Raw genomic sequence first — 223,423 nt, 5'->3', positions numbered from 1 at the left:
AACTTTCATAGATGTTTTTTAAACGTATTATTGTTCTTATTGTACAGAACTATATTATTAATATCACTGTCACCTCCTGCCACTGTTGTAGCCTATGTAATAAGCATTTGAACTCAGAGCTGATATGAGCTGAACTCTGACACTGAGCATGTGACTATACTGAAGTGTCAAGGAGGAAGAATTAATCAAAGCTGTTTGGCTTTTTAAATTAAGAGTGTTGCACATTGAAATCATTAGCCAGACAGTATAATATTCTGTGTGGATCTACCCTTGGTATACACCCGGCTGAATTAATAACAGACATGATACTGCAGAGTAGTGTCCACACAAATACACTGTTACTATATCTGATTGAGGGTGCACAACACAGCAAAAGCAGAAACTCCTGTCTAACTTCTTCTCCTGTTGATTTCCATCCACTCTTCTGTTCTTTACTTCAGCTCACACAGAGAACCATGCACTGAGGAGGAAGTTCACCAAATATAGCATTATTCCATATATTATGTTCTCTCAAGTCAAGAGAGAGTCATATTTGAAATTACAGTTTGGTCTTCGTTCACTGATTGCTACTGATCAACACCCCCGTGCTCCTTTCAAGGATCCTGCTGTTGTGGTTTTCTACCAACAGCCACAGGGAAGACAATTATGTAAGTTTGACGTCAGCGTGTTTAAAATCCAGAGGATTAAATGTAGTGACTCTATTGTTGTTGTGCCACCAGGACGTTTAAGTGCTACACTTTATTTTGTGCATTTCAGTTCAGCACCTTTATTGTCCTGGTGTGGAGATTCAATGTGCAGCTGCAGTGAAAATCACATATTACAACAGCTTCAGTTCTCGACTCCCACACTACACCCACCATTTACAGAAAAAACAAGAAAGACAGAAAGAAAGAAAGCTGCAGCCTGTGAAGAATTCTGCTGCAACACGGAACAGTTTGTGAGAGGATGTTTGACTGGGCAATGTTTTTTAGCTTGGTTTGTTGTTAAGCAGCAATCTAGCTTTGTAGTTGTGTAACTAGTCTGATGGTTAGCCTGGGGGCCTGTTCCCTCAACCCTATTTTCCCTCAATCCTATGTTCCCTCAGCCCTATTTTCCCTCAGCCCTATGTTCCCTCAACCCTATGTTCCCTCAGCCCTATTTTCCCTCAGCCCTATGTTCCCTCAGCCCTATGTTCCCTCAGCCCTATGCTCCCTCAGCCCTATGTTCCCTCAGCTCTGTTCCCTCAGCCCTATGTTCCCTCAGATCTATGTTCCCTCAGACCTATGTTCCCTCAGCTCTATGTTCCCTCAGCCATATTTTCCCTCAGACCTATGCTCCCTCAGCCCTGTAGTCCCTCAGCTCTATGTTCCCTCAGCCCTATGTTCTCTCAGCCCTATGTTCCCTCAGCCCTATTAAATTAGGCCCTATGTTCCCTCAGACCTATGTTCTCTCAGCCCTATGTTCCCTCAGCCCTATTAAATTAGGCCCTATGTTCCCTCAGACCTATGTTCTCTCAGCCCTATGTTCCCTCAGCCCTATTAAATTAGGCCCTATGTTCCCTCAGACCTATGTTCCCTCAGCTCTATGTTCCCTCAGATCTATGTTCCCTCAGACCTATGTTCCCTCAGCTCTATGTTCCCTCAGCCATATTTTCCCTCAGACCTATGCTCCCTCAGCCCTGTAGTCCCTCAGCTCTATGTTCCCTCAGCCCTATTTTCCCTCAGCCCTATGTTCTCTCAGCCCTATGTTCCCTCAGCCCTATTAAATTAGGCCCTATGTTCCCTCAGCCCTATGTTCTCTCAGCCCTATGTTCCCTCAGCCCTATTAAATTAGGCCCTATGTTCCCTCAGCCCTATGTTCCCTCAGCCCTATTAAATTAGGCCCTATGTTCCCTCAGACCTATGTTCCCTCAGCCCTATTAAATTAGGCCCTATGTTCCCTCAGCCCTATGTTCCCTCAGCCCTATTAAATTAGGCCCTATGTTCCCTCAGACCTATGTTCCCTCAGCCCTATTAAATTAGGCCCTATGTTCCCTTGGCCCTACATTCCCTACGCCTTGTAAAATTAGGACCCATGTTCCCTCATCAGCCCTATGTTCCCTCAGCCTTATTAGGTTCTATGTTCTCTCAGCAGAAGAGCTGGCCCTCCCATAACTGGGTTAGGATTGCCATGTTAAATTCTGTTAGTACCTTTATATGTTGCTTACAGTATCAATAACAGACAGATGAACAAACAAACAGACAGGTGAAAACATCACCTCACTGGTGCAGGCACTGATCTGAGGGAACACAGGGCTGAGGCATCATAGATCTAAAGGAACATAAACACAGTCCTACTTCAGGCACTGCATAATTAACCTAACATCATTATTATTATTATTATTATTGTTGTTATTATTATTATTATTATTATTATTATCATCAGTAAGGAGAAGCTAAAGTCTTGTTTCTATGTCAGCGGCCAACACAACACATGCTGCTTTGTTGCAAGCTGAAATAAGTGTGAGAGAGCGTATTTAACTAGACTGGTGTATCAGCTCGTACATGCTGGTGTCAGAACTGTCTCACCACTATAGTCCATTTAGATGCTACACTGAGGAAGAGGAGGAATGTGTGATGATGGAAAACCTCAACTTTAAGCACTTTCATGGATGAGAAGTCCTTAAAGTGCTAAAAAAAATTATATTTGAACCTCCACAATTCAACTGGACAAACTCCTCCTGCAGAGGAAGATCAGGACTGTGTCCAACTTCTACCACATGGACTCTGTGGTGAGAAAGTTTCGTCAGCTCGTGTCTCCAGGGTCAGGGATGAACTTTGAGTCTCAGCATTAACGTCACTATTACAATGTATTTTTCAGCCTTTTACAAGCTGTTGTTCTCTCTCTGCTTCATCAGCATGTTAACAAACAACAAACACCTCCCTGACATCGTTACCACTGCTCCATGAAACCACATTATGTAATGTTAACAGGGAAGCAGCTCATTATCAAACGGTTTCCATGAGTAACGCTCTGCAGTGCTAAAGAAACATTTTGGCATCGCTGTCACCTCGGATGTAGATTAGCTCAGAGACAAGAAAACGAGAACTTATCATGAGATAGTTATGCTCACATAAATAAGTTTGTATAATCTTCAGGTTCACTTCAACAGGACTGAACAACACACCAATTATTAATGACCTACCCATTCAGCCCTATACACAGTACAGTGAACAATCAATAGTCACTACGCCATCTAAGAACACGGGCGGATTAAGGGTCAGTGGGCCCCTGGGCACAGTCATACAGAGGGCCCCACCACCTCTCCCACATAGGAGCAAGTCAAGTCTCTTTTTGTTCTTTTGCATGTCTTTGTTACATGTCTCTGTGTTTTTTAACTCTTAATTCAATTTATTTTTATTTTATTGTATTTTGTGTGTCCTTAGTTTTTTGTGTCTGTAGCTGTTCTGCCCCTTTTTGTACTCATTTTGAGCCTCTTTAGTTGTTTACCCTATCTTTGTGGTCATTTTGAGACCCTTTGTAGTTGTTTGGTGTCTCTTTGTAGTTAATTAAAGTCTCATTGTAGTTGTTTGGTGTCTCTTTGTAGTCATTTTGAGTCTCTTTATAGTTGCTTGGTGTCTCTTTGTAGTCATTTTGAGACTCTATGTAGCTGTTTGGCATCTCTTTGTAGTCATTTTGTGTCTCTTTGCAATTGTTTGCTGTCTCTTTGTGGTCAATTCAAGTATCTTTGTAGTTGTTTGGTGTCTCTTTGTGGTCATTTTGAGACTCTATGTAGTTGTTTGGTGTCTCTTTGTGGTCATTTTGAGTCTCTTTGTAGTTGTTTGGTGTCTCTTTGTGGTCATTTTGAGACTCTAGTTTTTTGGTGTCTCTTTGTAGTCATTTTGAGACTCTGTAGTCATTTTGAGTCTATTTGGAGTTGCTTTGCATCTCTTAATACTCAGTTTGAGTCTCTCTGTCGCTGTTTCAACTCTCCTTGTAGTCATTTTGAGTCTCTGGGTCCCTTTCCAACTGTTTTGCATCTCTTTGTAGTTGTTTTGTGCCTCCTTGTGTCTCACTGTGGTCACTTTGAGTCTCTGATCAGTATGTATTAATTTGAGTAACATTTTCCAGGTGAAGGCCAGAGGGGCCCCTGACATTTTGGGCCCTTAAATGGCTCATTACACCATCCACAACAGGCATCACACAGTATAATACTGTTTCTTGATATCTTACAGTAACACAGTACACAGTGTAGTCTTACAGGGAAGATTCTCTGAGTGATTCCAGTGCAGCTGGTAGGTTTAATGCTGGGAAATCATCATGATTACAGGAAGTGGTGCAGAAATCAAACTCCATCATCTGATAATCTGAAGATACAAACGCACATAGAGCTCTCAGCTCCGGCTGCAAGTTCTCATTTCCAAACATGTTGGGAAAGATAAATGTGAATGACATGTAATCATGGAACTGAAAGTTTATTTTGACCCTGGAAACAGCAAAGCAATCTCACCATAAGTGGCTGTCATATTTTTGTCATATCACACAGTCTTATTCAGCAGATGGAGTCGCCCAGTTGTTAAGGCGATGTCTCACCTCACCTCATGATCACAGCGTTCTTCTGACAGGCTCACAGACTTCTTAAACATGCATTTCTTTCAGTCTGAAATGATTGTAGGATTATATCTTCTGCAGACAAAGACATCCTCTTCAGCTAATGTGTTTTTTACTAAGATTTTGTGGCCTAACGTGCTGCATAGGTCCATTAATACCTTGTTAATATGCATGAAACTCTTGTACTCATGTTGCAGCAGCAGAGGTATCTGTCCACTAGAGGGCAGCCATGGTTAACGTAAAATAAATCTGAGCTCTGAAGAAAATCTGAAATAAATACTGACTTGTGGGTGGTGTGTGTGTGTGTGTGTGTGTGTGTGTGTGTGTGTGTGTGTGTGTGAGAAATCAGTTATGTAACGGAGTTTGAGGAGCAAGGTCTCACCATGGTAATTAGCATTGTGCGAACACAGCATGTTGGCCAAATAACGTGAAAGATTTGTGCTGTTCCCTTCCCAGCAGCATGACCCATATTTCTCAGTAGTCGAAGCCAGAACAGAGTGGTCGGCTTTCTCAAACTGCGGAAGGAGGCTTCTTGTGTGTGCCTGTGTGTGTGTGTGTGTGTGTGTGTGTGTGTGTGTGTTGACACACTGAGTGCTTGCCTTGGTCTGAAGATTCAGAGCTCAAACCACATTATGCCTGAGCTGCCTTGTCTTGTATCTGGATCAATAATTTACTTAGACGCAGCTTGTGGTCATGTGCTATAATGTATGTTGACGGACGACCCATTTGATATGTCCACTTTTCTCCCTGCTGAGGCCCCGGGGCTGTGTGTCAAGCTCACTGTAATAGCGTATGTATTGATTTAGTGTGATGTTTATGATGCAGCCTTGTTCGTATCAGAGCTCTAAATCATTCCTCCAACATGTACACATTCTGTCCATACCTTACTGTGAGCCAGTCAGGAGCGAGGAGGTGATCTATATGGGTGATGGAGCGTTTTCAAGCTGATGGGACCTCACTTGCTCCCATTAAATGGATCAGGGTCATTACATTGGGCTCATGGCTTAATCTTGACGCTGAATAAAAGAACAAAGGTCATTTTTAGCCACATCAGCAGCTTAAGGCACGGTGTATCGGTCTATTGGTCAAGACTCAAATATCTCAACCAATACTGTATGGATTGACGTGAAAATGTGTGCAAACTGTCATGGCCCCCAGAGGATGAAGCCTATTGATCTTTCCTTCTCCATCATGAGGTCGACATTTGTGGTTTTGAATCAAATGTTGCAACAGATTGCTGTAAAATTGAGCAAAAACATTCATGTTTCCTACAGGAGGAAGTTTTATAACTTTGGTGATCCTCAGAATTTTCACATAGCGCCACCATGAGGTCATCTTTTGACCAAACTAATGACATGGCTTTAGTTGTACTTTGTGTTCAGAGCTAATTAGCAAATGTGTGGACGCTGATAGGGATTTTTTTCCCAATATCCAATATGCCAGTATTTCACTTCTTATTTGGCCGACAACCGATATCAATATATCCACTTTTTCACCACCTAATTTTAGTGATATTATGCATGCAGACTCTTATGGTGACGACGGACAATTTAGAGTCACCAATTAACCGGCATGTCTTTGGACTGTGGGAGGAAGCTGGAGCACCTGGAGGAAACCCACGCTGACACGGGGAGAACATGTGGGAGCACCTGGAGGAAACCCACACTGACACAGGGAGAACATGTCGGAGCACCTGGAGGAAACCCACGCTGACACAGGGAGAACATGTGGGAGCACCTGGAGGAAACCCACAATGACACAGGGAGAACATGTCAGAGCACCTGGAGGAAACCCACAATGACACAGGGAGAACATGTCAGAGCACCTGGAGGAAACCCACGCTGACACAGGGAGAACATGTCAGAGCACCTGGAGGAAACCCACACTGACACAGGGAGAACATGTCAGAGCACCTGGAGGAAACCCACACTGACACAGGGAGAACATGTCAGAGCACCTGGAGGAAACCCACGCTGACACAGGGAGAACATGTCAGAGCACCTGGAGGAAACCCACACTGACACAGGGAGAACATGTCAGAGCACCTGGAGGAAACCCACGCTGACACAGGGAGAACATGTCGGAGCACCTGGAGGAAACCCACACTGACACAGGGAGAACATGTCAGAGCACCTGGAGGAAACCCACACTGACACAGGGAGAACATGTCAGAGCACCTGGAGGAAACCCACACTGACACAGGGAGAACATGTCAGAGCACCTGGAGGAAACCCACACTGACACAGGGAGAACATGTCGGAGCACCTGGAGGAAACCCACGCTGACACAGGGAGAACATGTCGGAGCACCTGGAGGAAACCCACACTGACACAGGGAGAACATGTCGGAGCACCTGGAGGAAACCCACGCTGACACAAGGAGAACATGCAAACTCTGCACAGAAGGGCTCCCCAAGTTTAATTCATATTTGTAATATCAATAATTTATATTATAAAAAAAATTGATACTTGGCACTGTGCAATGATAGGTTATTCCTGCACGAAGATATCATGATACTTTGCCGTATCAATCGTCCCTCACCTCTGCTTTACACAGATACTGGACACATGTTAAAAAATATTAATACCACGTCCATTTCCTCCGGAACAACACGAGGAAGTGGACTTTAGTTCAAATGTTGTTGTCAAAGTGTTTCCAAGGACCTGAGTGAACTTTCACGCTCAAACACTGGACAGTCTCAAGGTGTGTTTGTGACAGTGAAGCATTGTTCCATCTGAATCTGACAAGAGGACTGTGGGCGCCTCACAGCTGAGGTGTGAACATTCATATTTCAGTTTCTACGATAATATGCATTTCTGCTGTTGTGTATTAATGAGGCACTGCCCAGTAAACAAAAAGGAAAACTTTATCTCCACTGTCTGAAGTGTTTATCAAAAAAACAATGTGTTATGAGCGCTGGCAGCCTTGACACTCACACACACACACACACACACACACACACACACACACACACACACACAATATGAGGGCAGAGCACCTCCCATGAGCGCACTAAAAGGTCTTTTATAGCATTCAAAGGCACTCTGCTCTCTCAATCAATGGAAAGTTGCCTGCCAGGCTGCGTTACTGGAGACCAGAGCTCGGCTTTTACACTCTGTGGTTTGATGAGGCTCTGACTCAACACCAGGCAGAGTGCTGCAGGCTGGCCATCAAAACAAAGCCCCGGCCTAAAGCCTCACGGTCTTATCACACAGATCAGATACCATCCCTCTACATACGTCACTTAACAACACGGCGATATTCCAGGCCAAAAACACGCTGCCTCAGGGAAGCGGCTCAGATGTTGGGAAATCTTAGTGAGGTGATTAAATGAAACAAACATCACAAGACGGTTGTGAAACATCGCACAGCTCACAAGTCACAAACAAGATAACACACAATCAGCTCAAACAACCCTCACTCAGATCCAACATGTAACATACAGTACATTTATACAGGTACTCCATTCTTAGATACTTATTAAACAGCTTTAGTTGTTCGTTGCTTTTCAGATTCATATTTCACACACAAAATACTGTATATTGTTACAGAACAACTCTGCAGCATATGAAGATTTAAAATGAGCTCCTCCTTGGCAAACTACAGATTTTAAGTCCCACTAACATGATAAATAAAAGTCATCCAGTTATATAATAATGTAACACTGACGGGGGTCATTTAGCATCATGAGGCACAACCTGACACATTTTAGTTTTGGATAAATGTTATTAAAACAGTTTGAGATTTTTTTTTGTTTGTTTCTTTTATCCTAACAACTTGAACATCTCCAATTACATCAAGAAGTGCAGGAAGTGAAATTCTACACATGGGTGAGTGGGTGAATGGGTGAATAATAATAAAATTAAGCAGAACTGATCAACCATGAACCACAATTCTGTTACTGTATTGACTATTTCTTGCCTAAAATATCTTCAGAAACATATTTTAGTGCACTGTTTGGGTGTAATATGAGAACTTGTGAACAGGAAGTCAGGAAGTGGGTTCAACATAGCATTTGTATAAACAGAGAGATTGACAGTAAAACTAGGCAGTGCTGATCAAAAATGAACCAAGGTTCTGTCACTGTGTCTATTTTGGTATCAAGTGTTTTCAGAAACACTTTGTCTTACTGTTAAACTGCAGTTCCAGCCTGTTTGTTACCAGCTGGCTGCCATTTTGTTTTCTTTTTCAAAACTTATAAACTCACATTACCTCACCCACCAGCAGGAGCTTTCATTGATGCAGTGCAGTGCATTCTGGTCGTTGCAGGTTTTCTACTTCTTGCACTTGAGCAAATGCCACAGCTCTTTTCCTGTTTTCTCTGATCATGTAGTTGATTAAAGTATTTGCGTCTCTCTGCTGCACAGACAGCCCAGACTTATCAGCAGACTCTCCCTCCAGCAGTGAAACATTTATTTAAGCACTAATTACAAACAACTACTGAAACATGGAGTGTTTCTTCTCGTACACAGCCAACCAGATGTTGCTCAGACACATTTTTCCTACAGGTTAAAAGAGAGTAATCATTTACTCAGAAGTGTACCAGAAAGAGTCAGGAGAAGCATGTGACTCAGAAATCAGCCAGGTCAAGCACAGTGACTGCCAGACCACAGCAACCAGTCAGCTGACTGACTGACTGACTGTGAGCAGGAGGAGGAGGAGGAGGAGGAGGGGTGTAGAGGATGATGAAACACACCAGGACTGCAGGCAGTGAAGCATAAAGGACCGTTTATTGTACCCAGTACAGATTATCATAAACTCAGCCGTGTAAGAAACACATTGTGAGGGGGGGTGGGGGGAGACTGAAGCCTATACAAGTGCAGACAATCCCTGTGCCCGGGCTGGATCCCATAATATAATGTGTGTCTTCACCGTGGCCTTTGGTGGAACTCCGGCCTTTGCACACACACTCACACACACTTTACAGGCAAGATAATAACATCTTCTCATCCATTCTCCAGAGGCCTCTTAAACAAACAGTCTGCAGTAGTAGCATCAAGAGGGTTTGAGATTGGTTTTTAAAAAGGTACATGTCTATTAGAGCCAGAACTATACAGCTTATACATTAAAATCAAAACAAATGCAGCCTTATAGCAAAAATATATACTTTATATACGTTTGTCTTCGCCCCCCATTCAGAAACATAGATAATGAACACAAAAAAAATGCAGAGAATATCACAAATATCTTCTTTGTCCAAAGACAGTAAAGCGATATGTTAGTGGACACACAGTCTGGACTGATTACACCATGCAAAGAGAAGCCTCCAGTTGACAACTTGTGACTGGCAGAGAGGTGTCAAAGAGAAGGTGTCCAAATTTCACCTTTTGTTTTTTTTTTGCATGCAACATCCTGATGCTCCTGCCATACTGGTGCATCAGAGGAACTAGTACACTGCCAAGGAAACATTAAGCACCCAGACAGAAATACAAAAAGGAGGAGCAATGTGACCATTTATCATACAGAATAACTTTTATGAAGTATCAGCGCCTCTGGGGAAAATATGTACGGATGTATCCCTTTTGAAATGGAGGAGATGGGAGTGCTGACCATCTCTGAACTTGTAGCGATAAAAGGACCCAGCAGTGATGAACAGACATGAGAGGAGGGTACTGTATAGACTGTGGGCTCCTACTGTGGGGTGCAGTCTCTAAAGGGAAGCAGATACAATCTCTTACGACGATTAAAGAACGGAACATTTACACGAGAGAGCAGCCCGACCGACTAGCCTGAAATACAGCAACGCCCCAGAAACCTGAGAGTTCTGGGTCTCTAAAGTCAACAAAACTGTAAAACAGCTGGCATATTTAAACAAAAGAAAAGTGTACTTCTATCTACAGAAAACAAACTGATCTGTGGGTTTAGAATATGTCGTGTGTTGTTTTTTTGTCAATCCGTTTTTGCAAATTAAAGCCCTTTCACGGATCTCGTAGTTCAGATGTGGTGACATGAAAATGGGGGGACCCAAAAGGCAACTATAGAATAGTGCTGCATTGCGAATATCTCTTCAGATTTGTTTTGACTCAGTTGGTTACTTGATTGTTTTTTAAGAAAAGCAGATTGTCACAAAATCAGAAATGCAACAACTCTTGCAGTCTCGTACAAACGGGGGGTTGTGTCAGTTCTTTTAAAGTTGGCGGCGTGTGGCCTCGCTTTCATTTGGTCTCCATAGCAACAGCAGCCCCTTGCAGTCCAGTTCACCCTCGCTGGTTTCACAACCCTCTCTCTCATATGATGGCGCGGTAGAAGAGCTGTCGCAGGCATTTTTTCCCTCATTCATTCTTAGCTTGGGAGCTTTACAGAGTTTTATGAAGGTTTTCCAGGGAGCAGGAGAGGAAACCACGAAGGAGCAGAGCGCGAGGGTTTTTTTCCTTTCCAAGCAGCTCAGCAGTTCCAGCTCTGGATTTTAAGAGTGGGGCGTCGAGAACTTTTTGGGAGTGTCTGCGTGTACGTGTATGTTGTGCATCAGGACTCCGCTGCTCGTTTAGTAGCCGTAGCCGTCCGGGAAGGGCAAGCCTGCCACGCACTGCTCCCCACCGTCCAGCAGGTAGGGAGCGTTTTCCTCGTAGTGGGTGAGGGGCACGGTGTCGTCGTCCAGCCCCGGCAGGCTGTCGGGGTCGACCTTCAGGTTGGGCCTCTGGTTGTCGGGGAAGGCCATGGAGAAGAGAGCCTCGGGGTCGCACACAAACTTGTACACGTACCTCTCACCAGCCACCTGAGAGACCAAACAAAAGACGTTACCTCACATTTGAAACCGTCCGACTGAAGTTCAGCGTTTCATGTCTGGAAAGTTTTTCTGTAAGTTTTGTGTCGAAGTGACGAATGGGAGCAACAATTTTTAACTAGTCCAGTACTGAGCAAGACCGTTGTGGCTGACAGGGGTGAAACAGGCTGCAATGAAACCATGTGGGGCATTTGTTCAGTATCAATTTATGTTTTTGTCACTGACAGGCTCAGATTATTATTCTAAGTGTCAGACACCTACAGTAACAGTCTGAGCCTGTCAGTGGCAAACACAAAGACTATTAGTGGACATAAACTGACGATGCACAACTGCCCAGAGCGGTTAAGTTGTAGCCAATTTAAAAAAATCTTGTTCCTGTTAGTCACTTGGACACAAAAAAACATCCAGGTTGAAAAATACCAACCCTACCCTTTAATGCTACTTTTGCATTTTGAGTGCATGCATAACATTATATATTTAACTGTAATTTCTTTTGCAGAATAGTCTGATCTCAAGACTGATCCACCTCAAACTGAGACAAATTCTCTTTGTTCATGGTTGAAATCTGAACACTACACATAAACAGACTAATATCTTTGGGAGAAGACGAGGCCTGCAGGCTGGTTTTCACTGCGACTACTTAGCCTCTGGCTGAGATAAGACTCTGCATCAGAGCACCCCCCTGTCGCTGTAATCCATTATCACTATCTGGACTGTTTTATCCCCCACGCAGCACAATGTCACTGAGGGAGGAGGGTGGAGGGAGAGGAAAGGAAAATGGGTTAACGTGCCTTTACCTTCTGCATGATGCCCTTCTCGTAGTAGTAACGCAGCGAGCGGCTCAGCTTGTCGTAGTTCATGGCCGGTCTGTTCTTCTGAATGCCCCAGCGACGAGCCACCTGTGACACAAGACACACAGACAGATATTAGCTACAAAGAATTCGTATGTAGGAAACTTGTAATCAAAGGATGAGAACTGGACAGTGGGGACCGACCTCCTCAGGCTCAATGAGTTTGAACTCCATGCCGCGACCAGTCCAGGCGATGAAGTGGCCGTTGGCTGGGTCATCCAGTAATGTGACCAAGAACTGCCAGAGCTGCAGGGAGCCGCGGCGCTGGTAGGGAGGTCCGTCCCGATAAACAGGCTCCTGTTTGATTTTACCTGTGAGCGGAAGAAGAGCAGCAGAAGAAGAGAGTGGAGAGAAGTAAAGGAGGAGGCAGAAGGAGAAAGAGAGAGGATAAAGTGTCAGTCAGCACTGTACTCCACCACGACCGCAGTGTGGTGAGACATTCCTGCCAGATGGTGACTGTGAAGTGGACTAGCTGTTCATTATGCACTGTGAGCAGTCAGAGGACTGGACTCAGCCCACAGCAGATAACTTTACAGACAGACAGTATTCTGTACTTTCTGTTACTGTTGGGGATCAGGAAAATATGATTTGCCTTTTGGTGTTCCTCAGGGAAGCTGTCTTGGTCCCCTATTTTTTCTTTCATAAGGTTATATCATCAGGGAACATTAATGTAATTTTCTACAGTTTTATAGTTACTATTAAAAAATTATTAAAATCATATTTTTTTCATGTGATTGCATTCACCCAAGGAAAATGCCATTGTTAAAAGTCTGGCACTTAAAAAATGTATTTTACTAAAGAAAATTGCTTTCAATAAACATTTTGTATAATTACTTAAGCACCACTTTGGGGTTTTTACAACATTATTTTGTCAGTCTTACCCTCTAATCTTTCAGGGACCACACAGGTGTCGTCAAAGTACAGCTGAGGATCTCTGTCGAAGGAGAAACCTGAAATTGACAACAAGAAAGAAACACACCATGAATCAGACGAAGGTGGAACAGCAGATACAGCGTGAGAAACGGGGTTTTTTCTCCCTGACAGAAAGGCCAGTGACCACGTCCACCCCCTGAGATCCAAACTGCATGCAAAGCAATAAAGCTGGGCAGCTTCCCAAGAGTGGAAGCTCGTATTGTGCGAGGCGTCTGCCAGCTGCTGATGTGAGAAATGTACTGTATGTGTGGAGCAGCTACACACAGCACATCCACAGATTCACTTCCCCCTTGAGCTGTCATTTCAACGCTGCTGACCGCTATTCTTTCACCCAGCTATAACCGACGCCGAGCCTTCAGCAGCTCAATAAGTCACAGGGCTCAGGGTCACAGAGGATGGACCTTGCTAATGAGATAATTCAAACATCTGAGATGTATAAAGACAAAAGGAGACAACTTACTTTCATGGTTATTTTGGTAGAAGCTCCCCGCTCTCCCAAACGATGACTGACAGTTAGGCACTTCTGTAAACAAAGAAGATGGGGGTGTAAATTTAGACCAGAGACATCCTCACTGTCATATCAAATGTGTAATGCATCAAAATCCACATCGCAGCTGACAGATATATTTGGATCACTGCCACTGTGTACAAAGATACACAGCTTTGATACTTATCTGCTCCGTGAGGAGACATTCAGTCCAAGATATATCAGTGTCACACTGATTAAAGACTGTCTACAGGTATCAGACAGTTAAATTCATTGCTCTCTAAGACAGCTTCAACATCATTTTCAATCAGATTTCAGTCTTTATTTTCTCATCTGAGAGTTGCAGGCGTTGCCTATCATGCACTAAAATTTGAAAAGACATTTTTAAAGGCTAAAGTCTGACATCCTCTCACATCTGAAGGCACTGTGAATTTTTTTGTCACATGCAATAAGGTTTGGGACTGGGGATCTGGCAGGGTCAATATTTGCAAGACTACTGCTAAATTCCTTCTGAGTGTTTCCCATCCTGCTCCTGGTGTAAAGCATTACACCAAACTACCTTTAAAAAATACAACATTTTAACAATTCCTTATGTGTCCACAGTAACACACAACTCTAGAAACACAAGATAAAGGGCCTAATATGTCGACGGTGTATTTGTCGATTCTGCATCAAAATAATCTGTAAAAGAGAAGATATATTTGCGTATCAGCTTTACATTTAGAAAATGTTTTGCCTCAATTTGCTACCAGACGCCATTGGATAGCTGCACTATTTCAGTGGGAGAAGACTGTGGGAATGAGAGGCAAACTAATTTCTCACTACCATATGTTCACATCATTGAACCACATGTGTTAGGTTAACCTACATTTTGCCAACAGGTATTGAAATTATAGAATAATAAGACAATCTTGGTTCGGTGGAAGGTTTGTAACATCAGAAACGTGAAAAGAAAAGACAGTTGACCTATTTTTGACCCAAAAAAAGCCCATAAATAAATAAAAAAAATTAAAAAAACATGGATGAAAGAAAATTTCTAAAACCTCACAAATTCAAATTTCAGACTATTTAAAAAAATTATTTAATTTATAAAAAATTAGGTCGTAAATAAAAGGGTCAGTACACATCTGCAGCTTCAACCGTGCCAGAAAAATGCCCAATCCCCAAACACACACATAAACACACACCTCGGTGTGGACTAAAGCCCAGATCAGAGCACACTGCACAGCGCACAACATCCCTCGCATGTCCACCAAGCCTTTAAATAAGATTAGCACCATGGACGCTGTATTAAATCTCAATGACAATCGAGTTACGCCAGTCCTCCCCCTCAGGGGTCAAGGCCTGTCTTCCGTTCACAGTGTCTCTGCAGTGCGTACCAACCGTCTCCAACCCCCATCCATTATTCTGTTTCCTGTCTGCTGATAAGACAACCAGAGATCAATCTTGAGCAAGTGTTTCCTCAACTCTCTGTCTCCTCTTGTCCTCACTTAAAGGAAGGAGTCTGCAGGAAGCAGTCGTTGTTGTTGAGTCACACGGGGCGAGTACAGAAAGACCGAATCAAACAACAACTTTGGGAAATTTATGTAATGAGTGCTGATATGGTGACATATGGATTCAAGCTGTGGCTTCACATCGACATAAATGGCTTTGTCCCTGTCTGCAGACCACCAACGCTGCGGTAACAATATGTTCCATGTCAGTATGCCGAACATGCACTTCTTCCATCCATCTAGAGATACTAGGCCTCCGTGACGTAGGTATTTAAAAGGCCATAAGAAGCTAAGAGGATTTGTCATTACATCACTGCCCGGCCAGCCGGTCACCCACCAGGCAGAGAAGAAATGAGAGCGTATGAGTGAGCGAGAAAAGATTAACAAAAAAAAAGTTTCAGAGTTTCAGGAAATGTTAATGCAACAGAGCAGGAACAACAGCTGGGCGTGTGGGCGTTGGGATCAAACAATGCTCCGACAGTCGCTCAGGCTTGTTTGATTTAAGCCCAGCGAGTAAACAGCATCTCTGCCATGACTGTTTGACGAGGCTTTTTCTGAGAGGACTGGCACCATTTGGCCTCTTGTGTATTCTGTAAAACCCAAGTTGAGGATTTCCAGGTTCTTACAATCGAGTCGCTGTGCTGCGGGTCACTAAGTCCTCTGAGGGCACTGGCCTAGATCTATTTCAGGTAAGCTCAGTGAACAGGTTCTCCGCACCTGGCTGGATGACCCATTTACTTTTGCCCTTGGAGGCTTAGGCTGAGCTGAAACACCCACTTTTACTTTACTGGCGTGACTCTGGAGGAATGATGCAGATTAGGCTTTGAGAGGGAGAGTGTGTGTGAAATGAGCACCTGTGCGCTCAGGCCTCGGCTGCAGCGTGCTAAAACTCACAGGCGTGTGTTAGTGCCCAGAACAAACATGGCCAGGCACATTCCTCACCCTCTGCCCGCTCTACTTTCACACAGCCCGAGGCAGTCACTCTCACACAGCTAACAACGGACTTCAGCGCTGAGACACAGATACACAGATCGTCTCCACTCACCAGAATCGAAGCAGAAGTCACGAGGCTCCTGCTTGATGGCCATGGGGTGGAAGGCGGCCTGACGCGGGGGGCCCTGGGGTGGACCTGGGGGGCCCATGGTGGGTACGCCCTGCTCTGTGTATCGTGGGTCGATGAGTTCTTGCTTGAACCCCTGGGGTGGCACGGCTACCAATGGCTCTGACATCTGGCGGTGGTACGGTGGCCGGCCGTCACGTGGCAGGCTGTTGTTGCTGCTGGGAGGCTGGGGCATGAACTGGGGGCGCCCTTGACTCTCTGACGGGGGGAAAGGTAGACATGGCTCTGACATCTGCCGCTGGAACCTGAAGATGGGGAGAAAGCAGCAAATTAATGTGGATGAGACTCAAAGGAAACAAAGCTAATAAAGAAACTCTCACATCCCCTTTTCTACCAAAACGGGACAGGTTCCGTTGCCGTTTGTGCATTTCATTTTGAACCATTTGAACATCTCAACCAAAACATACATTATTACAGAACCCGAAAAGTTGGTTCCTAGCTGGAACCAAACAGATAGCAGGGTTTAGCAGAGCTAACGTTAGCGTTAACATTTGTTTGCATACAAGTTTGTCAAAATTATAATCCAAACACAAGTCAAATAGCACTGATGTCTCTAGGATATGTGGTTTTCTATCCCCCCAAAAAAGGGAGCGAACTTTTGCAAAGCACCTGAATGCACCTATCGGCATGTGCAGCTAGTTGGAGGCAAGAAAGTTTGTTGAGTGAGTCAAGCTAACACGTGCTTTGTGTATCTGCAAATGCCTGGGAAGTGTGTGGTTCCAACTGGTGCAGGAACCAGAGCTAACAAACGGCCCAGGCCCACATGAAGAGGTCGGACTGTGCTCACCTGTGCTCAGGTGTGAAGCTGTTGGCATCCTGGTTGATTGGTGCACACGGCACGGCGAAGGGCGGGCTGTGGCTGTGGACTGGGAGTGCTTGCTGGTTGGGAGAGCCTGTGCTCGCCGTGATAGGCTGCTGTATGTGCACTGGACGTGGCCCTGGGGTCGGGTTGGCTACATGGGGGTGAGGAGGGGGGGTCTGCTCACTCAGTGGGTGCGTCCCTGCTGTGCTGGTGGGGCCGCAAGGAGAGACGGGCGTCGAGGGGGGAGTTAATGGCTTGAACCCGGGAGTGGGCTTCCTGTCACAGGCACTGTGGGCACAAACACACACGATCAGAACTCCTGATGATCGATACTGGTGGCTGCTGTCTGATGTAATCATCATCTACATACCTGTAGCTGTAAAGGCACTTCTCTCCGTAGGGCATGGGACTCCTGTCCTGGCGACAGGGCGAAAACTCTTTGGAGGGAGTCAGCTCTCGTTTGATCTTGGCTGGCGGCGGGCCATGAAACATCACTGGATGGGAAGGAGATGCAGAGAGAAGCAGCACAATTGAGTGCATTAGATAAACTCCAGATCTCACCTAATTGAAGCCATAAACAGAAGTGCAGCAGTTATCTTAACCACATTTGGAACTGATGGATAAATGGACGTATGGACAACGTCTGTGTATTCCCTCGACTGACAGAGCCACTTAGCAGCAATTTATCATCCGCCCTAATGATGCTCGACTCCAGGCTCTGAAAACAAACCATCTATCCGCCACTGCTAGGTAGCACGATACTAACTGCACTACACACACAAAAGCTATCAAACTTCTCGTCTGATTCCCATTAGGCCGGGACAATACCAATACTCATGAATCAGTGTGGCTGTAATCTAATGGCGGTGAATGATTTTCTTCTCCCGTGCTGTAACCATTAGACACTAGCTGTAGCTTTCTGCGTATCGGCTGCAGTTTCCGGGGCGCCACATAATAGCCAGGCAGAAACTGGATCCCTTGGCACAGAGGGGCGGGAGCCAAATAAATCACCCGTGGTGCTGATGGACCAAAGCGGAGCTACAATGGGCACGTGAGCTCGGCCGTGTGCACTGTGAAACCTAATGGCTCAAGTGAGACTCCTCGCACTGAGGGAAAAGTAAATAATGGGGAGATTAGGCGTCTTTTCTTACTGCGGGCTGCAAGTGAGTGGATTATAGAACAAGCACCCTACATGCAGACTCCTCTCCTGCACCATCTGAGCTGAAACACAACCACCACACACACTCCAAAACAAACACAGTTCGAGCTCAGGTCAGTGAAACGATGCTTCACCCCATGTGATGTCCTACTGACTGCAGCTCTTATCCGAATATCTGCTTTTAGGCAACTTGTGTGAGAGAGCGGCCTGCAGCCTGGCAACAGAAGCAAACTCACTGCTCTGTATCTCACACACTCCCACAAACACACACACACAGAACTGACAGCACAAGGTCAAGGACATCACCACAACGGCACTTTACAATGAGCTGACTGTATCCAGTTTATGCACACAACCTTGGATGGCGCCCTCCGTAAAAACACATACATGTCACTGCATCAACCACAATAATACGTTACAGCAGCAGAGGCTAGTGGTCAGTTTGCAGCTCGCCGCACCACATTAACCAAGATTTAAAAGGCTGACAACGACAGGCAGCAACCACACCCTGTCTCCACCTCCTACGCATCAGACGAAAACATAAACTCAGAAAGACAGAAGGGAGGAGGGGGGAGTGTAAAACACTCCGTTGGGGATAATTCAAACATATCCCTGGGCTACAGCCTGAAGGCGGCGTGCAGCCGAGACAAACAGGAGGCTGCATGGAGAAGTTTAGGGGGCTGCGTTTGGCAGTTTGGGGGACCAGGACTGAAAAGAGGCAGCTCTGAAAACTGCCCTATCCACTGGAATCTAGCCCACTTCAGCAGCAGGGCCTGAGTGCGGGAAAGTGTGAAATCAGATTAGGAGCTTGGCTCATGTGATGCCCCATGCCAATCGGCTGATTAAACTCAAAATGGAGGAGAGGGAGGGAGGAGGGGGAGGGAGAGCAGCCTTTCCCAGAGCTGTGTTTTGAAGACGAAGAATGGTGTTTGTCCTCGACAGGATGAAGAAATTTCGATAAAAGAAAAGGTGGACATGTGGTCAGGGACAGTCGAGAAAGAGCTTTTTTTTCCTCACAGCAAAAAGAAGCAGTTTTTAAGCTGTGAAATTTTATGGTGCAGTGCTGCAAAAACAGAGCTTGATTTCCAGCTCCTAATGCCCCCGCTACTTGAATCTCTGCCCAAATCAGACAAGAACCAGGCTGGGCTACAACATCCTCATCATGACCGCGTTTGACTGATGGAAAAAAGCTGAATCTGTGTAGGACACACACACACACACACACACACACACACACACACACACACACACACACACACTATCAGTGATGAACAATCAAAATCAGGTACTCACAGCTATCCGACTGGAAATCTGGGACAAACTGTTCGTCATCAGGCACCTGGGCTGTAAAGACAGGAGAACGTTTCACACATGAGAAAAAAAAAAATCAAGCACATTTAATCCGTAGCCAACATCCTCTGTGTGCCCGAAAAAGTGTGCACGTAAAGGGAAACAAAAGCAAATAAAGGAGAGAAAAATAATCTGCTGGAAACTGGTTTATTTCAGTTTTTTTAAATGTAATCAAACCAAAAAATGAGAGACAGCGTGCAACTGCCAAAAAGCTTCTCTAAGGTGAGATAAAGGGGGTCGTGGTCAGCAGTTTCTCATGCAGAGGACTTTGCTCTTCTTGCTCTGGTTGCTAACACAAAAAAGCAACATTTCACATTCTCATCAGGTTAATCTTTAATCTGAAATCTTGCCCAATTTCATCCTGTTCACCACTTGGAAAACCAATTTACTGAGAGATAAGTTTCCTCACAAAAGTTTAACTGTCACCAAATAATTCAACTGGGATGATTCTGCAGTGCTTAACAGATGGAGGACTTTCGATGTCGAGACGTGGAGCAGCGGAAAACACATTTTAATGTAGAAAATAAATATATAACTCACCTTCTGCGATCCAGATCTCCTGCAGCTGACTGAGGTCCTGGAAGAGTTCTGAAAGCCAACAAGTCAAAGACAGTGAGGACAGGTTGTCCATAACTGAACTGCAGTATTATAGATGCACTGTTTGCATCAACAACGTTACCTTCCGTGTCCTGGGCGAGTTCTGTGTCCACAAACTTCCTTTTCCTGTCGTTCAGAGGCCTGTTGTGAGATGGTTCCTCCACGTGAGACTTGTGCTGCTGAAGAAGAAGAAGAAGAAGAAGAAGAAGAAGAAGAGGAAATGTCACTTCACCTCCCAGAGGACAGTCTCAGTGTGTTATTAAGTCATCTATGGTGACCACATGGGCGTGAATCCATAGATGTGATGATGTGTTTGAGGCTGGAGTGTGTGTGATGTGTACACTTACACTGGGTGGGACCATAAATGGGACTTGCTGGTCGTAGAATCCGTCCATGTTATCAGGGTGACTGGGGGGCTCAGATATTGGGGGGAGGGGGAGGTGTTCGCTTTAAAGCGACAGCGCTCGGGTCACTCTGTGGGTCACTGGGAAACACAAGATGAGAAACTTACAGTAAACAGACGTCCATTTCATGCTGTGATAACATACAGCAATAAAAATGTTTTTAGCCGTTACAGAGGACAAATAACAGATTTTAGTGTTGCCAAACATTTTGGTTTATTGATTCTGAATATTGGAGATGGTTTTAATGCTCATGTTCCACAGTATCGATACACCGGTACCTGCTATGCTTCACGCTCTCTCTTATTATTAATGTTTGCTGCAGTCACTCAGCTGTTCTCTGCTCCCACAGGGTTCACACTGATCCTTAACAAGTCTTAAAAGGCATTAAATGTATTCATCTAAAACTAAGGCCTTAAAATGTCTTCAACAAATATTTAAAAAAAAATCTAGTAGTAGTAATTTTGGGATTTTTTTTCTGCCTTTGCATTATACAATCCAAAAATAAAAGGTAACTTAACCCTCTGAAGCCTGGATCAACATCTGCTCACTTGCGCTGCGTTCAGGCACCTTTCACAGTCATTTCAACCTTTGAAACCTGAGCACATCTGCAACGTGAACAAAAGGCAACGAGCAAGAAATATGACAAGAAAATGACCTAAAAATTTAATTTTTAAAAAGACAGAGGGAGAAAACTATAAGAAAGTTATTTTTTTTAAAAAAAAAATACTATAAAATTATAATTATATTTTGTGTTTTACTTTTTTTTTTTTTTTTTAATTTTCAGGTAATTTTCTTGCAAATTTTTACTGTTTTTTTTTCTCCTCTATTTATTTAGCTAATTATGTTGCTCGTTGCCTTCTTCCCATGTTTTTGAAAAATTAATCAAGCCAATTTGCTCATGTTTACAAAAAAAAAGTTAACCAAATGCCTGTGGCACTGGTGTCACCAAAAAGTTTTATGGTAAACTAAATGTTTGGGGGGAAATTCTCCCTCACCCTAACTAACATTCCCTTTATTTATTATTTGTAAAACTGATCTTTATTTTAATACAAGTGGTATTTTAAAAAAAAGCCTTAGATCACACTTTCCTTAAGTTATAGGAACACTGTATTCATCAAGAGAAACAAGTTGTCTTACACAGTACAATTTTGCATGTGCAACGGCTTCATGTAGCATTTTTTAGACTATTTACTTCAAGTTTTATGAACGATTATGTCGTCTGCAGTTTGTTTTATTGTCTAGTTGGCACCTGATCAGATGTAGATTAAATCTCACTGTATATTCTTTGTACAGTGGCTATAAAGGCTTTCTCTTCTAGCCTTGTTATATTTATTTGTGATTGAAAATGTGGTATCAAAAACCATTTTCCAAGGCACTGTATCAGAGCTAGAAGTTCCAGTATTTTAACAGACCTCAGTATTAACTGCAACAGGAACTAAGAAGTGTGTCAGAGGGGTCGTGATTCTCTTCTCCTGTCATGTCTGATGTGTTTAATGTGTGTAAGCACTGGTGCTCTGCATCATATTCTGATGCTGTAACAAGGCCACCGTCTCCTCCCAGCACCTTTATTTAACCAACAAACAGCTCTTTGAACCGAGCCGTGCAGCACATTGTAAACACACAGTCATCATGGAGCATGTAATACAGTTATATAAGCCACGCTCACTGGCCATCTGTGGGCACTATGCTCCACTGTAATCTGCTCCCAGAGTAAAAAGATCCAGGGATGTGAGTCCAGCTCTTCAGAGTGTGTCTACAGTCTGTGACCGTGCACTAAGACGCAAAGCCTCCAAACAAGATAGAAAACAGCGCTGTCACAGAGCTGATTAGAGTCTGGCAGGAGGTGCTGCTGGTGACAGTGATGCTGCTGCAACTTGCACAACTCCCTGCCCCCCCCCTCCCCCCAACAATACTATAAACTCAGAAACACTACTAACAACACAAGTTCCCCTTTAGACAACAATAACACTAAACCACTAGCACTGCCCTCCATTCTCACATCTCCCTGAGCAGAGTGATATGACTCACTCCCCCATCTCCTGTTAATGGATGACGAATACAGATAGCTGCTGGGCAATAATTACAGGCGCCGAGCACATATTACACTGACAACATCAGGACTCACTGTACCCGCCTCTCTGTGGAGCATATGGTCACAAAGCACGTCGAGCAAGAGTTGGAAGTTAGTTTATTGGCTGTGTTCTTAAATTCACTCATAGTAAGTCAAACAAAGGGCGGGCCTTGAACGCAACATGTCAGGTTTTACAGATATGCGTCTAACTCTGACGCAAAAACTTGCTTTAATTAAAAATACACATGTACAGTATCAACACACTCATGATATATAACAGCACAGTCAACTACTTGTTCATGATTAGGCTGAACCCCAGGGCAAATACACACATTTTTAACATACGGTCCCTAAACGCACTAAAACTAGACAAAGTTCACCACAACACTCAGCCGATAGTTTTCACTACATCGATACAGACATTCGGGTTCAAAAAAGTCAACACGCAAACTTGATTTCTGCGCAACTCAACTTTCATTAGTAAAATTAGCTCATTTTCAGTTGGAGTTCTGCTCCAGCCGAGCCTGAGGGGGGCCGCCGCCGCTGGGGGACGGAGATCACCCGACACCCCCTGCCTGCCTCCCTGCCTGCCGCCGCCTCCCCCCTCCACACTCCTCCTCCACCTCCTCCCCGCCCTTCCCCCACCCATCCCTCCCTTGTTTTTCTCAATGAAGTGAAACTCGACCCGTGTGGAAACAGAGGAAGGAAAAAAAACGGCCCGTCCATTCATAAAAAAAAAAAAAAAAAAATCACAAACAGTCGCCTGATAAACTCACGCAACATCCACGCAGATAAAACACGAGCCGAACACTGAACTGCGCTGAAACACGACACTCGGCGCAAATTCCACGCAGATAGCAGCCGATATAAAATGGTTGACAAAGTAAATATCTTTAAATAAGATGGCGTTGCGCTGGTTTGTAGACCCTAAAACAGCTTTAGGGAATTCTCTCGCCGTTAAAACGCTCCGTAAAGCAAGTTTCCGGTTAAATAAACATGTCCGCTCACCTTGTCCGTGTGTGTAGACGTCCTCCGCACCGACAGAATACGGTATTAATATCCACAAATACAAAAACAACGTGTTGTTAGTCGCGTAATGGTCTGCGCACTGATTCACTGATGCGCCTCCGTCGACTCACAAAACTTGACTGAGCTTTTCGTTAATGGCCCGCTCGCTTTTCCCCTGGGCTCGAGCGGCACGCAGAGACACGCTCTGATTGGTGCATGGAGCCTGTCCGTCAAGCGAGCAGCCAATGGCGCGTCCGCAGCTGATGAATTATGCATGAGGCTCCGTTTGGCCAATCACAGCGCAGCAGTGGCCTATTTTTATGAATGGCTGGATTTCATTCACATTTTTTTCAGGCATCAGTGCCAAGTAGTGTTTGTTAAAGGGCCAGCTGCAGTGGAAATGTACTCCGCATCACGCCGACTCTCTCTGGACCGTCATGATAGACTATTACACCGCCAGAACAAATTGGATTTAAACGGTGTTATTGGCTTTGACACCGGAGTTATTAGAGTTAATTTTAACAGCGTGGTATTGTGACAGGAGAGTGACACAAGTGACTGAGAATAAAGTGCATGATAAAGAAGGAAATGAAAGAAAAGAATGATCATAACGAAATAACACAGAGACTGGTTCAGTGCAAGATGCTCGACAAGCACCAACAATAAATGTGTATGTATGAATAATAACAATAATAATAATAATAATAATAACAATAACAACAATAATAACAATAATAATAACAACACAATTCACATATTTTTATATTCCTAAAACTTTACAAACTATCTTTAGACATAATGCAAATGCTTTGATATTTTATATACTTAACATGTTTAGTCTAATACACATATTTCTACATCTCTACAACGTGCAGCATTATGCACTTTTGTTATATTTTTAAATACTTAAGATAAAACATAAATTTCTAAAACTTTACATACTAGTTTTATACAGTGTAGCATCATGCACATGTGTCTTTATATTTTCACACACTTTACATACTTAGCATGCTACAGATAGCCCATTTTTAAAAGAATATTTTTACATACGGTGTTAAACATTATAGCATGATGTCCATATTTTTAGATTTTTACATACTTATTATTTCTTTTGTCATATAATTCTCTGTGTATCAAAGCAGCTGTTACGTATCATAGTTTCCCCCAATGGTTAATAAAGTATTTCTGATTCGGTGAAAAGTCTCTATTTTTTTCCTTTATTATTTGGATTTTTCACAGTTATTCATTCATTTAAATGTTCACTGACTGTATAGATTGTCTGTTTATTTCATTTATTTCCAACATCCAGGTCTACATTTTTGTTTTAAGGAGCTAAAAGTACCCACATGTATGAATATTGAATCTAAAAATAATTTTATCAGGCTATAAACTAGGAATCAGGGACAAGAGTTGAAAATGAACAATTAGCCATAAACCGCCTGTGCAACACACCAGTGTCATACTCTGCACTGGAACTGTGTTAAATGGCAACAAATAAATAAATAAATAAATAAATAAATAAGCACCCATCGTGTGTTAGCTTTTTATTTTAAATCTTCATCTCTAACTCCTCCCCTTGTTGCTGCCAGAGCGAAATGTGAGCACTATACGTTTCTGAATATCTTACATTTGCAGGTTTCATCTGCGTCACATCAGCATTTCTAAAGTGACATCATCACCTCGCCGAGATGCTTGACCAGCTGCAGGCCCCTGCTCGCTACAAACAACAAAACTAGTTGTGTTTTATCGAGTCATTGCTGTGTTCCTGACGGCTTTTTCGCCACCAGACGTGATTGTTTAGTAACGACCCATCACTGTGTTTCCAGTTGGTGATTGTATGAAAAGAGAGAGCGCTGCTTTACCAGAGGGGACTGTCCCCCCAACAACCAGGTATTTTAAGTCATAACATAATCTTTTCCTGAACGTAATAAAGTGATTATGGAGCCTAAACCTGACCACATATATCTGTTCAAATGTATCCACTATGTAATAACGTGCAAATGTAACGTATCCATGGTTTGACATTGTCTTCGATCACTGCCTTTAGCCAACTCTTTGGTCCGTAATGATGCATTTCCTGTACCCATGTTTTCTAGAGGACCAATGCTAATGTTTCCTATTTGCACCCAAACCCAGAGTTCAGTGAAGTAGCTCCCAGAGGATGAACCATCTCCACACTTGACCATTAACTTTACTTTCTGCAAAAACCACCTGCTCAGCTTTTCACACAGAGTAGGTGATAACTCCATCACCATAACTGAGCACATTTTGCTCTCCAGAAAATGAACTGGTGTTATTTCAATGACATCATGACCTTTTCTCCAGTCTCACTGCTAACACGGCTCCATTCATCTCATCATTAAATCATTCTGTGGTAAATCTGAAACGTTCTTGTAAAACAAGTTTTCTTCATTTATAATAAAAACCTTTAACTTCCTCTGTTTTTAATACTACAAACCTGAGTCTTCCCAAACTGAGCGTCATAAAACACTGACAGAAAATGAGACATCATGAGTTGTGTGTGTGTGTGTGTGTGTGTGTGTGTGTGTTTGCTCAGTGAAGGAGCGGCTGTTGAGAGCCAAAGGTCAGAGGTCATGAATAAATAACCTTTGTCATTATCACCTCGGTCACCAAATTAGGAATCCCTCATATAAACTCTGTGTCACACAAATTCCAGCAGCTGCTACGAAAACTATAATCCTCAGCAAATCCCTGCAGCCACGACGCCGAGATCATGAAGCGGCCGCAGAGGCAATAATAGTAAGAAAAGACAAACACATATGTAGTTGTGACACGAGACAGATCTCTGCTGGTCGTCCCGGAGGTCTGAGGCCAAAGGCAAACAGCTTGTCTTTCAGGATATGATCCTCTCGCAGAAGCAGCGCTGAAAAATGTGGAGGTGAGAGGGTTTAAAAATATCCACTGTCAAACTGAATTGTTGGTGTGTGAAGCATTAAATAGCAGAGGACAGATCTGTGTGAGGCTATTTCAGAAGCAACAGCCTGCAGGTCCACTGTATGGTGCACCTCTTCGCTGGTGCGGATGTAGTGGGTGGTCACTTGGAGGCGTGTGGAGAGCGAGCACATTGTGTTGCTGTTCTTACTCTTTCCTTAAATAAATGTGCCATATGCAGAGGGTGACACGCTGTGTGTGTACATACCTCTCTCCCCTGTGAGGGTGAGAATGGACGTTGTGAAGGTAAGGTGAGATTTAAAGCGCCAATTTCCTGTTTCCTCGAGGACTACTACTGTAGGTTAGTGTGACACTGACATAACGGCCAGATCAGCGCTGCTGTCAGGGCACAATGTGGGCTAATCCTGCTACTGAGAATTCCTGATTAAACCAGGTGAGGATGCTGCAAGAACTCTGCTCCTGGAACCGCTGAGCCACCATCCGTCATCTACATGTAAGACCACTTCACTGGAGGGACGGTCTACCACAGGTCTGGGGTTCAAAGTTCATCTTTGACCTTGGAAACAGCAGCAGAGAACATAATCTCATCAAAAGATGAAGCTCCCCTGTGTTCACCTTTAAAGCTACAGATGGTAACTGAAACAGAGATAACGCTTTGTCTTTGTCATGTTTGCTGAAAGCGTCACTGCATCCTGAGACAGATAATCAAGGAAAAAATCAGGTCCTCCACGCCTGGACAAAAACAACCAATAAGGGCTGAGGAGGACTTTTAATTGCATGTCTGTCATCGCTGCCAACTACACCGTACAAAGAGAGGTAAACAAGGTACAGTTGAAAGCAAGCCTTCCATCAGCCCAGTTGCCAAAAGAAAATGTTGGCATTGAACATTTCTGCAAACCACAGATATGATACATTTCTGCTTTTCATACATACAGTTTCTAAAGTGATGCAGATCCTTAGCCGAGCTGCAGATCACTGTTTAAGACCATCAAAAACTGAAACCAGTTGTTTTCAACAATTATTCCCAGGTTGTCAAATACTCACGCTTTGTCACGCCCCTCTGCACCTCATGCTGTGTTCACACCGGGTGAAATAATTAGTGTAAATTAATTACATGTAAAGACGCAAAAAGATATAAATTCCCGCCGGGCTACACGATAGATGCGATGCAGATGACATGACATATGTGAATTAAGTGGTGCGAATGAAGATTTCATGTCACACGCTTATTTGCGAGAGTTGAAAAATCCAAACTTCCGCCACAGATTCAAACCAGGACACCCAATCAGCACTGAGATCCTCCGGAGACGTATGACGCCGAGGACGTACCGCCGGAAGTTCATTCATCACAAAATGTTGTAACGCAACATGAAAATTTGCATCGTATTTGGTATGAACACACATTATAGTGATGCACGGCTGAAACACACTGTGACATGTGGTTGTGAAACATGGTTGTGGTTAGATTTAGGCAACAGAACTATTTGGTTAGGTTCAAAAAAAGATCATGTTTTGTCTTAAAATTGGTCTGTTACGTAATGTAAATTCATCATGAGTGATGATGACGATTCTACATAAACTGCCTAACATTTCGTTAAATCAGCGTTGACTTTTGGGTTCACAGAGGACACTGTGATCTCCTGGATGAAAGTCCGGTTTGGTTTGACCCATCCACCTCCCCTCCCCCCACCCTACAAGGACTTACTCTTTACACTCCGTCAGCTGCTCTCAGCACCAAGTATGACCAGATGGGTTTACACTGGAGTCAGTTCAAAGCCCAGAGGCTGCCTTTGGCGGCGATATCACGTGCCGAGACGTGACAATGGCAAATTATTTTTGACGCCCTGGGAATGAGAAGAGATGTTGTCTTTTAGCGAGACATTGCTGACGTTTCCAGCCATGACTGTGGCGCCAAAAGCAAAAACACGATCTTTTCTTGCAACGTTTAAATATATTTGTGACACAATAATGTATAAATGTTACATATCTGTGACGTGCAGAGAAGTACAGTCCCAAGATTTTAGATAACTTGTCTTTGCCGTGTACAGTGTTGTTGGCAGTGCAGCTTGTGCACAAGCAGTGACTGACACGGCGTCAGAGACTCATCCTGGTTCTGATTGGTTGTTTTCTTTCAGGCTGGATTCTTGCAAACGCCACGAGGAGCACTGAGAGGAACCTGATTTGTTTAAAGGTTATACGTCTTGTGCTACCGTCAGGATACAGTGAGAGTTTCAGCAAATATGACACATAGTTATTTTTATAAAAGTTACCTGCTGAATCTTTAAACACTGATGTTCAGAGTTCACTGTCAATACGACTGACAGCTCCAGAACAACGACTAAAGGGACCTTTTTTTATTCTACACTGCCCTTTTCAAGAGTGACCTTTGAACCTCAGCTGTAGTACTGAAACACAGATGAGACGTCCTCACAGTTGTCATTTTAAACACCTAAAATTTAGTGAAAACGGAGCAAACATGTATCTTTGTCCTTTAAGATTTTAAACTCTTAAATATCCGTAGTCTTTAGCCCGTCAGTGAACCCGACCTCTAATCTTATCTCAGCTGAAACAACAGCCTCTGTGATGAAGCACGAGTGGGTGAGAGCATTATAATTGAGCGCCTTGGCAGTTTGTCCCAGCTTGCAAATGTCTGTCAAAATGCACATTTGAAAAGGAGTTAAAATGGGAAAGTAGTGCCTCTGGGCGCAGGATGCTCTCTCACTGAGGGACAAGATGTGACTTGCCGGCTATTAATAGCACTTTGGGAGATAATTCCTCCCTTGTTATCTTAGCAGCCGTACTCAAGAAGCCTCGCCAAAGGCAGACTCTTCTGAGGCTGCGAGTTGTATAACCATGCTTTCTTTTATCATCTCTCTCCCATTCTTAATTCAATGCCTCTTTTTTCTCTGACATTTTCTCTTTTCTTTGCAATTTTTCGTTTTTCTCTCGCTGGTTTTCTTTCTGGCTCTGAAGCTTCTGGGCCGAACATCAGGGTCAGAAGGGCAGAAAGAACATTCAGACACACTGTAGAAAATAAAAAGAAGCCACAAACCCCACTTTGTTCTCAGTGACTGTTTTCTGTCAGGGTTCAGATTTTAGCTCAATGATGCTAAAATGCTAACCAGGATAATGCTAATATTTGGTTGTTTAGTTGCTTTGATGCTAATTATCACTGTTTAGTGTTTTAATACGCTAACATTTTTTAATTAGAGTTATTTAAGGTCCAGTCTGTAGGGTTTAGGGACATATACTGGCAGAAATTAAATATCATTTCATAACTATGTGTTGCTTTCAGAATCAGAATCAGAATCAGAAATACTTTATTGATCCCCGAGGGGAAATTATTTTTGTTACAGGTGCTCCTTGCAAGAGAGGAAAGATACGTAAAAATATAAGAAATTTAAACAGTAGTATTAACAAATATATAGTTAAATAAACAGGAATTATTAACAAACATAAACGCAAATAAATAAATATATATATATATATATATATATATATATATATATATTGTAAACTGAACAAGATTATTTACACAAACAGAATATATACAGTATATACTATCATAACTATATATATTGTAAACTGAACAAGATTATTTACACAAACAGAATATATACAGTATATACTATCATAACTATATGTATGTTTACGACTCACCTGAAAATAAGAATCGTTGTGTTTTTGTTCCTTTAGACTGAGTCGATTATATTGAGATATGGAGCGGGTCCTCTTCCATAGAGTCTGCCATATTGTTCTACAGTGGCCCAGAGCGGACAAACAATACTCTGGCTTTAGACAGAACCATTTGTGTTTTCGCATCTGCAGCTAGATGCCACTAAATCCAACACACTGGACCTTTCAGGTGATAACGGCACAAAAAAAATGTACCCGGTAGAGGGAAAACAATTTGTGAATAAGAACAGCAAAAGTAAACCATCATCATCCTCACTGTGACCTCGTCACATGTCCACGTTTGGTCATGGACTTTCCACGTCCACATATGACGTCCAAGGTACCCTGGGTGTGTTGGTTGTTGACGTTCTGGGACGCCGTGTCAACTTCAGCCTGTTACATGCATTGTCTGTTTTCAAAATACACTTCTGTTTTCACAGGAAATGTACAGTTTGCATACAGTGTCTTTCAAAATAAAAGCACTATGTTGGTACAACACCCTGAACTGATGTTTTTTTCCTTCAACAACACACACATGTGGTTGGGTTTAGGTAAAAAGAACAGGGTTTGGCTTTACAATCTTACAGGAAGTCAACCCCCCCCCCTTTACCTGAGTATGCCGCTCAATTAAAGGGATAGTGCACCCAAAAATGAAAATTCAGCCATAATCTACCCCCCCAGGGCCTCCCTGAGCATATGGGTGAGCAGATAATGGCTGAATTTTCATTTTTGGGTGCACTATCCCTTTAAGATCCTTTTTGTCTAACCAGAAGCAGCTCTGAAATCACCAGACCACCAGACTCCATTTAAATAAACAGTGATTTCATGATCGTACAACACACTTCATTTAATGTTGGCAGGAGTGGTTCGTCTTTCCACTGTTCCAACAATCACCAGCTCTGGTTTGATTGAAATTAACCCTTAATTCACCCAGTTAGATGTGAAAACATGCTGCCTCTATACATGCTAAAATACTGTTTTCTTAAACGGAGTATGGTGGGTTTGGTGATGGTGATTTCAGGGCTGTTTCTGGATTCTCCTTTTTAACACAAAGCTCTGTGTCTGTAGGGATCCTTTCCTTTATGTTGTCAGACAGTATCTGAGCCTGTCAGGGGCAAAAACAGACACTTTTAGTGGGCGTACACTGATGGAGCGAACATGCTCAGAGAGGCCTGTTTCGCAGCTGGACCACTTTCAAAACTTTATGATTTCATGAGTCACTTAGACACAAAAACATGAGAGAACAGGATCCAGGCTGAAACATACAGGCGTTACTCTTTAAGGGTCTGAATGCTCCGACGACCTCTGTGAGGTTTAAAGTGTGTTTGTTAACGCGACATCAGTGAAGGGTTGTTTCAGCTTTTGTTGTACTGGGTTGCTAATAGATGTTAGATGTGTGAACTCTGGAGTCAAGAAGGGAAACACGTCTCTCTTTAAACCATTGTCTCATTGTTTGTTCACTCAGTCATCATCATCATCATCATCATCACAGGTTTCCTCTCAGTCTGTTTAATGTCATCAGTGACTCACAGATGTTGTTGGGTGTTATTTGTTTTTAAATGATCTACAAAAATCAGGTCTCTGTCTTCACCAGACACCACGTAACACATTCTGATCCTGTCAACACAGAGCAAATGTGACTTTATTTAAATAACAGACGTGTTGCAAAGAGGTCAAAGGTCAATTTAAATCCAACCAGTTTGAACAAAAATCCAGGAGCAGCATTAGTTTGTGAGAATAAAGGAAATAAAAATGCAAATTCAGTCTCGTGTGTTTATTTCTTTAAATGTTTTGTCCATGAAAAAACAGACAGCTGACAGTGAGAGTGACGTGCTGCAGAGACAGACACACGGCCGACTGCAGAGGCTGGATGTATTGATTTCATCCTTCATCCAATCAGGTCCTGGACAGCACGGGGGGACGGTCTGCCCTTGATCCTCTGTGGACTGAGAGTCAGAGGGCCCATATCACAGAGTTTATACATCAGATAACGTGATTAACTGTCGCCTTGGTTACATACAGACGTTTATTTCCTGCTCTGTATTAATCCCCTGCAGCCGTGTGATGACTGTGCTGCTGTGATGTGTAGGATCTGATCTGAGATCTGCTCTGTAAACTCTGTTTCTATGATTGGATGATTTAATGTACATGTAGAGCAGCAGAGTGCTGCAGGGCCTCTGTGCCTCTGATGTCACTCAATACAGCTCATCTGTCCCAGGACGAGATCTGGATCACACTGTTGGGACTGTAGAGCCACCGTCGCCTCAGAGCCGGGGCGGCCGAGCAAAAGGTGGGGGAGGGGTCTTGGATAGATACGCACAGGAAGAGCAGATGGAAACACACAACGAATACATCGCCCCAGATATTAAACATCAAACTTAAAGGACAAGTTTTTGACAACATTTTGAGAATTACACTTATTTGCTTTCCTTATAGTCCTGCAAGACAAGATTCTGGCCCCAAAACTGGATGAATTTTACTCAGACATTAGCAATTCCAGCGGAATCTGTGGCTCTAAAACCAGCTGATTTATAGCGAGACATTGGCGGCATTTTTAGCGGCAATTCTGGCACCAAAACAAGTATTTTTTGGGGAGACGTTTGTGGCAATTGAGGGAAGTGATTCTGGCACCAAAACTGTGTGTTTTTTAGTGAGACATCAGCAAAGTTTCGAGCGGCATTTGTGGCACCACAACCAGGTGTTTGTTAGCAAGACATCAGCATCATTTTCAGTAGTGAATATGAGACATCGGCTGCATTTTTATCTTCAGTTGTGGCTCCATAACTGGGTGTTTTTTGGTGGCACTGGTGGCGTTGCATCAAATGTGGTACCAAAACCTGGTGTTTTGTAGCAAGACATCAGCAGCATTTCCAGCAGCAGCTGTGACTCCAAAATGGTTTTTTTTAGCGAGACATCGACACTATTTTTAGCGCCGATTCTGGCACCAAAACCTGGTGTTTTTTTAAGCGAAACATTGGAGGCATTTTAGCAGCACTTGTAGCTCTACATTCAGGTGTTTTATAGCAAGACATCAGCAGCATTTCCAGCGGCAACTGTGTGCCAAAAACCATGTTTTTATGGCATTTGTAGCAGCGATTCTGACAGCATAACCTGGTGTTTTTTAGCAAGACACCTACAGCATTTTCGGCGGCAACTGTGGCACCAAAACCAAATGTTTCAGCGCTCTGTCCATGAGCCTCTCCTCTCTCCCCGTGTGGTGATGACTTCTCTCAGAGACTTTAAGGCCTTTTGACGTCCCTGTGCTGTCTCAGTGAAGAATCATATTTACAGGTGAATCTGTTAAAGACGCAACAACTTTTGGAGCCTTCACACTTGATATGAAGAGGTGCTGTCCTAACTTCCCTCTACACGCCCTCTAGAAGCTGCTTTAGATGCCTTGTAGATGAAGACATTTCAGTTTGCTGTACTCACGGTTGTGATGACGTCTGTGGCTTGTCAGGTGGGCTCGACGTCCAGTGGTTCATGAAGTTAATCAAAATAAATCAATGATGTTCCAACGAAGATAAAAGGCCTTTACAACACTTAAAACCAACTCAAGTCCGAAGACACAAACTCAGATAAAATCATGAGAAAACTTTCTACAGATTTAAACAGTAAACGTTCAGAGGTTAAGAACTGTGTTTCGTTGACGTCTTCCAGCTTCAAACTGTACACACCTGTCTCCACTGATTGGCTGGAGCATCATGGGAGTTGTAGTCCTATGATTTTAGATGGTCTACAGAGAACAAAACAGGCTCTAACAGAGGGATGATTACGTCATTTTCTGATGCTCCTGGACACTACAGCTGGCGTAAACCTTAATTCTGCTGCTTTCATGTCATTTAGGCTGGATGGCAGAGATATGACAGAATCCCATGTTTACAACTCTGGACAACTCCAGACTGCATGACAGGAGAGTTGGACACATGAGGGTTAAAAATACTGTGAAGCGAAGGACTGTCTGTCATTACGCCTTGTTTCCACGTACGTATGTGAACGGAGTCGAGTCCACTGGAAACCCATTCATTCCTGGGCCTGTGAAACTCCTCGAGTACGTAAAAAAAAAATTGATGTTTTGCGGTAGATTTCAGAGAGACTGTATGACAGTGTGCTAGCTTAGCTAACAGGCTGTTTCCTTCACTTCAGTTTCCTGTTGATTGATAAGAGTGTCTGATTAAAAAGAATTTGTCTATCTAGTTATAACACACTGTGAATCTGAGTGATGATATCCTGAGACAGTATGGATATACTTTATATAAAGTGAGATCAGTCATTGTGACTCGTTCAGCCGTTCATATGTTTAATGCAACATTTCATAAACATGCTACGTACCTGTCAGGTCCTGTTTCTGTCCACATCATGTTCACAGAGCATATTCCAAACTACTGGATCATGAAAACGGACAAAAGTAGCCCCTCCCTTGAGGATACAGGAAGTTTCTAACCATCTGTAAAGAAATGCACTTCCTTGCGTTGGACACTAGAGGTGGTAGACATCATTGTTTCCTCCTGCCTCCACTCTTTATGCTAAGTTAAACTAATTGCTGCCTAGCTTCAGCTCCATACTTACCATATGTTGCGTTCAGGGTGACGGAGTGATCGTAAAAATTTGTTTCCAACTGGAAACATTGACATGAAAGCTTCTTTAAGTCAGAACAACTCAGAAAGTCTGCTAAAAGTTTGGTACACGACCTGCAGACTTTGAAGTCACACACGTAAAAACCTGGCAGATGAAAGTAAATGTTTGAACCTTTTCATTAATTCACATACTGCATGTTTTTTGCTCACATGTATTTTGTAATATGGGTTTTTGTTGCTGTCAGTGAAGAGTGACCTAGATTAGTTTGAAGTTTTATATCAGCAGTAACCCTGACAACAACTCAGCTTAAACCACATTTTAATATTCAATATAAACTGCTGTCAATGTGCTGTTTAAACACTCTGAGTAATAAAAAACATTTTCTTTGTGGCGTCCATGTTGTTTATATATCACGATTTAAATGCTCATGAACCAAAGTCGGAAGAACGACTTTCAGACTCAGGAAATGGGACCATCTGATGAGAACATGAATGCAACATTAAGAAATCTGGTCGATGAGATGCATTCCTAATTCATATATCTATTGTTTGGAGGTGTATTTTGTTTCGTTCCTCTGTGTCGTAATGAGAAACATGACTGATAGATGATGTTGTATTAATTAGAGAAATATGCCACTTAACCAATTTGCACTATAAAAATCTCACCAGCGGAAATCAAAGAAGGAGATACTAACTCCTCCACCAGCAGCGACTCGAGTAGAGAGCCACATGTTTGTACGTTGTATGTTTTTACAACTGGAAACCTGTCTGGTGACTCAAAATATCACCTGCAGCTCAATGTGACAAACTTGTTGTCCCTTTACTTACAGTGGTTGATCTCAAACTGAGGAAAAAGTAAACCAGCTTGACGTATTTGAGCGCCTGAGTGTGGATTTTTCTTTTAATTTTACTGAACCTTGTGAGCTGCATGTGCCCTCTGAAAGCTTTGACAACCAGTTGGTGATGTTCTGTATTTTTCTTATTGTGAACAAATCCAATGAAAAGACCAAAAACAATTAAATGTATCTTAGAGAAGGTCTGCACATGTAACCAGAGCCTCAAGCAGATTAATTCTCTGTGTCACAGACCTACTTTTGTCCATAAACTATTAAAAACACATCAGAGAGCCACATTATCGCACTGACTGACACGTTCCTTCACTCTGATGAACATGGCCACTGTAGTTTTTGAGTCAACCCCATATTAACCTCTCTGCAGCTGGATTTACTCAACAGCACCAAACGTGTATTAATCCACTGCTGGAAATAGTCCCAAGCAAGTTCTCTGTTTAATCTTGAATACGTGAAGTTTCCTAAAAACTACAGTACCCAGCTGTTTCAGGAAATAAATGAGCCTAAGGGGTCGTACACATGCCATGTTTTCTGTGCCCTCATATTCATGGTTTTCAATGTAGACATGCAGCCGGCGAGCTCAAACGACTGTCGTGGTGCGCCATCTGACATGTGTCAACTGCCACCCCTGGCACACACTGGACACATCCCGCTGCTCATCAACAGACGACCCTGACTCCCCAAAGGTCTGTACTCCTCCTTGTACATCAGCTTAAAAGCTTGTGTGGACAGCCTTGAATTAAAGTTGATTTCTCACCTGAAGAGCCAATCTCCAGAGACTCAACAGGAAGTATCTGTTTGGTTATTGTCTTTATAATGACGGGATTGTGGGTCTCTCCTCGTCCATCCTTTGTCACACATGAGACACAGCAACAGCTACAGAGTTCTCTTTATACATCAGCGTTAAGGAGAGGAGTCGAGCTGCTACAGGAGCAGAGAAAAGGAGCTGCTACAGGAGCTGGTATGTACACACAGACTGTGTGGGGGAAAATATATTTAATTCAGGAGGCTGGATATTTTTTGCTGCATTGCGTTCGCTGTTTATTTTTTGCCACAGAGCTTATTTTTGGTCTTTTTTTATTGGATTTGTTGCTTTATTTTTAAAAACAACTTGCCTCAGGAAACTGCAGATAAAGACGGACGCAGATATCAGCTCCTTCTCAGTGGCAGTAAATCACATCAGTGCGTTACCATGATGGAAACCAACCTCTGCTGCTGACTGAAGGTGAGGATGACTCAAAAATGACTGTGCTGCCAAACACTGATAAAAACTGTCTGTATTTGTTTGTCTGAACGCTGCAGGTTGGCTGGTGACAGTCAGGTTAAAGCAATTCCTCTCTGGCTGTTTGAGTGCACTCTACAATTAATCATTGTTTCTATGAGAGTTCTACTTTTCTGTGTCTCTGTGAGCGGGTCCATTTATTTGTTGAGGCAATTGATTACTTCAAAGGACAGGAATAGACATGAACCGTGACACATATTGGGGAATTCAGTGAGACGGGCTGTGTGGGCGTTCATGTTGCGGCCCTTTGATTCCACAATAAATCACAGACGGATGTTGTAATGGTAGAAACTTCATCTGGGAATTCTGCTTTCTCTTTAATGGAACAAGACAGCTTCATCCCGCCTTTTCTTTCACATGGTTAATAACATGCTGCCAAAAAGAGAAAAAACTGAAAACCACAACAAATAAATAGATAAATGGAGTTTTAAAGCAAAGAAATAAGTTTGAATAGTCTGATTCACACTCTCCTGTTCACTCCGTTTGTTTCAGCAGGCATGCGGTGATGTAACTTCAGATAAAATATTATAAACAAATATATACACTTGGTAATATAGCTGTCTAAAACAAATCTCTCAATAAATGTAAAGTTACTGTAAACATGCACTCTTTTCCCACCGAGTCCTCTTAGCGCCCAGGCTCCATTTACAGAGACACTGATGACGATGTGTTTCCTGTGACGTTCCCACAGTGACGTCGTGACGCCGGTTATGTTTAATGGCTTTCAGTTGGTGTGTAGTTAAACATTAACCTCTGAGACAGGCGACAGCGACTGACCTGAACTGTGTACCAGGTGATGTTGATGCTGTGTGGGTAAATATCTACAGTGTGTGAGGATCTGCTGGACGTCCTGTCTGGTTTCATGGGGCCTGGGTGCAAGAGTAAACACTCAGTGTGTTTTAAAGGGAAACAGGGTGTAAAGGCGTGAACGCCCGACCCTACAGTGGAGCTCAGTTTGTACCATCAGAGCATGTCAGCAGTCTCTCTCTGCCCCGCACTGTGAACACTTTACAGCAGGGTGCAAGACAGTTTCCCACCGACGTCTAACTCACATCAGATTGCTTGAGTTTTAACATGAAGACAACTACGTTTTCTTGGAAGTTCATTCCCCACTTGTGGCAGAGTCCTGCACCAGGTCGGGTAGCCGCAGGTACACGCAAAAAGCTGTGGATTTAAATATGTATATATATAAATTCCTGGGTAAAAATGAACTCTCTGGGGCGAGGTCTCAGGGGCAGCAGGCCAAGCAAAGCAGCCCAGACGGCCCTCTCTCCAGCGACGCTTTCCAGCTCCTCCTGGAGGACCCCGAGGCGTTCCCAGACCAGATGAGATATATAATCCCTCCAGTGTGTTCTGGGTCTGCCCCGGGGCCTCCCACCAGTTGGACCAGGAGGATCCTGATCAGATGTTGAACCACCTCAACATGAAGGAGCAGCGGCTCTACTCCGAGCTCCCCCAGATATCTGATTCCTCCCCCTATCTCTAAGGCTGAGCCCAGACACCCTACAGAGGACCCCACAGCTCCCTCTGCGCCTACATGGAGTTCAAGACACCCAAGGAGGATCCTTTGGAGGTTTGATGGTGGTGGAAGGAGCATGCTAACATGTTTCCCACCCTGCAGTGTCAGGAATGTGTCGTGATATGCTGCCATGACCCTGGAAGTCACTGACCAAGCGCCGGTTTTCAACGACTTTGGAGTGAAACTATGTTGGATATACAAGTTAGCCTGATTCGCTGAAGGAGACCATGTACGAACCGTGAGATTATTTCGTCACACACACGATGCTGATGCATTTGCTCTTCCTGCTTCTTCTACAGTCTGAGGACAGAAGAGGAAACAACCCAGAACTCTAAAACGATGTGAATTAGACAAAGTGGGAAAGTGTCTTCAGAGAGAGACGGACCGCAGCAGCTCTGCACGGTGAGAACACTGATCTGAGCCCCTCTATGCTAAGATTTCCACATTAATAACAATGATATATTAAAAACACATTCGTGTGTACAGTATATGTGAGCTACTCCTACCTTCCAGAAATATACATATACTCTGTCTGCACACACTGTATAATATAATTTGCCGTATTGTGGGGGCAGTAATATGGATACATTCTTTATAAACACTGAACTAAGCTCCCTGCTTCGTCCATCTTCAGTCTGTTTCTGTTTCCTTCAGTACCATCACGTCTTTATTTGGTGTACAGTTAAATAAACGGTGGATGCATTAAAGCAGAAGGGGCAGGGATCTGCACTCTGGGATTTGCACTCCGACAGCACACTTGACATTGTGAGCTGATGTTTGACACGGTAATTAGGCATAGGGTTTCACTGGAGGAGAGATGGACCCTCCCTGAAATAGAGGGATAAATTTAGTTCCCCTGTCAGTGCTCTGGTAAATAAAAACCCAGCGGGCCCTGCTGTTATTGCCCTGAGGGGATTTATTTCAAACCTTGACCCACTAGAAGAGTCTTCATGATGCACAGGAGCCGATAAAGCTCACCAACCACAGAGGATAAATTTGTTTCTTAAAGAACCAGTGTGTAAGATTCACGGGGATTTAGTGGCGTTGAGCAGTGACAACAGCAGATTGCAACCAGCTGAAACTTCTCCTGGTTAGAATTCCTTCAGTGTTCATTGGTCAGGAGGTTTTGACCAGGAGCCGAATTATCCACAAGTTTCTTCCTCTCCAAAACAAGCAGATCAGGTGATTAGAAACGGTAAAGACGAACATAAAAATGAAGCAGTTTCATGGTAAAAATCAGCCCAAAACCTGCTGTGTGTGCTCACCTTTTTTAAGATCCAGGGGTCGGTTGCACAAACACCGTAAGTCTGCTCCTTAAGTACTATACTTCAAGTTTAGTTTTTCCTTAGCTAAGGAAATTACTTAAGGGTGTTGCACAGAATCTCTTAAAAGGTTTCCTTAATCAAGGAAAGACATTAAGTCATTAACTGCACCGAAAACTAAAACGATTTCCATGGAGACCATTTGTTTGCTTGAATGTGTGCTTGTGATAGCCCAGTCTAAATGTTGTCTGACCTGAGTATCCTGTTGCAAAGTTGGTCTGATATTAAAAAAAATGGCAGACGATAAGAAGACACGAAAACCAAACTGGTCACAGGAAGAAAAAATCAGACTATCAGAGGAATCCAATAAAAGAAAGAACAAACTGAAAAGTCAATTTGATCTGAAAACGAGTGAACATGAAGCAAGTAATGGAGGAAACTGCAACATTAGATGGGAACATCAACAAAGTGTTCAGCAGACGGTGAGGGCGTTTGAAACCTGGTGAGTGACGCGGCACACCGTTGACTTGTGTACATGAAACACCTCGCCAATAACTGAGTGGAAAGACCAACTGCATAAAACTGCAGAGCAATCATTAATTGTAACGGGGCTGGAGGAGCGCAGCTGATCCAACTTCAGACCTCTGGTCAAATGTTTAGTGCAAAATCAATTACTTATCATTAAGAGTGTCCATGGGGTTCTCCCACTCCTCTCGGGACACGTTCACTTTCCTTATTTATCTCCATAAACTCAGCCATGTTGCCGTTAAGATGCAGTCAGAGAGACCTTATGTTTTTTTCCTTACTTTGGTTGCTAACAGTTAACAAACTTTAAGTAAGTCCTTAAGTAGAAGAGAGAAAGAGATAAGGAGAAAAACTTAAAGGCCCTGACACACCAAGCCGACGGTCGGCCGTCGACCAAAGTTCGGCGTCGGCGGCTTTTTGGCCGATTGAGTATGTTGAATCGGCGGCGGAGCTTGTCGGTGAGAGAGATCACTCTGATTGGCTGTTCAGGTTTTATTTCCTCGCCCCTGTAGCGAGTGAATCTGCCTGTAGTGAAACCGGGGCTAACCGGTGCTTCCTCCTCAGGCTCCACTTCACTCAGCTGCCCCACAGACCCGCTGCTTCTTCACACTTTAACCTGAATAACAAACCGGAGCTAGCTGGGAGCGGCTAGCGGAGCGTTAGCCGCAGCATGACCGGAGGGAAGCACAGCCAGTTAGCCTCCGCTAGTCTCTGAGCTAGCCCCGGCTCTCCGTTTGGATCCAACCGGAGCACCGAGCCCTGGTTTGTTATTCAGGTTAAAGTGGGAAGAAGCAGCGGGTTTATCGGGCAGCTGAGTGAAGTGGAGCCTGAGGAGGAAACACCGGGACCGTCTGGATGTAATAGTCCGTGGAGGTGCTGCGGTGCTCGGCTGCACAGATAGGAAACCCCTCGGCTGACAGGATGTACCACTCTCTCACTCCGCTCTCTCTCACGCAGGCGCAGAACGTACGTGCTACTTGGCCGTCGGATGTAGTCCGTGTAGTGTGTTCAAATGCAGCTGACACAGGGCGACGTGAGGCGACGTAGACGACGCAACAGTTGGCTTTCGTCGCCACTAGTTCTTTGATGTTGGACTTAAGGTGTTTTGTGCAGCCGGCCCCTGCTGGTCAGGAGGTTTTTATAAGGAGCTGAATTATCCACAGAGAAATCTGAAAAAAATCTGTGTTTTTCTGACTTAGTCATCTCAGAAGTGCCATGACATCCAGGTGAAAACATGAAGCCAGTGTTTGGTTTGTCTGTTCTGGGCTACTGTAGAAACACGGCGTTGCAACACGGTGATCTCTGTAGACGAGGACCTGCTCCCTCTGTAGATATAAACGTCTCATTCTGAGGTAACAAGAACACAGTGATTCTTATTTTCAGCTGATTATACACAAATGAAAACACACTTATTATATTATATTCCATTTCATATCCCCCTCAGTCCAACACACTGGAGCTTTAAGAAAGCATCTACAGTTTCTCCAATCTCTACTTCCAATCTAGACTCAATTTGTGCAGCCATAACTGTGCACAGCTGAACAGAAACTTCCTCTGACGGAAGTCTGCAGCCGGATCATCTCCCCAGTCTCTGAATATTGTGTTAAAGGGTCTGTTTTTTAGGCCAGTGATGCTAAAGGGGACAAAAATCCCTGCATGTTTCAGCCCATTCCAGGCCACTGCTACGCCCCGCTGCCATCAACCCACAAACAAAAGCAGTCAATAATGGATGAGGCTTTTCCTCCGCTCGGCTGTACCGTGCTGTCAGTCTGTGGGGGAGGCCCTGCAGCGAGCGCTCTTACCAGCCACCGCTGTTTCATTATTCATACAGGTGTTTTAACGAAGAGGTGGATCTTACTCTATTTACTCACCGGCCTTGTAAACAACCACGATCACTGCCGCTCTTCAGTGTAGTGTGTTGGAGCTCTTTCTTTCTCATCCTACAAACTATCACTTCCTGTTCCTCATTCTGGGCTGCGAAGGAAGCCCAGCAGCCAGGGCTGTAGGATATTTAGTGGGCAGTGCAGTACTGGCTTATGGCTGAGTTTTTTTGGGCAGGGGGCGGCTTGGGCTGAGAGACCTGGCTGTTGCAGCTAAATCCATGGCTGGGACGAAGACTAGAGGACTAGAGGACTAGAGGAGGATGGTTACACAGGAATAAGTCGGTACTGTATACTGAGAGTTCATTTCGGGTGCCATCACTGCAGCTTCCTCTGGGAGTGAATCGTCTGTAGGCATCCTGACGTTAGGAATGTTCCACAACATGATCCCATTGAGCTTCCCACTTTCAAACTCCAAGTCCTCTGATGGAGCTGCCTGTACAGTGGGCGTGTGTGTGTATGTGTGTGTGTGTGTGTGTGTGTGTGTGTGTGTGTGTACTGTATATGTGTGCGTTTCTGTGTGCATGCACGGGTCCTAGTCGCGGCTCCGGTTGCGTTTCTTGAAGAAGAAGAACGGCGTCTTCTGAGGCGGGCCCAGCAACATGGGGACCTGGTTCATGTGTGTGATCCTGATCTGTAAGAGTCAGACAGAGAAGGACACGGTAAAGAAACAAGGTTTGTACAGAGTTTGTTCTCAATGTCTCTCTCTGACACGCTGACAGTCATCACTTCCTGGCTCTTTTCAGGTGGCTGTTATAAAATCACTGACTGCGACCTTGCAAATAACCCAGAGAACACGACAAAAAGGTTTCTATCTTCCACATGTTTGAAGGTCCACCATGACAGAATGAGGAGTGACTGAAATGCCTTGAGGATGAATAGATAGAAGCTGATTTCCTGCTTTTCTGTGAGGAATTTCGTCGGACTGTGATTTGTGATGGCATGACGGTGTTGGAGGTTGAGGCTGTGCAGCGGAGGAGGATGAACAAAAGAGCACGGAAATGAGCCAAGACAAGAGAAAAGCTGAGTAACACTCATCATGGTGCAGCACACAGCTGACTCTATCAGCTGTCAAGGATAAGTGGCTGTCCACTGGCATCAGGGGACGCTTATGTCTCATTTCTACTGCGAGGTTTGGCTCAACTGGACTGAACTTACTTATGGCACCAGGTGCTTTTGTCAGTTTCACTTTCCCCTGCAGATTCAGAGATTTGAATTTCATATAATGACGTGTAAGCGCCTGTTAATGACGCTGTGGGCTAATGGGCATGTAGCTACTTCCATGTTTCACATGATACGTCATGTCTGTAGTCGACCAATGAAGATGAGTTTACATATCACCTTGGGTTCGTCCTTCACCTTCTCAAAATGATCCCACACTTTGGATTTCCTGCCCGACATGTTATTAACTAGCCTGTGGAATAACCGCAGGTACCAGCCCTGGAGATTAACCTGACGAGGACACTTCCTGTGTCTGTCCTTTGAAAGTAAAGTCACACATGGTCCAGTCAGATAGGTTTGGATTTATTTTGACAAGGCGCAGCTCCTCATAGAGTTTCAGGTTTTGTTTTTCTGCAACTAAGAGACCAATGAAATCTTGCTGTCTAATGACCTTTCTGGTTGCCTAACGTTTGGTTGACTGTCAGGGCGGCAGCTCTGGGTCAATTAGTTTTGACTTTGGACAGATGCTGATCTGTTTATTTGGTGATGGTTGGGTCGGAGAATAAAACCACTGCCACTATGAAAACTTTCAGGAGTTGCATCATCAAAATCTTTCTTCATAGTGTAGACATCTAACCTGGAAATCCACATGCCCCGCCCCTAGCAAATTCTAATTTGGCCCCGATGAGCAGAGCCCGGTGAATTGCCATCGGACCAATCAGATCAGTCTATCTGACAGAGGCGGGCTCTGGACGGGTGTAACATGATGAGGACAGCGCTGCGCCGTAGGAGTCGAAAAGTAAACAGCCAAGATGGCAGCTGCCAAAGGACCGCGTCCATTCAGTTTAGCTGTGGAAGAAACGCCAAGCCAACTACACTTATCTTTCTCCTTGAGAGAGGAACAGAAGACTGCCCTAGAAGCCTTCGCTTCCAGGAAGGACGTTTTTACGTTTTGCCGACGGGATACAGCAAAAGCAAAATATATCAGTTAGCCCCACTGTTCGGTGAACCAATGGGACTTTTTGCTCTGATTGACTATCGTGCTATCCAATTGCGTGCAGTGGCATTTAATATGCCTCAGTTAGTGCCGCTCCTTGGGTAAGAAGGGTGTATCGTGAGGGCCAGACTCAAAATCTTTCTAGATTTGAGTCTGGATTTCCAGGCTAATAGACATCTGCTTCAAAATCAATCATCTGTTACTCAAACTGGACTTCCTGGATTATATTAATTAATTTCATTCATTCATTTAACTTGAAGCAACCAAACCCACAAGTCTTGTTTTTAAACAATGCACTTAAAGATCATTACTGATAATACTGATATGATGTTGAACCAGAAACACAGGATACTACATTTTCTCTGGATAATCCATTTGTTTTTCTGACCGACCCTTGTGATTGTTTGGGATTATGGAGCTGTCACACCTTCAAAGAGTTACTAATCTCTAAAACATACAGTGAGATGAACAGGTCAGTTGGTTACTGGTTAAACCGCTGTGACCGCTCACTTCACCTGTGTCAGTGTGAATGTTCTACTTCAGTTTTGCCAGTGACATAGACAGGCATTAAAGAGTTACATGTAGCTGCAGTTCATCAGCAGCCCCTTTGACATAACCGGAATAAGACGGGAATGTCACGCAGTTATTCCAGCTTGGAGTGGAAGTAAAGGTAGTAACAGCGCCGAATTGACAGGACAGGTGTGATGTTTTGACAATGTCTTATGTGTACGACTCATCGCTGGGAGATTTAGCTAACAGCTAGCATTTTTCGAGCATGTTCTTATTGTCCGTACCGAGGGAACGTACGGAATTTGGCAAACGAGCAATTCTGTCTGCAGCTCCTGATCTGTGGAATCTATCACGTGTTGGTTCCTCTTGGATGTTTCAAAGCTCTGCTGCAGGATTGTTGTATATTTTTATTCTGTATTTCTGTTCTATGTTGTCTGTCTGCAACTTATATTGCTGCCTGTCTCTGGTGAAATAAAGGTTAAATAAATATTAAATAAAAAATGCAAAGATGACATAAAGAAGGGACAGAGTAACACTGAGTACAATTTTTTTTCCTGGATTGTTTTTTTTTCTGACTGACTCTTGACATCGTTTGGGATTATGGAGTTGGTCATATGGTTACTAATCTCTAAAACATACAGTGAGATAAACAGGTCAGTTAATCACTGGTTAAACTGCTCTGAGCGCTGACTTCACCTTTGTAAATTTCCTGTTTCAGTCTTACCAGTGAAAACAAGTCATTAACTTACAGTACAGTGTCTCTGGGACTAAATATCTACATATGGGGTCTTTAAAACTATGACCCCATGAGAATCCCTCTCTTAAAACAATTTTGCAGCACTGGAGCAGTCCTTTTGATTTAACTCTCACCGTGCAGGGCGGCTGCATCCATGGCTCGCCATCGATCTGCATGGGCAGCCGCCGGGACGTCCTGTGGAGAGAGAGCAGAGGGGTGAGGAGGAGAAGTGGGGGGAGGGCAGAGAGGGAGGGATGGAGGGAGGACAGGGTGGGGTTGGAGGTTGTGAAGGTCAGATCACACACACCTCTGAGGCACGAGAGGCCTGTTCACACTGTCCCAGCAGAGGGTCACACACTGCACCCTTTGTTCCCATGAGACCCATTCCCAGACAGGCCCCCACTCTAAACTCACAGAGCCACTGTATATGTACACACACACACACACACACACACACACACACACACACACACACAGTTGGTTTAAGACTTTGATGCATGCCTCTGCGGCTGCAGAAACACAGTATGGGAGAATGACTGTGATGAATGCTCTTTTAATTCTGGTCTGGAAAATATTGGGCCGCTCTGCAGAACAAGTGAGAGAACAACTTGTAAATGTCACTTCTCTGGTACAGTAAGTGTCTCGCTGTCGATGTTCACTGCCTGACAGGAGCAACAGAAACAAAACCAACTTTCTATGAATCTATGAGTGACTTTGGATGTTTGAATTTTATTATCTCCGGTCGTGTGTGAATGTGTGTATCTGCCTGTCTGCAGCTAATCAAGCAAACTACTGGACCAATGAGCCTAATATTGTGTGTGCACATTTATGACTGTGTTCTCAATGACCTCACATCGTTGCAGTGATTCACGCTTGTTAAAAAACCTGTTTTATACCAACATTCGGAACGTTTCCAGTCACAGTGAAGTGGAGCTCCCGTTCCAGCTGGACGAGGACATCTAACTGGCCTACTGTCCTTGTCCCAGTATACAAGCACGGGAGGGGAATCCATTTATTGAGCCAAGTATGTGCGACTCCTCTACGATAGGTGGAGATATGCCCCCTTTCAGCTTGTTAGTATTGGACCTTTTTCCTGTTGACCTATTACGTCACAGACCAAACAATGGACAAACAAGTTAGCTACGGTTAGCTAGCAGCTAACTGCTACCATGGTGGACAACTTTACAGCTCTGTACATTTGGTCCGTCCAAAAAGTCACGGCTCTGGATGTAGATTTCTCCATGTTGTTACCGGCTTCTTCTTCTCTTACACATTTAATGCTATTGGACTTCCGGGTCAAAGCCCAGGGCGGAAACTGTGGAGCATGCTCAGAGCGCCTCGGCCAGTTTGGGCCAAGAATCCAAATATCATATAGTGATGAAGCTTGTGATTCACACCCCTGTCAATACGTAAGTAAGTAAGCGGGTGATGTGGTTAAATTTATTTTTGTCTGTTTTTATAGTATTGATAGTGTCATTTCCTGCTGTGTGTGCGGCAGCCCACAGACAGCTATGAACGACATGGGTCAAAGATCTGTTGCTGTGTTTTGGTCATTGAAAATATATTTATCCTCATAATTATAGTGTATCTATGTCACACACAGTTCCTGTTGGCAGAAAAACTCGATTTACAACTCATCGCGGCTCTGTCAAAAATATACCAGGCGTGAATTTTCATAGACTTCTGGCCAGGATCAGTTTGGGATGCCGCATGGCAGCTGAAGGTAGTCCGCCTGTTGGAGATCTGTACTCTCCTGAGTGAACTCTTCTAGTTGAATCTGAAGCCAGTATCAAATTGAATGTGACCCTTTCTATTTCCTTATTGAATTTATTTAGGTCAGCTGTCAATATTTGTTGTTAATAAAAGTTCTACAAACAGTAAATAAGTTTGAACCCATGCATCGTCACCCGAAAGTACATCTTCAACCTGAGTGCTGTTAAAACACTATAAGGAGGACGGATCAGAGAGTCATTAGCATCCTGGAACCAAACTGAACAGACGGATCATTTCAGTGAGTCAGTCCTCGGCTCTGATGGCTCACAGAGTTCAAATGTATAATTCATCAGGTGTGTTATTGTTTGGATGCTGCAGGGATTTCAACCTTCACATGCACAGAAACACTCCACAGGAATGCATTTTTGATCATACATGTAGAAGATGGTGATGGATTCATTTTGTGCAGTTGGCTGACCAGAAGGAAGACGGGGGGAGGGGAGGGTGGAGGATGGAGAGAGGAGATCAGGAAGCGACTGGAAGGAGGACGACGGATTGAATGTGAGAAAAGATGGAGGAAACAGCTGAGAGGCAGGGGGTTCTGACCTGATGGTGACGTTAGCACACTGAGCCAGTCTGCGGCCGGCACTCTTCAGTCCAGTGTAGATCTGTCCCATCTCTATCGCCCCCTCCAGGCCGACCACCTCCAACAGCTGGTCGCTGAAATCTGGACGGAAACGGAAATGGTATGAGGTCAGTATTCAGGTTATGTTAAGACAAAATTAAACCTGCAATAACAGTTTATTTTTTGGTTACTAGTGAGCGGAGGAAACTGGTAAGTGCTGTAAAGTTTAGTTGATTTAAAACACACATTAAACACACAGTAAACACACATTAAACATGGCTTAATAGAGACAATTTCAAACACAAGTTCACAGATCAGCTTCACTATAACTCGCAGTATTCACAGACAAACACTTGTCTTTATCTGGACACATTTTCCCCACAAATACAACATGCTAACATTATTAGCACAAGCCTATGGCATTTTACATTGTATAAATTAGCCCAGCGGCTAGCAGACTTTTCCTCTTCTCATATAAAACCAGGGACAACAGCAACATTTAACAAAGGTAATGTTACAAAATCCGGCTACATTACAACTCACAAGGTTCACTGACAAAACAACTGTCTTATACTAAACACGTTTTCCAAACAAATACAACATGCTAACGTTATTAGCACACGCCTATGGCATTTAACATTGTATAAATTAGCCTAGCAGCTAGCAGAGATTTCCTCTCCTCATATGAAACCAGGATAAATCACACAGGACTTAAAATGCTATTTTGTGGAGGCTTTATTGTCTTCACAATTTATTGCTTCTTATCTGTGAAATAAACACATAGTAGACACAGAAGTATAATCCCATTTAAGGCAGGCTTTGACCTGACTCCAGAGATGGTTTATCGCGGGCGTCACAATTCAATGTGTTTAAACTGGTCATGGAAACTCAAATCAATAGGCATTGTTTGACCTTGTGCCTTACATAAAGCGCAGCTAAGCTGAGAGACACTGCAGATTAAAGTGATAATATGCTTCATCATGACATGTGACCCTTTTCACATTGTGATTTTATACATATAAAAATGTTGATTAAAGCTGCTTTAATGTACGGGGCAGCGAAACTGCCCCGTACATTAAAGCAGCTTTAATGTACGGGGCAGCGAAACTGCCCCAGCAACAAATCTCTTAACTCTTAAAGATACAAATCTTTGTCTAAACACACACGACTGTCATGACAATCACTTTCACTTCCACCAGGTTAAATAAGAGAGAGGTCGTCAAACCTTTAATGCTCCTCATTATCGTCTCCCTCATGAATTCCCCTTTGTGTTCTCTCTCTTTGAAAAGTGTGATGCCTAATAGTCAATATTTACAGACATGATCACAAAGGTCACTGATGATGTCATCTGACATTTCACTTTCAATACACTTCAGCTCATAAAAAAAACCCTGACATGATAAGAGATTATGTGTTCGTATGGCCCCGGCAGCTTCACAGGTTTTTACAAACGCCTGGTGAAATAAATTATTAGAGAGAAATCTGAGAAATGTTTCGTCTTCGCAGCCATTGTGATAATTTGTGAGGTGCTAGAGCAGAACCAGATCTCATAGCCGCTCATAAACTGTGTCGGTGGCATCTCATCTACACTCATTAACTGTAGAGCATGGTAACAGGGACCGAGCTGAAGAAGCTGACCAGGCTGACGGAAACTTTTATTTTGATAGTCATTATTTTAATATGCATTTATTCCGTACTTAGTTCTTATTGGTTTTTATTCTGATTATTGAACAGTGTGGTCTTGTGTCAAAGTGTGTGAGCAGAGCGTGAATGAGTTATGTTATGTTATGTTATCAGGTTAGAGCGGCCACACTGCCCATGTGAGCAGCTCTGCTCATGCACGGCTGGGCCAAACATCTACAAAACAGGTGTAAGTATTTCTTTCAAATTCAACACTTCCTGTTTCAAACTAAAAGCCCTCTCACAACGTGTCTGTTGACAGAATCCCTTCATGTGTGACCATCAAGCTTTTTATTGTGAAATACAAGCAGGGCCCTGCTCTTGATGATGCAGTAGCTGCACAGCTTCATAAATTTGTGGAGTTCTGGCTCTTAATTGTGGAAATACAGAACTTACAGCAACTGAATGCTTTGCAGCAGCAACACTGTCTCTGTGAACGCCACAGCAAGGTAGCCGTCATGTGCTACTCACGCAGGCAGTGTGGCCCAGACGTTATCAGCTACAGTTTCACTCCAATACACTCCTTATTTTCATTCTTGTCCCGTCGTGTTTCCCCGACTCCTCTGGGCGCCGTTAAACCATGATGACAATCAGCCACGTATTATGCCGACTTTGAAGAACGGCTTTTTCGTCGGTGTCTGACCGGGTTGTTTCTGCTGAGATTGTGCCATAAATTACAGTTGTTTTTTAGCGAGCAATAGCTGTGTTTCCAGTTGGGATAATGCTTTGAAAAATTCTTGTTTTTTTTGCAGAGTCATCGCTGCATTTTCCAGCAGAGGTTGTTGGCCCCACAGCAGGTATTTTGAGCCAGAACATGATGCTCTCTGAACCAAACCCATAGAGTTTTTTGTGCCAAAGCTTAACAGCACATCAACTACAGTGTTGCTGAAATGTGAAGTTTCAACGTAGCTGCTACATAATAACGTACAAATGTAACATATATTTGGTTTGCATTCATTTAAAATGGCGACGTTTGTTGTGGTGACTGGGTTGGGTATGTTCCGTCATAAACCGGCTGCTGCAGGCTCAACATGAAGTTTACAAAGTACTTTCAAAATGAAACTGAGCGTCCTGGAGCGGCTTGGAGCAGGGAAGCAGAGGGAACAAACAGCTCTGTGATTAAGGAGTGAATATTCTCACGGCTGCACTCTGCTCATGTGCTGCTGTCTGCTGCTACACACAAAAATAGACCCAGAATTGAATCAACTCTTCTGCCTCATTCTCCATGGCTAATCATGCAGGTTAGTGTGGCGCTCTGAGAGTTGATTGACCTGATCCAGGCAGGCTGGTGCCAGCTGAACACCTAAACATATTCCAGTCCTTTCTCATGCACTGGGTTTTCCCTGATTGCTTCTCTGAATCACAGACGTCTTAAAATGTCAGAGAGAGAAAGTTCCCATCCATTAAATCTACAACTTTCCAATCTGTGGCCACTTTCTGATGATTACATGTTTCTAACTTTAATGTCAGACATAAACGCAGAGAGTCTCTAAAAGCCTCGAGCAGAGCTTGCTTCACTGCAAGAAGAGAAAGAAAGAACGTTTGTGTGAGGCACCCAGGGAACCAGTCAGACCGTTCCCTGAGGGTCTCAATCCTGCATCGTGCCCAGACAAGCTGCGACTGGCAGCACTGCCTGTTGTGACTGCAGCCACAGGCAGCAGGTCTGCCTGTCTCTTACAGTGTAAACAACGTTAATAATTTCCCAACGTCGTCAGACCTCACTCGCCCTGTTTGGCTTAGTTTCAGACCACAAACAGGAAACTGTTGCATGCTTTTGCTTTGCTGAGGAGAGGAAACGTGTTCTGCAAAAGCCTGATGCAACACAGGGCTCAGGACGAGTCTGACTCATGACTTTTCACGCTCAGAAGAATTTAAGAAAAGAGGTTTGTAAACACTGTGACATAAGCAGCGTTTGAATTATTTCTCTTATCCTCTGCTAATCACATTAACTGTTGGTGACACATCTGGTGCTTTTTACAGTCCAATTATAAATTATAAAGAAATTAAACTTGATTATTTAAAGTCTTGGTGTTTTCTCTTCATCACTTATTTTCACTGTGGTCAAAATCAAATGATGAACAGCAGCTGGGGAATTTTTCACGTACCATAGTTTGTGTTGGTTCATGTCTGTAAAAGCAGGAGTGACATTTAGAAAGTGCTTCCATTTCGTGCCATGCTTCAAAGATGATCGAGGTTTATACGGGAATGAGTTTGTTTCTGCTGACTCACTGGCACTCTTTAATATTTCAGATGACAATTCAAAAGAAAATGTCAGAGCAGAGTGAGGAACAAACATTTTAAAATCACTCTGCAGTTCTGTCTGTCCTCTGTAGAATTATAAACGCTCGGGGCGCACGCATTAGTGCAGGAAGAGGAAGAGGAAGAGGAAGAAGCTGCGACAACTTATTGTTCATCACATGAAAATGTGAACATGAATGTAAAAAGGCTTTCATAGATGGACGCTTTCATAGCTTGATATTAACGTGGTGATGCAACACGCCACCTGAGAACTATAAGGTTCTACCTGCGGTCTGAGTGGTTGTGAGTTATCGATGATATGTTGAACACGTCTCTCAACAACCACGGACTTTCACCCAGGAGGCCGCTGTTCACTTCCTGTAAGACTGTAAAGCCAAACCCTGTTCTTTTCTGCTAAACCCACCCAACCAAACGTCGACATGTGACGAGGTCGCAGTGAGGAGGTGTTGTAGGATAAACTCCCAGAAATTCCCAGAAAAAATACTCAGGACGATCTGAGTGTCTTAAATGACAGCTACTGTCCACATGTCCATCATCCTGCGTCAAACACAGAAAGTATGTCTCATCTTTAGTCACATGTCCCCCATATGAATCTGTCTCTGTCTCTGCAGAGCTTTCCAGGAAATCATTATAATAGGATTGGGCATCCATTAAGAAAAAACTGGACAGTTGGAGACTGAGGGATCAAGAGGACTAGTGACACAATGGCTACACATGACAGATGGGAATTCAAAGGACGGCTGGATGTAAAGATGGACGCAGGCTGTCATTTCCTGCAGCTGAAAAACAGGCAGTGTGTGAGGCTGTAACACAGTCTGATGCTGCAAGAAAGGAAAGGTATAAAAAAAAATTCCAGTGAGTGTTGACATGTCCTATTTTAGGATTTCAAAACAGTACTATTCATATATCCTTTCAACAAGTCAAAATCCCCCTCCTTCGCACACCCACCTATACACCTCTACTTCCTCCTCACACCAAACATGGGCATGCCGTCCTGCCAGTGTCCCAGTGTGAGAGCCTGATGGCAGAATAGCCCACTGTGCTGGTTCTCACCTCGCTGATGATTCCCGCCTCATCAGATCTCTGCGCTTTTGACTCTCAGGCAACCAGCACTGTTACTTCTCAGTGAGGTAGAGCTAAGAATAGAACAGAACAGCCTCTTACATAACGCAGCCACAATGCATTCTGGGATGGGACGGCATTGCTTTGCCAAGGAGCGGGCAGCGAGAATCGTCACTGCTGTGCTGCACTATTTTCTCTGCTGTGCGGGCAAGCTGAAGCCTCTTCACATGAATGCACTATTGAAATAATCACGATTTATATAGAACGTCTATAAAAACAGAATATCTGGAAATAACTGCTGAGCTGATATTTATGCAGTCACAAGTGTTCGGTCAAACACAAGATACACAGTTTATTATATTAAAGCCTAAAATATAAATATACAGAATTATGAAACAAAAACCAGTAAGAGGGAGATGGAAATATACATTAAAGCAGATGTGAGGCTATATTCTGTATTTCAGTCATTTCAAACAAAACAAAATAAACAATATGTTATTGTGGTGCTCAGTATACTTTCTGTGGTTTTCAGCCCATTTGTACTGAAAGTCCAACTGAAAGTAAATTTCATTTTTTGTCTCCCACAGCAACACAGCTGCTCCATAAAGTACTTGTCTCTTGTTCTCCATTGAAACAAAAACCCCTCATAAATTTAACAGGAGAATTTTATTTTTAATATTTTTTTGTAGCATTCACTTGACAAAAAAATGTGCCCATATTTTCTGAATTAATTAAATTATGATCTCAGAATTATGAGAAAAAATCATAGAAACAAATCTACTCTTATTTTCCTGGAAGATAATCAGAAAAAAAAAAATTTATGAAATTATTACTTCCTTAATTTAGACCAAGAGTAGGATGTTTTTTTGTTGTTGTTGCTGAAATAATAATCTCTGTAATTCAGACAGAAGCAGGGACATTTGTTCTTGAGTGAATGAATCATGACTCTGTAGATGATGATTTTGTTTTGTGTGTTTATTTGTTTTATTTTTATTTTGTAGTTTTCCTGATTTTTAGTTGTATTTTGTTTTTTTCTTCTTGCCTTGGATTTTTAATCAGATATCTGTTTGACTCTATGATATTATGTTTGCTTGTGTGGACCCCAGGAAGAGTAGTTGCTACCTCGGTAGTGACCAATGGGGATCCAAATAAAATAAATAAATAGCGCCTCCTAGTTTCACATTATTTGGCGGTGAAACGCAACATGCCAGCTGACTGAGATGAAACAACATAGCTGATATTGCCCCAAAGATCCTTTTACTTTTAATAACAAAAAAAACTATTAACAATACATTTTAAATTCATGTTGGCATTAATTTTGTGATTTCTGTTGAACTTGATGATCCAAACTGGTAAAAAATACAAATACAAGCTGTACTGACCCCAATATGGTGTCTGGAAAGTACAGAAAATATTCGAGGACTAGACATTGACGTTGTCACAGCATTAAATAGCATTTTAAATGCAAAGAGTACTGATCTGAGATCTATCTATCAAAATGCCGCCTACCTACTTTTGTTTATACAGAATGTGCCTTTTTCGGGGCAATGGGGGGTGTGAGCAAGTAACAAAACATGTAGCTCAGCGTGTGACGTAAACAGTGACGTGGGAGGGAAGCCGCGGCTGGTCAGTCCTTCGGTGATTCTCTCATAAGTCGGCCCGTCCTTCACCGTCCCCGTCATCTGGCAGTTAATAGCCTCTTTGTTTGCGAGGACAAGGAGGGCGCGCAATTCCTTGTCTCCCCAGTTGCTCATCTTTACAGTGTCTGTCAGGTTTGTGTTTCCCTCTTGCTACTAGCTGCTCGCTAATTCCTGCTATCAGCTGTTTCCTGTTTATCCACCGCCAGTGGCTTGCACGTGCAGCGTCATCAACAGCTCCTCCCACAAGTCATCAACAGCTCCTCCCACAAGTCATCAACAGCCCCTCCCACAAGTCATCAACAGCTCCTCCCACAAGTCATCAACAGCCCCTCCCGTTGCAGAAGGCCGCCTCAGTCTGTTTAAACTAAAAGGGTTCCACCAATATGTCTACCCTACGAGGCGGAAAATTGGGTCACCAATCCGGCTCTGTGTGTCTAAACGCTCCTCCACCTTAGAGCTTAAAGTGAAACTTATCTATTCTCTCTTCAAAGCCAGACTCCTCTGACAAAAACAGTGATTTACCTTTTACCTGTTTGTGTCATTGTGACTTTGGTATTTTCGAGGGTCAATTCGGATTTGAATGTCACACAATAACACAAGCACACAAACAGATCGAGGCAGCAGTCGACCAGTATGTCCAGTGTTCAGCGAGGTGAAATGTTTTGGTCAGTGGGATCTGGCTTTGAAGAGAGCATTTTATTTTAGTTCTCGTCTATTGGGGAGGTGCTGCATAAATGAGACGTGGTTACTGATACACAAATGATCATCTGGGGGGTGAATTATTCCTTCAAAGACCACAGCACAGAGGAATAAGCTTCATCAGACCACACAGACAATGTTTGCATCATTTCCTACTGGTTTCTGTCTTTTCAGTAGGTTCGTCTACATTCAGAAAAATACTGAACATCTCGTCCTTTAAGTTTTAAATTTAGTGATGAGTTATTTATAACAGCCCTTCAATTAGAAACTGAAGGATGAATTATAAAGCTCCCAGAGGAATATCTGCAGCCTTCATTCTACATGAGCTTGAGGTGTTGGGCTATAATTATAAGCAGGCATATTTGTGTATCCTTCCTCCACCCACATGCCCTCCCTCCCTCCCTCCCTCCCTCCCCGACCGGCCTGTTATTGTCTCAGGGTGGCCGGAGTCATGGCAGATGGTCAAGAGGAACTGCAGCTCACCTCGCCAGCACCAACAGAGGTAAAGGTACGGGGGAGAGCACTTGGCCATATGACAGAGAACACTATGTTACTATGATACAGTGCAAAAATACACCACACACACACACACACACACACACACCGTGTCACTGAATCCTTGCATGGGCTGTGAGCACCCAGATGGTGAAATCTCAGTTTTATCCAGAAACTAAACCGACATGAGAATTTTCCAGATGGGAGCTGATGGGAAAGAACAGATTATAGAAGAAGCTTTAGGAAGTGTCATCGTTTCCATCCTGTCTGAATGTGATTGGCCTCTTTAAGAATCATTTGTCATTCATTAACTTTGAGTAAATGTATCACTGGAAGGTCATCCACTCTCCCACCATCCAACCAGAGCGACTCAGCAGCTTCATACAGGAACTATTTCCAGCCACACAGACCGGTGGGGGTGAATCAAAGTAATTATAGTCTGCTGTTTCTGTTGTGTGAGAAGAAAACAATATGCAGACTCTGCCTGATATAGCCGCTTTCATCGGGTGTCACAGCTTGACTGTTAGCAGGGAGGGTGGGCAGGTGGGTGGGATGGGCAGGAGGTTTGTGGACCTTGGGAAGCAGGGAAGAAGGAGCAGGAGCAGAAAAGGTGAGGGGAGGGGGGAGAGCTCGGGGGTGTGATAGGAGGAAGAGCAGAGGGGGGAGAGAGTCGGACAAGCAGGGAGAAAACAAATGAGTCACGGAGGGGAGACGCAGAACATACCTGAAATAGCAGGTTTCTAAAACACAACACCGGTGATAAGCTTCTTAACTTGTTAACAATTACTTTACTGATTACTCACTGGATAAAGTAATCAGTTACCTCATTAAAGATACTTTCCAACAAAGCTAAAGCTGCTTCATCCAATTGTCGGACCAGAGGAATTTTTTCATTGTTCTAAGAACCCTAGTTTTTATTGTGTGTGCAACGCAAGAACCAGAATGAGGAACGCTGTTTTGAGAGACTTTTTTGGCTCTAATTTTAAACCCCTTTCTGAACCAAATTAGCGCACGCATGCAGGTTCCTTAAACGCAGGAAAACCCATTCAAAATAAGTGACAGACTGATAGATAGCAGGCCAGAGCGACACATCCTCACTGTGACCTCGTCACATGTCCACGTTTGGTCATGGACTTTCCACGTCCACATATGGCGTCCAAGGTACCCTGGGTGTGTTGGTTGTTGACGTTCTGGGACGCCGTGTCAACTTCAGCCTGTTACATGCATTGTCTGTTTTCAAAATACACTTCTGTTTTCACAGGAAATGTACAGTTTGATACAGTCTCTTTCAAAATAAAAGCGCTACGTCGGTACAACACCACCAACTGAAGTTTTTTTCCTTCAACAACACACACAGTAGTGTGACAGAAGCCTCTATTGCACTGCCTGTTCAAGGCAGGAATATCACGCTATTATTCCACCTCACAGTTGTGTATAAAAGGTACGATCATGGGGGGACAGTGGTCTCGCCCCTCGGCTGGCAGTGGAGGTCTAACAGCAGCAAAACAAAATGGGACAGCCGGCAGGATGGAATCAAGGGCGGCACGGATGTGATATTTTGACGATGTGCTACGTATGCCACCCACCACAGGAGAGTTGAAAAGTAGCTACTAGCAGTTAGCAGCTAACTCGCTGAACAGCAGCTGAAAATGTCTGCAATTTGGGAAAACAAAGAGCTCCGTGATTGTTACTGCTTAGAAAGTGCGTCGATGCGAATGTTGTCATGTAATGCTGTTACAGGTCACGCCTCTTTTGATGCTGCAATGTTTGCACACTGTCTGAGATCACACACAGGAGCGGAATAATGCAGCTGTTGTCTGGTTCTTTTTAAAAATGCAAAGGCTGTGTAAAGAAGGAGCTTCCTAGCAGCTCTATGACGCAATCTCTATGTAAAAGGGCTAAAGAGACAGGGAAGGCAGAGGAGAGAGGGGATGACATGCAGCAAAGGGCCTTGGGCCGTACTGGAACCGGCAGTAAGCACTGCTGGTTAGCTTCATTAAGGAATCAAAGTACAGTAGTTTCCTGTGAAAATATAACTTAGATATAACTTAAAATGGAAAAGCTTAAGAGACTGCATCAAAACTGTACTTGGGTATTAACTGAGTGTCCCTGGGATGTAAAGACTAAATTCATACCATGCACTACTCCTAACTGTTAAAAAGGAACATGATTCTGCAGAGTGTTGCTGACCAGCTCGCTGTTCAACACACTTACAGTTCCCATGTTTCAGTCTCTGGACTGATACGTGCTACATCCACTTTATTTATGTGCATCCTCTCCAGCTCAATCCACCGCAGGAAGCTGAGGAAATCTGATCCAGGAGCAGAGAGGAAATAAACAGGGGAGGGGAGAGATGGTGCACAGATAACAGTTGAGGAGGAGCAGGGTGATGGGCTGACACAGCGGCCTTCGTACGTAAATCCTGTCCCAGCCCTACCTGCTCCTCTGAATGTGATATATCTTCATCCAGCTGACAAGAACGCACTTTTGACCCCGCTTCACTTACACATTCAGACAGGTTTTCTCTCAACCACAACACCTTCAACTAACGTCCACTGTAAGATTCTCTATGTCCCATTTACTGAGTGTAATTTACACCTTAATGTTAGAAGAGCTGGAGCACTGGAGGATGTAGTTAAAGGGCAAATTCACCACCTTTCATGTGGATGTCCAATCAGAGCTGATGGTAAATCAGCTGAGGCAGAGGAAAGAAAGAAGAGAGATGCAGCAGAGAGAAGTCGAGGCTGCAGAAGTGAGATGTTGTGTTCACATTAGGCGCAAATAAAACAATTCGCATGAGTGAATTACAGGTAGAGACGCAATTTGGCATGAATTCCTGGCGGGCAGCTTGATGGTCACATTGCAAATGACATGAAATATGCTAAGTGGTGCAAATGGAGCAAGTAGCGCCATTTCATGGTATATGCTTATTTGCAAGAGATGAAAAATCTGAACTTCAGCAACCGTTTCGCGGTGCTATAGCCAATCAGTATTAAGATCCTCCAGGTACGTGTGACGCCAAGGACGTACTGGCAGAAGTTCACTCATCGATTCAGTGATTTCACGCGAGTATGACATGAGTAAATACAAAATATTCTAGCGTTCAAATGTGTGAGTAGCACAACGCAAAAACTTGCATCACATTTGGTGTGAACATGATGTAAAGGCTCATTCATGCTCAGCATTAGATACAGAGACGGACCGAGCCTTCTGTCCGCACTCTGCTTTTATTTCGACTGTATTTGTGCACGTTTTCTGAAACTTACAGATACAGACGAAACAAAGCAGTAACACAGGTGATCATGAAGACAGTGTAGCGCAGTCACGCGAGTCTAAACACATCTTCAAGCTCTCACAGCAGTCACACAGCGACTTTCTCCCAGTTTAACGACTGTTGTTTAAATCAAGTAAAAGATATAATGTTTAAATGTCAGTGACACAACTGACTGCATTATGATTAGACGTGGCTATAGGCTGTCTCTGTGTGTCTGTCTCAGCTGTCCGTGCAGAACAAAAGCCAGAGCACATCCACAGTGACTCAGAGGACTGAAGTTTCATCACTGAGGTCAGAGGAGCCCGGGGCGTCTCTCAGTCACTCCGGGTAACCCTGGCTGATTGCATTAACTGCAGCAAATGGATTTAAAAGCTTTAGTTTATTGTGCCAGAGAAAGCAACTGCCATAAACAATTAGTTGTATGATAAACATGCAGGCACGCGTACACACTGACAGAGGCACGCTAGCACACACACACACGCAGAGATGGAGGCACAGAAATGCATACCTCTCTGAAACTAGAGCACTTGTCTCTGAGTGCGGTTTCTAAATAACATTAGCAGGAGAAGCTAATTTAATAAAGGTTTGATCCTGAGGGGAAACTCTGCACAACACGGATTCCATCACGCATTTGAACGAATTCACACAGACATATTTTACTGAAACTGTCTCTGTCTCTGTGAAGCTAGTGGGCTTCATACATACACATACACATGTAAACATGTGTGTAAAAACATCTGGATTCACAGGTCTGTTAGTCACACACTGAGGAAACAGAAATATGAGAAAAATAATATGCGATAATTATACTTTTCTTCTTTCATTTCCTCTGAGCCGTATCTCTGTTTCCACTCAGCTGCTCCCAGTATGGATCAGCTTACTGAAGTTTACATTGAACTGGGCATTAAAGGAATACTGTATCCTCCAAGAGATCATTTGTATATTAATGTCTCACCCCAAGGTACGTTGAATTCGTGGAGGAAACTTTATTTTTCTAGCATGCCTCCATGGTAAACAGGGAGCCCAAAAGCTAAGAAAATTCTTGATGAATTGAAGTCCAAGGGTCCACATTCAACAGCAGGAAAAACTATATCAAAACATCTGTTTACAAACTCTCACAGACACATGCAGTATGATCCAAGTCTCATTTGTCCAGTCGTACGCTCAGTACTTCCCAAACAGCACTTTCTGAATGAAACTTATCTAAGCTCTCTTCAAAGCCAGACTCCACTGACAAAAACATTAATTTAACCTCACTACACTGGCGCTGACGCTCTACCTCTGCCACCATCAGTTAGTTTGTTTGTGTTATTGTGTGATTTTGGTGTTTTGAAGGGTTAATTCCGCTCCACCGAGGTCACGCTGCCGTGAACAGTTGTTAATCTCAGGTAGCTTGTTTTCACTTGTTTTAGCCTTCGTCGTGTAACTATATCTTTAACCCTAGAGCACGAACTTTACAATTAGTAACACCATCACTAAGTTCAACAATACATGGCAAATTGAAGTATTCTTCTTATATTTCCCCCTGTACAACGTATCATAAAACTAAAAAAAGGGTATCATGGGAGGACCCTATAAAAAGGCTCTAAAATTAGGAATAACTTAGCTTTCATATCAAAGAAGAAATATAGCTAATGATTGCCAACATAAAGAAACTTAGCTGTGTTTTACTCACTTGTTGGCATGATAATTGATACAGAAACACTAACTTCAGCTAAAATCCACCCGAAAAATATTTTACCCTCAAACACCAATGTTGGGTGAAAATCCCCCAAACACCTGCCTTTTGAAACAAACAGGTATGGGAGCAGGGAAACACAACTACCTTCAATGACGTCTTTGAGCAGGATGAGGCTACCCAAGGCCCCACGCAACTCAGACAATGAAACACAACACAATGAAAATCACATGATCACAATCTGAACAAAATGCTGTCTAAGATCGCGTGCAACGTTGTAATAAAACAACAGTGAAACTTTACATTTGTAATCATGTTCGCCGCTACGCCAGAGATGTGACGATTCAACTCTATACGGGGTTCCCATGGTCACTGAAAACCTGGAAAAGTCATGGAGTCTTACAATTTTCCATTTTCCAGGCCTTGAAAAGGCTGACTTTGACAAAGTTACTGAAAGTCTTAAAAAAGTGATGGAATTTTGTTGTGTATGATGAAATTGTTAGAATAATTTTCCGTGGATTAATTTCCAGTCTAATGCAACATAATGGCAAATTTTCTGTAGCTGTCGACATAGTAACATAGCTTTAATAACCACCGATGTGTGACAATGTTTTGTTTACAATCATGCAAGTTTTATCATTTTCTCCCTGGTTTCGTCTCTCTGTGCCTGTGTGCAAGCTAGCTGAAATTATGTCTGAATAGAGTTTTTATCTGATGTGTAAACGCCTGGTAGGTGGGGCAAGAAAAAACTAGAATCACCACCCTGTGGTTACATGACTCCGCCCACCAGTCCAGTTTCTCTGACAGTCACCAATTCAGTATCTGACCAAATGTCTCCCCTTCTGTTCCTGAGATATGACGTTAAAACATGATGATGTCACAGTCAAGCTGACCTTTGACCTTTTGACCTTCATTATTTTATCCTGTTAGACATTTGTGTTTTGTCATAATAAGTGTATGAATTCTTGAGCTATGGCCAAAACCATGTTTTGAGAGGTCACACTGACCTTTGACCTTCAACCATGAAATTCTAATCAGTTTATTCTTCAGTCCAAGTGGGCGTTTGTGCCAAATTTAAAGAAATTCCCTCAAGGTGTTCTTAAGATATCGCGTTAACAAGATTGAGACAGAACGGTGAACTTGACCTTTGACCTACAACCACCAAGTCCAAGTGGATGTTTGTGCCAAATCTGAAGAACTTCCCTGTATGGACAACATGAAAACATAATCACCAGCACGGAGGCATAAAAATCATCACTGTGGGTCCTTAATAAGTCATGGAAAAGTTTGGACATTTTGTCCATGAAAATGGGGACTCTGTCTGTTCTCATATTTGGGGGGTTGTGATTCGTGTTGTAGTTGAATTGGACTCGATTTTTAATTGTAAGGTTTGTCAGATATTTTTGCTCCTACAAACATTTGTTATCACTTCAGCAGCTGATTGCTTTATTTTTGATTAATTAACGGGAAAAGTACTTTTTTTTAAAGACCATCACAAGTTCCCACAGCTCAAGAACCTGAGATACCTGTTTTGACCAACACAATCCAAGTCCACACTCCCAAAATTGCATTTACAATAATATAAAACAGAGAAATCCTCACACTGGAGAACCCTAAAGAAGATGGCACTTTGCATTTTTCCTTGATTATTAATCAAATATCAAAAACAATCCACTTATCGATTATTGGAGTAAATTTATTCACACATTCTGACACACTACCACAACCTAACAACTCATATACTTCCTCAAAGTCGAGTCACCTCCTGTCTGACACCAACAATTAGAACATATACGTCATAAAGTATTAAATACTACGGGCCTGTTGGAGTGCGTTACAGTGACCGGGGGTTTGTGTTTTTGTGTGTGGTCAGTCTGTGTAATGAGATAATGAAAATCCCTTCAAGTGAGGACAGTTTGCTGGTCATCACTTCTTTAAGAGGCTACTTTGGGATTACGACTTGGATTTAGGTCAAGAGTTAAGATCAGGCTGAAGATTTACAACATGAATGGAGTCAATGGCTGCGAAAGCTCTCACACATATACACACTGACACTGTTCAGACGTCAGCTCAGTGCGTGGTGAGTGTAAATACCTCTGTATGGACTGGACGGTGCTTTGGTGCCAGAACCTTTGGACTGAGCTGAGAGACGACAGGAGCAGCAGATGATGGAGACACAAAGGTGACGGCATGGTGACAGGAGCTGTGTCTACTGTACTGTGTTGTATGTGTTTTCACAGGATGCTGTGTCTCAGAGGAGCACTCCAGTGATTTAGCCTTGGAGGGTGAGTCACAAGAGACCGATAGAAAGAAGAGTGGTTGAACTTCAACTCGTGAAAGACAAGATATCCTCACTTTCACTCGCTTGTATGTGTCAAGCTCCTAAAAACACAGGATCCCTCAATACCCATAATGCAACTTGATTGCTTCTTTCGTCAGACCCTCCCTGCCTCCTAAATGTCCAAATCTTTCAAACTCCACGTCCCAATTTTGTAACACAGACTTTCTGTTGAAGTCTAAAGCCTAATCTCAGACTTTAGGAAGCTCCCGTCAGAGCCTCGGAGGACATTATGTAACTGTTTCCACAGGACAACTGAACTCAACTTCATGTGTAAAATCAGTGGACTAAACTTCTGAAACAACTCAACTCCGACTAAGACGAGACATCCCCAACATACCGACAGGTCTCCTGGGAGCCAGACAAATCTGTGAGCTTGTCTTTTATTTGTTCCAGCAGCAGTTCAGTCACCAGGAGATGTTGGCATTGTTGTTTCTGCAAACCACAGATGCGTTACATTTGCATGTTTCATAGGTATCGTATCATCGTATCAATGTTTCTGTGTGACATAGCAGGTGGAGGAGATGGAAGAGATGGTGGATGGCGTGACACCTCAGCGAGACTTCTATCAAGCTGCAAACCACCGTTCAAGACCAACTAGCAACAAACCATTTGTGTTTTTAGCCAGATATCAGTGTTCCCAGCGGCATTGTAGCTCCCAAGGTGTGTTTGTTTAGAAAAAAAAAAACAGGGCTCCTCCTGAGTGAAAGTCGGTGGTTGTTGGACCCATCCATCACCCCTCCTGCCCAAACTTTAACTGTTGTTCTGCCACATTTCTCCCACTGGCCGGTGTTACACAATGACACAATCATAGCAACCGGCCGCGTATCATGCCGATATGAAAGGACGGCTTTTTTCGTCGGTGTCTGACGCTGGAAGTTACTGACCATGCGCCAGATTTCAACGACTCTGGAGTGAGACTGGGTTGGAAAGAGACCTCTATAAATCAGTGGATATTTTTTGGGGGGTTTGATGCATTTGGTCTGATAATATTTAAAAGTCAGGAAAAGCTACGTGATTAAATCCCCCATTCAAATTACCGGAGCACTGAACCAAAAGTTAGCCGTTTGGACACCGTAAATCTCTAGAGCGGGCCTCACAGTGTGGAAGATCCAGGTAATTTTCACCAGGGGAATCTAGCTCTTTTGGTTTCATGTGCCACTGTGCAACTTTCATAGGAATGAATGGGGCCTCTGAATCGTATCCAGAGGCATTTTGGTCCATGGCCGTTGAAACACTCCTTGGAAATCAAAAATGAACCAAGAGATTCCTAACTAATTTGGGTCTGGCGATGACAGACTATCACACAGGAGCACATAGTGATGGCAGGTTGACTGACTACAACTTGACAGGTTCTTGCCTGTGCTAAAACAGAAAGAGTTTCCATCCCAAACAGTCTGTCTCGCTAATTTATGATTCAGTTTGCACAGAGAAGGTACAGAAACTGAGTAGACGTCCATATTTAAATGGATATCGGGACATTAGCAACAAGAACTGACTTGAGACAGAACTTCATCAGAGTATCAGTGCTTTCACATCTACAGTAACACGTTTCCCCACTTTGACTATGATGCAATATAAGTGCAAAGACTGCATCTATGAAGAGGTGAAGTTCATCAACGTACAAACACACAGAGAGGAGAAAATGACTACTGTGAGTCATCTCTGTCTTTCACTATAGTTTCTTTCACTGTCTTCCTTTTCTCTCGTCTTTTTCTCTTCCTCTCCTCCGGTCTTTACTTCAGCATAGCCCTGAGATCTCCATGGAAACAAGGTTTAGTTCAGTCAGCAGAGATGAAGAGACAAAGTGAAGAGAAAGAGACAGACGTGGGATGAGTCGAGAAAACCTTGGCAAAAGCTTAGAGCGGGTTATTTTCTAATGTTTGTGGACATCAGATACAGATTCATCCAGCAGCTGGACCTCACTCATCCTGGAGTTAAGACATATATTAGGAAAATGTTTACCTTTAGACACACCTTTCACCATGAAAGTCTCTGCAAGAGACAAAATATTGTGAAAAAATTATCATTATTGTTTTAATTGTTTAGCACAAGTGGTGAATGACGAATCAACACACAAATAATCTGCTTTAATCCATTATATAGTGGCCTTTACTGTCATTTATACTGCTGTTTTTTTTCTTTCTGGAATGTATTAAGAGTGCCAGAAGAAGAATGACAAGAGGGAAATGGTGACACAAAAAAGGTCCTTGTCTAGATATGAACCTTATAAGTCAAACACACACATACACACACTAATACCAGCACAATTTAACAAACTATAAACTGACTATGAGGCAATTTGATAAAAACATGTGCTGACTCACAAAGAAAAAACAAGAGAGTTAATTCATCAAATAAATCTAAAAAGAAACTGAAACTTCACTTGGTCTTTGTTTCTTTGACATTATAGTATAGTAGGAAATGCGGCAGGACAGCAATGAAAGTTAAGGCAGCGAAAATCCGAGTAGGGCGGGTGGTGGGTGGGTCCAACAACAACCCACTTTCACCCAGGAGGCCGGTGTTCACCATCTGTAGGATTGTAAAGCCAAACCCTGTTCTTTTTTCCTAAACCCAACGTTAAATCAGTCTTACTATATGGGGCAGAAACATGGAGAACTACAAAAGCATCATCAAACAAGCTCATTAACAGATGCTTATGACACATCCTGGGAATTTACTGGCCTAACACCATCGCAAACGAAGAGCTCTGGCAAACCACACAACAAGAACAAATTGAAACCCAAGTCAAACGCAGGAAATGGCACTGGATCGGGCACACCTTGAGAAAACCATCCTCCAACACGGCCAGACAGGCCTTAACCTGGAACCCACAAGGGAAAAGAAAGCCAGGAAGACCAAGAAACAGCTGGAAAAGGTCTGTCGAGGAGGAACTCAAGGAAACAAGAACATCCTGGAAGGAAGCAGAGAAGATGGCCCAACACCGAACTAGCTGGAGGAAGTTCATGAATGACCTATGCTCTCCAAAGAGCAAAAGGGTTTAAGTCAAGTAAGTCAACCACGTATGTATGTGTTGTTGAAGGAAAAAACAGGCTGAAGTTGGCACAACCAACACACCCAGGGTACCTTGCATGTTGTATCTGGACGTAGAAAGTCCATGACCAAACACTGAGAATGTGTTGGCACTGTATGTTTCTGCAAACCATGGATTTGTTACAACAATGCTGTGGTTAAAGGGCCAGTGTGTAATATTTGGCATGGTTTATTGTCAATCTGAAACTGAATCTGAATATTCTACCCATTAATATGTTTATACAAGTGTATGATTGCTATAAAATAAAATTCGTTTGGTTTTCGTAGCCTTATAATTATGCTTTTATATATACATATACATATATATATATATATATATATATATATATATAGCAAGGGCCTTGCTTTAGAGAGATCGCCATCTTGCGCCGCCATGTATGTACGGCAGACCGAGCGGACAATCCAGCCAGCCAGAGAACGTGTTTCGCATGTATAAATGAACCAACAAAGACAGTGGAAGGAAGGAGGAGGAGGAAACAGCAGAGTGTTAGTAGTTCGTCAATAGAGAGTAGTGAAAAGTTTTTTTAGTTATAAAGTTTGCGAATGGACCACACTTACCACGCAACAGGAGAGAATGAACCCGAACCGTCATCTGCGAGGAAAAGAAGACGTAACTTCACTCCTTGTGATGCACTCTCTGTGGCGCTTTTCCTCCCGATGAGATCTCTCAACGATGGTAGCAGTAGCACCGAATCCCATTCTGTGCATTCAGCCTCTCTTCTCGCCCGCTCAGCATCAAACACATGGAGTTCCTCATCTGTATGCTCTGGCTCAAACAGGTATGGCTCTGGGTCTGTGTCCGCTACAAGAAACTCTTCAAAATCGCGTTCAAAGTCGTCCATTGCAGCTACTGTAGTCCGGAGATATTGCTAGGCTAAATAAACAGCTGAGCTCTGTTTACAGGCTACGCTGTCAGTCAGTGTGCGGGCTGGAGATTGGTGGAGCAGAGAGGGGAGGGGGTGCCCACTCAGTATGGTAAACAAGTATGTGTGTATGAAGTGTGTGTGTTACGCTAGAAGAGTCAGAGTTTGGGACGGAGTCTTTTACCCCCTGGAGTGTTACCGGAGTTTCTGGAGTGCTCAAATAAACAGGCCTTTTTCCCGAACGCTCCTCTGGTCTCCTGCTCGTGAGGGATTCATTACAATATCGTAACATGGTTTAGATTTCTAAATAAACATTCACCTCATTGCTAGATAGACCTACTCCTGAAAAACTCATGTCTGTGCAAGGCTTTTTGTCCCTATGAGGCCACCATCATTTACTCGATGGGAGGGGTGAGCGAGTGAGCCCTGCAATCTAGAATTTGACCACTGATGTCACTGTTTTCAACGGTTTTCAACCCATTTTACACACTGGCCCTTTAAGTTTAGGCACAAAAACCTCTTGGTTATGGTGAGAAAAAGATCACGTTTTGATTAAATTTGGTGGATTTTAAAATAGCTTGTTTGGGGGCACTACAAGGCAGAAAACACAACAATGTCTTGGTAAACTAAAAGTACCACCTTGTGGTTGTATCCCTCAGAAAACCAGTCAAGTTTCTCTGACAGTTTCTATCCATGTCTGTGAAAACATGGATGCCGCTCACACTTATTCCCCCGTCAGCACAGAAGATCTGTACAGTCAGGAAAGTTTCAAGGTGAACATCAAAGATTAGTATTGGACCAAATGTCTCCCCTTCTGTTCCCAGGTGGCACACCATCCATTGTCCCCTCCACCTCCCAAAGACCAAGTCAACACATGTTCTACATCACTTCAGAGACGTTGATATGATGCGTATAAAACGTAAAAGTGTAACATATCCATGGTTTGCAAAAAAGTACAATGCCATCATGTTCCTCTGGCAACTGGGCTGTTTGAAATGAAATGAAAGCATCAGCAGCAAATATATTCTGACTTTCATTCCTAAATATGTATTGAGCCAATCTCCCAAACTGTAACCACCTTTCTGTCAGACCTCACTGGTCAGGTTGTGTCTTTCAAACTCCAAACATGCAGTTTGTAAGTCAGGCATTCTGTTGAACATGTGATGTGAGATATCTCCTGGTTTATTTCCTCAGACTTGACAAAGCTCCAGAGCCACAGAGGACACTGTACAACTGTTCTCCCAGGCTGAGTAGTACTCACTCCTGATGAGTAAACTGACCTTTATGTGTACAGTAGCAGCAGATAAACCCAACACTCAGGTAGTGAGCACACACACACTGTTCATCTGCTGGTGTCACACACTGCTGAAATGTCACTGTCCACAGTGACACATGCATCAAGATGTCTCAAATATCAGATGGTTTAGATACAGACTGGACTTTCTTAATGAGCAGCTGTGACACACTCAGGAGCCAAAAAGTAAAGTAATCTAAGTATTTTAGTGACATGAACTGTTTTTGTTGTTTGTTGCTCTCTAATAGTTGGTTAGTGGTTTGGTTTTATTTGAATGTGTGCAAATGAGAAGAACGGTGTTCTGTTGTTTGACCTGAACACAGGAATCGTGTCTCAATCAGATATCAGTGTGGACAGTGGAGAGGGGCAGATGAAATCATATCTGAATACAATCTGGATATGAGACACATTTTAATGTAGGCATGCAGGAGGTCAGACACAAAGAAGAGGCAATAAAGAGAATAAGTATCACAGCTCTGCCTCTTTTTGCTCCTCCAAAACTCAACGTGTCACTCAAACAGAGGCTGACTGCTCGTACAGGTATAACTCTGAACACAGACTGAAGAATGAATGGACATGTGCAGTATCTGTTCTATAACATCAGCATTTATTGACTGAACATTCTGTTTCCTCCCTTCTGACACAATGCTGACGCTTATTTCTCGGCCTTTATCTAAACCAGATGTTTGATGGTTGTCACTGTCTTTATAAAACCAGTTCTGCCAGCGCTTCCTGTCCCTCAGGGACGTCATCAAGGCAACAACAGTTGCAGTCGCAGACTGTTTTGTGTGGGTTAAACCTCAAAGAAGAAGGCTGTTTTGTGTCAGACGCATTTCAGTTTATTTCAAAAGAAGGCCATTCAGACCAGAGGCTTGTGATACGAAGAATAATCCCTGTCACTGTGTCTGCCTGGCCTGGCTAACAGACGAACAACCAAGATAACTTTAGCATCAGAGTTAGCTAAGTTTATAACCTATATGCCAGTTCATGAACCCGGTAGACCCAGACGCTACAGATGCTTCTCACTTATGGTTACGTCAAACACAGCTGTTATCTCATTGATTGCACTTTGAAAGGTAAGTGGCAAACACTTCCGCCTAGTTGGGCACCAATGCTCTCCTCAAGAGTAAACAACTGCACAGCCAGCTTAGGGCGGTTTTACCACCAATCATGTCAACAGCATAAACCACAACAGTGCCCTCATGTATCTGCTCTGACTCACCTTGCATGCAGAATTTCAGCTCTTTAGCGTCTGTGACGGTGCTGGCTGGCATCCTGTCAGGAACCTTCTTGCTCATGCGGTTGTAGTTCCTCCTCTTCTTTGTCTCACCCCACAGGTTGGAGCCGCCGTGCATGCTGGGGATGTTGAGCACAGCGATGCCCTCTAAGGAGGTGTTGCTGAGGTCCAAGATGATACCGTCGCACTATGGAGAGACAGAAAGATAGAAAGAAGATTGACAGAATGATTATGATGAGATATTTAGAACAGCTAAAAAGTTACAAAAGCATCATACAAATAATTTGGTCCCTGTATGTGCACTGAAGCTCCCCTGGAGGAACACAGGCTCTGTCTCGTCAAGGTTGACCTTTGAGTGCTGCCTTGACAATCACTCCAAGATGTCAGCCATGCAGGCAGCACTGCATGCCTCTACCTGAGTGTCAGATGGAGAAATTACAAGAATAGCTGGGTGTCATCCGCATAACAGGGATTGGAAGCGATGTGAGTGTATGGCAGCACTGAGCGTCCTCATGTAAAGGGAGAAGGAAAGAGGGCCCAGAACTGGGCCTTGTGGAACTCCTGCTGTGAGACAGATCCTTTCCATGTCACCTGGAAGGAATGAGCCATGAAGAGTCAGAGAAGGTCTGTTGGGTCACTGTGTTTAATGCAGCAGACATGTCCAGTAGTCTGAGGACAGAGGGGGGGAGAATTTGCTGCTCTGAGACAAAGATGTGTTGATAAGGTGGGTTAAGAAGATCAGGGGGTCAGAGGTGACAGACTAGAGAGGAGTGGAGGGGAAAGGGTCAAGAGAGCAGGTGATGAGGGGGCTGGAAGATACAAGGTCAAGGACCTTGCTGTGGGAGAGGAGGAAAAGAAACAGTCTTAATTTAAACTATGACAAACATTTTTTTCACCAACCTTTTTTCCATGATGAAAATGAGACAACGATAAGCTAAAAATAAATCTTTGAGAGTGCAAACTAATCTATGTTTCATTTTTGTTGACGAGATGGGACGAAAAAGTTAGTGGTGGACTATCAGACATCGAAAGACTGAGAGGCTGGTAAACTCCAGTAAATAGTCAGCTGTTGGTTGGAGTGGTGAGCTGTAATGGAGGAGGCTGGGATGGAGGAAAGAATTTCAAATATTGCTAATTTTCCTTTAGTAAAAGTAGCAAACAAGATGAGTGAGGAGGAGGAGGAGGAGGGCTGGAGAAGAAGATCTTAAAGAGTTTTCTGGGATTTTAAACAGAAATGTGGAACTAACTTGTAATAACATGCAACGTGACCTTATGCTACAGCCCGTTTCATATGATCCACCATGTGCTGCTTCCATCTGTGCAGAAATGTACTGTTGGCAAATGTATTCTGGTAGAAAGAAGTTCCTTAAAACTGTTGATCTGCTCAGTGTATTTCAGTGTTAAATGCCATGAGCTCAGCTGTGCAGGCAGACTTTTCTTTATGAGACATCTGCAAACCTTGGCGGGTCACACAGTAACGATCAACACTTAGAACTAAAGAATTTTTGGAAGAAGCAATTTGTGAAGTGTACTTGAGGTTGAACTGAATCCAACAATTTTTATGCTCTGTTGAGATGAAACAGCAGCACCAGTTCGAGCTGACTGGCTCAGTAATTTCCCAGTGATTTCAGTGGGATTTGTTTGCAGGCCTTTTTAGGATCCACTGATCATCTTAGCTTTAATATATGTGTCCACCTTACTTGTTTGATCTCTGCTGCCACCAAAATTGATGTCACTTTGCAGCTTAGCTCCACTACACCACCGCTAGTGTCCAATCAGAGACCCCGGGGGGTCCATGATGATGAAAGTTAGTGCTTTAGAGAAATCCAGTATTCCTCTTAAAGGGAAATTTCAGTTTATTTCAACCTGTCTCCTGTCGTCCTAAATTTGTTTCAAGTGACTAGTGACATAAAAATAATAGTTAGCATGTTAGCCGTTAGCCTAGATACAGCCGGGGCGCATAGTAGCTTCAGACCTGTTAAAATGTAAATGAACGGGCAACCTTCAAGTGCAAAGTTAGTCCACTAAACAAGCTTTTTTTCCACAAAGACCGCCTCATATCGTTAGGATAAATGTCAGAGAACATATAGAAAACGACATGTAAACGTGTTGTCTTACCTTACCGGTGTGCTGCCAGGTATGTTTACCATTTAGCTCTGCTTTCCAAAGTGGGCCGAAATTTCCCTTTAATCCCTCCCCAGTTTCTGATGAGGTGGACATGATAACCCTTAATACACATAACCTTATTCATCCCTACAACAGGAAATACTTTTTCCCTAACCTGATATGAAGTGTGCGCTGCACATGTGAGCATTTTTGATGATGGCCTCCGTCCAGTCCTTTGGTCTTATCACATTTAACCATAGTTGTCTTTGTTTTTGTTGACGGGCAGTGGCGGCTGGTTTTGAGCCATGACTCCTTCTATTCTGGCTCCCAATAACACAAGACAAACAAGACCTTTTCTGATTGAACTATCGTACAAATAAATCAGCTTCCAAAATAATGTCTGCAGTACCATTCAATGACTGACCTGCAGCAGTGAGCAGGTCACTACAGTGCATGTCAATGATTTATTTGTACCCTGATTTCTCTGAGTAACGTAGCTTGGGTGTGCATTCAGATACACTGAGGAAGATGAAGCTAGTACTAACAACAAGGCTAACAGATATCACAGTCATCACGGCTGCAGTGTATTGTTGTATCATGGAGTCAGACAGATATCTAAGCTTCTACCCTCTTCATGCACGAATGATTTGTTCAAGACTGCGAGATTTATTTTGTCCTGATGTATTACCTGGGCAGGAGCCAAGTGTGTAAATGTGTGAAGCAGCAAAAACAGAGCGATAAAATAGATGGCACCATGTCAATACATACTGCATGATATTATATAACAGATATTAAGCGACCCCGTTTGACACTCTTGGCCTAACGCTGAATTATATTATGCCTCGTAGCCTCATCTGGATTCATCAAATAATTCAACAGAGAATGTCAGAGACACACTGCTGTGACTCAGCGTCCATCCGTGCTGAAGCAAAGCATCCTCAAAAACACTGGACTACCATCACGTAATGTGTGTAAGTGGAAAAATGACATAACACTACCAGTACCACACCAGCTGGGCACTACAGCTCTTCAGAGTGTTTACAGAGGTGTTCACCCTGCAGTGGTCTGAATCCTGAACCAGTGAATCAATCATAGAGACCGTTAAAAAAAGTAATTCATTCAGGGCCTCTCTCATGCATTTGTTCTGCTTTCACATATATTCACTAACACTGATTTGCACTCTTGTGTACTCTCAAGGACAGGGACGAGATGCTCACCTAATGATTTAATAGTATCACAATACTTGGATGCTGATTCCAAATGTATTGTGTTTTTACAAGTGTTGTGATTTGTTTACTTTTTTAACACCAGACCAGTGGTTCCCAACTGGTGGGTCGTGGTCCAAAAGTGGGTCTCGCGTTCATGTGTCAAGTTTGTAAAACACACTTTATTTTCAGCACAGCGCTATTATTTTGAAGTGCCATTTCCTGCTGTAGAGTGAGTGACTAATGGACGGCTACTTGACAGCGACAGCAAACTGGCTCGACAACATGGCTGAACACAAGTGACGCTGAATGTATTAAACTGTGTGTGGACCTTGAACTAATGACTAAGGAGAAATCTGGACCCTGTGACTGGACCAGTTTGGAACCACTGCTCTCGACCATGGGGAAAAGTTGAACCACTACACTTCTAGAGACTGTGCATCATGAGGCATATTTCCAGAAAGCAACATACATCACACGTCAGTCTCTCTGACTTTTATTTCAGCAGCATCATATACTGCAGTGATACTCAACTTATGGCCACAACTGGCCCCCAGTACCATGCCAGGTGGCTCCCAAACCACATGAGAATTTGTGCTTTTAATTGTTGATGGGTCCAGTAACCACCGACTTTCACCGTGGAGACAGGTGTTCACTTCCTGTCAGATTGTAAAGCCAAACTTTGTTCTTTCTTCCTAAACCTAACCTTGTGTGTGTTGTTGAAGAAAAAAACATCAGTTGGTGGTGTTGTAGTGACGTAGTGCTTTTATTTTGAAAGAGACTGTATCAAACTGTACATTTCCTGTGAAAACAGAAGTGTATTTTGAAAACAGACAATGCATGTAACAGGCTGAAGTTGACACGGCGTCCCAGAACGTCAACAACCAACACACCCAGGGTACCTTGGACGTCATATGTGGACGTGGAAAGTCCATGACCAAATGTGGACATGTGATGAGGTCACAGTGAGAGCCTATTGGGTTCTTACAACCCATATTTCCATTATTGTTAGGCGGAAACCTGTAGTGTCTGCAGTAATTGTGACGAGAGTAAAAGAGGAACTCAGGTGACGTTGTATAAAGAGGTGAAATAGTCCATGTAGAAAGGTGGCCACCTATTGGTGGAGCAGTCAGCAACACAGTTTGTATAAAATAATGGACGTAGCCTCTGTGATGTCACATGATGGTTTGTGGACTCCTGTTTTGAAGCCTTGAGTTTGGCATTTTGGTTGCCGCCATCAGCCAGAAGTGACCATATTTGGATGAGAGGGCAGAGATAACCCTAACGCTAGCTGCTAGCTTGGTTAGCATGATGCATTTACTGCTATGGTGGGAAAACCGAACATCTTACTCCTTCAAGGGGCTTTTAGTTGGAGCAAACGCTGAACAAGAATTTATTAGGTGACGAAAACGTTACGCTGTAAGGGTTCACACCCACACAGGATTTTAAGGCCATGTTTAGACAACAAAGGTTTCTCTAAAAACGGAAAAGTCTGTCCTTTGCGTTTTAAAAAACTTATGCGTTTATATGACGACGTTATTGAAATGATCCCTGTTCACACGGAGCCGCAAAATCTACTGGAAACGCTGTAGTATGCACGCCAGGCCAATGGGTGGCAGTGTAAATTTGCAAAGCAACACCACAGCATGACGCCATGCACCTGCGCTGAAGCGCCTTCCTCTACAACACGGTGATTACAAACCAAAACAAAGAAGACACAATGGCGAAAGCATGCACAGATAACTTTGTCTGGATGGATGACGAGGTGGAGTTGCTACAGTAACAGGTCTACACTTCACTTCAAATCAACAGGGTGAGCAGCACAAACAGAGCTCAGCATTGTTGTTGTGACGGTCAGCGTGCCTAGTGACTGGAATCGTAATGCACATGTGCGAAAAGTCTCCGTTTTCAGAGGAACTGCATATTGCAAGTTTACATAACAACTGAGATGCTGCCGTTTCCAAAAAGTTGCACTCTGGAACCCGTTTTCGAATCATTGCGTTTTCAAGCACCCAAAACGCCGCTGTCGTGTAAACAATAGGCCAAAACGCAACTAAAGTTTACCGTTTTCAGTTGAAATCGTTGTCGTATAAACGGAGCCTAAACCTGCGACTCCCCACCAGTCAGTCAGAACTGGATGAGAGGTGAAATGTCTTCAAGAAACTCAAGTCCAAAGGGTCGTGCCGTGGTTACGTTACCTAACCAACATTGTCGCCATGGTAACTTGTCAGTGGATGGCATGTCTCCTCCTACCCTGTCTTTAGCGCTCAGCCACACAACCACTGGGTTCTTACAAAGACATAAAGCTTTAAAAAAATGACAATAGTTTCCTTTAACAGCTGTAGATTATATCGAATGTTTCTCAAACAGGAGGAAATGGTGCATTTGTTAGGAACTATTTTCAGCTGCAGATTAATACACAAATGATTCTCTAGTAAGTGTATGTATGAGTGTATGAGGCTTAAGATAAACTAGTGTGTTCACAGTAATGAAAGAACATGGCGCCCAGTCAGCAGTGTGGCTCACTGATGTGTTTTTTAATAGTTTTTGGACAATAATTTACTTCTATGACACAGAGGAAGAAGATATGTCACTCAGAAAAAAATACTAATATGACTGATACGTTGTAGAATATCACCAGAATTCCTGTTTAATCTAAGTTTGTGTATTTAATTCATTCGTTGGTTTTTCTGATGTTTGTCATCGTATGATGATGTCGTATGTTCCTATTTTAAACATCTGAAAACTATTCAGAATTTCACCTCAGCTCATTTTACTTCCTCTGAAGCCTTGTGCATTTATCCAGCACTTACACAGAGCCGAGCAGTAACCACTGATAACCTGGTGGTTTATTTCATGCAAGGTACGTGGGCAGACACACGCTGAGTGATCTGACCTCTGTCAGTCTGATTAAAACTCAAGGACTTCAAAGCAAAGTCTTCTTATCTTTTCACAGTTTTGGTATGAAACTGATACGAAAAATATAAAACATTTAAATTTTTGTATTTTATTACATCTGTCATCTTCTTAGAAACTGTCAGGTTATGATTCTTCTCTGAGGCGGCCTGTATGTTGAAGCTTTTGCCTTAATTCTTCCTGAGTCTGTCTGAGCAGATGATCGCTCTGTTATATGAACACACATTGGAGAATGCTGATGTGGTCAGCGCTCAGAGGCGGGGACTTCCACAAAAGGTGACATCATGTCTAATAAGAAACTGGGGAACAACTGAGGCAGGTATGATGTCATCAGGGTCGAGGAAGTGAAATGAGCTGACTGTTTTCAAATACACTTCTGTTTTCACAGGAAAAGTACAGTTTGCATACAGTCTCTTTCAAAATAAAAGCACTATGTCAGTACAACTTGAGATTTGTTTCATTCAACAACAAAAACACGTGGTTATGTTTAACCAACACACACACATGGTTATGTTTAGGAAAAAAGAACAGGGTTTGGCTTTACAATCTTACACGAAGTGAACACCGACCTCCTGGGTGAAAGTTGGTGGTTGTTGGACCCATCCACCCCTCCACCTGCCCAACGTACTCAGACTTCTTCTGCTTCAACTTTTGTTGTTGTTTTCCCATCACGTTTCCCCCTGATGCCACTGGGCGCCATTGAACAATAATGGCGAATGGCTACATATCATGCCGACATGAAATGACGTCCTATTCATTGGTGTCACTTCAGAGTGAGACCAGGTTGAATAACCTGCAAACAATCTGAGGTTATATTTGTCAAAAACTATATGAGATATGTCCACACAGTTAATCAATAAACTAAACTCCTGATGTCTTTAATATATTTGTCTGACGACAAATAAAAGCACATTTCTAAAGATGGTCTAATTTTCATAAATATAAACATATACATAAATATATGTAACGGGCTCAATTACACAGCAGTAACATGTGTAACAAAGGCAATAATACATTTGAAATATTAAGTATTATAATTACACAAAATTTGTTTCAGCTGTTATTGCCTGACTCTCTCAGGCCTCCAGAATCAGTATGCTGTAGTTCGATATCCAGTGTCTGTACCCCTACGTACCCCACCTATACACCTTTGCTGCTATACTCCATGGGAGAGGTAAGTGACAATGCTCTTGTAGTAATGCCACTGTTTTAGTGCTGTTAACCTGTTTATAAGTTCATCTTAAAGTCACTGTATAAAATGCAAACACATTCCTGTGTCACTTAATGTGTGTAGAGACTCGAGTTTATATGGCTGTAATTGACTGAGGATGTTTTTACCTCTTGCTGTCAGAGCTGTCAGGAATAAACGGAGATCGCCTCCAAAGATATCCACGGTCTGGGCCTCTTCATATCAACACAATGGCTCCATTGGTTACATATATATGTACATATAATTAAACACATGGAGAGTGTTTGGCATGATGAGCCCTTTGAGATGGAACTCAGCTTGTTTGCATTTCCCCCCGATGGTTTCTAAAAGGTGTGTTTCTGGTGTGTTTTCTCGGAGTCTTGCTGCGCTGTGAGCACCCAGGTGACACATTATGCATCACTGTATGACTGAATGAGGCAATCAGGGACTTTATGGAGCATTAATCTGATGGCGTGCTATGAATAGCCCGCCTCATTAATATGGGAAAAGTACTTTGTTGTACATCTCTGCAACACATAAAAGAATAACAGCATCTAAAGTCTGTCAGTGAAAAGGCAGAGAAGCAGACTTGTTGACATGTACACAGATCTTTTGTTTTTCCCTCTGTTGCGTCGTATCTGGTGCATTCTTGGGTATTTAAAGATATTCTTCCTCATATCTGTCAGTTACACACTTTTTGTCACCACTCATCCATTATGCTTCAGTGACAACAGTTTTGAAGTGACTCACCTCGACTTCGATGCATTCGTTAAGTTTCTTGCAGGTGGCAGAGATGGTCTCAGTGGTGCCAAACTCAAAGTACCAGAGCTTGTTCTTCATCCTGAGGAGCGAGAGGGGAAACAGAGGACAGACATGTTTTTGACTAACATGTTCCAACAGAAAATATTCCCAGACCTAACTTGCACTCGAGTACAGTGCTGTGAGCCTACAGCGTGATTTGTTTCGGGTGCACTGGACACATATTGAAGCTGTCCGGTGCCTTGAGTCATGTCACATTTTGAATCTGACAGTTCAGGACAGCTAGCGGTCATGTGACCAGAGAGGTCAAAGCTCCATCCATGCACCCTGGAGCCTTAAAGTGGAGACAGAACGTTAACCCCACCATCTGTCAAACAGACATCTCCACTGCTCATGGAAACGATCCACCCAGACACTGCAGCGCCCTTATGCCAAGAAATGAAACATCAACATTGCCTCTGGAGGGGACACAGGGTGAAACATGGCTGGTGGAGACTGTGCGATCAGGGTAAATATTATTGTGACTCACAACACTCAAAGCAACCCACAGGACTGACGGAGCAACGGTTCATTTCTGCCCTGCAGAGGGTTTGTCAGAGGTGACCTGATGGATGCAGCTCTGTTTGTATCCTGGTGTCATTTGTTGCAGTTTTGGGACTGGACAGCAGCTCCACAGCAAAGTTCACTGTCAAGGTGAAAACTTTGCTCGACCAGGGAGCTCTCAACGGTCAGGAACAGAATCAAACCCAAGTGTTTCACTAACTGAGGACTGCAGGTAACTGTTAGAGTCACAGTCAGTGTTGAACTCTTTGTTTGTATCTAAAGTTCTTGATGTTAACCTTTCTGTGGGCAAACACAGACGCACTGTTGAACTCTGCCAAAAGCATCATATGGACTCAAAGTTCTTTAAAGACAGCACTCCCATCATCTTCCCACCGCTGACTGAATTTGAGGTTCAAAGACCCCAAACCAGTGTAACCTGTCTGCACACTGTGTGATAACAAGAGTCTGCAGTCATGGTAGCATCTCTGTGAGGCTGCATTCAGGTACAGCGGGGCTCATAACCTCTGTTTAACAACGGTCCTCACCGTCAGGTGTGAACAATCTCCTCCAACCGCCAAACTGACTCCTGGGGCCTCATGACAGAAACTGAAAGTCTGAAATCCTTTCTTATCTCAGTTTGGGTTGACATTTTTGGTATTACAGAAACACGTTTCCAAACTGCAGTTAAGAAAAAATCCCATCTTATCTTAAGAGAGAAATTTTGCTATAACGAAACCACTTTAATTAAGGGATTTCCCAAGTTAAGAATCCTAAATTAGGATGTCCTCAATTCAGAAAAACTGAAAAAAAAAAAAGTGTCTGAATGGCAAAGAAGATAAAGATGGGGAACAACATGAACACTGACGGCACAGTGGTGCAGTGGTGAGCCTCACAGTAAGAGGGTCCTGGTTCCTTCTGTGCAGAGTTTGGATGTTCTCCCCGTGTCAGTGTGGGTTTCCTCCAGGTGCTCTGACATGTTCTCCCTGTGTCAGCGTGGGTTTCCTCCAGGTGCTCCAGCTTCCGCCCACAGTCCAAAGACATGCAGGTTAATTGGTGACTCTAAATTGTCCGTAGGTGTGAATGTGAGTGTGAATGGTTGTCTGTCTCTATGTGTCAGCCCTGTGATAGTCTGGCGACCTGTCCAGGGTGAACCCTGCCTCTCACCCAGTGCCAGCTGGGATATCAGCCACTATTGGCCGATACCGATGACGTGCTGATATTATCGTTATCACTGGGCACATCAGATATTATATGTCTTAAGGTCCAGACACACCAAACCAACGTCAAGGAACTAGCGGCGACGAAAGCCAACTGTTTTATCGTCTACGTCGCCTCACGTCTCCTCACGTCGCCCTGTGTCAGTTGCATTTGAACACACTACACGGACTACATCCGACGGCCAAGTAACACGTACGTTGTGCGCCTGCGTGAGAGAGAGCGGAGTGAGAGAGTGGTACATCCTGTCAGCCGAGGGGTTTCCTATCTGTGCAGCCGAGCACCGCAGCACCTCCACGGACTATTACATCCAGACGGTCCCGGTGTTTCCTCCGCAGGCTCCACTTCACTCAGCTGCCCGATAAACCCGCTGCTTCTTCCCACTTTAACCTGAATAACAAACCAGGGCTCGGTGCTCCGGTTGGATCCAAACGGAGAGCCGGGGCTAGCTCAGAGACTAGCGGAGGCTAACTGGCTGTGCTTCCCTCCGGTCATGCTGCGGCTAACGCTCCGCTAACCGCTCCCAGCTAGCTCCGGTTTGTTATTCAGGTTCCCGGTTTCACTACAGGCAGATTCACTCACTACAGGGGCGAGGAAATAAAACCTGAACAGCCAATCAGAGTGAGCTGTCTCACCGACAAGCTCCACCGCCAGTTCAACTGACAGACTTCCTGTCGGCCAGTCCGTGCCTGAATACAAAAATTCTTATCACAGATTTTTTTATTTACAAAATCAAGAATGACCTCAAAGCTTTACGCTCATGTCTAGAAAGTGTTTCCCTTCACTTTTTAAAAGCTGAGCTCATCAAGAAAAAACCTTAGAAACAGCATGACTGATGCCTCAGCCTGCATCACTCTGCAGATGACACACACTTCATGACAGTAGGTTCATTGGCACACACGACGGGCTGCTGATACTGACAACACAGCTATTGACACAACAGCTCATTATCATGTGGGCACACCACTGCCAAGGTGATGCACAGCACGACTTCAACAAACTGGTTTTCACTCATTGACACTGAAATAATTCAGCAGATAAAACTCAACATGAACTTAAACTGTACAGCAGACCTCAAACAAAGAGTTTAAATAATTCATCACTGTTTATTTTATTTAACATGTAACACACAGTCTGAAGCTGCTGCTGCGCTCTGTCACATGTTTTTCTCCCTGCTAATTGTCTTTCTGTCCCCTGTTCTCTCTCCCTCACCTTAATACCTCCCCAGAAACCTCTGCCGCTGTCAAATCAGGGGATTATGAGCATATTTGAGATCACAATTAGGAACAGTTGCGATTCTCAATGAGGCGAGCTGCCTAACCTCATTAAGCTGCTTCCACTTGAGACGGTCTGTAAAAAATGCAATTAACTCGTGTTTTTTCCCTCTCGTATGGACACAGAGTGCAGCGGGGAGAAAAACTACTTCCATAAGCCTTTCCTCCATTATTCCCATGTTTATGCACCAAATCTGGTGAAATGCTGGAACAAAAAGGACCTTAAATTATCTTAAAAAGACAGCTGATTTTCCAATTATCACCATGTGTTTTTGTCCCGTTTTCAGTCTCCAGCTCAGGTTGAACGGCTGTTCCCGAACAAAGCAAAGTACTTATTAATTCTGTTCAACTTAAATGAACACAGTTGGTTTGAAAGCTTCAAAGAGAATTTAAAGACCTGCTGGAATCAAACTTTGTCTGAGAGAGATTGGCTCTAAAGAAAGGTGGAACTATGTTGTTATAAAAACACTGTTCAGCAGCTATCTCTCACCCACTGTTCCCCCCCACCACTCCCCCCGACAGATAGGCATCTCCTCTAATCCCCAGTATGAGCCGTGACCTCATGACCTCACCACCTCTTTCCTGCCCCTCCTTTCTCACACAACTTGCATTAACTTAATGCAGCTCCTCCAGGATGCTCTGATGTTCCAATCCCGACAATTACGTGTTCTCTGCAACTCTGCAATTTTATCCAATCACTGCAACTTTTACCCAAATTTGAACAATCACAGCAGTCCCTCGTTTGACCTCACCAAACTCACTTCCTTGTCTCTGGTTGTAAAGATGCAATCATGCGACATGTTCCCTGATATTCACACCACACACAACGTAGTGGTGGAAAACAAACGAAAGGAATTAATTAAACAAGCACGTTTCCACTGCAAAACACAGCCAGAGAACGACGAAAACACGATGAGAACACACAAGACAAATCACCACGACAGAGGCTGCTGAATCTATCGCATGTGCTAAAAGAATCAAGGTGAGTTAGATTAAATGTGCAGGTTAGTGGAAACGTTAGTGAAGTATGAATTACAATCTCAGAACAGTGTAGTTTTATGGTCACTGGAACAAGTTGCCTTCAATAGTTTATGAATTATACGAAGACAAAAAAGTAACTGTTTTTGCATTTTCTACTGTTTATATACCTTACTGTTTAAATGTTATTAAAGAATACTTCAACCACAAAATGACCCTTTGTAAATCAGTTGGTCATGGACTTTCCACGTCCACATATGACGTCCAAGGTACCCTGGGTGTGTTGGTTGTTGACGTTCTGGGACGCCGTGTCAACTTCAGCCTGTTACATGCATTGTCTGTTTTCAAAATACACTTCTGTTTTCACAGGAAATGTTGTTTTCCTTCAACAACAAACGCACATGTTGGGTTTAGGAAACAAGAACAGGGTTTGACTTTACAATCTTACAGGAAGTGAACATGGGCTTGGACCCATTCATCACCCCTCCCACCCACCCTACGTGGACTTCAACCTCCTTAACCTACATCATTGTCGTGCCACATTTCCCCCGACGCTGCCGGGCGACTGGCCGCTTATCGTGCCGATGTGAAAGGACAGCTTTTTTCGTCTGAGTCTGACACCAGAAGTATCTGACCAGGTGCTGGCATTCGACGACTTCAGAGTGAGGCCGGGAGTTCTGGAACCAATAGTGACCATGTTTGGACGAGAGGGTGGAGCTAACACTGAGCTAGCTGCTAGTGTTGTTAGCACAGTGCTTTATGGTTTATGGTTAACTGTGATAATAAAGAGAGGGAGGCAGAAGAAATACCTGCACACCAAGTCGACTGATCTCGAGTGCTCAAAGTGCAAAAAATATCAATATAGAAAGCAGCAAACGTTTTTAGTGCTTTAGTGCCAAGGAACTGCAGTTTTCCTGCACTTGTACGTAGATAGATGTTGATTCGGCTTGAGATCTTGTCCTGGTGCAGCTGCAGGGAGATTTTATTAAAGATACAAGCCATTTCCTGCATACGGTGAAGATGTTTCTGTGATAATACAAAATCTAAACTTACAGAATGAGAATCAGCTCTGATGACCAACTACATGTGTGCACGTACGTGCAGTGTGACTCAGTCTTTGTTGCTGTGCAATGTACAAACAGAAACAAACATAGTTAAAACAAGGACAACAAAGCGAACAAAGAGTCTCTGCTCGGGTCTTTCCAGCCAGAATATTTTCAAAATATGATGTGTCTCAAAGGGAACATGTATCCTCCGTCACTCTGCTTCCTGTCACACGGACAAGGGCATACAAACATTCACAACACACATTTGAGGACTTCTTTTGTCACAAAAGCATGCGTGCATTCAAACAGCACACTCATGCCATGACGCAGACACATGCTCAAAAACATGACCTTGGTTGAGGATATTTTTCCACTGCTGAGATGTATTTTTTATGAAGTGAATCATGACCTCTGACTTTATTTATTTGTACAGTCTATCAGTAAATCAGATTGTTTCAGTAGTCGTGGTAACCATTTGATTGATGAGAGCCTGCCCTTAACTAAAGCAAACCATACGTGTCATTTACAGTTTATTTTTAAATGCCAGAGTTTTAGTGAAAATGCACTTGTTTGGGAAAAACTGAACAACTGGATACATTAGATTTGGATTATACTGCATGGAGACATGCCAAAAAAACATCATGAATTCAAGATAACATGGCACGACCACGGATTGTAAAAATAATGGACGTAGCTACCGTGACATCACCCACTGGTTTGTGGGCTGTTGTTTTGAAGCCCTCAGTTTGACATTACGTCCGTCTCCATGTCCTGACTTCTGGCGTCAGACACCAACAGAAAAAGCCATCCTTTCATGTCGGCATGATACGCAGCCAGTTGCTATTATTCTGCATCGGTGCCCAGTGGCGTCAGGGGGAAACGCAATGGGACAACAATTAAAGTTAAGGGTGCAGAAGTGCAAGTAGGATGAATGGGAGGGGTGGTGGATGGGTCCAATGACAACCAACTTTCACCCTTCAGGTCAGTGTTCACTTCCTGTAAGACTGTTAAGCCAAACCCTGTTCTTTTTACCTAAATCCAACCATGTGTGTGTTGTTGAAGGAAAAAAAACATCAGTTGGTGGTGTTGTACCGACATAGTGCTTTTATTTTGAAAGAGACTGTATCAAACTGTACATTTCCTGTGAAAACAGAAGTGTATTTTGAAATCAGACAATGCATGTAACAGGCTGAAGTTGACACGGCGTCCCAGAACGTCAACAACCAACACACCCAGGGTACCTTGGACGTCATATGTGGACGTGGAAAGTCCATGACCAAACGTGGACATGTGACGAGGTCGCAGTGAGGATGAGTTGATGGGTGACGTCACGGTGACTGCATCCATTATTCTCTACAGTCTACAGTCCCTTTTCCCTTGATTTTTAACACTTCCAACTCCAGCACTAACTCTTCTTTTCTGAAACTCACTCGGGACGACACACACACACACACACACACACACACACACACACACACACACAGACAGCATTGTCCCCACTGTGAGAAGTCATTAGCACCTGGGCTTTGGGCTCCTGGAGGTCTGGCTACTGTGACCATTAGATGTTGGTGGGTCGAGGTGTCAGGAGTCACACATCCCCTCTGTCCCAACAGGCCCGGGATGAGAGGGCGACACTGAGGGGGGGTGGGAGCCGTATGTGCTAGTAGACAAGCGGGGGATGGTGTGAGTGTGTGTGAGAGACACACACACACACACATCACACATGCAGACAATGTGGGACTGTGATTGGCAGAAGGACAATAAAGCAGTGAGCTACATGTGGCTGCGGGGCTTTCTCACCAGGTCAAAGGTGATTTATCATCTGCTCCTTCTCCACTCTGACGCCTTTCAATTCAAAGCACTGCAAAAGAGGACGGATATTTACACTGCCAACACATCAGTCAGACAACAAGAGAACAGTTGCAGTCGTCCATCAGCTGTCTGTTACTGTGTTGAAACACTAAAGAGGACGACTCACACGAGAACAACAACCTCCACTGTTGGCTTACTGTAAACACTGTACATTAGACTGCTGGTGTGTCACTACGGTTGGACCGGAGCCACCAGTGTCTCACACGGCGACGCAGCAGAACAGAAATAGTTTGAAGCATCAAAAAGCGACACATTTTATAGAGAAGGAAGAGCTTACTGTGTTTAACCTCTGTGTGCTGAATACGTCCCTCTCTCCACATAAATGCTTTACATCTTTTAACTCCGGCGGTTGTTTAATGGATCAAAGAGAGAGAAGAGAGCCACCAGAGAGGAGAGGTATCTTTCTTTTATCTTTTATCATCCTCTCCTCTTTCTGCCTGTGATGCTGGAATAAATACACCCGGCTCGGGATGGAAAGTTTAGCATTAATTATTGAATTTCAAAGAGCAAACAATCCATCTCTTTCCCTCTTACCCTCCCTGCTCTCCTTCTTGTTTAAAGTATGTGGACTAATTAAGTGTGGTAGGAAGCACGCATGTTGTTTTCATCATGCAAACAACATGAAACACCAGATAGACATACGAGAGCTGCACAGAGGCTCAGCTCCGAAGTGAGTCATTCAAAACAAGCTTTTACACTTAACTGAGAACAGTAGAAGTACTTTTACTGTTTAATTGTGAATTCAAACCTTCAGTGCGTTTGTGCTGAAGTGTTAGCATTGCATGAGGTGCTTATCCACAGTCGTCCCCGTCTCCACCAAACCCTTTCAGTCCAGCACCTCTGGAACCAGCAGTAAGCCTTCAGACATGGTACCTAGACCCTCGGTGTGTTCAGACAGTCCTCTTAAATGTGGGCGGGGTTGTTGTCACTCACTGCTCCGTCCAGCACTCGCTGTATTTCCTCATCAGCGGTGACACAGATGGAAGTCTGCACCTGGTTTGTCCACAGAACGAGGCTGCACGCCCACATTTTCACAACAAAATAGAACAGGCTGCAGTGAGAGTCTCTCTCCATGGGATATTTCAAAATAGCAGCTTTGTGCATTTAGTCCTTCTCAGGCAAGCTCAGGGGTTTAGTGTTGCTGTAGCCCACAGGAAGTGAGGATTAGAATATATGACCTTCACATAATCCGCTCCAAATGAATCTATATTTTTAAAGTCATTACTAAAAGTGTGTGTCATATAAAAACTAAAGTGATGGTCAAAGTTGTCACAGTGAAATTTAAGGTGTGCTGATGGATTCACGTCATCAACTCATGCATTGAGTAACATTACAAGTTAACGTTCCACCTTAAAAGTTGCCGGCAGTCGGCCCAGTGAATGAAGTGATTTTTTTCTCTTTCATTTTATAGTTGTAGTTTACTGATGTATGAACAGAGGTTACATAAAACCAGAGTAACCGTCCTCTACTGACCAATCAGACTGCAGGGTTTCTAGCTCCACCTTTTAGTACCAGATCTGTGTGCTAGGTACCCCAACAGAGGGGGGACCAAACATGGGGACGCTAAGGAACGCTTCTGTTGGGACCATCCACAACTTTCACTGTGGAGACACAGGAGCCCTTTTTACACAGAGATTACACAAAGTCCATCACACCACCTTTGCATTCTTACACAGAGCCAACAACGGCTGCATCATACCGCTCCTGTGTGTAATTTTAGACATGCATGCAGACATCATGGAATCAAAAAAGGCGTGACGGTCATGACATTTAACACTTCAGCATCAGCCTCTTGTGTGACATATAACATACGTGTTGGTAGTGCTTTATAAACAATAACAATGGCATTAACATGGCAATAACAATCATTGACCATCACTGTTATATGGCGGCTGAGCTCATCCTCCAGGGTTTCCCACATTTATTTGTTTGAGGTGGCCTGCTGCGATTAAAACATCTGCCACCACAAAAAGATTTTCTATTTTGGAGCTGAACTGTTCATTAGAAGCGCTGCTGGAATAAATATCCATCCATCCATCCATCTATTTTCGACTGCCTATTTGAAGCCGTGTTGTAGGGGCAGCAGGCTGAGCAAAGTATTCAAAATTGTCCCTCTCCCCAGCAACACTTTCCAGCTCCTCCTGGAGGATCCTGAGGTGTTCCCAGGCCAGACAAGATATATAATCGCTCTAGTTTGTTCTGCCTGGAACACCTCTAGCAGGAGCCGCCCAGGAGGATCCTGATCAGACGGCCGAACCACCTCAACTGACCCGTTTCTACACGAAGGAGCAGCGGCTCTACTCCGAGCTCCCTCCAGGCTGAGCCCCGACGCCCTTCAGAGGAAACTCATTTCAGCTGCTTGTATCTGTGACCTCATTCTTTCAGCAGAATGTCAGGCACATTGAAAGTGAAACTAAACCGCTCATTCTGCTGGGTCTAAGAGTTTGCATTCACTTGCAGAAGCTGCTCCTCTCGATCTGAGCTGAGGGGGGAAAAAATGCATGGGGAGCTCCGCCTGTGCTGCGATCAAAGACCTGCAGAACTTCTGAGTTCAGGGTGGTGGCACAGAATGATACAGGCACTGTTACTACCTCCATTCCACACTCAGGCAAGACAGCTCTGTCCCCTCATCCATGATTGCACCTTTTATACAGAGCTGCGAGGTGAAACTCGTGCACTGGCGCTAATAATTTAACATCATCAACATGTGCAACTTTGGTGTTTAAAAGTTAGGAGTGATTCACCAAAGTCACATAAAACCCAAACTAACTAACTGAGGGAGGCAGCGGTAGACCAGCAGCTCCTGTGTTCAGCAGGCCAAAATTAATGTTTTTGTCAAGGTGGCTTTGATGGGAGCAGAGATGAGGAACTGAAGTCATTTACATCTTCCCAGTCGGAGCAGGCAGGGACTTTTTCTGCATTGGACTCCTGCGTACTTCTCTGAACTCATGTTGTGCATTTATTCTAGGTAACACACTTGCTATAGATAAGTACCTCTTATAATCCCACTTCAAAAGATCGGAAATGACCCTTTAAGCACAAACACACACACACACACAGTGTAAAGTGTACACAGATTGGCTTTAAGGCAGATGATTGGTGCAGGTCTGTGTGCACAGTTTGCAAAGATGTTCGCCTCGAGACAACTGAAAATATTATCACATTCACAAACACTCCAGTTGTTTGTTAGCACACACACCGCCCTCGGCCCGGGGCCACAGCAGAGACAACAGGCAGCAGTATCTACTCATCAGCAGTGATTCACCTCAGGGCTACAGTATCTGTCTGTGCGCATACGGCCACTGTTTGTTGTCTGCTGTGCATCTGAATGAGTCGTCAGAGGGAAGTGTGGCCACAGCAAAGGCTGCTGGAAATTAAAGCAGGGACACTTCAAAGGTAGTCACCCCCCCACCCCTCCCCCCCAACTCCTGGTATCTGTGCTTGATATTGGTTCAGGGGCCGAGGGCCATATTCTTTATTTTTCCTGTTGTCAACAAATCTCACAGAAAGACTAAACACAATCAGTTTGTCTCTCAAAAGTTCCCTAAAGATAAAAAGAGGACAGAAAAACTACACTGCTAATGATGATTATTAAAGAAAAAGTTTTTCTGTCAGTCAGTTGACCACGTTGGTCCACACTAAAATACAACAACTATCTGATGCAAAGACATTTTATAAACACGTTCATGGTGCCCAGAGAATGAATCCTCAGGACTTTGGAGATCCTCTGACTTTTCTTCTAGCGCCACCATGAGGTTTATATTTGTGTTTTCAAGTGAATTGTCTCATGGAGCCTTTCCTAAATCAACCCCTACACCCTGTCCCCATCCACTCCCACTCCGTTTCTGTGCTCTCACAAAGGGTCCGCCACATTAAGGGCCGTCCCAATCCAACTAGTGAGGAGTGGCAGCGCGTAGGGTCTGGTTTTGGAAAGGCCCATGGCGTCACTTTTCTAACGCCACCATCAGGATACAATTTAAATTTCTACAGTCCTTCTCTTCATGATGCAGTTTGCAACACTAATAACATTCCCATCAGCCTCAGCTGGACTTAGTGTTGCTAATTAGCAAATGTTAGCATGCTCAGTAGCTGAACTAAAATAATAAACATGGTGAACATCAGCATGTGAGTCACTTTCCTCCTGCTGCTTGGGTGCCATTAAACAAAATGGCAACCAGCTGCATATGATGCCGACGTGCAAGTGCTTCATCTGTGTCTGTCACTGGAATCACTAGCCCCTTTTACACTGCCAGATTTTCCACGAATGTTGGGCCGTTTTGCCGGCAAGCTGCGAGCGTTTAGACACACAGAGCCAGATTGGCGAGTTGATCCGAGGCGCCCAATTTTCCACCTCGTAGGGTAGACATATTGGCGGAACCTTTTAAGTTTAAACAGACTGAGGAGCCCTTCCACAACAGGAGGAGCTGTTGATGATGCCGCGCATGTGAGCCACTGGCGGTGGATAAACAGGAAACAGCTGATAGCAGGAATTAGCGAGCAGCTAGTAGCAAGAGGGAAACACAAACCTGACAGACACTGTAAAGATGAGCAACTGGGGAGACAAGGAATTGCGCGCCCTCCTTGTCCTCGCAAACGAAGAGGCCATTAACCGTCAGATGACGGGGACGGTGAAGAACGGGCCGACTTATGAGAGAATCACTGAAGGACTGACCAGCCGCGGCTTCCCTCCCACGTCACTGTTTACGTCACACGCTGAGCTACACGTTTTGTTACTTGCTCACGCCCCCCATTGCCCCGAAAAAGGCACATTCTGTATAAACAAAAGTAGGTAGGCGGCATTTTGCTGCACTCCCCGATTGTGTTTTTATACTGCCAATGCTGAAAAAAGACTGATTGGGCTTTCCTGCAAATTTGCACAACTCCTGTCGAATAAGGGCTACTGACTAAGGGCTGGTTTTCAACAACTTCATAGTGAGACCAGGTCGGTATCCTCGTGTTTCGTGTTGTCGTGCTGGGACGGATTGTCAGTTTATGCCTGTTAAATTCATTGCGTCTTTTTTAAATACACTTCTGTTTACACAGGAAATGTACAGTTCCTGCTCACTACATGCACACAATCTTTTTCAAAATAAACTTACGTCAGTAAAACACCTCATATTTGCATTTATGCAGAAATCAGTGACCAAGCAGCGTTTATTTAATGACTTCAGAACGAGAACCACTGGTGTATGGTACAGAGGGGTGGAGGGTGATGCAGTATCAGGCTTGGATACACAGACAATACTGTCTGCGTAGGATTTGTTGACAGTAAGAAGAATATCATTAGTCATCCTGTTGTGCCTGTTGTGTGGCAGGAGCAGCACAGTTAAAGGTGCGCTGCTTTCACAGAAGATCAGTTTCACAAATCAACAAAACAGTTGTATCACGTATTCTGTGGCTCTAAAGGAGCTTTGCCACGTTTGATTAAAAAAGGCCTCAAACTTCTAAAAGAAAGGCTTTTTTTTAATGTTTCAGACTTCCTGTCTGACGAGGCGTCCTGCTGGTGTGACAAGGTTAAATTTCTGAACTTGCAATGTATCGTCACTGAGGTATTTCTGCTCATCTGACTCAGGATCTCCGCTGTGTCTCTGTCGACCTCTCTCACCGTCTCGTCAGACTGAGGCAGCTTCCAGAGTTATATAACTTTTAATTAGACAGCTACGCACTCGTCTGCATGGCCTGCCATTTGAAGATACCTGCTCCGCTACGAGAATGACGTGAAGCGCCATTTACGTCATTACTGTCTTCACTCAGCTCTCCTGCAGTGTAATGCTATTGTTTCCAGACTAAGTGGTCCCCATCTGACATATTTCTAATTAGCTCAGAACTTTACCTGAATCATCCAAATTTTTTTACACATTTGTGTGCGGACCGTGGAAACATTCACATCCTCTCACATCATAGCTCAGTTCACAAATGAGGCACTGCCAATATATTGATCACTGTGCAGGCAGGTTTTGTTCTCTTATTGATTGCTGACGATTGCAGCTCAGTGTGACATTGGGTTCCCGGATTAAAGTGCGAGGTCACTGGTTGGTGACGAGGTTTCTTGTTAGTTAATGGTGTTAGAGCTAGAAGAGGAAGGTTATCATTCTCTCTGACCATTCTCTGCCTCACTGACTGCTCAGTATCAGTGTGATTTAGTCCTTATAGCCGTTTGCCTCTCACCTGCTGTTGAACTTCTCAGGGTGCTTTTCCCGCATCAGATGAAAGCGATGGGCGATGGAGGCGTCCTGCAGGAGAGAGAAGGAGAGACAACGTTAGCTGCAGGACATCAGTAAAACCTACACATTATCACAGCTTGCTATAGGTCAAACACTAAGGCACAATGATGATACACTTTAGTGTTTGTCTCAAAGCCAAAGCAGCCTGCATCGCTGCGAGAATCCACCTGACTTAAATGTTGTCATTTGCCCATGTTGGAGACAGTTCTGCTCAGTGCTACAGTCCTGTTGTAAACCACGTCCACCCCTCTAGTGTTTTAGTTTTGGTCGACATCCCGACAGGTTTGCTTAAGATTATACTCACACCGTCAGTGTAAAGATAGTGGACATTAGTGCTTTACAACTTTACACTAAATGAAGCAACATAAAGCCTCAGAGGCCCAGTCTTAGCTCAGCTATGAAAAGCAGATATTTGGGAAGTGTAATAAAGTAAATCATCAAACGTCAGTGACCTGTTATTCCTTTGTGACTGTCCCTTTCATCAAAGAGTAACTTCTCTACTCTGTCTACAGACTTGGATGACTTTAGTACGTCCCAGAGCTGAAAAGATTCGATTAGCAACTCATGAGTTAAGTGACATAAAATGCAATAAACTCTCGTAATCAATATATTATTAATTAGCAAAAATACCAAACATCCTGTAGTTCCAGTTTCTCCAGTGTGATGACTGGCTGCTTTACTTTGTCGTATGTGACAGTAAACTTAGTTAAATATTTGGGTTTCAGACTGTTGATTGGAGAAAGAACTTCCCATGGGTATTAATGACTGTATTAATCAGTAGCACATAATAACACAATAATAAATGTATGTGTGGCACTGGACTTTTGCTCCTGGGCACATGTGTCCATAATCTCAAACTGACGGTGGTGTAAAAGTAAAAACAGGTATTTCTACCAAAACTACCTCAGTACGCTCCGGCCCTGTTTACACCTGGTGTTAACGTCATCTTGGGTGAGTGCACTGTTGCAGCACTGCAATCCCCGTGGGGGGCTGCCCATTTTTCCAACCATATTAAACCCATTGTTCCGAAGTCCCGTTGTTCCGAAATCATCATGGTGCCCTGTGGTTAAAGGAGCTATATGTAAGAAATCTAAAGCAAATAGTCGTAAAATCCTCCTAACATGTCACAGAGACTAAGGAATAATGTTCATATAACATACTGATCTCACTGACAACAATAGTACAGCCAGAATATTCGCATTTAAAAAAATATTTTACGGTCCACAAATCATGTTTATGTTTTGAATTTGTGTTTTGGCCTGTTGCGCCACCCACCACCGTCTACCAGTCACACAGTCAGTAGAGTCTCAGCATCAGTTACAGTTACGACTGAGCTACAGCAGCACGGCAAGCAGCATTAGCAGTGTCCCAGTACATAGCATTAGCAGCCGGCTCCTCCTCAGCTGTATCCCGGCAGCAGCATTAGCATCTGGACTTGCTCAAACGGTCCACTAGTAAACCACAGATCAAGGACGCGGCGACGCGGCCCTGCCACGGCAGCCGCCCGTGGGCAAACAAATCAGTCTCCAGCGTGCCGCTGTCCAGCAACCTCGAATCTGTAGGGGAGGGGGGCGGACATGACTCGCAGCAGTATTTTGAATTTGAGTGCAGTAACCGTTTTGGCCACATTCTTACATACAGCGCCTTTAAGGTCTGGTTAGGTTTAGGCACAAAAACCACTTGGTTAGGGTCAGGAAAAGATCATGGTGTGGGTTAAAATGAAAAAGAAAGTGACAAACACATAAGCTGTGAGCCTGCTTCACCTCAAGCCTTTCCCAGCTGACCCAGAGCCGGTCACGGCGCACCATCAAGACAGAAATACGCCCGCCGGGAGCCGTTCAGCACCGCGGAGGGCTCCCCACACAACCCTGATCACAGAGTCAATAACAGGAGGTTATGATGTTTCACTCTCTCCTCTCTATGACACTTGTATCTCGACCAGTAGCCTACTTTTGTTGCGTTGCTGATCCTCTATGATACACAAATACAGTAATAATCACATATCGGAACAACGGGACGTCGGACTAATGAGAGGTCGGAACAATGAGAGGTCGAAACAATGCTACAGCACCTTCCCGTGCAAGAAAAAGAAGTGGAGAAAGAGGCAGGACACTGAAAGAAGAAGAATCAGAATATTGGAGAAAGAACTAGGAAATTGGAAGAGGAAAAGAGAAGAAGAGGAAGAAGAAGACACAGCTGTCATCCCTGGGCTGCACAGACATATTTCAGACATCATCACCAGCTTTCAGATGGTACCAGCGGACAGACGTCGGTAGGAGTGCTACGATAAAAAGGTGTGTGTGTGTGTGTGTGCATGTGGGTTGCATCGTTGGTACGTGAATGAGTACGTATTCCACCTATTCCAGACCTCTGAAGGTGTTCTGAGCGATCAGCTCTTGTGCTGCATCCATTCACCTCAGAGGTCAGAGCTGTAAGTGACATCACACCCGAGCTGACCACATTCCAGTACAAGCTGAAAAGTGAAGATGTTTTTAACAATTCCACTTCAGGCCAGCTTAGCCAGTGGTGGCAATACCAGTTGATAACAATGCATGGCTCTGTGTTTTCAACACTGCAGTAACATTTCTGTGGATGTCTGACAGTGCTGTGTTTTAATGAGACACACATACGACAGCGGTGCTAAAAAACAGTGTATTACTACAGCTTTGAGAACTATTTATGTGCAAAGCAGCCATCTTGGATGTTGAGGTCAATTGCTGGGGAGGTTACTCCCACTTTCTGAGACAGAAAACCAACCCTAGGGGGCGTTGCAGTTGAAATATACGACTGGGATCTCAGAAATTCTGCCTTACCAGTGGAAATGAAATGCATCATCTAGACGACAACAAGACAAGTAAGGATGCAGTGGGTTCATTCACACCTTCACTTAGAGCTGTCCACTTGATCCAATCACCCAAGACACGTGTTAATGCCGTCTAAAGTTGGATGACGGTATTAGCTACTAACTAGAGTAGAGTCCTGACACAAAGCAGCGTTGACAGAAAGGTCACAAGTTGATTGGAGCAGGGCTCAGGCTGAACTCTGCCCTCCTCTCCTCATGTGTTTGACCCCTGACCTCTGGGGCAGAGGTCAATGCAACCCTGATCAGTCACAAGAGCAGCCTCAGTGTGACCTCACTTACAGACAAACACAAACACCGCCGAGGGATCACGCTGTCACAACACGTTATCGATGCTCCACGCAGACGGTTTTATTGTCATTAATTCATTCAATAAATGCTTGGCAAACTCAAGAGATTGAAAGAATGTTAAATTTCAGAGTGTTCATCGTTTCAGATGTGCACCTTGTGACTTAAATATTTTTACAAGTCTGAAATGTATGTTGTTATATTAACATAAAGGCTACAGCAACACAAAAATATGAACATCCTTCAGAACGCTTCGCAGCACGTAGGCACACAACATACACACAACATACAGCAGTGTTCTGGACACTTGAGCTTTCAGTGGATGTGATCAATTAAACAGAGCAGCCTTAAACTGACTATAAGTTGAGTTTGAGCAGAGCTGCTTCTTCTCCGCTCAGGCCTGAGGACGTGATCCGTCTCCTGCAGATAAACAGACACTGCACATATATGAAATAAGCTCAAGATGCATGGGCTCAGAGATTCTATCGACCATACGTCAGAGGAAGCGATATAGCCAGCACAGACATATATGTGATGGAGATGGTACACAGCAGCAGAGTGTGGTGGATGGAAAGTGTCACTGTGATGGTGGAGTCAGTAATGATGTTAACATATGAAGGCAGAGTGTAGGACGGCTGATGTATAATAACATCATCTGCCTCTGCTGGAAGCGCTTAACAGAGACAAGACACATGACACAACCCGACATACTGCCACCAGCTGAAGACGATAAATATTTGAGGACAAGATTATGAAATACCCAGAAACACGTATTAAAGGAGGTCCAACCCGATACCAGCAAGGTGTACCTAATAAAGTGGCTTGAGTCTTGCTTTACAAATACCTCATCCTGACACAGTAACCAAATATGCACTTGTCATATGCAGCAGTAACAAATTTCCTTTAAATTCAAATAAGTGGTTTCTACATTAATCTAATTGAGCCTCAGTCAAGTCATCTGATACATAACGCTTCATTTTTCATGCATCTTGTGGAGGTGTGCTGTGTTCATTATATTATTTTTGTATGGAAGTTGATACAGTGTTCTGTACAGCTCACAGATGATCACTGGCTCATCCACTCAGGGTGTAATTTTCTTCTCATTCAGCAGCAACACTTAGATAAGTGCAAAGGGAAACTGTGACTGTGCATCTGTAATTTTAGAGAATTTGGAGGCTTTATAAATTCAGGAGATAAACAAGTAAAAGGCTGAGGTTCAAACTGCACTTCTCACAGCCACGGTGACACAAAGGCTCTCCAGACACGTTTTAAAGTAGGTAAAAATACTCTGCTATGATTCTTTTGACATGGTTTTCCCACATAAAGAATAAAAATAAATCTCTCTCCATGGATGTACAAAGAGAACTGGACACAGAGGTGGAGGCAGGGCTCCATTCATTCCTATAAAAGCTGCTCAGAGGTGCATGACGCAAACTGGCTCAGCTGCAGTGTAGAAGATTAACCAGATGATCCGCACTGCCTCTTCACTATGTGGTTCACAGAGCAGAGACCTCCACCAGCCGGGCGGCTACTTCCTGTTAAGCGCTCCGCTAACTGTTATCAGCCTGAATTAATCGAAGCCCGATAGTGACATGAATCATTTTGCGGGGGCTGTGACGCTCAAAAAAATGTATCCACTGATACACTTATCTCTTTAAATGATTTTAAACTTAAGATACAGGAAGTGGTAAATCTCTAGATAAATAAAGATGTCTCTTATGTCATGTAAGTAAATAGTAAAAAGTCTTTTTTGGCTTCTCATGACAGTAAAATTAAACTGTTTGGCCACTACAAATATTGACATTAAAGCCCAGCACACTTCCTGGGGGCCTGGAAGAAGCCACAAAAGTTTGACTTCGTGTGTATGTAATTACCCAGATCTTCTGCTGTTGCTATTTTAGTGTCTTTTAAGTTCCAACCCATCCTCACTGTGACCTCGTCACATGTCCACGTTTGGTCATGGACTTTCCACGTCCACATATGACGTCCAAGGTACCCTGGGTGTGTTGGTTGTTGACGTTCTGGGACGCCGTGTCAACTTCAGCCTGTTACATGCATTGTCTGTTTTCAAAATACACTTCTGTTTTCACAGGAAATGTACAGTCAGTTTGCATACAGTCTCTTTCAAAATAAAAGCACTACGTCGCTACAACACCGCAAATTGATGTTTTTTCCTTCAACAACACACACACACCTGGTTACGTTTAGGAAAACAGAACAGGGTTTGGCTTTGCAATCTTACAGGAAGTGAACACCGGCCTCTCAGGTGAAAGTCGGTGTTTTGTTTTTTTTTTTAATTTTAGTTACCTATAAAGTCTGAACTGTTGATATATTCTTTTTCAGTAAGTACATTTTGTGTTTATGGTATTAAGCCTGTTTTTCCACTGGCGAAGATTAGCATTAGCATTAGCATTATCACAATTAATCATACACTGTAAATGCACCATGCTAACTAAGCTAGCAGCTAGTGTTAGGGTCAGCTCCACCCTCTTGTCCAAATATAGTCACTTCTGGCTCCAAAATTCCAAGATGGAGACAGCCAAAATAATACCTAGATACTGGATGCCAAGATGACTCTTTTTCGGTCCAATAAAGATGCTCGCCTGACGCATACGCCCCCCAAAAATTCTAGCTTCCAGGTTTACTTCCGCAGTTTGTGGCCCACTGAATATGCACAGCAGTATTTGGCTCAGCCTGCGAGTTCCTGCTCAGCTCATATGCTTTATATTGTGATGACATCATGGATTTTTAAATTTTCCTCAGCTTGAGTAAAACTTTACAAATGTTAACTCTCCGTGGATCAAACATTTATAATAGAAAGGGCCATAATTGACCTTGTTTACAGTTCAAGGAATCCTGTCAAGACGCTTACAGATGTTTCTTTTACAATGGTGGCCCACAGGGAAAATGTTTTTTTGCACTGAAGGGTATTTTTTTGCTGCAATACCGCGAGTCGCCACTGGAAAACTTGGCTGCAAAGCTGAGCAGCGCTCCGAGGGGCCTGGTGGGACGCTACAAAATGGAAGTCAACAAACTAATAGGTGATGTCATGGTAGCTACGTCCATTGTTTTAATATGTCTAAGGAAGTAGCTCATTTATCTTGCTCAGCATCTGTTTGAATCTCAGATTCAGTTCCTAAATCAGTAAAATCTTTTCATTTTCTGACGTCTCTCGCACCTGAACCAGGAATTTAAGTATTCATCAGTCCTCTCCTGTTTAATGCACTGTAGTTACATCAATACAGAACACTTTCATACAGAATATCTCTGTCACCATGAGCCATACAGCTGGAGATATGAGTCGTGTGCTCATACTCAAACTGTTACTAATATTTCGTATGATGTGGAGCATGAAAGTTGTACACAGCCTAAAAATAAATATCAATAAATATCACTGACACAATGTGACATCTTTAAACTCCACACAGTACGCTTATGTTACCAACCTGGCTCATCATTAGGTGTTAAGCTGGCAACAGGATGTAACGGGCAAACGAGCACGCTGCTGTTTAAGAGGCAACAAGTGTTTCCACTTCCTGTAGGTGTATGTAAACCACGCTTTATTTCACCTCATGGTAAAAGGAGAGCATCTCAGTCAGATCGCTGTAAAGTCTTGCTTTGTGTAAGTCTGACAGGCAAAAGCATGTGTGACGGCAGCCTGGCACCCTGCCTGCCTGTGCAGGTGTTTCAACGCTCTGCAACAAGGAGAACGGAAGGTTGTGACAAGACAGCTGGACAGCTGCAATTATATGCATCCTCAGTTGTCACCCTCAAAACCATCCACCGGTGCTGCAACGCACCTCCTCAACCAGACGCACGACGATGTGCTGAGACCTCACGGCATCAGCAAATATGAGATCCCGAAATAGAGCTGCATCTGCTGCTTTAACTGGCGGAGAATTTGATACTGGACCCAGGCGAGGGAGGAGACATCACAGGTGAACATGAGACTCTCTTTGCCCACAGAGCTCAAACTAAAACGCTGATTCTCATGGCAAGGTTACTCATCACAACAACAAGCGCGCATGAGAGAAGAAAAGGTTGTTTATGATTCGCCCGCAGAGCCTTTGTCACGTTATGTTTTCACTGATTTTGGTTGAATGTGAGCAGCGAGTCCAGCACAGCGTGTGGATCGGGGCCAGACAATGACACAAAACATGACGGGCTGTTTCATGTCACTGAAGCTGCTCTCGCTCCCCTGCTGCAGGGAGATCACTGACCAGCCCCACTTTTATGCATTCGGCCCCCTCTGAAAAAAAATGTGGCTGTAACAATATGTGACATTTGCCGTCGCCTATAGTCGCCTGTGTGATGAAGGTTGTTTTGATCTTGCCGTTTGAAGTTTTGCACATGGTGCGTGGGGGCAAGAGGAGGTGCTGTTGGGTGGTGATGTGAAAAGTAGGGATGGAAACGGGAGAGACAAACAACAACCAGGAAAAACAACAAAAACAGTGGCTGGAAAATGTCACCTCAGTGGGACCTGCAGCAGAGAAATAGGTTGTCGGTTCACCCTCTTGTGTTTCACTGGCCTCTGGTTAGTTTAATGTCAAAGACAAATGTCATAGTCGGCCCCAAATCTCTCACATCCCATGATTCTGTTCACTGGGAGGCTCAGGTTTGATGAGCGAGCTAAACAAACACTGCAGATGATTAAACACACTGAGGTCGTAATTTTTATACCAATATTTTTTATTTCAAAGAAGAAAATTCATGAAGTTTAGCATAATAAAAATACTAACATGGTCTCATTCAAATTATGAGATACTAAATCAAACCTTTAACTTTGTGTTCACAAAGTTAAAAGTTTGGTTTATATTTTTTATTATATTTTATTTTACTTTATTATATTTTTTTATTTATTTCATGTACTACTTTTAAACTGTTGTAATTTAAAAAAATCTTTTATTATTTTTGTAAAGCACTTTGTAAATTTGCTTTAAAGAGCACTATTGAAATAAATTATATTATTATCTTTTTTTTTTTGCAATAATTTTAGTTTATTTTATTTCTATCATGCAGACCGTTCACTGTTTTTTTTTCCTGTACTTTTCTCTCCAACTCATCCTCACTGTGACCTCGTCACATGTCCACGTTTGGTCATGGACTTTCCACGTCCACATATGACGTCCAAGGTACCCTGGGTGTGTTGGTTGTTGACGTTCTGGGACGCCGTGTCAACTTCAGCCTGTTACATGCATTGTCTGTTTTCAAAATACACTTCTGTTTTCACAGGAAATGTACAGTTTGATACAGTCTCTTTCAAAATAAAAGCACTATGTCGCTACAACACCACCAACTGATGTTTTTTTTTCTTCAACAAAACACACATGGTTGGGTTTAGGAAAACAGAACAGGGTTTGGCTTTACAATCTTACAGGAAGTGAACACTGGCCTCCTGGGTGAAAGTCAGCGGTTGTGGTTGATCATGGTTTGGCTTTAAATAAGTACATTTGTTACTAATGTAACATGACATATCTCATGTGACATACGTTTCGTAATATGATTGTTTCTTTGGTACATCCACCTCCTCGTCCTCCCGCCTTAAGTGGACTTTGTCACTCTTTATACTACGTCGCCTGACTTCCTCTTTTGTGCACTCCTCCTCCACGATGAATGAAGAATCCAAAAATGGAGAACATTCATGATGAATTGAAGTCATAGGATTTTTCGTTCACCGTGGAGGTATGTCAAAAAAATAAACTTTTCTTCATGACTTCAGTGTAACACAGGGCAAGTAACTGACACACCAAAAGTCACTTTGTGGCTGAAGTCTTCCTTTAAGGTTTAAAGTCAAGTTTTGAAGGGCTTCACAGACTCTCTAGGTGTGCGTGTCCATGTGTTTGTGTGTCCACGTGTTTGACCATGTGTGTGTGTTTTCGAGCGCCGTTCCTCCCGTCTTTAAGACCAGCCAGGTGTCACTCAGCACGGTCATTCATTACCGTGGTAACCTGGCCTGAACCTGGCAGGCACTTACTTCCTGTCACTGATACTTCCCCTGACCTTCAGCCTGTGCCAGCGCTACTCCATCTCTCTCTCTCTCTCTCTCTCACACACACACACACACACACACACACACACACACACACATCATTTCATATGCACACTTTATGTTCCTTGTGGCCTTGCTGGTTTCCTGAACAAACAGAAACACACTCCGTTCAGATCTGTGTTCAATTTAACGGGGCCTTTGTCTCAGCACACCGACCATCCCATAATAAGTTACATACTGGCAGCAGTGTTACTGTAACCAGCTGTAACACTGTAACCGTGTTTTACTTTATAAAAACCAGGGAGAATTCAGATGTGACTCTCGACACATGAAACGTCCTGGTGGCGCAGAGCCAAACACCCAACAACTACTGCACAGATCTGAGTTCAGCTCCTCTCAGCAGTGCATCCGGTTTGGCTGAGCGCTCGATAGAAGACATGCGGCCCCCCTCACGTTAATCTGATGGTAACTTAACATGCTGGTCTGGAGACGTGGCAGACCGTGTAATATTTCCATGTGCTTTCAACTCGGCACAAGAACCAGTTTTGAGTTGTTAAGAAGATTTTTCTCATATAATCCAGTCCATAAAAACTATTTTTGCCCTCTCTGGAAGAGACATTGATGTATCTGTGACGGGCCGCCATGATTTAAACATCTGCCGCCACATATTCCTTTTCTAGTTTTGAAACTGGACCGTTCATTAGGAGCACTGCAGGAATATATATACCGTTCAGTTATTTATTGCACCACACTCTCAGAGCGCAGAGTGACTCTGGGCACAGACGGAGCAGCAGCACAGGAGCCATAACAGTAAAACTGGGTCTAAAGGTTTGCTTGCTCCTCCCATCCACTGATCTGATCAGCTCATTGACTGATCAATCATCCACCCCATGACTCGAAACCAGCTGAGCAGCTGAGGAAAAAGAGAACTCATAAAGAGTTCTGCCACGCTGCATTCACTGACCTGCACAAACCTCTGAAATTAGAGATGAGACACAGAATGATACACGAGGGCAGACACACCCAAAACAACAACGGCAGCAACAAAAGGCAAAGTTTGCTTGTGTCTGTCTGTCAGACTTTATGAAACAGGCAGCAGTAGACTCACCGTGAGAAGCAAGGCGAGCTTCACTCACACTCACAACGGTCATTAATTCAGTCACCTATGGCTGTATAACAAGAAGCCATCACTTCAACAGATAGATGATAAAGTATCCCATGTATGCAAAGTGCTTAAGACACCACCTCTGACAGGGAAACAGGTGAGCGATGCTAGCATGCAGGCCAGTGAAAATGTTTCGTGGTTATCTTACTTATTTAGTCTCTCTCTCAAACCTGACTAATTTTGGTCAGTGTTTGAGCACTGCTTGGACAGAGATGGAGGGTGATTTGGTGGCGGCCCATCATTGCATCGCACTGGCAAAGGGACTAAAGTGAACACGTCCACGTGGGTCATTACTGCCGATGGAAATCAATTAAATACCTGTGAGTACTGCAGAGTCATTTGTGCCGAGAGGGATTTGTTTTTTTCTGTCAAGTGATGTGAAATTGGAGAGAAATCAACAACTTCAGCAACCAAGATTACATTTTTCCCCCTGATGTTAGCATGTAGCTACATGTAGCAGTGTATTTACAGCCGGGGAGTGACTGTTACAGAAAATTTCTACTGTAAGAAATCACCAATAGGAGCTTCTAACCCAAAAATATTTACAACCAGACATGTTCCAGCAGGAATATGATCCGAAATCAGGGAGAAATTCACAACATCAGCAACCAAGATTATGTTTCCCTGATGTTAGCATGTAGCTACAAGTAGCAGTGTACAAGTAGCATGCCTGGAGCAGATAACTATATAAGGAAATCCGGCATAAGCTGATGTCCGCTTGTCTCAAAAGTAGAAAAAACCTTGGAAACACCAACATTCAGAATGGTCTGAATGGTAGATTTTTACGAACGGGAATTACATTTACATATGTTTACCTCATTACTTAAAACTTCAGCCACGTTTGATATATACATCCTAATATGTTAGAAAATAAGGAAAAGTGTAATGTGTCCTTCAGTCTCATTTTTTAAGATGACATGAATAAGAGGCTCAGAAAACTAGAAATCTTTTTATCTATGACGGCTGGACAAACTCTACCTGAAGGAAGGACTGTGTGACACGACTGAAAGCTCCAGAACATCTACTAAATGGACTTTGTGGTGAGATTGTTTTTTACAGAACAATTAGCTGCCTGTATTCCCATCTGGTTTCAAGAGGGCTGCGATGAACTGCATTAGCCTCTTCATGTTAATCGTTCTGGTGCAGCTTCTGCCAATCAGGTGAAAGCAGCCGCTCGCGACTTATAAGTCCATCAGAGGAGGCACAGGCTCTTCTACACCCTCCTGGCTAATGGCACAGCTAGGGATTGCGGCACACATTAGGAATTGGCCATTAACACTGGGAATCATCTTGCAGGTCAAACACACACACACACACACACACACACATGCGCATACATCCACATTTACACCTGCGCAGCCATCCACAGAAACTCCTGCGCAGAGACACGCGCTGCAGAGGGATCAGCTTCCTCTCTGCAACATGAGGTGGCATCTTTAATGGCTGCTGACATGGTGTGATTTCCTTCTCTCAGATTCCTCTCACGAGATTCTTTCCAGGCTGCAGGTCAAGTGAAAGCGCTTTAGGAACCGACACCAGCCTGCATGCGTACACAGACGCTCAAATGCACGGCTGTTATTTGTGCAGAGTTTATTAATTTAACAGAGAGCATGTTTGGGCTGAAAGCTTTAAAACTACACATACAGTCAGTGTCTGCTCATAGTCAGGGGGCGTGGTGAGGGCGGAGTTGGCGAGGGGAAACAGTCCTCTCTACCAGCCTGTGAATGCTTGGAAAGAGCAGTTTTACACTGACATAAGAGACATTTACTATAGATATGACTAATTAAATGTATCATAACATCAGTACCCTACAGCCAATAACACTATGATGTAATAGACCAGCATGTTTTAGTGAAATCCAGGTATGTTTCGAGACAGTAAAGCAGTGCTAACGTTACGTTTTGACGATGTGCTATAACTTTATCACGCAGGGATTTGCAACCTTGACAAGCACAGGTCTTTAGAGGCTCACAACTTTTTAAACCAGTGGCTAAACTATCTTAACACTGTCCTTTAAGTTTAAGGGGAAGCACCGTCACCAGAGCCACCAAACTCCTTTTAAATAAACAGTTATTTTAGGGTGTGTAGAGCCAACACTTTATCACATCTAACTGGGTGAATTAAGGATTTATTTGAACCAAATCAGAGTTGGTGATTGTTGGAACAGCAGAAAGATGAACCAAGACCATTTCTGTGATTTTGTTTTTTGTTTCTGTCAACTTTAAATGAAGTGTTTTTGACGACAATAAAATTACTGTTTATTTAAATGGAGTCTGCTCCTTAAGCCCCGTCTCCACCAAACCCTGTCAGTCCAGCACGTTTGGAACCAGCAACCCTTTCAGTCCAGCACCTCTGGAACCAGCAGTAACCCTTCAGACATGGTACCTAGACCCTCGGTCTGTTCAGACAGTCCTCTTAAATGTGGGCGGGGTTGTTGTCACTCACTGCTCCGTCCAGCACTCGCTGTATTTCCTCATCAGCGGTGACACAGATGGAAGTCTGCACCTGGTTTATCGTCCACAGAACGAGGCTGCATGCCCACATTTTCACAACAAAATAGAACAGGCTGCAGTGAGAGTCTCTCTCCATGGGATATTTCAAAATAGCAGCTTTGTGCATTTAGTCCTTCTCAGGCAAGCTCAGGGGTTTAGTGTTGCTGTAGCCCACAGGAAGTGAGGATTAGAATATATGACCTTCACATAATCCGCTCCAAATGAGTCTATATTTTTAAAGTCATTACTAAAAGTGTGTGTCATATAAAAACTAAAGTGATGGTCAAAGTTGTCACAGTGAAATTTAAGGTGTGCTGATGGATTCACGTCATCAACTCATGCATTGAGTAACATTACAAGTTAACGTTCCACCTTAAAAGTTGCCGGCAGTCGGCCCAGTGAATGAAGTTATTTCTTCTCTTTCATTTTATAGTTGTAGTTTACTGATGTATGAACAGAGGTTACATAAAACCAGAGTGAGCGTCCTCTAATGTTCCTCTGCATCATCTGTAAATTGGAAATACAGCCAAAGCTGGACGGAGCAGTGACGCAGCTATTACCATCGAGTAACAACCCTACACACCTTTAAGAATACTGTATGTGGTGGATATCAGAAACAGATCTAGGGTGTACGTGCCTGTACGCACAGGTTCTAAGGGTGCTAAACTCAAAGTGTTTGGTGGAAACGTGGCTGAGTGATACAGACATATTATAACAGCCTATTTTCACCCCTGGTAACAGGATCTGTTCCTATCCTGTAACTGGTGGAGCTATAAAATGCAACCGTATAGAGTTATATGGAGCCACATAAAGCTGAAAAGGAGGCAGAGGCTTCACACATATTCTTATTGCTATCCTGTTGCCAGCCCCCACAGTGAGCCCACAGTGAGCCCACTGCTCAGAGCTCCATCAGACAGCCAGTTGCTGCTGCCAGTGGTGAAACCTAATAAATCCTTCTCCTCAACAAAATGACCCATATAACATTAAGCTATTTTCTAAATAAAACAGCACTTGCAAACTTATTTTTGCCCCTGAGGATCAATAAAGTCCAAAACATGAGAACAGACTGAAACACGATCACATGATGCACCTTCTGATTTACAGCTCTGAGTGCCTTGACTGAGCCGACCACATGCTCCACACCATGTCATCCACAATTAAGTCAGTGAGATAAAGGACAGATGACTGTGCAAGCTTTCGGATTCGGCCTTGCCAGCCTCCCGTCTCCATAGCAACCAAACCCTGAGCAGCGAGGTCTGTGATGGGATGGCAGGAAACGCAAACCCTGTATGGTTAGTAAACCAGATTTGAGGGTTACTAATGGCTACCTCACTGGTGTGAGTCAGAGGTTGGTTTGCTCAGGTGTCGTGTGCTCCCAGATACTCAGCCATCTGTCACCGCGGCTCTCGGAGGCACAGCGATCTGTCGCTTTGTTTAATGGCCGTGAAACATTGGAGTGTTGTCAGAACCCGTGGAAAACAGACACAGTGTCACACAAACAGCCTGTACATTACAGGAAATGTTTATTCTATATTTTTTATTTCATCAAAAAACCCATGAAAGGACAAAAGCTAACGACGTGTTAGCCTCTAAATACTTTACACCCTCCCTACCCTGTCAGGAGCTCTCACCCCGAGTCTGTTTATCTCTACTGAAGATACAGGTCTTTAAAAACGGCTTCATTTCTTTTAAGACTAAAATATTGTGGATGATTTTCAGCTCCAGATGAAGTTGCATTTTGAGTGTTTAATGACTTTATACAGCAACAGGAAGGAGTTTGTGAGACTGAGTCAAAACAAACCACAGTGCAGGGGTGGCACCAAGGGCCAATCCCAATTCTCTTGCCTTGCCCTTACCACTTGGTTTCAAGTGCACTCGCCAGATAGATTCCCCTCAATGACGAAGGGGTAGTGTTGAGGGGAATTTTACCTAAGAATTGGGACGCCACGTCATGCAAATAAGCGTAACAGACGTGTTTACCTACGTCACACGTATCGTCAACGTAGAACTCTGTAGATATTCATGTCGGCTACATCGTGAATTAGCGATTTTCAAGCATTCATATTCTAACTCAGCGCTTACAGATAATGCATATGCAGAAACAACACATTCTGACATATTTTGGAGTTTTTGCATGCTTATTTGGGAAAATAGTACTTAAAGGAGCTATATGTAAGAAATAACATACTGATCTCACTGACAACAATAGTACAGCCAGAATATTCGCATTTAAAAAATATTTTAGGGTCTGCAAATCATGTTTATGTTTTGAATTTGTGTTTTGGCCTGTTGTGCCACCCACCGCCGTCTACCAGTCACACAGTCAGTAGAGTCTCAGCATCAGTTACAGTTACGACTGAGCTACAGCAGCACGGCAAGCAGCATTAGCAGTGTCCCAGTACATAGCATTAGCAGCCGGCTCCTCCTCAGCTGTATCCCGGCTGCAGCGTTAGCAGCAGAGAAGCCGGACTTGCTTGAGCGGTCCACTGGAAAACCGAAGATCAAGGACGTGGCAACATGGCCCTGCCACGGCAGCCGCCCGTGGGCAAACAAATCAGTCTCCAGCGTGCCACTGTCCAGCAACCTCGAATCTGTAGGGGAGGGGGAGCGGACACGACTCGCGACAGTATTTTGAATTTGAGTGCAGTAACCGTTGTGGCCACGTTCTTACATACAGCGCCTTTAAAATTGTGCATTGGCTTTCTCATGGAGGTTGCCATCTTCCTGTAAAACTCGCCTGGCTGGATAGTTTCGCAATGCATCCTGGGAAATTCAATCTTCTCCTCAGTTGAGATGGGTTCGTAAGTGTGCATCACACGACCTTTCAAATTAAGTGGGGATTTTAAGGGCTGAAAAGCACTTCACTAAAGTTTGGGACACCATAGCCCTTCATGGGAACACACAAAAACTAGGGCCAATTTTGAGGGGAAGTGTGGGTATTGGGACAGACCCCAAGTCTCAAGTGTTTGCACTCAAGTCCCAAGTCAAGACACTCAAGTCCCAAGTCCTAATCTTTAAGTTAACAGTCTTACATATTAACAATCTAATAAATGTACAAAAATCATGAACCCTTTTGAAGATTTGTAATTATTTGTTAAAAACAACTTTTTTTAGAAGTTGTTGCATCTCCGTCTGTAATTTCTGACCCACAAGTCGTACATACTGTAGTTCGTTTTTGTAAACAAACTAAACTATCAGTCCCAAAACAACAACAACCAACGCACTGCGGGTACCTTGCATATCTCGACATGGAAAGTCCATGACCAAATCTTTATGTGACGAGGTATGAGTGTGTTGTTTTCTACCTTTGCTGTCTTAAAGTTTCAAGCCTATTTCACGTCTAACCACACCCAGCTGTGATGTCATGGTGTCCTTAGTACACCTGTGCATCTCTGCAGCGAGGTGAGGAGGTAGAAAACAACATTTTCAGGGGGTTAATTCAACCTCTAAGACATGCGTCATATTATATGATCTTATAATATATTTGTGTTCAAAACAAGCATTACATAATACAAAGTGGAAAACAAGACGAGGTATAAATGAGAGCGTCCATATGGCAGTGACATGTAGATTAGTGTGTCATTGGCTTGCTCTGGATGTTATGCTTATGTGTTGTGTGACTCATACAGACATCAGTGGGGGTGCAGTTATATAACGTCACTGTGGTTCATCCTCTTCTTGCCAAAACCCCCTTTTACCTCTATCTGCGCACATATGTCCTCTTCACACTTATGTCACCTCGGGCTATTTATAGTCATGTGCACTGTACTGTATATCTAATGAGTCTGACTGCTATTTTTATTCATCAGCTTAATGATGCCTGAATGTTGAAGAAAAAACCCCATCAGATGGCACCTACTTAATGATATGATGATGACTCAGCTCAAAGTTTGGCAAAACACCAGTGTTAACAGTCTGGTTTCCATCGCTACACTCAGATATACACCGTGCCTCTAATTACAAGTTATGATGGTGTTTATCTGCTGTGCTGGTACATGACTGAAGGTTTCCTCTGACTGACCGGCGCTCAGAGGGAACAACGCAGGGTGCAGGCTATTTATAGGACGCCTAATGACAGTGGAACTAATATGAATATTATATACAGTATTTATCATTAACAGATCATGAGACAATGGGCCCCCTTTGGCTTGGACAGAAATAAGGTTCTTCCTGATGGGCTGAGGTTCTACCCAGAACCATCTGCTTCTGAATAATTTTTTTTGGGGCATTTTGCCTTTAATGGACAGGACAGGTAAGCATGAAAGGGGGAGAGAGAGGGGGATGACATGCAGCAAAGGGCCACAGGCTGGATTCGAACCCGGGCCGCTGTGGCAACAGTCCTGCACATGGGGCGCCCGCTCCACCCACCAAGCCACCGACGCCCCAGAATAACTTCTTTTTTAAAAGAAAGGGTTCTTCAGTGGTTCTTTGTAAAAATAATGGTTCAAGTGGGAAAACTTTTCATCCAAAGAACCCTTGGAAAGAAAGAGTTCTTCAAGAATTGTTGAAAGTGCGTTGTTGAAAGATCCTCACCCTTAAGCATTTAAATGCTCACTCATGTTTCAAATAGTATTTTTAAATGTTCTAAAATCCCCTTAATCCATTTATTGGAACTGTTTTCTGCCATAGTTTCCCAGTACGTTACATTTTGCATTCGGTTCGACTTTGGAACAGAGTTATGGCTCCCAAACCTAATGCACCTTTTAAATAGTAAAGGCTGTAGTAGCAGTGATTTCTCCAGCCTCTGTAAACATCAATGTGACCCACTTGAGTTTAGGGTACACTGGACCAAATCAGCCCCAGCTCTTTAGGAACCTCACGAAGCCCAAATCTAGCGGACGTGGTTCCCCTGGCCCCGGACTAACCTGTTAATTTAAGACGAGACTTAAGACTTTCCTCTTTGATAAAGCTTATAGTTAGGGCTGGCTCAGGCTTGCCCTGTACCAGCCCCTAGTTAGGCTGACTTAGGCCTAGTCTGCCGGAGGACCCCCCTATAATACACCAGGCACCTTCTCTCCTTCTTGTGTCCTGTTACTGCATGTCACTAACTCAGCTTCTTCTCCGGAGCCTTTGTGCTCCACTGTCTCTCAGATTAACTCATATCGCAGCGGTGCCTGGACAGCGTGACGTGTGTGGTTGTGCTGCTGCCGTGGTCCTGCCAGATGCCTCCTGCTGCTGCTGCTGCCATCATTAGTCATTAGTCATACTTCTACTGTTATTATACACATATGACTATTGTCACACATGTATACTGCCAGATATTAATACATACTTTCAACATATTGTACCACAGTAGCCAGAACTATAATATTATTACTTTCAATAATGTTGTTGTAAGCTACTGTCATTACCTGCATCTCTCTCTCTCTCTCTCTCTCTCTCTCTCTCTCTCTCTCTCTCTCTCTCTCTCTCTCTGTCTCATTGTGTCATATGGATTACTGTTAATTTATTATGCTGATCTGTACTGTACGACATCTATTGCTTGTCTGTCCGTCCTGGAAGAGGGATCCCTCCTCAGTTGCTCTTCCTGAGGTTTCTACCATTTTTTTCCCCGTTAAAGGGTTTTTTTGGGGAGTTTTTCCTGATCAGCTGTGAGGGTCATAAGGACAGAGGGATGTTGCCCTGTGAGGCAAATTGTGATTTGTGATATTGGGCTTATAAATAAAATTGATTGATTGATTGATAAACTAAAACCACGATCAGTGGGAGAGAGATCTGTGGGTAATGTGGTCATTTACTATTTTTTTTTTTTTAGCTTCCCTGGGTAGGTTCTAGAAGAAACCCTTGGAATGTAGAAGAGTTTTCAGTAGAAGTCCTTGGATGGATTCTACATGAAACCCCTGAATTAATAAAAAGTTTTTGGTAGAACCCCTAAAATGTTGAAATATAAAACCCCCTGTGTGGGTGCTAGATGAAACCCTTGGAATATAAACGGGGTCTCTATAGAAACCCTTAGAAGGGTTCTTATAGGTACCCTTAGTAGGTGGAAAGGTTATAGATCCCTAAGAGAGTTCTCAACCTTTACACCATAGAAGGATTCTCTGTAGAAACGTTAATAGGAGGTTGTGGGTGGAACCTTTAACAGATGGTTCTCGGTATAACCCTTTATGTTGGATTCAAGGTAGAACCTTTATAAAAGTTTCTACTAGGAACCAAAGAGGGTTCTGCCAAGGGGGACAAGCCAAAGAACCTTATATAGGGTTCTACTTATCACCTGTATTTCTAAGCCTGTATCCTCAGGTTGATTCAGAACAGGAGCGATGAAGTCTGGTAACTGTGAGAATCCTTCCATCTCACCATGACACGTCCACTGTTTGACTACACTGGAGTCTATCAGCAGAGCAGCTCTGCGATGACTTCATCAAGGCCTTGTTTGTCACCTCTGTATAAACGTCCCTGAGCCTTTATGCCAGTATCTCCATCAGGACAAGGTAAAAAGGTTGCTAAGCAACTGGGACCTGGCAGCATGTTTCTTTCCTCCAATTAAAAGAGGAAACCTGCCCGAGAGGGAGCAGAAACTCACCGATGAATCTACTAATTGCTTGTGTCCACAAGGACCAGGTAATCTTTCTCACTGTGTTGTTATTGTTACAACTATGGTACGTCTCAGTCAGACAATCTGATGCCAGGATACTGCAATACTGTATATTTTATCTACCATATAGTGTTAAATAAGTTATGCTTTTACGTATACACAGGCCACTGGATCTCATTAACATTCAAATGTATTATTGAGATTCATCGTTCAATGAACTTGATGTCTTTAGATATTCCCTCTGTATCTGTCAGACAGTGATGATCAAAGCTTGTCTGTACCACATCACATAGAGGTTTTTGATGATTTTATTTTTGTGTGATACCAACTTTGATTTCAGATGTTGAAGGTTCTGATGACAATATTTAAAGCACTAATACGGCAGCGACCTCCCAACAGCTTGCTGTGTAAAGATAGTGGAGTAATGGCATCCTGGGCAGAGAATTAAAGGTCCAGTGTTACCAGCCTCAATCTAGGGACGACTAGTGAGGGTAGGCTCAAGGATCTCAGGTCACAACTTGGAGCATAGATAGTCAGAAGCTCAGCTATATAAATGGGGGCTAAACTATGTTGAGCCTTAAAAGAATCTTATAATCAATTCTGAAGTTAACTGGCAGCCAACAGAGGGAGGCGAGGATTAAATGGATATGTGACCTTCGATTTGTCCCAGTTAAAATACAAGCTGTGGCATTCTGCACTGGCTGAAGCCGAGCTGATGGAGATTTACTGAGGCATATAAAGAGTGTTACCTTAGTTGAGGTGCGAGAATACAAAAGCATGAATAACCCTGTCTACGTCAGGAAAAGACACAGCTGATTTAATTTCGATAATATTTCTTAGGTAGAAGGAAGTAGCAGGATTGTGATGACTAAATTTCTTGCTGTAGATTTTATATTAGTTTCCAGAGGACTAGTAAACAGTTGTAATTTCCTTGCTAGTTGTTCAGGTCCAACAATTATTACTTCTGTCTGAGTTTCACTGCAGAAAATTACAAATCATCCATTTCTTCATAGCAGTGAAGCTCCATTAAAGTGCTCAGACAGTTAACAGACATTATCAGACAACTAACATTATCTGGCTTAAAGGACAGGTAGATTTGGGTGTCATCAGCGTAACAGTTGGTAGGATACCCCATTAAAATGACTGATAATGTGTCCAAATGGAAGCATGTAAAGTGAAAACAAAATAGGACCAAGAAAAGATCCCTGTGGCATCCCACACATCAGTGGAACTGAGGACGAAACAAAATTAACAAAGGAAACAGAAAATTCTCTCTCTGAGATACGATTCAAACCTCGAACAGTTTCAGATATACCTACACACTGATTATAATGCCTTATAACTGGATGATAATTGGATATGCAAGTCTTTTTCAAGCTCTTTAGGAGGCATATTTTACAAATAAATGCAAATCATAGTGTAGATTTTTTTTCTTTTGAAAACTTTAACCAAGTAGTATCAACCATATTCAGGCCACACAGGAAGTAGTTTATGGGCTCAGTCATATGTAATGTTATATGTTCAGTTTCCTTACCACTCCGATAGAGAAGTAGTTGTTGACGATGCTGTAGGGGACGGGGTCTCCCTTCTCTTCCTTGTCATCGGGGACAATGTCGATGTTCCAGCGGTCCAGCACCACCTCTATGCTGTGCTCGATGTCTCGAAGGAACTTCAGCAAGCTGCCGCCCTCGTAACCTGCCGACGACAGCCACAGAGGAAGAAGCCATGAGTAAAGATACGACCAAATGCCTCTCACACATGTCTGAACTTTATTGCTCAGAACAGGGGTTGTACCTAGTGACCTTAAAGTAGCTATCAGGTGAATCAGATGATTCCAGCTTATGTAAATAATAATAATAATAATAAATCATATATATATGATATATATATGATATATATGATATATATATATATATATAGCGCCTTTCAAGAATCCCAAGGTCGCTTCACAATTGCAAACAACCACAAAATCACATGACATGAACAAACAGAAAACACAACTAGCTATTATGCTAGTTGTTATGTAATAATTATCATCATCCTACATCTGTTTTACCACGTTTTTCTAAAGTTCTTGAAAAACTAGTATATTCCAGAATGAAAAAGCATATGAATGAGAGCAACGTACTGTACAGCCATCAGTAAATGGCTCTTTTGCAGCTTGTTAATGAAATCACTACAGCCTTAGACAACGAGATAATTACTCTTAGCATATTCTTAGATTTGTCAGAGACATTTTACTCAGTTGATCACAACAGAAAAAATAGCTTTCATAATGTTGCTTTAAATTGTGTGCTTGATTATTTGACAGACAGAGAACAGTATGGCTCTATTAATAGGTATGATTCAAACAGAGCTAAGCTACTTTGTGGAGTACCTCTGGGCTCCATTCTCGGACCACTTTTGTTCTTGATTTACATAACTGAATTATATACCCAGGGTCTGCAAAAATATACTGCCTTTTTTGCTGATGATACATGTCTGGTATGTTAACATGAAACATTTTAGTACACTAGAGCTATCATCTATTTCCAAATGGTTCCAGATAAACAAACTCTCTCTCAATATAGAAAAACTGGACTTCATGATATTTTTCAACAAAAATAAAAAAAATATAACAAAGATAAAGACAAAATGTTCATAGATAACATCGAAATCACTCAGATTCCACACATTAAATTTGAAGGGGTCATAGTAGATGAAAAACTAACTTGGAAATACCACATTGAACTTGATAAAGGATTATAAACGCAACTGGTATCTTCAATAGAGTTCATTCACTGATCGATCACTGCTGTATTCTAACTTTGTACTACAGCTTAATTTACCCTTTTATTATGTATTGTAATACTGCTTGGACTGCCACATGTCCCACTTATCTCAATAAGATCTTTCTAATTCAACGTGGCCTAAGTCTTCCTCAGACATTCGCTTATATTCCACAAGACTAAGGACCTTTATCTTTCATATAGTTGGACTTCTCTAAACATTCATTGAAATACAGAGGAGCATCTCTTTGAAACAACCTGCTTCTATCTCTACAATCATCACCTACATTATTGTTATTCAAAAAACACCTGAAAAGACTCTAATTTGCAAAGACTCAACACTTCATTAATGTAATTTGTTCGTGTTATTTTTGTTGTTGTAAATTGTGCATCTCGAATAATTCTGTCTCTGCTTCTTAGTCTGGAGCTGTTGTTCAATTATGCAATCTTCCTTTTTTATCTTTTTCTTTTTATGTATGATTGTTGTTATTTATTAGAGGAGATATCTTCATGAGCCATTTTTGGCCTCTAACCTCTCCCGCACAACTTTAATTTCTTTTTCCTGTATTTTCTATACATGTATGCGCAAATGAACTAAACTAAACTGAACCACACAAACACACAAATCCTTTTGTTTTCCTGCTGAGAGGGCTGATTCACCCTTAATAAATAAACATAAATCAGCAGCAGAAAATAAATAGCACATAAGGAGGAGGTTGGAGGCTTTAATCAGAGGTCCTGGCTATACATTTTCAAAAATGATTATTTAACCCAGTCCATATTTAAAGCCCTACATTTAACCGGTGGAATGGTGGATTATGTGTTGAAACTTGAAACACAATGGCACTGATTAGGCAGTCATTTCATACAGACCGCCGCCCTCACCACCTCCGAACCTAGATCATGGCCCGGGCCTGACAGCACCCCGGGGAGCCCTCTGGTTTTGCTCCACAGCTGACAGCCTGCCTCAGCAGCCTGGCTTCTTAATAGTGATCAGAGGCGGAAGTGCCTTCCGAGCAGGGTGTCACGAGGGCGTGAGGCATTAATGAGTCCCATCACACTGGGAGCATCGTGTGTGAAATATGAGCGTTTGCATATTCTGACATCCTGCCACTATAAAGATATAACAGCAATTTCACAGAGGGAACAATTTCCTTTTCATATAAAAACAATTGTCCCTGTCCCACTGGAACCTTCGGCACGTTTTATTGTGAGTGTGAGCAGACACTCACATCATCATCATCATGCACTCACGTGTATCAAACACTCAGGAGCCCATGATTAGTTTCACTAATTCTCCAATTTACAGATGACGACAGAGAGAGGGGCTTTTGCCACAGACATAAACTGAAACATGACAACACTCCTGTGTGCACACACTAACAAGATTAAGGGCCCTATTTACATAAAGCAGCGCACAACGACACAAAGTGACGCACAGCACAAAGCACATCTGTCTGGTGTCAGACTGAAGCAGTTGTGTGCCCGTCTGTGCGCCCATGGACGTGTACACCTTAAAATGTGGTGTGGTCAGGCACTAGATGAAACAAGTCATCCTCTTGGCACCGTGCATATCTGTACCAAGTTTCATGGCAATCCATCCAATAGTTAGAGAGATATTTCAGTCTGGACCAAAGTTGTGGTGAACCAACCAACCAACTGACTGATCCCTTGAGCCGCACCGTTAGCAGCTGCAGAGACTCCAGCTTTTACTTCATGTTTATTTCTAGGAAAGATGATCTATTCAACAAGTCCCAGAGCCGCCCCCGGACCTGGCAGCTTATTGACGAAATGTCATTCAGAAGCTTGTGTAAGTGCTCTGCTGGTCCTCCAAGCAGCAACAATCAAGCAGTCATAAGCAGCTCTTCTAATTACTGGCCCAACGTACTGCAACAAATCAATGGTGCTTTGCATATTAACAGTTTTTAATTTGACACATAAGAGCTCCCACTTTCCTCCTCCCGTCTTTCATTTCCTAAAAACACGCACACACACGCCTGCCTTCCATACTCTAGTGTTCAGCTGAGACTCTGTCTGAAACCACAGCTGCTCTCGAAGCATCCAAATGAACCCTATCTGAGTGTTCAGGCTGCTGTTGAGTTAATCAGCTGCACATTTTACACCGTTCTGTTGAGTTGGGTCAGTTTCCGGTTTTGCCAAACTGGTTCAACTGGCATTGGCACAGCATCACTGTGCTAAATCCAACTTGTATTGCATTAGTAATAAGCAACATGGTAACGTATGTCTAACCCTCATACCTAGGCCAGAGGTCTCGGTGTGATCTTTGATCCAGCTTCAAATTTGACAAACAAATTAACACTTCTGAGAAAGGTTGCTTTTTCCAGCACAGAAATATTGCCAAACTCAAACCTGAAGATCGTCAGGAGTGCCCTGATTTCCTCTTGTCTGGATTATTGTAATGTTCTGTATGTGGGAATAAGCCAGTCATCCTTATCCCACTCACAGTTGGTACACAACGCTGCTGCTAGACTTCTAACTGGTACACAGAAAACAAACCACATCACACCTGTACTGGTGTCCCTGCACTGGTTACTGGTCAAGTAAAGATCCAAGTTTAAGGTCAGACTGTTCCTACTGTATTCAGTGTGGACTGAGAACTTTAATGTGACGTGACATGTGATCGTGGCTGCTGTTATGTTCCACTCAGTAGCGACTGGCGGGTCAAGTGTGACTAGATTTAGCGGGATTTTGAGATTTAGTCCAGTGTTTTGCTTAATATCAGACCAGAATGAACACTGTCACACTTTTCCTACCCTGCTGTTCTGTCTATACTAAACCAAGATGAACCTTCACAGATTATTTTCACTGAAATATTGGGAGGAGAACTAGAAATCTCTAAACGCATGTTTTTCATCCTCAGGATCCAGAGTTTCCCAGACTTTTAGTTCAGTCAGGACCACTTTAATCAAAGAAAACTTTAAAATTTGGTGATATGGCTCTGTTCTGGGGCCTCTCTGCCCTTCCATGCGCATACGAGGAAAGCCTAAGGCAGAGAGAGCAGCAGCAAAGACCCCGGGAAAAGAACAGCACCAGTGACAAACAGAAATGACACTGATAAGTCAGACACAGTGTCACGAACCGGGCCGCACGGCCATGACAAAAAGGGAGACACATACACAAGGAAAGCCAATTAAAGGATTTTTATTTGCTAAAGAATAAACATAGGAAAAAGAACCTAACTAAACATGGTGTTTGCAATCAGTAAAGTCAGTGATGTAGGTGAGGGCATGAGTGAAACAATGTATGTGTATGATGTTGTAGAGTGCAGAAACTAAGATAAAACCAAACCCAAAACCGGATGCTGCCTCAGTAAGGAGAAGAGAACGAGCAGTGAGCAGCCAGAGCTTTTAAAAGCTCACTGAACTCAGGTGCTGCCACTTCCCTGATTACCCGCAGCCACGCCCACTGCTACCTGCAAGGGAGAACACAACAAGGCAGGCAGGGCAGGGAGGGTTGTCACACCCCCCCCCATAAGACGGGGGTCCCACAGGATCTCCGTTCCAACAACAACAACAACAATAATAATGTTTACATATTAGAAAACTTATGGAAAAAGTACACCATAAACTAACTGTCACAACTTACCCCCCACCGCCTGCCAATTCCCAGATCACCCCCACAGCAACCACTCAACCTATAGGGAGCACATTTAAAGGGATGCAAAGGGAAAGGGGATAACAAGAGGGAAGCATACAGGTGACATTAAACTGGAGCTCGCGACAATGCATCCGCCACCACATTATCACGGCCTTTAATGTGTCGGATGTCCAGATCATAAGACTGAAGGAACAGTGACCACCTAATCAGCCTCGGGTTGGGGCATCGCAGGGTATGCAGAAAGGTCAGTGGATTGTGATCTGTATAGACCACCACTGGTGTCATTCCAGAACCCACATAGACTGCAAAATGCTGCAGGGCCCAGATCAAAGCAAGGGCTTCCTTTTCAACCACTGAGTAATTTAACTGATGTCGATTAAATTTTTTAGAAAAGAAACTGACTGCTCTGTCAACTCCCTGCTCATCTGCCTGCATCAACACAGCCCCTGCTCCTACATGGCTCGCATCCACCTGTAAGACAAAAGGCTGGCCAAAACGGGTGCAGCCAGCACTGGTGCTGCACACAAAAGAGACTTCACATTGCCAAAAGCTTCCTGGCACTTTGGCGACACACAAACTGAGCCTTGGCCTTCAGCAAGTCAGTTAACGGTGCCACAACAGTAGAAAAATTCTTACAGAAACACCTGTAATAACCCACCATCCCAAGAAATCTCATGAGTTCTTTTTTTGGTGGTAGGCAGAAACTGCTCAACTGCCGATACTTTAGCATGCACAGGAGCCACTCGCCCCTGTCCAACCACTCGACCCAAGTAAGTCACAGTTGCACGAGCAAACTCACACTTAGCCAGATTAATTGTGAGCTTCGCCTCTGCCAACCGGTCAAACAGAGCTCTCACCCGCTGCATGTGAGAAAACCAGGTATCACTGTAGACAACTAAATCATCCAAGTAAACTGCACAACCAGCCAGCCCAGCCACCACACGGTTCATCAAACGCTGAAAAGTTGCCGGTGCATTTCTCAACCCAAATGGCATCACTTTATAGGAGTACAGCCCAGATGGAGTAATGAAAGCTGCCACTTCCTGTGCTCTTTGGACAAGGGCACCTGCCAGTAACCCTTCAACAGATCAAACTTGCTGACATACCTAGCAGCACCCACCTGGTCTACACAATCCTCCATTCGAGGCAACGGAAAAGAATCTGGCTTCGTCACCTTGTTAACCTTTCGGAAATCTGAACAAAACCTGGGCGTGTTGTCACTTTTAGGCACCAACAAACATGGAGAAGCCCAGCTTGACAGAGAAGGCACTGCAATGTCATTCTCCACCATATACTTCACCTCAGCATCTAAATATTTACGCTTCTCAGGAGAAACTCTATAAAAATGCTGACGGATAGGCTGTGCCTCACCCACATCAATATCATGCTCAGCCCAATCAGTACGGGAGGGTACGTCACCGAACAGACCAGGATACTTAAAAATAAGGTCTTCAAACTCCACAGCCTGTGCTGCTGGCAAATGGCTGAACTGACCCTTTAAGTTCTTGAGGGTCTCTGAATTTTTCAGCCGACCAGACAACAACCCCTCATCAGGCTCAAAAACAGCCTCGCCTCCACCCTCATCAGAACTCTCTCCAACCGTGCCAGCTATCAAGGCAGGACTCCCACCATTGACTCCTGCTGGACAGCACTGGGTGGACTAGAAGAGAGGAGCATAATAGGGTTTCAACAGATTTACATGGAACAGTTTCTCAGGCTTCCTACGCCTGGAGTTGAAATCAAATAATTCTGATCTGAGACCCGTTTAACCACTGTATATGGACCAGAAAACTTGGCCTGGAAGGGAGAACTAACCAGCGGACAAAGAGCCAAAACACGATCACCAGTACTAAACTCACGAACCTCAACCCGACGATCATACTTTTTCTTCATTTTAGCTTGTGAAGCAGCTAACATTTGTTTTGCCAACTCCCCTGCAGAATACAGACGGTGCTTAAAGCCATTTACATAATCAATAAGGTTGGTGGGTGGGTCTGACCCCTTCCACCCATCCTTAAACAGAGACAGGGGACCCCGCACAGTGTGGCCAAACACTAAATCATTTGGGCTAAACCCTGTACTTTCTTGCACTACCTCCCGTGCAGCCAAAAGCAACCAGGGTAGCCCCTCCTCCCAGTCCCCAACCAGCTCAACACAATAAGCCCGCAAAAGAGCCTTGAGAGTTTGGCGGAAACGCTCCAGAGCCCCTTGACTCTGAGCGTGATAGGCTGTTGACTGATTATGCCTGATCCCTAACAGTTTCAACACTTGGGCCATCAGATGGGACGAAAAGTTAGATCCCTGGTCACTCTGGATCACCCTGGGGATGCCAAACACAGATATAAATTGTGACAGAGCCTTAACCACAGACCTTGCAGTAATTGTGCAAAGGATAAGCTGCTGGATACCTGGTGCTTTGACACATGACAGTTAGCAAGTACTGGCACCCTGACTTCGAAGGAGGCAGTGGCCCCACACAATCAATGATTAAGTACTCAAATGGTTGACTAACAGCTGGAATCGGCTGCAGTGGAGCTGGTTTAATGACTTGGTTCGGCTTACCAGTTAGCTGACAAGTACCACAGTTCTTAATGTGCAAAGAAACATCTTTCTTCAATCGAGGCCAAAAAAAATGGCGTAAAATCTTATCATAGGTCTTCCGGACCCCAAAGTGCCCGACCTGTCATGAGCAAGCTCCAACACATGGCTACGTAACTTGGATGGAACTACCACTTGAAAAATGGGGTCACCAACAAAATCCTCACCATGGGGCAACCACTTCCTCAGCAAAATACCATCCTGAATAAAGTAACCACTGGCAACATTTTTCACCTCACTGGCTGACAACACAGACCCAAACAGCTCTTCCAAAGATGGGTCAGCTCTCTGCTCACTCCGCAGGTCACTGTGAGACACAGCCAAAGGGAAATCAGGCAAACATGGCAACACAGTCTCCACCACCCCTTCCCCCTCCTTCGACTCAGCCTGACTCATCGCCCGTGTAATCGCACATACCGAAAAAACTTCAGGAAAACACACAGCACTTTTATCAGGCTGCTCTGAACTCAAAGGAGAAGCAGTGACCACTGGAGGCGGTGGCTCACTCGCCCAAACACGACTGCCAGCCAAATCATTACCCAGAATGATATCAATCCCTTCAACTGGTAATGCTGGTCTCACAGCAATAGGCACCTCGCCCTGCACCAAGCCACAGTCTAAGGTCATCTTATGTAATGGGACAGGCACCAACCCCAACCCCATTCCTCGCATAAGGATCTTATCCCAGTATCAGTTTCTCTGAAAACGGCAAAACAGATTCCACAATATAAGAATTAACAGCACCGGTATCCCTCAAGATCTTAACGGGAACCTTAGTGTTACTACCAGCCTGTGTTACAAACCCATCAGAGACAAAAGGCCTATAGGACTCACTGGGGTCGTCAGCCACAGCAAATTCTGCCTTCCCACCTTGACACACTACCACATCCACAGGACCAGGAACACTTGCAGCCAGGGCAGCGGGTTTTACACGGCCGCTTCCTGCGTGCTGCTTCCTAGCCCTAAGTATTGGGCAGTCTAACTTCCAGTGGCCTGGCTCATGGCAGTAATGGCACAAATTCTCTCCTTTTCCTGGTGTACCCCGGGCCCCCTTACCCGAAGAACCCCCAAAGCGAACAGGCGATTTACCACCAGTATCCTTGTGCCTCACAGGCTCCTGCACAGGCTCACCCGACTGGCTTTTATGAATGAGGACATATTCATCTGCTAGTTCCGCAGCCTCAGCCGCAGTCTTAACCTTACGCTCAGTAAGATGTGTAGCCACTCGACTGGGCAGAGAGTTCTTAAACTGCTCCAAGATGATCAAATCACACAAGCTGTCAAAATCTCCAACATCCGAAGCCATACACCAACGATTGAAATGAGTAGTCAACTCCCTCGCAAACTCCATATGCGACTGGTTAGCCCTTTTTTCCCACGTCCTAAAACGCTGGCGATAGGCTTCCGGGACTAACTCATACACCTTTAGTACAGCAGTCTTAACTGACTTATAAGTAAGATTGTCATTACTTAAAGATGCATAAGTCTCCTGTGCCTTCCCAGACAACACACACTGCAACAACAAAATTTGGTCAGAATCTGACCAACCCTCTGCCTGTGCAACCCGCTCAAACAGAGAGAAAAAACATCTGGATCCTTCTCATTGAACTTCGCAAAGCCGCAAATTCCTCACAACATCAGGAGCCCTAGGAGCGAAGATGAACCTTCCCCGCTGTGCAAGACATCCTCAGAAAGCTTACCATCTCTGACTAAACCCAACCTAGCAGTCTGCAGCGCTATCTTTGCCTGCTCCGTCTCAATTGTGACCTGCTTTTCCACCTCCAATCTACACCTTTCTGTCTCAGCTTTCTGCCTCTCCTTCTCATGAGACAACTGTAACAAAAGCAACTCCTTTTGCTGCTCAAAGGTCAAACTTCCCACTGGAACTGAAAGTGACTGTGTTGCTAGTGCCTGACCAAGTCCTTTCTTTGCACCCAACACCCCTTTCTCAACTAACTGCAGCTTAAGCATAGCCTTCATACTGTCCTTACGTTTGTCACTAAGATCACTCAGATCAACTTCATACTCCTCTGCAATTTTCGTCAGCTGATCCTTAGTGCATCGATCCAAAAACCCCTCATTTGGGGCAGCAAGAAATTCTTCTATCCCTGCCATCCTATAGTAAACACTGTCTCAAGCCAAGCAAACGAAAACAGGACAACAGAGCCACACACAGTGCTGCCCAGGCCGACTAGTGCACCAAAGAGTCACTGCTAGTGTCCCCAAGTTAATGTGAAGTTCCCCTCTATCTAGACTGCCTATACCAAACTTACCTAATCTCACTGAACCCTAGTCTTCATGCAGATTAGCGGTGGGATATTTAAACACTCAAACCAGTAGCCTGGGAAAGCCCCCAGCCAAGCTGGTTACCCACCCAACAGCTACGGATGTGTCCCCGAGACAACTGCTCTACCCGCACACCACACAAAAACAACAAACTAAAAAAACAAACCAACGAGCCCAAAAGGACCACATTGCTATACCTATCCAGGGAAACTTCACAAAAACAACACTCAATACACTAGAGGACTGCGCCACACTGCTGATAGCCCACACCTGAGCACAGGACCAAACTCCTCTAACCGAAACAACAACCAAACCAAAAAAACCCAACATGAACTTTCCTACTCAAAACGCATCTCCCAAGCACAAGGCACAACAGACATCACTATCACTATAGTCTACGTCTAAGCCAACCCCATGCACCACCAAACAAAACCCCAAATCAATAAGGGCACCAAACAACGGCCTCAAAGCAATCAAATTTGAACGGACGAGCCCCCACTTGTCACGAACCGGGCCGCACGGCCATGACAAAAAGGGAGACACATACACAAGGAAAGCCAATTAAAGGATTTTTATTTGCTAAAGAATAAACATAGGAAAAAGAACCTAACTAAACATGGTGTTTGCAATCAGTAAAGTCAGTGGTGTAGGTGAGGGCATGAGTGAAACAATGTATGTGTATGATGTTGTAGAGTGCAGAAACTAAGATAAAACCAAACCCAAAACCGGATGCTGCCTCAGTAAGGAGAAGAGAACGAGCAGTGAGCAGCCAGAGCTTTTAAAAGCTCACTGAACTCAGGTGCTGCCACTTCCCTGATTACCCGCAGCCACGCCCACTGCTACCTGCAAGGGAGAACACAACAAGGCAGGCAGGGCAGGGAGGGTTGTCACACACAGTATAAAAAAGGAGGAGCTGGGGTGGAGGCAGGTTGCAAAGCAGCTTACAGAGGAAGCAGCAACAGTTTAAACAGGGCGCCCTGAATGAGATCTGCTAATTGGTTGCATACAAAAGGAATCATGTGATCTATCAGCTGACTCCCTTCCTGATCAGGCTGTTTGAGTTCAGCTGATGTAGCTGGGATGTGAGCTGAGTTTGACACTGTAGCATTCCTCAACTAACTCTATGCTCAGTTTCAACCCCTTATCATAAATATTTCCTCTGTAATTTCCCCTTAAGCTGATGTTTGTGCATCATTTTGTCCACATTTCCCCAAACTTCAGCCTGACACTTTTGGTATCTTTGAAAACTTTGTAATCTCTACTGAAATTTAAAATATAGTTCTTTGTATTTGAGCAATGTTTGGCTGCACAGGGTTAATTTGTTATATTTGGACTATGAGCAGGACAGTGGGTACAGAAGTGTGGCCTGTAATTTTGTTTTAAATAAAAGTTTCTGCCTATTAATTTTACTACAAGATGGTTTGCATCGAAAGATCAGATCCAACAGGACATAAAGAGAATAATTAGTTTATTGGGGACACTAACAACACTGTGAAAACATACAAATCTGACTGATTTGTGTTGCTCTGGTTTGGTTTTTATGGTTTTTATTTAGTGTAAGTTTTATAAATGTCTACATGAGGATAAATGGGAAACACACAACGCAGAAAACACAAACACACACACACACACACACTGATGATTGAGCGAGTGCCTCACCTCCTCCCCAGCGTAAGCAGCGTGCCAGGTCGTTCCCTGTGCCCAGAGGGAGGATGGCCACTGGAGGGTGCCTGGCAAAGTTGGCCTTATCTGTAGAGGCAAAGACAAACAGATCCATCTTATGTTTGGTTAGCTGAACCGTCCTTGAAACAGGTGTTTCTAGGACAACTTGATTTTCCTCGCTTTGGCCATTGTGTCTGTTGGTTATATTGACATTATAATAACAAGTTCATTGCAGAGATCTGGGCATCTATTGCATGTCTGTCTGTCCTGGGAGAGGGAGCCCTCCTCTGTTGTGCTACCTGAGGTTTTTGCCTATTTTTAGGGGGGAGTTTTTCCTGATCTACTGTGAGGGTCAAAGCATGGAGGGTGTCATATGTTGTAAAGCCCTCTGAGGCAAACTGTGATATGTGATATTGAGCTTTATAAACAAAATTGAAATTAAAAAAAAAAAAAGATCTGAACTGAATCTGAGAACCTGCCAAGTTGCTACAACAAAGCCTGATGGGACAAGAGAAGCAACGTCCTGTCAGATTATCAGACAGGACAGGACCAAGAAATCTTTTTTTATGTACCGTTGTGAAACAAAAACACTTTTACAAGTGCTGGATCAAAAAAATTAAACAAAGGCAAAATCAGACAAAAGATGTGCACACTGTCTTGAAGCTCTCAGCAATTTTAATTGTGCAACATAGTGATCGTTTGATCGAATCCCATCCCAGCTCTGTCACGTCCCTTGGTGTGAAACTGATGCAGAAGGAAGGAACCCTTCGGCGTCTCCATGAGATGCTCAGGGCTTTGAACTTATTCCAGTGTAAACTCATCTGCGACAATATTTAACACTCAGAGCGACTGACGTACAGCGTTAGGCAGTCACGTCTCGTTACTAACTCCATTTCTCAGTAGCATGGTGGTAACGCCACTACTTTCTGAGTCAAAAAGCTTCTCAGTTGCGAAGTTAATGGACTGATTAACCACGTGGTTGGGTTTAGGAAGAAAGAACAGAGTTTGCTTTAAAATCTCAAGGGAAGCAAACACCGGCCTTGTGGGTGAAAGTCCATCCACCACCCCTCCTGCCTGCCCTACTCTGACCTCAGCCGCCTTAACTTTCATTGTTTTCCTGTTGCTGCCCGGGCGCCATTAAACCATAACAGTGACTGGCCGATATCATGCCAACATGAAGAGACGGCTTTTTTTGTTCATGTCTGTCGCTGGAAGTCACTGACCAACCACCAGTATTCAGTCACTTCAGAGTGAGACTGGGTTGTGGGAAAGCATCGGTATTTGTGATGAGAACATGTGAAGCCCTGTCTAATCATGACGATCTAAGTTAGATTGAAATGTTGCACATTTAAAACTGCTGGGAGCTTGAAACACAATGTTGTTAATCATCCTTCCTTACACATGAACATGTTCAGGATTACAGCAAGTCAAAGTCTGACATTTGTAATCTTGACTTTGTTTTCATCATCAAATACGTTTGGCAAATCAGAGGGTTTATTTACAACCTGTCTGCCCTTCTGGCTGCTCATAATTGTTGGTTTCTTTTTAGAGATCCCAGATCTCAGCCATTAAATTGAGGATTACAATGTTATCATGCCCTCTAGAGACCATGGCCCAAACTATGAAAAGACTCAAGTTGTAACCATTGGTGATTTTGTCATGAGTCCAGAGGAAGGATCTGTGTACCTATACAGTCGAGGATCCAGCCCACAGTGCCGTCACCTCCACAAGCGAGCACCCGGAAATCAGGGACATCATGGAAAAAGTTGAGCCTGAGGAGACAGAAGATCCAGCACAGCTTTAAGCACCACATGTAGAAAGAAAATAAGAGTTTTACACATGTATTGTTTGGAGTGTTTCTCCACAGGCTCCTCAGTCTCAATGTCAGAGTGCGTTATAGGTGACAAATCCTCTGATTGGATTTCAGAAAAGTTGAGACGGGGATTTTCTGAGCTCTGAATGATTTAATGAACTGAGCTGAAAGGCTGATGGGCACAGGGACAGACAGAGAGACTTTAATCAATGTGTGCCCTCTCCAGCTGTGTTCACTCCGCTCCTTTCCCTAGAAACCGTAGTCACAGAGTGCGTGCCCTTCAAAGGGACCTTTAATGTGCGTTGGGACAAAGGTGTCGACAGAAGCTTTCATCTCTCTCCGTCATGAGACAGCTGCATACAGGGCACAGACCCCTTTCACACCGACCACCTGGCCCAGCACACTGACAGCACACAGACCCTCTAAATCATGTCCATCTCAAAATAAAGAGGCAAATACTTATCTGGTGTTGTAGGTGGCGATTTGCCCTGGTGATGTGATGGCACTAACACGATGACTTGGCTCACTCAGCATTAAAGGGGACCTCTTGTGCTTTTATTTATTTTCTGTCTTATACATATATATAATATTGCAACGGAGGACGTTCATATTAAACATGGCCACAGTTTTAAATAATAAACGTATGTGAAAGTTCCCTGTGAGCAAAAACCTGCAGGATTCAGATCGTTCTGTACAAGCATTATTTCTACTTTGGCAACAAGCTGACGTCAACTTGTAAAGCATTTCTTTATATGGTCATCTGCTCCAGCCTACTGCGAGGACTTCTGTTAGATACACTGCTACATGTAGCCACATGCTAACATCAGGGAAACTTGTAATCTCGGTTGCCAATGTTGTTATTTCTCCCTGATTTCGGATCTTATTCCTGCAGGAACATGTCTGTTTGTAAAGATTTAGGGTTAGAAGCTCCTATAGGTGATTTTTTACAGTAGAAATTTTCTGTTACAGTGACTTCCTGGCTGCATATACACTGCTACATGTAGCTACATGCTAACATTAGAGACAAAAATGTGATCTTGGTAGCTAATGTTGTTGATTCCTTCCAGATTTCAGATCATATTCCTGCTGGAACATGTCTGGTTGTGTTTGTGTTTAGAAGCGTATATTAGTGTTTTAATGCAGCAGAAAGTGTTGCTATTCTCTGTAACAGTCGTTCTGCTGCTGCATGTGTACTATTAATGTACACGTAGCTACATGTGAACATCAAGGACACATGTAATCTTGGTTGCTGATGTTGTTAATTCCTGCCAAATTTCAGGTTGTGTTAAGTAGGGTGATTTTTTTAGGGTAGGGAGTGCTTCTGTTGTCTGTTACAGTCTGTTGTTACAGGCGTTCTCCAGCGGCAGTTTTTGGGCAGAAATACCAAGAATGCTGACCAATCAGAGCAGACTGGGTTTTAGGGAGGGGGCTAAAGGTGCAGACACACCAAACCGACATCAAAGAACTAGCGGCAACGAAAGCCAACTGTTGTGTCGTCTATGTCGCCTCACGTCGCCCTGTGTCAGTTGCATTTGAACACACTACATGGACTACATCCGACGGCCAAGTAGCACGTACGTTCTGCGCCTGCGTGAGAGAGAGCGGAGTGAGAGAGTGGTACATCCTGTCAGCCGAGGGGTTTCCTATCTGTGCAGCCGAGCACCGCAGCACCTCCACGGACTATTACATCCAGACGGTCCCGGTGTTTCCTCCGCAGGCTCCACTTCACTCAGCTGCCCGATAAACCCGCTGCTTCTTCCCACTTTAACCTGAATAACAAACCAGGGCTCGGTGCTCCGGTTGGATCCAAACGGAGAGCCGGGGCTAGCTCAGAGACTAGCGGAGGCTAACTGGCTGTGCTTCCCTCCGGTCATGCTGCAGCTAACACTCCGCTAGCCGCTCCCAGCTAGCTCCGGTTTGTTATTCAGGTTAAAGTGGGAAGAAGCAGTGGGTCTGTGGGGCACCTGAGCCAACAGCCAATCAGAGCGATCTCGCTCACTGACAAGCTCCACCTCCGATTCAACATGCTCAATCGGCTGAAAAGCCACCAACGCCGACAGCAAAGTGCCGATGGTGCAGGACACACTGCAAAAACTAGGCCGACAGACGCTCACCGATGGCCGACTTTGCCCGACGGCCGACCAACAGCTTGGTGTGTCAGGGCCTTTTAAGATACAGGTGCTAAAACAGAGTTGATTATGTTTAAAAGCTAAAAGCTAAAAGTCTGTGATTGGCATCAAAAACATAGATTGCTACCATTTGAAGATATATCTTAATTATGTTACTATAGCCTATAAAGAAAATACAGCTGCACTGGCCGGGACACAATAGTGCAAAGAAACCGTTTCTATGTGTACCATGCATGGAGCGCCTGGTGTTGCCTGTCTGTTCATGGTTACGCAGGCAGAATGTTGCTTACCGTCTGAAAAGACTTTAAATGACATCAGACTGCAAGGTCGTCCAGCAGAAAAGTTTAATCTGGTTCAACTTTTGCTGGGCCACAGCGCAACATCTTTCAGCAAGACGCTGTGTTAGGCAACTATTTTTTTATTTTGAAAGCCCTATAATTGCTGTTTAGCTTCCAATCAGGGTTTTAGCCCCCGATAAATCTTCAGACTAGCTGATCTATTATCCAACTGGACCTCCGGCATCAGATTACATGTCTCACTGGTACCTGAAAGAATACTGCCAGCATTAATCCTTGAGACATTTAAAACAGACTCCTCAGTCTTTGCTCTGATGTAACTGTGTTCTCAGTGGTGTGCTCAGATCAAAGTAGGTGTTGGATAATATCTGGATCAGTTCAGGCGATGCAGAAGCCACGAGGCAAACAGCCCTCTCCAATGGACGTGCAGAGAAACTACACCAACATGCACCCGCTGCGGGAACATTCTCACAACATGGAGCTGTGTAGCATCCAAGAAAACCCCTCTATGTCAGCATAAAATTTTAATGAACCCATCTAATCCCGACTGTTTGTGTCTATGCTTTATGTATGACAGGTTCAGAGGAACATGTGCATCAACAGAGAAACAAATGGAGGTCTCACATTAATGGAAGAGGCTGAAACAGTGTTTGTAATGACCGAAAATCCAGCGAGGAAGTGCATTCCCTAAACAAATTACTCAGAGTAAGCTGCCTCTCACCTCGCAGCCTGCCGAGCCTGTTGCTAGGGAGCCCATGGTAACAGTTGTGGAGAGTTCAGCTGAGAGCAGGTTAACCCTCTACGTGTCAACAGACCTTCATTCAGCCTCTGTGTGTTTATTTGTATGCATGTGTTAATATTCACTTTAACGTACTGTAGAGCCTCTCTCCCCCTCTCAGCACAGCTCCCCCGCCGCTCAGCGGTAACAGTATTACATCATCCTGCGCTCCGATGTGTGTTATTGGAATAATAGACACATACGCACTTGAAAAGATGAAGCTGAGCATGACAAAGAGCTTCTTTATTTATAATTACATAATCACTGTAAGTCCCAATCATGACAAAATGTTCTTTCTCTGAGATAATGTGACAGGATAGAGCACTGGAAATGTTTTATCATGAATGAGATGAGAAAGTGACACTATTATTTAATACACTAGAAGTCATGACATTAAATTAAATGCCAGTTAATAAAAAAAAGGCTACGATTAATAGTTTATTTCTTTTTAATATGGCTTGTTTAGTTCAGGATGTTGTGTCACTTAACTGTAACTGTAAAACTTCAATTAAACGGCCAGTCCCTTTTACTATCCTAGCTTGGCTACCAGGGATGCACCAAATATTTGGTAACCGAAACCAACCTGACTGATGATGTGTGAAAACAATTATCCCCATGGGGCCATTAAAGAACCTAACCTGACCAAACCTAACCTAACCTATATTCTGCCGAATATTGCAAAAAAACACACATTAGGTATTCGGTGGAATAAGTGAAAAGCAAGGCTGAATAATAGCGGCATGTTTTGATAACGCAATCAAACAGCGTGCGGTGATGGACGGAGTAAAATGTTGGCAGTGTGGCGATATCTTACTCCTTCCATCACCGCACTCGCATTTGCAACTAAATGTACTTTTGTGCGAGCAAAATAAATCATTCAGCACGCTGTGTGAGTACAGATTTCAACCAGCAGCAGAAACGAAAGGTCAGTCCCATCGGTTGTGGGTTGAACGGGGGTCACAGACACAGACAGTAACGTTAATGTATTCCTGTCAAATACGGCGGCCATAGTGCTCTGCGGTGCAAGGCTTACCAGCGACGGAGAAGTCCGGCTCTAATAATATCCTCTTCTTGGTGTCATGACTGCCCAGTAGTACATGGACAGCCCAGCCGTGGCGGCACACAGGTATGTGGCGTGTCAGAGGAGAAACGAGCCGTTCACATTTCTCTGTGTGTGGCAGGTAACGGTCCACAAACCTCACCGCACTTTAGGGACTGTTCTTTACTTATGAAGGGACTGTTCTTAACTTGTCAGGGGAGGAGGGTGGCTGGTTGATTCTTATTTTATTTATTTATTTTATTTTGATCCCCCCTATGTTAATCACTTATTGATGATGTTTTTGAAGTATGAATAAGTCAATAAGTAATTTATTCCATTGAAATATCATTGATGTATTATAGAAAAGTGATTTATCTTTTTATAAATGACAAAAGGCACATCTGCCTCATTTTCGCTGTGGTATCCTGATACTACTCAGAACCGTGATACTTTCACTGGTATCGTACCGTGGGTCCCAATTTTGGTACCATGACAACACTAATCTGGAGGGGGTTCATCTGCAAAAACTAATGAAAAACTAAAAAACGGCATTCGGTATTCAGTACTCGGTATTCAGCCAAGCGTTTAATTTTATTCGGCTTCGGCCACAAATTTTCCTTTCGGTGCATCCCTATTGGCTACACATTTTGACAAAGAAAGGCCTGTCTCAATTAGAGGCCTGGTCTGGTTGTCAAGCAGTTCTTTTTTTTTTTTTTTAATAGAAGTTCTCCAGATGTATAAAAGCAGGTTGTTGGCTACCTCAAATTAAGTGTCCGTTCCTCGATTACCCTGCAAGTTATTCATATTCCTTCAGTCCGTAACGGTCCTCAGATCAAAAGAATTGAAGAGGGATTTTCATAAAAATTAATCCAAGTTGTGAGGATTGTTTTAACAGGATCAAGTGGTGTTGTGTCGGTATGTCGGGTGCCGTAATCCTCGAGTGATAATTTATACATTATCTGAAGCCTCATTTTTATACAGTAATATTCATACTGGTTTAAATAAACAATTTGATTATATTTCTGGATCTTTGCTGAGCAACAGTTTTGTGTGAAAGGGATTAAAGGCGTTCAGTGATTTAAGTAAATAATGGCCCAGGCTATTAACTGAAATTTTTTTTAATTGTATATTTTTACGGCATATATATGTGCAGTATATATATATTATACTGTATGCATTCACTGATGGTCGTACGGCTACAAGTTACAACAGTTACTTTCCCTTTTTAATGAATGCAGCTGATTATTTAGATAACTCATTTACTTTATTAAATTTCAGACAAGGTATGGGCACGTCTGGTTCCAAAACAACTAATATGGTGAGGGTCAAAATGCTGTACTCGAGGCTTCAAAGCAGGAGTCCACAAACCAATGAGTGACGTCACGGTACATCCATTATTATCTTTATACTCTGTGGTGGTTCATTTTTATATAACTGACCAATCTGAATGTTATTAAGGTTTAAAGTTACACATAATTAAGAGTGTGGCCGCTTTGAGTGACAGGCTGTCTGCCATCCGTTGAAAAGCTGTTACCATGGTAACACGGTTGGTTAGGTAACATAATCATGGTGTAACCCCAGACTCACAGAGTTAGGGTGTTGCTGAAGCTGTAACTGTTTAAGTGTGTTTTCAGTTCACATTTTGGTGTTCTTAAAAAAGCCTTGTTCAGTGTTTAGTTGGACTAAAAGACCCTCTTAGGAGTCAGGTGACAGCTGCACAAGACATCTTCATTTTTTGCCTTAAGTGTGACACTTATTACAGGCTTATTTTTTCCTTTGCTGAGGGATGTACATGAAGGTTTCTTTAGTTCAAAATTTTTTAAGGCATTTACTGCATTCAAAGAGATTTCGCAGTGGTAAAATTTTACAGTTTCCATGGTAACCATTTGTCTGCTTGCACTGGAGTTTTTGACGCCTAAAGGCTTCTGTGCAATGGTTTAACTAACTTAAGAAATTCCCTAAGTACAAGACCAAGGTAAGGAGAAAATCTGAAATACTTCAGCGAACATTTAAAGGAAACCTGAAGGAGAACATGTGTTTTGTGCAACCAGTTTTATCTTAAGAAAATCTTAACCTTGACTTTATGGACAATCCTAAATTAAGATGATATGTGCAACCAGTCCCAGATATTCAGTTCTTCTGGTAAGTACATTTTGTTTTCATGGTTTTAAGCCTGTTTTTTAGCACTAGCACAGTTAACCATAGCTGTAAATGCACCATGCTAACCAAGCTTGCATCTAGCGTTAGGGTTAGCTCCACCTCCTCATCCTAATATGACAAGAAAATCCAAGATGGCGATGATCAAAATGTTGAACCCAAGGCTTCAAAACGGGAGTCCACAGACCAATGGGTGACGTCACAGTAACTAATCCTGCAGCCAGCAGGAATTTTTATACTCAACTTGCCGAGTTGACGTCATGTCACGCAGAAAAATGGTGGACGAAAGTGAATGTTTAGTTATTTGGTTATTGAGTCACATTGTATTTCAAATTTTTGATCAGATGCAATATGATATTAAGTTGTAAGCGTTAGTTGCTGTCCACAAAGAGTGGCCTACAGTATTTAGGAAAGTTATTGATTAGCATAAACCCTGATTACAAATCACGTTAATCAATGGTTAAGTAGATTTAGGGAATGTCCTGGTGCAGAAACAAGTTCTTGGAAAAAATCAATGAATATAAAGCTTCAAACTGTTGTTGACATGTTTAAACACTGAGCGATAAAATAACACACATCGTCTTTGTAGCATCCATGTTGTTTCCACATGACAACTTAAAGCTTGACAAAAATGGGACCATCTGAGGAGCACGTGAATGAAGCATGAGTCCAATATAATACGAGTTAAACGACAGTATGAAGGGATTACAAACATTTAAATTCCAGAAGGCTCAGATCACAACAGTGACGTCTCTTCCAGTTCCAATATCACCTGAACGCAGTGTTTGTGTTTGAAGCCACGTCTGTCTACAGTATTCTCCCCAAAGACCTGAGTGCGTCATCGGGACGCTGTTTCTACTACCAGCTCTCGAGGGCAGCCACTCTGCCAGTCGTGACAGAGAGAGAGAGAGAGGGCAGTGAACAGACAATAGGAGCAGAGGGATTCACACAGATGGAAGTGAAGGGATGGTGAAGGGAGTGCTCCACCTTCAAGGTAAAGCATTTACAGCCCTTCAGCTGCGTCGGGCAGTTTTCTTCCCTGAATGGCGCAACAGCATTCATTCCAAAGTACAAGCTGTGCTCAGCTCTGACGTATGAGCGTGTGTGTGCGTGTGTTTGTGTGTGTGTCAGGAGGTCAAATGCACAGCACGGCAGTAATACGGCGTTCCCATTCCTCTTCACTGACCTCCACAGGTTAGCCTGACATGAAGGAGAGATGAGGTCTGACAGCTCAGCTCTCTGACTAAACAGTAACTAACTGTCTGATGCTCATTCTGAAACACAAATTCCTGACGCAGCTCAACGGTGCACTGCGCAGGATTTACCTAGAAAATAAAAAACAATGTATAGACTCACACAAAAGTAATTCCTCTAAATGATCACTCATGACCTGCTCTCAGTGTGTGGTGCTGTATTTATCTACAGACTGTTTTCTTATGTTACTGTGATCAGGACGTTTCAGGGCTGCAGCCTCAGGCAGGTGTGTGTGTGTGTGTGTCTGTGTGTGTGTCGCGCCCAGCTAATGACAGCAAGCAGGTGAGGTTGGTGCTTTGTAAAAAGGTAAAATGCTAATTATTTCCAGGAAGTAACAATATGTAACTGTAGTCTTTCACAATAAATTATATTATTATCACCTCACAGGCTTTTACTGGGATATTTAACTATATTCAGAATTTTATTTTGAAATTCATGCAGGTAAATATAACTTTACAGAAGCATAAATCAATTGACAATCAGGCTAAGTGTGTTCTAACTCTCCTCTCCTCTCCTCTCCTCTTCTCAATTTGTTCTCTTCCTCTCCTCATTCCCTTTTAAATCATATAATTATCTTCTAAATAACATTTAAATTTTCAATAAAGAATCCCAGAGAACAGACGCCTGCAGCTCCTCCTCTCCTCCTCTGCGCTCTTTACGCAGCGCAGCTTCAAACCTCTTGTCATTTTTGTTTCAATTAATCACCACAGACGTGACATTGGAGACACAAACATTATTTCAAATTGAGTTTTGGTGAAAAAAGACACGTGGAAGTGAGAAAGCTATTTGGCATTTGTCTCTGCTCACACTGGGCAGCGGGTGAACCTGAATCTGGCAGAGTTGGAGGGAGACAGTGTGTTTTTCACTAATGTTGGGTCTGTAGTGTATTATCATTTACTCTGAAGGTCGCTATTTAATAAACAACAGGTCACTACCTAAATCAGACTGGCTGTATTATGATGTTCTAACAGTGGTTACATTTCACAACGGTGACAAACAATTATTAAAAGAAACTGAAAAAACATGTCTTGCAAAAGGGGCACTTATCTGCACAGAGGGTCAAAGGGCAGGTGCTTGAGCACGCGCTCACTGCAGAGAACACCTTTACGCCAGGGCCACACTGCCTGCGAAGCGCAGCGCACCGAAATTCTCGCGCGCGCCGGAGAACCTCCGTTCACATCAGATGCGCCTTTCTCCACGCTGTCGACAAGCGATTCTGCTCCCAGCTGCTGTTTTTCACTGCCTGGCTTGACACATTCGCTCGCGGCTCACGCAGAAAATAGACCAGACTCCGAACTGATCGCTGCAAATCGAGAGCCTGCCGCGGAGCTTCCTGGTGTGGCGCGGCATGGCCAGTGTGGATGACACAGTCGGTTAACATGGGCGCCGAAAGGAAACTGCCTTCACTTCTCGGCGCCTCAAGGCTATTCGCGGCGCTTCCGCGGGCGGTGTGGCCCTGGCGTTACAGTCACTACGAGTAAAATGAAATCATGGTGGTTCACTGAATGATGGAAAAAGGCCAATTAGTGCCTGACTTCTTTATTAAAGCGACGACAGTCTGTTTTGCTGCCCTCATATTAACATATCAACGCTCTGATTGCTGAGCTTATGTTAAAAACTGTGTCCTGATCACCAACATAAGAGTAGCACCGAGGACCTGAACGCAGCACTTACCCCGTCATCGGTCCCCCCTGGTCCAAAGTGTACACCTGTCTGGGATTCAACAGGTACCTGAACTTCCTCAGGACCCTGCAGGACGGAGAGAAGAACAGGAGAACAACTTCAATAGTTACAGCGAGAACCATGAAGAACATGAAGCAGCTGCAGCTGTGCTCATTATTACATCAGCGTTATGCAAGCTGAATGTTTCAGGTTATGAAAGAGTGTTCATCTATAAGTGAGAAGAATGAAAAAGGTAAAGTAGCTCAGCCTCTCAAGGCCTCTGCATACTGTCAATTGAAGCGGGATTTATACTTTTATGTCAGCTCTATGCAGAGCCTACACCATCGTGAGCATTTATACATGTCTGTCACTCTGCAGTTGGGGTTTCTGCGAAGTGCTGTAAAGTTAAATTGATTCAAAACACACATTAAACACACATTAAACATGGCTTAATAGAGACAATCTCAAACACAAGTACACAAATCAGCTTCACTATAACTCGCAGCATTCACAGACAAACACTTGTCTTTATCTGGACACATTTTCCCCACAAATACAACATGCTAATGTTATTAGCACAAGCCTATGGCATTTTACATTGTATAAATTAGCCTAGCAGCTAGCGGACTTTTCCTCTGCTCATATGAAGCCAGGATAAATCACACACAGGACTTAAAATGCTATTTTAGTGGTGGCTTTATTGTCTTCACAATTTATTGTTTCTTATCTGTGAAATTAAAGTAAATCAAAGCTTTGTTTCCACTGAGGGAAATGGTTTCAGCTCACAGAGACAGACAGGAGGTCTGCGTCACTGTGACATGTACCTACGTTTCTGAGGATTTGCACTTGGTACTTGATGGGTGTAATAACATCATGGTTCCAATCTACCTCAGACACTATCAAATTTAAGGCATGTCCGATGGTGCAACATATGAAGCTCAGCGTAAGTTCAATCAGGAAGACTTTCTTCATCCTTTCACCGTTCTCTCTCTATCCCACGGCTTCCTCCAGTCAGCTGATTATGGGTGTTCCCTCTCCTGGTTAGCCAATCAAACTTTGCCACGATCTCCTTCAGCCATTCATGTCGCTGCTGCTAAACTTTAAACCCGTTCTCCTCTCTGCTCCTGTCAGCTGTCAATTTAGACCCCGTTCACCTCCAGTCGTCTTATCCAGAGCCCAGGACCAGCTCTTCAAAAGCCTTCCCCTCTTCACATCCAGTTCCTCCAGCGTCTAGACTCCATAGTGTCAGGGTTCCCTGATCTACCACATCTTTGCCTCCCTCCTGAAATACATGACATCATGATCGGTCTAGTCGCCAATATTCTTCTCTCTCAGAACGAGCGTCTCATGATTGAAATGTCAGGTGAATCATAGCACGATGATAAGATAGTTCATGAACAGGAAAAAAAAAAACGCAAGCAAAGAAATGTCCTCAACTTGCATCATCCATCTTCACTCTCTCATGATGCAACTCTAATTTAAAAGACCAAAGAGGCTCCACATTTTTCTCACAATCGGGCCGCACAACTCTGCATCATGTAAGGTATCTAAAAACTGCTGGGACGACTCGATGGGTCTCATGTATAGTCAAAGTTCTACAAAGTTTTCAGAGATTTACATGACATATATGTTGGGTTAATTTTCAGAGAAATGTGTAAAAAAAAAACTGAACATCCAAATTATGAATATTTAACTCAGAGTGAGCATCATGTGGCTTCAGTGGAAGCAGGAGGAACGACTTCTGTACAACCTCCATACACGTCCTAAATCGTCTGTTCTGCTGTTTGAAATGTGCAGGAACAATCTTGTCAGAGATCAGGAGGAAGACGCAGCGTGATATAAAAGAGAGAAGAAGAGTTTTAGTTTGCATGCTCCTCGTTCTTCCATCTTTTCCATCTCTTGGCTCTCACAACCTGTCGGTGTATAACAGCCAGCTGCACGTCGACGCAGCAGTTTCCTGTAACCTTGTGAGAGTTACATAAAATGCCCATTGAAGGCTGAACAATCGTCCTCATGCAGGCAATTTTAATATGCTTCTACTCTCCAATAGGAGGCTGTGTGTGTGTGTGTGTGTGTTTCATTAGACTGTTTGAATATATTCATGTGAACAGATGTGAATAGATGCCTCAGCCTTGGCATGAAAAGCTGCAGCACAGAGAGGTGCATGATATAAGAGGAGTATAAGGGCCACACGTCAAGGATACAGTCGACCTTGTCGGTATGAGAAACAATAAATCAGAGGAGGATGAAATCTTGTGATATAACATGTCCTCTCTGCGTTCTGCATGTGGAGCCATTGACGCCCCTTCATCCGTCCATTACAGATATTTCAGTTTGCATGAATATGAGCACATCTGTTAATGTGGTTTCTCCTGAACTCCTGACACAGTTTACAGAACAAACTCTTCAAATTCCTGATATTTATATCACACCGCTGTTTGTATGCTAAAAGAAAAATAATTTCCTTGTTACTAAAATAAATTCTGAAGCACAATTTCACTAATTCATCGACACATGCTAACACTCGTTTTTTATTCTCAAATGTTTGACTAAGAATTTGAAATTCTCCACATTTCAACTTTATTTTCAAGATTTTGAATTTATTCTCGACATTTAGATTTTTTTCTGGATATTTCAACTTTATTCTCAACTTTTAAGCGTCATTTTCAACATTTTGACCTAATTCTCGACTTTTCAACTTTATTCTTGATGTTCCAACTCTATTCTCAAGATTTTGACTCTATTTTCAACATTTTGACCTAATTCTCAACATTCAACTTTATTCTCAACATTTCAACGTTATTCTCGACATTTTGAATTTATTCTCGACATTTTGAATTTATTCTCAACATTTTGATTTTTTTTCTGGATATTTCAACTTTATTCTCAACTTTTCAGCATTATTTTCAACATTTAAACCTAATTCTTGACTTTGGACTTTATTCTCAACATTTCAGCTTTATTTTCAACATTTTGACTTTATTCTCAACTTTTCAACTTTATTCTCGACTCTATTCTCAACATGAAGACAACAGCAGATGAAGCGCTCATGTGGGTTGCAGTATCATGGTATCAGGAAGGTGCTCTTTGGTCAGGAAGTGCAGTACATCTTGAAAAAACAAAATCCAAGGCTACTCTTCTCTGGTGCAAAAGTTAAAAGGCCTTTATTAAATGGCTAGTTCATGATAAACATTAAAATCACCAACATGTTTCGGCCATGCTCACTGGCCTTCATCAGGGCATATGCCTTATGCCATATGCATATGACTTTTGCATCAGAGAAGAGTTGCCTTGGATTTTCTTTTTTCAAGATCTATTCTCAACATTTTGACCTAATTGTCAACTTTCCACTTTATTCTCAACATTTCGGCTTTATTTTCAACATTTTGACTTTATATTTGGAATGGTATTTCCACTTTATTCTCGATATTTCAACCTTATTCTCAATATCTGAACTTTATTCATGAATTTTTAACTTTATTCTCAACATTTTTAGTTTGTTCTCAACAAGTTTTATTCTAGAAATGGTATTTCCACTTAATTGTCAGCATTTCAACTAAATTCCCCACATTTTGGCTTCATTCTCAACATTCTCAATATTCTTCTTCTTCTGATTTATTTTTTCTTAATCGTGTCAGTACCACTCTTCCAAACATAATTTCACATCAGTGAGATGATTCATGTAAAATCTGTTATGATCTGTATTATCCGTATGCGGGACAGAAGCTTATACAACTTGTGATACGTTGATCAATCAAATCCAACGTGTTATGAAACTGAACTTTTTTCACTCAGACAAAAATAGCAGTACAATAGCCTCTGGTTTCCTGTAGTAAATTATTTATTTTTTTGTTCTTGTAACGTCTATTAATAGAGAATAATTTCCTTTCTAATGGCAATAAAGAGAGTGTTGCTATGGTAATGTGTCAGGCTGAGGCAGAGCAACAGGGTATGATTGGTCTGTGTGGTAGGTGGGGAGCCAAGAAACAATGAGGACATTTCTTCACAGCGTGCTCGGCCCCCGTCATCTTTAGATTACTGCATTCAGAGAGACAGCAGGGAGGTGCAGAACGTACAGTATAGGGCCCTTTGTGACTCAAATCACTTTCTCTAAGTGTGTGTGATTTCAAGAAAATAGAGCAAAAGACCTCTGATAATAGTGTCAATTAGTCCTGCCATATCTGGCAATGGAACTGATTTCATGTGTTCATATAGATCATTTCCTCACTGCTCCCACTACAGGCAGACCTTTCACATGAGCCTATTGAAATTATATTCAAAGCTCACAACCAAAAAGTCTTTTGTCTGCAGCAGGACGACATTCATCATCACAGCTTACAGAAATAAAAAGTGAGGAGAAAACAAATGCACCAGTATATTCCAAAAATGAAATAAAATAGTGATTAAATAAATGGTTTATTTAAGGGTTTGTACAGAGGATATTTTTACCCTGAATTAAAAAAAGGACACACTTGTGGAAAATTATAATAACATTGCACTGATCCAAACAAATGTTTAAAAAAAACTCTCTAATTATGTGAAAATTAATATTGAAATAACAAATTAATATTTGGAAATCATCGTTTCATTTTGAAATAAAAACAAAGACGATTGACTTAAACTGACAAGAGTGGTGAAAGAGGGAAAGAAAACTTTTTAAAATTTTTAAATGTTGATAAGCTAAACTCAGCTAAGCTAATATGAAATAAGCTAAGCTAAGATAAAATAAGAAGATGAGATGAGATTAGAGATGTCTCCTGGAGGAAATTCATAACACAGTTAAAGTTGTGAAAAGTTTGCTGTTGGTTGCTGGTTGAGGCAACAAAACAACTTGATTAGGTTTAGGAAAAATATCATGTTTTAGGCTAAAATAAATACGTCACATGGAGTAAATATTACACGTGAGTGATGTCAGTATGTGACAGACAAACCTAAGTTACGTAAAATTACTTTAAAACTGACTTTGGGTTTCACGCAAGACACAAACAGCTGTTTCCTGGGTGAAAGTCTGTCTTTAGATCCCTTCTACACTGCCTGGTCAAGACAGGAATATTGTGCTTTTCTGCGATCGTGGAGTAGGGGGGCAGAGTTGCCTCGCCTCTGAGCCGGAAACAGAGGTAATAACGAAATGATATCTGATATCTATCTTATGCATGTAACCCAACATGGGAGATTTAAAAAGTAGTTGTTAGCAGCTAGCGGCTAAATATCTGCAAATTAGGAAAACAATGACGTCTGGGAGCTCCTAACCCTCTGAGGAGAGAATGAGATCACCCGCCACAAAACAGGGATGGTAAATGATCGTTACTGACTCGTTAATGTTGTTGTTATTGTTTATAAAACGCTGCCAACATGTTATATATCACACTTGACAGCAACGCTGAGTTGTCAAAAACCATGTCACGACTCAGTTGATTCCGCAATGCCGACATGCTGTCTGAGGTTACACACAGAAAAAGCATGACGGCACCGTTGTTTGGTTCTGTGTAAAAATTCAAGGGCGGCGTAAGGAACGGGCTTCGTAGCGGCTCTGTAGCGCCATCTCTGTCTGAAAAGGGCTATTGCTTGACCCATCCATCTCCCCCCGCCCTACATGGACTTTCTTGCTCTTTATCAAGAGGGCGTGACAAACTGTTGGTTTTTGACCACTTGAGAATCAGAAAAGACTCTTTATTTATTTTATTTCAATCCACTTAAAGTAAAAACAAAAAGTAGAAAGCAGTCTTTACCTTTGACCTATAAAACAATCAGGATTCTAAATGTTCATGTGAAGCCAAACTGCCGTCATCATCTTCACGAGGTTATATAATTCATCCCCTGTCCACATGGTCTGATGATATTACAGTAAATGTAAAAGCCAACAGTAGGATGAACCACCTGACCCCAGCAGAAGGCCCGTGGGTGGTGGGAACTTACCGCTCTCCCTGCCTGCCTCCACTCTTGGGATTGACCAGCACCAGGAGCGGGTGAGTACCTGGCAGAGGAGTGATCTGGAGACAGAAGTAAAAAACAGCCTCAGGCATCTGCTCAGCAGCTTGGTGTGGTCACTTCAACAACCTGCAGGACGCTGGACATACCTGCAGCGCCTGTCCGTCTCCAGGGGAGAATTTGAAAGTCTGATTGATGTCATCAGGGCTGGTGCTCGGTGGTGACTCGCCCTCACCACGCTTCACCACAGAATGGCGGTCCTGTAAAGATGGAGACTGTTATTAGGACGCAGATCAGTAACCATGGTTTACCTACAGTCATATTCACTCCAGAGAAGAAGAAAACTGTGCAGTTGAAAATATCCTGATTTGTAAAACCACCTGTTTCCCTGAATGAACTCTCTCTTTATAAACCAAGTTGAGCTTTAAATACTCTGCAGGTGTGATTCTTGTATCAGTGTATGACATACCCAGCATGAATATGGTTAATAAGCATATGAATCAGCTTGTCAAAGAGGTATTTGTGCAGAAAATTGGGAAGTCAGACCAGAAACCTGAATATAGAATCATCTCTGAGTGTGAAATGGAGGCAGGTGTTTGGTGGATGTGACGCTCTGACACGACTTGTTAGAGGAAGACGGCAGCGTGTCACTAATGCAGCCAGCTCAGCCGTCAGCGCCTCTGTTCTCCAGTGTTGATGCCGGCTGAGGTGGCAGCAGGTGAACAAGGAAACCTAAAAGTTCTTTTTTGTTAATATATGATCCTCTGGATTCTCCTTCCAGTTGGGCCTCCCTGGGATCCGTCCAGATGGAGACTTCCAGGAGGTGTTTTACTCCCGAAGGTCTAATGAGGCTGTTCACTGGCAAAAGTTTCCTCACAGACAAAGAACAGCAGCTGTGGTCAGTTTGGATTCATGATAGAGAGGTTGGTCCTACTGGCTGTTCTACAAATGCACGTGCACGTCCCTGAGTGAAAGCCTGAGTCAATGTCACAGACTCCTGCAGAGGAAGGTGCTATTCCAGCATTGACAACAATTGACTGAACTGCAAAGCAACTCAAATAAGGAAGATGGATTTATCAAAAAGAGTCTAAAAGAGAGTCTGACAATAAATAAAAATTGGTGAAGCATTCCAGAGATGGAGAGATTGCAGAAAGGCAAAAATCAGAGACAAAAAATAAACCAGAATGCAGGAAATGAGTCTTAGACACAACAAATTTCAGGCACAGAACCTCAAACCAGTGTTGATTTCACTGACAAAAACTATGAGCAAAATTTTTCGTCAACAATTTTTTTCCATGATGACAACGAGATGATGACGAGCTAAAAATAGATCTTGATCATAAAAACTACGACGAAATCTACCTCTGTTGGAGCTCGATCAAATGAATGATTCACAATTAATATAATATCTAAAGCCTCATTTTTATACAAGTAATATTCATACTGATTTATATCAACTGTTTGATTGTATCCCCTGATCTTTACTGAGCAACAGTTTTGTGTGAAAGGAATTAAAGGCCTGTCCCAAACATAGGCCTGTTGAGTTCAGTGATTTAAACAAATAATAGCCCGGGCCATTAATCGAGGTTTTATGGTAACTGTCTTGTTGCCTAAACCACAGCAACAAACAAAAACTGCAACAAACTCCCAGCAGCAGGTTAGGTGTGATGTGGTGTTGGAACTGAGTGCCTTTAGAGCATTGTCTCTGTTTTTGCACTTTAAGGTGCGGACACACCAAACTGACATCAAAGAACTAGCGGCGACGAAAGCCAACTGTTGCGTCGTCTACGTCGCCTCACGTCGCCCTGTGTCAGTTGCATTTGAACACACTACACGGACTACATCCGACGGCCAAGTAGCACGTACGTTCTGCGCCTGCGTGAGAGAGAGCGGAGTGAGAGAGTGGTACATCCTGTCAGCCGAGGGGTTTCCTATCTGTGCAGCCGAGCACCGCAGCACCTCCACGGACTATTACATCCAGACGGTCCCGGTGTTTCCTCCGCAGGCTCCACTTCACTCAGCTGCCCGATAAACCCGCTGCTTCTTCCCACTTTAACCTGAATAACAAACCAGGGCTCGGTGCTCCGGTTGGATCCAAACGGAGAGCCGGGGCTAGCTCAGAGACTAGCGGAGGCTAACTGGCTGTGCTTCCCTCCGGTCATGCTGCGGCTAACGCTCCGCTAGCCGCTCCCAGCTAGCTCCGGTTTGTTATTCAGGTTAAAGTGGGAAGAAGCAGCGGGTCTGTGGGGCAGCTGAGTGAAGTGGAGCCTGAGGAGGAAGCACCGGTTAGCCCCGGTTTCACTACAGGCAGATTCACTCGCTACAGGGGCGAGGAAATAAAACCTGAACAGCCAATCACGCCAAAGTGCTGACGGTGCGGGACTGACAGACACCAATCCGACAGCCCCACTTTAACCGACAGCCGACCGTCGGATTGATGTGTCAGGCCTTTAAACTTCTGTTCAGTTTGAACTAACGTCCTTAATTAAATTTGATATACTTTGTATTTTTAATTTGTCAGGTATCTAAATTAATATCATCGATCAGTACTCAAAGTTTGACATGTGGATCTATGTTACCCAGTCTGTGTACACCGATCAGCCACAACATTAAACCACAGACAGGTGAAGTGAATAACATTGATCATCTTGTCACAGTGCAAAGTTCTGCTGGGAAACCTTTGGTCATTCATGTGGGTGTTACTTGACATGCAGCACCCACCCAAACACCGCTGTGGAGCTAGTACACCCCCCCCAATGGCAACAATGCACCTCGATGGCAGTGCCCCCCCAGGCAGAGCAATGTGCCATGCCTCACTGCAAAAACTGGTCAGGAGTGGCCCGAAGAACGTGACAGAGCTCGACGCATCGACCTGGCCTCCAAATTCCCTACATCCCAATCTGACTGAGTATTTGTGGGACATGCTGATACCCCAGAGGTACCCCTGATCCACAGTGGGGCCTTTTTGGATCGGACTTGGCTCTGAGGCATGCACACAGGACCTCTGGAGATGTGCTTTGAGTCTGGCACTGGGGTGTTGGCAGCAGATCCTTTGAGTCCTGTGGGGTGTGAGGTGGGGTACCAGCACGTCCCACGGACGCTCGATCAGATTGGGATCTGGGGAATTTGGACGCCAGATTGATGCCTTGAGCTCTTTGTCACGTTCCTTGGGCAGTTTCTGAGCATTGTTTGTGGTGCGGCACGGTGCGTGTTCTGCCATCGAGGAGTGTTATTGCCATGAGGGGGGACTTGGACTGCAGCTGTGACTGGATGAGGGAAGTGCTTCAAGTAGCGTCCACATGAATGCCAGGACCAAAGGTTTCCCAGCAGAGCATGGTATTGTAACGTTGTTCATGTCATCTGTCAGTGGTTTTAATGTTCTGGCTGATCGGTGTACACCTATGGGTCCAACCATTGAAAATAGATAATAGACTAACAGATGGATGGAGACCTGTCCTCCCCCTGATGTAGATGGAGAGATCAACACACAGACTGTGTATCAGTCTGTGTGTTGATCTCTCCATTCATGAAGCGTTGCTGGTCAGATGAGGGACGCACAGGTGTTTGGATATCTATCAGAGATCCATAAACAGTTAACCTCACCCATGTGTAGCATTTCACTTCCTGCACTTCTTGGTGCGACTGCAGAAGAAAGGTAAGTTCTAGAAGAAAACACCAGCTGTTGATTTGTAGCAGAGATGTTCATGTTGTTTAGCCCAAACTAAAATGTGTCAGGTCGTGCTCTGCTCCTTCCTACCTTGTAAACTGGTGACTGAATGTACATTTTGTTCCTATGAATATTTTTCATACACAGTCAGAACCCATGACGCAACACACTGTACATTCAAACTGGCCTCAGACACATTTTTCTGTCAGTAAGGAACCTGTGAATTTTCTAAAGCAACAAAAACAAACATGCAGTCAGCTCACACACTCTGAAAATGATTTTTTTAGTGAATGATGTAATGCTGAAACCAAACTATTCCTCCTTCATGCGTGGAAGTGAGCGCAGTCCCAGTCGTACAGTGTGTGTGGAGAGCAGAGAAAAAAGCATCCTCACCAAGACAACGGGGCAGATGTACGAGGGCAACAGAGTGTGGTCCCTCAAGGCGCCTCCATCACACTCAGGCTTCACATTAGATGCACACTTATTATGGAGCTATGGAGGAGAGCAGAAGCACAAACATAAGAACTGTGGGCGTAAATCCATCTGTGGGACTCAGTGTATCAAACGTTAGCAGAATCAAACGCTTCGCTTTCAGGTTGTTTGTGCGGACGGTGTGCGTGTGTGTGTGTGTGTGTACAGTACGGCCTGTCACACGGTGACACAGCATCAATCAAAAAGTTTCATTTGTTTTTCTGTGCTGAATAATTAAACGCTGAAATGAGACAAACTGCTGTGTGACTGTGAGAGCAGGGTTAATGTTCAGCAGGTCAGCGGCGACATCTAGTGGATCTGAAAGGAAATGCAAGTCATATGTGTGTGTGTGTGTGTGTGTGTGTGTGTGTGTGTGTGTGTGTGTGTGTGTTTGTGTTATTCACTTAAGGCTGATCCACACAGAGGAAACCATCACATTTTAGGGTCAATATTTGAGGCTTGGGTAACAAGAGTTAAGGTTAAAGTTAGGTTTGTCTCTGGTCAGTTTATTAGGAACACCTAGCTAAACTAAAGCAGTCTAATCCAACAGTCCTACAGTAAATATTTCATCAAGACTAAAACGTTCAGCCTTTATTGAACCTGTTTCAGAGGTGTTGACCGACCACGACCATACAGAACACTACACATTATAACCGTCACGATGAGAGGATTTACTGCAGGATGGTCGTATTAAACTGCATTAGTTTTAGCTCGGTGTATCTATTAAACTGAGTGTAAGTCAGTGTCCCAATCGAGGTTATTATAGTTGACGCTGAAACAACATAAAAGGTGTGGAAAAAACATTTTAGTTAACTGAAAGAAACTGAAAACTAACTGAAACAATACTGTGTAGTTAAAAACTAAAATAAATTAAAATACACAGGAAATGTCTTTTAGTCTTCGTCAGTTTGGTCAAATCTGTTAAAACAACAAAGTTCACGTTTACTGAGACTGGGATGTCGACATGACTGTGAGGCAACAGCACTAACAAATCTTACCAACAACAAATACAACCCCATGAAAAAGTAAAACTAAAACTAATAAACTATGAAAAGAAATAAATAAAACATTACAAACTAAAGTTAAATGAGCAATTTTAGATATAAAATCTGATCCCTTCATCATTTTATCCTGTACGACATTTGTGTGAAATTATATCATAATTAACGAAGTGAGGTCACAGTGACCTTTGACCTTAAAACACAGAATTATATTCAGTTCATTTTTGAGTCCAAGTGGATGTTTGTGTCCCTCAAGGCCTTCTTCAGAATTCACGAAATGAGTCAGACGCAAGGTCACAGTGACCTCCACAGACCATCAGAGTCTAATCAGCTCGTTGTATCACGTTCTTGAGAACAGATCAGACGGACGGATAGACGGACAGTCTGAAAACTTGGCCCTCTGACCATGGCTATCACAGGCATGAAAATAAAATATTTTAAAACAATAAAATTAAACTGAAACAAGCAAATTCAGTCTGGAAACTAGCTGAACTGAACTGAAAACAAAAAATGAAATTAAAAAACCAATGAAAAAGACAAACACTCAGCCAGAGAGACTTGTGTATCTGAGGTGTATCTGTGTCTACACACAAACTCACAGTGATCTGACACCAGACACAGTGCAGCCCCGTCAGGCCCTGGTAACACTTGATGCTTCTGTGACAGCGGTCGCACTTTGTCGGAGAGTTTCCCTCCATCCACACATGCTGCATAGCCTGGAGGGCGAGAAGAAACAGTGTTGTTTAACATTTACTAGTTCCAGTTATAGCATTTTTTAATTCATTAAGATTTAAACACAATTAAGGCTGTCTCCTGGAAGTCAACGATTGTCGAAACCCCTCAGTCAGCTGAGATTCTTCAAGTCAAGCAGTCGTGTTTCTCTGGTCAGTCAGAGCGCAGTGTACTGCTGAGGACGTGTCAGTCCCCAGATGCAGCTGCAGACTGAGCGCTGCTTGAGTTAGTGTTTAGCTGTAGAAAGAGGTTTCTGGCTGTGCTTCATTTTGGCTCGACTGTTTCCAACATGGTGGCCGGGTCACAAACTTTCTTATTTACATCTAAACAGTACACTAATAACATATGTTTAACACTGAAGGAACAGAATTTTGATTCATATTGATCAGCGCTGCCTCGTTTGACAGTTTCATGAGCAGTGATCAACAGCTGCGTTACAGACTCCTCGGCTCTGATTGGTTTTCGTTCAGTTGCAGTGGATTCTTGCAGATGTCATTAGAAGCAATACAAAGAGGCAGAGGGATCATCTGTCTCAGGTACAACTGTGTGGATGTAGTGACAGTTTCAGCAAATAGTTATAAATATAAAAGTTACTAACTACAGCTGTAAGTCAAGATGTAACATTTATCCACAAAACTCTCACACGCTGTTAAAACATGTAACAAACAATAAAATCTTGGTTTAAACTCAAACGTAATGCAGCTGAATCAAAAGGGAAGTAGCTCAAAATAACATTAGGAAAATAACAATCTGAGACATGCGGCTGCTTTGCCGAATAAAAAACTGCCTTCAAGCTTTCTGCAAGAACTCTGTTGCACACGATGCACAGACGTCTTTGTTCTTGTTTAGAGTCAACAGATGTAAAAACAAGACAAGTGGACACACAAGCTGTGACCTGCTTTTGGGTTGTGAGAACCAAAGCTTTAGGGCTGCAATTAAAGGAGCAGCGTGTCAGATTTAGGGGGATTTGGTGGCATCTAGTGGTGAGAACTGCAGACTGCAACCAGCTGAAGCTTCTCCTGGTCAGAATTCCTTCAGTGTTTGTTGCTCAGAAGGTTTTTACAGGGAGCTGAATTAAACACAGAGGTCTCTTTGCTCTTTGTCTCCAAAACAAATTGACCCGCTGATGTTAACCAGTAAAAACACAGAATAAAAGAGTTTCATGTTAAAAAAAATCAGTTTTTCTGAGGCACTCGTGGCGGAGTGGCTGCTAACTACAGGGGCCAACACAAGAATGTGAAAGCTCCATTCACCTTGTCTAGAGCCGGTGTTTGGTTTGTCTGCTCTGAGCTACTGTAGAAACATGGCAGTGCAACATGGTGGATCTCTGTAGAGGACCAGGGGCCAGTTGCACTAAACACCTTAAGTTAAGATTCTCTTTAAAGTCCTAGTTAAGGTTTCCTCATTGTGAAATCGATCTCCCAAAACATCCTTAAGTCTTCTCCTTAAGGTTTCCTGAAAATGTTCCCTTAAGCATTTCTGGTTTTCTCCTTGTCTTGGTCTTACACTCAAGGAATCCTGAGACCACTGGGTCCCTCTGACTCTGTCTTAAGTGCAACATGGCAGATTATGGTGATAAATACAAAACTAACACACCCTGAGCAGAGTGTACCCGATGGATTACACTTGATTTGACTAAATTCATTTTTGTTACAGTCTTGTTCTGTTTTCTGGTATCTGGGGATTAAATTTATTTTGTAGTTTGTTCTTTCTCTGATTGTATTCCTCCAGAAGTTTCATCTCTTCCTCCTCCGACCTGTCTGGTTTTCTTGTCGTCATTTCCTCTACCATTTTTTCGCTCTCTAACTGTGAGATCTAACTCTGTGAGACGATAACAGGCGTCACAAGCATGAGACCAAGCAAACAAATCTCTATGGAAACTTTTATTGCTGTGAAATCTATTTCAACACAGTAAATGAGTTAAAGTTTTCCCTTAACTAAGGAAACCTCTTAAGGGATTCTGTCCAACTGTGTGAGTCCTAAGGAGACTTAGGAGTCTCCTAAGGAGCTAAGGAGAAATTAAGCTTTTTAAGTGTCACACTTCAGGAGTGCAACTGGTCTCAGCTCCCTACGCAGATATAAACGTCTCATTCTAAGGTAACAAAAACATGAAAATTCTTATTTTCAGCTGATTACACCCTAAAGAAAACATGCTTGTTATATTATATTCCATTTCTGCCAACATATATATATCCCCCTAAATGCTACACACTGGAGCTTTAATGAAATTTTTTATTATTGATTAATCTGTAGACGTCAAAAAATAGTTTAAAATCCCCATAAAAAGTACAAAAAGGTCAGTTCTTCAAGTGGCTCATTTTGTCGGAGGGATTTATAAAGGGAAAATCTTCACATTGTGAGAAACTTGAAAGGCAAATGTTTGACGTTTTTGTCTCATAAATTACTTAAACGAGTATGAGAGGATCTGATGATTAATCATCTGTCAGCTGATTTCTGACAGGAGGATGTTTTTGCCAAAACTGAAGAACAGCTAAATCTCTGCAGATGAACCAGCATGTGACCTGAGCCACAGAAATCATTCTGCAGAGCCTAATTATATCAAAGCTAAAATACAGAGGGTATTGAGCAGATAAGAAGCCCTGCATGACCTCACATAGCATCCCATGATCCTCGCTGCTCTGTTAAACACAACCATGAGCCAGTGGGAATCTGTGAAACAGACTGGTCAGTGTTCCCGTCCTGATCCCCTGCAGCATCAGCCCATGTCATCAGCACGGCGCTTCGTGCGCAGAATGAAGCCTTTCATGTGTTCATACTCACGTTGGTGTGTCTACGTGACTTGGCGTAGGTGCTGATGCAGGCGGCGATGTCTTTGGACACACAGCGTTCGTGCACTGTGTACTTGCATACTGTGGGAAAACAACAACAGCAGTGAATACTTTACATCACAAACAAGACGCACAGGCGCTCCACATATTCCTCGTCTCTAATATTTAATGTGATCCTCTTACACTCACTGGTTGTGACTCACTGTAACAGCTACGAGTAAAAGCAAGGTTTGCAGGAGATACAAACTTTACCACATTAAAGATAATTTCAGTGCGTGAGTGCTTCAATCAGCTGTGACAGTAACATCAGCCTGGAGAGCCGCTCCCCGGCAGAGCTCGATCAGTGATGAAATTACACACGATAATGTTGTTAATGTTTTTTTAATGACGACTGTGAGGACTTTTAATTGAAAAACAACATTGACTCAGACGCACTCGGGCTCAACAAACAACTTCAATTTGAGTCAGATGCAGATGGGAGGAAAGAGGGGAAAGAGATGAAGATGGAGGAACAGACAGAGGTGATAACAGGGTTGGAGAGGAAGAGGAAGAGAGACGGAAACAGAGAGACAGACGGACTCACAGGAGCAGCTGAGGCCCTGCTTGCGTACTCCGAGCAGCATGGTATGGCAGTAGTTACAGTAGGCTGGTTTGTTGAAGTGCTTCAGACGCCAAACATGCTGCCCGTCCTCCTGTACGTTCTACAGGGAGACAAAGAACAGATGAAACATCACAATGTCCCTTTTAGCAGCTCGTCTTCACAGGATTTGAGTTATTGCACTTTACATGTGCGCTGTAAATGATCCATGTTTGAAAGCAGCTCAGTTAAACATGATTTCTTATAAGTAGATTTGATCCATCTTCACTGTCAGAGCACAAAGTCCTGAGACAACAAAAAGCAGAGTGTGACGACTCTCTCTGATTTGCCCCTCCCCTCAGGAGCCAAAACATTTTTGGGTTAAAATGAGTATGTGATGGTAACATGTCATGCAAGGGATGTAAGTCCATGATCAGCAGTCTCCTGAATGAAAGTCCGTGTTTGTTTGACCCATTCTACACCTCTATGCAGATTTTCTCACTCTTTATACTACGTCCGTTTGTCTGAGCATCAAAAATTGCTGCAGACGTATTTACATTGGAGTTAGGTGAAGCCTGGTGCAGCTAATAGAGAGGCCACAGTGTGCCGTCAGGGCTCGACAAAGGTTCATGAAAATCAGGGCAGAAAGTTTACCATAATCCTGCTGACGAACAAACAAATCAAAATGAAACCATCACTTCATTGGTGGAGATAATGAAGTAAAAGCAGCAAACATAGTGGCACTGACAGAACCACATGAACATAAACTTCAAGAGAGACACACTGGTAGCTTTCAATCAGAGCTGCTGACTGAGAACTGATCTCACAGCAGCCAGTGAGAGCGCAGAATTTGAGATGTCAAAAAAAAAAAGTTACACACACACACACACACACACACACACACACACACACTCATACGTACCGTCTCCATGCCCAGCAGGACCAGTAAAGGGATGGTGGTGAGGCCTCCTCTGATCCACTCCTCCAGTGTGACCGTCCCGTCTCTGTCGTAGTCGATCTCCTCCATCATCTCCTTCAGTATCTACAGTGACAGAGAAACATATATAAAGTTGTTCAAACCAAAGTCAGAGGAACAGTCAACCAGTGAACCAAGGAATTTTGACTTCTTTCTTTCTTAAAACAAAATACTAATAAACCGATTTATCGATGCAGCTGTAGATTTCACTGCAGAATGCAAATAACAGACGACAGATCAGGAGAACAGGAGCTTTCTCTGACAAGCCACTCGTTTGTATTTGTAGGTTATTTTTCTACATTCTTGGACCTATAAATCCCTCCAGGTGTCACTTGAGGTTTTTCCGCTGCCATTACAGGCAAGTAAATAACGAGGAAACCTTGACAGAGGGGCCTGTTTACTTTTCTCTTCCTGTTTTCACTTCAGACTTTATTGCAGCTGAGACACAGCGTGTGTTTGCTCACCGGTCGCAGCTCTGTTGAGTCCCACTCCAGATACTCTGCCACATGGACCATCTGATTGATGATGCGATCGAGCTCCTACAGAAAGAAAGACAAATGCAAAATGATATGAGTCACAGCATGGACGGATTACTGAACAGGCCTACTGGGCACAGGGCCCCGGGGCCCAAAGTGTCAGTGGCCCCTGGCCTTCACCTGCAATATATCACTCGAATAGACACCAGAAAGAACAACACAAAGAGACATAAAACAACTACAAAGAGACACAAATAAACTACAAAGAGACAAAGCAACTACAAAGAGACACAAACAACTACAAAGAGATACAAAATAACTACAAAGACACAGAAACTAACCACAAAGAGACACAAACAAACTACAAAGAGACAAAACAACTACAAAGAGACACAAACAACTACACAGAGATACAAAATAACTACAAAGACACAGAAACTAACCACAAAGAGACACAAACAAACTACAAAGAGACAAAACAACTACAAAGAGACACAAACAAACCACAAAGAGACAAAGCAACTACAAAGAGACAAAACAACTACAAAGAGACACAAACAACTACAAAGAGATACAAAATAACTACAAAGACACAGAAACTAACCACAAAGAGACACAAACAACTATAAAGAGACACAAAATGACCACAAACAGACAAAAACAACTACAAAGAGACACAAACAAACTACAAAGAGACACAAAATGACCACAGACAAAAACTACAAAGAGACACAAACAACAACAAAGAGACATAAAACAACTACAAAGAGACACAAACAAACTACAAAGAGACAAAGCAACTACAAAGAGACATAAAACAACTACAAAGAGACACAAACAAACTACAAAGAGACACAAAATGACCACAGACAAAAACTACAAAGAGACACAAACAACAACAAAGAGACATGAAACAACTACAAAGAGACACAAACAAACTACAAAGAGACACAAACAACAACAAAGAGACATAAAACAACTACAAAGAGACAAAACAACTACAAAGAGATACAAAATAACTATAAAGACACAGAAACTAACCACAAAGAGACACAAACAAACTACAAAGAGACAAAACAACTACAAAGAGACACAAACAACTACAAAGAGATACAAAATAACTACAAAGACACAGAAACTAACCACAAAGAGACACAAACAAACTACAAAGAGACAAAGCAACTACAAAGAGACACAAACAACAACAAAGAGACATAAAACAACTACAAAGAGACACAAACAAACTACAAAGAGACAAAGCAACTACAAAGAGACAAAACAACTACAAAGAGACACAAACAACTACAAAGAGATACAAAATAACTACAAAGACACAGAAACTAACCACAAAGAGACACAAACAACTACAAAGAGATACAAAATAACTATAAAGACACAGAAACTAACCACAAAGAGACACAAACAAACTACAAAGAGACAAAACAACTACAAAGAGACACAAACAACTACAAAGAGATACAAAATAACTACAAAGACACAGAAACTAACCACAAAGAGACACAAACAACTATAAAGAGACACAAAAAGACTACAAAGAGGTCCCAGCTTCATCTTCTGCTCATATAATAACATCTCATTCATTTCAAAGATGGAGGACAGGCATCAGAAATGTTCAGTAAAAAGTACCTCAGTGTGTGTGTGTGTGTGTGTGTGTGTGTGTGTGCGCTGTATCTCTGCATCTCTAACATGTTCACGTGTGTTAATGTCATCTCCTCGGCACATGGCTGGTACTAAAGTGAACAGAACCATCTACAAATGATCTCATGTAAACACAACTGCTGTCACCGAGTGTCTGTTCTTAGAGCTGCTGTGTGCAAAGGGCAAACACTGAGACCAGACGAAGAGAGGAAGATGAAGAGAGGAGGAGGAGGAGGAGGAGGAGGGGGAGAGACAGAGAAAGGGAAGAGAGGGAGATACAAAAGCAAGGAGAGACACTCACCGAGCTGTCCAGAACCCCGTTGCCGTCTGTGTCGTAGAGCCGGAACATGACTAGAGGGAAAGGAGAGAGCAGAGATCCCATGGTGACTCAGATAGCGTCAGATAATTAGTAGCTCTGTGAAGCTGTAACATTTGTTCCTGGACTCTCTCCAGATGGCCACAGGGTTAAAGAAGTGGAGCGTGCTACTTCTGTACTGAAGCATGGGGACCAGTTAGCAGAGATTAGCCTTGTCAGTGCGCTCCAATATAGCCTTCGACACTAAAGAAGTCAATTGGGCACAGCAGGGCTTAAGCATGTCAGTGACCTGCCCTGTGTGGGAGGTGTAAGCACCGTATCTGCGGCCCTGGGGAGGCAGGGAACAGCCTTATTACTCTGGCTGTCACCCTGAGCTGACATGAGAGCACATACACACACATACTGCACATGACAGCTGCTCCCACTCCCTCCGCCCATGTCACCCCGTCCCCATCACTCACACTCCAGCTTGTCCTCCGGCGTCCCCCTCTCCAGCAGGGACAGGTAGCAGACGATGTCCTTGAGGAACACCACCTGGGGCGACGGCAGGGAGGAGCCTTTCTGGGGCGACGGGCTCCTCCGCAATGACAAGTGCTTCTCAGAGTGGCTCCTCTCTGTGGACACACAGCACAAGTTACTCACATCAGACTCTGCTGTGGTTCCCCTGGTGACATTAATGACAGGACTCAAGTCAAATCAGCAGTAGATTAGATATTAAAGTGTGAGTGTGACAGTTTGAGAGAACTCTGGTCCCAGTGCAGCAGTCAGAGACAAAACAGAGCCGCGGAGAACAGGTCGACAAAACACTATTTACAGTGCACACACAGAGGACGCAGGCTGCTGACCAAAACAACAGGAGGTCATGTGACGGGGAAGACCAAAAGCAACAACTGATGTTGATGAGTTTTGTTCTTCTTGTTGACACGCTGACCAAACATCCACCCATTTATCCTATCAGTGTAAAACAATACTGACACTTTGGTCTCATGTTTTCAATACCACTGATGTTATTCACAGTTTCACTCTCAAAGATGCTATTTGTTACTGTGACAACATGAGTGGGGAAGTTAGGTGTTTAGGTTCTCAGCCCTCTTTCTCTCCTTTCCATTAAATTTAACTCAGTGATTAAAGGTCCAGTGTTTAGGATTTAGCAGTCTATGTTGGCAGAAATGGAATATAATATTCATAATTTAGTTTTTATTACACTGAACAAAAATATAAACGCAACACTTTTGTTTTTGCTCCCATTTTTCATGAGCTGAACTCAAAGATCTAAAACATTTTCTATACACACAAAAGACCATTTCTCACAAATATTGTTCACAAATCTGTCTAAATCTGTGTTAGTGAGCACTTCTCCTTTGCCGAGATAATCCATCCCACCTCACAGGTGTGGCATATCAAGATGCTGATTAGACAGCATGATTATTGCACAGGTGTGCCTTAGGCTGGCCACAATAAAAGGTCACTCTGAAATGTGCAGTTTTGCTTTATTGGGGGGATCTGGGGGGGTCAGAAAACCAGTCAGTATCTGGTGTGACCACCATTTGCCTCACGCAGTGCAACACATCTCCTTCGCATAGAGTTGATCAGGTTGTTGATTGTGGCCTGTGGAATGTTGGTCCACTCCTCTTCAATGGCTGCGCGAAGTTGCTGGATATTGGCAGGAACTGGAACACGCTGTCGTATACGCCGATCCAGAGCATCCCAAACATGCTCAATGGGTGACATGTCCGGTGAGTATGCTGGCCATGCAAGAACTGGGATGTTTTCAGCTTCCAGGAATTGTGTACAGATCCTTGCAACATGGGGCCGTGCATTATCATGCTGCAACATGAGGTGATGGTCGTGGATGAATGGCACAACAATGGGCCTCAGGATCTCCTCACGGTATCTCTGTGCATTCAAAATGCCATCAATAAAATGCACCTGTGTTCGTTGTCCATAACATACGCCTGCCCATACCATAACCCCACCGCCACCATGGGCCACTCGATCCACAACGTTGACATCAGCAAACCGCTCACCCACACGACGCCACACATGCTGTCTGCCATCTGCCCTGAACAGTGAAAACTGGGATTCATCCATGAAGAGAACACCTCTCCAACGTGCCAGATGCCATCGAATGTGAGCATTTGCCCACTCAAGTCGATTACGACGACGAACTGCAGTCAGGTCGAGACCCCGATGAAGACGACGAGCATGCAGATGAGCTTCCCTGAGACGGTTTCTGACAGTTTGTGCAGAAATTCTTTGGTTATGCAAACCGATTGTTGCAGCAGCTGTCCGGGTGGCTGGTCTCAGACGATCTTGGAGGTGAACATGCTGGATGTGGAGGTCCTGGGCTGGTGTGGTTACGCGTGGTCTGTGGTTGTGAGGCCGGTTGGATGTACTGCCAAATTGTCTGAAACGCCTTTGGAGACGGCTTATGGTAGAGAAATGAACATTCAATTCACAGGCAACAGCTCTGGTGGACATTCTGGCAGTCAGCATGCCAATTGCATGCTTCCTCAAAACTTGCGACATCTGTGGCATTGTGCGGTGTGATAAAACTGCACATTTCAGAGTGGCCTTTTATTGTGGCCAGCCTAAGGCACACCTGTGCAATAATCATGCTGTCTAATCAGCATCTTGATATGCCACACCTGTGAGGTGGGATGGATTATCTCGGCAAAGGAGAAGTGCTCACTAACACAGATTTAGACAGATTTGTGAACAATATTTGTGAGAAATGGTCTTTTGTGTATACAGAAAATGTTTTAGATCTTTGAGTTCAGCTCATGAAAAATGGAAGCAAAAACAAAAGTGTTGCGTTTATATTTTTGTTCAGTGTAGTTTATAAGCACGTGGAAATGAGAACTGCTGAGTTCTGGTGACCTTAACATGAGCCGTTTACATCTGTATTACAAGTTAGGTCCTCTTCCATGAGTTAAGGCTTTACATTTTGGCTTGATATTCACAAATGGATAAAACTAGGGATGCGCGATAATACCAGCTTTAAAATGAACTATCAGAATCGGCCAACATGCTTTTTCTTATTTAGCACAATGACTGAATATCACAGACACTGAACAGTATTTCATGTCTCCATCTGCTGGTGGGCCGTCACCATAAGAGTCTGTGTGTATAATATGATGTTAATCCACTACAGAAGAGACTTGGTGATGATCACTGAAATTAGGAGGGAAATAAGTGGACATATCGATATCAGTAATTGGTCGAATGAGTTGTTATACTTCAGCATATACAATATCGGTGAAAAATCCCATATCGTGCAGCCCTAGATAAGATAAAACAAAATGTGTCATCTCTTCCAGCCTCTGTCTCTAGAGACAATATTATATTTGCTAAAAATGTCTCTTGCAAAACTAAAATAATGAACTCTGTTGTAATGTAACTATATACCAGATCCCCCAAATTTTTTCTATTAAATGAATTTGAATTGTACCCAAAATAAAAAGGAATAAAAGCACACAAGTTGTTTAATATCATTTAAAAAAAAGTGTATCAGATATCTGAAATTAAACTGCATATTGTGTGTTCGGCTATTATTTAATTTTACTTTCTTCTTTTCCCCTTTTTTACATTTTCATTTAAAACGTATCATTAAAAGAACTTCATCTGTAATGATATTTCAGTTTATCATTATTATTCCCTTTGTTCCTACTTCCTTTCAGAGAACAGAATTTTTCAACTTTGTGTGTAGATTTCTTGATTGTGATGTTTATTTACTTTGTAGACCATTACAGTGTGCACGGTGTGACATTGTTTTCTTTGCTGTTGGCTGTTATGAATAAAGGACAAATGTAAAAATTGACAGTGTGTATGTGTAGCAGCTGCGAGGCGTGTATAGTATAGATCTTAAGACACCTCGTCTTGTAAGCTGGGACCAAATGTAGTGTGTGTACTGAGGCCTCAAGAAACCCTCTGGTGCTGGCAGACGCGAACCTCCCAGCAAGATGCACTGCATGCAAACTTTTTTTTCACCAGCACTTCATGTGTGGAAACAAAAATAAAATTATAGAAGAGATGCCCTTTTTCCCACTTTAGCACCTGCCCGTCAAAACGTCCATGACAGCTCTGGTTAGTTTGGATTCACCAAAGTCCCAAAATAACACACTTGAGGCAGGCTGGTAGAGTTTCCCCTGTTTTTGGATTCTCCGTTGACCACGGTCACGTGAGAGTTCATCGGTTCAGGTGAGTAATTGATACACTGACAGTCAAGTTTATTTGGAGTGTCCGCTCTGAGGATTTGGATGTTGTAAAGCCCTCTGACACAAACTGTGATATGTGATATTAGGCTTTATGAATAAAACTAAAGTGAGATTGAATCAGCTGAAACACCATCTCCAGCTGACACTAATCTCTTCCAGTCTCATCTCAGCGTCTCTAAACTCACCTGATGAGAGTTTGGGGGACACCGGTGACCTGGCAGGACCAGCGTTGGGAGTCAGTGCATTGCTGCTGCTGCCCTCTGAGGTTTTGACCTGGGTGCAGGGGGATCGGTGGGGCCCCCCAGGTGTGTGGGCCCCTGTCCCTGAACGCTGCGAGGAGGAGCGAGATGAACAAGGGGAGGTGGTGGCTCCTGAGCCCGCTGTGCTCATCACACTGGAGTGCTCTGGCGTGTGTCGGCCCATCGCAGACAGGATGCTCTTCCCGTTCATCCCTGAAGGTGCGGATATAAAATAAGAGAGACAGAGAGACAGAAGGGACCAATGAGTCGGACAGAAGTTATGGAAACACTGGAGCACGACGGGAGGGGATTTGAGAAGCACAGAGAGTCGGTTAATTGGAAGCAGCAACATAAATAAACACTGTAGAAATACTTCACCACAAATACCAAAAAACTCTGCAGAGAGAAACAGGAAGCAGAAAAAACAAAGCATCCAAAACATCAAATCATCCACTGATCCACAGGCAAAATACCATCAGCTCACACCAGCACAACAAGAGCACAGCAAAAAGGGAGCAGGAGGTTATAGCCAGCAGGACTCTCGTCCCATTAAGATGACATCACCCTGATGATGCGGGCAACTCGGCCTGCTCAGGTACCTGTAATGGGGGCACAGGCCACTTCAGTCTGAATAGAGATGCCTGCGTCAATGGAGCGGGCCTCTGTGGTCAGTCATTGTTTCGAGGGGAAAAAACAGACAGTGGCAGACGCAGCAAGAATGAGTGAACATCAGCCAAGAGAAGGTAATCTTTATGTTCTGTATATACGAACAGACACTGTGTACAGAAACCACAGGGGCTCAAGACAAGAAGGTAATCAGTAGGAGAATAAATTAAGTGCATATATCACAGTAAGAGCCTGGTTTTATCCTCGGCCAGAGCAAAAATGTTTCTACCTCAAAATGTTTCATCAGTGGACATAAACATAGACTCTGTTTGTCAGCGAGCAGAAACATATCATGAAACGTTCCTTATAGTCGTCCTGGAGGCAATATTTTTAATTTTATAGCCATATCCTACTGGAAGCTTCAGACATGAAGAAAAAATAAAATAATCTACATCACCAGTGACATTAAAAAGAGTCATACAGGGTTCACACACAGGCAAATTTCCAAACCACAGTGTTTCCCTGAGGATTTTTTCCACGGACACAAGAAAGGCTTCAGACACATATTTATACACACTGTAAATGCAGAATTATGTTTAATGAAATGCTGTCACAATCATTACTCCTGCAGGTGAGGGCAGATTTGACATTTGTTTCAGTCACCGTAATGCCCCTAAACGAAGGAATACTTCCCACGTCTGTTTTCAAACCGGTGCGTAGGGGAGGACGAGAAGAATAAAACGTGTAGAAAAGACTCCTGCACACTGTGTAACTTGCAGAAATAAGGATTTTAATGCTGCTGCAATGTTGAGGTGACTAGACCTTTATCATCAGGCATCAGGGTTTGCAGCATTAAAATCATTATTTTTGCAGGTTACACAATGTGCGGGAGTCTTTTTCTGCAAATGTTATTTTGCATCAGAGTATCCCCATCCTACTAAAAAGTTCCACTGAAGGTTTAAGCCAAAACCAAGACTGTGATTACATGATCTAATGCAGTGGTTCCCAACTGGTGGGTCGTGGGTCCACTCTGAATGGAGCACAAGTGACTCGCTTACGTGTCAAGTTTGTAAAAGAAGCACTTTATTCTGAAGTACAGTGATTTCTGGCACGTTTGAAGTGCTGTTTCCTGCTGTAGAGTAAGAAACTAGCAGACAGCTACTTGACAGAGACAGCTAACCAGCTTGACGACATGGCCAAATACAAGTATGAAGCTAAAAATATTAAACTGTGTGGACCTTGAACTAATGACTGACTCTGTGGCTGGACAAGTGAGGATCCACCGATCTAATGTGACTCCAGAAACACAGAATTTTTTTTTCCTGTTGAAAAACCCATTTTCAAGAACTGATCCAGACAACGCACATGTGACATGATGACATCATGTCACAGGACACCAGCCCATCTCATGATAATATCTGACTGTATGAACATTAATGTGAAACTCTCCTGGTCTTTTCATTCTCTCAGTCACAGTAGATGCTGTTTTCAGCAGCACTACTGTGACTGAGAGCTGTAAAATTATTGTTTCCTTTTTTTTTTTTTTTTTTTTTACAATTTAGATCTAGTGAGGATATTTTTGTCATTGTATTTATTGTCATTATTAGTTTTATTGTGCTTAATTTATTGGTTTGGTTTGTTTGTTTGTTTTAGATTAATATTTTCCTGTCTTTTTATTGTACTCTGATCCTGTCTGCCTTGGTTTTTTAATTATATATTTGTTTTACAACATGATGTCATGTTTGCTTGTGTTGACCCAGGAAGAGTAGTTGCCAGCTCAGTAGTGGCTGATGGGGATCCAAATAAATGAATAATAAACAAGATCCAATGCGATCAGATCACTCCTGAACATCTGGGCCCAGATGATACCACAGGATTTAGTCAGCACAGTGAGCAGCTGCATCCAGACTAGCTCACATCATGTTACACAAGATCTCCAGCAGGTGTCAGTGCAGGCTGTGTCAGTGAGCTCCCTCTGAGAACCTAAACACACAGAATCCTCACCAACCACTTAAAGGACCAGTGTGTGAGCTTTACGGGGATACACTGGCAGAAATTAAATATAAGATAATAAGTCTGTTTTCTTTAGTGTATAATACCCTGAAAATATTACTTGTTGTGTTCTCCTGATCATAGAATGAGCTGTAAATATATATCTACATAATCTTGGTAAAAAAACAACTGAGTCTTGTGTCTAAGAAGCCGCTGGGAACACAGCGATGACCCGCTACACAAGTGGTTCTGTTGTTGGTTTGTCTCCAACCTGCTCTGTGGTCTGCAGCTTGGCAGGTGTCTCGCTTATGTGACGCACCTTCCACCATCACCTCCACCTCCCTGTGACGAAGTCAGCTCATTCACTATGTGACTTTAGAAATGTTGATATGATTCGTACGAAACCTACAAATGTAATGTATGTGAGGTTTGCAGAAGCGTACAGTGCCAACATTTTCTAGACAACTGAACTGCTGTGATGGCAAACTGGTTAAGACAAAGAACTTAAAGCCGCTACAAGAAACTTTTAACTGGATATGCAAAAGTCTCTGGTTTCTGCTGATGTCTGTGCGTGACCTACAACAGCAAATGAGACCATCGGTGTGAAGATAAGCTATTTCTATATAGTGTATATCCATACCTTTAGGAAACTGTCTCCGGGTCCGCCCCAGGTCGCTTCCAGGACGAAACGATTTACGGCACTCAGACGGCACACGTCATCTTACCTAGCTGCTTACATTTATAGTGACTCTATAAATAGTCGCTATTCCTCCTCCTCGACCCGACGTCCGCGGGGAGTTAAAATGCAGCAATCATCGGGTGAAAGTTCTGTGAAAGCACTGGACTCACCAACAGTCAGCCACGTCTCAGTCACACAGAGAAAATCCAATCCTCGGGAAGTCAGGAAATCCTTCAGGATAAACGTTTTGTTCACTAGCGATCTAGCATTTACCAGCCCAATCCTGGCAGGAGCTGGCGGGTCCACGGCGTTAGCTGGCCGGGGAGCCACACACAGAGGCCGCAGGTTGCGCAGATTCACCTCGCACCAGCGGGGACGAGGAGAGCAGGGGCCGCGGGGCTGGAACACCTCATCCGAGCCGATGACAGGTACCAGCCAGGCGTCGACAGAGTCCAGCGAGTGCCGAGAAATAAAGAGGCGAGGCACCGCTCCATACTCAGTCCAAGAAGCCGTGGAAGTGCTCGCCAAACAGGCCTTCAGCTGCGTTTACCCCGGCAGCAGTGGCGCTTATGCCGGAGAGGTGGAGCTGGGGCGCAGCAGAGGTGAGCTGGGATCCCCGATAGGAGCGGGGGCAAAGTTTTCCCGTCTTGTTGTTTCATGCATCCCCAAAACAAACACGTGCGAGCCAGGTAGGCGTCTTTATGACAATATGCGCTAGAACTCATGGGAAATGCTTCATTCCGGCAAAACACTACCGCTTTTGTCCACAGGGTCGGCAAAATCAACTCAAAATGAAAGTTCCTTGTAGGGGCTTTAAAGATGCTGCACCAAGCTCTAGAAAGTTACAGTCACCATTGTTACTATTTCAGTCAGGACCACTTTAGTCAAAGAAAACTTTATTTCTATTTGCAGTATTACATTTGGCGGTATGGCTCTGTCCTGGGGCCCCTCTGCTTTTCCTCAATTGATCAGTTAATTCATGAATCAACTGTCACAGTAGACGCTAATGAACACGTGTTAGTCGTAGCCCTAAAACTTTCCTCATTAACTGCATCTTTATTTGTTAGACTTCAAGGATACAAACAATATCTTTTAGTTAATAACACTTGAACATTTGTTTATTGTTAAGTAAACTCCACAGGGCACCTTTCAGTTTTAAAGACCCTCTGAAGGGAGGATACATGAGACAGAAGAGACAGAAAAGATGTCTTTACTGCCAGCTCTACATTCATTAGAAAACTCACAGTGAAGACAGACGACACAGCAGAGACGTCACAAACTGATCTGAGACACTGTGAGTCTCGGCACCAACGCCGCGACCCAAAACCACTCACTCACATTCAGCCTCTCTACACTTGTTGCCTCTTACTTCCACAAGTATTTCACCACAGAAATAGATTTCTAATTCAACAGTCCATCTGTCTCCTCAGCTGCTCCGCACTGAGGACATGACGGCCCACACAGCACTCACATGGACGGACCGAGGCTCACACAGTTTGCACCTGGAGCAGGGTGACAGTGATCAACACCTGAAGATTCGGTCTTCAGATCTGGTCGGTGTGAAGTCCTCATGTAATCAGATTTTGGTGAATAACCCCGTCTGTCTCTTTTTAGAGTAAAGAAAGAGCGTCGTTATGAGATGGACTAATGTGTGCATTAAAACAGAAGTCCACATGATTATCTCTGGTGTCAGAGTGATTCTGCAGACACAAAGAAAACCCTGATGTCCTACAGATGCTTCGAGTCACACTCTGTTTTGCTGAACTTTTACCCTTTGCAAAGTCTACAGCTGATGTCTATGTGCCTGACAACTTAACTGCTGCGGCCATGACTAACACATGAACTGCACATGCATTACAGTGAGTAGACACTAATCTTTGTTCTCAACCCAAAAAAAGATTGCAGACAAACTAAACAAACTATTTTCATGTCACTGTTAAATGGTCTAAGTCTGGCTTTGCTCTGACCTGGCATTGTGTGGACAGAGACAGAAAAGGTCAAAGGTGACGAGAAAGAAAAAACACTGCAGTAAATCAGGAGCAGTTAAATCACTTGCCCCTTTTACACCGTCTGCTCATGGCAGCCTTGTTGTTTTGTATGAACAGTACAAATACGGAATGGAGAGGCAGAGATGTTTCACCTCTGAGACGTCAGCAGATGCAATAAATCTATAAAAAAGTTTTTATGTGTGCCACCTATCACCGGAGGATTTCTAAAAGCAGTTAGCACTGTTAGCACCGGCACTGTTGTTTCACATCCATCACGTCTCTTTAGCTTCCAGAAGGCAGGCTTGCTGTCTGCACTGCACATCATGTTAGCACCATTAGCCGTTCTGACACTGCTGACAGCGTTAACAGTGATAACATAGTTAACAATGCTAAAGGAGGGTTTATCACCGGGGGGCTGCAGGCTGGGCACAATGTTTCCACAGTGACACTGTTGGGACGGTGTTACTTGCATCACTGGCTAGCTTCCAACCAACTCACCCTCACTGTGACCTCGTCACATGTCCACGTTTGGTCATGGACTTTCCACGTCCACATATGGCGTCCAAGGTACCCTGGGTGTGTTGGTTGTTGACGTTCTGGGACGCCGTGTCAAATTCAGCCTGTTACATGCATTGTCTGTTTTCAAAATACACTTCTGTTTTCACAGGAAATGTACAGTTTACATACAGTCTCTTTCAAATTAAAAGCACTATGTCAGCACAACTACCTGACTTGATGTCATTTTCAAGGGAAATTTCGGTTTATTTCAACCTGTCTCCTATCGTCCTAAATTTGTTTCAAGTGACTAGTGACATAAAAATAATAGTTAGCATGTTAGCTGTTAGCCTAGATACAGCCGGGGCGCATAGTAGCGTCAGACCTGTTAAAACGTAAGTGAACGGGCAACCTTCAAGTGCAAAGTTAGTCCACTAAACAAGCTTTTTTCCACAAAGACCGCCTCATATCGTTAGGATAAATGTCAGAGAACATATAGAAAACGACATGTAAACGTGTTGTCTTACCTTACCGGTGTGCTGCCATGTTTGTTTACCATTTAGCTCTGCTTTCCAAAGCACGGCCGAAATATCGCGAGAACAAGCAGCAACAGCTGGAAGGCAGAACTGGACAGTAGCCTGAAAAGTTCATTCATTTATTTTATGAAAGATTTATAGAATAATGGCTGACTTTTTGCCAGACTTGGACTTTATGGAGGAGGAATTTGATTTTGCAGAGTTTGATGGCCGCCCTTATTTATTTGAGCCAGAATACACTGACGAAGAGCTTCGTGAAATTGAAGAATGGAGGAGGAGAGAGAGAGAGGCGCAACAGGTAGAGGACGAGAGAGGAGGAATGGCTGCTGCAAGGCTGCGTAGCTCTGGAGATTGGTGGTGTACCTGTGAATGCTGTGCCCCAGTGCCCACAGAAGAGGAATGCCTCTGTTGCAAGGAATGGGACCGGTTGCAGCCTTATTTTCAAGGTCTGGATGTGACCGAGGACAAGACATCTCCATCTGGAGTAGTATCCAGCTGGGCTTTATCTAGAGCTCGCCAGATATATTTCGGCCGCGCTTTGGAAAGCAGAGCTAGATGGCAAACAAACACGTCACTTACGTTTTAACAGGTCTGACGCTACTATTTGCCCCGGCAGTATCTAGGCTAACGGCTAACACGCTAACTATTATTTTTATGTCACTAGTCACTTGAAACAAATTTAGGACGATAGGAGACAGGTTGAAATAAACCGAAATTTCCCTTTAATAAAATACACATGTGGTTGGGTTTAGAAAAACAGAACAGGGTTTGTCTTTAAAATCTTATGGGAAGCAAACACCGGCCTCCTGAGTAAAGGTCGGTGCTTGTTGGACCCAGCACAGCCCCTCTTGCCCGCCCTACCTGGACTTCTGCAGCGTTAACTTTAGTTGTTGTCCCACTGTGTTTCAACCCTGATGCCACCAGGCACCATTTAACAATAACTGCGACAGGCTGCATATCATGCAGATGTGAAAGGACGGGTTTTTTTAATCGGTGTCTGACGCTAGAAGTCACTGACCAAGCGCTGGTATTCAACGACTTGGGAGTGAAACTGGGTTGTCCCACCAGCACCTGTTGGTGAAGAGTAGCAAAATAAACCTATAGACTTGGGCTACATGCTTAACTGGTCATAATATTCTCAGCGGTTACAAGATTAACAGTAAAATGTGATAGTTTTTTATTTTGTTATAACCTGGCTATTTTTCAAGTCATCTGAGACAGAATGCCTAAATGTCTGTACACAATTTGGGAGCAACATGACAGTTGCCGAGGACAAAACTCATCCGGTAGAGCCTACGTCCTATTTTGTATCTAACTGTTCTCCAACTGTCTCCAAACCAAAACAGCAAATGTTGAGTATGACGAAATGTTCACTTCTGCCAACTGAAAGGAGGCAAAACATTTCTGATGTTTCTATTTCTAAGTTACATATCATAGGTAGGGTGAGAATTCTGCGTTAACAGCACTCCTAATGTTGAAACCCATTTTTTTATTACACTTAAAAGGAGTAGAGATCACAGAACGAACGTGTTACTGGTGAATCTGCTACATTTGAATCCATACCATAATAATCTTGATTGGCTTAATTGCAAATCAAAGATCCTCAACGACGCCAAGTAAATGTAGTCCTTAATACTCTGGATTAAATATGAGGCCAACAGAAGAACATTCTGTCAATTATATTAAATGAAGATTATGGAAAAAGCATAGATTGACCCTTGTTAAAAACCTCCCATCCAACAATACTGAAAGCCATGGGTTATGTCTCTGTGAATGATGTGATCAGTGCTGTTGAAAGATGCAGTAAGCAACCTACCCAGTAAGCTTGTTCCTGCCCGAGACTGGTCGGGAGAGCAGCCTCCTGTTTTGCTCTTGAAGGAGGTGAAGAGGTGCTGACACAGCTCCTCTGGGATGTCATTCTCCAGGTAAGTGGTCATGAAGAGCTGGAAGCCCTCATAATCAATGGGCTGCACAGGGAGGGAAAGAGCAAACGGGTTAACAACATTACTGAGGCACACATGTGAGTGAGGTTTACACCAACCACCGATGGACACAGATTTTATTACAACAAGAAAGCAGAGAGATGTGATGGACTTTTAGATGTAGGCCCTGAAATGAAGGTCTGCAGCGTTGGTTTGGGGTGAAATGTCAGCAGTTTCTGAAGCTGAATGACAATATGGTTTGAAACAATTAAAGAGAAAACATTTACAATAGATTTTACAGCAACATTTTAAAGGTCAGACCGGTCAGCTGACCACAGGGTATCTCTTTAAAGAGACAGTTTACGCCAAAATTAAAAACACATAGTTTACCTCTTCCCTGTAGAGCTGTTTATCAGTGTAGACAGTTTAGGTGTGAGCTGCAGAGTGTTGGAGATATGGGCCGTAGTGATGTCTAACTTCTCTCCAGTATAACAGAACCTGATGATACTCAACTTGTGGAGCTCAAAACTCAACATCAATGTCTCTGTACAGGAATCATGACCTGGTTACTCAAGATAATCCACAGACCTTGTTGCTGCAGTTTCACACACCAACTATTTTCTTTCTACCTAACTACACCCACCAACCGAATCACCAGAGAAAACTGATCTGAGTTCAGACTGTTGACTTACAGCACAGCTACACTCACAGATAACTGAGCCTCCTACCTGCCTGTCAAACACCATCGACCCACAAACCTTCTCCAGTCCGGACTGAGTGGAGTCCTGCGGGGTGAAGCTGTGAAGGCTGCGAGCGGAGCTAGCTGCTAACAGCCACCGCTGCAGCTAACAAACTCCACAAATCCATTCAGCAGCTCCACCATCCACAGTCAGACACACACGGCTGATTATTTACTGCTGAGTTACAGCTCACAACTTGCACCAACCCAAACATCCTGGTGCAGACTATTTACTGGAGTTTACCAGCCTGTCGCACATGCTGCATTTGAAGATAATTACAAGCACGGCCGTTCTCGGCTTTTAATGTTTGACAGTCCACCAGGACCATTTTCATCTCGTCTTGTCAACAAAAATGAAACATAGATTTTTATAATCAAGATCTATTTTTAGCTCGTCATCATCTTGTTTTCATCACAGAAAAAGGTTGTTGATGAAATATTTTCGTGACTTTCCTCAACGAAATCAACACTCGTAGACTGGTAGCTGGAGAGGTCCCAGTTTTCCTCCCCTAAGCAAGGCACCGAACCCCCAACTGCACGGGGCGCCTGACCAAGGCAGCCCTCTCGCTCTGATACCTCTCCATTTAATGCATATCTTCATCTCCTCCTTCCTTCTGCGTGATGATTCAGTTGGCGGGTGTATTTCGGAAAAAGGAAAATAGTTCCTGCATGAAACTGCTCACAACAAAGTCTGTGGATTATCTTGAATAACTGAGTCATGTGTCATCTAGATCCATTGTATATTGAGAGAGAGCAGATATCTCTACGGCCCATATCTCCAACACTTGCACCAAAACCATCTAGATTCATAAATAGCTCCACAGGTGAGAGGAAAGCTACGTATGTTTGATTTTGAAGTGAACCGTCTTGTGACAGTTAGCAGAGGCAGACTGGAGGATGCTGGAAGCTGCATCCAGATAAAACCTCCAGAGGCCTGATGGTTCAAAGAAAATGTAAAAAAAAAGCAACACAGACAGCACAACATGTCACGTCAACGTTCCTGAGCTCCTTCCATTTACCTCCTGCAAACCCCCCCCCCACACACACACACACTGCCATGTGGTGAGTGCATAGTAGCACTCAACTCAACGACCCTGTGAATTCTGGCCTTTTCCCCTCTGGCAGGGCGACAGACCATCTGTGGCGGATAAGGCGGGGTTATGTTATGTTAGTGGACAGAATGTGCATGCAGTCTGCTGACACAGACACCACACAGCATGCAGAGCCCACGGGCTGAGGCTTACTTGGTTGAGAACGTCTTGCTTCTGTTTAACGGTTGGGACAATGAAGAGGAGAGGGAGGAGGAAGGAGTGAAGGAAGAGTGGGTAAAAGAAGAGAAGGGGTTAGCTGCTTTGTGTCAGTGGTGGTGGTTCGGTTGCAGAGCAGACTGACTGCTCCTCACGTCTGCAGGAACCGTTATGTTCTCACTGAGCTGCTCACTCAGTCGCAGCCTGTAAAGCCTGAAGCTATCACGCTGCACAATTCAGCCCTTCACAGATCTTCAAGGCGATCTTGACCACATGCTCCTTCAAATCCAAATTAAATGTGATGAATCAAATATGCACAAGTGTGATTCAGCAGAACTTTTGATCAGGATTTTCCCGCTCCGTCCCTTTTTCATCAAACACACATGAAACTAACAGCAATAATGATGGTTAGATTCCATTTCGCTGAAACAGATCCAGGTCCTGGTATCGTGCGTGCTGACTCACTGGAATCATGGCGCACTGACACACCCAAAGTAAACAGGGCCATTGTTAAAGCTCAATAGCAGCATGTCAATCTGAATCAGAACGATCTGAATCAGCGAGCAGTCTGTTGCACTTTTGCTAAACAATAAAAAAGTGATGTGAACGTTGCCTGGTGCTCGCCAACCATGCACACACAGAGAGGCAGATTAGAAGTATTGTTTTATTGTTTCTGTTCACATTATTAAAATGAGCATAGACACCAAAACACAACATTGAATTTCCCCTCAGGGGGATTAATAAAGTGAATAAACTTAAACTTAAAACAACATGCATCAGAAACTGGTTAGCCAAAATTTGTACTGTTTAAATGGTAAAAAAAAATATAATATCATTAAACTGAATTTTATTCTGCCAAATTCCAATGATTTGTCACACCAGCACTCTTATAACATCTCTCATGCCAGGCTGGTTAACACAGCAATTACATTAGGGTCGCAACGATTATTTTTATTATCAAAAACAGTGCCCATCAAAATTCCAAAAACCCCAGATACTGTGTTCACAATGCTTTGCTTAAATGATACTCGCAGTTTACTCAAAGATGCCTTATAATTTTAATATATTTTAAATGTATATGTATGGATAGATAATTCAGTTATATTACAAAATCTCTCAGAGACAGAAATTCAGATAGGCCCCAATAGGGGACACATCCACACACTAGAGTGTGGCGATCTGAGCCCGACCGTACCCGACGGGTCGGGCCGGGTTTGGTCAAAAATGTAGCTATAAATTGTATTCGGGCTCAGGTCGGATTCGGTCAGCTTTCAGTAAAAATGTAATGTAAAAATAAATAAAATCCTATTGTCTGTCCTCTTTATTGCTTGGGCACTGTTATTTATGTGACAACACCTGAAGTCTCGGACCTCCAGCCGCCCACCTCCGCCTTGATTAAACGCTGAAAATAAAATTAAAGAGGGCGACAGGGGTACTCTAACACACACACACAAACACATGGAAAACCGTACATTATCATCAGTTTATAAAAAAAACCCCAGACGCCCCGGACGGGACGTGAAAAGTGGACATGTCCGGGCAAAAGAGGACGTTTGGTCAGCCTAGCAGTACTATACATAAACATGCAAGTCACTGAATCCTCCACAACAAGTTCCTGCAAATGTTTCACAATAAAAGCCTTTTTAGAAAATGAAGGGATTCGCTTAGCTGAAATGATGGTTGTGTTGAGTTTGAAATGACGGCGCGATGCATGAACTTTATCAAGGCAAACGGGAGCGGATAAAAAGTAAAAATCTAAAAATATACAGAGGGAATAATAAATGACGTCCTGTTTTGAATGTGGTGTGTTTGAGATGCAGCTGGTAGCCTCTTAGCTTGATGCTAATGGCAGTACTCAGCGGGTTGATAAAGTGCCTCTGTTGTTTCCTTTTTACTCTGTGTGCTAACGTCCCTACAGGAAATATCTAAAAGGCTGGGCGGTTGTTGTCCTACAGTTTCCACGGCAACAGATCGCTCTGTGTTCCTATTGGTCAAAGTGATGGCTGTGACGGGAGAAGTCGTGGAGGACAAAAAGAAAATCAAACATGCTAGACTTTCTGTTGGGACGTCATGAGGCGTCCCAGACGCGGCGTTGGTTGTCGTCTACAATGGCACGTGACACGAGATGAAACGATGGATTATCACGTACGACACTGTATGTTGCTGCGTCGGGCTAGAATCGGGCTAATATCATGTAGCGTGTAGCAGGAATTAGCTAGCTGTTTTAACCATTTATTTCTTTGAGCTAATTATTTGAGCTGGTTAGTCAGTACTTTCAGCTAATCATTAGCCTCTAATACCATAAACCAACTATTTTAACTGTCTTCCTATCACTTTCAAGTGTTTAAACTTCTGTGATCGCTTGCTAACTAGTTTTCACACACTCTTACATCACTGCATCATGTAGTGTTGAGCTGTTACAGCTGGATTAATGTGTGGATATATTCTTTGAATCAAATACTACTCCAAATTTTTGAGATTTGTTGTGCTGCTTCATGATCTTTCCAAGTGCCTCCTGGCAGACAGTAGTGCGCCCTGCATGTATCCCAGGTCGTGAATCACTGCACTAATCATTTTAGCTCCAGATCACGTCGGCCCCATCAGTGTTTGACAAATCCTTTCTCTGGGCGCTGCACGTGGTCAAGATTTCTTCTGTGCTCTAAGTAAATGCAAATAAACTGAGCAAACATAATAAGGCTGCAGTATGAGCAAACTAAACCCTCTTCCTCCCAGGGAACATTTGGTTCACACCAAAATAGGCCTAAGTAAAGCTGATCCCTTTTGCACGTCAGTGGAAATATGCTTCTAACGTGCTTCTGTTGAGCGGGTGTGAAGCTGCTGTAACTGACGCCCATCACAGAGGAACACACCGTGATGAGGATCCTCCCTCAGCTCCACAGTGTTGACCTAACCCCGAGAGCTCCCAAAGCCAGCCAGGCATTATTCATATCGCTCTCTTCTCCTTATTTGGCCAAACAAACCAAGAGGCTTTAATTTGCTGTGCATCGAGCGGCACGGCAGGTTCAGACAAATATGCTCACATGCCACAGAAAACACTGCACTGCAGATATATCACCATAAGAATTAAAAAGCTGTGTTGCCTTGAATGTAAGTACACACAGATGCATTTGTGGAAATTCTCGTCCCTGTGGAAAACACGTTTACCCCAGAGTCTAACCCACGATTATTTTCCCTGTGAGCAGGCTCACGTCCAAGCCTGCCAATCTGTAAATATCTCCCAAGGGCAGCTATAACACATTTACATGGTTCATTTAATCTTTTTCATTTTGGCAGGGCTGTCTGAATGATTCCACTGACTTTCTCTTGGCATTAAAAAGGTAAGACTATAGGGACGACCGTCCTGTTGACTGGCAGCGCAGATCTGTCCATTGACAGTGCGACGTAATCAGAGAATGACATTTGTGAGAAGCTGCGTCCACCTTCCTCCTGAGGAGAGACATGAACAAAGGGGATAAGAACCTCTTTGTTTGAGAAAGATGTCGAGGTTTCAGGTTTTTTATGTAGAAAACTGATTTTGACACACATTTTATTTCCGCTGCTGCAAGACGACACTGCTCATCATAATTTGTAAACAGGTTCCTCCTGCAACGAGATCAGGCAGGTCGAAAAATGCCTCACAAAAAAATAAAACAGAGTCTGTAAATGTAATGAGAAAATAGTGTTTCTGCTGCAAAGAGCGTTTTATGATTAGATCTTCACATTGATTTTTGTCTGATTGATTTTTTAAAATCTGATTTTCAGCTATTTTTAAAATTCAAAACAAACAGGCTGCAACAACAAACACTGTCACAAACTGACCGCTGCCTCACGCTCTGTGACAGGTTTTTACTTTCTCTTGGTTTTGTTTGAATATTGTCACTGTTATGATACAATCTGCACTTTGTCCTCATCTCTTATATCCCACAGCACAACATGAAGCTTTCACATTGCTTTATACTGACAGTGTTTTTAAAATAACAATAAATTAGGACATTTTTATGTGACACCATCAATTATGTCACAAAAACAAAGCACAGTTAAACGACAGATAAATTCGTTGTGCCTGACGAAGCCTTTAACTGCTGTGGAGGGAAACCCTCTGGGTGTGATGTACAGCCGCTGTCTCTCACTCATTCATCCATCACTGACAATTATGATGCTGCACAAGAACGTGCACGAGGACAGGCTGAAGTTGTCCAAACAACAGCCCTTTGCCCTCTCTGGCTGAGCTGCCCCTCTGATGGCGGGAGGGGAATAATAGTTGTATTATTTTCTTGTGGTTGCATGAAAACAAGTAGCCTATAATTACTAAAGTTAGACCAAATTAAATCAGCATATCATCCAGACTGTTATTACTTTTTAATAGACATGTCTCTGCGGGACAGAGATGAGGCGACTCAGAGGCGCCTATTGTTTTTCACACATATCTCTGATGAAACCATTCCCACGTCTGCATGACGACAGCAGGCTGCCGGATGTCAGGACCAATAACTGGCTGCCAGCCTCCTGCTGTGGTAAATAGCAAGTCGGGTGCTGGCCATAGATGTATTATAATAATAACAACAAGATACTGAACCCCAAGATGGCGCCTAATTAGTCTTTGCTCACCTTGCACATACAGCTGCGGCGTGCGGCCCATTTAATATGTGCAATAGTGTTTCTCACACTAGCTCCGCCAGCAAGTCCCTGCTCAGCTAATACATTTTACATTGCGATGACGTCAGGGATTTTTAAAAGGCTTTTCTCAGCTTGAAGAAAGTTTCAGGAATATAATAGCTCCATGGATCAGATTTTAAGAGTAGAAAATTAGGGCTGGAGGGGTCAAACATTGTTAATCTACACACCCCTGGGGACACAGAGCTGGTTGGAAATCAGCTGTTTCCCTTTAACTGCCCACATTGCTGTTTTATAAACTACTGTAGTGGTTATATTTCATGGAGACGGACCTTCAGTGGTTGTAGCAACTCAAACTTGACTCAACCAGGCCCCCGGGGAGTGTGCCAGGTTTTGAAGCTAGATTTTTTTGTAATGGTCAAACAGGGAATTATGACCATTATGTGATGTCACAAAGATGTTGTCCCACAGACAGGGCGAAAAAGACATTTGTGAATCAGTGGATACATTTTTTTTGATAATCACAAACCCTGTGAAATGACTTTCAGAAATGGATCCATTTAGTCTGATAACGTTTGGAAAGACTAGAAGAGCTGCACAATTAAATAATTTATCCCCATTTTATTTAGCAGAGCACTTAACTGGAAGTTAGCCGCTCAGCCAGCGGAAATCCCCAGTGCACCTGCTTTGTGGGCCGCACAGTGTAGAAGCAGTGGTAGCTTTATACGCTGAACTTTTTTTTTTTTTTTTTGGCTTCATGCGCCACTAAGCAACTTTCACAGGAATGAATGGAGCCCAGCCTCCAAGCTGTATCCAGTTCTCTTTATACATCCATGTACTCAACTCAAGCACAAACTCCAGGGCCAGGGGTCCGATCTGGGACTGCTTCCCCTCAGAGCAGCAGTCTTTCCGTCTTTGTGAGGCTGAGGGACGGGCTAGCTAGCTGGCTAGCAGCAGTCTCTTTCAATGGCGCTGGCTAGCAGTAGGCTGGCAGCCAATCATCAGGCCTTGATGTCCGGCAGACACGACCAGGATGCAAAGTGATACCCTGTGTCCCTCGTCATGTCTTTTTAGGTTTTGAAAATACTTAACAACGAAGGTGCATGTGAATAAAAACCTCCACATATGCTTCTGAACAATGCACAGCTTGCATCACGTCACACAATATAGCTTTATATTATATTATATTATGCTATTACATTTCCTACATAATTAATTTAATTGGACGTCGGCCTATTTTGTCAGAAGTATTTTTGTTAAAGTTTGAAGTAGACTAATAACTCACTAAAAACAAATATTTCAATCAGTAAAAACACACAGTTTATATTTCTTTACACAGTGTTGTGAATGACTTTCATGTCTAACATAGGGTTAAAGAAAGTGCTCTTCTTCAGAGATAAATGTGATGAAATGTTGCCCGTTTTTTGGAGCAACAGCCCCTCAAAATGTCTGTGCATGTTTCTGATGCTGCTGTTTTTTCCTAATCTGTTCAACTGAGACAACCCAACGTTACTGACGGCTGACAGTGTCCATCATCATTCTTTCTTTGTATCTATTGTCTTTAATCGGTTTTTAAACTCCTCCAGAAGAGGCAGAGACACTCTGGTTGGAAATAATTGAATTAAAAGCACAAAAAAGAGGTCACGCTCTTCTTTTGTCACCAGCTGGCTGAGTAGATTCCACTACAGCTGGCACAAGGGACTGATGAGTCATTACAGACACACACACACACACACACACACACACACACACACACACACACACACACACAGAGTGATGGATGGCAGAGGGCCACAGTGATCATCGTGGCGCCAGGTGACAGTGTGGTCTGAGAAAGACTACATGAGCATTAAGTCTGGTTCCTATGGCGCCCAACGTCCGACAGGGCTGTTAGTCATGTCATCACAAACACTGAGGAGAAGCTTACAGCAGAGAGGAGGTGATAATGAAGAGGGAGGAGAGAGGAGTGAAGAACAGGGAAACATATAACACATACAGAAGAAGACGAAGAAGAAGAGATGCCAGGAGAAGGAAGGAAGGAATGTGACATGAGGACACAAATGATATCAGTCATTATAAAAACCATATGGACGTTTAGCCAAAACTGTGGGGGAGGAATCAGACGTGAAAGCAGAGATGTTTGGGCTGAACACAGCCATCAATCGCCCCCTCCAACACAGATCATTTCTCTTCATTAACAAGAGAAAAAGGCACCAGTTTAAATCATGACTAAATACAAAGAACACGAGCAACATGAAGTAGATATACAGACATGAAATTAGCCTGTGTAAATATGAAGTTAATCTCAAAACACAAAGTAATACAACGGGTTACCAACAGGATCATGTGTAATGTTATTACATCTACAATGTCAGGTAACATGTTACCACCCAAAATAAACTGTTAACTGTTTGCATTACATTAATTCACACTGATCCACTTTCGCCAGTGTGCCACCAGGAAAATATCCCCCAAAATTGTTTGTGTGTTGTCCTGTCATCATACGCTGCATTATAGGCCGAAAAGAGCGCCAGTGATCGGCACATCTGGGACCGTGTGTTATCATGTTGTGTGTTTCTGTTCCTGCAACGTCTACAATGTATCCCATTCTGCTTTTTCCATCATCATCCTCACTGTGACCTCGTCACATGTCCACGTTTGGTCACGTCCAAGGTACCCTGGGTGTGTTGGTTGTTGACGTTCTGGGATGTCGTGTCAACTTCAGCCTGTTACATGCATTGTCTGTTTTCAAAATACACTTCTGTTTTCACAGGAAATGTACAGTTTGCATACAGTCTCTTTCAAATTAAAAGCACTACGTCGGTTCAACACCATGGATTAACTTTTTTTTTTTGTCCTTCAATGACAAATGCATGTGGTTACGTTTAGCCGACACGCACACGTGGTTACGTTTAGCTGACACACACAAAGGACAGCTTTTTTCCTTGGTGTCTGATGCTGGAAATCAACTGACCAAGCGCCAGATTTCGATGACTGTGGAGTGAGACCGGGTTACTTTGCTCGCCAAGGTTTGTTAAGCTGTTTTTTTGTTTGTTTTTTCCACCTTGCCTCTCAGGGCATCAGTAATCAGTAAAAATCAAATCTGGGCTCAAATGAGAAGCTGATGTTTTAAGACTGTAACTGTTGTTTGATTATTTATTATTAATAATAATTTCAATGGTGAAAGTAGTTAAAGAGTCAAATCCTTACATATGTCATGATGCCACTTTGCACACGAGATGCTGCTGCATTAATGTTGTTTACACTCGTCTAAGGACTGGACATCACCATCTGCTTTAAAAAAACTGATCTACTGTACGATAAATACAAATACTATAATCCTTTAAATGTTAATTTATTTTGTCAGTTTATTTACAGTATTTATTTCCGAATGGTCACTGTGTCATGATACCAAAAAAATCATCATGTATGACTCTGCTGCAGGATTTCCCACAGAGCGCAGTCTCGCCTGAAATAAGTCAAGTCAAACTTTATTTGTCCCCAGAGGAGCAGTCGGTCACGCTGCAGAGAAAAACCCAGTAATAACACAACATATAAAGATAGCTCCTGCTAACGTCATAAAAAATACTACACTTTTTTGAACCTTCGAAGGAGCACAGAGGTCATATATTTAATGAGCGAGGCTGCTGTTCAGATCCTCAGCCACTGACTGATTCAGGACCAGACGAGATCCTGACACCGACAGTGAGCTATAGTTCACACTGTATGGTAGCTTTGTGGTTATTAATCAGATCGGCATATTGTAATGTCGGGAAAAAAAAACATCACCACACAGCTAGTGTGCAGGAGCTGGCTGTGTACCACACACACACACACACACACACACACACACACACACCAGATGAAACACAGATGGAGTCTCTTCCTTAAATACCATAATATTGCTGTTTTCGTGAACGGTGCAGCAGTGAAGATGTTTGGTGAATGAGCAGCTCAAAGCCAATCAGCTTATATTATGAATGTAACTGTCTGTACACTCAGCAAAAGATAAGAGATTTATTTCTCTCAAATTTTGGTCTCAAATTTGTTAACATCTGTGTTAGTGATACTAAAATAACACATACACCTGACGGGTGTGACACATCAAGATGCTAATTAAACAGCATCATTAGGTGTGCCATGGGAACATGATGATAAAAAGCCTCTCTTGTTTTGTCACACACCACAGTGCCACAGATGTCCTCAGTTTTGAGGGAGCGTGCCACTGGCATGCTGACCGCTGGAACGAGCCCCAGAGCTGTTGCTTGTGAACTGAATGTTCACTTCGTGTCAGTTAATTTGGCAGTACATCCGACCGGCCTCACAACTGCAGACCACGTGTAACCACGCCAGCTCAGGACCTCCACATCTGTCTTCACCTGTGAGATGGTCTGACACCAGCCACCTGAACAGCTGATGCAATAATTGGTTTGAACAACCAATCGATTTCTTCACAAACTGTCTCAGAGCAGGTCAACTGTGTGCTCATCATTGGCACCAGGGTCTTCACCTGACCAGCGGTTCATTGACAACTTCATTGGGCGACTGCTCGCCATCGATGGCGTCTGGCACTTTAGAGACATGTTCTCCTCATGAATGAATTCAGTGTGACCAGTAAAAATGCATATTTGTAGCATTAGTCATGTGAAAACCACAGTTCAGAATGGTCTTTTATTGTTTCCTTCCCAACTCACACCTGTGTAGCTATGATGCTGTTTAATCAGCATGTTGATCTGCCACAGCTGTCAGGTGGATGGGTTGTTTTGGAGAAGGAGAAGAGCTCACTGACACAGGCTTTAACAAATCTGTTCAGAAAATGTGAGAGGAAAAACATCTTCTGTGTGCACGGAAACAGTCTTAGTTCAACTAAGGAAAATTAGGGTGAAGACAAAAGTTTTGCGTTCATATATCTGTTTAGTGTCTGTCCAGCAGAAAAAGGGCAGAGAGTTCAGAAAGGTTCAAAATTACCACCAAAACAATCCAAATCAGTGGTTCTCAATAAGTCTTTCAATGTAATATTTAAAATGTATAGCTAGTGTTTGTTCTCCTGCTATCAAAATGTTTCCTCGCCAACCTCCGTTACAGTGTCAAACTGTTCCTGGTCAGCTGACTGACAAAAGGACCTTCACACTATGAGACGACAAATAACAGTGCACACACCAGGAGAAAATGTTGGCATTGTACGTTTCTGCAAACTATGAAAAGATCACATTTGTATGTTTCAAATGTATCGTATCCATGCTGCAGAGGGGGAGGTAGTATATGAGCCGACTTTGATGGAAGGACGGTGGATGGCGTGTCACCTAGGTGAGACCCTGCCAAGCTGCAGACCAACAAACAATAAAACCCGGCCTGTCTCAGAGAAAAAGTAAATTGCTCTATGACATAAATTTCCGAACCATTTCTATCCATTCAGCGGTTGTTGGAGACCCCTTACTCTTTACAACTACCACAGACTTTCACCCAGGAGACCAACGTTTGCTTCCCCTAAGATTGTAAAGCCAAACCTTGTGCCTGTACTGCAACCTAACCTTGTGTGTGTTGTTGAAGGAAAAACACATCAATTCCCAGTGTTGTACCGACGTAGTGCTTTTATTTTGAAAGAGACTGTATGCAAACTGTACATTTCCTGTGAAAACAGAAGTGTATTTTGAAAACAGACAATGCATGTAACAGGCTGAAGTTGACACGGCGTCCCAGAACGTCAACAGCCAACACACCCAGGGTACCTTGGACGTCATATGTGGACGTGGAAAGTCCATGACCAAACGTGGACATGTGACGAGGTCGCAGTGAGGATGGGTTGTACGTTACAGCACACTCTCCAGCACTGACTATGTCCAGGTTTGTTTCTTTGTGATTTTTTAATTCTGGGAGTTACAAAGAACCTTAAATAGTTTTCCAAATGAATTCCCTCCACATATCTGAGCTATGTTTGACAAATGAGGGTGTTTTTTAGTGACCAGTCTCTGTTTTTCTAGCGGGGAGAGTGCCATGAAAAGTGACTGTTTTTAACCAAAGATTGCTGCACGTCAGGATAGGGCAATGACATGCAATTGTTTTTTTCAAAGGCATTTTGTAGACTTCTCCTACTGCTTTTTTGGCACCAGGTGTCATAAGCCAAAATATGATTGTTTCCTGACCATAATCAGGTGGTTTTCGTGCCTGAACTTAACCATAGTCTTGAAATGTTTCAACATATCAGCAACATAATAACCTATGAATGTGAACGCATCCATGGTTTTGCATAAATGTACAATGCCCACATTTTTGCTGGTGATAGGGTTGCAAAACAAAACAAAAAGTGAGTAAGCAGAGTGAATAAATCTGCTCACAACACCTCCCTAAATGTTTCGCACAGGATCAAATCTTGTGCACATAAAACACCACTGACCAGGGGTTCACTGGCAGCTGATTATTTTGTCAACAAGCACCGAGCGACTGAAGCAAAAACTACATTCTGAATAACAGCTTTGTGATGTTTCAGAGGGAGAGAGGGGGAGAGATAAAAGCCCAAACTGAAAATAAACGACAAGAAATTAGTGATGCTGCCCAAAGTCCAGACGACGGAATAAAAAAGTCTTTACAGTCTCCAGTTCAGCCGGGAGCTGATCTGCTGACGTCAGGTGCTAAAGTTGATGCTGAGGGTGCGTCTCCACCACAGCCTCTATCTAAAAATGGGGGGAATGACTAAGCTCTTTGGTGATTGATATTACACTGAATCAGAGGAACTTTAGCATTTGTTAACGTCACACCATGTGTTTGTGTGCGCACAGAGCAGAGGCAGAATATCAGGCAGAATGTGACAGAGGAGATAAAAGTGGGCGAGGGTTAATGTCGGAGGGAACTGTGGTGCAGACACACCTGCTCTGGGTTGTATTTGGAGAGGACTCCTTCGCCGTGAAACTCCTCCAGCACATCCTTCAGCTTCTTGGAGGAGTCTGAGGAGGAAAGAAGACGAATTGTTTTATTATATTTGCTGTAACGTGTTTGCTTTGATTCACTTCTGAAAACCTCATGGAGCATTTTTAAGCAAAGGAGCCCCACAGTGCCGCACGCGCACACACACACACACACACACACACACACACACACACACACACACACAGCGAGAACATTTCCTGAAGCTGTCTTTATAATCACATCTCTTAGTCGAAATGTTCCTTTGGATAAACGCTTTCTCCAAACTGAATAAACATGCTGCATCTCATTAATGGATGTCCTGATAAATACTCATCTGTACCAGGAAGTGCTGCATCAGTGGAGCTGAGCCTGTGAGTCACCCTGTTAGTGAAAAGTAAAAAGGGGACATGGTGTCTTTCTCACTTTTAGATGCTAATCCCATAACCATGCATATACACACACACACACACACACACACACACACACACACACACACACACACACACACACACACGTCACAGAGCCCCGGGTCCAGAACACTAACCGTAATGACCTCCTCCCACGATCATCTGTCAGACAATTACAGGAGACAAATGTACACGTGTGCACGGACACATCTCAGATCCACCGTCATTATCACACACACTTAGGCATGCACACGCTCAAGACCTGATTTCACCAATCATGTTAGGGCTCATAATCAACTACGGGCGACACTTCATTATTTTTAGTGCTCTGCAGCCTGTAGCGCGTCCCTATTTCTGTCCTGCAGCGGACGTCCACGATAACAGGAGCAAAGAGATGGAGGAGAGCACAGTCTCAGGTAAGATGAGAGACGTGATTAGAGAGCGTCCGCTGCTCAGTCTGCTCGGCTGCCATTAGCTGTCAGTACAATGTGGTTAGTGATCCGCAAGCATGAAGATGAGCATGAATCATTATCAGACGCACTCAAGTCACCAACGTTACAACCGAAAATAATATCAATGCTTCACAGGAGAACTGCAGTGATTATGAAGTAATCAATTTCCTGATGTTTAGTTGAATAATTCTTTGATAATCAATTAAAATCTGAAGTCTCTGGTTTCAGCTTTTCAGATGTGGGGAAGTGCTGCTTTTCTGTTTTATATCACTGTAAATTGGAAATCTTTTGGGCTGATGATTAGACAACTGGCACCTCTCCAGCTGCCAGTCCGTGCTCAATATTTGGTCCAGATAGGAACTTAAACCAGCGACCCTCTGGTTCCCAACCCAAGTCCCTATGAACTGAGCTGCTGCTGCCCCATGACGGAGCTCTAAAAACCTGTGAAGGGTATTTTTCACTCTTTTCAGACATTCTATGAATTAAATGATTACACCAGCTCAACAACAAATAAACTATTATTCCCAACATGGATATGGTATACTGGGGTCGTTGCTGCGAATCATGCTGTCCTTGTACAACCAAAGTGAGAGTTGTGTCCACGTACTCAGCACAAAGTCAAACACGTTATCAGCTGGTGTTAGTCTCCACCACAGCTGTCCCTGGTCACTGATTAAGTTGTGATATTAATGGACAGGATCTCAAGGTGCAGCCAGGGGGAGGAAGAGTTTCGCTTTAAAGACCTCAGATCTACATCTCTACTCTTTGCAAATGATGTGATTCTGCTGGCTTCATCGGACCACCCAGCATGCACTGGGGCGGTTTGCAGCTGAGTTTGAAGCGGTCGGGATGAGAGTCAGCACCCACAAATCTGAGGCCATGGTTATCTGCCGGAAAACAGTGGACTGCCTCTCTGGGTTGGGGGAGAGTTACTGCTCCAAATGAAGGAGTGAAGGAGTATCTCAAGATCTTTTTCACAAGTAAAGCAACGATAGCAATGCTTTCCAGCTCCTCCTGGAGGACCCCGAGGTGTTCCCAGGCCAGATAATGTGAATATGATTTAGGCCTGTTCATTATCTGCATCTGTCCTGACTGATATTCTGATTGTGAGTTCATTATTTAATAACCCAGAACCGACTGAAGTGTCTTTTAAACACTGGAAATGATTAATTACATTTAATGTTTCTGGGAAAATTAAAATTTTAATCAAACGCGACACATTTAGGAATTCCTCGCTCCTGTCTCCTCTGAAAGCCTCCTCTGTCCTCGACTCCTCTGAGACTGCTCTGAGGAACTGGGACGTCATGACAGAGGACAGAGCAGAGAAGAGTCGAGGAGAGTTATTGGGACGAACATACGAACTGTTTACCTGCATGCAACTAAAGCCAACTTTAATGTGATTGGTCAATATGACTCGGACTATAAACAGAACACTTCTGACAACAAAATCTTGTCCTAGATTCTGCACATGCAGATACGTTTACATGGATTGATTAAAAGCCTGCAACATTATTTTTACTGTCAGTAAATCTTTTGATCATTTCTTTGATCGATCATTTGTCTATAAAATGTCAGAAAATAGTGAAACATTTCCACCACATGTCGCCAGAGTCACAGCTGTTTTGTCTGACAAAACCTATAATCAATTTTATAAATCAAAGCAGAGAGAGACAGAAGCCTCAGTTTAACAGCTGAGGGGCTGAAACCAGAGATCGTTCTGTGTCTCTGCTTGATAAACGATCAGGCAATTTTCCGTTGATTAATTTCAGTTGATTGACTAATCAATAAATCAACCAGTTGCTTCAGCTAACTGATTTTATCTTCAACTAATGATCATTTTCACTACTATTTAATCTGCTGATTATTTTCTCAATTAACTGATAAATTGTTTTGTCTGTAAAACTGAAAGACACCGTCACAATTTCCCAGAGCCTGTATCCTTTCTTGTGTCACAGAAATATGAGGTCAACTATCATATAACAGAGGAAAGCATCATATCCTGACAACTGAGACGATACAACCGCTGCTCAAATGATCAATCAATTACTAAAATGGTTGCAATAGATTGATGAACTAATCGTTTAGTTCTATTTCATTATATGGCTTATTAATGACACTAGCCTTTTAGCTGGATGTCCTGCTCCCTCACATACTTCTGTCTCCGCAGAGAAAAACACAGCCACCGTCCTTCATTAAGTCCTTGATTGATTGGTTGGTGATACACGAGCCCTCCTGTCTTTCCACTCCTCAGTAAAAATGAGACCTTCCTCGCCTGCAGGGGCCTTCCTCATCTGCACATTTGTCATGTTTCGATTATAGTCCTCCTCTACTGCAGCCCGGCTCATAAAACAAAAACCCTGCTGGACCACAGTGACAGCAGCATGAGTGAGGTGAGGATTAGCACTGCATTATTTCTGTGTCTTCTCCTGTGCAGGGTCTTAAAGAGGAGACCCACTGGATGCTATCAAATCGTGCAACGTCCTCTCCGCCACACATCACTGTGAGCGTGTAAGTGCTCCCAAGATAGCAGCCTGCTTGTTTGCAAATTGTAAAAAAAAAACAAAAAAAAACAATTTATATGATTTTTCATAACTTCTGTGACTTTGTGCAGAGCAGCACTTCATGTTTGTTTGTATGTAATCTTGGAGGCAACAGAGAGATCTACAGCAAAGATCTTCTCCTGCACAGACCCTCATCAACTGCAGGTAAACACTAAACTTCCTGTCCACCCTTTGTCTCTTCTCCAGTTTTTATGCAAATCACTAAAGAATTTCAAGGAGAATTTGCATGTCAAAAAATGTCTTTTTCTTCTGTTTAAAATGTCGGACCTTCACTATACTGACTTGTATCTTTGCAAACTTTGTCACCAGAGAGATGTCAAGGAAGGAAGGAGGAAGGAAGGAGGGTGTCTGTGCAAACGCCTAAAATCTGAGATTCAAACATACGCCAGGTGAGATAGATTATGTACGTCACTGCCAGGATCTGCCATTATCACCCACCTACTCACCAAATGTGGGGATAATTCATTGGTGGCATGTAGCACAGTCACGCTTACTAGCCACTTTGACGGATGACATATACATCTATCTATCTATCTATCTATCTATCTATCTATCTATCTATCGATTACAGCCTTGGGGTTAATAGAAAGATGAGCGCACCTTTCGCGGCCGTATAATATCCACTTGGCAGCAACAGTTGTTGACACAGAGGCCAACAACTGAAGTTGTCAAATACTTTTCTATGTCAGTGGACGTCTGCAGGAGAAACTGATGCCCAAAGGCACCTTTTGCAGCGTATGAAAGGAACTGGCCAGCAGCAGTTCATAACACCATCAGTAACAATGTAATATAAAGAGCTGGAAAGTCCCTTTAAGGTGGATGGGGAGGTGGATGGGTCCAACAAACCGTGGACTTTCACCCCTGAGCCAGCTGTTTGCTTCCTGTGTGAAACGTGAGACATGTTTTCCTTCAATAACAAACACACGTGGTTGGGTTTAGGAAAAAAGAACAGGGTTTGGCTTTACAAACTTACGGGAAGCGAAAACCGGCTTATCGGGTGAAACCCCCCCTCCCACCAGCCCTACTCAGACTTTCGCTGCCATTTAACAATAATGGCTGCGTATCATTCCGATGTGAAAGGACAGCTTTTTTCCGTCTGTGTCGGACGCTAGAATTCACTGACCAAGCACCAAATTTCAACGACTTCGGAGTGAGACCTGGTTGAAATAAATGTAAATACCAAGCATTTTATCAATGTTGTATGTCTATTTTGAAAAGCAATGTATGAGTCTAACGAGCACAAACTGTGTATTTTCTGAGTGAAACAGAAGTAGATTTTGAAAAGACACAATGCATGTAACAAGTGTAACCTGACACACTGTCCTGGAACGTCAGCAGCAGATGCAGGAGGATATATAGCGCATCATATGTAGACGTGAAAGTCAGCTGACAAAGCGACAAGTTGGGATGAGAACACACTGGAAAAATAGTACACACACAGGCCTCCCTTCACAAGCAACATGCACTCATGCACCAGGTAACAACATCATTTTCCTTCATAAAATTAGGCCACAGACAGACTGACCTACAGATCCATACATGTGTGCACACACACAAAGATTTAATTGGAAAAAGTAAAGACTGACCATGTTGGTAATCACTGATCATAGTGGTTTCTTCTCTTCAGTCACTGACAGTCTGACCTCGTGAGGTTTTACCTCACACAGGTCTATAAAACAATGCTTTATGCATGATTGTGTAATTCCTCAGCCAAATGGTTTGTGTGAGAGAGTAATAGGTTACTCTATTCATCACCAGGAATGAGAGGACAGATGCTCTTTTGACTAACAAATGTGGTTATGAGCGAGGGGAGAGGTAGCCACGAGGCTCATCCAGCAGGCTAATGAGTGCCATTCTAAAATAACATGAAGAACAATGTGACACCAAACATGACATCCTGCTCCACTGTCTGTTCTCCTCTGATTTTACAATGCTTTATAAGTGAACCTATAAAAGGTACGTGGATGAGCCAAATGTCACTAATGAATACACACAATAAATGATCAAGTGAGTCAAATGATTTCTACTTATATTCAAAAATCTTCAGACAAACTCATTAACATGTAAACAACAAAGACAATGGGAAATGATGACATAATAATGGTGATGGTGTTCCTGTTGGCTGGTCTACAAATGCAGATGCACGTGCACATCGCTTCCGTGACAACCTGATTCAGTGGAGGAGAATCCTGCAGAGAAAGTTGCTATTCCAGCATTGCTTACAACTGCCTACACTGCAGAGCAATCCCCTATAGAAAGATGACGGACTTGTCTAAAAGAGAGTCTGACAATAAACGAAAAGAAAAAACTGTGTCAATATCATTAAAGTGTTTCAGAGAGGGAAAGAAAATAGTTTCGCCTCGTGCTAACCCAAGCCAACGGCTAGATCAAGAGCCTCAAATCACAGTGTCTGCTCTGAAGGACCAGACAGCTCCGACTCCCCACTGGATCACCAAACTTTCTGTTGCTGCTGTTGCTGTGACGTGGGAGGGAAGCCGCGGCTGGTCAGTCCTTCGGCGATTCTCTCATAAGTCGGCCCGTTCTTCACCGTCCCCGTCATCTGACGGTTAATGGCCTCTTCGTTTGCAAGGACAAGGAGGGCGCGCAATTCCTTGTCTCCCCAGTTGCTCATCTTTACAGTGTCTGTCAGGTTTGTGTTTCCCTCTTGCTACTAGCTGCTCGCTAATTCCTGCTATCAGCTGTTTCCTGTTTATCCACCACCAGTGGCTTACACGTGCGGCGTCATCAACAGCACAAGTCTTCAACAGCTCCTCCCGTTGCAGAAGGCCGCCTCGGTCTGTTTAAACTAAAAGGGTTCCACCAATATGTCTACCCTACGAGGCGGAAAATTGGGCACCTCGGATCAACTCGCCAATCCGGCTCTGTGTGTCTAAACGCTCGCAGCTTGCCGGCAATACGGCCCAACATTCGCCGAAAATCTGGCAGTGTGAACGGGGCTACAGTTTAGACTGCTGGACACCAGCATGCTGCAACACTCTGTGCTGAGGGGTTGCGTTGGCCGAATTCTAACCACTAAAGCCAACGTTTCCAGGGCTGCTACCCTTGGATGGATTACTGAAAGGGCCTATCAGGCACAGGCCCGAGGGCCCAAAGTGTCAGGGGGCCCCCCTGGCTTTCACCTGTAAAATGTAAAATCTTAAACGAACACATACTGACCAGGAAGAGACTCAAAATGACCACAAAGAGACCAAAACAACTATTAAGAGACACAATAAGGCGGAGGGACCGTGTGGTGGCTATCTCGCTAATCCTTGTCTCATATGTGGTGTGATAAACAGAGAGAGAGGGCGGGGCCAGGAGGGGCTGAGCGAATGAGCTGCGTGCAACTCTTCAATAACATAAGATGAAATAAATCAATGTATGGGACACACTGAGTTACTGTATGAAGTGTGTGTGTGTGTGTGTGTGTGTTTGTGTGTGTGTGCCCGTGGTCGAGCTGTTTGGACAAAGGAAAGTAAAATGATTACATTTTGCAATTTATTGAACTAACTTGGTGGTAAACGGAAAAATAAAAATGTAAATTACTGTATTATTCATGTGCATATTCAGCAGAGCTTCATGTATCTTATTAGTGACGTTAGTTGCTTCTGGGACTGTAAACCTGCTTCAGCTCTATTGTTAAACTTTTGCATTTAAGTTGCCTGAAGCATCTGGCAGGCTATAGCATGGACACCACATGATTTGGTTTTGCAAACAAAGCTTTGGAGAAGCATCAGCTGCACACACACACACACACACACACACACACACACACACACACACACACACACACACACACACACACACACACACACTCACAACACAAATGTGGAACCTCCAGATTGAGACACTCACACTCGCTGTACTGCTGCAGCTGTGTGAACTCAGCTGGGCTCAGGCACACCCAGCTCCCGTCTCCCATACTGCCTGAAGCCAGGGGGCCGGGCTCTGCGTCTGGGAGTGCGTTGGTCCACGAGTGCCGCTCAGGGGGACTGATGGTTATCCTTGGGTCAAGTTGTGTAACAAGGCTGAGGCGAAGAGGTTTTGGGATGTCATCTCCGCTTCTTTACAACAAGCACCGTGTGAGCACACAGGAGGTGGAGAGATGAGATATCTGAGGCCACGTGTAGTCGTTAGTGGAGGAGGCAGAGACGACGGCGATGTTCGATTGAGCAGGTTCTTCAAATGTTTCGCTGCAGCGGAGAGTCGTTGCTGTCGTGTGTTGAGTATTGCTGAGGTTCTCCAGATGTTGATTTTGTCCCTTTGAATGTCAAAGTACAAAAACAAAGAGGATATACGCTGATTGTCTGTCACAGTAACCAACTACTGGGAGATGTCACGAGGTTTCTCAGCAGGTCTTCACCTTCTCTGACCTGCAGAGAGAAAAACAGAGACACAAGAAGAAGAACGTAAATGAACATGATCATCAACATCCTCTGACTGTATCTAAAATATAAAAGCTTTAGTAGCTTTCAGTGGTCATGACAAGAATCTGTAACATCTCAAAGTCACTTTAAAGATAGAGAGGAGGAGGAGGATGGTGGAGGAGGAAGAGGCAGGAGGGAGGGGGGCAGTGAGGATGACAGCAAATTATGAACAAAAAGAGATTTACAGCAGAAAGGGAGGCGAGGAGTGATGGAGCATGTGGACGCTGGGGAGCAGGAAAACAGCGAGCTGAGGGAATAGCTACTCAGACTGTCACTGGCTGGATTTATACTTTTCAATCTAGTGCAGAATATTTATGTCGTAATTCTGTCTTTTATGTCAAATCGCATTTAATTTCTGCGGCTGATGGAGTCCTGAAAACTGAACACAGATCAGAGTCAGTGGAAATGACAGATGACAGCACAGAGGGCGCCCTCCAACAAACACTTACAACAAACACTTCAGTTTGAACATTGGACTTCTTTATTTAAGAAAATTGATAACATTCGCCACTAGATGCCACACTCCACTACGACCACCACACCGCCGTCACCTTACGGTTATTAACAGGTTTAAGGAGCCGTTTTCAGGGGCAGTGTGAGTTTTTTGGGGGCCGTTTAACACAGGGGTCGGCAACCTGTGCCTCCAGAGCCATGTGTGGCTCTTTCGTCCGTCTCCAGTGGCTCCCTGTGGTGTTTGTTACAAAGAAATTATATAAAATTATTGTGTTTATCATTGTTGTACATCTTAAGTGATTCGATCCATCCATCTATTTTTAATCCACTTATCAGTGGGCCGAGCAAAGCACCCCAGACGTCCCTCTCCCCAGCAACTCTTTCCAGCTCCTCCTGGAGGACCCCAAGGCGTTCCCAGGCCAGATGAGATATTTAATCCCTCCAGCGTGTTCCCACCAGTGGGACTTGCCCGGGACACCTCTGGCGGCAGGCGCCCAAGAGGCATCCTAGGCAGACCCCAAGATACTTGAACTCCCTCACTTGAGGCAGTAACTCTCCCCCAACCTGGAGAGGGCAATCCACTGGTTTCCGACAGAGAAACATGGCCTCAGATTTAGAGGTGCTGACTCTCATTCCAGCTGCTTCACACTGCAAAACGCCCCAGGTCATGCTGGAGGTCACGGTGTGATGAAGCCAACAGAACCACATCATCTGCAAAAAGCAGAGATGCAGTTCTGAGGTCCCCAAACCGGGCCCCTTCCTCCCCCCGGCTGCACCATGAGATCCTGTCCATGAAAATCGCAAACAGGATTGGTGACAAGGGACAAAGCTGGCAGAGAACGTGTTCCACTTCATGCCAAGTATGCAGACACAGCTCTCACTTTGGTCGTAGCAGCGAGCCTGGCACTACGTACTCCCGCAGTACCCCCCACAAGACCCCCCGTGGGACGCGGTCGTAAGCCTTCTACAAGTCCACAAAACCCATGTAGACTGGATGGGCAAACTCCCACGACCCATCCAGCAGCCTCGCAAGGGTGAAGAGCTGGTTCGTTGTTCCAAGGCCAGGACTGAATCCACATTGCTCCTCCTGAATCTGAGGCTCTAAAGTGATTCAATCGTAAAATTTGTAACCTATACACTAATTTTAAAAAAAGGTTTTAATATTTTCTCAACTAAAATGTGCGTCTGTGTCTTCAGCCTGGGGCCTTTCCTCTACATTTAGCCGAACCTCAATAGAATTCAATAGTGCACAGACGGGCTGTCCCCTCATAGTCGACCAAACGTTAATTGACCAGAAAGGTCATCAGTCATGACGCACGCTTCCCTCTGGCGGTGACACAGTTAGCAGGTGTAGTTTGGTAAAGAGAGAGTAGTTCCTACATGAAACTGCTCACAACAACGTCTGTGATTATCTTCAGTTACCGGATCATGATTTCTGGAAAGAGACATTTGAGTTTTTCAAATGGATTTTTATCGCGCTTTAAGCACCACAAGCTGAGTGCCATCTAGTTTCATCATGTTTATGGCTGATATCTCCAGCAGTGCAACTTACACCAAAACTATCTAGACTGAAAAACAGTATTACAGGTAACAGGAACATTAAGGATGCACAATAATATCAGCACGTCATCAAAATCAGCCAACATGCTTTTTTTCTTATTTAACACAATGACTGAATATCACAGACACTGAACAGTATTTCATGTCTCCATCTGCTGGTGGGCCGTCACCATAAGAGTCTGTGTGTATAATATGATGTTGATTCCACTACAGACAGGTCACCCTGTAGCTCAGTGGGGAGAGTGGGAGTCCCCTGTACAAAGGCTATGCCTTTGCTGCAGTGGTCGCAGGTATGTCATCCTCTCTCTCCCCTCCTTCATGCTTCCTCACTGTCCTATCAAATAAAGATGAGAGCTAAAACAATTATCTTAAAATAAGAGGAGAGTTGGTGATCACTAAAAGTAGGTGAGGAAAAAAGTGGATGTATTGATATCGGTTATCGGTTGAATGAGTTGTTGCATATCAGTGTATCAGATATTGGTAAAAAAAAAAAAAAATGCAATACTGTGCATTCCAAAAAAAAATATGTGTTTAATTTTGGGGTGAACTGTCCCTTTAAGACTGGGAAGTCCTTGAACCCTAAAAACAAAAAAGTTTTGTTGTCATTACCATCAAAAACTAATGATAGAGTGCATTTCTTTATCTTGGTCATTTTAAGAAAATTCTTTTTTGCACAATAATTATGATTCTCTGTAAAATAATATTTGTGCTCCCAGGAAAAAAACTATGATTCACAAAATGTCCGATTTTACACAAATGCGACACAGATATAATCCCATAAATGCCACAGCAGCAGGAATTTTTCATGACAGATATTTTGATGCATTGGCAAGAACGACGCGGGTGTAACTAATAAAATTATTTAGAGCTGCTCTCCAGTTTGCAGTGTCAGCTCCTGGACACTGTGTCCTGAAGACTTACAGGAAACACGACCATCATTAATGTCATAAGCTGCATCTGTGTTCCTCGTATAAATCCCACTGTTGTTGTGACTGATCGTCTCACTTCACCTCCTGATAGAGCCACAGAGTCACCTCTGACACCCACAGGTCTCTGTTATAAGGCTGTAAAGATACGACTCATCTTGGCTGCAGTGAGGAACCTCACTCGTGCATTTTGTGTAAATTGGAGCTGAGAGAACTTTCGACTGATGCCAGAGTACTCATAGTTCCCAGAGAGAAAAGATAAAAGCACGGGTGACTAACTCAGATTCACCAAGGGAATGAAAACAGCTTATTTTTAGAAACACTGCTCCAGTGAAAAAAAAACTGTTTTAATGTACTCCTCAGAGTTCAGATTAGCATAAAAACATCACACTTGTGATTCCAGATGCTGCTTTACACACGAGTCAGTCGGAGACATCATCAAGTATTTGGAGGATTTTGTTCCAAAGACATGATGTTTGGGTCTTTTGATTTTCTGCAGGAGATAAAAAATGTGCTAATTTGTCACTGTGAGAGTAGTTTTATTTAAAGTGAGATGGACGACTGAGGAGAAATTATCATGCTGACGATAAAGTTAATTCCTGTATTGAATGAAAAAATATGAACACAGTATGAAAAGCCAAAAAAACTACATACTGACAAGAGTTCATTTTAAGTCAGTCTATTTTTAGACACTTCCCATCACTCATGTGAGAGCAGGTGAACACGATTCGACTATGGTCAGACTCAATGACAAGAATCTGCATTGAAGAGACGAATAATATAGAAAAGGATTGCACATACACAAACTGGGATGAACTGGTTTGTTCCCATCAACAAATCTCTACAGAATCAAGTCTCTGTAACATCTGCCCTTTTAAACCCTGAGGCTCGTATTAGGCTATTTCATTTCATTTTTATTGTAACGAAATGTAATCATTAAAAAGTCCAAGCAGCAGCATCTTCAGCTGTCTCTCAATACTTTCTGACATCCCTTCTTTGTCTGTGTCCATTCTGCCACCGGCAGCTGGTTTCGTTTGAACATTGGGTTGCTATAGAAACCAACTGGTAGTCAGGTGTCCGTCCAAATGTGGCAGAAATTTCAACAGATTTTCTGAAAATCTGTAGAAGAAAATACAAATGAATGTTTCCATCAGCTGCTGTTTTGAGATGCACAACAAGGAGTCGAGGGGCATCGAGATAAACTGTCGGTGCCAATTCTCCAATCAGACGCCGTTATACCAACACCATCATCAGTATCAGAGAGAGTGCTAGGCAAACCCAAAAACATACAGTGCAGTCACGAAAGGAAGTGCATCAGATTTTGAAGTCACTTTCACATGGTGGCCAAGCTGTGTAACTGCAACGTTCAGGTCTGTCAGATGCCATTGGGCCGCAAAATGACCTCAACTTAGATTGTGAAAGGGACGTTTGTAAATCAGTTGTGAGCGCTAAACTGACAGTAGCCACTCGGCCAGTGTAAGTCTCCAGTGTGCCTGATCTAGGGACCCAAGCATGAAACCATTTTTGAGATTTTTTTGTCCCCAAATGTCAGCGTTAAAGAGGCAACAGACAGCATCTATTCCTAAATATATCATTATGAAAATAATGTGGGCTGCACAGGGTAGTGTCCACAGTAAAATCAGACTATCAGCGTTTACATAGGTTACTTAGTGGCTTTGCAATCTTTACAATAAGCTTCTGCCACCGGGGGCGAAATTTCGTGGAAAAAATCTGCTTTACGGCAGGAAACGCATCATGTATTGTGAAACTGGTCGGTCAGCCAATCAGGGACTGGAGCTGGTCCTTATGAGGAGTTGGGCATGAGATAGTTGAGTCACGAGCACAATGGCAGACGGACAAAGTTTGGAGACAAGTGAAAAACGGCCTAGCAAAAGAAAAGGAGCTCCTCTGTGTGAGGAGGCAAAGAAGAGCAAAAAGGAGAGTGATAAAAGAAGAGGAAAAACAAGAGTAAACCTCAGTCAGGCGTTCAAGAGATGGAGGGAGCTCCGTGACCAAAGAGGCTTCAAAACCCATGTCCAGCTAGCTTTCTTTCTAATGGATCAGTAAGTAACACGGCTAAATGTTAGCTAGACCAGAGAGGACTGGACTGTACTGGCTGCTAGTTCATTCCTAGCTGGCCAGCATCGCAAATCGCCGCAACCAGGGAGCGGGTAGCGAGTGTTGGTTGGCTGACATCCTGGTTGCCATTCTACGGCAGCCCTCGGACAGTGATACCCCCCTCCCTTCCTTCTGTTCTCTTCTCACGGAGGCAGCTATCCACGGACATCGCCCAGCTAAGTTACGCCCAGCTAAGTGAACACTGGACTTTGTTTCCCATTCAATTTGAGCTCCAACCGGCCGCATGGTTTCCATACGGTAGCGTTTATTCTAGAATGGGGACTGTTTACATGTGCATATTGGTATAATTCCATTGTGTCTACTGTTGTTTGTACTGGTACTGTACATATTGGTGTCATTCACTGTGAGCTGTTTAGTAGAGTGTCCACACACCTTCTCATTCTACATATACATAGAGGTATACTGGTGGCTTTACAGCCTACATTTTATTGATTATCTCTGATCCCCATGCTCAGTTTGGTCGTTGCGACAGTGTGACGCAAGGGTCCATGTCATTGGTTCGACATCCCATTAGTCCGACTGTCCGCGGTGCTGAACGGCTCGCAGCAGGCGTATGGTGCGCCGCGACCGGCTTGAGGTGAAGCACGCTCACGGCTTATGTGTTTGTCACTTTCTTTTTCATTTTAACCCACACCATGATCTTTTCCTGACCCTAACCAAGTGGTTTTTGTGCCTAAACCTAACCAGACCTTAACCACAGGGCATCATGATGATTTCGGAACGGACTTCGGAACAATGAGTTTCATATGGTCGGAACAATGGGATGTCGAACCAATGGGCAGTTCCCACGACGCAACACCACTGACGCTAGATGGAGCAAAGCTAAATAAAAAAAAAAAAAAAAAAACCGAATCCTATCTGTTGCCTCTTTAACATTCAGGAAAGTTTTTGCACAAATGCACATAAAACAGGTGGATGGAAAGATTTTCCTCACTCAGTTAATTCTTGCATTTGTACATTTTAAACACATCATATCAATGTTTCCAAAGTGACGTAGTATACGAGCTGACTCTGTCACCTGGTGGGGGAGGGGATGGTTGATGGCAGGACACCTGCAAAGCTGTGCACCACTGTTTGAGACCAACCAACAACAAAACTGGATGTCCCACCAAGCAGTGCTGTTTTTTGAGTGATACGTCGCTGTTTTTCCTGCCAGGATAGTGCCATATAAACAGTTGTTTTTACAGAGACATCCCTATGTGTCCAGTGCGACCACAGACCAAGACATTGGTGCATTTCGAGTTGGGACAGTGACACAAAAAAACTGTTGTTCTTACAGACGTACAGCTGAGATAGTGCTACAAATATATCATTATTTTCTACTAAAACATTGCTTTGCTACCTGCAAGGACAATGCAACAACAGGCAGTTGTTTTTAACAGAGACATCGTGGATTTCCTGCCAGGATATTCAGAAAAAAGTCAAAAGGCTACACACACCCACACACACACACAATAAATAAATTAGATAATAGATAAATTGGCTTCCTGTTCTTACAAATTAAAGCATAAAGTCTTTATAGTCATACAGTCGGATGTTAACTCCCCAAATACCAGAGAGAATAGAGAGGAGGATGCACAGAGGAATAAGCTATCAGACTCTGCGTGCAGAACCAATACTTGATCGTACAGGGATCAGTTCAGTTTTCATCGGATTTGTCGACAATCAGAAGAATAAAGAATCTCATCACCTCCCTCTATTATTTCCTTTTTACACCCTCAGCGAGTCTTTAAAAGTGAAACAGTGTTCTTACTTCACATCCCTCCCCTCTGTCTTTATCAGCTCACTCCTGGGCTACATGTAGACGGCCGCTGGCATGTGCTAATGAGCTACACATGTTTAGTTATGCTCCCAACACAGAGGGAACAAAGGGGGAGATGTACATGTATATAGTGTGAGAGTGTGACAGAGGAACAGAGAGAAGCACGTGCCAATCAGGCGGACGGGGCCTCCCCTCTGCGCAGAGAGGGATTCTGTTTTGCTCACGAGGTTGCCCGGCAACTATGACGTCACTGGAGTGCATGACAAAGAGAAGCACCGTGACAGAGACACACAGAGAGGGAGAGGTCGCTACGGATACTATGAACAGACGTAACTACATGATATGCATCAGTTCTGAGCATAATGTCCTCAGAATGTGTTTTTCTGCTTTTATCTCAAACCATATTTATATTTAGTCACAGAAAAGCAGTTCAGCTTCTTGAAGGAACGGTCGGGGAAATATGCTCTCTCTGGTGTTGAGGATGTTGGAGGAGGTGATCATTACTGCACTCATATGTTAAATATAAAGCTGTTAGCTGGTTAGCTTATGTTAGGACAAAGAAACAGGGGGAAACAGATAATCTGGATCGAGCATATAATATTACAGCTGTTTTGTGTCGCCAACAGAAAATGTACGTTTATACAAACCACAAATACATTTATATGTTTCATAAATATCATAGCAACGTTTTAAAAGTGATGGAGCGTATAAACGGACGTTGTCATCAGGTGGAGGGGATGGTGTGTTATCCTGGCGAGAGTGTAGACCACTGTTCGAGACTAAAAAACAAACAAAACCAATTGTTTTTAGCGAGTCATCACTGTGTGTCCAGCGGCTTTTTCAACCATCAAATGTGGGTGTTTTTTAGCGACTTGTTGCTGAGTTTCCTGCTGCGATGTTGCCACCAAAATCACTTGTTTTTTACAGAGACATCGACAGCTTCTGCAGCTGTAACTGTGCCAACAATAGTAGGTATTTTAAGCCAAAACACATGGGCGGGTTATGAGACATCAGGCCCCTGGGCGCAGATATGCAAAGCCCCTGCCACCTCTCCTACACAGATGCAGGACACACAAACTTTGTGGTGGTTTTGCCTCTTTTTTGTTGCTGTTTTGCACCTTTCTGTGGTTTTGTGTCTCTCTGTAGTTGTTTAGCCTCGTCTCCACCAAGCAGTCCGGTACAGTTCAGTTCAGTTCAGTTCACATTGTTTCCGTTTCCACTGTTAAAAGTTGTGGATGGTACCAATAGAACCGCTCTGTACCGTCTGTATTTTGGGTCCCCCCCCCCCCCCCCTCTGATGAAGTACCTAGCACACAGATCTGTACTTTAAGGTGGAGTCTGCTAAACAGATCATTATGATGCCTCAGATGGGGCAAACTGCACCTTCCAGTAGGCCTGAAAGTTCCCAGCCAATGATGTGAAACTGTGACAGTGTTGGTAAGTTTAGGCACCAAAACCACTTGGTTACATTTGGAAAAGGATATGTACTTAAGTGCGTGAAGTAAGTCTTTTGCTGTGTCTCAAATCGTTCTGTACTTACACTTAATATTTTGAGTGCATAAGTGCGTTCACACTGAGAAGTATGGAAAATGCAGTGCACTATGTGTACCCGGATGGTGCACTCAAAACGGTCAAGAAGTTGAGTGTGGAACTATGGACACTTCTCGCCCTCAATGGTCGCCATCTTGGCTACATAGCGGAAAGGGAGGGACCACTTTTCAAACTGGAAATGGCGGCCGAGGACTGTGCAACCGTGAACGTCGCTGCATATTGTACAAATACATGTGTTTTTTGCACTAAGCACCACTATACTGTTGTCGGGTATAAGCCAGCAGTGTGTTTGTTGGGATCATTCAGCAGTCTGTAATGATTTGGTACCGCGAACGATAATGTGAATGCTAATGCTAGTTTGCTAACTAGCTAACTTGCAGTCTTCGTTTCTGGTGAGTGCACAACGGCCATGTTTGGTTTGAGACAACACTACGCTGTCGAAATTCGTGCACTACGCCAACAAGTACATAGTGCACATATTATACTACATGGAAGTGTGCTAATGGAAGTATGTGATTTGAGACACAGCATTTGTCTTGCATCATCTGACTTCCTCCTTTGCTCCCATCATAATTACTACAGCCACTAGAGGTCACTGCCTAACAATGAACGTAACTATAGGAGGTAGCGTAAGGCCATACTACCTGAAAACTCCCGATGACGACTGATAAGAGGTGCTAGGCTAACTGTTTCCTGACTTTGCTGTATACTAAGTTAAGATGATTTTTTTTTATCTCCTCAGTGGACAGATAAGTTACATGGTTTATGTACAACACAGTTTATTTGCTAAGTTTGTTTTCATTTCACTTTGTTCCACTTTTTATTCACCAACTTTTCCACCTGAGCCATACGCATCTTCTTTGGGGGGTTTTCCACGTTTGCACTCTTGAAAATGAGAGTCGTATCAATCCTTCCATTTACCTCTCCACTAGAAAGAGAATCAACACGTTCCCCAAAATACTTCAGTAAGTTTAAATCATTTCTGATAACAAGGGAGTGAAAATAGAGCAAATGGCCAAAAGGACAGTCAGCTGTGTGGGCCTCCTTCGAATCTGCTGCCTCACTTCTGTGGTTTTAACAAGTGTCAGTGACTCACTGGGCCTCTTGGTGTTAAGACAGAAAGAGACAGAGAAGAAGAGAGCGGTTATTTACACCTCCACGGTACATTATGTTCATTACAGCCCTCCGTCTGTTTCGTTCTGAATGTTTGAAGAATCAGTGGTAACTTAGGAAACCAAAAACAGCACGACTGTTTAAAAAAGGGCAGACAAGTGTCACAACACTGAACTAATGACAGACAAAAAGGTCATCTTATAATGTGTCTGTGCATCATACACACTCATGTCTGTATGCATGTGTGTGTGTGTGTGTAAATGTGTGTATGTGTGACTGTATTTAAGTACTTATGTCTACTATTAATCATTTTTGCTCAGCTATGCTGGTTCGACACAAACCTGTTTGTGTTTAAAGTGCTCTGCAAATAAATCTGACCTTGTTAGTGTATTCTGATTTTAAAAATTCTGATAGGAAAGATAAAAATAATATATCTTGGATTTAATTTCAACTCTGCTTCTACAACAGAAAAACCACATTGATTTTGATTAAGAAATGAAATTGGAAGTTTTCCCAACATGAAGACAAGTCTTTTAAACTCAACAACAAATGCATCAGCAGTTTGCAAAAATATGAATGATACCGTTTTCTGATCAACCACCACTCTGATTAGGGATTGGTTTGGATTAGGCACAAGTTAGGCTTAAAGAGAAAAAACTACTACTTACCAAAGGTTAAAGAAACATTTAAGTTTAGGATAAGAAATTAAATTTAACCTGACGAAACTGAGAAGCACTTGTTTTAAGGTTAAAGTCAAATCATGCTTGTGGTTGTGAACACCACACTGATGTATCATCACATTTCAGGTTGATATGTTGAACTTGTCAGCAAACAGCTGCTTATTTACAAATCCAGGAGTTACAGAGCAACACGATCATTCACAGCCAAAATAAAATGTTGCATCAGGACAACCACAGATATGTTTGTATGTTTCATATCAACGTTTCTAAGGTGACGTGGTTCAGATTGCATGTGTATGAGCTAAGAAGTTACTCATCAGGCGATCTGGAAATTCATCTGTACAAAAAACAAACAAAAAAAAAAAAAACACAATTTTTTTTTTCTTCCTTTACCTCTGGAGGCACAGCCCGGAGTTTTTCGACTAACGGAAGTGCAGGGGCCTCGGCGATCGCTCACGCCCTTCACTTCTGGCGGTGCCCACAGGGAATCGCCGTGTTGTTTACAAATACTTTGGGTAGAAAACCAGTTTAGCTATATATCACATTTTTCACGTCACTATATCACCGTGTAGACTAATCTGATGTTTGTTAAGTCTCTAAACACAATGACAGAACAAACGTTACTATTTCTGTGTGCACGTTTTGTAATTAATAACATGGTTATCGTAGATTAGCTGGGCTAACTGTTAGCTGTTAACGTTAGCCGTTAGCGGTGTCTGTAATAACCACTGTATAAAAATAAGGTAATAACTCATTAAACGGTCCGTGAATAAAATGTTTTTTCCAGCGGATATCTCAGTTACAACATGATTGAGCTAGCAAAGCAGTTTTGTGTTGCTATGTGTGGTATTTATTCAGTTTTGGGAAATCACGATGTCTAGAAAGCATCAGTGGCTGCAGCTGACAGGGACAGCTAACAGCAGCAGCAAAGCTAACATCAGGACGTCATCTATTATACTCATATATTATACTATTACTACTACTACTATACTACTACTATTAGAGGCAAAATTCATGACCTCCTGTCCTCAGATAGTACCTATCTAACCTCAAACACAGCTGTAAAACCTAATATATATTTAGATTGCTTCTCCCCAATTTCTCTTCAAGAATTGACTGCAGTGATTTCTTCATCCAAATCATCAACGTGTCTCTTAGACCCCATCCCAACTAGGCTACTTAAGGAGGTCTTTCCTTTAGTCAACACTCATATATTAGATATGATCAATATATCCTTATTAACAGGCTATGTACCACAGTCTTTTAAGGTAGCTGTAATTAAACCTCTACTAAAAAAGCCCACCCTGGATCCAGAGGTGTTAGCCAACTATAGACCAATATCTAATCTTCCCTTTATGTCAAAGATCCTTGAGAAAGTAGTCGCAGACCAGCTGTGTGATTTTCTCCAGGATAATAATTTATTTGAGGAATTTCAGTCAGGATTTAGAGTGCATCATAGCTCTGAGACAGCTCTAGTTAAAATTACAAATGACCTTCTGATTGCTTCAGACAAAGGACTTGTCTCTGTACTTGTTTTATTAGATCTTAGTGCGGCGTTTGACACTATTGACCATCAAATTCTGCTGCAGAGACTGGATCACTTAATTGGCCTAAAAGGTTCTGCACTAAGCTGGTTTAAATCTTATTTATCTGATCGTTTTCAATTTGTTGACGTTCGCAATGAACCATCCTTACGTACTAAAGTTTGTTTTGGAGTTCCGCAAGGTTCTGTGCTCGGACCAATCCTGTTTACTCTATATATGCTTCCTTTAGGTAACATCATTATAAATCACTCTATAAATTTCCATTGTTATGCGGATGATACACAGTTGTATTTATCGATGAAGCCAGAAGAAAGCAATCAATTAACTAAACTCCATAACTGCCTTAAAGACATAAAAACTTGGATGAGCACCAATTTCCTGATGTTAAATTCAGACAAAACTGAAGTTATTGTTCTTGGCCCCAAACAACTCAGAGACTCTTTATCTGATGACATAGTTTCTCTAGATGGCATTGCTCTGGCCTCTAGCACTACCGTAAGAAACCTCGGAGTAACATTTGATCAAGATTTGTCTTTTAATTCTCATTTAAAGCAAACCTCACGGACTGCATTTTTTCATCTGCGTAATATTGCGAAAATTAGGCCTATCCTGACCCAAAAAGATGCAGAAAAATTGGTCCACGCTTTTGTTACCTCAAGGCTGGATTACTGTAACTCTCTATTATCAGGTAGCTTTAGTAAGTCCTTAAAAACTCTCCAGCTAATTCAGAATGCAGCAGCACGTGTACTAACAGGAACTAAGAAACGCGATCATATCTCTCCTGTTTTAGCTTCTCTGCACTGGCTCCCAGTAAAATCCAGAATTGAATTTAAAATCCTACTGTTAACTTATAAAGCTCTAAATGGTCAAGCTCCGTCATATCTTAGAGAGCTCATAGTGCCATATTATCCCACCAGAACACTGCGCTCTGAGAACGCAGGGTTACTCGTGGTCCCTAAAGTCTCCAAAAGTAGATCAGGAGCCAGAGCCTTCAGCTATCAGGCTCCTCTCCTGTGGAATCATCTTCCTGTTACCGTCCGGGAGGCAGACACCGTCTCCACATTTAAGACTAGACTTAAGACTTTCCTCTTTGATAAAGCTTATAGTTAGGGCTGGCTCAGGCTTGCCCTGTACCAGCCCCTAGTTAGGCTGACTTAGGCCTAGTCTGCCGGAGGACCCCCCTATAATACACCGGGTACCTTCTCTCCTTCTCTCTCTCTCTCTCTCTCTCGTATCCTATTACTGCATCTAGCTAACCCGGCCATTCTGGATGTCACTAACTCGGCTTCTTCTCCGGAGCCTTTGTGCTCCACTGTCTCTCAGATTAACTCATATCACAGCGGTGCCTGGACAGCGTGACGTGTGTGGTTGTGCTGCTGCCGTGGTCCCGCCAGATGCCTCCTGCTGCTGCTGCCATCATTAGTCATTAGTCATACTTCTACTGTTATTATACACATATGATTATTGTCACACATGTATACTGCCAGGTATTAATACATACTTTCAACATATTGTACTGCAGTAACCAGAACTATAACTATAATATTATTACTTCCATTAATGTTGTTGTAAGATACTGTCATTACCTGCATCTCTCTCTCTCTCTCTCTCTCTGTGTCATATGGATTACTGTTAATTTATCATGTTGATCTGTTCTGTACGACATCTATTGCATGTCTGTCCGTCCTGGAAGAGGGATCCCTCCTCAGTTGCTCTTCCTGAGGTTTCTACCGTTTTTTTTCCCCCGTTAAAGGGTTTTTTTTGGGGAGTTTTTCCTTATCCGCTGTGAGGGTCATAAGGACAGAGGGATGTCGTATGCTGTAAAGCCCTGTGAGGCAAATTGTGATTTGTGATATTGGGCTTTATAAATAAAATTGATTGATTGATTGATCTGGGAAAGGTTGCAATCTGCATTTACCCTGGGGAAAAGATACTCAGCCGTGGTCAGAGGTGTTTATCAGCTCAATCGGGTTCGATCAGCAGCAGTGTCAGGGTGTAACTTGTTACAAATATCAAATTACAATGTAACTAACTGTTAACTCCTCACTCATTCTTTTGACTAAGCCTACGACAGCAGGAAGCAGGCAGCGCATCATTTAATTATCATGTAACCCAGTCCAACGCACCGCTCCAGTCTGCTGTTGTTGTGTCTGCACATTCACCACCAAGACGTGTTCCAAGACTTAAAGCATGTGGAGACAGCAGCACTGCCAAATTAGGATACTGATGATGATGACAGCGATAACACTGAAGAGGAGGGGAGGTAAACAGAAACCGGAGCTCTGACATAATTATGTCCGCAGAGGAAAAGTAGAGGGCTGATCCAGAGTCAGTGCAGTCATCAGAAGATCAGAGTCAGAGGAGTGTGTCTTAAAGTTGGCAGCGTGTGCGCGCACTTTGGAGTAAAACTGGAAGCAAAATGCCAGACAGGATGCGTCTAACTGACATTCCCCTGTAGAGAGCTGAGCAGGATGCTGTGGGCTGGGCAGGCCCTCGCTACAGGAAGAGAGTGTTGAGGTCCTGATAGCAGCAGTAACACACACACACAAACACACACATGCTCTCTCTCTCTCTCTCTCTCTCATTCAGTGTGGGCACGTCTGCTGCAGGAAGCCATACGACTGTGACCATATGATTAAATGGATACCGGCAGCAGCTTTTCTGTGTCAAACATCAGTCACTTTCAGCACCGAGATAATCTTCATGATCCATGCACTTGCTAAATATAGACCTCCTGTTATAACTGGGTCGGTAGCTCACTGAGTAACTCTAGAAACCGAAAATTCAAGCTATAATTTGCACCTGCATTATGCAGCAGTTGGTACTGAAACACTGCATCGGTTGGTTGCGTTTCAGTTCTCTGAAGCTCTTTTGACTTTTGATGCAAAAAAATGTCTCTTTCAACCTTGAACTGTTGGATTTTGCTTCAAATCATCACTGACACACGAGCTCAGCTGCACGCTAAAGACCTTTTGGCTTTAATCGTGCCTGTGAGACAAATCTTATATGTAAATGTTTATCAGGGGGCAGCGCACTTTACCCGACTCACACCCGTAACAGAAAGCGTTTCACAGCCTTTCAATTCGGCCTGGTGGAAGATGAGACGTTGAAGGTTGAGTCAGAGAATGAACAGGAATCCCACAAAGGACTGGAGTACACTAATTGCCTCATGGGAAGTCTGAGTGTTCATAACAACACAAAAATGAGGCACGCTCAACAGCTACAACTGCAGCCCCCTGGGTGCCACAAAGACCTGAACACCATGACAGGAGAGCTCTCTGCTCAAAACACAGTGTGTGTTCGGTGGCTCTGCATCTTAACTGTTGTATCATGTCAGCTGGACTTTTTTGTTAAACAAAACACGTGTGAATAATTCTTATTTTTAAGCGTTACGTGTCACTGTAAAAATCTGACTGTACTCTTACAGTAAATTACTGTTCATTTTTACAGTAATCTGTTGTGAACTGACAGCTGTGTACTGTGAACTCACAGTAGTATGCCTGCATATTACTGTGATTTAGCAGTACGTTCCCGTAAAAGTATTTCACTGTAATCTCACAGAATGTTTCTGCAAAAATATTATGTTTACCTGCATGAATTTCACAATGAGATTCTGAATTTGGTTAAATATCACAGTAAAAACCAGCAAGGTGATAATAAGGTAATTTACTGTGAAATATTACAGATACATATTGTAGCTTCCTGGAAATAATTTGCAGTGTATACATTAAATAAGTATTTCACTGCTGGAAAGAGTCTTTTCATAAAACTGTGCTGTCTATGCAGCAGATACACAAATACTAATAAAAATGGGTGCTACACAGCGTTGCCAGGTGGGAAATGTAGGATTATCGTACCAGAGACTGGGTAGTTTGAACAATGCTGCGCTTCAGCCAATTACAGTGGAGGGGGCGAGGCCGAGACGTGCAGGTGTCCCCAGGAAATGTGTACCTACAGAAACCGCAAGCTCCGCGTCCATGGCGACTGCTCCACTCAAAACGCCATCTCATCAACATGAAAAACATGGACAACAGCACAAGCGTTGTGCATCCACCAGCACACCTTCCACTCCTCACTGGGGGCACCGCCGGAAGTGAAGGCAGTGAGCGATCCACGAGGGTAAAGGAAGAAATTTTTTATATTTATTTATTTTTTTTATTTTTTATTTTTTTTTTTACGGATGGATTTCCAGATTGCTCTAGTGTTTACTTTTTTGGTTTTCTTTTTTCCATTTTCCTTGCTTCTGTTTTTCCTCTTCTTCTTCTGTTTTGAATCTCATTCTTGCTCGACTTCCTGACGGGTCCTAGCGCCTCGTGGGGCGGGTACAAATACGATAATTATCGTACACCTACATGACCAGTGACGCCCCCACATTTTTTAGAGGGGTGGCCAGATGGGGCCACTGAAAATCTTGATGGGTGGCACACCAAAAACTGTAACTCAGTTTCAAGAATTCTATTAAGAGTTAAATAATCGCATACTGATACACTTTGGTTTCTTATTTTACAGTTAATGTTACTAATTAAAGATGGTGCCATATACCAAAAATGCAAGCCCATTGATTTTTTTCCTCTCTTTTCTGTTTTTTGGGGGTAAAATAGTCAGTAGCACTCTATAACAAAATTATATGCTTATTCTACAAGTAGAAACATTCATTTAAATGAGTAATTCCTTATTTTCTTTGGTATTATTGTCATTTCCAGGTTTGCAGTGATGATTGTTGGTAGCATGTATGTTGATGTTGTGTCTCTGTTTTGATCATGTGATGAGATGATGCGATCCAGGAGATACTTTAGGTGCAAAGTCTGTCAAGGCCGACGAGCTGCAGGTCCAGTGAGCAGTCATGACTTTCAAACAGAAAAGCAGCAGTAAGAAAGGAAACAGGAGGAAAAAGTAGTAAAGTTCCCTAAATTAGATTCATCTGGCTTTTTTTATAAACCGTTGCCAAGGGTGTGTGAGTGCATCTTATAACTAGTGCACTGGGGCCCATGGTAACTACCTTACACCACTGAGGGGATTTAGTTATATAGTCTGGTTGATCTTTTACTCAAAAAGATAAATATACATTGTTTGATTGTAAATAACAAAACATTTACTGAGAACAATCGTAGAGACTTGTGCTACCCACAGAATCTGTTTTCATTCAGATGTCTTCAGGTGAGAGTGCAAGGGACCTCTGAAAATGGCCATGACAAAAGTTCCTTGGGCAAAATTCAGCCTAACTTTGGAATATTATTTAGCACCCTTCCTGACAAGCATTGCCGACATGGTTGGTACCAATGGATGCCTTAGGGTGTCTAGTTTCAAAGATACTACCACTACACACCCCAGCCTCATACAGACCGTTCAGTCAGGACCACTTTAGTCAAAGAAAACCATTTCTATTTTCAGTTTGATATTTGGTGATATGGCTCCGTTCTGGGGAACTCTCTGCCCTTCCATGCGCATACTAAGAAAGCCTGAGACAGGGAGAACAGACGCGAAACTCTCTGGGGAACAGAACAGAAAAGCATCAGTGACGAACAGAAATGACATTGATAAGTCAGACACAGCATGAAAAGGAGGAGCTGGGGTGGAGGCAGGTTGCAAAGCGGCTTGCAGAGGAAGCAGCAACAGTAGGCAGGCCAGAGCAGTTTAAACAGGGCGCCCTGAATGAGATTTGCCGATTGGTGAACTAACTCAGTTAATCTCGGCTGCAATTATTGTAGCCGGGGGGCCGGTGGAGGTGCCAGCCATCGTATCGGGGGGTCAAGGTCACCATGCTCCCCCTTGGGGGCGCCACTGTACATGTCCAGAGAAAACAGAGAAAAAAGACTGTGTTTCGCTTTTGCTCATCGCGTAGAAAACCTAAAACCAGAATTAACTAACAAACTCCCAGCTGGTGGGAGATGCATTGCAAACTTGCTTGTTGTGACACAAAACAATAAATCAGCTGGCTGGTAACAAACGATCTCATATTACAATCAACTCACAACAATGAGCTAAAACATGTTTCTGAAAACATTTGAGACGAGACAGGCAAGGCAGTAAGGGAACCTTGGTTTACATTTGATCAGTGCTGCCTAGTTTTACAGTTTGAGCTGAGCTTAGTCTGAGTTTGAGAGAAAGAGTGAGGGGCAGGTCTCTCTCCTGTTCAGCTTCTGTACTGTAAAAATAAGGAAGTACAATCTGTAATTTGAGCAACAGCCCGAAAGCCAGTAAAAATCTGCCGGATGACGTGTTTCAAGCTGAGAGAAGAGTCGGGAGATCTGTGCGCTGGTACGATAAAGGGGAGTTACCCACAGTTCATTTACACACACCACACACACACTGTTATGGGACAAATTGGCCGAGTGTCCCTTTAAGTGTGTGTGTGTGCAGTATGAATTTGGCAGCCTGGTTTGTCCTGACATTAAGAGCGTTGCACACCTGCAGCAGCTTCAGTCTGCTTTGCATTTTCCTGTGACCGGTGTGTGTGTGGGTGTGTTTGTGTGTGTGCCTGAAATCCTCACTTCTGCCATCATCATCATCATCATCATCACTTTCTGCACATTTAGAACTCCCTATAGAAAAAGGAGATCAAACAGCTTGAGTGTGTGTGGGCTGAGGTTTTAAGTCTTTCACCCTTGAGACCAAATGAGGTCCAATTCTTCAGCATTAGTCACTGAAGCACTTCAATCACTTCAATCACATGAATCCTATGGCAGGTTTCCTCTGCTTTGTTCAGACAAATTAGTGCCTGCAATGGCTCCTCAGCCTCTTTGTGGCATTCTAGGATGCTTAAGAAAATGCTTAAAGTACTTAAGCAATAAAGAAAAGCCATTAGGTCGTGACATAACTGACAAATTGTCAATGACATTAAACCATTTTCACTGCTGAGCAAATGACAGACGACAGCATTTGTTTGTTTCTTTTTGTACGAGGCAGACTTCCATTAAAAAAAATCACAGGTTAAATATGATAATTGCAAACACTGTGTGTTGCTCTCATGATAAAGGTCTCTGGCAGCTGCAGACTCACAGAAAGTGCTCATAACAGGCTCAAAAAGTCGAGCAGAGAGCGCTCAAACACTGAATCTCCCGGTGGGACGGCCCTGAGCTCTCATGGACTCAGTGGATCAAAGTCTGTGAGCGGAGCTGGTTCCATCTTAAATAACTGCTGCCTCAGCAAGAATCACAGTGCTGCTGAACGATCCCTTCAGAAGTCTTATTTTGTCACATTAGGAAAAGGACATTTTGAGCCCAAATGCATTCGGTACAGAAGTGTCAGCTACTATGCACATTCTCACTCTCGACCTCGTCACATATCGACATTTGGTCATGGACTCTCCAGGTTGAGATACGACGTCCAAGGTGTCAACTTGTCAACTTCAGCCTGTTACATGCATTGTCTGTTTTCAAAATACACTTCTGTTCTCACAGGAAATGTACAGTTTGCATACAGTCTCTTTCAAAGTAAAAGCATGACGTCAGTACAACACCATCAACTGATGTTTTTTTCTTTCAACAACACACATGGTTGGGTTTAGGAAAAAAGAACAGGGTTTGGCTTTACAATCTTACAGGAAGTGAACCCTGGGGAAAGATGGTGGTTGTTGGACCCATCCACCACCTTTCCTGCCCAACCTACTCGGACTTCTGTCGTTGTCCTGTCGCATTTCCCCCATTTCCCCCATTTCCCCCTAACACCACCACACACCGTTAAACAGTAGTCGGGTTTCCGTCCAAATGAATCAAGAGTGAAGTTTGTGAAAATGCGCAAAAGAAAATGCGAATTTATCCCCGTTTCCCTTCGCTATTGTTTTGTGATTATTGGGAGTCAACAGGAAGAGCAGTAGGTGGTGCTTCTTGTGTAAAATGAACAAAATAAAAACACCCCTGCAGAAGAAGAGTGCGCCATGAGATGACGTCATAAGAGAGCGTCTTATGCCCACTGTAAACAACAACACACTCAACTGACATTCGACAACTGACCATGTACAGATTCCTGATAAACCTGTCGGCTCTTGGGAGAACTCTGGCATTTTGTCAGCGTTCACAGCGTACCTAACCATCTTGAAGAAGAGACGACAAAGAAGAAGTTTAATGTTAAGAGTACTGTCGGAAATAGCTGGAAGGAGACCACCGCGTCGTTCTCCGTGTGTATGGGAACGTAGGCGTGTGAAGGACTGTTGGGAAGTAGTTGTCCAGCATCATTTCACTCACGAACTCTGGCTGAACATTTCCGTATGTCAAGGGCCACATTTGAGGATCTGTGTGCCGATACGTCATCGTCTATTCGCAAAACCTGTTTCCATAGCAAAAAGTCGCATTTTCCTTTTATCGATACGCTGACAAATCCACCCCTCCAAGCGTAAAAACTTTTTTGAAATTTTCAGCCTTTTTGCAAATTTCTGGCGTTTCCATCCAAGTTTTTTCTGCAATTTTTGAAAATGCAAATAAAAATAGGTGGAAGATGGAAACCCCACTAATGACAGTGACCTGCCGTGTATCATGCCAACATAAAAGGACAGCTTTTTTTCGTTAGTGTCTGACGCTGGAAGTCACTGACCAAGTGCTGGATTTTGACGACCTCAGGGTGAGACCGGGTTGCTCTCACAGTTTGATTAGACACTCGATTGTCCTGCTGTTTTGAAGAAACCTCAGAATCCCTACAGAATACTGGATATTTGGTGTTATTTATTTTCTACGTTGGTACAACACAGCAAATTGACCATTTTTTCCTTCAACAAAAAAGCATGTGGTTACATTTAGCCAACACACACACGTGGTTGGGTTTTGGAAAAAAACAGGGTTCGGCTTTACAATCTTACAGGAAGTGAACACCGGCCTCCCGGGTGTAAGTCGGTCCACTCCCACCTGCCCTTCTCAGACTTCCGCCCCCTTAACTTATGTTGTTGTCTGACCATGTTTCAGAATAACAGCGACCGGCCACATATGCCAACGTGAAAGGACGGCTAATTTCATCAGTGTCTGACGCCAGACGTCACTGCTCAAGCGCCGGTATTTGACAACTTTGGAGTGAGACCAGGTTGGTGTTTTGCACACGGACCCATCTTCAACTCTGCACACACCTGCAGGATTTGGAGTCTGTCCTCTGAGGATCTGCAGCAAGTGTCCCAAAACAACATGTGCTTATGCCCAAGTAGAGCTGCAGGATTATGGACAAAACGATAATCATAATTATTTTGATCAATTAGTCATTACAGTTTGCTTCTCTAGTTGTTCCACTGTAACTCTATTTTCAAAATGGCGCCTTGGTTATGTCACACACAATCCACACATGTGACTGACAAAGACCAACAGACGATGACTGGATTTTCCACATTAAGAGCGCCTGCTCATCAGGATTCATTTAATCCCAAAACGAGCTACTCCTCAGACAGAGGAAAACATTTTTGCTGAAGTCAAATACTTTTTGATGTTTTGCACCCCTCTGTGTGAGGTCTTCAGTGGGGGGCATCAGAGGGTGGGGGGCATCAGAGGGTGGGGGGGGGAGTTCATTTGGTTCAAGACAAATTCAGTGGCTGATATTGTTTCACAGAATGAACTGCATCCGGGCACAGTTAACCTTAGGGGCTGCAGACTGAGCTCCATCTTTACCCATAAAAGGAGTGCTGCTGATCCCTCCTCAAGACTTGACAAGACACACACACTGTACACAAAATCACACACACTCTCCCTGCTTCTAGTCCCAGACGATCTTCACCTCTCGCCCTCCTTATCAGAACTCAATGTTTCCACCTTCCACCCTGTGTTAAAATGAGATCTTCTCTCTGATCGTTTCTTTCCGTCTTCACAGAATGAATCATCTCAGTTTTCACCTCTGTCTTCACAGCTTGCAGCAGAGGCCGGCACCACGAACGTCAGATCTTCCTCAGTGTCGTTAGTCATCTACTGAAGTTCTACCACACAGTCATTTGCCTTCAGCAGGTGTGCATTGTCAAGGTTACGAGGACGAGAAAGAGAAATCCAATGTGTGATGTGCTGTGATCCGCTGTAGCACACGCTGGGCTTGGAAATGGCACCGCGGCCGACACTCAAACTATCTGAGAAGGCTGTGGATTGATCTGCGATTAGCTCGGCTGCAGGCTAGGCTCACATAGGGCCGTGGCTTTCTGTTCTCTAACCTACTGGGGATGTAGCCTCACAAATACCAGGAGTATTTATGGAAGGCCTGGGTGTCATGGCAACTGGGGGATTGTGTATAAAACGCAGAGAAGAATGGAAAGGCCAAGCTATACACAACAACTGATTGCACTGTATTTAAAGGGGAATGCTAACCAATCTGAGCCGGTAAATTTAGATGCTCTGTCTCTGGCATGTGACGGCTCAGTGTTGTTGTGTATGAAACATGAATATGTGGAACAACTTCCTCCCAAAGCCTAAATACACAAACCCAAACTTTTTTGCTCTGCAATAAGGCACTCATACATTGAATGATTAAAGATCAGCCTGGAGCATGGTTCAGATGTTCAGTGTATGAGCATGGATAGATTTCCGTAGCGTCAGAAGGTGTATCAGTTTACCAGCTGACTTGCAGGTTTGGCTGGGAATTGTCATCATCCTCATCACTGGGGAACCTTTTTCAACCAGTCCAAATCCAGGCAGTGTAAAAGGGGCTAGAGAGAAAAGCTGTGGCTGTTGCAGTGTCTTTAGTTCATGAAAGTTAGCTGTAACATTTTGGTCACCTTAAAAAGTTCAGTGTTTGGTTTTACTAAAAGACCCTCTGAGGAATCAGACGCTCAGTTTTTTTAGTTAAGTACATTTTGTTTTAATGTTTTTCAGCGTTAGCATCATCACAGTCAATCGTAGCTGTAAATGTGCTAACTAAGCTAGCTGCTAGCGTTACAGTTATCTCAGCCTTCTCGTCCAAATATGGTCACTACTGGCTCCAAAAATCCAAGATGGCAACAATCAAAATCTCAAACTCAAGGCTTCAGCAGGACAAAGGATACAGCTTACAGTCTCTTTCAAATTAAAGCACTACGTCGGCACAACACCGTAAATTGACTTTTTTTTTCTTCAACATCAAACATCGGTGGTTGGGTTTATGAAAACAAGACAAAATGGGTTTGGCTTTACAATCTTACAGGAAGTGAACACTGGCCTCCCAGGTGAAGGTCAGTGGTTGTTGGAGCCATCGTCAGACGTCTGCTGCCTTAACTTGAGTTGTCGTCCTGCTGCGTTTCCCCCTAACACCACCAGGTGCTGTGAAACAACAACGGCTTTTTACTTCGATGTCTGACATCAGAAGTCTCTGACCAAGAGCCGGATTTCGAGTGACTTCAGTCTGAGAACTGAGACAGTTGCTGTGTCTCAAATCGTTCTGTACTTACACTTAATATTTTGAGTGCATAAGTGCGTTCACACTGAGAAGTATGGAAAATGCAGTGCACTATGAGTACCCGGATGGTGCACTCAAAACGGTCAAGAAGTTGAGTGTGGAACTATGGACACTTCTCGCCCTCAATGGTCGCCATCTTGGCTACATAGCGGAAGGGGAGGGACCACTTTTCAAACTGGAAATGGCGGCCGAGGACTGTGCAACCGTGAACATCGCTGCATATTGTACAAATACATGTGTTTTTTGCACAAAGCACCACTATACTGTTGTCGGGTATAAGCCAGCAGTGTGTTTGTTGGGATCATTCAGCAGTCTGTAATGATTTGGTACCGCGAACGATAACGCGAATGCTAATGCTAGTTTGCTAACTAGCTAAATTTGCGGAATCAGACGTTTCGGTGAGTTTTTTGATGATCAACACTACCACTGTCAACACATGTTTGCAGAGGTGTTAACTAAAGCAGGACAAGTACACAGTGCACACAGTATACTACGTGGAAGTGTGCTAATGGAAGTATGTGATTTGAGACACAGCAAGTATCACACGTGCAATACATTTTGTAACCTTGTCAGATTTTGTTAAATATCTGTTTCAGCTCTTGTTGAGCACTGGTTGTGATTCTGGTCCTGTTACACGTTCAAAATAATAATAATAAATAAATAAATGGTGAAATATCTTTGAAGCCACAAACACCTTTACTCTTAGCAGATTTAGGCTGCCATATGTCATCTCCAACCACTCAGCTGACAGTTTTCTAATCTCACTCTGCTCAGAGCTTTTAAAAGCTGTAGATCCTGTTAATGCAAAATAAAGTCCTGCTGCTTTAACTTAAGCGCTTGTTACACTGTCAAACATCTGAGACTAATTTCCACCAGTGGAATCAGATACAGAGTACATAAAATAATTTTAAAGATGTGAAAGATTTCCTGCACAATCTGTGAATCTGTTGTAAATGTCCCATTGTGGACCTAAACGTCCTCGACAGCCGTTACTCTGACGCAGTCTTTACATTCCACTGAAGGCATGTCATATAATGTCACTGCAGGCCTGTTATTATGAGACAAACAAGAGCACTGCAGCAGGTCTGCACAACATATTCGACCTGTCTGCAGCTACTGAATAACTTTTCTTCACATGTTGTCCCAAATCGATCCTGCTACTTTAAAATAGTGTTATATTATGAGCTGTTTTATGACTTTTAATTTCCATCTGCGTAGTGTTTGTCAGCCCAAAATGCTTCCAGTAAACCCAGTTAAATCTAGTTAATAGTTTTCTGCTGGACTAAATAAATTCCCAACATGTGGAGTCCTGCGTCACGAATTTCCGCAGAAATGAACTGGACAACGTCAAGTGGGTGGTTGAAACACTCGTTCTACCATCTAGCGCCGAATTCAACCCTTAACCATTAAAACATTTCTCAGTTACTTTTCCAAATATTTACCAGTTACTTTCTAAATCCACACAAACCTCTCTTTGCATTGGCATTAATTACATCCACCACACAGCACTTATTTAAAAACAAAGTACGTCAGTTTTAAAACTGGTTTGCCCGTTACTGCTGTGATTTCTTTTCTCCAGAACAGAACACCAGGAGTTTTCATTAAAACTAAATTATGACTGGTGTGTTAACTGCATGCCAAATTAATCAGAGCACACGAGGCCAAATTGCCTCTAAAGTTACAACATTGCTGACGAGCAGTGTAGCATTTGAAAAGGCTATTTTTTAACAGACCGGTACGGAGCTCACTTCACATACTTGACATCACTTCCAGGAACTTAACAGACACCTGAGGGTACAACAGCATCACCAGCATCGTCTGTGTTAACTGAGTATCTCTGGTCTCAAAACACAACTAGAATTACCACCTCACTCTGTATCCCTCCACCAACCAGCCATGTGCAGATACAGTTCACATGCACGTCTGTCCAGATTCATATGTAGCTATAGGACCAGACAATTCCTCAGATATAAATGTTGCTGTAAAGGCGCTACATATTCCAAAACATGAATGTTTCACACACAAGATCGACACAATCAGCACAGGTTCAAGATTAGAGTCACCGATTCAGTGTCTGACCAAATGTCTCCCCTTCTGTTCCTGAGATATGACGTTAAAACATGATGATGTCACAGTCAAGCTGACCTTTGACCTTACAGATATAAAATGTCATCACTTCATTATTTTATCCTGTTAGACATTCTTGAGTAATGACCAAAAACATGTTTTGTGAGGCCACAGTGACCTTTCTAATCAGTTGAGTCCAGGTGGACTTTTGTGCCAAATTTGAAGAAATTCTCTCAAGATTTTCTTCAAATATCACGTCACAGCGACCCTGACCTTTGATTACCAATATCTACTCAGTTTATCGTCGGGTCCAAGTGGACATTTGTGCCATATTTGAAGAAAGAAAATCCCTTCAGGCAAACTGAAAATATGGTGTTAACAAGAAACGGGATAGACGGAGGGACAACCTGAAAAAATAATGCCTCCGGCCGCGGCTGTCACCAGTGTGGAGGCAAATCTGTCAGCACATTATTGTGTCTTTCACGACCGTGCCTGTATGTAGACGGTACTGACAACGTTATCGTCACTTCATCTGTTCAATTGATTTTAACTGACACATCCTCACTGTGACCTCGTCACATGTCCACGTTTGGTCATGGACTTTCCACGTCCACATATGACGTCCAAGGTACCCTGGGTGTGTTGGTGGTTGACGTTCTGGGACGCCGTGTCAACTTCAGCCTGTTACATGCATTGTCTGTTTTCAAAATACACTTCTGTTTTCACAGGAAATGTACAGTTTGATACAGTCTCTTTTAAAATAAAGAGCAGGTAAAATTGATGTTTTTCCTTTAACACATACACAGTTGGTTTAGGAAAAAAAAACAGAGTTTGGCTTTATAGTCTTTACGGGAAGTGAACGCTGGGTGAAAGTAGATGGTTGTTGGACCCATCCAACACCCCTCTCATCCACCCTACTCAGACTTCTGCCTCCTTAATTTTGTTGTTGTCCTGCAACATTTCGTGATGCTGTCAGGCGCCATTAAAGGATAACGGCGACAGGCCGTGTGACAGCGTAAAAGGAGGGCTTTTTTTTTGTCGGTGTCTGACCCCAGAAGTCACTGACCAAGTACCGGATTTCAATGACTTCAGAGTGAAACTGGGTCGCTTTATCAGTTTAAATAAAACACTTGAGTGTCCTGCTGTTATCACAGACATTTGAACCAACCTCAGAATTACCACAGAATGAATAAATGGAAACACTAGACTGGACGTTTGGTGTTATTTTTGGCATTGAAAAAAAAAAAGATTTCTTTGGCCTGATGGCCTGCCAGGCCTGTACAATTAGAGGAGAAACATTTTTATTTAAAGTGGTTAAAATCTTCTTCTTCATTCATCTTCTAACTGCTTCATCCTCTTGAGGGTCACGGGGGGCTGGAGCCTATCCCAGCTACATCGGGCGAGAGGCAGGGTTCACCCTGGACAGGTCGCCAGACTATCGCAGGGCTGACACATAGAGACAAACAACCATTCACACTCACATTCACACCTACGGACAATTTAGAGTTACCAATTAACCTAGTCCCCAATCTGCATGTCTTTGGACTGTGGGAGGAAGCCGGAGTGCCCGGAGAGAACCCACGCTGACACGGGGAGAACATGCAAACTCCACACAGAAGGGCTCCCACGCCCGGGATCGAACCGGCAACCCTCTTGCTGTGAGGCGAGAGTGCTAACCACCACACCACCGTGCCGCCCTTGTGGTTAAAATCATTATTTTCAAATGAGTTTAAAATGAATGTGAAAACAATGTGACATCATGAGAGGAGTGGCTGTAGCGATTAACCTACAGAGCACTATCACCTGAATCTGCAGCCCCCTGAGGCTTCACAAAGCCTTACAGCTTCAGCTCACTGTTTATCTGTGCGGCCCACATCTTTACCGTCCTGGTTCACCCTCAGTCTCTGCTCTCACTGTGTAGAGTCTGGCTGCAGCAATCAGCTGATTTCAGCTCCAAAACCCACTGCACTCTACCTGCTCAGCAGCAAACAGCACAGAGACACAGTTAGAGACGAGCTGGTGAACACAGCAGAGCATCCAGCAGCTAAAGAGACCGATTACTCCCTCAGGAGCTGGTGGAGACCAAACACAGAGCTAAAAGAGAGAGGATATTGGACTTACATTTCTCACAAACACAAAGACTCCTGATGACTGACTGCAGCTTCAGCAATGTAAAACCACTGTTTTTCTCAATGGAGTGTGGCTTTGAAGAGAGCGATATACCAGCTTCAGTTCCTCGTCAGAAATCAAAGTCTGACAGTGAGATGCATCAGTGACGATATTCTAAATATTCTAAATATAGTGTATATAATATAATATAGTGTAAACTGTTACTGATTTTTGTTGGTTGCTGCCTCCATACACAGCAGTACACTGCTTAGCTTCTGTTGCAGTACTCCTACCTGCTTCTCCAACTCATTCTCACTCCGAACTCATCACATATAGACGTTTGGTCATGGACTTTCCACGTCAGAATTGCGCAAGGTACCCTACAGTTTGCATGCAGTCTCTTTCAAAATAAACACTCTGGTCAAGACAACACCGCAAATTGACGTTATGTAAAACCTTCTGTAAAAATGCACGTGGTTGGGTTTAGGGAAATAAAAAACGAGGTTTGGCTTTACAAGCTCATGAGAAGTGACCACTGGCCTCCTGGGTGAAAGTCTGTGGTTGTTGGTCCCATCCACCATCCCTCCTGCCCGCCCTACTCGGACTTTCGCTGCCTTAACTTTTGTTCTTGTCCCGCCGCATTTCCCCCTGACACGAAAGGATGGCTTTTTTTGCTGACCATGTGCTGGATTTTGACAACTTTGGAGTGAGACCGGGTTGAAATAAACATAAATACGAGGTGTCTTTCCAACATTGTAGGTTTATTTTGAAAAAAAGACTGTATGCATCTAAGAAGCAGAAACTGTACATTTCCTGTGAAAATGGAAGTGCATCTATTGTAGTTAATACACTGACTCTGTATAAGCACCCCATACAAACCCACTTCAAAAGATCCAAATTATCCCTTTAATAGCTCAGCAGCTGTGCAACAAAGTGATCTCATCATCGTTGTTTCTGTGGATTTTTCATCTTTCAGTCATTTCTTTTCCACGGGAGTCAAACAGTGTATCATGGCTGAGCTTTGAGTCACCTGTGAGGGGAGCTGCATGCCAAAATCTTCTGATTCAGTCTGTGACAATAATGACTCAGAACACTCAGAGCGTTAAAGATTCATGTACAACACACCTCCATTATTTAGCTTATAGGGATCTGAAGTGTTTCTACTTTTTGTAAACGAGCCACTGGATTTAAAAGACGTTAAACGTGTCAGTTTGTTTCACTGCTTCTTCTCTAAAACCTCAAAACTCAGGTGTTGCAAAACAGGGAGGAGGTGTCTCATAATCAGGGTTACCTTGTATTGGGGTCAGTTTGTCAAATTATTAAAGGAATCAGTTTGAGTGCACGCTCTCGTCCTAATCGCACAGATCCATGCTCAGACTGCTCACCTCTTAATCCATGTGATGAATTACTGTCTGATGGCACACACATCACCATCACAAACATCTCCACAGACCTGCACTGACCCACACAAGGATTCTTTCATGGGACTCAGAAGGTGAGCAGCGTGAATGATCCTCTCCCCTTCACCCTCCATCCATCCTCTGCCTCTCTGATTCTCTCTGTTGATCCTCTCAGCTCTGCCCTCTCTGCTCCCTCGCAGCCGAGACTCGGGCACAGATTCCCTAATGTTTATCACCGACCAAGTGGATGCCGTCAAGGAATAAATAACCATCGCATTTGGTGATTGCTTGATGAGATGTAATTAGGCGTGCCAACGGCAGATTAATCACGAGAAGGTGGCCGTCTCATGCTAAAGCGTCGCTCTCAAAGAGGCAGCCTGGGATTAGAAGGGAGTGACATTAAGACGTGTAACATACACTCAAAAACCAATGATTAGAGACGCAAATATAAGTGATAGCATTAGACTCACAGTGCACAATAAATATCTCAGCCTCTGTTTCTTAAAGACGGCACAAGATTAAAATAATAATCTAAAATATACATGCAAATTACTTCAACATATCCTGGTTGAAATATAGAAATATGCAGTGACTGATTATGAGCAATGTTTTTGCAACAACAGTTATGTCCTTCTCCTTGCAACTCCCCAACAAAGGTCATCCTACCAGTGAAACGTGTTACAGTATATTTTCAGTTCCTTACATTACCCATGCAAAAGAAGTAAAGCCTTTGATTGATTTTTGTTTGTGACCTGACCCTGAGAGGTGATGCTTGACCCTGTCACTGGATACCAACTGATCTCACATCTCAGCACAGCATAGATCCTGCGCTGAATTGTTTTGTTCCCCGAGGTAGAATGAGACATTTTGTTTTTAATCCATCTCCACCCCAAACACACATCCAGAAACCTCGTCAACTACAAGACAAGTTGTGATGCCACATAAAACCTCACTGAAAGCCTGATCAGCACGTCTGCTTCACACACAGTAAATATATTTTATAAAAAAAAGTTAGAGAGAGAGAAAAGGTTATGGCATGTTTGGAGAAACAAGCAGCAACTAAATTGGGTCAGTATAAAGAAATCCTGCAAGAAACAAGAAGGGAATTGTGTCAGAACGGTGTGCTGGAATAACAGAGAGGAGGGAGAAACAGCAAAGACAATTCAGACGATCTGAAGAAGAGGAAGCATGATCATCGACATGGAAGCAAGAGAAGGAGACAGACGCGGGAGAAGAGGGACAGGGGGAGTAATCAGAGAAAGTCTTCCCTACCTCTGGCCATTGCTGCTCCCACTGTAGTCCATGTAACATCCCTGTTTTACTGAAGCTATCAGACAGACAGGCAGTCAGTCAGTCAGTGGGCTCCAGGATGTGGAGTCGTGGCTGGGCTGGACTGGTGTCTGGTTCCCAGTGAGCAGGCGGCGGCAGCAGCAGCAGCAGCCGAGTCGTCCTCTCTCTGCTCACACAAACACTCGGCTTCATGCAGCACGACAGCAGAGGCACTGGAGCCTCGGCGGGGACAGCAGCAACATCCCTCCCATCCACCCTGAATTAATTAAGCCTTTTTTCTCCCTCAGCTGCCCTCCCCTCTCTCTCTCCTGTCTCCGACTCTCATGTGCGCATGGTTAACGCTCTGCCTCTCTTCCTCTCTCTGCTTCCCCCTGTGTTCAGTTTCCTCTCCTGCTCTCTTCCCTCTGTCTGTCTCTCTGATCAACAGCTGTGAGTGGGTCGGCTTCTCCTCCTCCATAAACCCCTCTGCAGACTTAGATCTGTTCCTCCTCTCTCTGTCAATATTAACTTCATATATTCTTATTTTTGACTTTAAGGTTTTTAACTGTTGTGCAGAGAACAGCATCCTAAAAACCAGAGGAAACTTCAGCACGTGTTACTGAGGTGCTGAATGATTTATTAAGGAAAGTTGTTTTCCAAAATGTGTTCATTAAATTTTGAATTAAAGCCGCAGTGTGCAGGTTTGAGATGGATAGGTTGGCAGAAACAGAGTATTATATAAGAAGTGTGTTTTCTTTGGTGTATAATCAGCTGAAAATAAGAATCATTGTGTTTTTGTTACCTTAGAATGAGACGTTTGTACATAAGGAGCAGGTCCTGGTTTATGGAGGTCGCTATTTTGCACTGCCATGTTTCTACAGTAGCCCAGAACGGACAAACCAAACACTGGCTCTGGATAGAGACATGTGTGTTTTTGCATTCCCACATCCTCCACCAGTGTTAGAGGCCATCTGTAATGAGCAGCGCTGGAGTAACACTGATACGCAACGTGAAACTGCTTCATTCAACGTTTTTATGGATTTAAATCACCTGGTCTATTTTTCCCCCACATTGCAAGACATTATTAAAGGTGACAAAAAATTTTTTTTGAAAATTGGCTATAAGAGGGAAAAAGAGAGAATTATTAGAAAATTATTTTTGAAAGAAAATAATGAGCTGTTTATCAACCTTATTCAGGAGGGCGCTGATAGGGGCGGGGGAAAAAATTGATGCAGCGTAGTATCGTGATATTTTACGTGCCGATATTGTATCAATACACAGACAGCAAGTAGCCTATCAGTCTTTATTATTCATCAAACACAGATAGAAGCACGAGAGAACGAAATCAGAAATGAGCCGTCGGTGTTTAAATCTGAGGTCCAAGGTACCCTGGGTGTGTTGGTTGTTGACGTTCTGGGACGCTGTGTCAACTTCAACTTACATGCATTGTCTGTTTTCAAAATACACTTCTGTTTTCACAGGAAATGTACAGTTTGCATACAGTCGCTTTCAAAATAAAAGCACTACGTCGGTACAACACCAACTGATGTTTTTTCCTTCAACAACACACACGTGGTTACGTTTAGGAAACAAGAACAAGGGTTTGGTTTGGTTTTACAGGACATGAAAGTTGGCGTTTGTTGGACCCATCCACCGCCTCCACCTTTCAGACTTTTGCCATTTTAACTTTTGTCCTTGTCCTGCCGCGTTTCCTTCTGAGGCCGCTGGGTGCTGTACAACTATAACGGCAGCCAGCTGCATTTTACACCAACGTTTAAGGACGCCTTTTTACATCAGTGTCTGACGCCACATGTCACTGCCCAAGCGCTGGATTTCAACAACTTTGAAGTGAGACCGGTTTGGAAAAACACATTTTTTATTGAAAACTGCTTGATTCTGTATTTTTACTGGTTTAATTCACCAGATCTGTTTGTTTTTGTGAGGAGAAGACCTCTGTGGATAATTTGAATCCTGATAAAAACCTCCTGAACGTCTGGATCATTATCACACAGTAGGTGAGAACACATTAGGTGCTAGGCTAACAGCTTGTCTCCAAAATGCCAGAAAAACATAGCGTTTAAAGTTGAAACTACTTTATTCTGTGTTTTTACAGGTTTAAATCACCTGGTCTGTTTGTTTTGGAGAGGAACAGACCTCTGCGGATAATTCAGCTCCTGGTAAAAACCTCCTGAACAATGAACACTGAAGGAATTCTGACTGGGAGTTCACACTTGGCACACTGGGGAAGTTTCAGCTGATAGCAATCTGCACCGCTAGATGCCACTACATCGCCCACACTGTTCCTTCAAATTTTTGATTTAACTTTTGACAACACAGAAGTAAAGACTCTTCAGCCCCGCAGAGACAATTCAAAAAAACAATTTATAACGTGTTAAACACTGTACATCATTTTAAAAGAGTCTCATCTCATGAATACTCCACACAAAGGCCTCAGTTAATGGCCGTTGTCATTTACATGAATATATTCATAAGATTTTGTGGAAAGTAGCTTTCTTGGAATGAGTCAGAGGAGTTAGGCACTCCAGTGGAAAATGCTCCGTTATTGTCCTTTACCAGCCAGAGACAGTGGCATTATGGGCTTTTCTTCTTTCTGGTTATTTTAGTTATGTGCATGTGAGGAAGACCAAAGAGAAGAGACACTGACTGGATCAGGAGCTTAGTTCCCAACATGTTCAGGATTTCATGCAGGACATTGTCCAATGTGGTCCGAGGCTGCAGGAGGGCGTCTCCCCAACAAACACTTAGCCTATTAGAGGCACCTTCATTGGGTACATTTGAATGCAGTCCAATACAACTTATTGTTTGGCCTTTCCATTTACATACACGACCACCAACTCTAACTATGACCTCCAAAATACGACCACACAGGTCATTCTCGCAAGCAGAGATGTAACCCAACCAGCAGAATAAATGTTGGCACTGTACATTTCTGCAAACCACAGAAAAGTTACATTTATATATCATTATGAAGCAGAAACAGTTAAACTTTACATTTGTTTTTGTTTCAACAGTGCTGTGGTTAACATGGTTCAGTTTAGCCACACAAATGTGTGGTTATGATCAGGAAAAGATCATATTTTGGACATTTTCTTCTGACAGCTGGGCTGCATAAATTATGACCCATATTTATGGTTCTTATAGGCACCATTGGCTGCAGTAATTATTATGAAAGCAAAGAAGAAAGGGGACATAGTATGGAGAGTAAAAAGGAACACTACAGGCTAATGGATGGATGAGTCAAACAAGCACAGGACGTTCATCCTGGAGACTGGATGACGGACTGTTTGTCTTGTATGAAACCAAAAGTCAGGGTTGCACTGTATCACCAACATATTGTAGTATGTCAACGTATGTCACCTGATGTGTATCCAGTCCCTCAGTCGCAACAACTGATGCAAATTTAGCCAGTCTCTGTGAATTCTGCATGACCTTGCAAATTTTGTCCAATCACTGCAACTTTACTGCAAATTTGAGTGAAACCAAATTTCATTATAGAGCCTTATAGAGCTTTTCAGGCTGCAACAGTTCCCAAAACAGCCTGGACAGACTGAATGTAAATACACTACGAAATACATCATACATGACGTTACCTTAGTAACAAACACCTTTTTTCTAAACGTAACCATGTGGTTGTGGTGCAACTGCAACAAGCAGTAGCTCAGTCCATAGGGACTTGGGTTGGCAACCGGAGAGTCGTCTGTTCAAGTCCCTTTCCAGAACAAAATATGTAGCATGGACTGGTAGCTGGAGAGGTGCCCTGAGCAAGGCATCAAATCCCCCACCTGCTCAGAGCGCCTGTCATGGGCAGCCACACTTACAACTGACATCTCTCCACTTAGTGCATGTAGAAGTCCTGTTTGTGCATGTGTGTGTTCGGACCTGTGTGTAACTGACAACAGAGTGAAAAATTGAATTTCCCCTCAGGGGATTAATAAAGTATATTAAAAAAATAAATAAAAATGTTTCTCATATCTGTGTCAATTAAATTTTTGGGATGGCATCTATATTGGTAATATGCAAATTAGAGAACTCAAATGATATATGATTTAAAATAAATCATAAATTTGAGTGTTTCTAATGCTTAAAAATATGAAACTGACGCCAAGTTTACCAAAAGAGTTTAAAAAATACTTTGTTTAGGTGGCTGCCATCTTGGAAATATGCAAATTAGGGGTCCAGATCCATTTAATTATAAAAAATAAACCTTCAAATGTGTTTCTCATGGTCAAAAAAAATATAAAATGGACACCAAACCTGCATTTGTAGGTCATCTGGTTCAAAAGTTACAGCCGAGGGTGGCGATCATATTGGACTTTGCCGCCATGGTCATCAGAATGCCAATCTGTGATGCCACGAAATCCAGTTACTAACATGTTAAGATATATATATATATATATAAATTTACTAAATTTGGTGCTTTTATTACAAACTGAACGATTGTACAGGTCTGCTTAATAAAGTGGCCACTAAGATGTACTGGATCATGTGTTTGGGCTCTAACTCAGAATATTATGTATAAAAAAAGACAACGAATGGTTGCAAATAAACTTCAGCTTGTATATCGTCCAAAAAAAAGTTCTTTACCAAAATCAAACAATAATAGCCAGATTCAAACCCTGGACCAAGATAAAACTGAACATCTCCTCAGGGTAAAAACTGACATCATCATGGAAGCAGGAAACTGTGTCAGAGCCGCCGCAAAATTAAAAAACGAAACAAAAGCATAGTAGCGACTTCAGCTCGCTCAAACTCTGCCTCCTCTGTTAGATCTCTTCTCTTCTGCAGTATAGTTCTCACCATCACCATCACAGAGTACATCCTGCACACAGCTCTAAAGGTGTCACTGCAATGTGTCGGCCTGTTGTTGAGCTGCCGGCTATTTCTGTAGTGAAGTCATTGATGAGTAAAGCCAGTAGCAATCTATCTACCTCTTTCTCTGAGCTCCTCTTACATCACAAACACACACACACACACACACACACAGGGCACATGCACCAATTTGCTTTTTTCTTTCACACACGTGTTGCCTCATTTCACAGGATCCTGCATTGCCTCCTGCTGCTGGAGCTAAAAGAGGCTGATCCCCAGAGAAACAAGAGGAGCGTGCATTATTTTTTCCTCTTTTCTCTCCATTCTCACATTTCCATCTTCCCGTCGCCTGGATGTTACACTGAGCCGCTGTCAATTTCACTGAATAAAATTTCTGTGTGGCTTCTGGTTCATTTGTAACTCGGCAGCAGAGAGCAGGGGGCGATGTCAAAGAAAGAGGAAGCCATGAGCAGAGGTTTTACTGTGAAGCCACAACCCAAAGATGGGGACAATCCTAACGATGGGAAAGGACAAGTGAAAAACCCTACAAGCCACGCACTAATCTTAAAAAGGGAAATTGGCTCTCTGCTGTCTCGGTTCTCCAAAGCAGCTCGGAGGAATGTGATTGTGTTGGAGGAGGAAAACACGATTTGCTCCAACTATCTACCACTTCCCAAAGAATGTCCGACATTCGCTGATAACTTTCAAGCTCTGGTTGGTGGGTTTCTGAGGCACTCGGGAGAAAAGAGGGGGGTGCCTGTTGAATTTCAGAGATGATGATGTAACTTGAATATCAGCCACCAGCAATGACAGAGAGACGGGGCTTAAACTGCAGCAAAACAAATGGCCCTCAGCTTAATTTGAGAAGCAGACAAACAGGATAAAAATAGCAGGACGTCGCCTTTTTCGTGATCACAAGCAGATTGTTTTCATCTGGGTTACGTTTCACTGGCATCCCCGTTACGTAGCAGCTCGGAATAACTCGATTATATGTCTCCTTAAAAAGATTTTGTGAAGGATTTTGTTTTATGCTAACCCTGCCTCCTGGAAATTATAGTTTATTTTACCACATGCTGTGACGGGAAACCTAATTACTGCCTGGATTATTTTCATGGACAACAGTTTTTCCAGTGTAGGAAATGCTGCCTCTTGGCTCCGCACACACGTCACATGGAGGTTTGGATGGATGGAGAGGATACAAAGCATAAGACCTTTGTATCATGGTGGTTAGTTCAGGCAACAAAACCACTTTGGTAACACATCCAGCAGATACAGAGCAACATTATATTTAATTTGGAGTCATTTCTGTGTCTGCTTGATAAATGTAAGTCCAATATTTATTCTCTTTTCTGTTCAGTTTTGGTCTCCACCAACTCCTGAGGGAAATGTCTCTTTTGCTGCTAAATGCTCCACTATAGCCTCGTCCAAACCCTTTCAGTCCAGCACCTCAGGAACCAGCAGTAAGCCTTCAGACATGGTACCTAGACCCTCGGTGTGTTCAGACAGTCCTCTTAAATGTGGGCGGGGTTGTTGTCACTCACTGCTCCGTCCAGCACTCGCTGTATTTCCTCATCAGCGGTGACACAGATGGAAGTCTGCACCTGGTTTATCGTCCACAGAACGAGGCTGCACGCCCACATTTTCACAACAAAATAGAACAGGCTGCAGTGAGAGTCTCTCTCCATGGGATATTTCAAAATAGCAGCTTTGTGCATTTAGTCCTTCTCAGGCAAGCTCAGGGGTTTAGTGTTGCTGTAGCCCACAGGAAGTGAGGATTAGAATATATGACCTTCACATAATCCGCTCCAAATGAATCTATATTTTTAAAGTCATTACTAAAAGTGTGTGTCATATAAAAACTAAAGTGATGGTCAAAGTTGTCACAGTGAAATTTAAGGTGTGCTGATGGATTCACGTCATCAACTCATGCATTGAGTAACATTACAAGTTAACGTTCCACCTTAAAAGTTGCCGGCAGTCGGCCCAGTGAATGAAG

The 223,423-nt window shown here is 43.3% G+C and overlaps 2 protein-coding genes across 8 annotated transcripts; both read right to left on the bottom strand.

The window, feature by feature from the left end:
- Nucleotides 1–9,280: 9,280 nt before the first annotated feature.
- Nucleotides 9,281–23,703, bottom strand: etv5a (ETS variant transcription factor 5a). 4 transcript variants are annotated; one of them, XM_049593505.1, is made up of 13 exons: nucleotides 23,569–23,703; nucleotides 20,433–20,569; nucleotides 20,168–20,264; nucleotides 20,029–20,076; nucleotides 19,432–19,482; nucleotides 17,350–17,473; nucleotides 16,965–17,267; nucleotides 16,103–16,422; nucleotides 13,538–13,600; nucleotides 13,026–13,094; nucleotides 12,289–12,455; nucleotides 12,085–12,192; nucleotides 9,281–11,284 (listed from the first exon to the last, which is right to left on the bottom strand). In XM_049593505.1, exons 2-13 carry the CDS (start codon nucleotides 20,478–20,480, stop codon nucleotides 11,054–11,056), a joined length of 1,629 nt encoding a protein of 542 aa, XP_049449462.1. In that variant the 5' UTR covers nucleotides 20,481–20,569; nucleotides 23,569–23,703; the 3' UTR covers nucleotides 9,281–11,053. The 4 variants fall into 4 exon arrangements, with proteins under 4 accessions (XP_049449462.1, XP_049449464.1, XP_049449463.1 ...); XM_049593507.1 differs by having other exon boundaries at nucleotides 12,091–12,192; XM_049593506.1 differs by having other exon boundaries at nucleotides 20,168–20,261.
- A 12,978-nt stretch (nucleotides 23,704–36,681) lies between these two features.
- Nucleotides 36,682–217,074, bottom strand: LOC125899304 (diacylglycerol kinase beta). Of its 4 annotated transcripts, XM_049593495.1 has the most exons (27): nucleotides 216,601–217,074; nucleotides 186,128–186,645; nucleotides 178,814–178,890; nucleotides 167,333–167,353; nucleotides 165,244–165,394; nucleotides 157,731–157,793; nucleotides 157,078–157,344; nucleotides 153,137–153,289; nucleotides 152,661–152,710; nucleotides 150,689–150,763; nucleotides 150,171–150,290; nucleotides 149,255–149,372; nucleotides 148,664–148,752; nucleotides 145,750–145,866; nucleotides 144,072–144,170; nucleotides 140,161–140,271; nucleotides 140,000–140,073; nucleotides 134,096–134,170; nucleotides 124,642–124,727; nucleotides 122,953–123,042; nucleotides 111,558–111,718; nucleotides 90,639–90,703; nucleotides 77,534–77,624; nucleotides 69,353–69,554; nucleotides 47,776–47,896; nucleotides 45,591–45,651; nucleotides 36,682–42,686 (listed from the first exon to the last, which is right to left on the bottom strand). In XM_049593495.1, the coding sequence occupies exons 2-27, from the start codon at nucleotides 186,192–186,194 to the stop codon at nucleotides 42,588–42,590; spliced, it is 2,703 nt and encodes a 900-aa protein (XP_049449452.1). In that variant the 5' UTR covers nucleotides 186,195–186,645; nucleotides 216,601–217,074; the 3' UTR covers nucleotides 36,682–42,587. The 4 variants fall into 4 exon arrangements, with proteins under 4 accessions (XP_049449452.1, XP_049449453.1, XP_049449454.1 ...); XM_049593496.1 differs by lacking the exon at nucleotides 167,333–167,353 and having other exon boundaries at nucleotides 36,688–42,686; XM_049593497.1 differs by lacking the exon at nucleotides 157,731–157,793 and having other exon boundaries at nucleotides 36,690–42,686; nucleotides 216,601–217,073.
- Nucleotides 217,075–223,423: the final 6,349 nt, after the last annotated feature.

The sequence above is a fragment of the Epinephelus fuscoguttatus genome, linkage group LG13 (genome assembly GCF_011397635.1).
Source record: "Epinephelus fuscoguttatus linkage group LG13, E.fuscoguttatus.final_Chr_v1".
Lineage (NCBI taxonomy): Eukaryota > Metazoa > Chordata > Actinopteri > Perciformes > Serranidae > Epinephelus > Epinephelus fuscoguttatus.
This window is presented reverse-complemented; position numbering and strand designations above follow the sequence as displayed.

Excerpts from the sequence above, each read along its gene's own strand:
- etv5a (XM_049593505.1), bottom strand. The coding sequence starts at position 20,480 with ATGGACGGATTCTACGACCAGCAAGTCCCATTTATGGTCCCACCCAGT. Across the intron at positions 20,077-20,167 it reads ACTCGCCCAGGACACGGAAG|AACTCTTCCAGGACCTCAGT; the intron begins GTAACGTTGTTG and ends GTTGGCTTTCAG. Across the intron at positions 17,474-19,431 it reads AGATTTCCAGTCGGATAGCT|TGATGTTTCATGGCCCGCCG; the intron begins GTGAGTACCTGA and ends CTTCCCATCCAG.
- LOC125899304 (XM_049593495.1), bottom strand. The coding sequence starts at position 186,194 with ATGGGAGACGGGAGCTGGGTGTGCCTGAGCCCAGCTGAGTTCACACAG. Across the intron at positions 178,891-186,127 it reads GCTGCAGCAGTACAGCGAGT|ACTCCTCCAAGAAGCTGAAG; the intron begins GTGAGTGTCTCA and ends TTTCCTCCTCAG. Across the intron at positions 45,652-47,775 it reads TGTGCTAACGTCACCATCAG|GACGTCCCGGCGGCTGCCCA; the intron begins GTCAGAACCCCC and ends CTCTCTCCACAG.